The sequence below is a fragment of the Stegostoma tigrinum genome, chromosome 8 (assembly GCF_030684315.1).
Source record: "Stegostoma tigrinum isolate sSteTig4 chromosome 8, sSteTig4.hap1, whole genome shotgun sequence".
In the NCBI taxonomy this organism is placed as follows: domain Eukaryota; kingdom Metazoa; phylum Chordata; class Chondrichthyes; order Orectolobiformes; family Stegostomatidae; genus Stegostoma; species Stegostoma tigrinum.
The window spans coordinates 48,379,391-48,635,418 of NC_081361.1; the positions used below are offsets into that span (position 1 = coordinate 48,379,391).

Sequence of the window (256,028 nt, forward strand, 5' to 3'; positions counted from 1 at the left end):
GCATGGTGGTTCAGTGGTTAGCTTTGCAGCCTCTCAGCGCCGGAGACCCGGGTTCAATTCCACCCTCTGGTCACTGTCTGTGTGGAGTTTGCACATTCTCCCTGTGACTGTGCAGGTTTCTTCTGGGTGCTCCGGGTTCCTCCCACAATCCAAAGATGTGCAGGGTAGGTGGATTGGCCATGCTAAATTGCCCGTAGTGTTCAGGGATATGTAAATTAGGTGGGTTCTATGGGGATGGGTCTGAGTGGGATGCTCTGGATTGGTGTGGAATGTTGGGCCGAAGGGCCTGTTTCCACACTGTAGGGATTCTATGATTGATTCATGCAAAAAATGGTTATTGGCAAGTGAAGCTGGATGAAAGCAAATGCATTTTGTATGTCATTTAGGACATACAAATGGATGTGTTTGCTGTTTAACATTTCCATGGCTCCAGAGGAGTATCAATGCAGGCAGTATGGAACAGTTCGTGAATTTTTCAGAGTGGAAGTAATAGTGGATGACTAAATGGTTTATGGGTGTGGGGATGCAATGGAAGAAGCCACTGCAGACCACAGTGCAAATCTAATATGGCTGCTAGTCAGAGCTCACCAGATCAACCATAAGTCCTGGTGGTCCACTGTCCAAACAACGGAAATTAAACAACAGTTACTGTGGCAACAAGCAATGACATGAGAATGATACTCTCTGGAGAAAGAACATCACCCAGATGAATAGCCAATTACAACAGGCAGATCATCGCAAGCAAGGGCATACAGATCATAGCGTACTTAGGCACAGTGAGGCATACAGGTTATACTGCACAGGAGTTGCATGAAGCAAGATCAACATTAACAAGATCAACAGAAGTTGCTGGAAAAGCTCATCAGGTCTGGCAGCATCTGTGAAGAAAATATTAGAGTTAACATTTTGGGTCCAGTGACTTTTTCTTCACAAATGCTGCCAGACCTGCTGAGCTTCTCCAGCAACTTCTGTTTTTGCTCCTGATTTACAGCATCCACAGTTTTCTCGTTTTTTTATTAACAAGGTCAACATTATTTGAAGTTAGAGAGTCTATTTATCAATCTAATAACAGCAGGGAAGAAGCTGTTCTTGAACCTGTTAGTTCATGTGTTCAAACTTCTGTATCTTCTGCCTGATGGAAGAGGTTGTAAGAGAGCATTACTGGGGTGGGAGGGGTCTTTGATGATGTTGGCAGCCTTTCCACAGCAATGTGAAGCGTAAATGGAATCTATGGATGGGAGGTTGGCTTCCATGATGGTCTGGGCTGTGCTGACAACCTTCTGTAGTTTCTTATGGTCCTGGGCAGAGCAGCTGCCATACTAGGCCATTATGCACCCAGACGGTATGCTTTCTATGGTGCATCTGTAAAAGTTGGCGAGGGTCCTTATGGACATGCTGACTTTCCTAAACTACCTGAGGAAGAAGAAGCATAGTTGTGCCTTCTTGACCATTGCATCTACGTGGGAAGTTCAGCACAGATTGCCGGTTATTGTCACTCACAGGAATTTGAGGCTCTCAACTTCTGATCTGTTGATGTAGAAGGGGGTGTGTTCTCCTCCTTACTCCCTGAAATATTTATCCTTATAGTGCAGATCTAACAACACTCAAGAAACATGACACCATCCTGGACAATGTATCTTGCTTGATCGACACTGCATCCACCACCTTCAACAATCATTCCCTCTGTCTCGAGGAAGTAGTGATTACCATCTACAAGATGCACTTCTGCAACTCTAAGGCTCATTTAACAACGTCTTCCAAAACCTCAACCTCTACTGTTTAGAAGGGTAAAGGAAACATGGGATCACCACTGCCTGCAGGATCCCCTCCAAATGAGGCATGATCCTGACTTGAAATTCTTGTCACTATTCCTTCAGCATTGCTGCATCATAATTCAGGAACTCATTTCCTATCAACGTAGTGGGGTGGACTACATGGACTATAGTGGATCAAAAGGCAGTTTGCCACCACCTTCTCAAGAGCAATGAGGAATGAACAATTAATGTTGACTTTGCTAGCAATGCCTACATTCCATGAAAAAAAGATTAGTTACATGCTCTTGCAAAACAATTGGCTTTCTTGTAACTGTCTAATTTGTTCCATGATGTTCCTAGAGATGCTAGTATATAGATTATCAAATAATTTGATGATGCCTATCCACATTTTAAAAGAAAATGTCTGCATGAATACATGGTTAGGACCGAGGGAGTTTAAAAGGTAGACATTTTTAACTTCATTTAGGATTCTGTCTCCGTACAGCAGTCCTTTGTGAGTTTTATTATCAGTTTTGAGCATCAGTTTGCAATAATGCTTCTGGTCTTTATTCATATCTTGCAATAGTAAAGAAATATTTTCAAATGCAAGGAAAGAAGGTCAGACGGGTATATTAATCTGTCCTATCTGGCAGGAATGGACAGGTTAAAATAGCATGATAATAAAATGTGAGGCTGGATGAACACAGCAGGTCAAGCAGCATCCCAGGAGCACAAAAGCCGATGTTTCGGGCCTAGACCCTTCATCAGAGAGGGTCTCTCTGATGAAAGGTCTAGGCCCGAAACGTCGGCTTTTGTGCTCCTGGGATGCTGCTTGACCTGCTGTGTTCATCCAGCCTCACATTTTATTATCTTGGAATTCTCCAGCATCTGCAGTTCCCAAATTCTCTGAGGTTAAAATAGCATGTTCATTTTTACTCTCATATATATTGGAATCACATTAGCCACCATTTTAGCTGTTCACTTATCCCAGTACATGCGACAGGTGCCTCATAGATAGATGCAAATCAGATTCCCTTTACTTTAGGAGGTGGAGATTTGATTTTGACTGCAGCCCTAGACTGGAGAAACTGCTGTGGCATTCCCACAAGGAGGAGGCAGATCAGGAAGTCACAAAGGTTGGTCAAAGCCTTAAAAATAAAAACGAAGCATTTCACATACTGGAAGTATGAAACAGAAACAGAAAGTGCTGAAGAAACGCAGCAGGCCTTGCAGCATCTGCAGAGACAAAAGCAGAGTTATCCTTTCAGTCTAGTGACCCTTCGTCAAAACTAAAAATAACAGGGAGAAAGATTTAAATGGATGTGAACATAGAAGATATGGTACTAAGTTTGCAGATAACACCAAAATTGGAGGTGTCGTGGACAGTGAAGAAAATTACCCCAGGCTAAAACGGGACCTTGCTCAGCTGGGCCAATATGTTGTGGGGTGGCAGATGGAGTTTAATTTAGATAAATGTGAGTTGCTGCATTTTGGAAAGGCAGGGCAGGATTTAAGTACTTAATTGTAAGGCTCTAGGGAATGTTGCTGAACCAAGAGTCCTTGGAATACAGGTTCATAGTTCCTTGCAAGTGGATTCACAGGTAGACAGGACAGTGAAGAAAGTGTTTGGTATATTTGCCTTTATTGGTCAGTGCAGTGAGAATGGGAGTTGGGAGGTCATATTACAGCTGTACAGGACATTGGTTAGGCCAGTTTTGGGACATCGCATGCAATTCTTGTTTCCCTGCTATAGGAAGAATATTGTTAAACTTGAAAGGGTTCAGAAAAGATTTACAATGATATTGCCAGGGTTGGAGGGGCTTGAGCGATAGAGAGAGGCTGCATAGGCTGGGACCATTTTCCCTGCAGCGACAGAAGCTAAGGGGTGACCTTATAGAGGCTTATAAAATCGTGATGGGCATGGATAGGGTAAATAGCCAAAGCCTTTTCTCTGGGTTGGGGGTGTCCAAAACTAGCGGGCATAAGTTTAAGGTCAGCGGCAAAAGATTTAAAAGGGACCAAAGGGGTAACTTTTTCACCAGAGGATGGAGTGTGGTTGGAATAAGCTGCCAGAGGAAGTGGTGGAGGCTGGTACAATTATAACCTTTAAAAGGTATCTGGATAGGTATATGGATAGGAAGGGTTTAGAGGAAATGCTGGCAAATGGGACTAGATATATTTAGGATATCTAGTCGGCATGGATGAGTTGGACTGAAGGATCTATTTCTGTGCTGTACAACTGTATGACTCTGTTACTCTATACTCTAAATGGAGAGAACTGCTGAGTTTCTCCAACACATTTCCATTTTTGTTTTTAACCCAAAATCTTCTCTGTGTTTGCTTTGAGGTCCTGATTATGGAATGTGACTGATTCAGGATGAATATAGAAGTATATAACGCAAAATCAGAGACATATTCTGAAGCTAAGATAACAAAGTGTGAAGCTGGATGAACACAGCAGGCCAAGCAGCATCTCAGGAGCACAAAAACTGAGGTTTCGGGCCTAGACCCTTCACCAGAGAGGGGGATGGGGTGAGGGTTCTGGAATAAATAGGGAGAGAGGGGGAGGCGGACCGAAGATGGAGAGAAAAGAAGAGAGGTGGAGAGGAGAGTATAGATGGGGAGGTAGGGAGGGGATATGTCAGTCCAGGGAAGATGGACAGGTCAAGGAGGTGGGATGAGGTAGTAGGTAGGAAATGGAGGTGCGGCTTGAGGTGGGAGGAAGGGTTAGGTGAGAGGAAGAACAGGTTAGGGAGGCGGAGGCAGGCTGGACTGGTTTTGGGATGCAGTGGGTGGGGGGCAAGCTGGGCTGGTTGTGTGGTGCAGTGGGGGGAGGGGACGAACTGGGCTGGTTTTGGGATGCTGTGGGGGAAAGGGAGATTTTGAAGCTTGTGAAGTCCACATTGATACCATTGGGCTGCAGGGTTCCCAAGCGGTATATTAGTTGCTGTTCCTGCAACCTTCGGGTGGCATCATTGTGGCACTGCAGGAGACCCATGATGGGCATGTCGTCTGAGGAATGGGAGGGGGAGTTGAAATGGTTCGCGACTGGGAGGTGCAGTTGTTTGCTGCGAACTGAGCGGAGGTGTTCTGCAAAGCAGTCCCCAAGCCTCTGCTTGGTTTCCCCAATGTAGAGGAAGCCACACCAGGTACAATGGATGCAGTATACCACATTGGCAGATGTGCAGGTGAACCTCTGTTTAATGTGGAAAGCCATCTTGGGGCCTGGGGTAGGGGTGAGGGAGGAGGTGTGGGGGCAAGTATAGCACTTCCTGCGGTTGCAGGGGAAGGTGCTGGGTGTGGTGGGGTTGGAGGGCAGTGTGGAGCGAACAAGGGAGTCACGGAGAGAGTGGTCTCTCCGGAAGGCAGGCAAGGTTGGGGATGGAAAAATGGCTTGGGTGGTGGTGTCAGATTGTAGATGGTGGAAGTATTCTGAAGCTATTTTTGTTTTATTATAGGAATCATGGACCATTTCTAGAGAACTTTTCCTTAGGAAATTAAATGGGTTGAGTAGAATCCATGAATGGAACAAATTGAGTATGATCTGTGGAAGAGGTAATTGGCTAATTCCTTCGCTTTCCCTGTTTCTTTCTGTTCTCTAGTGTAAATGTTTTGATTGCTTCAAGTTAAAGTACATTCACACATCATTAAATAATTCCTGGTGTTATATGCAACTAATTGACAGGAACAATATACCACAGTGATAGAGAAGAAGCAACTGATATTTTGCTTTGATGTAGATGTTATGAATCAGCCGAGAAGCTAAAGTCACCCAACACTGAAGCAATGGCTATTCGCAGTGTTAGAAAATGCTATGGTGGGGAGATTGTGATGTCAATATCTTTATTTCAAAATTATGCTTGATTCACAAAAATCATCTAGAAGTACGTGCGAAGGTTCTAAGTCATGACTGTACGGTCTTTGTTAAGAGAGAGGAAAAAAACTAACAGCATTTTGGAATTTTGACATTTCTCAGTCAATGTGTGTGTCTGAACATACAAATTAGGAGCACGAGTTGGCCCCACAAGCTCCCTCTGCCATTCAATTAAATCACAGCTGATCTGACTACTCCACAATACTGTCTGCTCCTGATAACTTTTGTTTATCAAGAAAATGATTGGCACATTTCGAAAGATCAGAATTCCTGGGAGTTGGTGACTTTAGCCAAGTACAAAAACTGAATTAGTGTCAGCATTTAAAATAGTCCTTAGTAGGCAGAAGTGGCAAAGAAAAATTACATAATTATTCAACATCACCACAACTTGATTCTCTTACAATTAACTGAATATTCCAGAGCGGAATGTAATAACTCCAAAATTACTTGGCCTTTGATCACTGGAATGGTACAAAGTTTTAAACCTTGAAAATAAGTGACAATACTGGTAGTTAAATGCAAAATTCACAAGCTAATTGGGTTAACGAGGCATTTCCCATTTAAATGACAAAGTGAATTTTTGCATTAATATAAAGCTCAGAATAATGACAGATGTCTTTAAGTATTTCCCCATTATTATTGCCAATTGTAATATCTCAGCTGTGTTTTAACTATTAACTTCAAGTACACATTATAAATATAGTCAGAAATCACACGACACCAGGTTGAGGTCCAACAGGTTTACTGGACAGCACAAGCTTTTGGAGTCTCAGTCCTTCTTCATGTGTTAGTGAGAGAGTTAGTATCAGGCACAGCATTTATAAGTAAAAGATCAAAGTGTGAGACCACTGATGAGGATGTACTAAACAAACCTAAGATGCTGTTAATTCTTTAATCAGGTAGAAGGTTTTAATTGATTAATATGTATATGTAATCCCTGAATTCCTTTCGTCACTGTCCTGAGTTTGCATATACATTTTAATCAATTAAAACCTTCTAATTGATTGGCCCTTTGATCCTTTACTTTTAAATTCTGTCTCTGATACTAACTCTCTTACTAATACCTGAAGAAGGAGTGAGGCCCCAGAAGCTTGTGTTTTCAAATAAACCTGTTGGACTATAACCTGATGTCGTGTGATTTCCGACCTTGTCCACCCCAGTCCAACTCCAGCACCTTCACATCATGGCTTACATATATGGGTTTTGGTATTCTAGAATTAATTACATTCAAAACAAACAAAATGGACTGATGATGTTGGAAATCAGAAACAAAATCATAAATTACTGGGAAAACTCAGCAGGCCTGGCAGCATCTGTGGAGATAAAGCAGAGTTAATAGTCTGAGTCGAGTGACCCTTCTTCAGAACGTTTCAGAATGGTAGATTTATTAAACACAGGAGTTTCAAATGATAGATATTGTGAGGAAAGTGAGAAGAGACATACAGACTAAAGGATACATGTGAGCACAGGAACACAGAGACCAGAGAGAAAACCCTTGAAGATGACAGAGCACGTTGAGAAGTTGGTTAGAAATGCATACAGAATCTTGTTAGACCTTATAAATCAGGGCATAGAATAGAAATAAGAAGATTATGACAAACATTTCTGAAGTGCTGGTTCTAATTCAAAACTAATATTGTGCCTACTTTAGGGCACTGTAAATTTGGAGGGACATGAAGGCTATGGAAAGGGTGATAAAAAGATATCTGAGACTGAGTCCAGGGATGAGGAAATCTTATTATGTGGTTAGATTGGAGGAGTTGCCCTTCTTGGAGAGGTGAAAGTCAAGAGGAGATTTGACAGAGGTATTCAAAATGATGAGGCATCTGGACAAAGTCATTAGAGAGTGACTGTCCACGAGTAGAAGATTAAAAACAGAGCATACCAATTTAAATGAATAAATGATTTATTGTGACATATATCATGGAGGTACATTGAAAAGTGTTCTGTCGCCACAATGCGGTGCCATTTTGAAGTACAAAAAGAATAAAAATAAAGTACTTAAACAGAGTTCATCTTCATCAGCTGGGGCCCCAAACACTGCTGCAGGACTTCTGCGAGATCTCTGCAAGGTCCCTGCTCCAGGTCTGCTGCAGCATGATTTGTATATATATGATCACAAACTGGCTGCATGCCGAAGGATTGAAATCCTTTGCAGTTTCACTGCTGAGGAGAGTTGACATGTTGTGTATCAAGAGGCACTGCTGCGTGATGGGGGACCCTGCCATCTTGGCAAAGTCACATGCTCACTCCATCACTTCTTTCTAGCATGGATGAATAAAATGTATTCACTCACAATCCATCTATTTCTCACCCGCATGTTGCCCCTCAGCGACTGTCAAGGCATTAGTTGTCACATTTATTCTGACGAAACCCAGCTCTAGTTCTAAGCCATCTCCAGCTCTCACACCTCCAGTTTTCAATAACTTGTCTGTATTGCCTGAATTCGACATCAGCAGCAGATTTGTTACTTCAACTGGACTTGATACTCCTGGGCTGGAGAGAGAAATGTTTCTCTTTCGGACTACCAATTGCTGAACCCCTCAGAGAATAGGACGGCTGATGAGAACTTGATCAGGCTCAATTGTGACATCCACCATGGTCAAATGTCATGTCAATTTTCATTAGCTCAGCCCACAACTGGAGAATGGCCACTTAGGTGAGGCACTGGAGAGCCACCAGGGCAAGCTGCAGAAGAGGAAAAATGCAAGTGAATTTACATTTACTTAAGCTAAGATTAAGAATTCATGAAAATAAAAAAAACCCTTCAGAATAACTATTGTTTAAAGAAAGCCCATGATAGGTGTTGAAAATTAATGACTGCACTGGGGACAGAACAAAAAAATCATTAAAGCTCCCTATGTTCATTCCATTGAGAATATATTTACACACAGAAATTATTATTGATTTTCTTTGATTAGTTTGTATATACAAAAGAAAACCACACTGTTGTGAAGAAAATTAATTTCAGAGGCAGGCATTTTCAACCTGCTTTTGACAAAAATTTATTTTCGTGGTCAGTTTACACAATACAGTTTATTGATTATCCAGTTGGCCATGTCACTTAAAAAGCAAACTCCACCGTAGATCCATTCATAAAATGAAAGAGCAGTTGCTGGGCTGAAAACGTGAAAAAAATATTAATTTGGACATTTCAGGGAATTTGAATGCTCTTAATTTTGAAAATCAGTTTTGAAATGGAGTGCTCATGGGGTGAAAGTATCACAGTGCAATTTGAAATTGTATGCTATATATTCATAAACAATACTCAATACATTGCGCTTTTACATCATGAATGTGGAACAGTAATTTGCATTAAATAAATCATTATATGGACACAATGGGGTTACATTATAGAAATCATGACAGGCCAGATTTACATTTCATAAAGCTCAGGCCCATAATCTGAAATCAATTCATACAAAAATTCATTGGAAAAGGGTCCTCCCAGGCCTAGTGTTTTAATTTATGAGTTATATACATCAATATGATTCCAAGTCTAATTCTGATCTTTGCCTAGTTACCTGAGTATCAATGAAAGAAGTTAATGCATCTTTCTTCCTCTAGGAGACATTCGGATCAATTATTAATATTGTTCTTCCCCAGTTAGCGGCCTCAACGAGAAAATGTACACATGTAGGTATTCGGAGAATACAACTGGAATTGTTTGGGGTCATGTTCAGAGGCATATCAGCAATTAATATTCAGGCTTTTATGTGAGAAATGGGCAGGCATACAAGATAATGGTTGTTGCGCAGCTCAAATGAATTTACCTGCACCGTGTGGAGGAGAAAATTGGGTGTGTGAGAGTGGAGGGATAATTTTGCATTTAGTAAAACTTGCTGGCAGATTCAGTGTTAAACTGTATAATGACCTGGGTAAATTCAGCATTCCAGTGCTGTCAGTGTGAGGTCACTCCCAAAGCAAGTGTTGACTGGAGACAGGGCTATAATATTTGATTCTCTAAGTTTTTGATGAAGATCCCTGTTGAGCGAACTTGATCGACCATATGCTTAATTGAAAATCATGTGAAAAAGACTGAAATCAGCTATTCATAGCGCAAATTAATTTCAATTTCTATTTTACAATTTCAAAACAATAAAGTATTTTAAGTGAATGGGAAACCCGGAGACAACAGTCGTTCAAATAAAAATCAACCCAGCGTTTTCCAACCAGTTCTTTTTAAAAAAGAAACAAGTTATGCTCATGATATAATCAACTTACAGTGTCATATAACCAATTTACACAGTGATATTCACATCCTTTTTTATTTCAAAACTATGTTTTATTTATAAAAATGATCTCAAAGGATACATCAAGGTTCTAAATCAGTTCTGTATGGTCTTAGCTGACAAAATAAATCAAAAAACTTTGAAATTTTGACATTTCTCAGAGCTTCTCTACAGTTCCAAAACCAAAGGCATTTTCAAACAAGATGACAAAGTATGGATCTGGATGAACGCAGCAGGCCAAGCAGCATCTTAGGAGCACAAAAGCTGACGTTTCAGGCCTAGACAAAGGGTCTAGGCCCGAAACATCAGCTTTTGTGCTCCTAAGATGCTGCTTGGCCTGCTGCGTTCATCCAGCTCCACATTTTGTTAGAGATAATGGGAACTGCAGATGCTGGAGATTCCAAGATAATAAAATGTGAGGCTGGATGAACACAGCAGGCCAAGCAGCATCTCAGGAGCACAAAAGCTGACGTTTCGGGCCTAGACCCTTCATCAGATGAAGGGTCTAGGCCCGAAACGTCAGCTTTTGTGCTCCTGAGATGCTGCTTGGCCTGCTGTGTTCATCCAGCCTCACATTTTATTATCCACATTTTGTTATCTCAGATTCTCCAGAATCTGCAGTTCCCATTATCTCTGATCGCATTTTCTACCAATGCACGAAACTATTTACATTCGTTTTGAGGCACCAAGAGGGTCTGACAACCAGACGGACCCTCATTATTCTTTGGTAGAAAGATCTTAAATGGCGGTCTTCCCCCACTACACCTTGGTGGCAGATATCTCAAGCTGCCCACCGCACGTAATCCTGGACCTTAGAATGTGCCAGTCTGCAACACTCAGTCGAGGTCAAATTTTTACACTGGAAGACCAACAGGTTTCAGGCAGACTAGAGAACATCTTTCACTGAGTTTATGGTTTCCAGGTGCAGCCAATGTTTATCTCAGTGTCCGTCTGGAAACCTGTGTCATGGAGCTGCTCCAGGAAAACCTTGACAAAAGTCACTGCATTTCCCTCCAGACCTTTATTGCAAAAGCGTGTTCCAGAGGGGGATCTTCCTAAAATGCTGCTTGGCCTGCTGTGTTCATCCAGCTCCACACTTTGTTATCTCATTTGCTAGCATTTGGCCCATATCCCTCTAAACACTTCCATTTCATATATCTATCCAGATGACTTTTAAATGTTGTAATTATATCCGCCAAAACCATTTCTTCTGGCAGCTCATTCCATACACGCACCACCCTCTGTGCAACAAAGTTGCCTCTTAGGTCCCTTATAAATCATTCTGCTCTCACCTTAAATCTATACCTTCTAGTTTTGGACTCCCTTATGCCCAGGAAAAGGCCTTGGCTCTTCACCATATTCATGCCCCTCATGGTTTTATAAAGCTCTTTAAAGTCAGCCCTCAGCCCCTGGCTGTCCAGGATAGATAGCCCCAGCCCATTCAGCCTCTTCCTGTTGCTCAAACCCTCCAATGCTGGCAACATCCCTGTAAATCATTTCTGAACACCTTCAAGCTTCACAACATCCTTCATATAGCAGTGAGACCAGAACTGCATGCACTACTCCAAAAGTGGCCTATTTTGTTAAGCATTTCAATAGAGTAATAGGTAAGCCAATTATTTTCTTTTCATTTTGGCTGTGCTTTAACTGTAGTGTAAAATTAAAATATGTTTTGTTTAAAGTTGATAGTTCGTCCAATTGAATTGCATCTAGAACACAATGCCTTACACTTACTTTTAAAATAAAAGTTAGGATCTAGACTATCATCTTAATATATTTCAAGGGGGTTTGGGCTGGTCCATAACACAGCCTGTTCAAGGAACCACACAACAGGAAATGCCCTCTCCTTTTCATACAAAGTAATGTTAGCTTTTATTGCAACAGAATGTGAGTACAGGAGTAGTAAAGTCTTGTTTCATTTCAGTAGGAACCCGGTTAAGTTGCACCTAGAGCACTGGGTAGTTTGCCTTCAGAAAGACAGTACTGCCATAGAGGGAGTGCAATGAAGGCTCACCAGATGTATTTTATTGGGATGGCAGAACTGCCTATGAAGAGAGACTGGGCAAACTGAGCCTGGATTCTCTTGTATGGCTAAGAATAAGGGGCAATCTCATTAAAACTTACTAAATACTTAAAAAGAGGGCTTTATGTGCTGGCCATTTCCTGACGGGCTTGTCCTGATGGTTTTCTTTGCTAATCTTTCCATGAGGAACAGGTGATACAGAATGGTTCAACTATTTGGAGTGTTGCACGGCAATGAAAACATGTTTGCATCCTTATTTTTATGTTGTAAATATTTACTTTATTTATAAAAAAAGTCTTTATATACATGCACAGGTACTAAAGAAGTTTTGTACAGTGTTTGTATATCTAGAAAAGCAAACCTTGGATCTGCCATTGCCTGCAGCTGCGAAGCCCAAAAACAATCCTTCCTTATGTTGGACACTATTGAAACACAATTGAGGTAATGAGGGGATCTGACAACTCAATTGACTCCCAGTGTATTTTGGCAGAATGATCTTAGACAGGGGTCTTTCCCCACTACGCCTTGCTCTCCACTTCATTCACCACCAGCACTTTTGCACACAAAGGCCAGGATGTTCAAGTTATAGGAGCTACACAGGGCCAGAGGAACAGGAGTGGGCCATTCAGCTCATCAATCCTGCCCCACATTGAATTCGATTATGACTGATTGAACACTTCATCTCGTTTATCCATCTCACCCCCACAATCCTTTACACATTTGATAATCAATCTCTAAAGATATGCAAAGACTGAGCGTTCACAATCTCTGGGGTAGAGAATTCCCAAGAATCATCACTCCCTTCTGAGTAAAAAAGAATTTCTCTTCATCTGGGTCTGAAATGGCATGCCCCTTGTTTTTAAATCATGCGCGCTACTTCTAGACTCCCCGGCCAGGAGGAACATTTAACCTTAAGGTACCTTGTCTGTCTTTTTAAGTATTTAGTAAGTTTTAATGAGATTGCCCCTTATTCTTAGCCATACAAGAGAATCCAGGCTCAGTTTGCCCAGTCTCTCTTCATAGGCAGTTCTGCCATCCCAATAAAATACATCTGGTGAGCCTTCATTGCACTCCCTCTATGGCAGTACTGTCTTTCTGAAGGCAAACTACCCAGTGCTCTAGGTGCAACTTAACCGGGTTCCTACTGAAATGAAACAAGACTTTACTACTCCTGTACTCACATTCTGTTGCAATAAAAGCTAACATTACTTTCAAGTTCCTAATACCTTGCTGCACCTGCATGTTAGTCTTCAGTGACATATCGACAAGGCGACCAAATAACTTTGCATATCTACAGTTTCCAATCTCTTACCTCTGAAATGGCCCAGCAAGCCATGCAGATTTATCTAACCACTACACAGACTCAAAAAGGAATGACAAGGGAGAGGACATCTGGTATCGACCCAAGCAACGGAAATAACAGTAGCAAACTCAACCCTGTCAATCTAACAGGAGTCACCAACACCTGAGAGTTTGCCAAAAATGGGGACGATGCCCTTCAGACCAGTCAAGCATCATCCTGCTGTAGTCACACTGATGGAATCATACCTTGCAGACAATGTCCTGGACACCACTATAACCATCCATGCATGTATGCCATCCCACCAGCAGAGCACACTCCGCTGAGGTGACAGTACAGTGTTATACAGTTGGGAGGGAGTTGCTCTGAGACTCTTCAACATTCACTCCATACCCCATCAAGTCTCATGGCATCAAGTCAAAGATGGGCATGGAAATCTCCTGCTGATTATCATTTCCGCAATCCCTCCTGCTAATGAATCAGTCCTCCTCCATATTGAACACCACTTAGAGGAAGCACTGAGGGTGTGAAAGGTATAGTGGTTTGGTAACATCGCTACTGACTCAGCTGGCCAAGTTCTGAAGGATATAACTGTTAGACTGCATCAATGGTCACTAGCTCACAAGTAGAACAAGTAAATATACTGTTATATTCAACAGGGCATGTAGCTGATAATGTTCAATACGGCACAAAGGCAAAGATCCATTTGATGAACTCATACAAGCTTTTGACTATGAATTTAAATGAGAACAAATGAAGTTCTTGACAGAAGAAATTGCCTTGTCCACAAATCTAGGATACTTTGTAAAAGAAAAAGTCTGTTTCAACAGATGGGCCATTTTCCATAAAGGAAAGTCATGAGATTGACAAATATGGGACAAACATATGATACAACAGAGAAGAGTACCTCTGCAGAAGAAATTCAAGAGTTTAAAGATCCTTCAGATAAGGAACGGACCAAACCAGCATTTTAACAAGAATGATGTCCTTGGGAAAGGATGTCCAAGAGATAAAAAGTGTAGAGAGAGTTTATAGTGTAAAAAGTCTTTGCAGGCTATGCAGGGTCAGGAACTGAATCAAAGTCAAAGATCTAACAATCTTCCAACTCTGAAGTGAACACATTGTGGAAGGATCATGAAAATGTCTAATTGTATGAATTTGTGAAGTCAGTCATCTGTGGGGAGTTGGGATTATGGTAAATGTAACCATATATGTGAACGTAAAAATATCAAGTATGGGGAAAAGAAAATTGAGTAGAAATGGGGTAACATTTCCAAAAGGGTCAATTTTAGAGACAGCATTGAGATCAACTCAGTCTAATGAGCTTATAATAATGTGGATGGTGAAAGGCAGCTCATTGTAAGATCTCCTATAATGAAGACCTATATCCGCAGACCTTTCAACTGTTTTACTATCAACGTTTAGCTTATTAATGTAAGGGGCAACTGATTGCTGTCATGTAACAAACTACGAATTGTTTAAGACAAAAGAAACATATTGTTGACATTTACTCATGATTTTCTTCCATCACTACAAAATAATTAACCTCTTAGGATGCATTAAGGAAAGGTTTTGGTGGCAGTAAACTACCCTAACTACAATTTAGTAGTGCTGGTGGTGCACTAGTCTAGTAATCGAGAGACTGAAGTTAAAGGTTTGGGAATATGCGTCTAAATTGCACCATGGTAAACGGTGAGATCTGAATTGAATAAATAAATTTGGAAAAAAACACCCTAGTCTAATGGAAAGCATGAAACAATTGTAATAAAATCCCATTTAATTCAGTAATGTCCTACAGAGAAGGAAAATCTACCATCCTTACCTTGTCTGGCCTAAATATGACTTCAGAGGCTGACTCTTAACTGTCACAGAGTCCCTACAGTGTGGAAACAGACCATTTGGCCCAATAAGTACACAACACCCCTCTGAAGAGCATCCCACCCATCCATTCTCCTATCCCTGCCTTTCCCATGTCTAATCCCCCTAACCTAAACATCCCTGGACACGATGGGGCAACTTAGCCAATTTAGCCAATCCACCTATCCTGCACATCTTTGGAGTGTGGGAGGAAACTGGAGCATCTGAAGGAAACACACACACACACACACACACACACACACACACACACACAAAACACAGGGAGAATGTGCAAGCTCCACTGAGACAGTCACCCAATGGTGGAATCAAACCCGGGGTCATTGGCACTGTAAGGCAACAGTGTTAATCACTGAGCCACCATGCCATCCTTCCTTCAAATGGCCTAGCTAGCCACGCAGATCAAGGAGAATTAGGGACAGGGAACAAATGATCACCTTGCCACTGACACTCACATCCCGTAAAAAAATAAAGATAAAAAACATTTTTCACAGGAAATGTTTTTTATCCAATGGAACAGATGGAAATCTGTGATTGGATAAAAGATCGAAGAAAATAAATAACAAAAGGGTTTTCCTGGCCCAAAACTGGGATAACATTGGGAAGAGGAACAAAAGAGATAATAAGGTGTCCCGATGTTACCCTATTTCTACTCAATTTCCTTGTCCGCATGAGGGTCTAGGCCTGAAACGTCAGCCTTCCTGCTCCTCTGATGCTGCTTGGCCTGCTGTGTTCATCCGGCTCTACACCTTGTTATCTCAGATTCTCCAGTACCTGCAGTTCTTACTATCAAAGAAACAAAAGACTTGTTTTGAGGAAATGGAAATGGCAGAAAGATGAGCAGCTGCCGTCCAAAAGTAAGATTAACATTAAGAAAAAGATAAACCAAAACATGCAAAGAAAAGGTGAACAAAATTTTGGCAGAGATCATGATATGAAAATGTTCAAGTCAGTGTTGAGGCTGGAAGGTTATAAACTGCCTAATCAAAACATGAGGTGTGTTCCTTGAGTTTTTGCTGAGCTTCACTGGTGCACTGCAGCAGGTCAAGGACAGAAAGGTCATTGTGAGGACAAAGTGGATAATTGAAATGCTGATGACCAGAAGTTAGGGGTAACAGGAAGGTAGGGGTCACATTGACAATGTGATCTGAGGTGTTAAATAATAAAATGTGAGGCTGGATGAACACAGCAGGCCCAGCAGCAGCCCAGGACCACAAAAGCTGACGTTTCGGGCCTAGACCCTTCATCAGAGAGGGGGTTGGGGTGAGGGTTCTGGAATAAATAGGGAGAGAGGGAGAGGCGGACCGAAGATGGAGAGAATGCCTAACCTGAAGAAGTTACCCTCCTCCCTCCGGACCAACCTCCTTGAAACTGCTCCCTCCCTACCTCCCTACCAATACTCTCCTCTCCACCTATCTCTTTTCTCTCCATCTTCGGTTCGCCTCCCCCTCTCTCCCTATTTATTCCAGAACCCTCACCCCATCCCCCTCTCTGATGAAGGGTCTGGGCCCGAAACGTCAGCTTTTGTGCTCCTGGGATGCTGCTGGGCCTGCTGTGTTCATCCAGCTTCACATTTTATTATCTTGGATTCTCCAGCATCTGCAGTTCCCATTATCACTGATCTGAGGTGTTTCCAGTATTGGTAGCATCTAACTTTTGTATTAATGGTTTGATCTTGCTTTCTCATGTATGCCTTCTTGCTCAGATTTGTTAACACTCTTTGCATTTGATCTTCCTTCCTGTATGATTCATGATGCAGTGTTCTTGCTCTCTGCCATCTGAGCCCACGGTTTTCCTTCTACTTCCTTTATGTGTTGAGATATTCTGCTGTTCCAAATAACAAGAGCAGTGCAAATCTTTCCCATAGATCATTTTAATGTTGAACCATTCCATTCTCTGTGCTGAAATTTAGCAAAGCATTCCATTCCATCATGGAGATCCTTAAAGATGTTTATGATGTTGATGTACTTGTGAAAAAAATTGTAACATTATAAAATTTGTCATTGTAATTCTACCCTGGCTATCAAAGGCCTTTTCAAAATCATTCAACTTAATGATCATGCTGTCATCTTGTTTATTCATAACTTTCTGAGCGGTATTATGTAGTACAAGTAAGTATACTATGGTTGCACAATCTTCTGTTTTAAAATCCTGTCCATTCTTCAGTCATTTTCTTCTCTCCAGCTTTACTAATTCTATTCATGCCAGATATGTTTCCTGGGAAGGACAGTTACTACTTTGTCAGGTCCAAGTGTCTTTCCAGTCTTCAGTTTATTTATAGCTTGCCCGACCTCTTCAAATTCAAATGACTCTGGGTTAATAATTTAATAAGGCACATTTTAATAAATGTGCATTATTATGATGTGAGATTAACCCACACCTGTTTCAATTAATACAAGCAGCACACAAACTTTGTACTATCTGTTCATCATCATGATTGTGCTGAATGTCTGCATGCTCATCGGGGGTTCACAGCATGCCTGGCTAGCACAAGTCATATCTGGCCTGTACTTCTTAAAGGAAGCCTGCAACTCTTAAAGGAGCTACATCTTTCAGGTTTCGAGGCCCATAAGATACAACAACTCAGATAACCATGGCCCTCTGGAACCTTCCTCCCGTCCCATTCCCTCTGACTCCATCCCCTCTCCCAATGCCTGTCGGGTATTCGCCATTCCTCCTAACTTTCTGCTCTCCGATGCTGAACATTTTGTAGCCAGGAAAGGCCTTAGCTTTATTCCCTTCCGTCCCCACCTTATCAACTTTCTTCTGCCGTCTTTGCCTCCGTGCCCATTTCTTGAGACAAGAGTCCTCTCTCTGTCCCACAGATTCCTTTGTCCAGTTCCAACACTCTCCCCCTTCCAGGGCCCTTCACTCTGGCCTTTTACCTGCACTCAACCTGTTCATTGGATAACTGTCAACGTGATGTTGGTCGCTTCAATTTCTCTGGCCCCCACTCCCAAATCCAACATAACTTCCTCTGAATTGACTGCACTCTGTGCACTTAGATCTAACCCTGACTTTGTCGTGAAGCCTGCCAGTAAGAGTGGTGCTGTTGTTGTCTGGCAAATAGACTGCTACCTTGCAGAGGCTGAGTGCCAGCTCTCACATACCTTCTCCTTCCTTCCCCGGACCATGACCCCACCATGGCACATCAGGGCATTGTGTCAACTATGGTTACAGATCTCATTTCATCCAGTGATCTCCCCACCTCCGCTTCCAAGCTGATAGTCCCCCTGCCACGCACAGCTCACTTCTACCTCCTCCTAAAAATCCACCAACAGGACTGTCCGGGCAGACCCATCGTTTCAGCCTGCTCCTGTCCCACAGAACTCATCTCTTCCTACCTTGACTCAGTCTTCTCTCCCCTGGTCCAATCCCTGCCCATGTACATCCATGTTTCCACTGATGCTATACAATGGTTTCAAAACTTATGTGCAATCCCTTTACACATCCACTCCCCACCAGGAGGGTCTTAGGGTTCTCTGCTTCTTCCTGGAGCAAAGACCCGAATTGTCCCCACCCACCATCACCCTCCTCCACTTGGCCGAGCTCATCCTCACCCTTAACAATTTCTCTTAACTCCTCCCATTTTTTTCAGATCAGAAGGGTGGCCTGGATACCTACATGGGACCCAGTTATGCTTGCCTCTTCGTGGGGTATGTGGAACATTTCTTGTTGCAGTCCTATTCCGCCCCCACCCGTAATTCTTTCTCTGATATATCCATGATATAATCAGTTCTCATTCCTCCTCTCATCCGGAATTGGAAAGTCCATTTCGTTTCCAATTTCCACCCTGCCCTCACTTTCACCTGGTCTATCTCTGACTCCTCCCTTCCCTTCCTTGACATCACTGTTTCTATTTCTGGGGATAGACTGGCCACTAATATACATTACAAACCCACTGACTCCCACAGTTACCTGGACTATATATCTTCACACCCCTGCTTCCTGTAAAGACTCCATCCCATTCTTTCAGTTCCTGATGCCATTTCCACCACCTCCAGCAACATGCCACCACCAGACATGTATTCTCCTCCCTTGTCTCGTCTGCCTTCCGCAGGGACTGTTCCCTCGGGACACCCTGGTACACTCTTCTTTCACCCCCAACACTCGCCCCACAGCCCCACAGCACTTTCACCTGTAACCGACGAAGGTGCTACACCTGTCCATTTACCTCCTCCCTCCCCACTATCCAAGGGCCCAAACATACCTTCCAAGTGAGGCAACACTTCACCCGGTCATCCCAGAATCTAGTGTAACATATTTGCTGCTCACAAGGTGGTCTCCTCTACACTAGGGAAATGAAGCAGAGACTGGGTGTCCACTTTGAAGAACATCTAACTTCTGCTTGCAAAAAAGACCCTGAGCTACCTGTTGCTTGCCATGTTAATGCACCACCCCGTTCCCAGGCCAACATCTCTGTCTCTGCCTTGCTACAGTGTTCCAGTGAAGCTCAACGCAAGCTGGAACAACAACACCTAATCTTCTGCTTGGGAAGCCTGCAGCCCTCTGGTTTCAATAACAAGTTCAATAATTTTAGGGCCTAAAATCTCCCGTATCCTAGTTCCCTACCCCACACACCAGGCCTTGTTATCACATAGCCTACCATTACCCCCTCCCTCTTGTTAATCACTAACAGTCCCCATTAACAACTTATTCACTCTCCTCGCCAGATCGTTATCAACTCCTTTGTACATCCAAGATAATAAAATGTGAGGCTGGATGAACACAGCAGGCCAAGCAGCATCTCAGGAGCACAAAAGCTGACGTTTCGGGCCTTTGTACATCCAAATGCTTTTCTATCTCTTCAGGCTCTATTCTATCATTTACTCCCCACCCCATACCCCTCCCTATTTTCTGCATATAAACCGACATTTTCCCAGCTACCATCAGTTCTGAGGAAGGGTCACCGAACTCGAAATATTAACTCTGATTTTATCCTCAAACCAGCTGAACTTTTCTAGCAATTTCTGTTTTTGTTCTTAAAGGAGAGATGCATTCAGGATGCGGCAATGAGTGGAACTCTCTCCAAACATTTTTCAGAGAGGGATTGAATGTCAATGGAGCAGCCAGCCAGAGGCTCTCAGGTTCCCTGGTATGACATTGAAGGAACAAAAACAGAAGTTGCTGGAAAAACGCAGCAGGTCTGGCAGCATCTGTGATGAAAATACCAGAGTTAATGTTTCGGGTCCAGTGACCCTTCCTCTGAATGACATTGAAGGTCTTATTTCAGGAAATGGAGGGCAGGACATAAGTCATATTATGACCAGGGGCAAGAGACAATCTAAGCACTTGCTGTGAAGAAAATGGGAGCAAGTAACCACCAAGGTTAATTGAAGAAGCCTAAGGATCTGACAGCAGCGCTAATAAATTTGAAAGACCCAGTGGTCAACACCAATGAGTGCATTTTCAAATGCACTTTGTGCACCGGACATATCTAATGAAACCAGATCTAAGTTCTCATTCTATTTTCATTGTGGTTCTCTATGGACACAATGATTGATGAAGATATCTGTGCTTACTTCCAAAAACCAAATTCTGTACATGGCCAGCGCCAGGCCGGTGCATGGAAGCAGAATGGTATTAGGCCGAAGATTAATTTCAAACTCTACCAGCCACGGTCCTTCTCACCCAGCTGTGTGTTATGGAATGCTGGGTCTCCTTTAGGTGCCTCATCAAAATTCCTGAATGTTTCTACCAAGTATATCTGAAATCCAACATGAAAATTTGATAGTTGCACAAGATCTCAAACAGCAAACATCTTGAACATGTTGGAGACCACTCTCTGGAAAATGCCAAGATTGCTGCAGTTTTTCCAATGTCTATAGAAGCAAATCTTCTACCGAGTTCAACCTCGGGGGAAACGCCATCAAGCTGGCCAGCCCAAACTGTTGTGATATTCCTTTAAGGGCTAAATATGCTAATCAGCCTAGGAGCAGATGACAAACAAGATCAGCAGCATGCCAGAAGAAGGAAATATACATAAACAGCTGTGCAGTTGCATGTTTCAGAGATAGCGGGAACTGCAGATGCTGGAGAATCTGAGATAACAAGGAGTTGAGCTGGATGAAATTTTTGAAGAAGGGTCTAGGCCTGAAACGTCAGCCTTCCTGCTCCTCTGATGGTGCTTGGCCTGCTGTGTTCATCCAGCTCTACACCTTGTAATCTGCAGTTGCACATTATCAGTTTGTCTGCTAAGTATCTCTGATTGAAATTGAACCTATGCCACTTAGCACTGCAATATGAAAGTTGTAATTCTGTGTTAAAAAATTCAACAAAAGAATAAGATACAGATAACATAAGGATGCCTCAAAAAAGAGAATTGCAAATGTTTGTTTTGCAGACAACCTCTTTTGGGAAAATACTGTACCGGTCAGTCCACCGAAAGCACCGACTCAAATTAAGTTCAGCATATTTTGAGGACTACCTATGCTGAATTCACACCTAGCCTGTAGAGAGGGAAGCCAGTAGTGGAACAGCTGTGGAAATTCCTCAAGCATCAATAATGACACATAACTGCCAATTCTGTCATTCTCTCATTGCGCTCGACTGTCATGAGAGGACCGATGGAAGACAATGAAGTCACTTATAGCTGACATATAATCAAACAACGAGGACCTTACCACCAACCTCTCACCACCTCATGAAAACACCATCATCGCAGCGACATTAGCAATCAGGGCCCATGCTTAACATTCCGATGGCCTACCTCAGCCTTATACACTTACCCAAGCCTGCAAACCTCACATTTGTCCTGCAGTTTCATCATTTTTCGAGCACTGACATTTAATTCAACATCACAAGTATGTCAGCCTAATACTTGCAAGAGACTCACTGACACCCTTGCATCTCTCCTGCAGGGAAAGGTGGCCCATAACAGAATTTAATATAAGAGAAGTAGTAGGGGTCAAGTGCAAGTGAACTCCTGAGCCTATAAAGGAAATGTTGCTGTGAAAGATCAGGCCAGCAGTCTCAAGACATTTGCAATTTGTGATATGAGAACATTCAAGATATGGCATGCTCCTTGTGTACCTTTACAAATCTCAAGTTATCTCCATTTTGCATTCTAGCATGAGGTGTCTGTTGAAGATGGAAGACTATAGATTTTTTGCTTTCCACCCAGTGCCCCTTTCCGTAGCTCTTGTTCCATCTCTGCTTATAGATACCCAACAATTGCTGTCTAGCTGGACAGTGCAGCCTCCCAGTGAAGAACATGATCATGCACAGATATCAGATAAAGAAACACCATCATTTTGATTTGAACTTGTAGTTAGTAGATCAGAGACTGGTGCTATGAATACTTTAGAGGATAGTGCAGAGGTCAGTATTTGCATCTGCTGAACTACTGAGTGTGACTAAGCTGTAACCAGCCTTGGGCAGAAGGGTAGAGTATGTGCCATCACTTGGGAGGGTGAGGTCACAGACAAGTTCTCCTGCAGAGGAATGAGATGATGACTTTACTGGAGTGGTATGCATGGGGGTTCTAATGGGCATGACTGATTCATTGGCATCCCTAGCACGAAGCTTAACACCACCTCCACAACAATGTAGTAGCCCAGCCACAACTTGGAACAGGGCTTTTGTATGAAGTTAGAACATAGAACAGTACAGCACAGAACAGGCCCTTCAGCCCACAATGTTGTGCCGACCATTGATCCTCATGTATGCACCCTCAAAGTTGTATAGAGTACTCGTGAATTAAAAGGCATGAAGCTAGAATTTGTTTGTTAAAATGATAGGGGGAAAGAGGGCATGGTTCATTTAAGAGGTAAAATACTTTTCTAAGCTTAGAGATTTACACAGACAAAATATATCTATAAGTAGCTGAAGATGTACAGCCATTTCTGAAATTGAAACATATATCAATCGGCTATGTGATTGGAAACCTTACACTTGTTTTAATGTTTTGGCAACTAGCTGGAACCAGCCAATTAATTTAAATCGAGCACTTAGTGTTTGGAAGCCAATTGAACTTTAATCTGATGGTTTCTGGAGCCTTGAAACAATTCTATTATCAGAAAATTGATATGTCATCCGAGGTATATAAGGAGAGGGCTTTTGAAAATCAGTGTGAGAGCAAAATGCCATCTGAGAAATAAGCATCTAGCTCTCACAAGAAATAGCTAAGCTCTCTAAGAAAACACTATCTATCCATGAAAGGTATCAAAGCACATCTAGTTAAGAGTCTTCACGGAAGACTTCATAAGGAAAACATCCCTGACAGCTGGATCAGTGGAAGAAAGGCATTTATGAGTTGATAACAGCAGAAGAAAGGTATGTAGATTTGAGAGATTAAGTTTTAATTAATTTTTTTATTACTTTGGTTTATACAAGTGGGACTTATGTTTATTGGAACAGCATACCAGTATAATTTAGTTCATTTAGTGAATAGTTAGCAGTCAAGGGGGAATTGTTCAGTTTGTTAGTAATTCTGCTAATTTTTTCACTGTTAGGGTTAATTAAGTAAGCTATTACTTATCGCTTATAAAGTGAATATCAAGAATTTTCTTTCATTTAACTTCCCGTCCTCTGTAACAGATTGAATGGTTCGGGTTTAATTATTAAAAGGGGATCTCTACTCTCGCTGTAACAGATTGAGGGCTGGTGCTTCAATTTTAATTATCAGAGGTCTTAACTCTTTTCTGCAACACTACTCACACAGCTCAGAGTCCATCCTTTCCAGAGTGAGAAATGGTGGCCACTTCCACAAAAGCATTCTTGGCCTAGCCATGATGTCATGCCAAAGCTTTAGCCTCCATTGCTGCAGAGAACAGTGGAAGGTCTGACCGAGGCCACGATATCCATGTTTGTTGCCATGCAGGTTCAGACTGCTACTATCACAACTATGAATACCAGTGCTCATGTCCATCCAGTAATATGTCCCTGAATAGACCTCAGGGCACTGGCAGTGGCTCCATGGAATACAACATTCTCTCTTACAAGTCTCACAATCAAGTGGCCCTAGCAGTACTATGCCAATGCTCTTGTCTCTCAGGCTTCCTAGATCGATGCTGCCCATCTCAGGATAGTGCAGTCTTATGCTGGGCTTCCAAGTCAAGAGTTAGAGGAGAACATCATTCAAGACCATCTACCATGTCCTACAGTGAAAGCCAGCCACTTCCTTCAGCCCTCTACCCCTATGCAGTTAAAGTGCACAAGGCTAGACCAGCAAGACAGGAACTAAATGATGCACAAACACAAACCATTTACTTTCATATTTATCACTGAAAATTCTTTTCATTAACATTGCTGTGCAGCGTATATTGTGGGATATAATTTCATTCAAGATTTTGGCTAAAAGATGATGGTCAAGTGCAGAAGAATAGAAAATGTGGCAGGTAATGGTGCATGGTGGTTTGGGGAAGATTTTAGGGGAAACCAGAATTTGAATTATATCTCACTAATGGGATGCTAGAGCAGTGAGGTCCCAAATGCTTCCCTTGCTTTCTCTTCTTCTTCCAATAGGATCCTCAGCAGATCATAATGGCGTGCATGTGACACAGATTGTGGAGTGTGCAGCAAATCATCACAAACATGGAGAGGTGTTCCTTTGAATACTGTGGGGCTGTCCCTGCGGTCCAAGCAGCTTTTGCATATCTCCATCTCCCAGCAGCATTGCAGCTCAAGAAGGGCTACACCACAGAGTATTTACATTCAGTCAGCATCAGAAGAAAGTCAAAAGACATCTACTCTGAAACAACTATGCTGATCCTTTGAAATATGCCTAGCAGGGAGGTCCATGCTCAGCTAATAGACAATCTGTAATTTCCAAAATGGAATGAGATGCTAGGCAATGCCACAATCTGTTCACTGTATTCTGATGCATCACATGGCGTACTCATGCTGGCACCTTTACAAGTTGGCACCTAAATGGGTTCCACTGGCAGTGGGTACGCCGCCAACTTTAGATTCCATTAATGATGATACTGGCAGCATTATAAAACCAAATTTTGCAACTTCAGTGTTTCCTTGAAATTTTTTTATTTGGGATATTCAACTTTTCCAGTGTAATGTGGATTGTTCAGAAGTTCCCAAAAGCATTTGTTCAATTGTTTGACCCGTTTTTTTTATAGTCTAAGTAAAATCAGACTTATGTATTGAAATACAAGAGTCTTTCCATGCCCAATACAAATTTAGTATCTTTTATACAATGTTGTCACTTCCTGTCTGCTGCTACTTTGCCTTTGCTATCTTTCCAGTTATTCTGTTTAATTCTTATACTTCCTTTGACTTTTCACGCGATATATTTTCTTTTGTCTTACAAGTTTCTCTGCTGTGCTATTGATTCATTTTTACTGTTACTTTTCTGGAACCTGTACATTCTTCTATGTGCAAAGTGTTCACTCAGTCTTCAATGTTTTGAAGTTCAGCAGACACCTGATAATGGTTGTGTATTTCTAGAACAAAAGTTCTTCTCTATCTGCTTCCTCTCCGTCTTTTGTTAGAAAATTGTTTCTTGCATCTATTTGTAAGTATTTTGAACTCGTAGGTTATTAGCTAGTTTAGAAGTCACACGACACCAGGTGAGAGTCCAACAGTTTTATTTGAAAACTGTCACCTGGTGTCATGTGATTTCTGACCTTATCCACCCCTGTCCAACACCAGCACCTTCATATTAGTTAGTAGCTGGGTTCTATGTTTTCTCCGCCAGTCATATGTCCTTATCTGTTCTGAGGAAGGGTCACTGGACCCAAGATGGTACCTCTACATGCTCTCCACAGAATCCCCTTTGTCCTTACTTATCACCCCACCAACCTCCATATCCAATGTATCATTCTCTACCACTTTTGCCACCTACAATCCAACCCCACAACCAAACATATATTTCCCTCCCCACCCCATCCACCTTCCATATGGACCACTGTCTCCGCGATGCCCTCATCCGCTCCACACTCCCCACCATCCCCACCACCCCCAGCACCTTTCCCTGCAATCATAGAAAGTGCTACACCTACCTCTACACCTCCATTTAAGGCACCAAACCAACCTCCCACATTAAACAGGGGTTCACCTGCGCATCTGTCAATTTGGTCCATTGCATCCGCTGCTCCCAATGTGGCCTCCTCTACATTGACGAGTCCATGGTAATTGTGTATGTTAAGAACTGTTTTCTCCAACATACCTAATCCTTTTTTTCTGTTTAACCTATCTCTTATATTATATCTACCAGGCAGTATTATTTTTCCTGCCATCTCTTTGTAAGATGATTATATATTCTTCTTGCTTTAAAGGTTTTTAATTCTGTAGTATCTCAATGTTGCTTTACTCTGTTTCCCAAGTAGATTCTTCTTTCACACAACAATATCCATTTTATTTTCCTTGTCTTAAATATTTTAAACTTTACTCATTGAGGTTCAATACTTGTCCACTTCTAGCTAACCTGTAATTCAAGCTATTCCCACAGAGCCTCACTTTCTGATGGAATCTATAACAGCACAATGTGCCTACCTTGTACCTCACAACTTGCTTCTACACTTCTGAAGTAAGGGCATTTAACATTAACTACTTTTTCTCCCTTGTTTCCCTGCAGACTATTTGACTCTTCAGCTGCTACAGTTGTATGAATAGTTTTTAAAGCCAGAAAATTTTTAAAGCTGTAAATACCCAACACTACTCCTGGGTCCACTGGAATTCTCTGCTCTTTGGACAACTGCAGTCCTTAATGCCATCATTCTCTTTTCCTTTACTAAGTCCAAGGGATTGATTAGTTCACAGTGGCAGAGGAATATCGGTCTTACTGAGAAGATGCTCTTGTTCTGAACATGAAGTAGTTTATTGCATGACATCAGTCGGGTATGAGTTAGATTAATAAATTAGACATTGTTACAAAGACTATTGGAACACGTGGATCTAAGTCTTCACTCTGTAGGATCCTCAGATGTTTTGCCTTTTTCCCACTCAAATCTTTATGACATCATCATTTAGGGTGGAACTTAAAGCAATCTCCAAGATTAACCCTTCCAGAGTCATTGCTTTATACAGCATTTATTTTCTTGTTCTCTCTCCTCTTTCATTTGCTAAATACCTCGTGCATTGCTCCCAGTTCTGATGAATTTGATTTGAAATTGAGCTCTGTTTCTCTTTCTACAGATGCTGCATGACCTGCTGAATATTTCAGCATTTTGTTTTTGTTTAAATCATACCCATTCATCTAAATGTATGAGAGGAAAAAAACACTGTAAAATGTAACATGCTCCATCAATGTTGGAAATGCAATGTGATACCATACTAAGTTTACAAGGAGGTTATGTTGTTAGGGTTGACAAAGCAGCTGAGGCGTTTTGTAAACTAGATAAATAACTGAATAGTACACAACTGTCCCTCAAAATAAAAGGCCCACTACAGAGTCATGATCCTTCTTTCAAACAGCAAAGGCCATAGAGAAACAAAATAACACTCATAGTCTTTAATGTTTTCACAAGATGTTCAGTTGGACAGATATGGAGGCAAACAATGACATAAGAGATGGGAAAAGCCAGTACCCAACAGGCCAACACATAAAATCAGCAATTAGCTAAAAAATATTGAAATAAATCCTCCTCATTGCAAAGTTGGTATTATAGTTGTGGATTTGAAGGCAGGATGTTAGAATTTGTTTGTAAAACGATAAGGAGGAAGAGTGCATGGTTCCTTGAAATGCCCATCAGCCATGATTAAATGGTGGAGTGGTCTTGATGGGCCAAATGGCCTTACCTCCACTCCTATGTCTTATGGTCTTATGGCTTTGGGATTAAAAAATGTCTGCAGGCAGCAACAGATGCACAGAGTTTTTGAAATTAGAACATTGTATCAAAAGGCTACGCTGTTAGCAGGCAAAGCAGCATTTATACCAAGACACCAGGTTTTGAATTTAGACAATTAATTTAAACCTAGTTAGCAAAACCCGACTAAATTTGAATCTGATGGTTTTGACAACCTTGGACCAATCCTATTGTAAGAAATTAATAGGTCATCAAGCTTATGAAAGAAGAGGGCATTTGAAAATCAGGGTGAGAGCAAACTGCCATCTGTAAAAGAACAGCTCTCAACAGCCATCAGCTCTAAAGAAAGAGAAAATCACTGGCTCTCACAGAAATATATAAGATCTCAGAGTCAGCATTATCCAAATAAAGGTATTATGGCACTCTTAGCTAATATTCCTGACACAATAACTTGACAGAAGAAGGCAGTCCTGATTGGAGGACAGTGGAGGAGGCAAAGAACTTTCCAGAAAACTTATCCTGGCTACAATTTCGAAAGGCTAAGCTTTAATTTTTAATAATTAATTTGGCTTATGTAAGTGGTACTTACAGCCATTGGAACGCTATACCATTAGAATTTTGTTATATTCGGGAATAGTTAAGGAGGAATTATTTTGTTTGTTAGTAGTTCTGTTAATTTGTTAACTATTAGAGTTAGATAACTAGTTACTTTTTGCTTATAAAGTGAGTATCAGGGATTTCTTTCAGTCACCCACTCCTTTATAACAGATTGGGTGAGAAGCTGATTATATCACTTTTCACACTTCCTTTAACAGGTTACAAGGTGAGGCAAACTTGTCTGACTGTTTTGGTTTTAATTATCAGGTAGGTGTTGACCACTCTTTCGTAACATTCCTATGAATAGAGATCAGTTATTCGAGGTTCAAGGATATTAAACTCCAAAGTTGAGAAATGAGGTCCATGTTTGGTAAGGATCAACGTTGCTGATTAATGAGGGGGTAAAAATTTAGATTTATTGTTATTGAATGCTGCTGATCAAGGTGCATAATGCTAAGGGCTAACTATCATTTGTTGTTGGTAGCCAAATACCAATGAACCATGGTGGGTAGCCACCAATAGCCGAGAATCATGATAAATATAATGATTACTAATGTTCGCAATGCTATGAAAACAACCTAATAAAGGTACTGGAAGCTAAATTGGATTTATCTCGATATTAGGAAACCTTTGTACTGCCTGCAAATTGTATAAGTAGCTAGTACAGCCAATTGTATTCTAGACTTGAAGACCTGAACACAGTGGTAGGAGATGCTTAATGACATCATACAAGTGGTCAAGATCAGTGAAAGCATCATTACGTGCCATTACTTACCAAATACATACTAACCTCAAGCATTGCTGTATTCACCACGCATTCATTCATTGCCACACAATTCCCTCACATACTTAGCACTGTTCACATATCAAACCTCAGAGATTGCATACGCTTCCAGCCATTTAACTATGCTTGATAAAGCCGAGCAGATTGCATCACACTCATTGACACACAGCTCTTTCTTATAAATAAAGGTGTTTGATAAGGTGCCACATCAAAGATTATTGTGGAAAATGAAAGCTTACAGTGTAGGATCGAACATATTGGCATAGGTAAATGTTTGGTTTGCAAGCAGGAAGCAGACAATAGAATTAAATGGCTCTTTTTCAGGCTGGCAGGATGTCACGACTGGTGGCCACATGGTTTGGTGCTGGGGCCTCCACACTTTACAAATTAGACAAATAATTTGAATGAAGGAATTAAAGTAAGGGTATTTATAAAAGATGAGCTGCGAAGGGGACATAAATAGGGTACAAAGGGAATGGGTAGGTTGTGAGTGGGCAAAGACCTGGCAAATGGAATATAAGTGGAATAATGTGAAATTGCCCATTTTGGCAGAAAACAGTATTAAAACAAAGAAGCATCTTTTCTAAATGGTGAGGGATTGCAGAGTTCTGAGATGCAGGGAGATCTGGGTGTCTTTGTGTGCAAATTACAAAATGTTCATATGCAGATGCAACAAGTAATCAGGAAAGCTCATAAAATATTATGATTTATTGCAAGGGGAATTGAATGCAAAAGTAGGGAGATTATACTTCGTTTAATCAGGTGAAGCTGCATCTGGAGTGCATTGTACAGTATTGGTCACCAAACTTACAGAAGCATGTTAGTGCTTTGGAAGCAGTTCAAAGAAGGTTTACTCACCTAACACTTGGAATGTGCGGATTGCCCTCTAAGGAAATGTTAGACTGGTTAGGCCTGTATCCTCTAGAGTTTACAAGAGTCGGGCATGGCTTTATGGCAACAAAAACAGCCCGAATGGGACCCAGATGGATTTTGAAAGTATGTTTCTTTTTGTGGGAAATCTAGAACCAGGAGTCATTGTTTAAAACAAGGAGGCACCAATTTAAATCAGAGATGAGGAAACTTTTTTTCTCCCAGAAGATTGTGAGTCTTTGGAATTGCCTTTCTCAAAAGGCAGTAAATGCAGAATCTTTGAATATTTTTAAGGCAAAGGTTCTTGATTGCCAAGAGGATGAAAGATTATCAGGGATATGCAGGAATGTAAAATTGCGGTTAAAATTGGGTCAGCCATGGTCTTATTGAAGGGCAGAGAGGTCTGTGAGGGCCAAGTGGCCTTCTCTTGTTCATTGTTTGTAAGGTGACCATAATAGGCAGTAAGAGCTGACCAGCAGTGGAGGCAGGGGAGGGGTGGGGTAAGTTGTTAGCATGGACATGCCCTCACCCCTATGGAGAAAACAGCACTGGCCACCATTAGAATGGCTGCCCCTGAGTCCATGACCAGAAGCATAGCTGAACCATTCAGAATAATGGTACATTCCTGTGTAACCCACCATCCCCTATATCACTTCCAACCCCCCACAACCCCCCCCCACCCCAACACTCTTATCAATAATTTGTTTTGATTTACAATCTGCAGAGGATGTTACCTTGCTCATCCACTTTTTCTCATCTTAACCCTGTGCTGGTGAATTTGTGCTTCCAAACATCGAAGAACTGCCACTTAGCCAGGCACTGCATTGGGAGGTTGATGTCCTGGATAGATCAGGAGGAAGAAACACTGTGACTTTGAATGGATAAACTAATATGGGCTGAATGGTTTTCCTCACCCATAATTATCTTGTGTCTTCACCAATAATTATGATAGCTACAAGCAAAAGAGGAAGAGATATTAAGGCAGTAATCAAAGGAGAATGGAAAGCATCAGAAGACTATCTTAGTCTCTAGGCCAAATAAAATAAGATTTTTTTTATTAAAAGTATTATTACTAATTTTTGGAACTGTGTCATGTTTCTTGTGTCATTGCTATTTTTGTAACATTCCAAGAGGTTCCGTTATGAGCTAAAACAGGCTATTCTGTATGAAAAGGACATTTTAATGAGGAGAAACAAGATCCTTTTTATAAAAATTTGAAATTCCTTTTCATCAACTTGGCAACTGCAGAAGGAAAATTTAAAGTTCAGCAGGGTGTTTGAAAATTGAAATTCACGAATATCTATTCTTGGGAACAATTTCCATAGTTGCGAGACCTTCACAAGTGAAACAACATGTTGTGCAGATTTGTTTCTCCATGGAGTTTTTCTGGTCTGTTCTGCAGATGTATGTGTGTCAACATCCATAAAATACCTCACAACTATGCATAGTCCTTCATTATTGAGCTTGAACTATAAATGTTGAAATAATTGTTGAATGCGGATAGACTGCTCAGCATCCAGAAAGTAGATACATTCCTATTCAACTGTGGTAGTATTTCTGCCAAACACATATAGTGACTATAAGTGGAAATTCTGGCTGATAGATAATTCTTCCCCTGTTCAGAAACAGTTTGCTCATTGTACCAGCTGTCAAAACAGCTAGTCAATGTTTCCTCAATCCCAGTAGGGACATAAATAGTGTATTTGTACCAACCCCTTATGTAGAAGCAGCGTAACAAAACCAAAATATTGGTGAGCAGGCAGTTGTTAGTGTGAACAATTTCAGAGCCTACATTACACCCAGAAATATTCAACTCTGTCTTCAAAACTTCCAACAGAGAGAGAACAAAGGACAAATCCTCCTCTTTCAAAACGTAAATCAAAAGATATCTCCCCATTTGACAAAGTTCATCCAATATCAGTATTCTGGCAGAACTTGTGGAGACAAAGCCATGTTAATTTTTCAGGTCCAGTGAAGCTTCATCAGAACCCTTCCAGGGTATTGTCACTGGAACCCAAAACATTAACTCTGTTCCTCTCCACAAGTGCTACCAGGCCTGCTGAGTTTGTCCAGCAATTTCTGTTTTTGTTTCATATTTCCAGAATCAGCAGTTGCATGTTTTTTTTAGTAGTATTTGACCTAATATCAGTTATTCAACAAGAGATTAGCTGCCTTTCCGGCAAATGAAATAACTTGGAAATTCTGGCCTGTAGTCTTGGCCAGCAGTAATGCTGGAACAAGTTGGGACTAGAGAAGGGAGGACTATCAGAGTGGCCATTGCTTGTTATTACTAAGTATGGAATAATTTAGAATAGATTTGGACAAGTGCTTGAGGATGAGGACCTCATAGAATTGCAAACAAAATGCAGTGTTTGTAAAATGAATCTTCTAGCCAGCACAAACACTAAGGGTCAAACAGTTTCATGTGTTGTATTTTTCTATGATTGTATGACTGATGTTGGAAAGTATGTATATAGAGACATTGGATGAGGATGGGATCAACTTGGCTCTAATTCCCCATCCCCTGCAACAGTAAACTGTCCAAGGTGAAATGTAAAGAATTAAATTTGGCCAGTGTAGTGGAAGGCGAACAGGATCTCTAGTGCCTCTCCCATCAGCAGTCACTACTTTCAAAACAGGGGAGTCAAGAGAAGAAAATGAAATAAGAACCATGCCCTGTAACTCCTGGTGTACCGTACTAATATGCATCTGCTCTTGGAAGAGCTGAAGTTCTGTCTCAAGGTCAATCCTGTAATCAGTGGAATTAGGTCTGTGGAGCTTACAGAAATCATCAACAACAACTGCACGTTGATTTAGTTGTAATTATTCAGATCAGGTTTGAAATAAATAGCATCATGGATGATGGAAAATCTAATTGATCTTCATTGTAAAAGCAAACAGCACAAACCAACTGATCTGACTAAATGGAATAAGTGAAAGTGCATGCTGTTCAGTGACTAGAAAGTAATTGCTCTGTTGTTCTTAATTATTCCAGAAATGACCTTTATTTTGACCTAAACATTGAGGATGACGTAATGGAATTTCTTTTCCTGACCGCCAAACATCTCCATTCCCCTCTTGAAGAACCTCACTCACTCTACGGTAATGTCCAATGAGTGTTTGACATATTTGAATACCTCTCTCAAATAATCTGCAGTTATTCAATCATGACAGAACTGTGTAATTTCCTGTTTTGTGGGAGAAAGAAGCAGGTGCCTCTCCTCAACATTAGAGAGTATAGTGTAAATAGAGCTGAAAAGAGAGAGAGAACACATCCAGTTCTGAAAACACTAGCTCCATTTCTTCACAGATTCCATCATACATATTCAATATTTCCAGCATTTTGGGTTTTGAGCATCTGCAGTATTTTGCTTTCCTTCCATAGGGCATCCCGCCCAAGACTCACTATCTATGCTATCATGCTGCATTTCCCATGGCTAATCCACCTAACTTATACATCTTTGGGCTGTGGGAGGAAACTGGAGCACGGAGAGGGAGCCCACACAGACATAGAGTGATTATGCAAACTTCACACAGCCAGTCACCCATAAACTGGGATTGAATCTGCTAGTGTGAGGTGCTAGTGCAACCATTGAGCCACCTTGCTGCCCTTGCTTTGCTGGCTTTAACTGCTATAGATGTTAAGTGAGCTCAGGATCCTGCCTGGCTTTGATTCCTCTGCCTATCCTTTCATACAAGTCAAATAGCCGGCCAATATCATCAGTGGAAGTAAAATCTGATAGCTCTGTTACTGTCTTGTGCACATCCCTGCCTGAATTTCCTTTCTATCTCCTCTGAGGCTTGTCACCAAGGAAGTAAATATGAAAAGCTACCTTTGTGCCATCACAAGAGGTGGGTGAAAATTGATGGCAAAAAAAACCAATGGGAATAAAATAATGGCTGTCAGTGTTGATCTGCATACTTTCTTCAGGTCACCAACTACATTATCTTAAACTCCAGGAAAAGGTCAATAAATTATAACTGCGGGGAGAAATGGCCCATTATAACCTGCAATTAAAAAGTAATTTCATGCAACCTTGGGAATGACAATGACAACTCGTGGAGATGCTGCTGCTGTTGAATTCTTTAAACACAAGCTGAAAAGTTAGGCCAAGATTATTATTATTCTCATAATTATCAAAATGAGCTTGCATAGTTTAAAATGGATAAAATGCTTATAGTTACACAATGCAGAAGAGGACATTTTAAATGTGACAATTTAGAAACTATGGTTTTTTTTAACCTTTCCCTCTCTTCTGAAGATGCTGACATATGCTGGAGTGAAGTTTTCCCTGAAACAGGTGCTCATATATCTTGATTATTCTACGCAAGTGAACATGATATTATGGAAGGTTATTCAGTCATGGGAGGAATCACAACAAATCCATTTCTCACCTCATCCAAAATTAAATTTGACCTGGAAATTACAACGAGCAATAATGTCGTACAATACTTAACAAAATTCCTCTCCATTACTTTACCAGCAGTGTTAACCTGTTTATTTCACATAATGCCTCCGCTACACAAAATACACGCACTTTCACAGCAGAAGTCACTGGCTAACAGTTAGGAGATATACCCTCTGCAATTCAGCAACATCATCATTGTCACTGGGCTAAAAGTGAATTTATGTGGTACAGACCTACAAGTGAACCTGATTTCATCCTGTTTTGAATAACTAATTTACACACTTTGCAACACACTTAATCACTGCAGCACTGCAGAAAATGCTCTTAAGTATTTTATCTCACTGGTAAACTTACTCAAGTTCATCACCCAAAGAACTAGTTCCAGATCTGAAATATTTTCATGACCTATGAACATGTTGTGACATTTTATTTCTTTAGCATGGTTCGATAGCTTTTCTCTAACATTTATCACAGAGAAAAAAAAAATTAGAAGTGTTACACAGGCAAAAAAGTAGTGTACGTTAAACATGTGCTGCTATAATATGGAAAGTTATTTATCAACTTGTGTAATATCTACGTACCACTGGTCCACTTAAGAAGAATGTTAAGTGTAACCTTTATAATCTGTAGAATGATTTTGATTACAATCATATCTAAACATGTGAAAACATTTTAAATTTTAAAATATAGATTACAATTTGTCACCTTTTGGAACAAAACACTTTTCAGGTTTCACACTTCTTCGTTCAATTAAACTGGAATGGACTTTCCAAAAATGCATTCCCCATAAGGGACCTTGACTTTCTTAGTCACATATAAGGAAATTATAGGCTACTTTTCTGCAAATATGCAATCATTAAAATTTAAAACAAACAGGAAATTCATGGGAATATATCCATGATTTCCTGAAATTCTTTCTATTAAGAAAATGCATTTAAAAATTTAGCTATGATAAGTTTATAAGAATAATGCAATAGGTCTCTTTCTTCACTATACCGGTTTGGAAATTAATTTGAGTGACATTATCATACTCACATTTGGCATACTTCTGTCTGATTTCACTATTTTATTGGAGGTATTAACCCATGTAAAACAAACTGGTTAACGCTGCCAGTAAAATAATAGAGAGGAAATTTGTTAAGAGAACATTAAGTGCTGTATGATAATATTGCTCACTATAATTTCTATGGTAATATATTCTACTCATTAAACTTTCCTAATGTTGGCAGCTCTGTGATGGTCACTCTCAGCATCTTTTCATGTGAACATGGTGCCTCTTATTGACTACATCAACCACAATACCTCGTCAAGCGTTCCATCCAATCACAGTGATTTAAATTGTGTATTTTTCATATGTGTTATTGGGAATAATAACTCCACATACTTTATAAATGTTTTAATGTTTTATATCTATAGTGTCAGAATGTATGCTTATAGTGTTCTTTCAGTCAATCGGACCCCAGAACTACAGACCACAGTCCTTTCACTGGATCCCATTCCAGAATGTCATGCAAGCAGATCACATGGACAATTGCTTCTCCTTAAACCAAATTCATGAACCAAGAGTCAGACCACACTTCAGACACATAGTACCAATGATGAATCATATCTTAAAGTCATATATTTCTTACATTTTCTAATTAACTTCATGATAAAAATTGGCTGGTAACATACTTCTGAAAATATTGTAGCATGAAAGAAAAGGGACCACCTGCCCTTTGTCTTCATAAAGATAACAGCCCACCTGATTCTGCTTCCCCATTCCTTTACATAGTTCTTGGTCCCATGACCCCTGCTCCCTACTCCAGAATCTGTCACCCACACTTTGGATCCCACTGTTCCATGCTAGCCATAGATCTTGGTGACAAGTTACTAATGTTGATATTCGCTGCATTCCCAAGTACAAACCTCCGTTTTCCTTCCATCTCCTGGACTGCAATGCCTCTTTCTCCTATCCCTGGAAAATATAGCTGCAACCATCTACTTGCCATTAGTTAATCTCCATCAGTCACTGCTCCCATGTCAGCTGTGGACCACTTGTCAGTTTTTGCATTTCAGTTGCAGACTGGGTCTTCTTAACGTGGTAATATGTTTAAAGTGGTAAATACACCTATCTTCAAAAAACATTTCTTCTTCCTTCAAGATCAAATCATTTCTATCTCCTTATTGCTGATCACCATGTCATATTTTCAGATACCATTGCAAACAGCATGACATTTTCTATGCTAAATCTAGGTCATGTTTTATTATCAATAGTAGAAGATAGGCCATTGGTGGGGCTAAGCAGAAGAAGCACTTGCCTTATAAAACAAGGTAGATAATTATATGATAGCAATAAGTACAGTTTACATAAACTTGCTAGGTATAATTAGCAAGAACTCTCAGGAGCTGCTTCAAATACATTTGCTCCTTTCGAGTATTTTGCAAAACTCCACTGGCTTCACCCAAAGACTGTTTGAAATTATTAGATTTGGTGGAGTTCAAAACAGCATGAACATTAACTCCTTCAGAACTATTACCCTACACTACACGTACAACTTTCAATACTGAGGTAACAAGGTGTAGAGCTGGATGAACACAGCTGGTCAAGCAGCATCAGAGGAGCAGGAAAGCTATTGTTTCGGGCCTAGACCCTTCTTCAGAAAATTTTCTGAGGAAGGGTCTAGGCCCGAAATGTCAGCTTTCCTGCTCCTCTAATGCTGTTTGGCCTGCTGTGTTCATCCAGCTCTACACCTTGTTATCTCAGATTCTCCAGCATCTGCAGTTCCTACTATTTCTGAAACAACTTTCAATACTATTGTTTTCCAATTACAGAAACCACCAGCTTCACCCTCTGATGCCAGACATTAGGAAAACCAAAAAGCTACAATGACATTCAGCCCTAACCAATGTGAAGATGATCTGCAGTCCAGTATTGATATCATCGGAAAGTAATTCCAGTCACAGTTCTTTTAAATCAAGACTAATTTATAATAATGACCAGGACCTGCAGGCAGCAAAGTTTATCACATGTATATTTTCTTCTAAAATGATTCTTGCACTTTATATTCATATGGAACCAAGAGGGATCTGTACCATACCACTTGGATGTTCTCTGGAATGGAAGGATTGTCTTATGAACAGAGGTTGAACAGTTTGGGATTCTACTCAGTGGAATAAAATAATGAGAAGTAATCTAATTGGAATACATAGGATTCATTAGGGGCTTGACAGGGTAAATACTGAAAGGAAGTTTGCCCTGAAAGAAGAGTCTAGGACCAGAAGACATGATCTCAGAATAATGGGGTGCCGATTTAAGACAGAGATGAGAAGAAATTTGTTCTCTCAGAGGGTCGTGAGGCTTTGAAACTTCTTCCTACAGACAGCTATGGAGGCAGAGTCTTTGTGGATATTTAAGGCAGAGAAAGGCAGATTCTTGAGCAGTAAAGGGATCAAGGGTTATGTGGATAACACAAAGAAGTGGACAAGATGAGTGTTGACTGAGCTCGGTCTCTTTTCATTGGAGAAAAGGAGGAGGAGAGGGGACCTAATTGAGGTATACAAGATAATGAGAGGCATAGATAGAGTCGATAGCCAGAGACTATTTCCCAGGGCAGAAATGGCTAGCACGAGGGGTCATAGTTTTAAGCTGGTTGGTGGAAAGTATAGAGGGGATGTCAGAGGCAGGTTCTTTACGCAGAGAGTTGTGAGAGCATGGAATGCGTTGCCAGCAGCAGTTGTGGAAGCAAGGTCATTGGGGTCATTTAAGAGACTGCTGGACATGCATATGGTCACAGAAATTTGAGGGTGCATCCATGAGGATCAATGGTCGGCACAACATTGTGGGCTGAAGGGCCTGTCTGTGCTGTACTGTTCTATGTTCTATGTTCTATGTTTGATCAGACATGAAATTATTGGCTCAAGGAGCCAAACAGCCTATTCTTGTTCCTATTTCCTATGGTCATATTAATACTTCCAAGACCCATAATGTGAGCCACCATCTAATGATATTACACAGCTCAGAGCCATAATTTTTTTGCTTTATGATTTGGCTGGCTGTGGAGAAAATACTGGTTGATTTTAAAAGAATTCACATACATGAAACAGCAACCGCAACAACAACTTGCATTCATATAACACTTTGATGTAGTTAAATGCTCCAAGACTTCATATTAGCATTAACTAGCAAAATTTGACACGCAGTCCTACAAGGAACCACTAGAGTAGGTCATCCAAACTTGGTCCAAGAGTTAGGCCAGCCTTTACCTTTCTTCTTTTGAAAGAACTATTTATGTTGTGAGGCAGGGGCACTGGTGGTCAGAATTTCTGAGTTTAAGGCCTAGACAGCTAAAGACATCATTAGCAATGATGAATGCAAATTGGAGAAATGCAATGGGCCAAAATTGGAGGAGTCCAGAGTTCTTGCAGGAATGTAGGACCAAATGAGATTACAGTAACAGGGAGGAAGAAGATCATGGATTGATTTGAAAATAAGTACAGAAGTTTTAAAATAGAGACACTGCCAGACCAAGAACCAATATAGATCAGTGACCACAGCAGTGATACAAGAAGGGGATTTAGTGCAAATAAGGATATAGATAATTGAGCTTTGGATGAGTGCAATTTTGTGGTGGGCACATGGCAGAGGACAATCGAAGACAAAGGTATGAATAAGGACTTCGGGGGCAGATGAGCTGAGACAGAGCAGGGTTAGATGTTATTGTAGGAGAAAGCTGGCATGATGAATTTACAGGATTAAAGCTAATTTCCTCGTCAAATAGTTTATTGCCAATAGTTTGGTTTCATCTTAAACACTGAGCAGGGAGCGACAATGGATCATTGACTAGGAAATGAAGATTGTGACAGAGACCAAAGACATTGACACTTGACTTCCAATACTTAAATGGAAGAAATTTATGTTTATGCCTTATTAGAATTTCAGAATGTGGTAAGTTAAACCTGGGTGCCTTGGTGTACCTGAGAAACTTGACATTTTGTTATTAATTATGTTACTAAGAAATAATGTGAGAATAAGAAATAAAGGGGGTCAAAGATAGTTTCTTGTGAGCCTCCAAAAGTAACAATGTCAGAGCTGGAAGAGAAAGTGATCACAAGGTTCTGACCAAACAAACAAGATTGGAATCAGGTAATTGAAGCTGGATGACAAGGAGAGGTGACAGAGACTGTGTTAGGATTCCCACTATCAAAGGTTGCAGCTAGGTCTAGGAGGATCAGGAGGCATAGTATACCATGGTCACAGTCCTATAAAATGTATTTTGTAACTTTGATAATATCTTTTACAGCACAATGGAAGGGGTGGAAATCTGATGAAGGGGATGTTTTTATTCATTCATAGGATGTGGGTACTGTTGGCTAGACCAGTATTTATTGCTCATCCGTAGTTGCCCCTTGAGAAGATGGTGGTGATTTGTCTTCTTTACCTGTTGCAGTCTTTGTGGTGTAGGAACACAATGCCATTAGAGAGGAAGATCCAGGATTCTGTTGCAGCAGTGAAGGAACCAAGGTATAGTTGCAAGTCAGGATGCTGTGTGACTTGGACAGAAATTTGCAGCTGATGAGCTTAAGGATTTAAGAAGCAATCCAAGAGAATCCTAGAATCCTGGAATGGTTACAGCACAGAAAGAGGCAATTTGACTCTTCGTGTTTAAATAACGCTCTCCATAAGTGCAATGCAGCTAGCTGTCCAAAAGATGGGCATCATTTATTTGTGTGTTTTTACACCCCTGCATCTTCCAGTTTAGCTCACATTGGTAAGATGTCATATATCACGTTGGCTATTAGATATTATCCATTCATTCCACAGATCAGCCTGTGCAATAACACTCCTTCATGATACATGATCTTACTGCATTATTTTTTGTTTCATACATAGAGGAAAATCAGTGTATGTGTACTATTCACCCCAGCAGTCAGCAAAATTTGTCACCCAACAGCAAACATTTCATTCAGTGACAACACCACAAATGAACATGAATTAAGAAATCCAGATGCTTTCTCTGGCCACTGCCAAGGCATGAAAGAATGATAGATTTTAGAATTATACAAACAGCCCACACATTTGCTTAATAATAATGTAACTGGAAGACAGGTGCTTTGGGTGTTATACTGTCCAAACATTGAATCTTATATCATAAAATTTAGTAGCACCTCAGCTAATGCAGCATACCCTCAGATTTGCATTGGTGACAAACTAGGTCTTCTGCTCAAATATAGATGGAGGAACTTACTATCTACCTCTGCCAAGTCAATTGATTCAATATACATTTGTTGAAGCCAATGGCTGCGAAATTTAAGCCAGTAAAGGCTTGTCACATTTATTCCCTTTCTGCACATTGACACACAAGATGTTACTAGCCATTTGGTGTTTTTCTTTTGTGGAACACGGATGAAAATATGGTGAGAAAAATCCATCACTCAAGATGCCAGTAACTTTAGTCATACATGTGATATGGGCGTTGCCGTCAAGACCAGGGTGTATGGCCCAAATCTAACAGCCCTAGAGAAGATGCTGGTGAGCTGTCCTCTTGCAGTCTGTATGGCATATACAAACTTCAGGCTTAAAGGTCACTGGAGAAAAGGATCATTGAGAAAAATGGTGGTTATCTGGTGTCAAGTTCGGGCTTTAAAAATCTCTAAATTACCGGGGACAGAAGGTTCAATGGAGGGGAGTAGCATGATTATCTGCTTGTTGCAAATAAAAATCAGGCACGTGGCACAGAAACTGCTTAGAAAATCCTTTGGTATCAATGAATGGTGCCCATAGAACTAGATTTTGCAGGGCCATGTTATCTGCAACGGGTCATCATTAATGCAATATTATAAAACTGCATCATAATATATTTAGAACGGTTTTGGCTGCACAGTCGATCTTTTAAGAGCAAATACACAGCGAAAAAAATCTAGACTAGGCAAAGCGAGCATAACGCAAACACACTTTGGCTGCCTTGGTGTATCATTTCTATTCTTTAGATGATTCTTGTCCTTTATGAAGGAAGTTTCTTCCAACTTGTTCGAATCATACAAAAAGGCAAGGCACTGGTCTAAAGGACAGGCGTATCGCTCGGGCACTTTCGAGTGTCAGACCTGAATCCAAATATGTACTTCGAAACTGTCTTGAAAGTGAATCCACGGAGTTTTCAAATTATTGCACAATTATGAAAGAACTAAAGGCAAAGTAATTTTTTTATACGCCATCAGAAAGTTGAAAATTGCATTGGCAAAAAGGAGTTGGCTTTGTTCGGCAAATCGAGGCACTTAGTAAGCTGTTCGAAATCAGACCAGACCTAGTCAATAAAACCAGGCCACTGGTTCGGTCACTGTGCTCTTCTTGGAGCGGATGGCCTGCTGGCGATTTTGCCTGTGATCCCTGCTCTTTCGGCCGTTCAGAAATACAGCAAAATTACAGAGCCAAACAAAAAAACACAGAAGTTCCTTCAAATTTTCCTGCGAGCGTGTCTCTAACTACGACAGACAGGTTAACAAAAAGGACGTAAAGCAAGACAGTAAATCGGGGTAACACGTGGAGACTGGAACCACATCGCGGAGATGCTGTCTTCATTAGTATTGGGAACTGAACTTCAACTGAGATCATCCGTATTTTGAATGAACTTGGCCTTGCGGAAATAAACACCTTTTTCAAATATTTCCTGTTATTTGTCTTGAAGCTCCACATATAAGCTTCATCCAAAACCCATGTGTTTGTAGTTTGAGAGCCGTCCATTCAAATTTTAAAAAAATTGATACATTTTGAGGTGCAATTGTTCAATAACACACCAACCATAATCGATTTTTTAAAAAACCGTAGGAGGAGGGAAATTGTGATCAGAGATAATCTGGGGACTGCAGATGCTGGAGAATCCAAGATAAACAAAGTGCGGGGCTGGATGAACACAGCAGGCCAAGCAGCATCTCAGGATCAAATGCGGTCATGATCCGTGCTCCCCCCAAAATCAGGTCATTTCCCGGATTAGAAGGAATTGTCCCTAAAAACCGTTAGGTCTTGAAGTGACATTACAAGTGGAACCTATTATTCGAAATTGGAGCAAATGCCCTTTTCAAAGCTTGAAGATTCAAAATTATACTTCTGAAAACAAGATCAAAACGCGTGGGCATTCCGCAGGCTTGAACTGCTGGGGCAGCCCTTGGGCCAGTGAGCGCTGGGAACTCGCCAACCTGACCGTCATGGTGCAGAACACAATCGAGCATCTAAACTGCAGCTCCGGTGGAAGAATAGCCGGCAAATTCTTAAGTGAGAGCACCCGAAGAGGAAACTGTGTCGTGCCTGTTCCGTGCCTGCCTAAGTCCTCTGCTCGACACTCTGTTTGCTCAGGGAGTTCTGCGTGACCCTGTGCTGCAGATGCGGTCACTTTCACTGAACATCTCCTCACGACCTCTCTGACATTTGCCGGCCCCATCCGGTGGCAGGTTCAAAACAAGTATATCTAACAAAAGATGACACGTTAGGAATCCGCGTGAAAGTGTTATGCAATTGATAAGAGAGTTCAATGTTTCTTTTGGACCGACGATAACACACGGTGAGGTTAAAATAGCAGATGATACAGGTAATGCTGAGGGGGAGGCTGAAACACGGGTTTCGATGTTTATTGACAACATACTCCAAGCTGTGTTAGTGCACAAAACTGATAGCAACTGCTGACAGCGTAAGTAACTGGGGGGGATTGGTATTTAAATTTTTGTAATTATAGCTTGTTTTATCCTAGTCGATATTTCCTGCTCTTCATGGTAGGTGGAATGCTGCTGAAAACGGGAGTGCTGTCTGGATAATAAAATGTGCCCTGACGCTTTGTGAGCAATCCTTGAGAACACGCTGACAGTGCCAGTGAATATCTCTTTTGTTCCAGACACTTCTTCTGCTTGTGAAACCGGGGCTGCCCGCGTCGTATTTGCAAAAAAATATCAACAGATAAAAATGAGCAACTTCATGTTGTTTGACAGAGAGTTACACGTTGATGGAGTAGGTTCCTAAAGGGGGTGATAATAGCGGGATCCAGCCCTTTTAGGAGCTTGAGCCTGCAGGCTACATGTGACCAGACCGTACAAAACCAAATTAAGCATTTCTTTCAATATAAAGTCATTTTTTATATCTTTAAACAATAAACCCGCATGATGTAAATTCTGACATCGCGGAATAAAAGAACAGTTTTCTGCAGAACGATGCATTTTGATTAAATCTGACATGCTGATAACTTCATGCTAATGTCAAATAATTAACATAATAACTATAATTAAGAGTGCGCCAACAATGCCATTAATTCATCACGAATCTCACTCGTATTCTAAACGCTGTCCAAATGCTGGATCCGAATTCTTTGAACCTTTAATTAAACGAGTTGGCTTTTTATTAAGCGCTGTTTGATTTGTATAAATTGGAGTTATCCTACTTGCTTTTTCCTATCCATTATCACCGCAGATTTCCCCCCTCCCCTTTATCGTCTTAATTGCTTCAGTTACAATATACGGAGAAATGAAATCTTCTCTCTTGTCCCTTTCCTTCTGCTGCTGTGGTTAATGGGAGATTTAAACAAATAACAGCAATTTTACCAGCTCGAGGAAGACACCGACACCCATTGCTAAAGACGGTGTTTGAAATTTCACGAAGTTATTCAAATCAATATTTTCAAACCTATGCAAGTTATAGTGCAAATGCCCGCTGTTTTTATTAAATAACAAAATAAATATGAAAGAAGCCATTTAAATCTGCCGGAGCGGCAGTGTTCGCTCTCAGCAGCGTCGAAAAATAGTAGCGAAAGTGAACGGGCTGGAGCTTTCTTCTGATACAGACACTGGAGGTAGTCGGTAAAAAGGTTTCCGTTAGACTGCGGGTAGAGGTACTGACTTTACTGGACGTGTGGGAAGTGAGAAGGGATGATGCCGCAGGTAAAAAGATGCTGCTTAGCCGATGCTTGAACAGTTAAAATTATCACTATTTTCAATACGAGGTCGGCCATGTCCCAGAAATGTAAAATGCATTATGTTCGTGTGTACTGCCTCACCCAAGTTGGGAGTCAGCCCACACCTTGGTTCAGGGAAAGGGTATTCCCCCACAGCTCACTCGCCACTTGCCGTCTACACCCACCATGGGATTTCTCCTTGCATAATCCGAGTGTAAAGTCAGGATTTTACCCAATTCATTGGAGAGGCTCATAGGGTTTATGGGGCACAAATAGGAATTATTTGAAAGCATTCCCGTCAAGTGATTAGATTCTGACAATTGCACTTTGCGAAGCCACAGCCTTATGGTTGTGTGAGCTCGAGTGACATCTGACCGCAACCCCGGCAGATGGGTTCAAATCTTAGCTACACTGAACCGGGAAATGAGCAAATCCCAACTTGATTATTCCTTTCTACTTTATAACACTGTGTACGCAACCAGATAATAAGGGAAATAGCAAAAGAAATTCTCTACAATTGTGTTAGTCTCCAGTAATGTCTATATATTTCCCTTCTTAAAATTGTTTCCCATGCCTTTTCACTCCATTTCATTTTAGCGATATAAATTTCTCTCCCCTTCATTCCATCTCCCTGTTTCTTCCTCCATCCATCCACACATCTTGACTGGTTTAGATGTCGCTTCCTATGAGGCAGATTCACCCCGGCGCCAGTGATTATTTTAAAAGGGATCTGAGACGCCCAGCTCCACTCAGAGATTTGCTCCTTCTTATTAGCGACCTGATATTAAATCAGATTATAGCCGCTCTGAGGTCCAAATCAGGCCGTTGTGAGCTGGGCGGGAGAACCGTGGCATCTTGTTTACTGTGCCCAACTTTTCGAGGGCAGTGGGGTGGGGGTGAATAAACCCCTTTGACGTTTAAAGTTTGTAGATTTTTGCCGCTAAGTTTCGCTAGCGAGGGTTCGCTTGGGCCACTTCAAATTTTCTAGGGTGCCTGGACATCCTGAAATGCCGGTTGATTCTTGTAATGACAACTGGAATCGCACTGATAACCACATCGTGATTTCACTGTAAACTTGCCTAATTAAGTTTTGCTAAATTGGTCTGGAAAGACTTCTCATAGAAATGATTGTGGAACAGGCAGCTCTCTTGAGTCAACACGGGGATTAGAACAATACATCCCTAATCGAGGGGAAGCAATCCTTTTCACGCTAAGGGTCATAATTAATGGTATGATTTAATTAATTTGACTTTTATTGTGTTTAAGAAATGCGCATCAAAGGGACTTGTGATCTCTGGTTATTTTTTCTTAAATTCCCTGCCCAACTGCTCAGAGAGTGAAGAAAATCATCAGAAAGAAATAGGATGATGCTTCCGAACAAAGACTGCATTTTCTGCTTCTCTTAGCGATGCTCTTTCCGACCACCAAGCTGATCGCAGTTGAAAGCAACAGCCCAGATGGTCGCATATAGGAGTCTTTTTTTTAATAAATATCAAATAGTGTTCATAAATGAACCCACTCTCTGATGTTGCAGCTGCATCCCGGGCTCTGGGTGCATTTAATTCATCCTGCAATCACACAAAGCAACTCTCATTATTTTATCGTGGAACTTCTAAAACTCAAGATTCAGCCAGGAAGACGGCGTATGTAAAAAAAAACAAGGGGAGAAAAGGAGACTTTGTGAGGCGAGCTATATTTGCCACTAGTGAGTTAGCCGACCAGTGTAGGCTGTCTGAAATGAAGAGGTAGTAGGCAAGCTGCTGTTACAGTAACCTCTCCTGCTCTCAAATTAAACTAACATCAGTATTTTGCTTAACAGTTAAAAACCCATCACTTCCAGCTGCAGAATGTGCGCGATTTTCGTTAGATGTGACATACGGGGAGTTAATCGCTAATCGTAACGAATACAAACGAAATGTAGTTAAACCACACACAATATCGAGGTGATTTTTTTGCCTTGTCCTGGCGCGAAACAGGTTTTGTGAAGACTTTGGTCCATTCATTTTAAAGCTCATCCCTCCGCCCCAATAAGTTTTGATTGTGGCAGTCGACCGGCGGTGGAGTAAACAAACGAGAAAACAAAGTGGTTTGTAAACTGAGATGTTCTTCCGTACTTACACAAATGGACGCAGCAACCAACAAACACTCATTTATAACCAATTTACAATCACACAATGCAAGATCACCCCCACCCCCATCCCCTCACCCCCCACCCCCAGGCTTAATTCAATTTTTCTTGTCCTCAATCATTGTTTAACATATCTTAATTCGCTCGCATTCAGCACTTATTCAAAACACACATCTTAATTGTGCATTATTAATTGAAGTAAACAGTATCTAATTTCTGCAAAAAAAGTGTGAATGCATTTCCACAATATTATTGTTTCGTTCGTATGCAAACGGCGTAAAATTAACAATTTAGAAATCCACTATGGGTAAACCAAATAAAATCCGTAACGTTTAATAATGAGAGCGAAAAATTTATTTAAATTCTATTGTCAGTAAAACCCCCTTCTATAATGGGCGGGGGATGGGGGGGGGGGAGCACAATACTCTGCAGGGAAATTGCTTACAGTGTTATAATATCATTTTGTATCGCAGGGAAGCCCTGTCAGGTTTAAATGGTTATTCATTCCACCCATCGAAAACATGTCGTAAACCCATTCACATGGTTTTGTTAGTCTTAATAGGAGGGTGGAAGAATAATTGATTCTTTTGTCACTTAAAGATATTCTGATTTGAGTAGGAGGAATTGGGTAACAAATCAATTCGATTTTAACCTTACTTCAAAACTAAAAATAATTAAACCTAATATTTATACACTTGACCACAACATTACAAACAAAAGGATAGATTTTCATCAAGGCGCTGACTTTGGAAGGAAAATATTGCGTTGAAATGAGGTTTTTGTTTAAGGGATGGTGTCAGTTCCTGTTAAACTTATTTGGAGAAGTATAGTTTCCACGCTGTTGGTTCAAACCCTTCTTTCCTGAGAACAGGATTGAGATAAATGCTTACCTTCAGTGCTGTGAATGGCTCGTTCAAATTCACCCACTCTCTCCCATTTCCTAGTTTTTCATATGCTAACACAGGAGGATGATTAACTCGTTAACACCTCTGCACATCCTGGGTCAAAGTTCTTTATGTGTAGCTATCCCTTTGTTATCGGACATCTTTCCCCCACCCTGGTCGTTGCCTCTTTACTAAATCTAACAGATCCATTAATAGCCATTTTGCTGTATATGCGGCAGCCGATGTCGTGCAGTTATAATTCGCCTTTATGACAAAAAAGTCATTTAGACTCTGATACCTGACCGTAGCAAAATAACAGAAACAGTAAAAGAAAATTAAACCGATAATTGTCTTTGTATAAAAAAGTGTCACACCAATCTGCAGAACATTTGTTAAACCAAATGGTATCACATTCATTAATATGGTTTAATATCTAAACAAAATATTGGTCTTCATGCTTTTGATTGGAAGGGACGAGATGCCCTGAAAATAAGGGGAAAGTAATAAACAAACATTGTAACACAATTGTGCATTTGACTAAAAAAAAGCACACTTGCAAAAAAAATCGTCCATTTAAATTAAGTTTAGTTCTCGTTCTGCTTGGTTCTACTACCAAATTTATTGACAAAGAATGTTTTGCTGGTCTTGATAAAATGCTGCTTGTAGGAATGAGTGGTGCTACTGTTGTCTTGGCCGGATCTATGTTGACGATTAGATGAAATAACTCGAGTTTTGCATGGCTTAACAGAGGGAAGTCTGACGTTAGTCCCTCACGTGACAATCCTGAGAGTATATCTTTAACTGAAACATTCTTCAGACAGTCTTTTTTATATATAAAAAGGAGTCATTAAAAGCTAAGGAGCTGCGAGGCTGAACGTGCTTTTGAAAACATTGCGAGAAAATACAGGAAAAGTTAATCAGTTGCAATGTGCAAGTTGAAATAGGCTGTCAAAAAGTTGAAGGTAACTATTATTGACAGTCCCTTGACCTGCATTAAAAAAAAGCGTTGTCATCTGATCTGCAAGGGACTGCCAGCTGAGACAGTATGCGTGCGTGTGTGTGAGAGAGAGAGAGAGAGAGAGAGACTGGAGACAAGACAGGACCAGAGAGGGGAAAGAGAAGTTTCATCTGAAAGCAAGCCGAGTTCTTACCTTTTTTTTGCTGATTTGTAAAAGGGAAAGCGTGATGACCTTGTCAGGCAACGGCAGTGCGAGCGATATGTCAGGGCACACGATCCTCACCGCTGAGGATGTCGATATTGATGTGGTGGGAGAAGGAGACGAGGGCATGGGAAAGGACAGCGATTCAGACAGTCCCGCCACCCACGATCAGGGAGAAGAGCTGGAGGAGATCGGGTCAAGGGAAGCCGCCGAGAGCCCTCCCAGTATCTGCCAGCCTTCCTCGGAGGGAGAGATAACCAAATCGGAAACTCAGGAAAGTGGCTCGTCGAGCGGCAACGCAGCCTCCAAACCCAAGAACAGTCTGGTGAAACCACCTTACTCGTACATTGCTCTCATCACCATGTCTATTCTGCAAAGTCCCCAGAAAAAGTTAACCCTTAGTGGGATCTGTGAATTCATCAGTAACCGCTTTCCCTACTACAGGGAGAAATTCCCCGCCTGGCAGAATTCCATCCGCCACAACTTGTCCCTCAACGACTGTTTTGTCAAGATTCCCAGGGAACCTGGTAATCCGGGGAAAGGGAACTACTGGACCCTGGATCCACAGTCTGAAGACATGTTTGACAACGGTAGCTTTCTTCGCAGGAGGAAAAGATTCAAAAGACAGCCTGCAGACCCTCTGAGGGAGCAGACTGCCCTCATGATGCAGAGTTTTGGAGCATACAGCCTAAGCGGTCCATACGGGCGTCCGTACGCGCTGCACCCCACCTCCTATGCTCAACCCTCTACTCTTCAGTATCCTTACATCCCTCCTGTGGGTCCCATGCTACCTCCGGTAGTCCCGCTCATCCCGTCCAGTGAACTCAACAGGAAAGCCTTCAGTTCGCAGCTCAGCCCCAGCCTCCAGCTCCAGCTCAGCAGTCTGAGCTCCACATCCATCGTGAAAACGGAGCCAACCAGCAGACCTTCTTTCAGCATCGAGAATATCATCGGGGTGACAAGCACATCAGGGAGCTCACAAACTTTCCTGCGGCCGCCAGTGACCGTCCAGTCTGCCCTGATCAGTCCTCAGCCCTTGTCCTTAGCGAGAAGTACAGCTGCAATTACCCCTATCCTCAGTGTCCCCACGAACATAATCTCCGGACAATTCCTACAGTCAGCAGCTTCGGCCGCCGCAGTGACCAAATGGCCATGTTAATATCTCCTCCACTGGCAACTGCTCACTCACCATATCCCACTTTTCTTCTCCTGTGGTAGTGAGTTGCACTGAACTTGACTGCGAATAATAGAGTATATACTCTGTTTTATATATATATATATATATATATATATAAATATAAAAGGAATGCTTTCTGTACAGGTAAATACGTTTGTAAATATTTCTATAAAGAACCAATCGGTTCATACTCATTGAGTTTTATTTTTTAATTAGACTGTTTCACAGTTGTAGTATAGAGCTTTCACACTTAATGTCTTTTTGAAAGGTTCATTGCCAGTAGTTGATTGACGAAAATATATGGATATTAAGACTGAGTCGAATCATTCTAAAGAATTAATCCAACAGGAGAAAAAAAGTCAATATTGTATACGATTGCAAAAGCTTAAAGCCCTTTATATGAATTAAATATACGTATTCTATGTAGCGCTACCGTCGTGTTGTACAATGACAATTAAGCAACTTTGTAAATAAATTTTACAAATTACAAACTTTTCTGTCCTTGTCCATTTCTTTTTAAAAATGATGCTTTTGGCATTATGGATTTAGATTTTTTCTTTCATAATTGTATTAAAGATAAATTATTACAGATTGGGACATTAAAATATATTGTCAAAACGATAATCAACATGGCAGCTCATCATATAAATAAAACCTCCGATTGAAATGACGGCATGGAGGTCATTGCCTGCTTTTTAAAATTAAAAGCCATTTAATCAGTAAACATTGTGCTGAAGATATTAGCTGTGAAATTTGAGCTGACAGCAACTACTGTTTAAATTCATGGAAGAGAGATTCGCAAAAGCAAATTGAAAAGGGCTAGGCTGAAATCTGTTTCAATTCCATATTAACAATCTAGCAAAATATATGATGAAGAATCTTTTAACATCGCAATAGATTTTATAGCGTAGTCATCTTTTTAGCAAAACAACATGCTTTATCGTAACTTAGATATTTTATCTCTAAACAAATATCTTGCAATCGCCTTTTTTTATTTGGGATGCCCGTTTTATGTGAAACTCAGCAAACGGATAAAGGCGAATATTTAAACTGACCCAAAAGGTTTTCTTTTTATTGGAGCTGATTTTGTTTCTCTGAAGAAAAGGAACTGGAGTGATAAATTCAGAGTTTTTAAATTAAATTGTATCGCCTATATAATGACTGAAATAATAACATGCTATTTAAAACAGGACGCAAGGGCACACCAGCAACCTGGCATCGATTACCCGCAGGTGACCTGAAACTGCTTAGTGCTAAGAATATGGATGAAAAAGAGATAACATTGCATGCGGGTTAAAAAGAGCAAAGAGAATGAAAATTAAAGGCGAGGAATTACTGCTCCCGGTACTGAAGAGAAGAATTTTGCTCTCCGGGAAATATCACGCTCGATGTAGAATCTTCTGTGTGTAATCCCGTTCCAGATATGTTTGAACGAATGTTAACATTAATATGAAACAAATACCCTTGTAATAAATCGGGCAATTAGAAATCATGAATTATCTCAAATGCAAAAAAAACCAGGTTTGGGGCAGGGATGAATACTTTGTTGTGGGGATATTGAGAATACACAGGGTGTAATTGTTCAATTTGAATTTCAATAAACAAAATATGTCGCATTAATTCAACATTTAGTTCTTAGAAACAGATGCGAATTCCTGGAAGGGTTTTGAAAAGCTTGGTTTAAAACGTAGTCAAGGGCGAAATCGAATGCAGATCATTTTCCGAGAGAGTTTAATACTTTGTAAATGATCTCGGGCATCGCGGTTGATTTTAGACCGCCAGACTTTCTCCCTTGACTGTTTATCTATGTGTCGTGGCTTCAAGTGTCGTTGGCGGTATTGAATGTCCTTATTTACTTCACACTCTGAGCTTCAAGAGTGTTGCGAAATGTCTGACCCTGTCCAGTTTGAACAACATTTGCGTCCTGTCTTGGACGTGAGTCCTTTCTGTAATCGTAAATATTATTTTACTGTGAGTAAACATTTATACCTCAGTACAAACACACTGAATAAAGCCAGCCGCCTTGCTTGTCGGGGTGTGGTCTCGACACCAAGTTTATATAATTGATAATCGTTTGACACCCAAGGAAGAAAACCCACCTCTTACTTGAAGGACGACTTAATAACACCAGATCTTGTCCCTAAATGGAATCATCCTCAGTAATCCTTTTACAAGGAAATTGAAACTGAGCTAAAAATGTTTTGTCTCTTGCTTCTATAAACGTAACAAGATGTTAGGCAGTTGTGATCCTGGTTATGAGTTACGTTTACACAAAACTAGCAAATGGCGGATGGTTTTTGTAACACGAGAATTAGTTCTATATTTAACTGATACCCCTGGGAAAGTCGAAGGCGACTCGGAAAGTCACTGTCCGCCTCAGGAACCTGCTGATATAACCATTCCGAAATGACGAGCCATGACAGGGGCTCATTCCAACACTGATCCTTTGTCGCTTGTAACTTTTACTGATTCGAATTTATCTACAGTCGTAGTTCTTCGGTCACCCTGCGGTCAACTGTGAGGTTCCAACGATTTATGCCTTTTTTAAACAAAGAACAAGAACTGCAAAGCGAAACTGGCACGAATAAGACTTTAGTAGAAACATAAATGAACGACAAAAAATAAACTCACCAGCTGAAATTTCTTGAATTTAAAATATAAAAATATAGGAATTGTAACAAACTGTCCTTTTTGCGTCAACGGTAACTGGACAATACACCACTCAGAGATGACGCGATGGTTTGTGACCATCATTTTCGTCCTTGTTTTGCTGAGGATCTAGATCTCAGTATTGATAACGATTTAAACAGCACCATAATACCATTGTAACAACCAAATCTCGTTCCATTTGTAAGATCAAGGTTGAATTGGGACGAGAACCTGTGATACGGAAATACAGCACTAGATGGCGCATGAGGAATGTGCTTAAATGTCTGAAATGTTAGCAACTACCCGATAGTTGCTTTCAGCACGACATCATATCAAAATATATTGGGAAAGTTTAACTTATTGCCATCTAAATGTGACGAGAATTTTTTTTCTCTTTGTGCGTCGTTGTTAGAATCATGTGTCCAGTTTATTGTGGGGGTGTTCCGCTTTGCATGAGGTTGCGGTTTAGTTCATTTGGTTTTGCGGATAGTTTGCAGAATGAGTCGTGAGAAAGTGATGCATCTTGTTACTCGGGAGCCCGGCCACCTTTGCATTTTATACATCAATGAAATGATCATTCACCGAAGACCTGCATCACTGTCTTTCAATGTGACAGATTACTTAAAACTAAAACAATTCTGGATCCTTAGGTAATGAGATTGAAAAGTGAAACCTCAATAATTGAACATAAATAAGATACAAAATGTATCCAGGGCTTGGAGACAGTAAGTATCCAACCCACCAAACCCGCGGTGTGTTTTGTGAATGTGTTAGGTTATGGAATTAAAACCCTTTCGGAATTTGTCTTTTGTTCAGTTACTATTATTTCAAGTCAACCAATACAAAAATGTGTCACCTTTGAGAGGTAGAATCGTCCCACGCAACTGTTCAATAAGAAACAAAGTAAAAGCCTTTTTAGATTAAATAATAAAACAATTTTTATTGTTATTCAGAATTCTGGTTCTGCTAATGGCATCAATCACTTATTCCGACTCTTGCTAATCTACACCGACTGGTAATTCGTTTTAAATTAAACTGTTAGATTAGTAAGCATTATAAAGCGGTGCCTTTTTCCCGCCGGTTTATTTGCATTATCTGTACAAAATAAACAGCAGTCCGGAGAGCCCAGATGTGAATCATTAGGGGCAAGGATTCACTTCCACTGATTCATGGGTCGAGATTTGGTTTTGTTCACCACGCTTAGATGTACAGTCGCCAAGAGCAGCAGCAGATTTTTTTTCTTTTTGAAACGCATTTTTAAACTATCATCTGGAAGTGTTTTTTTTTCAGCGATGATTTTAAATAATTTGCCTAAAGCTTTTGCACTTCGTGAAATCTAGGACCCGAGTTAATTCACCTGAAAAGTCTTGCGATCACCAAACTGATATCATGTAAACCTCTTCGGTGGTTTATATTAACTTGCGTGGTCGAACGTATCTCCGTCCAACCTGTAAATTTTACATATGTATTATGTAATGTATATATACCATATCCGTCTATCGGAAGGACTACGTTGTACGTGTTTAATATGGTTATTAGATACAGTATAAAGTAACTTTTTAAATAATATAAATACCGCTGATGACATAACATCTGACAGTATTACAATTTATGCAGACCCTTTTGAACTTTCGGAAATGCGCAGTAATATTCACGGAAAAAATATGTGGCGAATTTATTTTCAAAAATACGTTGCGATCATAATTGAAGCAATTAAGATGCAGACATTACTCAGCGAAGACTTGGTCAAACATTTTCACCCGACAAGGAATTCATTCATTCATACACAAAAGCTGCAACGTTGAACGTTTGATTTGACATAATGACTTCAATTCTTTGAATAATTCACAGGAGTTCACGATTTTTCTGATTTTTGACCAATTCTTTACACGAGGAATGATCATAAATGCAAAAGCGAATAGTAATCAGCTACCCAAGACTCATCAGAATGAGCAAAACGAATCCAATTAAATCGCTTTACTTTTGCATTACAGCTAAGGAATCCAATTAAATGCCATTCTCAAACCTTGTCAATATTCAGTTCAACTTAAATATATTCGAGGTTATGTATGAGATATCTAATTAAATAAAACTAATTGCCTCAACTGGTTCCATTATAACGTATGATGACAAATGAGGCTAAAATAATGTTAATTTTGGCAGCAATACAAGGAAAGGAGCACAGCAGAAAGTTTGAAAACCATTGCTGTTCGCCCAGGTGAAACAAGCTCACATCGGTTCACCGCAACGCAAGGCTTTTGCCATTCGCTAGAGACTATAGACATATGACCTTGCATGCACAGAAATTAATGAATCTTAAACAAAACAAAACTGAGGATGCTGGAAATCAGAAACAAAAACAGAAATTGTTGGAGAAACTCAGCAGACCTGGCAGCATTATAAGAGAAAGCAGAGTTAACGTTTCGGATCCAGTGACTCTTCTTCAAAGCTAATGAATCCTGACGTTTTCCTGACCTGTCTGATCTCATTCTTTCTTATCTGTACTTTATGGGTTAATGTCTTTCACTGCGAGAAACTAATTCTAATCCATGCTTCAAGTGAGTCTACCTTCCTCCTTTCCATTAAATAGGTTTCTGTCTTTACCTCTGAATCCAGGAGGCCCGGGTTCTAGTCCTACCTGCTCTGGAGGTATGTAATACCATCTCTGGACATGTTGATCAGGGAAATACCTTAACTAGGTTCCACTCCCATTAGTTCCCTTTTTTCCTGGTGATTTTCAATTATTACGGCCTTTAATATGTTTGTTCATGTAAAGGACAACATATAACTAGGATAACACCAAAATCGGGAACGAAATGGCAATTTAAATAACTGACTGTCTTTGTATCCATGAATTCCGTCCCTTAATTTGAACAGCTAACTTGAAAATAAACCCAGACAGCATTTAATAAATAAAAACCGAAAGAATTGCAGATGCTTTAAATCAGGAACAAAAACAGAAGTTGCTGTAAAAGCTCAGCAGGTCTGGCAGCATCTGTGAAGGAAAAAAATCAAGAGCTAACGTTTCGGGTCCGGTGACTCTTCTCAGAATGATAGCAGCTGGATTTTTTTCTTCACAGATGCTACCAGACATGCTGAGCTGTCGCTGCAAAAGCTCGGCGGGTCTGGCAACATCTGCGAAGGAAAAAAAATCAGAGTTAACGTTTCGGGTCAGGTGACCCTTCAGAATGACAGTAGCTGTGTTTTTTTTCCTTCACAGATGCCGCCAGACCTGCTGAGCTTTTCCAGCAACCTGTGTTTTTGTTCCAGCCTTTTAATAAACGCCAGTAGATTATTGTAATGAGAAACGGACCAACGTGTGAAATGGGTGCAGGTAACGACAGCTGTTTAATTTTTAAATACATTATTTGATAAATTGCACCCACCTATCCTACTGAGAATGTGAAGTTTTTTTAAAGTTTAGCGTTGAAGGTGATGCACCCATTCAGTGTACCCGGGAAACCGGAAGGAAAGGGACGACGATGAGCTGAGGGAATGTAGAGTGTCGCTCTGGTAAAGAACCAACGACAGGTTGTTACATTGTGACAGTGTTCCAGGGAGAGGGGGCGCGCACGTCATCAGGAGGCGCCTGTGAGCAGGGGCGGCGCATGCGCGGCGCTGGTAAGTTGCTGGAGCCGTAGAATGGCGCTTGGGGGTGTGTTTGACACGGAGCGGTGGAGCGTTATCAGCATCATCCTCTCGGTCAGCCTAACAGTGCGCTGGGCAGTGTCTCTGAATCCTTACTCAGGTCAGTGACTTCCCCCGTGAGCTCTTCTTATCGTTCAGCCGCGACGCACTGTGACCCTGCTGTGCTTAACTCGGAGATAACAACAGTGTGGGGCTGGAGGAACACAGCAGGCCGGGCAGCGTTAGAGGAGCAGGAAGGCTGACGTCTCGGGTCGGGCCCCGACCCTCCTCTGGTGCTGCCTGGCCTGCTGTGTTCCTCCAGTTCCACACTGTATTGTCTCTGACCCCAGCATCGGCAGTTCTTACCATCTCACAGCTGCTTCACTATTGTGTCTGAACTGCGGAGGTTAGCAGCGACCTTTTTTTTACGTTCAACGAGCACCGTGCAAAGCGCCAGTGTCGTGTGGGTTTAGTTTGCTGACTTGCTACAGGGACGCACTTCTTTGTAATATGCCTGACAAACTGCTACTTCTTTTGGAAGCCTGCAATGTTGCGACGCGAATTGGAAAGTCATGCTGACGTCGCTTACCTGTGGTTGTCAACTTCCAAAAAAAGAGATCTTATCGCATCTTCTTTTATGATTCAATCCCCGAAAAAGTTTGCTAAACCTGTTTTTTTTTCAAATTCGGAAGCAGGTTCTGCTTTATTTTTCTTCCGGATTCCTAAACCACGAGAGCCTTTTTTTCTATTCATTCATGGAATGTGGATTTTGCTGGATGGCCCATCATTTATTACCCATTTCTAGATGCCTTTCAAAAGGCAATCCTTGATTGCTTTTCATGCTTTCTTTTATTTTTCCATGTTGTCTTTAATGTCTGTCATTATCTTGTTGCTAATATTGTATCTGCAATTTTTGTTATCTTGAAGCCATAGGGATCCACATCATAAATTGACGCTTTGGCCTAAATATGTCCACACCACTCAAAACAACCACCTAATCCAATTTTCCAGCACTTGGCCCTTAGCTTTGTATGCCTGGACATCACAAATACACCTCTAAATACTAAAATGTTCTAAAGTGTTTGGCTTCTACCACCTTTGCAGGAAGTGAGTTCCAGATTTCCACCATCCTTTGGGTTTTAAAAAAAAGTTTTTCTTCACTTCCCCTCTACACCTTCTGCCCCATACGTTTAAATATATGCCCCTCATCATTGATCCCTCCAGCAAGGGGAAACATATCTTCCTGTCTCCCCTATTTATGCCCCTCAATTTTATACTGCTCAATCATGTCCTGCCACAGTCTCGTCTGCTGTAAAGAAAGCAACCCCAGTCTGTACAATCTCTCCTTGTAACTGAAACTCTCCAGTCTAGGCAACATCATGGTAACCATCAAACCAGCAGACAAGGGTGGCGCAGTGGTAGTATGGTGCACTGACCTCTACATCACTGAGGCCAGGCGCCAACTCTCCAACACCACCTCCTACCGCCCCCTCGATCATGACCCCGCACCCGAGCACCAAACCATCATCTCCAACACCATTCATGACCTCATCACCTCAGGGCACCTCCCACCCATAGCCTCCAACCTCATTGTTCCCCAACCCCGCACGGCCCGTTTCTATCTCCTTCCCAAAATCCACAAACCTGCCTGCCCTGGTCGACCCATCGTCTCAGCCTGCTCCTGCCCCACCGAACTCATCTCCACCTACCTGGACTCCATTTTCTCCCCTTTGGTCCAGCATCTCCCTACCTACGTCCGTGACACCACCCACGCCCTCCACCTCCTCTAGGACTTCCAATTCCCTGGCCCCCAACACCTCATCTTCACCATGGACGTCCAGTCCCTATACACCTGCATTCCGCATGCAGATGGTTTCAAGGCCCTCCGCTTCTTCCTGTCCCGCAGGCCCGACCAGTCCCCCTCCACTGACACCCTCATCCGCCTAGCCGAACTCGTCCTCACCCTCAACAACTTCTCTTTTGACTCCTCCCACTTCCTACAGAGTAAGGGGGTGGTCATGGGCACCCGCATGGGCCCCAGCTATGCCTGCCTCTTCGTAGGTTATGTGGAACAGTCCCTCTTCCGCACCTACATAGGCCCCAAATCCCACCTCTTCCTCCGGTACTTTGATGACTGTATCGGCGCCGCCTCTTGCTCCCCAGAGGAGCTCGAACAGTTCATCCACTTCAACAACACCTTCCACCCCAACCTTCAGTTCACCTGGGCCATCTCCAGCACATCTCTCACCTTCTTGGACCTCTCAGTCTCCATCTCAGGCAACCAGCTTGTAACTGATGTCCATTTCAAGCCCACCGACTCCCACAGCTACCTAGAATACACCTCCTCCCACCCACCCTCCTGCAAAAATTCCATCCCCTATTCCCAATTCCTCCGCCTCCGCCGCATCTGCTCCCACGATAAGACATTCCACTCCCGCACATCCCAGATGTCCAAGTTCTTCAAGGACCGCAACTTTCCCCCCACAGTGATCGAGAACACCCTTGACCGCGTCTCCCGCATTTCCCGCAACACATCCCTCACACCCCGCCCCCGCCACAACTGCCCTAAGAGGATCCCCCTCGTTCTCACACACCACCCCACCAACCTCCGGATACAACGCATCATCCTCCGACATTTCCGCCATCTATAATCCGACCCCACCACCCAAGAAATTTTTCCATCCCCACCCCTGTCTGCTTTCCGGAGAGACCACTCTCTCCATGACTCCCTTGTTCGCTCCACACTGCTCTCCAACCCCACCACACCCGGCACCTTCCCCTGCAACCGCAGGAAATGCTACACTTGCTCCCACACCACCTCCCTCACCCCTATCCCAGGCCCCAAGATGACATCCCACATTAAGCAGAGGTTCACCTGCACATCTGCCAATGTGGTATACTGCATCCACTGTACCCGGTGTGGCACTCCTCTACATTGGGGAAACCAAGCGGAGGCTTGGGGACCGCTTTGCAGAACACCTCCGCTCAGTTCGCAACAAACAACTGCACCTCCCAGTCGCAAACCATTTCCACTCCCCCTCCCATTCTTTAGATGACATGTCCATCATGGGCCTCCTGCAGTGCCACAATGATGCCACCTGTAGGTTGCAGGAACAGCAACTCATATTCCGCCTGGGAACCCTGCAGCCCAATGGTATCAATGTGGACTTCACCAGTTTCAAAATCTCCCCTTCCCCCACCGCATCCCTAAACCAGCCCAGTTCGTCCCCTCCCCCCCACAGCACCACACAACGAGCCCAGCTCTTCCCCCCCCACCCACTGCATCCCAAAACCAGTCCAACCTGTCTCTGCCTCTCTAACCTGTTCTTCCTCTCACCCATCCCTTCCTCCCACCCCAAGCCGCCCTCCCATCTATCTACTAACCTCATCCCACCTCCTTGACCTGTCCGTCTTCCCTGGACTGACCTATCCCCTCCCTACCTCCCCACCTATACTCTCTCCACCTATCTTCTTTTCTCTCCATCTTCGGTCCGCCTCCCCCTCTCTCCCTATTTATTCCAGAACCCTCACCCCATTCCCCTCTCTGATGAAGGGTCTAGGCCTGAAACGTCAGCTTTTGTGCTCCTGAGATGCTGCTTGGCCTGCTGTGTTCATCCAGCCTCACATTTTATTATCATGGTAAATCCCCTGTGCTATCACATCCTTCCAGTAATGTGGATTCCAGAGCTGCAAATACTACTGTGGCTGTGCCTAACCAGCATTTTATATAGTTTCAGCACAGCCTCCCTGTTCTTAAACTCTGTGCCCTGACTAATAAAGACGTGTCCGAAATGCCGCCTTAACCACTTTATCCACCCTTCCTGATATATTAAGTGACTGATGCTTGCACATACCAAGGTCCCTCTGATCCGTGGTGCTTTCCAGGGTCTTGCTGTTCATCGTGTATTCGTTTGCCTTGTTTGACCTACCCAAGTGCATCACCTCTCATTTATCCAGATTGAATTATATTTGTGACTGATCAGCTCATCTAGCCAGCCTGTCTATATCCCCTTGTAGCCTAATGCTGTCCTCTTTACTTGTTAGTGCCTTATCAATTTTTATATTATCTGCAAATTAGTGATCTATCCTCCGATGTTCAAGTCTAAACCATTTGTCTAAACCACAAACAACAAGGGCAACAATGCTGACCTCTGTGGGATCCCTCTGTTCACAGACTTCCAGTTGGGGGAAAAACCCTCAACCTCTCATGCCACACAGCTAGTTATGGATCCAATCTGGCAAACTGTTAATTTTGCTATCGGTCTCCCATGTGAGACCTTTGCAAAAGCTTTGCTAAAATTCGAGTAGACTATATGAAAATCATCTACACACCTGGTCACCTCTATGAAAAATTCAATCAAGTTGGCCAGGCATGATCTCCCTTTAACAAAACTATGCTGACTGTTTTTGATTAATCCCTGCATTTCCAAATGCAGATTAATACTGTCCCTGAGAATTACTTCCAATAGTTGCCCTAGCCCGGTGGTTGGACTGTAGTTTCCTGGTTTATCCCTTGCTGCCTTCTTGAATAACTTTACCGCTTGGCTGTCCTCCAGCCTTTTGGTACCTCTCCTGTGGCCAGAGAGGAATTGAACATTTCTGCAAGTCTCCCTGCTATTTCCTCCCTTGCTTGACTCAACAGCCTGGAATATATTTAATCCGGCCCTGGAGATTTACCTACTTTTAGGCTGGCCAGATCACTTAGAACCTCCTTTAATCTTTAAAAATAAATTGTTTCCTGTCTACTCGTTCCTTTTTTTTTCTTTTTCCTCTTTCACATTTGTTTAGTTTTAACTTGCTGTTTGTCTGTAGTAGCCATTGGTCCTGAGGAAGAGCTGAAATAGTTTCTGCTGTTTACTGATGATGCCTTTCCTGTTAAATATTTTCAACTTCTTCAATTTTTATTTTCAGATTATTGTTATATTTTGCACTACATTTCAGGTTTTCTTTCATTTTTCCTTCCCAGAAGTTCAAGAATGTAATTCCACAAATACAATAGTTCATCATTTCCTTACTTACATGACCATTCTTCTTGTGTGTGCCCAAACCAAATTCTTAGTCACCACTTATATCCAGTCTTACAAAACTGAAGTTGAAGTTTGGGCCCTCATTTAACTGTTTGGAAATTAAAAGCATGGCATCGATGTAGAGGATCAGCCATGATCCTATTCAAAGGCAGAGCAGGCTCGAAAAATCAAATGGTCTACTTCTGCCCCTAGTTTCTATATTGTTGCTAATCTTGGAGAGTAAACTTGTCAAGGGGTGGGAGTGTTTTTCACAAATAAAAACAGTTCTGTCCTGGCTCAGCTGAGAAGATGTTGTCCCTTATGAGGGAGTCTAGGACTCAAGGGCATAGTCTCAGAATTAAGGGGTGTCAGTTTAAGACTTTGATGAAGATGAATTTCTTCTCTCTGCATGTTGAGAATCTTTGGAACTTCTTGTCAGAGAACTGTGGGGGCCATAGGCCTTACGTACGTTTATGGCTGGGATAGAGAGAGATTCTTGATCAGTTGGCGACTTGAGTTATGAAAAAAAAGCAGAAAAGTGGACATGAGGAATGTCAGATCAGTCGTGATCCTATCGAATGGCAGAGTGGGCTCAAGAGGCTAAATGGCGTACTCCTGTACCTATTTCTTATGGTCTTGTAGTCTTCACAGACTTTTCAGCAAGCCATGGACTGTTCAAAAGCCTAGAAACATGGGAGTACCCTCCTGTCCATACTGCAGTGACAATACATCTAATCATTGCTTTGCTATAGCAGCTGAAATTGTTAATTAACTCAGAACAAGAACACAATCTGTACTGTCTCACAGTATGTGTAAAAAGTAAAAAGAAAAGAAGCTTAAGGGCCCTCTTGTGGTGCAGTGGTACTGCCTGTATTCCTGGACTGAGGGGCCCAGGTTCAAGTCCCATTTGCTTCAGAGGTGTAATAACATCTCTGGGCAGGTTGATTAGAAATGTAGATTCGTTAACAAAGACACAATCTGGGCTGTTTTTGTTCTTTTACTTACTTTCCACATATGCCAATACAGTTAAACCCAAGTGTAGAATTTGTCATAAATCCTTCTTGTGAAAGCATCCTTGTATGCCATCTGCGTAACTTTTTTTTACTACATTTGCAGGTGCTGGGAAACCTCCTATGTTTGGAGATTATGAAGCTCAGCGACACTGGCAGGAGATTACCTTCAACCTACCTGTACATCAATGGTTTGTAATCTCACTATCCTATTTAATTCATCATATTTACAGGGGTACTAAGGTGTGCTGCTTTGCAGTTTCTTTAGATTATTTTTGATTTATAGTGAGGAGTTTCTGCCTTGTTCTGACTTGATCCCCACCCCCCCCCCCCCCCCCCCCCCCAAAATAATCACCAATGTGCTGCTGGCTGTGCCGATGTTGGCCCTGATAATCTTTAAGTATTTCAGTTCAGGGTTCATTCTTGGCATATAAGCCTGTGCAGGAAATGCCAGGGAGTGTTTCAACCCTTGGAACGGGCTGGACATCGTAGTTGAGTACAATGTTACTCTCACCTCACATCTACACTTTCTAGTGGGAGTCATTGGATGTCAGTTGTGAGTATGGCCCCTGACATAATTTCTTCTTCACCAGCCCATGTCACTGAAGTTACTTGTAGCACCCATATTACTGCCCTGTTGAGATGAGCTAACTCAGCAGAGATCTTGGAACACCTTGGTTCAATGTCTAGTGGTACAACTACCTATAGAATAATTGAGAGAATCGTTGTAAATAACAATGCGCTGTTGAAGGTTTTTGCCTCCCACTCATAAGGACAAATGCAAGAATGTCACATCTCAAAGGAAATAACAAAGTGTTGCATGAGCAAAGATTACTATTTAGTCAGCAAGTTGACCCATCAGTTGAGTGTTTCATGGAGAATGGGTCAGGAAACCAGCTAGAGATTGCAAATCTCAGAACATAAAAGACTCATCTTGGGTACAATTCAAGTATATAAAAGTTATTGTACGTTTGAAATTCAGCATTCTTGAATCTGTCCTGATGAGCGCAAGACAAAAAAAAACCCTTGATATCGTCTCTGTCTCTCGTGTTCTGTCTTACCAAATAACTAACTGTTACCAAAATGTGTAACATGGGAATTTCGTAAATTCAGTGCTGTTCTTTATTGCTGATACAAAGTTGAATTGTTTCTTTCTCCAGGTATTTCAATACAAGCAGCAATAATCTGAAGTACTGGGGCCTTGATTATCCACCTCTGACTGCTTATCACAGTCTAATTTGTGCATATGTGTAAGTTTGCTGTGCTATCATTGATAAAGCTCTTCAATATTTAGAATTAATGTTAAGAAATCTTTTAATATAAAATGTAAAATTAGTTAAGGTTCTAGCCCCTGATCAGTTACTACCTTCTCCCTCCCATTACCACAGGAAAGTGCAGTAGTGTGGCTGTTGGGGGAGATCAGGATCGTACTTGGCTTTGATGCTGTTTGCGCTCATACTTACTCTCTCAGTTTGAAGAATAGCCACTGGTGGTATTGGAAATATGCCCCAGCATAAATTACAGATTACAAATGTAAGTTTTAGATGTTGCGATGTTGCATTTGTCTGAGGGTTTGAGAATTGTTCAGCCCACTTAAGATAACTGCCAACATGTTGCAGTTTGAGACATGGAAAGAAAGCAGTTTGCATGAGTGCAAGATTGATGAGGACAGGGCTAGACTAAGTTGCACTCTCTAGAGTTAAGTCCGACAGCCTTTAGTAATCACTGTTCAAGCTTCCATATGTGGAACACACACATGGTGAGGTATCATTGGCAGTAATTTCCATTGGGATGACAGGAAATTAGATGGAGAAAAATTAGTTTTACATTTTGTCATTCAGTATCTTCTATTAATTGTGTACATTTTACATAAAGTGAAATGCGTTTTCATTCCAGAGATAAACTTTTGTTTTAAACTCAGAGCTAAGTCAGTAAATCCTGAATGGATTGCCCTTCATACATCTCGTGGGTTTGAAAGCCTCGGGCACAAGCTATTCATGCGGGCAACAGGTAATTAAGAATGTTAAAATTATTGTAACATTCAAAAAAATGAACAGGAAATGAACAGCAGGTTGATGGTTATGGTTGTTAGTGGCTGGTCAGTCCAGTTCCAGATTCCTCGACAAAACATCTTTAGCTCCATCATCTCCAAATATTTCATCAGGAACCTGCTTTCATCATATCAGTTGTGTCTTAAAGGTGGTTCTGTAGTATTCAGGTCCATTTGTAGTGTTTTTGTTGTGAAGCAATAAGCAATGACATTCAGGCTTGGATTCTGTAAATGCTTGGTGATGACCTGAACGAAATTAAATCAGCAACCTCCTCTAGAAGTTAATTCAACGGCTCTAACATCACAAAGTCTTCTGGTATCGACTTTTGGTATTCGCTCAGCAGATACTTGACTGGATCAGCCGTGTCGATACAGTTGCTGCAAGACCAGTGAAGAATGATGATGTTTTGGCAGACAGATCAACATTTGATCCCTGAAACCCTACTCATCTACCACAAGATGTTGGTCCTTCTGTTACTTGTCTTGTTTAGAGCCTCTGTCCTTCCCGAGTTTAGGCTATTAAGGTTGCAAGTCTAAATATTCCTCAGTGATTAAACAGTGTAATCTGTAATGGATGACTTGCCTGATGTGCCTACTTCACTGCTGGAATGTCAGATATAGCGTATTTGAGGCAGGAAAATATCCAAGCATTTACGGGAACTGTGCAGAATGGAAGTGGATAAAACCACTTAGACAAACCAAAAGGTTTACTTGGACTAAGTTGCCTGAATGGCGACGGGGCAAATCTTACAATACACTTTGACATTGATTAAGGCACAGAGGAAGAGTGTATAAAAGCTGTTAAGAATAATAACTTTAATTTAGAGAAACAAAATGTCTAATTTAGTATATAAATTTGTTTGTTAACTAAATGTGATCCATTCTTTTGTGATAAGTATCATGCAGTCTTATTTGTGATAATGGGAACTGCAGATGCTGGAGAATTCCAAGATAATAAAATGTGAGGCTGGATGAACACAGCAGGCCAAGCAGCATCTCAGGAGCACAAAAGCTGACGTTTCGGGCCTAGACCGTTCATCAGAGAGCTGATTGGGGGGCCAATATTCAACATGACACTGAGGGAAGTCAATTCATCCAGCCTCACATTTTATTATCATGCAGTCTTATTTGTTTGTTTTCTTAAAAACTACTGGAAAAATCGTTCAATTTTAACTTAATCGTTGGCATAGGTTGAAATAGCAATACCTCACCACTGCAGCACATATATTCAGTGATGCACCTGAGCAGTTGTTAAGGCCTGGGGAGGTGACCTCAAGGATTCTGAAGATCACTCGGGGTTATTGGATTTATCGAGTATTAATCTTCTTTTCCCACTCCTGAAGCAGATGTCTCATAGATCCATGTAAAGTAAATCTTAAAACCATATCCGTGAATGAATTGATTACCCTTTCCACTTGTGACTGTGGTGCTACTAACAAACATGAGCTGACCAACCAGCAACTTGAGGGAGTGCTTCCAGATTTTTGTAATCCACCATGATAGAAGACAGTAAAATTTTGATCCGGTACATTCAATCACTGTCTGAAAGATCCAACAAGCACATGGTGTCTTGAAACATTAATTCAAAATCCCTTCACCCATGATATTATGAGATAGGCCACACCTCTTGTGCAACAGGTTGAACTAGAATTCGATAGGACAGAGTGGGGTTCTGAGCTAGGATGAGATTGAAGGAAACCATGAGGTAGACAGAGTGCACATTTTAAAGAAACATAGTGAAGCATGAAAAGTAATAGGGTAGAGGAGTTCTATGGTGTGATGAGGCTGAGGGTCCAAGCACCTTATTGGAAAAGTGTGCATTGATGATGCAATAAAACCAAATACTGTAGGTGTCAGAAATTTGAAAAGTAAATAGCACATGACAGGAACATTTCAAAGAATATGCCTTATCATACCGAGTGGAATTTTTTTGCACTTCCACTGTCAGGCCTCTCCCATACCCTCTGAGATATTGCTTGTTGGATTCCAATTAGCTCTGAACTCTGGCTGTGCTTTTAGCAATGTTCAAGCCGTTCCAAATAATTTTGGAAAGGACCTTCACTGCTGAAGACTTATGGCCACTAGTTTGGGTTGAATTAAAGCACGAGTAACAAAAGTGCACATCCACCACAGAAGTGTCAGTGCACAGCACCCTGGCCAAAATTGACTTCCCTCAGTGTCATGTTGAATATTGGCCCCCCAATCAGTTGTTAATCCTAACTTTTTATCTGCCAAGCACTGTGAGGTTCAAATCCAGAAGGCTTTGCGCTAAGACTAGCGTTGGAGAGTTTTTGAGAGAGATGGAAAATGTGTTAAAGTTGTTGTTTTATATCCGTTGATGACATACTGGTATCTGTGCAAATGTCCATCCTTCTCTCTCTCTATCTCTCCAACACCCCTCTCCCGACAGAGGGACAAATTTAGAAAGTTATTGACACTTAACCAGTTGTCCATTGGCCACCTTTAATCCTACACAAGCTGTTTTTACACAATTGGGATCTGCAAACTGGTTCTGGGGATATGTGGAACATGTTACTAAAGAAATCCACTGAAATAGGCAGTGTGAATGGATTCGAGGGTCAAATCGAGGAATTGATGAATTTATTGAAAACTTGGGCAGGTAAGATTGATCTTTAAAATGATTGCCCATTTGGATCTTAAGGCTTTTTCTTATGTCTAGCAATGCCTTTGTTTACAGTTCTCTGACATTTTGGCAATTATTAGTGTTTTTTGCAGACCTTGCTGTATATATTCCTGCAATCCTCTGTTACATTCATCACTGTGAAGGACCAGAGAGGAAGAAGGTAGGCATTACAGTAAACGTAGGAAAACTGACAATGTCAGATAAATGAAAGCAAGAGACTCAGTTATGAGCCATGGACCTGAGACATCAACTCTCAGAAAACCTGTAATGAAGTCTCTCGAAGTTGGTTCTGAAAGTTGTTCCAGGCATCATTGGAAGGACCATATGATATCAATTTCTCCTCCCTGCTATTTCTAACATAATTTGCTTAGAAATTGTGGTTAATTTAGTTCCTAAAATATCAATCTGTTTCAAAAAATGTCTTTTCATTTATCTAGCACCTTTTACAAACTCATGATACCTTTGAGTAGTTAACAGCCAAAGATTTAATTATTTTATTATAGAGAAAAGTAGCAAACCATATTCACACAATCGGGTCCTACAATAAACAATGAGCTAAATTACCAGTTCTTCTGCTTCTCATGTTTTGTGAGGGATACGTGTTAGCCAGGAATTTGCGAAGTCTCCTTGTTTCCTCTTTGAATAATACCTGAATCACTTATAGTCATCTGAGCTAAATGAATCTTTGCTTTTAACATCTCATCCAAAAATGGCACCTTTAGAAAATATAGCACCCCCTCAGCACTACAATACCTAGATAATGTGCTGCAGTCTGGAGTAAGGCTTGAACTTTCAAACTTCTGACTCAGAGGTAAGAGTGATACTTTAATAAAAGCTAAAATACATTTGAAATGGTATAATGTCCCATGATTACAAAGATACTGGGATGGGTGCAGGACTCAGTCAAGATGGTCATCCAGTATGCTATCCAGTAATTCTAGTTTTAGAATGACATGCTTATGAGTCGAGGATGAATATAGGACCAAACTGCTTTTCCCACTGTCTCCCACCAGTCAAATAGCCTATCAACAATTGTTTGAAATCTTATCTTCAGAATAGTTAGATACTGGAGGTCAGCCAATGCCTACAAGACTCAGAATTAATCCTGGGGTCTCTCTGCTCCATATGAGCAGTAAATTTATCCAGAAGGTTATCAAATGAGCTTTTGTTTCGTTAAAAAAAGGCTTCAGACATGATCTCAGTTATATTTATGACAAATGTTTATTGAAACAAATGAAATAAAGGTGAGGCCTTGTCAACCAAAACAATGAAAAAGATAGAATACGTGATTTCAACAACTTGGAAAGTTTAATAGAGTGCTGAACATGAAGGATTTCGATAATTTGTAAAGGGGAAAATGATCTCCAGTGGAGAAGGATCAATAACCAGGTGGCACTGAATTTGACAACAACATGTTATTCCCCCATCAACTTTTTTTGTGGTCCTTGATCTGGTGAATAACTTCATTTTCCTTCACTACCCATTACTGTGCTCCACCTTCCTGGCAGTGCTGTCTTCTGGTTTTATTCCTACTTGATTAAAGCAATTGAAAGCAATTGTGCAGAATATCGTGTGAAATATGTGAATAAGGCATGCTGTTTTTAATGTCAAGTCATTCTGTGTTGTCTGGCAGGGAAGAGAGAGCCTATAAATTGCAAACTAACACAAACTATTGGCTGATTTATGCCACGTTGTAATTAGCCTTTTTTTAGAAACAAAATGGTGCTTCTCTCCCTTAACCTTTGGATGATTTTCATGTTGCTGTATTTGCACATTAAGTAAAATTTGACAAAGGAAGTTAATTCTATTAATTAGCTGTGTAATTCTCCCTGATAATAAATGTGATGATGTGTTAACTACTGCCAATTAACTGTCATACTCAGAAATCAAGCAACTAAATTGTGGAGTCTCATCCTTCAGGTTGTGAATTGTTGGAGAAGTAAAAGAAAAACAGCTTTGACATATTTTGATTTTGCATCTTCCTGTCATTTTCCCCTCTCCCTTTTAATTTAATCTTTTTTTCCCTCATTTAACTCTTGAGTTCTTCCTCTTTATTTCTCAATTCCTAAATATCATCAGTTAAGGAAATTGTTTGTTTCATTGTTCTCCAAGTTCCTGGATCCTGTTATCTTCTGTTATTGGAGATAATGGGAACTGCAGATGCTGGAGAATCCAAGATAACAAAATATGAAGCTGGCTGAACACAGCAGGCCAAGCAGCATCTCAGGAGCAAAATTTTGTGCTCCTGAGATGCTGCTTGGCCTGCTGTGTTCAGCCAGCTTCACGCTTTGTTACCCCCTGTTATTAGCTTGTACCTTCGTAGCTTTGTAGGCAAAATTGTTTTGAGCTGATCTGTGCAGGATACAGTAGAACTTAGCAGATCCATAATGAATTGCCACAGTTCAGCAAATTCTGGACCATAAAAGCTCTTCTGATAATTCTTCCTTCTACGTTGTCAAATGAAGTGTACCCAAATCTGCACACTCAGATCTGCTCCATTTTCTTAATCCATGGGACACCTTAATCAGCTTCAGTTGTAAACCAGTGACTCCTAACTCTTGTCTCCTCACATTCTGAAATTCTGTTCTCAACAATGAATACTTTCTACCTCTCCTCACCTTTTTAAATGTTTTATCTAAACCTGATTCTTCAACCTTGTCTGCAATGTTCCTGTATCCTTTCTCACATACTTTTTGCTTGATGATCACCACTGTTTTTAATATAAATTGAAGTATTTTGTTTTGTGAAGGCTGCTATTTGAATGTAAGTCGTCAAGATTGTTTGTAGCTGATATGGACCACATACACAATTTTACATACCTGCCTTGAATTAAATCCATGGTAACCTTGGTGTTACGTACTTGGTATGTGAAATTCATTACTGGTTAGTTCAAGGGAACAATTGATAATATAATGAATTTCACTGCCTGCTGTAGAAGCAAAGCAGGTCCCAGATTCACAGTCCCAGCCTGAACTGACTTGTTTGTATCTGAATCTGTGTCAAGTGTTTGGAGTCTGTGTTAGAGAGTGGGGAAATCGGATGTTGGATGTTTCATGTATTTGCAGGCACCTTTTAGTTGCTGGCAGGGTAAGGTGTGACGAATCATCTTCCTGTGCACAATATATCTACTTGTATGCCATATTTAAGGACACTTGTAGAAGCATACTGCAGGAAATCTTTGTGCTTCAGGAAGAAGCAAGTAGTTTTAGTGTAAGCAGGAGGAATTGACAAGGAATAATTTTCATTGAGTGATCGGTGGAGCTTCCTGATTTTGATTGAATAGACGATTAGTTTAATATGCTTTGACATTTTAGTGAAGGTGACTGAAAGGCTTAGGACATGAGTAAAGAGTTTCAGTTAAATCCTCTGGAACGTAGCCGTGGAACAAGTGAAGTCCACGCAATCATGCAGCAGTCGCTTCTGCTTGCATGACTTGAGGATAATGTTACTTGAAACCGCTCTGAGGTTTTAAATTCTGTCACATTATAGAATCATTGTTAGATTTACTGGTATTTTTGTGTACTGAAACAACAACACCAAATCATTCACATGCTCTAAATACTGTTAAAAGTCAAGGTGAAGGCTTCCTTGATCTGCGGTGAGTGCTTCAAGATAACGTGTAAAATACATACACCATGAAACCAGATATGTTTGGCTGGTAAACAATTTTTGAAATAATTTCCCAAGAAGTATGCTGGAAAGCTGGTTGTGGAAGGGGGGGGTGGTGCTGGATGGAGATGACAGGGCAATCAACAGCTGAGAGGGAACAGTAAGGACACTTATTCACTATTAGTTCCATGTAATTATCAGACTATTTCATATGAAGGTAACAGCTGCAATTGCGCATTAACTGCCCCACGTTCCCAGTTTTGCGCAGTGAGTAAGTGTTCCTAATTTAGTACCTGCGCTAAGTGACTAAAATCACATGGGGTGCAACGCATTTATGTCATAGAATGGAAATCTGTAGGAACCAAAATTTAAAAACAAAACTTATTTTCATCTCTGCATATTTTCATTGCACCATTTTCTACCGAAGGCACCAATTCTTGCTGAGCTGTAGTACCTCAACCATTCATCCCCTAAAAATCTAAACAGTGATATATTTGACCGCAGAGGGCATCGATGTCAAGCTTGATTCTGTCCTGTTCTGAAAGCGATAGTTCTCACTTGCCAAAAATCACAAACTATTTTTATACAGGTGCCCTAATTGTAAAGCTAATACATTTGAGGTCTCATATCTGTGCCCAGGCCAGAAATGGAACCTGGATCTTTCTAGTGTTCATACTTCAGGCCAGGGTGATCATTTAATCGTTGTGCAATGTTTTGTAAAGGTTAAGTCTTGTGTGTTTGTACAAGCTGTTTTCTTTAAAAATCAGCTGCAGTCTGATGCAATGTATGCAGGATGATATCTAGCGGATGTGGTTTGAAGGCAACCTGACTCGTTGCATTTGTTGAGCACAAGAAAGATAGTTGGTCCAGTTAAGGGCCTACTTTGCAGTCCAATTGGTTCAGGTGGTAAAGAGACCATACAATTTGGTACAGAGATATACAAAGCAAAATGATTGTAGTCTCAACATTTTGTCTGAATGGAGAATTTGGTAATGGCTAAGATATCTAGTTTACTTTTGGTCATGTATGGGGAATGTGGAAGGATAAAAGTCAGTGTTCCTGTAGTAAAATTCATGCTCTACCATTTAGAAGTGAAATTGGGAAGCATTTTTGAACATGGATGGATATCAGGAAAATGAAAAATCCAAAATATCATAGAATCTGGATGAAGTGGAGCTTTCAGAACGCAAATCAATAGATTTTTATTAGATAAGGGTATTGAAGAATTTAGTGTGGGGAGAAGAAAAGCAGGTAAATGGAGTTGAGATACAGATATGTCATAAGGGAACTGAAGGTTTGATGGGCTGAATGGTCTACTTTTGTTCCATTGGTTTCACTGCTAATTAGTACCAAAGGATCCCTGCTGGAGACAGTGTGTGTGTGTGTCAGATGAAATTTGGTGAAGAGGATTGTGGATGGTTGTGGTACTTCTGTGGTCACATAATTTGGTCAGGATTATTGTTTACTCCATAGTCAAACAGAATATTTACATTCATCCTCTAGATTTGCATGGGAAAAATGGGCATTTTGTGATGTCATTAGAAGATCCAGTAAGACCAATACAAACGAACGAGCAAAAGAACAAAGGAACGGAAAAGAACATTCCTAATATGTTTTGGAGTGACCACTTTAGACTTCTGATTTATTGACCTTTTCCATTTGATTGAGCAAGGAACAGAAATCTGATGGTGTTCTTAGTCCTGATCAGTATCCCACTGGCGCCTACTGAAACAAGTAGCTTTCTGGTAAGAGTAGATGGGATCAGCTGTGATAAATAAACTGTTGGGTATTTGACTGAGTTATTGTGTTGGAGGGGGGGTCGGGGGGGAGCAGGAATGGTCCAATTCATCCACCGTCTCAGCATCATCTTAATGCACCTTTAAAAGAGGGGAGAGCAGTTGCTTGGGTGAAATAACTCTATTCTTTCAAAGGAATGATTCTCCAAAAATATTTTGAAGTTACTAACTCTACTTTTACTCTTTACAGATGTCATCTATGCTGTGCATATTGCTGTACCCTGGACTCATTCTTATCGACCATGGCCATTTTCAATATCCTTTCAGTAGCCTTTCCCATTGGTTCAGTGTGTGACTGAACTTTGAGGCATTGAGTCATCAAGCATGGCATGATCCCAGGTTCACTGCTTGACCTTTTATGGAGTTAACTTTGAAAAGGATCAAATTACATTCTGAGTATGTCATTCATAGCTTTTTAAAAAGAAATTATCATATCATGAGAGTTGTAACTTTTATTTAAAGTATGCATTAAAAATTATTCCAGTGCATTAGAATAATCAATCAGTGGGTTCCATCCAGAATCTACCTTTACCTGAATCCTTTATACATAATACATTCTGAAAATTCTGAATGGTATTTTTATTTTGGAAATGTTTTCATGTGTGAAAATATAACCTTGTACTAGTTTTGAGAAATCAGACCAATGAGTAAAACAGATAGTGAGAGTCCAAGTTTGAACACCAATGGGTGAATATCTGGATGAATACTTGTCTAGTATCCTTAACGTGAAACCACATATAACTCTGTCAGTCTGGGTCTTGCCATGTGGGGGTTGTTGGGCCTATTATTTGACCGCATCCTGTTTGGGTCTGTGGCATTTTGTTTGGCTCTTAATTATAAACAAATGGAACTTTACCATGCACTGCCTTTCTTCTGCTATCTCCTTGGAAACTGCTTAAAGAGAGATCTAAAAGGTGAAGGGTGAGTAACTGAAACAATGAATTAAATAGACTCATGGTCCTTGTCATGTCATATGGATCAAGTGGGGTCTATTTTTAAGACTTGAGAATTGTTCTAGCTTGTCCTGCGATGTAAACGGCTTAAAATAAACATGCAAACTATGTTTTATGTTTAATTAAGAGGGGAATCTTTACTTAATAGTGAACTTAATTTTTCTCTCAAATATTTCTTCAAGCTAAGTGTATCCCTTTGTGTGTAACGGTTGTGGTGACTTTGTGCTGTCGCTTCGGAATTGTACAAAGTCAATCTGCAAGCACTTTTAATGGTGAATATAGTGCTCTGTGTGGGGCAGAGTCGACAGATCAGGAGGTCCCAATTTCTGCTTGGTTGTCTGTTGGAAGAGTGATAGAGATGCAGTGATTTGTCTGTTTTCCTGGAAAGGAAGGGATGAAAGTAATTATTAACCTTTTGTTCTACATAATCCATTCACTCTGATTGCAAGGAGCACGTGTGTGCTGTTTTGGGTTAGAGTTGGAGTTGCTGACATGAACCCCAAAGTTGAACAACCTGCTAGAAATCCAATCTGAGGATTCAGGCTTATAGAATGTTTAAATTCACAAAGTACATTAGAGTTCTCAATTTGTAGAACCAAATCGTGCCATATGTGAGTACACTTTTTTTATAGGTGGCAAGAAGATTAGAGGTGCACTAATATATTTTGTTCTTTAAGGAATAAATTTTGGCATGGATGCTGGGACTTCTTTGAGGAGGTAATCAGGAAGTTCGACAAGGGACAGCCAGTAAACATGATCTATTTGGATTTGACAAGCAGGAGGCTGCTAAATAACAACCCATGGTGTTAGGGTCAAGGTACTGGTGTGGATAGAGGATTGGCTGACCGGCAGAAAGCAGAGAATGTGGGATAAAGGAGTCTTTTTCAGGATGGCAGTTGGTAACTAGTGGAATTCTGCAGGGGTCTATGTTGGGTTCACAACTATTCATGTTATATATTAATGATCTGGATGAAAGAACTGAAGTCATTACTGCTACATTTGTCCATGACACAAAGATGGGTGGAGGGACAGGTAGTGATGAAGTGCAGAGGTTGCAGAAAGACTTGGAAAGGCTGGGGGAGTGGGCAAAGAAGTGGAATACAGTGTGGGAAAGTGAGAGGTTATGCACTGTGGTAGAAAGAATAAAGACTTAGATTATTTTCTAAATGGGAAAAAGCTTTGGAAACTGAAGGACTAGAGTCCTACTTCAGGATTCTCTTGAGGTGAATATGCAGATTCATTTGGCAGTTAAGAAGGAAAATGCAAGGTTAGTGTTCATTTCAAGAGGGCATGAATACAAGAGCAGGAATGACTGCTGAGGTTGTATAAGGCTTTGGTAAGACCATATTTGGAATATTGTGAGCAGTTGGAATACTGGGGTCCATATCTAAGGAATGGTGTGTTGGCATTGGAGGAGTTTCAAAGGAGATATACAAGAATAATCCTGGGGCTGAAGGGCTTATCATATGAGGAGTGGTTGCGGACTCTGGGTCTGTACACAATGGAGCTCAGAAGGATGAGAGTGTGTGTTCTCATTGAAACTTATAGAATACTGAGAGGCATGGATAAAGTAGAGGTGGAGAAGATGTTTCCACTGGTAGGAGAGATAGAACATAGAACATTACAGCACAGTACAGGCCCTTTGGCCCTCAATGTTGTGCCGACCTGTCATACCGATCTCAAGCCCATCTAACCTACACTATTCCATGTACGTCCATATGCTTGTCCAATGACGACTTAAATGTACCTAAAGTTGGCAAATCTACTACCGTTGCAGGCAAAGCGTTCCATTCCCTTACTACTCTGAGTAAAGAAACTACCTCTGACATCTGTCCTATATCTTTCACCCCTCAATTTAAAGCTATGCCCCCTCGTGCTCGCCGTCACCATCCTAGGAAAAAGGCTCTCCCTATCCACTCTATCTAACCCTCTGATTATTTTATATGTTTCAATTAAGTCACCTCTCAACCTTCTTCTCTCGAATGAAAACAGCCTCAAGTCCCTCAGCCTTTCCTCGTAAGACCTTCCCTCCATACCAGGCAACATCCTAGTAAATCTCCTCTGCACCCTTTCCAAAGTTTCCAGATCATTCTCATAATGTGATGACCAGAACTGTACACAATACTCCAAGTGCGGTCACCATAACCTCTTGGTTCTGGAACTCGATCCCTCTATTAATAAAAGCTAAAACACTGTACGCCTTCTTAACAGGACTTGAGGGCACATTCTCAGTGAAGGCACCATGCTTTAGAACTGAGATGAGAAGGAATTTCTTCAGTCAGAGGGTGGTTAATCTGTGGAATGCATTGCTGCAGAAGGCTGTCTAGGCCAAGTCATTGAACGTATTTTCAACAGAGGTCGATAGGTCCTTGATTAGTAAAGGCATCAGAGGTTATGGGGGAAAAGGCAAGAGAATGGGTTTGAGAAACATATCAGCAATGATTGAATGATGGAGCAGACTCGATGGTTGAATTGGTCCAATTCTGTCCTGCTCTCCAGAACCACCTGGTAAAATGGATTGCGATTCAATATAACATTTCATTTAAATGATAGCAGTAGATTCAAGTCAGCATCTTCTCTGTACCCTACTGAAGTAGGGTCTTGTGTGTCATGGTAGTGTTCTTTTCTCTGAGCCATGGGCTGAGGTTCAAGTCCCACTTGTTCTACAGCTATGTAGTAACATCACTGAACAGGTTGATTCAAATATCTGTATGTTACTGGAGTGTCAGGCTAAACTAGATACACAAATGCATGAATCGTTTTGACCTAAAATCTTTGAATTCAAGTGAGAATGCTACCAATGAATTAAGGAATATGGAAACAATGTCTACACCAGCTGTAAGGTATTTTATTTGACACTGTGCACCTAACATTGTATGTTGCATGTGAAACACCTGCTGAATGATACTTTAGTTTTTAGGCTTAATTGACATAAAATAGTGTTCATTAACTTGCAATTATACCATGTATTAGAGGGATATCAAAAGATGACATTAATGGTAGCCTACTGTGAACAACAATTATTTTGACTTGCCCACCATGGAGTGTTACTTTCAGACCATAATTATCATGGGGGTGGGGGAGAGCTGAAGATATACAACATATCTTTACAGATCTTATTCCCTGCGATCTAATGCTGTACTGTTGGAAGCGAGACCAGTTTTAACAGGTATATTTTCTGCTCCAGTTATGTAGCTTCTTTTAAACAAGTGCATATGGAAACTTTTAGATTTTGAGCTTATTCTTAGGTCTGTATCATTGGCATGGCCAATATTTAGTGTCCATTCCTAAATGCTTTGAGAAGATTCTGCTGAGCCACCTTTTTGAACTGCTGCAGACCATCTGCTTTCAGGGAGGTAATTCCAGCATTTTAACCCTGTGACAGTGAGGGAAGGGCAATATATTTTCAAGTTGAGATGGTTTGTGATTTGGAGAGAAGCTTGTAGGTGGTTGTGTCCCCCAAGTGTCAACTGGACTGCCCTGGATCGTAGAAGTCATGGGTATGAAAGATGCCTTCAAAGGAGCCTTGGAGAGTTCCTGCATTATATTTGCCGAAGTTGTATTTGCAGAAGCTATTTTGCACAGAAAAACAGAAGTGTTGGAATTTGCCTTGATGAAAACAATTCCACACCCCTTATCATCTCATCTCAAATAGGAAAACTGCCTCTAGTTTGATATGGAATCACAGATTGGGTGCGACTAGTCATGAGTCCCTGCTAAATTAAGGTCAATCAGGGAAATGATAGAGATGCTTTTGATTTTTAAGGTGATAAAGGGGGTAAAGGTAACAAGGTCTTCTGCATGATCACTACTCAATTTCCACGGCTACAAAGCCCATTGCTGACTAATCCACTGACTTACAGAAACTCTTAAAAACCAAAAGAACTGCAAATGCTGTAAATCAGGAACAAAAACAAAACTTGCTGAAAAAGCTCATTCTGAGGAAGGGTCACTGGACTCGAAGCGTTACCTGATTTTTTTTTTCTTCACAGATGCTGCCAGGCCTGCTGAGTTTTCAGCAACTTCTGTTTTTGATCCCAATTTACAGAACTGCTGCCTGGTTAAAGATTCTGATGTTGTGAGATTAACCCTGCACAGCAGGCGTGATGGAGAAAAATATGGTGCTATGTCGTATTCTCTCCAGTGGTTTTCCTTTTTGCTATGGATATTAAAGGTAAAGGGGCAATTGCACTTTATTTTTTAAGAGAACAAATCTCATCTGTTCTGTTACAGGATGATACAGTTGATCAAAATTGCCCTCGTTGTGCTCATTTCATTTGCCTTTTGCTGGCTACCCTTCCTCACCAGTCTCCAGCAGTCCCTGCAGGTGCTTCAAAGGCTTTTTCCAATTGACAGAGGCTTGTTTGAGGTATGCTTAAAATATAAGCTTCAGGTGATAATGCTGCCTACATTTATTTACTCATAAATATTTGGAAACAGAGACCACAGCTCCTTAAGTTTTAAGATAGCTATGAAGAAGGATAAGTCAGGACCTTGTGGAAAATTGGGGGAGGACAAACTACGTTAGTATTAGGCAGAAGCTTGGGAGTGTTAATTGGGAAATGCTGTTATTGGGCAAGTCCACATTTGGCATGTGGCAGTTGTTTAAATATCTGCTGATCAGCGTTCAGAACTGGCATGATCCAGTAAGGAGGCGGGACAAGGATTGCCAGGTGAGAGACCCTTAGATAACGAGGGAGGTTGTGAACTTAGTCAAAAGGGAAAAAGCTTCCTAAATCTTATAAATGGTTCTTAGATTGGACAGGGCGTGTGAGGAATATAAAGAAAGCAGGAAAGTACTTGAGCAGGGAATTAGGAGAGCAAGTAGGGGCCATGAAATGACCTTGGCAAGGAGGATAAAAGAGAATCCCAAGGCATTCTGTACATAGTTCAAAAATAAGAGGATAACTAGGGAGAAGGTAGGACCACTCGAGGATAAAGGTGGTAAGTGCTTAGAGGTAGAGGATATGAATACCTACCTATGCATTGGTATTCATCCAGGATATGGGTATGGAGGACAGTGAGATTTGTGTGGAACATGCTCATATGCTAGGGCATTTTGAGATCAAGAAAGTAGTGGTGTTGCGTTTTTTGAAGGGCATTAAGGTGGATAAGTCCCCAGGGCCCAGTGGTATCCACCCCAGATTATGGAGAGACATGAGATTTCTGGGACCTTGAGCAAGATCCTTCTATCCTTGTTAGCCACTGGAGAGGTCCTAGAGGACTAGCGGGTAGCTAATGTTGTTCCTCTGTTCAAGAAGGGAAATAAGGATAATCCAGAAAACTCTCGACTGGTGAGTGTCACATCAGTGGTTGGGAACCTATTAGTGAGTAGTCTTAGAATTAGGATTTGGAAAAGCATGGCCTAATTACGGACAGTCAGCATGGCTTTATGCAGGGCAGGTCGTGTCTTACGAACTTGATTGATCTTTTCAAAGGTGACAAAGGTGATTGAGGGTAGAGGAGTGGATGTTGTCTGCATGGATTTTATTAAAGCTTTTGACCAAACCCTCAAGGTAGGCTCATTCAGAAAATAAGATGCGTGGAATCCACAGTGACTACGCTGTGTGGATTCACAATTGGCTTGCCGATAGAAGGCAGAGGATAGTGGTGGAAGGGTGTTTTTCAAGCTAGAGGCTCATGACTAGTCATACTAGGACCGCTGCTATTTGTGATATATGTAAATTATTTGGATGAAAATGTAGATGGTTAGTAAGTTTGCAGACAGTACAAAGGTCAGTAGAGTTGTGGATGGTGTTAGGTTGTCAAAGGATACAGTGGCATATAGATCAGTTGCAGATATGGGTGGAGAAATGGCAGTTGGAGTTTAATCTGGGTAAGTGTGAGATGCTGCACTTTGGGTGATCAGATGTTAAGGAAAAGTGTATAGTTAATGGCAGAACCCTGAACAGCATTGATCTTTGGGTTCAAGTCGACAGCTCCCTGAAATTGGCCATGCAAGTAGATAGGGTGGTAAAGAAGGGGGACGGCATGTTTGCCTTTATTGGTTGGGCAATTGAATACAAGAATCGGGATGTCATGTTGCAGCTTTATATGACTTTATTTAGGTCACACTTAGAGTTTTGCACTCAATTCTGGTTGCCACATTACAGGAAGGATGTGGAGGCTTTGGTGAGAGTGCAGAAGAGGTTTATCAGGATGCTGCCAGCGGGTATGTACTGTTGGGAGAGGCTAGAAAAACTTGGGTTGTTTTTTTTTTCCTGGAGTGGCGGAGGCTGAAGGGAGACTTGACAGAAGTCTATAAAATTATGAGATGCATAGATGGGGTTGACGGTCAGAATCTTTTTCCCAGAGTTGAAATGTCTAATACTAGGGAGCAAGCATTTGAGGTCAGATGGGGAAAGTTTACAGATGTGAGGTGCAAGTTTTGTTTTACACAGAGTGGTAGGAGTCTGGAATGCACTGCCCTGGGTGGTGATGGGGGCAGATACGATAGGGATGTTTAAGCGACTTTTAGAAAAGCACATACAAGGAATGGAGGGATATGGGCCAAGGGCAGGCAGTAGGTTTTAGTTTTATTTGGTGTCCTGTTTGGCACAGCATAGTGTGCTGGAGTCTAGTTCCTCTGCTGTACAGTTCTATGTTCTTTTAATCATTGGGTTGTAGCTTTGAAATATTCTTGGCTTCTTCCATGTTGTCAGCATTTGTGTGATGGGCAGATACTTTAGCATAAGGTCAGCTGAATAACTAAAACTTTGGGCAAAAGATATTTAAATAATTGGGCCAAAGTTGGCAATCCAATTGTCCAACCGTGTTTAAAAGACAGAACCCAGTGTCCTCACCTGACATTTCACTGATAATATTAGCTCAGCATCAGTTTAGAAGTCTGCAGGGGATGACTTATTTGGAAGTGGGTGAGGATTAACTTGAGAAATTGTTAGCATAAGCATTCTACAACTGATGTGTGACGTGTTGACTATCTCCAATTGCTGTTGAAAAAAATATGCTGATGAGTGTAAATTACATGATGAGCAATAAAATTGATACCTTGTTCAGTTTGTTTGTAGAATGTGTCAAGTGTTAACCTTCTAACCTTTCTCTCTGTCCTCATCAAATTCAGGGCAGATATTCTATATGTGCCATGTACAAGAGGTTCTGTCATAGTGGGGCGTGGTGAATTTGCCTGTGAAGTTATGTCCTCTCTAGTTGTGACATTGACAACTGCCTCTGCTATTTCTATTTCCTGTTCTGAACAAGAGGTATCGTGTATTGCATACTTGATACTGATATCACAGCCATCCACAGATAGCCCATTTATAGAACCAATCTACCCCAAACATACCTCTTGAAAGTGGTGGGGCACATGCATTATAAACACCAGTCTTGTTGCCACTGACATGGCTGTGTAAATTAAAGACTCACACCAGAGTCTGTATTTAGTGTTTGGCTAACTGTAAACAGCCACTTTGCTGAAATCAGAGTATTGGCAGTTTTAAAAATCCCGTGGTTTGTAACCGAAGTGATTGAAAATCTTGTTCTGGTCCTAAAAGGTATCTTCAACTTTCAGCACCATTTGACTGTTTTATTCTGCTGCAACAGGAGAAATTATTGGAGCAGAAAACAAGGTTTTAAATTTTTCTGAAATGTCAAAATAAAAGGGAGCTATTTTCCTCTTGCAGGCTTGTTTTAAAATTTTATTTAAATGATATTTTATTTGCTGGAACAAAGCCATAACCCTTAACATGCTATCTGTACTTGGCAGATTGGAAGTACTTCAGCAATTGATGGTTTGCATAAATTTGTGCCATCTTTTCTGTTTAAAAATTGTTTGTGGAACAACTTTTATTCATTGGGTGTGGGCATCACTGTAAAGGTCTTTATCCAAAGAATGCTGAGGACAAGAATATGTTGATTCAGGGAGAATTTGAATTTAACGTCTGTGCAAGAAGCTTTTTAAAAAATCAAGTACATAATGCTCGATCATTGTTCACTTTTTAAAAGCATGTCACGTGAAATAATTTTTAAAATTCTATTAGGTTTGAAATGGTGCCTGCAAGTGCATGGTTAGAAATGTAACCCCACTGTTTAAGCAAAAAAGAGGAAACTGAGATCTACAGACCTGTTGGATTGATATCAATAAAAGGGAAAATACTAAGTTTGATTATAAAGTTGTTTAGAAAATAAATGACTGATTTGACAGAATCAGACCTTGCGTCACCATGCTAGGTGACACCATCAGTGGAGCCTCTGATGAAGCTTCATCAGTTTAACTGGGTCAAGGTAATCATAATCGCCCAAGCCGAACATAGATACACACGGGAATCCCTTGAGGCATGGTTATCCACCCGTAATGCAGTCAACAAACATATAGAACTGGAGCCCATATACAAACCCATACGGATCAAAACTAGAAATGACACTACCTACCATAACAAACCAGACAGTATAATTTCCAAGCTGAGTAGAGTAGTTGGTTTGGGGAAGTCAGGAGATGAAGTGTATTTGAATTTTCAGAAGGCTTTTGATAAAGTTCCACAAGAGGTCAGGACAAAAAATTAAAGCATGTGTAATTGCGTGTAACATAGTAGCCTTGATTGGGAATTGGTTAACAGGCTCAAAGCAGTGTGTCCACATAAATTGACCATTCTCAGGTTGACAGACTATGAATATTGGGGTACTACAGGATCAGTAGTTGGGCAGTTGTTCACAGCATGTATCAATGATTGAATGTGGGGGTGCAGTTGTAATATTTCCATTACAAAACTGAAAAGAGGCTCCAAGCAGATTTAAACAGGCTGCATGAGTGGATGACAACATGGCAAATTGAAGATAAAGTGGGCAAGTGTCAGCTTATTAATTTGTGTAGGAGGACACAGGTGGTTAGTACTTCTTAAATGATGAGAGATTGTAAGAGTGTTAATGTCTAAAGGGACTCCGGTGTCCTTGTTCATAAGCTACTGAAAGTCAACATGTGGGACAACAAGCAATTCAGAAATCATGAGGTATGTCAGTCTCAATTGCAAGAAGATTTGAGTGCAGGACCAAAGCAGTCTTGCTTCAGTTGGACAGAACATTGGCAAGACTGTCGGCACATTGTGTTTCTATTTTATTGATATTTGTTTTCATCTGAACTTCTGCATTGTAACCTCCATTAATGCTGCTTACAAGCTTTGCTTCCCTTTGTTCTTACCATGTTAAAATAAAAATGCGTTATACACAGCTCATTTTCTTACAAGATAATAAAATGTGAGGCTGGATGAATACAGCAGGCCAAGCAGCATCTCAGGAGCACAAAAGCTGACGTTTCGGGCCTGGACCCTTCATCAGAGAGGGGGATGGGGTGAGGGAACTGGAATAAATAGGGAGAGAGGGGGAGGCGGACCGAAGATGGAGAGAAAAGATAGATGGGGAGGTAGGGAGGGGATAGGTCAGTCCAGGGAAGACGGACAGGTCAAGGAGGTGGGATGAGGTTAGTAGGTAGATGGGGGTGCGGCTTGGGGTGGGAGGAAGGGATGGGTGAGAGGCAGAACAGGTTAGGGAGGCAGAGACAGGTTGGACTGGTTTTGGGATGCAGTGGGTGGAGGGGAAGAGCTGGGCTGGACAAGTTCTTTTGTCCTTGTAAAACTCCAACTTGATTTCATCTGGTTAATGCCACTTGATTTATCATGTTTCCTTTCTTAACCTTCAGTCCTTGTGCTTTGAAAATACACCGGCTGATTCTATCCTTGTTTATGATCTATTTTGAGGTTCAGTTATGATAGTAAAGTGGATATATATTCTGTGAATGACCACTAGTCTGTGCTATTGCATAATTTATTTGTAACCTTCACAGAAAATTCAAGATGTTAACTTCTTTTGTTGTTTGCATTGTTTCCTACTCGTGCTGTTGCCAAACGGCAGCAAGTAATTTTTTTATTCCCTTGGTGTTTCAGTAGTTGAGGATTAGAGTCATTTTCTTGAGCCTAAACTCCATTTTCAATGTATCCAGCCTCCACTGACCTCTATAGTTCAAATGTTGCTGTGCATTTGTATGGAATGGTTCAGAGCATCCTTTGAGAAGTAGAGAAAACTGCAATGCATTTTGTCCTTCTAGCTGATGAAGTCTTATCCTAACTCGTTGGGTGTTGTACGGGTATGGGAAAACACAGATGTAGAAATGAAAATCAGGATTGGCTGAATTCAAACTTTCTTGGTCCAGTTATGTTACTCAGCAACATAAAAAGAAAATAATTGTGAGCAATTTATGGAAAGATGTTCTGACTTAAAATCATTTACATCATAGAAGCATAAGAAGGGACATGATCCCAGCATCTACCGAGCCGTGAGGTTATAAGTTATATCGTGTAGTAATATCATTGTTTATCATACATTGATGTCTTGTTTTGACTTGCTAGATGTTTAGTTACTTTGTCTCTCTTGACACAGTGGTGAGGTCACATTACATTTTGTATGACACCCTAAGAAAAACATATTAGACATTAACGAGAGCATAAAATCATAGAATCAAAGACTCATTATGATACAGAAGGATGCCTTTAGGCCCATCGAGTACACCAGCTTTCAGGAGAGCAATCCAGTCAATTTTATTTCCAGACATGATCCTGGCCATTCTGCAAATTTGTTCTTCTTTATTGCCTATCCAGTTTCCTTTTTGCAATCATTGATCCCCTCTGCTTTCTTGGCAAAACGTTTCTGGTCATCACTCTGTACTGGGGGGGAGAAGCAGCTCCTCCTCACAGCCCCACTACATTTCTGACCCAGAAGCTTGCAATCTGTTTCCCACAAGATATTTGCCATCAGTAAGCTTGGATCTTTATTTAGGTTCTGCAGCAGAATCACTAAATATTAGCATATATTTGAAAAAAATAAGAAATAACCAAAACATTAATTGCAATAAGATAATGCCATATACTCTATCAAGCTGTAGCCACAAGTTGCAGGAGAAGAACAAGCTGAAGTCTCTGACAGAGGAAGATGAAAAAAGACCCCAGTGTAAGAAAGCAACCACATAAGCTAGCCTGACTGGTTTTCTTATACAGCATAATCACAGTATTTTAGGAACTAATGTATTTAATATTTTGTTAATTTCGTGACCTACATAACTTACGTCATTCACAGTTCTCTTTTTAACCAGCGTTGATCCAACTTCTTTTAAAGAAATTATTCTGATTTTTATCTACTCTGGATGCTGTCAGTTCTATTGACAAGAAAACAAAACAGTTAATCAACTTTTTTTTTGCAGAACACTTGTTTCTCCAGTAATTTACTGAGAGGTTAAAATAGTTATATTGTTTATCTTAAGTTTTATTCATCGTGTAGAACAGATTAAGCAAAAAAACTAATGAAACAGAATAAATTAACTCTTGTCACAGAGGATCCAGGTAAATATCTGGTTTGGAACAGAGGGTTGGATTACCATGATTTGTGTCCTGCTGAGAACAGTCATGAGAAAAGACTATTGTCTGTGCATAGTAACAGAATGGATAACAGTTCCTGAATTTTTGTGTCTTAAATTGGTAACTGGGAAAGAGGCAATCCATAGAATAGAAATTTGATAGATTGCATATGTTGTGTGGAAGGAGTGTGCTTGATGAATTTCATGGCCTTTTTTCATTCCCTGCTTTCTGATTTCATTTTTCTGACAATGAGAACAATTCTAGTTCTTTGCTCTTGTTTCAATTACCAAGTATTTTATGTTCCAGAATAGGCTTTGTTACACTTCTCTGCATCTTTTAGAAGACCTTGTCTTGTTACTTATATTTCAAATATGTATTTGCTGGTGAATACCCACCACAGGTTATCATGTGCACGTTCCATAGGATCTCATTGTTTGTATGAGTCATCATAATAATGGACAGAGAGGACAAGGAAGTAAATGGTTACTATGTAGGCTCTGGTGGGATAAAACTGTTTTAACAAGTAATCTAAAAGTTGGAATTGCAAGTGGAATGGTCTGTTTTTGATTGTTGTTAACATTTTCCAAGGCTGCTGATATTCAGTGAAACAATTTGCACATTATCGCTAATTCTTCTCACTTTTTTTTTCTACATAGGATAAAGTTGGAAATGTGTGGTGCAGTTTATCTATAATATTGAAGGTGAAGAAGGTTTTATCTCCTCTAACCCAAGTTTGGCTCAGGTAATGCTTTGGCTGTGTTAATATTTCATAGCTGTCTTTCATCACCGACACTCCCCATTGATACTGTGGTATTTTTGGAGGTAGTTGTGATTAACAAACAAATATGCTCTGAACTTTTAAATTAATAACAATGTTCTCCTCACCTTTGCTAAAGACGGTAACTTGTATTGGGAGGTGGTTTATCACCTTATCACTGCCTTCATAATTTTGTACATCTCATGAATGTATCCCCTCATTTTCCTTGGAGCTCGGAAGACTAGCCAAAGAACTGCGGACACTGTAAATCCGGAACAGAAACGGAAGTTGTTGGAAAAGCTCACGTTACGGGCCTAGACCCTTCATCAGAAAAGGGGGAGGGGGAGAGGGTTCTGAAATAAATAGGGAGAGAGGGGGAGGTGGATTGAAGATGGATAGTGGAGAAGATAGGTGGAGAGGAGACAGTCAAGTTAAAGGGGCGGGAACGTAGCCTGTAGAGGTGAGAATAGGTGGGGAGGTAGGGAGGGGATAGGTCAGTCCTGACCTGTCCGTCCTCCCTGGACTGACGTATCCCCTCCCTACCTCCCCATCTACACTCACCTCTACAGGCTCCATCCCCGCCCCTTTAACTTGTCTGTCTCCTCTCCACCTATCTTCTCCTCTATCCATCTTCGATCCGCCTCCCCCTCTCTCCCTATTTATTTCAGAACCCTGTCCACCTCCCCCTTTTCTGATGAAGGGTCAAGGTCTGAAACATCAGCTTTTGTGATCCTAAGATGCTGCTTGGCATGCTGTGTTCATCCAGCCCCACACTGTGATATTTTGGATTCTGCAGGTTCTGCGGTTCCCATTATTTTTGTTGGAAAAGCTCAGCAGGTCTGGCAAGATCTGTGAAGAAAAAAAATCAGAGTTAACGTTTTGGATCCTCAGAAGGAAGGCTCATTGGACCCGAAACATAACTCTTTTTTTCACAGATGCTGCCAGACTTGCTGAGCTTTTTCAGCAACTTCTTTATTGTTTCTACCACAGATCAGACTATTTTGGATTTGGTGATCTATAATGAAGCAAATTTAATAAATGATCTCAATGAAAGATTCTTTAGGAAACTGACAATAAAATGGTAGAATTTAGTATTCACTAGGGGAGTGATAAACTTGAATCAGAAACAACTGTGCTAAATACAAATAATAGTAATTACAAAGGAATGACAAGAGAGTTGGTTGGAGTGGACTGGGAAAGGGTTTAGCAAAAAAGATAGTTGTTAAACAATGCCAAACATTGAAGAAAATAATTCATGGTTTACAACAAAAATATATTCCAGTGAGGAAGAAGGATCCTAGGAAGGGGATAAACTGACCATAATTAACTAGGGAAATTAAGTATAGCATCAAATTGAGCAAGTATAGAATAGTAGTAAGCCAGAGAATTGGGAAAGCTTTTGATGGATTTTAAAGAGAGAAAATGAAGTTTAAGAATAAACTATCAAATAATATAAAAGAAATCTTTTAAATATATGAAAAGAAAGAGGTAGTGTTACTCAATGACATTTACTCATCAGTAACCTGCTCAGTTTAGGGGGAGGCAATGGCCTAGTGCTATTATCGCCGGACTGTTAATCCAGAGACCCAGATAATGTTCTGGAGACCTCGGTTCCAATCCCACCATGGCAGATGATGCAATTTGAATTCAACAAATATCTGGAATTAAGAGTCTAATGATCATGAATCCATTGCCAATTGTTGGAAAAACCCATCTGGCTCACTAATTTCCATTAGGAAACTGCCATCCTTACCTGCTCGGACCTACATGTGACTCTAGACGCACAGCAATGTGGTTGACTCTTAACTGCCCTCTCGGCAATTATAGATGGACAATAAATGTTGCCTAGCCAGCGACGCCCTCATCCTGTGAATGAATAAAAAGAAGTTTGGTTTTGCTAGGACCTCTTGCTCTAGACCTTATTACAGCTTTCTCTCATCATGGACAGAAGAGCTGAATTCCAGAGGTATGTTGAAGTGACTGCAGTGATATCAAAGCAGCATGTCAGCCATTTTGGTAACGAGGAGGCCACTAAAATTAAGTTGAGTGAAAATGAGGAGAAGGGTCTTTACTGGCAGAAGTCACGCCTAGCACATTTTAAGGTGGCTGTGGGTGTCTAATCATCTCAACCCTTGGACATCACTGCAAGATTTGGTCCTAAACACAAGTATCTGCTTCCTCCATAACCTTCCCTATATTAGTTCAGAAGTGCAGATGTTCACTGTTGAGTGCAGAAGTCTGTGCCCAGCTGCAGCAAAGCCAAGACAACATTCAGGTTTGGGCTGATGATTAGTAACAGACATTCACATCACACAAATGCCAAGCAATGACAAGTCACTAACCAGACCAAATCTAATCACTTCACCATGACACTTAGTGGTATTATTATTGCTGAATCCTTCATCACAAATGTCGCAGGGGTTACCATTTAGTCAAAACGTAATTGGATAAATACCATTACAACAGCAGATCAGAAAGTATATATTCTGTGCAATGTAGCTCATTTCCTGACATCCTACTGCGGTCCACCATTTACAAGGTACCCGGTAGGAGTGTGATGGGAATACTGTTTACTTTCTGCGTGAGTACTGCTTGAACAACATGTGAAGCACAACATTGTCCAGCCCATTTGATTGAAACCCCATTCATCACCTTGAGCATTAATCCCTTCCACAACAGCAGTAGTAAATCATTTACAGGATGAACTGTGTTAACTCACTAAGGCTTCTTCAACAGCACTTTCCAAATGTGTATGGGAACATCAGCACTGCAGTTTCTGTCCAAGTTCACCCCAACCGGACATGTTTCTATATCTTCATTCCTTCTTAGTTGGTCGGTCATAATTCTGGAACTCTTTACTTAAGTGATTTACCTGTTTACATAAAATGCTTTTAAGGATGTTGTAATATTAATCAGGAAAAACAGGCAAATGCTCTGGGGCATGGATTTCAATCTCACCGTTGTGTTTGGTGAGATTTGAGTTCGATTAATAAATCTAGAAGGAAAAACTAGACTAATTGTGACCAGAAAGCCATTAATTGTTAATTGTTATTGAAAGCCACCTAGTTCACTAATCGTCAGCGACATATTTGATTCTTAAATGCCATCTTAAGTGGCTGAGCAAACCACTTTGTTTTATCTAACTGCTAAAAAATCTTATAAAAGGAATGTAATCGGACAGATCATATGGCATTAAGAAAGACACCGGAACCGACATCTCAGTACTGGACATTGATGAGGTGTTTTGGGCAATCAGTAGCAGCAGAACTGAACTGTGCAGCAATCTAACCTCTTCACCCACATATTCACCCACCTTATCATTGCCATCAAGTTGGGGGATCAACCCAGTTTTGATGAAGAGTGTAGGATTACATGTCAAGAGCAGAACTAAGCATACCTAAAAGAGGTTTCAAAATCGTGAAGCTGCACAGAACTGTCAGCATGTCAAACAGCGTAAACAGCATGCGGTAGAAATCTAAGTGATCCTACAACCAATAAATCAGATCTAATAAAAGCAAAATACCACAGATCCTGAAACAAGCGGGTGTGATGGGATACTCTCCACTTGTCTGAATGAGTAAAGTCTCCAACCACACTAAAGCTTGAAACCTTCCTGGTCACAGCAGCCTAATTAACTCATGCTCATCTAACATCTTCAACATTCATGTCCTCCACCACTGGGATACAGTAGCAACATCGACAAGATACACTGCAATAACTTACACAGGCTCCTTTGACAGCACCTTCCGAACCTGCATCCTGTAGCATCTTACAGCACAAGAGTTTCAGATACATGGGGATACCCCCAACTGCAAGTTTTCCTCCAAGTCCAACACCATCCTGACTTGGAATTATACCAATATTCTTTTGCTGTCATCCTGTAACTCCCTCCCTAATGGCACTGTAGGTGTACCTACACCACATGGATTGCAGAGGTTCAACACAGCAAATTACTACCACCTTTTCATGCAATTGAGAATGGAAAATAAATGATATCTTAGCTTGTGACACCCACATCTTGTAAATGAATAATTAAAATGGATAAGAAGTTGAAATATGGTTTATTTTGATTTTCCTTCATCCTCAGGCTGGTTTCAGACTGGCTGAAAAAGAAAAACAAAATGAATTAATAATTTTTAACAACATGTATGTATTTATTAGAAATAAATGTAAACATTTATTTTTCTCACAAGCCAGGACTACAGAACACATTAAAGATAACATTTACCACAACTTATCCATTTATCTTGTGTACATATTTAATATTCACAGCAATCTATGAATTCTTATTATGCACAGAGTTGAGTGGACTGTTGGTGACTTGAATGGCTAATTTGTGTAGTATGTGTATGGTCTATCTAAAAATCCGGTTCAGTGTAAGTGATTCTAAATTTAGTATTTTGAAGTGCTTGCAATAACTCAGCAGGTGAATATGCTGCCTCCTGTGGTGCTGAGCCATTTGGACTAAGAAGCTGTGACCCTTGATATGTTTAAGTTAGCTGAACACAGCTGTTGTGACTTGGGGGACATTGCAATTGACCTCAATGCCTTTTTCAACTGAGGAGATTATCTAACTATTGACTTCTGGTGAAAAGTGCAGACTTGTCAATGGTAGGTGGAGACAGATTGGACTTTATACTCTCAACACAAAGAATGGCAGCTTGGAGCACATAATGCACTGTCGGTACTTGAAAGCTAGAAGCTTCAGAACAGATTCTTAAAAATGCTGTAATAAGCTAAATTTTATGTTTGCTGTTGCGTGTTTTGTCTTGTATATATTTTCTCTTGTGGACTTTTCAAATTACATTCTACGAGAAGGGATGTGTGTTTTCCTACTGGAAAGGAGGTTACTGGGGAGTTGCCATTATCGTTTCTACTGGACATAGGTTTACAGCACTAAATTGTCCATAGTTCAAGATAAATTGCAACTAAACTAGTAATCTGTCACAACCGCTAGCAAAGTAAATTGTCACACCGGTGTTTGATGTTAATTGATGGGGTTAAAGTTAAGGCAGACCGTTACAGAACATTTAATCTGCATCAATGCAGTTTATACATGGCACAAGAATGCTTTGTACTGAAACAGTGGACAAAATTTAATTACCCCCACCCCGCTGCCACCACCCACTACTACTTCCCGAAGGTGGATTGGGCTATGTGATCAAGTAAGGGGGTGAACACATCAAAAGTATGAAGGCTTGCAGGCAGCATTCTTGTTCAAAGATCAATTGAAGCCCACAAATATGTACTTAAAGGTATTAACCCACTACTGCTGGAATTCATCCAGGACCAGGCAGTGGCCCGCCATTTGGGAAGACTGCCCAGCAAACCGGCCTGAATTTTCCAGCAGTCTACTTGTTTGGGGGGGTGGGGGGTCATTCATTCATTCGTGGACTCTCCATACTCCAATCAAAGATCCCAGGATCAGGAGACTGGTCCCCTATAGATAACGCTTTGATAATGCTACTTTGCTTCAGACCAAACCCTTCCCACCCCTACGCCACAGCCTCCGTTCCCTGTCTTGCTGATGTACTCACCGTTGTTTAGGATTCCACCAGCAATTATTTTGGTAGGCCCATTGTAAGACAGATGGGATCACTACTTCCAGTGGTATTACCAGCTTATAAGTGACCAGCTTCCAGACATAGTTCCCACCCAACAGGTGAGTGGCCTGACACTGCCTGGGTAAGTACCCAATTACCTCAAAATAAGATTGGCCTCCTGGAGAAAGGCTCCTGCATGTTATCCCATTGCTGGGCAAGGGCACCATTGTCAACTTCTAATTCCAGCCAGTGTGACAAGTCTGTCCTATAAAGACATCAAATTTGTAGGTGATTAAAAAATCAAGAGTGAAAATAAAAGCTGGGTAGTTGGGTTGCATTTAAGTTGGAAAGATTAAGGGTTCTATGACTAATAAAGGGAAATAAACAGTGGAAGGTAAAATAAAATTCTAAGTTATAGAACATAGCATGTGATTGATTTGGGGACATTGGTTTCTATATCATTAACACCAGTATCACTGTGCAAGAATGGGCAAGATAGTTGATTGGATCTTGGCATAGCCAGAAAGATTACGCACATCCGAGGAGGTAGAGCCTGTACAAGTCATAACTATGATGATGCCTGGAGTAGTATGTGTAATTCTGGTCATGGTGAAGATATCTAGACTTTGATACTCGACGGTATTTCGGTTACAAAGACAGGCTCGAATGGTAAGGCTCGATGAGAAGATTTTTGAGAAATACTACTGAAGATACTTTATGGAGTGGATAAACGGCCACTAAATCTAGAACCGAAGAACGTTGTCAGACGCTTAAGAGGAGACTGGTGCACAGATGGTTTAGATTGTGCCAAGAATATAGCAGGAGTGGACACTCTGCCATTCAACATAATCATGGCACATCTCAGCCTCAATTCCACTTTCCTTCCTGGCCCCAAAAACCCTTTAACCCATTGCTAAGTAAAAATCTATCCAGGTCCTCAATTTCTTTCAGTGTCCTGGCAACCACCGTACTCTGGGGCAGTGAATTCCACAGATTCACGAATCTTTGACAGAAATAACCTTCTCAGACCTAGGCCATTGAGCCTTCAATAAGATCATGTCTGATCAGATTGTGCCTCAAATCTGCACCCTACATACCCCTGATCAATTCTTCTAAACCAAGGGGTGAAAAGTTATCTAACTCTGCTTTCAAAATATTTACCAGTCTGAAGTTACCATCTTCTTTCCTCTGACAGTTCCAGAGGGGGGAAAGTGCTGCCTTCTGGAGTGGTGGGGGGGAATGGGGTTTTCAAACAGTGATCCCTAGTTCCTTGGACCAGAGCTTTGCTACGTTCTTATGCCCCAAACTGATATTCCAAATCTTTTGAAGCTCAAACATCGAAGGAAAAAGAATGCATCTGTTTTTATCTCTAATCAATTGCTTTATTGAAGTGTGTGAAGGTTATTAACATTTCGAAGGAATTTTGTTCAGATTGAGCTCTTGCATTTTGCCGTGCTCTAGCTCCCTCACTTTTGATATTGGTGAATGTACATTGGTTAGCATTCAATGTTAAGTCCAAATCATCAATTGATGATTCTTCTGAGAAGATTTCCTCGTCTTTGGTGATGTATCAAGAGGAGACCATGCTTTGACATGGGACCTTTCTCAAAACAAAGAGGCTGTTTTGAGGTAAGTGAGTACTTCCTACTTTAATGAATGTTAGAGTGAATGAGAAAGTTTTATTACTTTAGTTTGTATTTGATGTGTTGCAGTTTTATATGCTTATGATGTTAACATTGTTTTCTTTCAACAGTTTTGCTGTCACTCTTTTGACATTGTTACCTTCGTGCATAAAGCTGACAATTAATCCCACACTAAAGGGGTTCAAACTTGCACTGGTAGGTCTTAAATTTATTTTGTTTAACATATATTGATGTTTATTGTATGTAGTTGTTTTTTTAAAAGTAGCTTCCCTGCAGCTCAGTTTTTAGTGGAATTGAACTAGATTGATGAGGAACGTCCCTCAATTCAATGTGCCCTGGTCACAATGGAGCTAGTTACTGAGTGAAAAAGAGAAAATAACCTGAATTTATTTCCTTAACGTCATTGTTTCCAGTAAACTTCAGTTCCTGTTTCCCTGCTATAGGAAAGATGTTGTTAAACTTGAAAGGGTTCAGAAAAGATTTACCAGTCTGTTGCCGGAATTGAAAGGTTTGAGCTATAGGGAGAGGCTGAATAGGCTGGGGCTTTTCTCCCTGAAGAGTTGGAGGTTGAGGGGTGACCTTTTTGATGTTTATTAATTCATGAGGGGCATGGATAGGATGAACAGCCAAGATCTTTTTCCCAGGGTAGTGGAGTCCAAAACTAAAGAGCATAGGTTTAAGGTGAGAGAGGGAAGATTTAAGAGGGTCCTAAGGGGCAACTTTGTCATGCACAGGGGTGGTGCATGTATGGAATGTGCTACCAGAAGGGATTTTAAAAGGATTCTGAATGGTACATGAATAGGAAGGGTTTAGAGGGATACGGGCCAAATGATGGCAAATGGGACCAGATCAGTTTAGGATACCTTGCTATAGGGTCTGTTTCCATGCGAGATGACTCAGTGGATATGTGAATGTCTGATGATGGTTAGAGCTGTGGTTTTAATCCCTGTCAGCCCACAGTTAAACAGTCTGTTAACACTCACTCTTTTAGTTCTTGCTTGAAAAATAGGTATTTAGTTCAGGCACCAAACATAAATCAACAGCAGACCTCGGCAATTGAGCCTTCAGTAAGATCATGAACAAAAACAGAAGTTGCTGGAAAAGTCCAGCGGGTCTGGCAGCATCTGTGAAGAAAAAGTCAGGTAACGTTTGGTTTCAGTGACCCTTCCTCAGAACTGGCCTTCAATAAGATCATGTCTGATCTGATGCAATCTCAAATCCGCGTTCCTACACAACCCTGATAATTTTCACTCCTTGCTTTAGAAGAATTTATCTACCTCTGCTTTCAAAATATTTAAGGACTGAATTCATCATCTTTCCCTCAGGGTTCCAAACATACTCAACCTTCAAAGTTTTGGCAAAGATCTGTAGCTTGGGTTATGGGTGGAGTTTGTTGACTTGCTTGCCGAGCTGGCTTGTTTTTGTTCAGACATTTCATCACCAGGCTAGGTGACGTCATCAGTGGAGCCTCTGATGAAGTGTTGTTATTCTACTCAGCTTGGAATTTATACTGTCTGGTCCATTATGGTGAGTATTCTCATTTCTGGTTTGATCTGTACGGGTTTGTATATGGTATACAATATACAAACCCATACAGATCAAAACCAGAAATGACACTACTCACCATATTGGACCAGACAGTATAAAATTCTAAGCCAAGTAGAATAACAACACTTCATCGGAGGTTCCACTGATGATATTACCTAGCCTGGTGATGAAATGTTTGAACAAAAACAAGCCAACTCGGCGAGCAAGTCAACAACCTCATACCCAACCTTCTAAAAAGGGGAAAAATACCTACTCTGTGTTCCAAATGACAGCCCCTGATTTGTAAACCAGGCACCCTTACTTCTCAATTCTCCCATAAAAGGAAACACCCCTACCACAGCTACCCTCTGAAGACCTCTCACGTTCTTTTATGTTTCGATCATGTCACCTTTTACTCTTACAAAGTCCAGTGGATATATGCTGATCCTATCCAGCTTTTTCCATAACTTGTTCGTTCCAACTATGAATCTGGCGAATTTTATCTGAATTCCCTCCAACGAATTTACATCTGTCTTAATAATGGTGGCCATTACTATGCAGATGCAGTCTCATCTGTGCCCTGTACATCTGAAGCATAACTCCCTACTTTTGTATTTATTTCCCCTCATAATAAATGTTAACATTGTATTAACTTTATAAATTACTTGCTGTACCTGAGCATAAACTCTCGTGATTCTTGCATGACACTCAGATCTCTCTGTACTTCAGAATGTTGTAATTTCTCACCGTTTTTTGATTAAAATGCTTCTTTTTATTCTTCCCGCCAGATTTTCCCACTATTTGCCACAGCCTTCCCACTTCTTATCCCATCTATATATTTTTGTAGCCTCCTTATGTCCCTTGACAACTTGTTTTTCTATTTATCTCTCTGTCAAATGTGAATTTGACAAATATACCTTCTGTCCTTTCCTGCAAGTAATATATACAAATCATTACTTGTTGAGATTCCAGCACTGATCCCTGAAGCATACCTCTCGTTACATCTTTCCAACCTTGAAGGCCCATTTATAACTACAGTCTGCTTCATGTTAGCCAGTCAATTCTGTTTCCATGCCAATATGTTGCCCCTTGCATTATGAACTTTTATTTTCTGCAGTAACCTTTGACAAGGCAACTTATCAAATGCCTTATGGAAACCGAAGTCTGGTATATCCACTAGTCTTCCTTTAACCACAGTATATGTGACCACTCAAAGAATTCGAGTGGATTGGTGAAATATGATTTCCCTTTCACCAAACCATGTTGACTCTCCTGATTACCTTGAATTTATCCCAGGTGCCCTGCTGTAATGCCATTAATAATGGTTTCTAGCATATTATGTGTCACTGATGTTAAACTAGTTACTAGCTTCCTGCTTTCTGACTCCCTTTTTGAATAAAGGAGTTAAATTCACTATCTTTCAATCCATGTGACTGCCCTTGAATCAGGGGAACTTTGTAAAATTAAAACTATTGCAACAAATATCTCACCAGCCACTCCTTTTAAGACCCTACATGAGCTGTATCTCCCTCCAGTCTAGCCAATGCTACATTTCTTGAGTAGACTATTCACATTTACTTGCTTTCTAGAAAAGGTTACAAATGGGGAATTTTAATTTTCACCTTTTGCTTTTGACCTTCTAAGTAAGTTTGGCATATACTCAGGGAATGTAACGCAGTATATGATGATTGAAAGTGAAGACAGGTAATGACAGGATTCCACCATGTCATAAGATCCCTCAGTGGCTGGTGGGGAACATGTGTTGTGGAATGTGAGCTGCACGCTGCAGACAGTTTAAAACAAAACATCAACACTATTCTTGATGACCTGGCATCTGAAGGCACTGCTAAGTGTAATACTAAGTCATACAGATGGGACGATTCCAGGTTCTTGCGTTCATCTGCTGAGTTAGCTAATCTCTGCTGGGACAATAGTTGGGATTCTATAATTGGCTTTATTACCTTTTAGTAGGGGGGAAATTTAGCTCATGTTTCTGTTCCGGATTGCCGTCTGCTGACTCTTAACGAATATGTGCCTGTTGGATGTGGACAACCTTGGGCTCAGCAGTAACGCTGTCCACATTGGTTTCTCTTCCAATGCATTTTTTAGCCAAAAATGACTGCTTGGGTGAGACTCCAGAGAGCAGCCACCAGCTCCAAGAGTACAACATAAATTCAATGCAGGAAATGAGGCAAGAAATAGTAGGGGAAAAAGCAAATTAGAATCAAAGAAATCACTTGACAGCATAACTTCCAATTCAGCTAATTTGTTTTGACATGCTTGTAACTTAGAATTTAAAATGTTTGCTTTTTTGAGTTTCTAACAAATTTGTAAACTGATTGTTTGTTTGCTAATAAGGTTTTAAAATACAGCAATAATGACCTCGAACTGGATAGGTTTTGTGAGCCATTACAATTCTAAAAGTGTTGACAGTTTTGGGAGAATCAGAAATGCAGATACCTGGTTGAAATGTCGAATAATGTTTGCTTTGAACATATTATTGAAGCTGTAGCTATTTATGAACAATCTTAAGCCAATTCAAATCGTTTATTTTAAGACTAAAATCTTGTTTAAAATCTGTATTTATAAAATGATGTACAGTGGTGTGATAGTTAGAGAAGTCTGAAGGATAAGTTATGAAAACACATTAAACTCTACAATAGTGAGCTATATAGCACGTCTTTAACTTTTCTATGATTTCAATGTACCATTGAGTGAGTTATTACCAAGCAGATTGCAACAGGAAGACAAACAAAACTAGACTGTTTTAATTGAACCCTTTTACACTGGGATGGGGGAGTTGAGATAGACTGGACTCCAAACAGAATATTGATGCGCCATTTTGCTCAAAGCAAAATAAAAAGGAGTAAGCAATCTGTTTGGTCACTATCCTACAGACAGTCAATGAGCAGAAGCTTGAAACCATGAGGAGATGTTTGTCTACTGAGGCCTCCAGTGAATGGCCTGACCATAATTTGACTACTGCTGTTTTAGTGTAAGAGGTATCTTGAATGCTCCTTTTGTGTACAGTGAAGTAGTATCAAGACGTAGACCAACAAGTCTTGCTTCAACCTTAATCTAAGAGTTAGCTGATTGTTGCGAATGTGATAATACATTTCACCTTACTTCCTTCCTAGGACCCCTCCTGATTGCTATATTATGTATGAGTTGATGCAGGGAATTATGGAATATCTTACCGACACTGTCCAGGCCAGTGATTCTCATAATATAGTCTCAGATCATTTGCAGCCCACCTTCCCTCGACTGTGTTCCTTAATAGAATAGATCTTCCTCACTCATTTTTCATGAGCTGCCTGACTGCTGCATTTTGCATTTGAACTGAGTTGGTATTCAGAAAGAATTGATCACCACTGCCCTAAGTTACCTCAACTGGGAGTCAGTGTATTGTCAGCTTCTCTGCACCAAATGAAAGTACACGATCAAAATAGCGTTGGCCTTTCCTGGATTTCACTTGGCAACTGCTGTCATTGTATTACTGAAATTAGCAGCCATATTTATAGGAAATCACAATAGAACAGATTGCACATGTGGGATGACACATTTCCAGGAGTTGTTAGTTGAATGGGTATTGACCAGTAATTAACACTGGCCTGAGCCCATGCAGAAACATTGGGGCCAGTGGTAGATGTGAAGCTGAAACAAAGCAAAGTACTGGAAATGCTCAGCAGGTTTGGTAACTGTAAAGAGAGAAACATTTAATGTTTTAAGCCAATTATGACTGTTCATCAGAATAGAAGTAGTATAAGCGAGTGCCTTTGAAAAGATAAATGTTGGGCTGGTAGGAGAAATGAATTGATGATTTCTTGCAATTTTTAATTGACACATGTTGACATTTAAAATCCTTTCTTTTTTTTGCAATTTCTAGGTGAATTGTTCCCTGTCATTCTTCCTATTTTCCTTCCAAGTTCACGAGAAGTCTATACTTCTGGCTGCTCTGTAAGTTTTGAAAATCTGCAGTTTTTATCTCCTGAGATAAAACTTATCAATCATCTGATGAACAGCAGATTAAATAAGGAGAATATTCATATCTTGCTGCTGTCATTTTATTAGGACCTGTTAAGGAATTCCCAGTGTTAGGGGCAAATTAGTTAAGACTGTGAAAGGTTTGAAACCAACATTTTAAGTCTCTTCCTGCCTTAATGTTCCTTTTTTTTTGTTTAAAGTGTTGACACTTGTGCAATATGAATTCCTAAATGTCAACAGCTTTTCAATATCTCACTCTGGTGGCTGTACTTGATGCATGTATGAGTTTTTACAATGAATACTGATGAACTCTGGGTTGAGAGTCCATTCCAGCAATGTAAATATAAAATTTGGCAGTTTGCTCATTAATGAAAGTATGATGACCATAAAATGGGTTACACAAAATGTCTAGTCCCAGATTGTGTCCAAACCATCATCTCAACGTAGTAACAAGTGTGTCAGTAACTCCTATTGTAACATTGGCTCTGTAAGTGACCTTCCTCTTTTAGTGCTTTGAGGCTGTTGTATTGTCAAAATACATGGAGAGTTGAAACCTTCAGATTATCATGTGCTTTGGGTTAGTGTTTGAAATTGGTTTGTTGTGATCTTTAGATTAAACTGAATCAGACACTTGAGGAATCGCCTGGCTTGAGAGGAACATACTGGACTTCAGTAATGTGGCACTTTAGCTTCTAGATGTTGCAAACAAAAAAAGTTGCATAACTGTAGAAATTGTTTAGAATTGTTTAATTACAGATGAGCTTTACTCACTTCAGCAGATCAACATGTATGCTTGGTGTGCCTCTACTCTTCCTTGTTACAATGGCTCATTTTAAAAACAATGATTGGGAAAGCTCAATGGTTAAATGAATAAATGTGCAGCCTGCTGTAGTATAGAGATGTGAAGGACGTGGAAGTTTCCATGATTTTTTGCTCTCAGTGGCCTTGGTTAGGACAATAATTTTCCAGATTAGAAAGAGATTAAATAAAATAGAAATGAAGTAAGTCATTTAGCTCTGCTTTTTGTTGGGAAGCGCATTTTGACTGGTAAGAACAGCTTTGGGTTTGGGATAATGCAGACCCATAGTTGTAAAATTCAATAACTCTTTCTCACGCTTGCAGAACAGTTACATACCTGGCTGAGAAACTATGGCTTACCTTGAGTTGCTGCAATCAAGATTAAATGTGAAGCATTGTTAGTTAGATTTGGAATGGGTGTCAGGGTTGTGCTGAATTTAAAGTTACTCAAGACAAGCATGTTCTGTAGAAATGTATCATCACTAATATTCCTTCATACACCAAGTGCTGCCAATGTTCAATTTTAAAAGGGAGTTAGGCATGCATTTCTTTATGGATACGGTTCTAATCCTGTTCTCACATTCTTCATGAAATTGCAATATTTCCAGTAAAATCATAGACAATGAAAGATATGGGAATTTTCATCAGAGACAAATCCACCACTTCCTGAAATACCAAACATAATCCATCTATTTTCTTACATTATCTCTCCATGCATGCTTAATTCAAAAATAAACCTGTTTATATTACACAATGGTCTTCTCCAGCAACTTATTCCATAGATTTGGACCAAGTTACCTAACTTACTAGCCATCACTGATTATTCAAAATTTATCCCTCAGTAAGATTGACAAGTCGCCAGGCCCGGATCAGATTTGTCCTCGGCTGCTTCGGGAAGCGAGAAATGCAATTGCTTCGCCACTTGCGAAGATCTTTGCATCCTCGCTCTCCACTGGAGTCGTACCTGAGGACTGGAGAGAGGCAAATGTAATTCCTCTCTTTAAGAAAGGAAATAGGGAAATCCCCGGCAATTATAGACCGGTAAGTCTCACGTCTGTCGTCTGCAAGGTGTTAGAAAGGATTCTGAGGGATAAGATTTATGACCACCTGGAAGAGCATGGCTTGATCAAATACAGTCAACACGGCTTTGTGAGGGGTAGGTCATGCCTTACAAACCTTATCGAGTTTTTTGAGGATGTGACTAGAAAAGTTGATGAGGGTCGAGCTGTGGATGTGGTGTATATGGACTTCAGTAAGGCATTTGATAAGGTTCCCCATGGTAGGCTCATTCACAAGGTCAGGAGGAATGGGATACAGGGGAACTTAGCTGCTTGGATACAGAATTGGCTGGCCAACAGAAGACAGCGAGTGGTAGTAGAAGGAAAATATTCTGCCTGGAAGTCAGTGGTGAGTGGAGTTCCACAGGGCTCTGTCCTTGGGCCTCTACTGTTTGTAATTTTTATTAATGACTTGGATGAGGGGATTGAAGGATGGGTCAGCAAGTTTGCAGATGACACAAAGGTCGGAGGTGTCGTTGACAGTGTAGAGGGCTGTTGTAGGCTGCAGCGGGACATTGACAGGATAAAGAGATGGGCTGAGAGGTGGCAGATGGAGTTCAACCTGGATAAATGCGAGGTGATGCAGACTCTCTCCATGACTCCCTTGTTCGCTCCACACTGCCCTCCCAACTCCACCACACCCGGCACCTTCCCCTGCAACCGCAGGAAATGCTACACTTGCCCCCACACCTCCTCCCTCACCCCTATCCCAGGCCCCAAGATGACATTCCACATTAAGCAGAGGTTCACCTGCACATCTGCCAATGTGGTATACTGCATCCACTGTACCCGGTGTGGCTTCCTCTACATTGGGGAAACCAAGCGGAGGCTTGGAGACCGCTTTGCAGAACACCTCCGCTCAGTTCGCAACAAACAACTGCACCTCCCAGTCGCAAACCATTTCCACTCCCCCTCCCATTCTTTAGATGACATGTCCATCATGGGCCTCCTGCAGTGCCACAATGATGCCACCCGAAGGTTGCAGGAACAGCAACTCTCATTCCGCCTGGGAACCCTGCAGCCTAATGGTATCAATGTGGACTTCACCAGTTTCAAAATCTCCCTTTCCCCAACTGCATCCCTAAACCAGCCCAGTTCGTCCCCTCCCCCCACTGCACCACACAACCAGCCCAGCTCTCCCTCCCCCCCCCCCCCCCCCACCCACTGCATCCCAAAACCAGTCCAACCTGTCTCTGCCTCCCTAACCGGTTCTTCCTCTCACCCATCCCTTCCTCCCACCCCAAGTCGCACCCCCATCTACCTACTAACCTCATCCCACCTCCTTGACCTGTCCATCTTCCCTGGACTGACCTATCCCCTCCCTACCTATACTCTCTCCACCTATCTTCTTTACTCTCCATCTTCGGTCCGCCTTCCCCTCTCTCCCTATTTATTCCAGTTCCCTCTCCCCATCCCCCTCTCTGATGAAGGGTCTAGGCCCGAAACGTCAGCTTTTGTGCTCCTGAAATGCTGCTTGGCCTGCTGTGTTCATCCAGCTTCACATTTTACTATCTTGGAATTCTCCAGCATCTGCAGTTCGCATTATCTCTGATACAATCCTAGTCCAGTCTGTTTTAACTTGCCTGTTTCCTCCTGTGAAATGTCGTTTGAAGTTTCTCTTTGCATTTTTGGATGTGATGTTCTCTTGGTAATTCTCTCTAAAAATACACTTAATTTACATGTGCAGCCATCTGGCTGTATCAACCCTTTTGTGAAACACATGCTTTGGAATTTCCAGTTAAAATGACCATAATACTTTGAGGTACTGATCTATGGTCATGACAAACTAGAACACCTAAATCCCTCTGTACCCAGGGATTGAGCAATCATTTTCTGTATGAGTAATGCTGTTTTATTTCATTCTTTGTGTGAAAGAGCAGTTTCCCAAATTATACTACATCGCCTAGATTTTTGCCCACTCACTTAACCTATCAATGCAAACTTCAACATCTGCCATCTGTTTGTCTTCTATGTATTTTGGTGCTATATGCCTTTCCTCTCTTCAAAGTCATTGATGTAAATTGTTAAATTTTAAGGCCCCAGCACAGACCCCTTTGGGAATATATATTAATGTATGTTCGTTTATAAAAGAGAATTGGGCAGAATATGATAAGCAACACTGCATGCAGTAGCTGAAATGAATGGAGCATTTATTTATAAAGTGTATACTACTTATCTAACTGAACATAACTAGAGATTCTACATTTACTGACTAGTCTGATCACTGATATTCCTGCCAGTTAACATATCAGACAGGCTTCTGCTCTGTATTATTCCAATCTTGAGGTAGTCAAAAGACAATTTGGCTACCATGAAATTAGTTGAGCAGCCTTCTGCCCAAAACAAAGTTACTAGCTATAACTTATCAAACCTGGCTACAGATTTGTTTCTTTGGCTCAATTTCTTATTCTAAAATTATATACTTTTTATTCTAATGTTGTTGCACCCTTCCTGAACGCACTGATATCTGCTGGGGTGTGATTCGATAGGAACTAGCTGCTCACTGCTGTTTTACTTGACCCATTCATTGTGGATGAGCTTCGTTCAACTGTAGACACCGTATTGAACTGAGATCTGTATTGCATTCTAGGCTGCTCCATTTGTCTTGACAGTGCATACTCGAGTCTGCTGCATCTCTGTCTTTACTTTATCACAGAATAACTGTGCTCTTTATTTACATTCTAATGTACAGAATACTGATTACAATTCTTCAGTGTAGTTCATCCATTCCTCTCTGAAAGTCTAGATAGCATGTGACTGTTGATGTCTGAGTTGCATCACCATGTGCATCATCATTAACATAGTCAATCTCATCCTGCTACACACTTTACATACAGTGGGTTATTTCGATGTCTGGCATGTGATATGTAGCCATGTGTTGTAGCTGTTTTGTATGTTAGATGATGAATAACTGATGATTTTAGGTTGAGGGTGAACTCTTTCTTCTTTAAATAATGCTATTGGGTTATTAACATGCACATTGAAACGTGGTACTGTTCTTCCAATATTTATTTGAAGGATACCACCCTGCCCCCCGAGCATTCTCTCACTAAATAATTTTCTAATATTTTAGAGTAGGTTTGAACCCACAAGCTTTTGACTAAAGCAACAGTGCTACCAACTAAACCAGGCTAACACTCAGCAGTGTATTATGGATGGCTGCAATTTTTTTCCATGTTCAAACATGCACTTTCTAACCTTCCTGAGATGTTTCCTCAGCAATAAGGGTTGTGCCATTTTCTTGCCATTAGTACTGAAGGACATGAGTTGGAGGGAGCAGAGGGCCACAAAATTAATAGGAAGCTGCATGTTTTCTGTTTGGGAGCACCAAGTGGTGCTAAGATACACACAACTGCCTGGAAGAAGTTGGTATTGTTCTTGTTCAGAAGGCTAGAGCTAGAGGAGACTGGCAGCTAACCAAAATGGGAAGCCATAAGTGGCTCTTAAACATGTAAGAAGTAAAATGAACATCAGAGAAAAATTAAGTGTGATTCGGGACCTAAAAGTAGATACTTCAGTGAAGTAGAAGTTATAACTAAGGTAGTCCATGAGTACTTTGCATCTCTCTCTTTAGTAAAGAAAATGCTGCCAAGATGTAGTAAGAGTAGATGTAATTGAGATACTAGATGAACCAAAAATTGACGGAGAGGATGTATTGGAAAGACTGGCTGTACTTAAAACTAACAGGATCAGATGCATTATATTCAGGGATACAGATGGAAGTAAGGGAGAAAACTGTGACAGTACTGGCTATAATCTTCCAATCTTTAATACGAGGGTGAGGCCAAAGAACTGAAGAATTGCAAGTATATACTCTTGACCAAAAAATAGTTTATAAGGATAAACTCGGTAACAATAAATTAACCAGTTTAACTCTAAGATGGAGAAAACCTTTTGAAAACAATCTAAGGCAAAACTAAGTCACTTGGCCAAATATGGAGGAATTGAAGAAAGCCAACATTGATTTTCAAAATGTAAACCATTTTTGACCACCGCATAGTTACTTTTAAGATAAGTTTTTGGAATTTCAAAGGCATCGGACTCAATGTCACGTAATAGGCTCATCCACAAAGTAAAAGCTCTTGCAATAAGAGAGACAAGAGCAGTATGGATACACAATTTATTAAATGATAGGAAATAGAGCAGTGGTGAACAGTTTGGAGGAACAGAAATAATGCCTTTCCCTCAGGATCAATACCCGGGCCACTTTGTTTTATTTGCTGTACATCAATACTCCAAGCTTGGGTGTATTGAGTGCAATTTCAGAAATAGCAGATGACATAATACCTGGAAGTGTTGATAACTCAGAGGATTTCACTGATAATCTTTGAGAGAGATAGATATTGGTGGAATAGGAGAGCATATGGCAGATGAAACTTAATGCAGATAAATGGGATGTGTTGTATTTTTGGTAAGAAGAATGAGGAGAGATAATTTACACATTTTATTTTAATGGGTGCAAGCACACAAATTGTTAGAGCTGATAAGACAGGTTAAGGTGGTGGTTAAAAAGTGGGATATTAGGCTTTGTAAATAGCTATGGCGAACAAAAGCAAAGTTTTGATGATGGTCATGAAGCACTGGATTGACCTGTACTGGAGCATTATGTCCAGTTATGGAGTGGATTTAAAGACTTCAGAGGCTATTTAAACAATTTTTGAGAATGGTTTCAGAGGTAAAGAACTTCAGCTATGTAAACAGATTAGAGAAGCTGGGATTGCTGTTCTTACAAAAGAAAATGTTGAGCAATTTAATCAAGTTGTCCAAAATCATGAAGGTTCTAGATGGAGGGAAACTGTTTCCATTGGTAGTAGAGAGAAGAACCAAAGTATACTGATTGTAAGGCATGTGGCAAAATAATCAATGGCAATATGTAGAAAAGCAGTTTTACTTATTAAGTGGTTATAATCTAGAATGCACTTGCTGAGAGGATGTTACAGGCAGATTTAATTGTGCCTTTTCAAAGGAAATCAATAAAAAATCTGAAGTGAAGAAATTTGCTGCACAACTGGGAAGGGTCAGGGAGTGGAAAGAGTTACGTTGCACTTGTAGACTTATCAGGTTAAATTGCCATCTCCGATGCCAACATACATCCAAACATAGAGCAGGCCATTCAGCCCCTCCATTTAGCAAGGTTATGGCTGATATAACTGTAACAGTGTACTCTGCAATTCAAGTGTGAGCTGTTTGTTCATTATATTGTGTGTATGGTTATGTGTCAAATAGTGAATCTCAGTATTTAACTGTGAGGACATCCCTATGGTGACAAAAACACTGAGACCATTTATAATACCCTAACATTATCCTGGGTAAGATCAGCTGAAGGAGTACAAACTGGGACTGAACTGTTGATCTTCTTGATCTGTGTGGATCAGTATGACACAAAACATTGTGTTTACCCATATGTTCCTTGCCATATTTCACTTCAGCTCTGTGCAAATTTTTAATCATGCATTTTTATTCAATTTTGTTTTCAGGCCTGTATTATTGCTTCTACATGAAATCCCATTCATGGCAACTTGGTTTTTGCTTGTGTCAACTTTTAGGTGAGGTCATTATTTTTCAAATTTCTAAATGGATACTAATTAATAGTTACTAATTACTAGATTCTGTGGAAATGCCTTGGCCTTACTGCAGATGATTTTCCATTTCCTCTCCTGTTTAATGTCCAATAAATTTATGATGTAAAAGAATCTTCCTTGTAAATCTTCTCCCTTGCATATGATTTTGATAAACATCAAGCATCTAATGGTTTTTTTTAACATTGCTAAAATACTTGGGTCGCTGAATACACAAAGTTTGAGCTATTAGAAGCCAACAGAAGAATTGCACATGGTGTCATGTTTTAAAACTTTTACTTTTACAGTAAGTATAAAATGAACATCAAATAAAAGTCATTTGGTAGGCTTAACTAATCTACTAAGCTACATAACAGGCACTTCATTAACCAGTGAACACAAATAGTAAATCAAAAGCCTTGTGCCATATTTCCACACTACAGCACACACTCAGAAGATAGGTATTCTTGTAGTTTAAAGGTCCAAATTTTTCTGGCTATTTAAAAGATTATCTTCTCTTTGTTCCGCCAGGGCAAGTTTTCTACATCTTTTTAAATGTCATTTCCAAGTATAATCAAATTAACTTGCTGCAGCAAGGTACCCTCTGGCAACTCTTTGGTCTTTGAAGTCTATTTTTGTAACTTTTTTAAAAACTTTATTTCTGAATATGGACTGAATTGGGAAAAGGACTGTTTTATAACGAAGGGCTGAAGAAGGATTTGCTATACATTTAAAACATAATTTACTGAAACTCATTGTGGATTGGTTCTGACTGTTGCTTTGCAAGCAGTAGGGGGTGGTTAAAGGGAGACATTGTAACGCCAGGGAGTCTATACGTAGATTTGGTCAGTAACAGGTTGCTGATTAGTTTGTGCCACTGAATTCACTTCTATATGCCAAAGGTCATCAGCCTGATGACAGCTGTAATGATTGGCTCCTGGGTACCTTAACATCTTGCAGGGTTGAATGATAATGAGGACCCCTTGGACTCAGGAAGGGTAGGTGGTGTGTTTCTCTCTTTCTGTAGTCAAAAACTGAAGATAAAGAAAGACAGTTATTTTCTCTTTCTGGTTATTATCAGCTGTTGCTTTTAACCAATAATTAAGACTTTATAGTTGGCAAACCAAACACTGTGTCTCCTGTGAAGAAGAGATAAAAGCCTGAAAAATAAGCTCAAAGAGCTAAAGTACTTCGGGGGGGAGGGAGTGAAGGAACCATCTATCAATTCATAAGAACAGGTGCCAGTGAATTGTTTCCCCAGTAATTTTTTTACCCCCTCTATGCATAACACCAATTTTTGTTTTGTCTGTTTTAGAAAAAGATTAGAGTTTTAATTGGTAGAGTTCTACGTCAGCCACTCATTGCTGTTTGTTTGTGGTTAGAACATTCCTTATTTGTAATAAATAGTAGTTAAGTATAGAAAACTGATTCATATTTTTTGTTAAGTGAATCTACCAGACCGGTAAATTGGGAAAACCAAAAACAGTCCTTTTCTTAGTCAACAGCCACTTTTTTTTGGTCTTTCTGTACAGATTTTTCGAGTCTGCGTGCAGCAAAGACAGCTGGCCTCCATTGGGTAATTACGAAAATAAAACAAAGAACTGCGGATGCTGGAAATCTGAAATAAAAACAGAAATTGCTGGGGAAACACAGCAGGTTTGGCAGTATTTGTATGAAGAACGCAGAGTTAATGTTTCAAGTCCAGTGACTCTTCATTAGAACTGTTCTGAAGAACCACCACTGGAACTCAAAACATTAACTCTGCATTCTTCCCACAGATGCTGCCAGACCTGCTGAGTTTCTCCAGCAATTTCTGTTTTTGTTTCTGACCTCCTTTGGGGCCAAGTATGAAAACTCATGCATGAGTTTCTATGATGTTGCAACCTTGAACTTCTGACCTAATGGAGCATATCACTTGTGCGTATCTACTGGCACACATCACCTTTCTCCATTCCAGGACATTTTGCTTTACCCTAAATTGAAGGAGAATGTTTAAGCATAACTATCTCACATAAACCCATTTTCTTAACACTGCTGTAAGTCAGTATTTCATTCAGCCTTTAACACCAGCCATTTTTTAGGAAATACCTAACAAGCTTTTCCCTAATTCAGAGGTCAGGCCAACTTATTTGTGCAGTTTTAGTTTAATGAATGGTACTGAATAAGAATGAGGCTTCTCACTTTTAACATTCTTTATTTTGATGTATCCATAGCATGCTCCCCCTGTTGATGAAGGATGGCCTGCTCCTTCCTTACACTGTTACCTCTTTAGCCTTTCTTCTCATCACAGCAACATTTCTGTCAGCCTTTGAAAAAGTGTCATTGGAGGATCTGCAGCTCCAACGATTTTCTCAGGGTGTGAGGAGGTACATTCCACACTTTACAATTCCACCGTGTCTTGCAAAACTTGCAGTAAGTAAATAATTACTTTTTGAAAACCCGTTACTTTTTAATTTTTTTTCAAATGAGCCACTGGGATCACACGTTTACATATTACTTCTGGGGCCTTGATTCAAAACCAGTTTAGATAAATTAGGTAAGTGAAGGTTAAGTAGCAGTAAATTGGCCAAGAGAATGGCTGGTGCAGGAAATAGAAAACATCACAACAGGGTGATGTTTGATGTAATGCTGCTGAGGCAAGAAGTGTGAGCTTTACTTTGACTATAATTCATAGTAATTAATGGGGAAGTGGTTAATGTTAACAGTGACAAAAATGGAGTCAGACATTGAATTTCATATATTTGTAATTATAAATAATTTCTGCAGGAGATTAAACTGTAAATGATTTAGCTTGGTTATGTTAGTTCAGAGCCACAATACAAACTGACTTTACATTTGGCATAAACCAGCTCTAAATTGGCTCAAAACCAACACATAGTGCTGGAGAAATTAAGCAGGTCTGTCAGCACGAGAGATACAAAGTTAACTTTTCAAGTCCAAAATGACTTCTTCAGAAATCTTACTCAAAAGCTGTAGCGGAAGATAGAACATTGGGAGAAAATTTTAAAAGGGATGTCACCAAGTACCTTTCATTTCCAAGTACTTACTTTAGCTGCTTAAATATGGGAAATGCAGCTCCCAATTTGCACAGAGCAACATCCTACAACGAGCAATGATTAGTCCATCTGTGATTTAAAAACAGTTGGTTGAAGAATAAATATTGGTCAGCACATAAGGGAGAAAACGCCTGAAAATTTTCAAAGTAGTACCACAGTATCTTCTACAACTACTTGACAGGGCCTTCCATTTAAAGTTTCAAATGAAAGATGAAAATGCTGCATGTACCACATACAAAATAGGAGCAGAAATAGACCCTTCAGTCCTTTTGAGCCTGCTCTGCCTTTCAGATCATGACTGATCTGTTTCTGTTTTGAATTATACATTTCCATTTTCCCCCCCAGTAACCATAGATTCTTGTTAGGCAAGGGAATCAATCTACCTTTGCCTTAAAAACTATTCAGTGACCCTGCCTCTGCCTTTGAGGCAGAGTTCCAAATTTGCATGACTGAGAGAAAAAAACCTCATCTCTATCCTCAAAAAATGATGCCTTACTTTAAAACAGTGCCAGCTACTTTTGGACTAACCCTCAAGGAAATATCTTTCAGACAACTATCTTGTCAGGACCATTCAGGATTGTATATACTTCAGTCAAGTCAATCTCACTCTTCTAAACTCCTGTCAAAACAAGACCAACCTATATTCATAAGACAACGCATTCCTTCTAGGTATTAGTCTAATGAACTGCTTCTAATGCTCTTATATTTTTCCTCAGTATCCAAAATTTGAAATGTGGTCTCAGCAATGCTTGTATAATTGAAGTGTAATAAAGTACTTTATGTTCAGTTCATCACATCGTAAAGAATTATAGCTTACGAACTTTCTTGATTACAAGCTGTTCCTGCATACTAACAGTTTGAGATGGAAGCTGTTCTCCATCCAACTGGGATGTTAGCCTAGACAACTGAACTGAAGTCTTGAAGCTAAAACATTCCAACACCAAATGAATGGCATTCAAAAAATATTTAGGTTTCTCACAAAAAGAGAAAAACCTAAGTATGGGGTTAACACAATTGAGCAGGACATCACCACCAGGTGGAAAAGAGGGCAAAGAAGGCAACATGTATCAAAAACTAATGTTTGGGTAACAAAAGAAATCTATGTACGTAGAAGGAAAAGTGTAAGTTCGAGTAGTTCCATTGCACAGACATTCTGAGAAACATTGAGACAAAATAGAAGATGGTAGACAAGCATTACACGAAAGTAAGGATGCAGAAAGTATGAAGGTCATTCAGGGAATTATATTTTCTCATTTGCATGTCTTCTAATATTTGCATTTTCCAACATTGAAAGTCAGAATAAGTATTGAAAAATGTGACTTATGAAACAGAAAAACTTTCTTTTTTATTCCTACAGTTCCTTCTATCCATAATTGCCATGGTAATACTTAGCTTGATAAGTGCGACGCAAAATCCTCCCCCACAACTGCCGGATTTATTCCCTGTCCTGGTGTCTCTGTTTTCCTGCATCCATTTTTTGATCTTTCTGGTGTACTTCAACATTCTGCATCTATCGGAATCTGTCTACAAGAAGCCTCAGCAGAAGATGAAATAAAGAACAAATTACTGCACACTGAGGAATTAATTATTTTGTCTAAAATACAGTGAATAAAAGCTGCTGTTTTAAACCCTAATGCCAAAACCCCTCTCTTTTTTTTTTAAATTCCATACAGCAGTTGCCTTCATAGATCACTTGACAAATTTGCCATGTCATATGAAGTAGTCTCCCCTGTCCAAATGCAACAAGGCATGCACAACATTCAGGCTTGGGATAAGAGGCAAGCAACAATCATGCCACATTAGAAAGAAGTCCAGTAAAGAGAGACACTGAACTGGTATGTGTGGAATGTTAAGCATCATGCATTTGCTCCTAGGTTCCCATACACTGCCGAATTCTCAATCTTTGTGCTTGGAAATTTAAGGGGCCACTGGTTGTTTTCCAACTGCCAGGCAACGATCATCTCTAACATGACAGGATCTAACTATCTCCCCTTAACTTTACCAGTGCCAGCACCAACATCCTGGGGCATACCAATGACCAGAATTGAACTGGCATATAAAATACTTGTGGCTACGGTTGCAGGTCAGAAACTGGGAATTCACCAGAGATAACTTGCATCCTTTCTCCCTAAAGCCTGTCTACAATGTATAGGCACCAGTCAGGAGTGTGGTGGGTACAGTTCACTTGTCTAGATAGATGCAGCTCTAACAACACTCAAAAAGATCATCACCATCTGGAACAAAGCAGCCTGCATGATTGGCATTCCATATGCCAACTTTAATATTCATTCCCTCCACCATCAATGAAGTGACAACAATGTGTACCATAAACAAGGTGCACTGCAGTAACTTGCAAAATGCCTTTGATAGCATTTTCTAAACTGGTGACCTTTACCACCTAGGGTCAAGGGGATCAGATGTGGGTAAACCATAACCTGTAAGGTTCTGCCCAATCCACACTCCATCCTGACTTGGAACCATGTCATCATTCCTTTACTTTTGTTGGGTTTATATCCTGGGATTCAGACAGTGCTGTAGGACAATGTATCTTTAAAGTTTTTTGCATAGAGCTCTGAAGTCCATGCACAGCAGTGACTATTAGTCAGTGTACGCAGAGCCTCCCAGTGGCTGCACAACTTAAATGGAACATTGTCATGGGAGTACCGACACATCAGAGACTGGAACAGTTCAAGAAAGCAGTTCAACACCATTTTTGCGAGGTAGTGGGGATAAGCAACAAATGCAGTTCTTGTAGTGTTCATATACCAGGAAAGCATAAAAATGTGGCTTGGTTAGAGGTTCTGGTTCTATGCTGACCTCAGTAATTAAAACCAAATCAGCAACAGTGTTACTGTTATTTATTGGTTTAAGATAATCAGAAATCATCCGAGATTCCTTGATTACTACCCAATGATCTCTGGCAAGTGTATGTTTGCACGTGATGCCCTGTCTGATTAGTATTCTGTTGCCTTTAATTGTTCGTGTTTAATACACTTGCAAAAAACAATTAAGGCCAAATCACAACGAGATAAGTTGTACCCTGGTGTCATACAATACCTTTGAGATGGGAGATAAAGAAACAAAAAAATAGGGAATGGAGAAAATAGGTTCTGTTTCCTATCTATGAGAAAAGGTGATGGTTTGAAAATAAGCTGCCCTGTTCCATGACAGTATGAAACAATAGAAAAACAAGGAACATTGACTCTGAGGTGGCATGATCTCGTTGGAGAATTTGTACGTTCCTGTAATATTGATTATAATATGCAACGATAGTTTAAAATTAGTGTAGAAAATTTTTCCATGTAGCACGTGTAATTGCATAACCACTATCCACAATTTATTTTAATTGTGTTATATATTTATGTAACACAAAATAAACTGACAAGTCACCATGAATGTAGACCTTCTTGTAACATGTCCTATGCACAGAGTAATAAAGACAAAATGCAATATTAATAGTGAAAGCACAAATCTATTAACAAATGTTTAAATAAAATGAAGATGTCAAGTTTCTGAAGGCTATGCATTCCCACCTGCTTTCCCATTTCTGCTCGTCAGTTTATTTGTGTTTTAGTAGACTTTGGAATTTAGAAGACAGCACAACCATGAGGTGGGCAAGATTCTTTGCTTCCCCCAGCTGTACTGGAAAATGGCATTCATGACATTCTGAACGAATGACATATTCAATACATTGAATGAGACAACTCGAGGGCAATGCAATGAAAATCTCTTCTCAATCACGTGTTTTGCAAGGGTCACAGTTGACAAGCAGCTCAAGAATGCTCAAAAGAAACGGCAGCGATCTCAAGCACCAGTGGCCTGTTCTCTGTTGCATTTGTGCAGGTTGTTAATTCCATGTTGTTACTGCGGTGATAAAACATTAGTTATATACTCTGGTATGTTTTCACTTTCAGTTGACCTCTAATTGTGACGGAGTGAAAGTTACATGAGCCACCTAGTACAAAACCAGAAACTGGATCTTAGAAATGACAGTTGTCAAACTGGTGGCAATCCTGCCGCAAAAAAAGCAGTAATTGATAATCATGAATATTTTGGATCTCTAGCGCTGAATGTTATGGAAAGGGAAAGAAAATAAGATGGGGACGGAAAGTAGTGTTGCTCTCTGATACCCATCTGCTCTAATAAATTATTCTGAAAAAATGAAACAAAAAGTCACCCTGAGAGGCAAATGATATTATCCTATTAGCATTGCCACCGCTGGTTTCCACAGTGCACTTTGCCGTAAATGTATAAAAGGCACCAAATATCCTTCCAGTTACAATCTAACTCTCAAATAAAGAAAGCACATCATTTCTTCTAAATTCAATTTTATGTAAAGTCCAACTGATCTCATGTGGCATTGCTCAGTTAAAAATTAAAGCTCTTTGTTTCTACACTGTTAACCCCTCCAGCAGCCTTTTGTTCTGTCCCCTACCCCCTTCTCCTTTCAATATAACTCTACCTGCCTGATTGTTTTTTGTTCTTTTATTGTCTGCATTTCTATTTGTGTGCTTTCTCTTCTGCATCTTTGCTATTCAGGATGGAAATCTGGACCAAACAAAACAAGACTCAATACTGGCTGGGAAATTGTTCAAGACACAAAGCAGATGCAGGGATAACAATGCAGTATTACCCTATACTTGTTGCTTTCAATGCAGGCAGTAGGTAAATGTCTTGCTGTTTTAAATTATGGTGTACAGGCAACACTAAGCATGCTACTAAGCTGCTTACGACAATACGGTAAATGAAAAGTTGAGAGAGGAAAACACGGGTTCAGGGTAGACTGCCCTCTTAAGTGGAAGGCACACTGCATTGTATGTTTAAATTACTCTAAAAGTGATTTGATGTGAGGAACACAAACAGTCTCTCGAATTGGTAACTCATGTTAACATTCATAACTTCACCCTCACAAACCATAATTCTTGATTCAGCCTCAAATCATAGTTTGCACACATTGTTAGCTTTTTAACCATGTTAGCCACATTAGTCAAATGCTTTGCACACACTCCTCAGACACTTCCTTCTTGGCAGTAAGGCCTAGCTCGTAATGGCCAGTCATTGTTGTTTGCCTTGATTCATGGAGCAGACAGTGGTCACTATCATTGGATAAACAATGATTTAGGCCATGGCCAGAGGTGGGGCTGAAGCCATTATTGAGGATATTGTTGCGTTCTTCTAATTCTGCTTGTAAGAGCCCAAATACCCATATGTCAACATAAATACAGAAGATAACATTGCTAGTGACTGAATCACATAATAGAGTGAGACTGAAAAGGTAGCCCTGGAAAATCAAAAAAAGTAATCCTCTAGAATATCTTGAAGAGCCCTCAAAAAAATTACACCAATTCATATCTATTGGTGTCCTTGCCTAATAAGAATCTGTCTATTCAATCCTCAAAATATCAATTGATCCAACATCCATTTGAAACTGGCATTGACTAGTTCCTGCTAAAACTTCATTGCCTTTAACTTGAGTAACAGGTCTTAGAACCAAGAAAAAAAAGCAGCATGAACAAATGTCAAGTTAAAACATTAAGAGATTAGGCTGTAAAGAACTAAGAAAAATATTGAAAATAAGACCAGCTGATCATTGAATTTGGAGGCACTGGGAGCATTACTGGATCCAAGGAGTGAGGCTATGAGGACATAGATCTCAGCTGGAACACTTGAGGTGAATTTTGGCCTGACAGTTAATGGCAGTAAGACTGTATGGACCTCGTGTTGGAAGCAATTGTGAAGCTGCAGAGGCAGCTTCTTTAGGAATAATTTTTCCCCCGATGGTCTATGCTGTCATGTGGCTACCATTGACTGCTCATCAACATTTCAAGCTTGTTAGAGTATGCTGATCACGCAATATTATATCAGCAAGCAACACTAGAGACACATTATTAATTTGGGCATTAATTCTTGAGGATTTCTGAAACTTAACTGTAAATAATAAAGATATAACCTAGTATACAAATAGATAAGATTTTCTTTGACAGGATAGAGGGTTAATGGGAGACAGTTCTGTCTGGATAAGTGGCATTTAAATTAGGTGCTAGAAATTGTATCTTGGTGTGCACCTGTGGGAGCAGTTCTGTGTAGGCATTTTAGTGGACAGATTGATTTGCTTAGTGACATTTCAGTCATATATTTATATGAGCAGGCAGCTGCAATGATCTGCTCTTTCATATTCACACCAAACTTCTATGGGCCATTTCCCCAAGTACAGAATTTATAACATTAAACTGTAGATAATTAGAATGCATGTTATTCTGGACTGTTTTACTTGGACATGTCCAATCAATTGTTTTTAATATTGTGTCTCATTAACATAAGATTAAAATCATAGCATTTAGCTTTCCTTTTGATTTCTTTTCCCTATTCTGTCCTAAAGGCATTCAGCTCAGACCAAAGTACAGTTCCACAGGTATTGATCAATGTCATCTACCTTGTCTGAGCGGGAATTCTTGATAAGTGAGTCTAAACTGTCAGTAACACCTTGAGGATGCTAAGGCATTGAGATGACAAAGATCTAATTAATTTTATTTCATTACAACTGCTGTAGATTTATTTCTTCTCCATATAAAGGTGTTCGGATAAGTGACATTTATCGGATAAGTGACATTATTCTGGCAAAGACTATGGAAAGAAAACAGCTGTTGAGGTTACAGTATTCAGAACAGGGCTGGGCAGATTCAGAGGCTCAGTTTTAGTTTTCCACAGAGCTACTAGCAACCAGTTGCTACCTGTCAGTAGCAATCTAATAGTTTCGCTAGTAACCTCATAGTTCCACTAGCAAAACTAAACCAAATTAAACCAAGGTTCAAACAGAAGGACAAAGGAAAGGCATCAGGCAAAGAGGCCAAGAGCCAAAGTTCAAACTAACCAATTAAGGTTGCATAGATATCAGGAATTTACATAATGAAAGAAAAACCAAGCAAATTAGGCTTGTGTTCTTTGATAAAAAGCTGATCCAATAGAAGTTTATTTCTATACAATTTCAGTGAATTGATAATAATTCTAAAAAAGTTGTCAGGTTTGAAGTTGTAGACTTGCCGCTGAGCTGGTGTGTTTGGTTACAGATGTCTGCAACCAAACGCACCAGCTAAGCGAGCAAGTCCACAACCTCATACACAACCCCAGCTATAAATCTTCTCAAAAACTTTAAAGTTGTCAAATTTTTCAAAAGGTGTGGAAAAAAAAATGTTAAAAATTGCAAAATTAGGAATAAGCCAAAGGGTTTTGATTTTAAGATACATTTATCATGTAAGATATTAAGGTGAATGTGTGAATCATATTAAAAGGCAACAAAGCATGTTTGTGGAGAGTGGAAGAATTGAACGTGAGCAGGAGATTAACCTGAAAGGTCAGGCCGTTATCTGATCCACCATATTCTTGCATTCATTGCAACATTTCCAACAGATAACTGCTGGAAGTTATCACCATTTGGGCCAACACAAGCAGAATGATTGTTTGGACAAGGCAGAAGGGGTTTCTGGAATCTGCAGAATGTACTCCAGCAGAAATTGAGAAGAGCAAGAGTAAAATTAGATTTTAATTTTAAAAATAAATGACATTGTTCATGAGTAGTTATAAACTCATCAATTTGATTTTTATTTGTGGATAACGGTTTGATATATATTTTCCTATTAAGAATAAGTTGGCAGTACTCAGTTAAAATTTATTGGAATGATTCTATTGCTAAAAGTGATTTGGCAACAGTGGACCCCTCCCCATCATGCTCAGTGCATTTTTAGACTTAATCCTTCTGGAGCTGCAACTGTCAAATCAAACGCCAGTGATAGGCTGAATTGCTGTCCCAGTTGCAAACAATTCAGAGCTGCCAGAATTCAATTCACAGAGTGACCCTTAATAGTGAAGAGTCAGAAGAGAACTAAACAGTTTTCTCTGAACTATGTTTAAAGCCAGGGTAAAGGCCAACAACTGCAAGTTGTCGCCAACTCCAGCCAGCATGGTTTATTTATTATTACACCCTGCCAATCAATTTCTTTTTAATGCTGAGGTTTTCTTTTTTCTCTTCACAAAGTCGCAGTAAATATGAGCTCCTTGGACAAAATACCTATTAACTTAGTAATTAAATGAGTTATTGCCAGGAAAAGTATATATGAGTCAGTAACAACATCTGATCAAGCTCTTCAGAGATTGTTAAATTATTTTCTGGGGTAAGCAGAATTGTTTAAATGTTATTTATTTTTACGTTCAGAAAATATTTATTGCAAAGTAAAATATTGATTAACACACAACAATGCTGTAGGAAGAAAAAAAATTTATGAAACCGTTGCTCAAATCCTTTAATTGAATTTTCCAAATCTCTCACTACACACAAATAATCAATATCTTCCAGCATCAGAAACATTACTGGCTATCTTTCCAATTTTGTTATCATCAGCACATACAAAAGCACTTGGATATCCATAATATCTTGACAAATAATTTATATTTACCTCATAAACTATTTTTCCTTTGAGATACTGGAATAAAAAAAACAAGAAAAATTAACTTTTCAAGGCAACAGATGTGTCAGATCCTAAATATCTGAATTTTGCCTTGGTTATACTGAGAAACCTAAGCAAGAGACCCAGGCCCAGTATACTAAACATCACTAAGGCAGAAAAACACTGGAGAAAGTAATCAAGAGGTGATATTTAGGCAATGGCGAGGCAGGGTTTTAAAAACCCGTGGATTGCAGGAGGAAGAGATAACTGAGATTGGTGAAATGATCCTTGGTGTTGACCTCCTGAGGAAGAAATTGTTGAAAGTAAGAGATGGTATCATGAGGCAACATAGCATGGAGCTGGAGGAACACAGCAGGTCAGGCAGCATCAAAGGAGCAAGTATCATAAATCTTGAAATGAAGGCAGAACGAATAAGACAGTAACTTGGAGTGTGAGGATACAAAATAAAACAAAAGGAAAGGATATTAAGGAATATTTCATCCAAGAGACTGTGGGTGAGGGAAGAATCAACTGTTACTTTTTTCAGTATATTTTGCAAGGAATATGAAAAGTGCCGCATCTGAAAAAGTTTGGGAGTAAATAAAATTAACAATCTTTCTTTGCTAGTTGTACAATCTGACAATTGTTTGCACCACCACCCTCACTTCAATTTGGGGCCCTAAACAGTCCTTTCAGGTGAGACAGAGCTTCATCTCCTCCAACCTAGTCTAATGCATCTGATGCTCCCAATGTGGTCTTCCCTTTGTTGGTGAGACCAAACATAGACTAGGTGATCATTTCGCTGAGCATCTCTGCCTGGACTGTAAAGGCCAGCCTAATCTCCAGCTCACCGTCGATTTGGACTCCCCTCCCCACACTCCCTCCAACATTTCTGTCCTCCATCTCCTCCAATGTCTCAGTAACTCAGAACGCAAATTTAGAGAACAACGCCCTATCTTCCCTCTGGGCACCCTACAGCCCAGAAGACTCAAAACTGAGTTCTCCAATTTTAAATATCCTTCATATGTATCCCCTTCCACCTATCACCACCTTTTCACCTCCACCCCTCCCCCCACTTTGTCTGCAGCTTCTCCTACCCCTACATCCAGGCCTGAAGAAGGGTAATACCTGAAACGTTGACTGCTATTTTCCTCCAGATGTTGCCTGGCCTGCTGTATTCTTCCAGCCTCTTGTTTATCTACACTGATTCTATTAACTTGTTTCAGCAGAACAAAATAGTTACAACCACGATGGATAGAGTTATGTGCAGTTCTTTTTTTTTTACAAGGAGATTGGGAAGAAAACTTGTTTCACTAACTGAATAGAAAGTTCATCGCCACAGCTACCTTGATTTCATGATGCTGTCCTTACGTAATGCAGCAAAGTGGTAGTCTCTTACCTGTTGGCCCCAGGGGACTGAGTTGTCTTAGATATCCATTTAGAACACATCAGTTCTCATATGGAAAAAGAGAGTGAAACAACTTGGAAAGGGATAAATTGCCAGTGCTTGTTGAATGGAGGTCAGTGAACTATCATGTTTTAATTATTAACTCTACCATTAGCTGTGAGTCAATATTCTGGGCAGACCAGCACACAAATACTGTGGTTAGCAATAGCAGGTCAGATGCTGGGAAGTCTAAAATGAGTAACTTTGCCAATCCTGCCTACGTCTACCAAGGCATAAGTCAGGGGTCTGATCTCCAATTACCTAGAGATGAGTTCAACAATGCTCAGAAAGCTTGACATTAAGACAAAGTAGTCCATGATTGGCACCCATGCCATCACTTTAAGCATTTTATCCTCTGCCACTGACGGAGAATGGCAGCAGTGTATTATATACAAGGTGCACCACAATAATTCACCCAAGATCCTTTAACAGCATCTTCCAAACCTGTGAGCACTACCACCTAAAAGGACAAGGGCAGCAGACGCAAGGAAACACCACAAGCTGCACAATCTCCTCCAAGCTGCACACCATCCTCACTTAGAAATATATCTCTGTTCCTTCAATGTTTGCAGGATCACAGTTATGGAACTCCCTTTTCACTAACACTTTGGGTGTGCCAGCACCTGACAGATTTTAGGAATTGAAGGAAGTAGCTCATCACCGCCTTCTCAAAGCCAGTTAAAAATGAATAATAAATGCTGGCTTTGTCAGCAATGCACATCCCATGAAAGAATAAAAACAATGTTTGTCGATCAGCATAAGTATAAAATATTCATTATCCAACAATTTAGTCTGTGTTACCTTATCTTGGGAAATAAACATCTGGTCATGACAATCTGCTTCTGAATGTTTATTCTAAAAATTGACCTACTCTGCTCAGAATGTAAGGAAGGATACACTTTTCTCTGAAAAGCCACTACACCTATATTTTGAGAAGGAAGAGAATGCGCAAGCAGCCCAGAAAAATACAACTTTGACACACATTATAACCTATGTAAAAGATAATGCATCAGGAATTCAATGCATAAGTATGCTACATTTACTGAAGGAGACAATAATAGAGTTGACGAGTTAATTGCCCAGTGAATGATGTGTTATAACTACACTGGCAAAACAAAATACTAATGTAATACGGAGAAAAATACTGTGAATGTTGGAAATCTGACGTAAAAACATAAAATGGTGTAAAAAATCAACAGATCAGGCAAGGTCTATGGATGGTCAAAGAGGTAACATGTCAGGTCACTGCCTTTCATGAGAACTGGGAAAGTTAGAGTTGTATCAGTGATAATGGGAACTGCAGATGCTGCAGAATCCAAGATAACAAAGTGTGGAGCTGGATGAACACAGCAGGCCAAGCAGCATCTCAGGAGCACAAAAGCTGACGTTTCGGGCCTAGACCCTTCATCAGAGAGGGGGATGGGGAGAGGGTTCTGGAATAAATAGGGAGAGAGGGGGAGGCAGACCAAAGATGGAGAGAAAACAAAATAGGCAGAGAGGAGAGTATAAGTGAGGAGGTAGGGACAGGTCAAGGAGGTGGGATGAGGTGGTAGGTAGGAAATGGAGGTGCAGCTTGGGGTGGGAGGAAGGGATGGGTGAGAGGAAGAACAGGTTAGGGAAGCAGAGACAGGCTGGGCTGGTTTTGGGATGCATTGGGGGAGGGGACGAGCTGGGCTGGTTTTGTGATGTAGTCGGGGGAGGGGAAGAACTGAGCTGGTTTTGGGATGCAGTGGAGGGAGGGGAGATTTTGAAGCTTGTGAAGTCCACATTGATACCATTGGGCTGCAGGGTTCCCAAGCGGAATATGAGTTACTGTTCCTGCAACCTTCGGGTGGCATCATTGTGGCGCTGCAGGAGGCCCATGATGGACATGTCGTCTGAGGAATGGGAGGTGCAGTTGAAATGGTACGCGACTGGGAGGCGCAGTTGTTTGTTGCGAACCGAGCGGAGGTGTTCAGCAAAGCGGTCCCCAAGCCTCCGCTTGGTTTCCCCAATGTAGAGGGAGCCACACCAGGTGCAATGGATACAATATATCACACTGGCAGATGTGCAGTGAACATCTGCTTGATATGGAAGGTCATCTTGGGGCCTGGGATGGGGGTGAGGGAGGAGGTGTGGGGCCAAGTGTAGCACTTCCTGTGGTTGCAGGGGAAGGTGCCGGGTGTGGTGGGGTTGGAGGGGAGTGTGGAACAGACAAGGGAGTTGCGGAGAGAGTGGTCTGTCCGGAAGTCAGACAAGGGTGGGGATGGAAAAATAGCTTGGGTGGTGGGGTCGGATTGTAGATGGTGGAAGTGTCGGAGAATGATACGTTGTATCCGGAGGTTGGTTGGGTGGTATGTGGTATGTAACTAAAGTTAGAGTTGTAACAGGTCTTCAGCATGTTCAGAAACAGGGAAAGGGGAGAGGGAGGGAAGAAAGGAACAAAAGGGAAAATCTGCAACAGGTTTGAAGGTGGGAAAGGTTAACAGTCAAAACAGATGATTCAAGGCAAAATGATATGGTAATGCATCAAATAAATAAAAAGATGGGCCCTTAGCAGGCATAAATTTAAGACTTCAGTTTTCGCACTATTTTAAACCCAATGAGGAGGAAAATTTCAGTCAATGATTTTAAGTACCAGCTGCAGCCAGAATCTAGTACCAAGCCTGATTTGAAACTAATGTTGCAAGTCTTGTTTAGTTGTTATGCAGGAATATTCCAGTACCATGCCCAAGTGAACAATCTTCATAAATTAGCCTAGGAAATGAGTGTTAATTTAGTACTTGATATTACATGGGGATCAAATTCATTCACCTTTCATTGGCAGTAGCAAATAGAAATGGTATACTTGACTGCAGCTTCACCCAGAGATAGTTGAGCCCATAATACCATTATTGTTCCAATTAAAATCTGATGACCTAGGATAGAGTCTGGAATCTTCCCATATGGTTTAGAGAGACAACAGATAATCAACCCTTTTTACAGAAGCTTCCAGAGTAGATAAACACTATAATGGGGAGTTGGCAACTTGTGGCTTTGGAGTCGTGTACAACTCTTGTGTGGGTCTTGACCTTGGTGGATCAATCTTATTTTTTCTCATGATCAGTTTTTAAAAAATGTCTCTCAAACATTGCTATTATGTCTTCTTCTACCACCTCCCCTGGCAGTGCATTCCAGACACCTATCACTCTCTGTGTAAAATACGTATCTCCTTTAAACTTTCCACTTTCACCTTAAAACTATGCCCCCTAGTAGCTGACATTTCCACTTGTAGAGAAAGACTCCAACTATTCACTCTATCCATGTATAGGAAGGAAGTGGAGGCTTTGAAGAGGGTGCAGAAGACGTTTAACCCAGGATTTTGTCTTGATTAGATTATATAAGCTATAAGGAGAGGTGAACAAATGTGGACTGTTTTTGCAATAGCATCAGAAGGATCACAGTCTAAGGATTGGGATCGGCCACTTAGGATTCTGATGAGAAGAAAATTTTTCATGAAGAGGCTGGTGAGCCTGTGAAATTTACTGCCACAGAAAGTGGTTGAAATCAAAATATTGAATGTTTTCAAGAAGGATATTGATATAGTTCTTGGGGCTAAAAGAATCAAATTTGGGACAAAAATGGGAATAAGGTGCTGAGTTGGACGATCGGCCATGATCATATTGAATGGTGCAGCAGGCTCAAAGGGCCAAATTGCCTACTCCTGCTCCTACTTTCTGTGTTTCAAGGCTCCTTAAACAACATCTTCTAAATCCTCAAATAGTAATATCAAGGACAATGGCAGCAGATATATGGGAACACCACCATCACCTACAGGTTCCCTGCGAGCCACTCAACATCCTGACTTAGAAATATAGTGCCATTCTTTCAGTGTCACTGGGGTCAAAACCCTGGAATTACCTCCTTAATGGCATTGCAGGTCTACCTACAGGACAACTACCTTCTCCAGGTCAGTCAGGATAGGCGTTAAATGCTAGCAAAGCCAACAATGTTTACATGCTATGAGTGAATAAAAAACTGTTGCAGCAAGGAGGCTTTGCGCTCAAGAACATGCACCCAGCTCATGTTCTAGACTAGGCTCCATCTCCAGGCTGTTCACTTGGTCTATTAGTGCTTATTTATTTTGAGCCTAACTGGACACATACAGTATCCTTGCCATGTTTGGCATGTTTGCACCTTCACCTGCAGCCAGGGATATCAGAATCACAGTACTGTCATATTGCCATGTTAATTGGCACAGGCACTAAGCCAGGAAGCCTGTTAACAGTCCTCAGTCAACCAAGGGAGATATCCTTCAGTCAGAGGGTCCTGGCACAGTAAGTCAAGAGGAGCCTCTTATATCAGTCCAAGGCCTCGGAGACTGTCAGCCACTCAGGATGGTCAGAGTCAAGACACTCTCTTCATAAGGGGTAAGGAACCCAATGTCAGGCAACCCATCATCTGTCTTGACTCTTTCTGTTTTATTGGAGGCTGTTTCCTCCTGGTAGGAGAGATTGATGGGTATGATGGGTGATGAAAGGGGGTGGCATTGTTATTAATTCATGTGCAGGTGTAGAGGTGTCTCGAGTGAGTCAACAGGCAGAGCAGAGGTCATGCAGAGTTAGTAGTGTCATGGATTTCGATGGGTGAGAGCAAGTCGGGGAAGATGTTGCAGGAAATACTGAAAGTGGTAGAACATGGGCCTTGGTGGGAGGGATTCTGATCCACAAGGCAAGGCATCAATTTTACTTCTCTGCCATGTCTGGAGCAAATGCCAAGACTGGGTGAAGCAGCACTGATCTAACAACACTTGGCCAGGTACACAACAGCCTTTCAAAAATGGTGCCGTGCAAGGGATACCAGTCCATTCTGGGATATCCCAGCAGTGGTGTTTGTGCGGTTGATGAGGTGAGTTTGGTAAGATTTGGCAAGAAATCTCACTCAGCCTTGTGGACAGAAATCCTCCATGAAACTTGACAAAATTGACATTTAAGCAAAAAAAAATTAAGATTTAGTCTAATGTCTTTTTTGTTGTAGCAATGTGGACACTCTTGACGTGTAGGTGAATTTTGAAACAGTGACTGTTGATATTACAGCTCTGCCGAAATTCTGAAATACTAAACAAACATTCCCATTATTTCTGCTGAGATATGGTCTTGTGACTCAACCACATAAACCCTTTATTGTGCAACCAATTACTGACTCAGAAAGGTTGTGTTTCATTTTCACAATTCTTCAGATATGATCATCATCTTCAGTAGACGTAGTATTTGTAGACAGCAGTGGAACTATGACTGCTTTGTGCTGTCTTACAGATGAGGAGTCACATTATCATCACATGGTTCATTTTGTACTACAAGTATTTTCAAAAAATAACCTTTACTTAAACAGCAGTACACATAACCTTCTTTGGTCAATGGACTATTATTTCAGCATCAATACATCATTTTGCTTGCTATCGGGACTGAAAAGTAAGATCATTGTCCATTACACATGAACATTCAGTACAAACAACAATGTTTATTGACAGTATCTAACTAACAAAGCAGTTTTTACAAAGTATGAAATATTGAGAATTTTGGCTTTGCTCAGAATTCATCTAGCTACAATTTGGGGTTTGGCAAATATTTGTACAATTCATGCACAGGACATACGCATTCACTATTCTGTCTTCATTTGTGCTCCAATGATGGTTTTCATCATAAAGGGCTATTTCGGCTGTCAAAAACTGTTAGGGTACGACATTAGTGTTTTATTTCCCTCCATTATTGTTCCTTTTTTGTTCACTTTTTCTGGCACATTGCTCTAGTATCTAATGTCCTGTGGCAATTTATCAAATGACCGATTTCCATGCTTGAACATTCGCAGGCTTCTCAAATGTGAGAGGAATTACATGCTAAATGTTGTCTTTGTCTGACCTCCACACACATACTACCCAATAGAGGTCACCAGATAGCAATCAGGAGCGGAAACATTGTTTTTTTCTTTCCCTGACCAAAGGCCAATTCTAATCTTCATGCTCTCCAGTGACTGAAATCAATTAACTTAGCACAGATTAGTGATGACACCCTAGCACCAGAGGCTACACAAAACACATCACAATTGCTTGATGTTTGCTGAGTGCCGCCAACTTTGCAATACCAGATACTTTGTGTTCAGTTTTAGTGATTGCTAACGGGAAGGATCAGCACAAGCCACACAAAATAAGTCATGAGAGCCCAACATCAATCCCCATCCCATCAACTTTCACGTGCATACCCTAATGTTAGTTAATTTTACTACAATATCTGGAATAGATGTTACAAAGGTAGAAACACTCTAAAAAAATTTGACTGGATTTTTTAAAAAATGTGGCGTTGTTACAAAACAATGAAATTCAGTCAAGCATAGGTTAATAGTCTGATCTCTGATTGACTACCACTTCTCAAAGTTTTGCTTTCTTGTTTTGAGGTGGGGGAAGGCAATTGTTTAAGTCTACAACTGGCTTGGAGCCTCCTGAGTGAATTAGTGAACTGAGGGGTTTATTGGGAGAAAATTAATACTGAACTAACATTAAGGGACACATATACAAGGGGCTCCTGTGCCCCAAGTTAATTGTGCAGATTAACTTTCTTAGCAGCTATCATTGAAACTAAACTAAAAGGCAGAGGTAATGATTGGGCTAAATGCCCTTTCCTCAATGTGATTTTCTATGAAATGTAACCCGTCACAATGAGCCAGTTGCAGAATACATGTGTACTTCTTCCCCATGTAAAAGGCATACACTTCAGAGCCCAATGCTATTCTTATCTGATATCTACACCTTCATACTTTCACTGAATACAAGGGGATCATAGGTTTCTGTTGGAGGATAACTGAATCAGAGATTTCCAAGATTCATTTTACATTTATGCACAACTTCATGGGCACCTACCATGAAGCATACAAGCATGAACTTTAATTGTAAATCACATAATACTCTTGACTTGTTCCTTGCAGATGGTATATAGGTTTTGGGAAGTCAGGAACTAAGTTGTTAACTGCAGGATTCTTAGCCTCTGACATGCTCTTGTAGCTACAGTATTTCTGTAATTTGACCCATTCAGTTTCTGGTCAATGCTAACTCCCCCAGGATGTTGATCGTCGAGGATTCACTGATGGTAATGTCATTGAATATCAGGGGGTATTGGCTAGATTCTTGCATGTGGAAATGGTCATTGCTTGGAACTTGGGTGGCATGAACATCACTTACCATTTATTAACCTGAACCTGATATTTTCAGGGTCTTGCTTAATTTGGATATAGACTCTTCAGTAGCTGAGGAGCTCTGAACATTGTACTACCATCAGTCAACATGCCCCCACTTCTGACCTCATGATGGAAGGAAGGTCATTGATGAAGTAAATGAAGGTGTTTGGGCCTAGAACATTGCTCTGAGGAACATCTGCAGACATGCCTGGGGCTGAGATGATTGACTTCTGATAATCACAACCACATTCCTATGTGCATTGTATGATTGTCTCCATTTTTTTCTAGATCTTCTTGATATTCTATTTGGTAAAATGCTGTCTTGATGTCAAGGGCAATCATTCTTAACTCACCTTGAGAGTTCAGCTTTTTTGTCTGTGATGCACAGAGGTTTTAATGAGGTCAAGTGCTGACTGACTCTGCATCAAGTTATTCTTTTTCAAGTGCCCCTTCCATTAGTTTGCTGATGATGGACAATAGACTGATCGGGGATAATTGATCAGTTCAGATTTGACCTGCTTTTTGTGGCTAGGACAATTTTCCACATTGTTGAGAAATTGCCAGTGTTGCTGTATTTTAACACCTTGGGTGGGGGTTAGTTCTGGAACACAAGTTTTCAGTTCAAGTTGCTATGGCAACATACAGCTTTGCACTCATAATGCAATCTGAATCTACATCAATGGTAGAAACTACCCATCATGTGGTTGATCAGGAATCTCTCCAGGTCTTACTACCAGCTTTGAAGTATATTGGAAGAATTTACAAGTTGATACTCTAGCTGTTTGGCTGTTTAATTATTTCACCTTTCATAGCCATCAAGTCCTAGGGTGGGACTTGAACCTGAACCTTCTGGCTCAGAGGCTAAGGCCTCCTTCCCCAGAATGAAAAAGATCATTGTGTTGGGTTAGTTTTGCTATTACTATTGTCTACTAGGCTGTATTTTCTCTGAGTGCTCCAATAGTAATATTTTCTAAATTTCCAAAGGAACTTCAGGAATGATGATCTGCAATTTTGGCATTGAATGGCAATTTTGAAGACTAAATAAACTGGAACAGGTTTTTGCACATTCTGCAAATGCTGCAAAGTGCAGGAGAAATTAAATCTTCTGTGATAGGTGGAGTATAGATTCCTAATGATCAGCTCGAAACCCAATCTATTGACGCAGAGGCATCAATAGAGATTCTCTCGCCTAGTTCCAATGAGATGCTCAGTACAAAAGAGCTTGACAAAATGTTTTTTTATGTGGAACTTGCTCAAACAAACAGTTGAGTGGTAGCGTCAAACAGGTGGAAGTCACTCTAAAATGGAAAATGAGCACATTAGGATTTTACAAAATTCTCTTCATTGCACGAGCAAGCCTCCTAACTTCAGCTGTGTTTGTAACTTATTGTAAGCTAATGTCACAAATTCAAAAAGTCAGTAGTCTGAGATGTGGTTTGAGAGAAAATAGTAGTGAAGTTCCAAAATTAAAAGCATATCCTCATTCCTTGCACTGTTTATTATTTCCTTCATGAACATCCAAGAGCCCAATCTGGGTTACACTACTATTAATTAGCAAGTGTATGAGTAAAGCACAGGGGTGTCACACTATTTCGGGGGTTCTACCAAAGACCAGCACAAGCATGATAGACCAAGTAGCCTCATCCTGTGTTGTATTTTTGTATGATTCTACATTTTCACCAATTTAAATAGGTCTCATGTTACAGTCACTGCACAAGAACAGTTTTTGTTTTTCCAAATCTCCAGGAACATGGAAATCAAAAACCCGAAAAAGAAAAGAAAGGATTATGCTTATATTTCAGTGACTTGCTGCTAATGCTTGGTTTGGGTATCCGTGTTATTTAAACAAAATGGATTCTTTTATATATTGAACTTCATAGTAACAATAGTGGGACTAATTGTTAACCTGCCTGATTTTTAACTTTTCCTGGCTGAAGACTAATTGAAGTCACAACCTTGCCTGTGTTAATATGCAAAAGAGAATAATTTTTTGCTTCTTGTCTGTTATGCAAACACAATGAATTTATTCACTGCTGTTTTGATGCCCAATTAGCGTCCTAAGTTTAGATTTTTAACTTGCATGGTCATGTTATTTTTACTGAGATTTTGACCAATCCATGTATCTATTTGTTAGGTTAACCAGAAGAAATATTCACAAACCTCTACTCATGTTTAGACTTTGTAAAGCCTCATGTAAAAGTTTGACAATTAGAAAAGTTTTTCATTCAAAACATGTTGAAGTATAATCAACAATTATTTCCCATCCCTAATTACCCTCAACAAGTCATGGTGAGCCACATTTGAATTGCATCTCATCCATGTGAAAACAGTACTGTCATCCCGCTGTTAGGATGACAGTTCCAGGAATTTTGCCCAGCAGTGGCTAAGGAAGTGATATATTTCCACGTCAAGATGGTGTGTGATTTGGAGGGAACGTGGAGATGGATGTATTCCTTCGCACCTACTATCTCTATCTTCTAAGTATTTAAAGTCACGCGTCAGAAGATGCTTTTCTCACTAAACTGACCAGCCAATACCACCACTGCAGAGTACTGCAGATGCTGGGAATCTGAAATAAAAACAGGATTCTAGAAATACATACTCAACAGGTCAGGCAACAACTGTGAAGAGAGAAACATTAACAATTTAGATTGATGATCCTTTCACATAAGGATGGAAGATAACTTTTGTTAACAATGAAATGTTAACGCTGACTTGCGTTTCTCCAGCACTTTCTGGTTTTATTCTCTGCCCAGCTCCAATATTCGTACAATAAGAACTAATGATTCTCTGTCCTCAGGTATTGTTCCGGCATTTGAAATTTGCTGTGTCATGACTCAAATATTAACTCTTAATCTCTCTGTTGCTGCTAACTACTGCTCCAACATCCCTCAACATCCGAAAGAAGCTGTACCCATCCTTGCTGCCCCATGGTGACAGCGCGGGTCAGACAGCATCTCTGGAGACAGGAACAGAGTTAACATTTCACTGTTAACAAAAGATATCTTCCATCCTTATGTAGAAAGATCAATCTAAATTGTTAATGTTTCCAAAAGTACACAGATGACACTCAGCTTTACCACACTATCAACTCTTTAGGCCCCTTGTGTCCCTGAATTGACATACAGCTAATTTAAAATCCAGTACTAACTGGAGCAAAATTTCTTCCCTCAAAGATTGGAAAAATGGAAATCACTGACTTTGGTTTCCACAATTGCTTTGTTGCAGCCACTTATTCCATCCCTGCTCACAGTCTCTGGCTGAAACAGTTCTCAACATTGCAGTGACATCCAACTCTGAGATAAGCTCCTATCCACATAACTATGCCAGCACAAAGATTCCTATGTACACTTCTAACATTGCTCAATTCCACCACTATCTCAGCTCACCTGCTGGGAAAATCCTCATTTATGACATTACCACCTCTCGACTTGATTTTTCCAACAGACTCTTGACCAGACTCCACTTTCCAACATTCACAAACTTGAGGTAATCAAAAAATGTCCTAACTTGTGTCAACTCCTGGCCACATATCAATGGCAGCAACTGCCGTTCACCTCAAGAATGAAGTTTAGTCAGGGTTGATTCTCAAACCCCAGATTTTTGGGTGCATGGGGGAATGATGTTCTGAGGTAGGATTCGGAATGCAGCATTTGTTTTTGGTTTCTTTCCTTCTCTTGTAGTGTTCTCCATCATCATAAAGACAATAATGGCCCAAAGTGTAATGCAGCTTAACAGACAATTATCAATGTTCTGAGCAATCTCTTCGTAGTCATTCAGATGAATGCTGTCACACTTCAAGATCTTTAGAGTGTCTCTGAACTGTTTTCTTTGTTCAACATTTCTCTCATTGAATTTGTAGGATGTGACAGAGGTTTTGCTGACATAATTTCCCTGGAGATTTTGTTCGCTGAACACTTTCCAGGTCACATTATAGCACAGGTGTGTGGTGACAACAGCCACTCTGGATTTTTGTTGACTTGCAGAGGCTTTTGTTGCCAAACTTTAGCTGCCATAGTTTGTAGAAGGCGGAGTTGGTGCCATTAAACTGATGTTGGATCCCTTCATCAATGGTCGCCTTTTAAGATAAGGGCTGCCAAGATGTATTCCTCATGCTCTCCTTCAAAGTAAATGTGAAGTAGAATGTAGTTGATATAATGCGATAGTTCCATTCTCATGCGATCTTGCGTCATAGGAAAATCATAGGTAATAGCCGCACAGTTAAAACTAATGGGGCCAGAATCTGTTGTAGTTAAGACAGGTAAGGGAAGTTCATGTTTCACGAATAGCAGTCTAAATTCTTCAATCGTGTTAAAGCCAATCCATGTTGAAGAAACATGCATTATAGCAGGACCGACTGTATTTGTAATGAATCTTACACCAGCAGACAACTATTGTGGCCAACAGTTCAGTCCTGACTTGAAAATATGGAATGTATGTCTTCCTATACTCAAGGAGTGCTTAAAGTATGATGTGTGAATTTCAGTTAAAATAGCAAAGTGCCTCATTACCACTATAAATGATCAATATTCCTCATCATTCATCCCAAACATACATTACGCCCATCCAAAATACTTATATTGAACTGATTAAAATGTTTATGATAGAAATTGAATTTAGGTTAATTTATAGATGCTGAGAAACAAAAGACACATGTAATACTACAAAATCAAACAAAAAAATTATTTGACAAGAGGAGGGACATGAAATATTGCATCAAATTCAATGCTGGTATTTTGTCCAAAACGTTAAAGCATTAAATCACGATGTGTTTATTACAGACAATATGGCCAGGATTAAGTAACGTTCTTATATTTGTGATAATAACCAAAAGAACTACAGAAACTGTGAATCAGGGACAAAAACAAAGTTGCTGAAAAAGCTCAGCAGGTGGGGCAGCGTCTGTGAAGGGAAAAACAGAGTTAACTTCTGAGGAAGGGTCACCGGACCCGAGACGTTAACTCTGTTTTTCCTTCATAGATGCCACCCGACCCGCTGAGCTTAAATTTGTGATAACATGTACAATGTGAAACTTTATTATACCACGTCAACTAACTCCTTCAAAAAGAAACTAGATAAACACCTATGTGACAAACATTGTAGAAATGCTGAAAATTTGAAATATAGCTTAAAATTTAAATATAGATTTAAAATTAGAATAGAAAAATTTGAACACAAATAAGGTATTATCTGTAAAGGCAAGATATGTAAATTATTTACAAGTCTTTGCTCCACTGATATCAAAAACAAATCAATTCCTAATTTATAAGATTAGTACATATGAAATCTTCCATTATATAAGAGGCCTCTGTACTTGAAAATGCAGTGAATGACACATAATATTATTCACTCACTCTGACACTCAAGCAGTTTCATAAACCACTACGTCTTTTGTTGATGAAGCACTGCAGAAAGAGATGCATTTTGTTTGTGATAATGGGAACTGCAGATGCTGGAGAATCCAAGATAATAAAGTGTGAAGCTGGATGAACACAGCAGGCCAAGCAGCATCTCAGGAGCACAATTGTTTGTTGTGCTTTTAAAACAAAAATGTATTCACTTTTGGCATGCATAAAATTTGGACATTTAATCATGCCCAACCTAATGTAACACTTTTTTAAGCCACATCTGCTGCCAACAGATTAGTGCAATAGAAAACATTGTCTCCTCTTCACAAAGAGCAGCAAGGATAAGAAATAAAACTTAGTAACAGATAGGAGGCTGTGTTCTGATCTGAACCAGAGAAAGTATCTAAAATTCAGTGTCTCCACCAGAACACACTTTTTTGAGCACAATAGCTTGACAACAGTTTTTATATGCCTATAAACTGAAATCTGAGTTAGCACAGTTCAATTCTAACTTTAATCACGGTAAACTGCTTGCTGGAGAATAGACAGCCGGTCCACCACATCTCCTGTCAATCCAGGCAACATGAAACAGCAGACTGATGTGCCTCTTTGGATAAGTTACATTGTTTTACAGATTTATTTGCAATTTAAAATAATGTATAGGAGCAAAAACTCAGTTAAAATACTGCTGTTTACAAATAAGCAAATTTTTGGAAAGACTAACAATCACTGTTAGAATGCAAGCAAGGGCTGTTAATGGTGTGCCATATATTGTCTATGGTACAATGGTAAAGATTTTAAAAAATGAACCCGTAGGTTCCTGAATAGAGAAGTTTGTTTTCCTTTGAAGCTCTAGCAATTTCTTTGGAGCAGTCAGGCAACCAAAATATTAACCACGTTAAGACTTTAGTAAGCAATGGAAAAATAGCTTCTAACTGTGAGCTTCTCAGTTATACCAGTCAACCTATTTTAACAACTGACAATATCTGAAATTACATTTTTATCTGACAAATGTTACTTCAATTAAAACTTAATCATGCTGCCTCTGCCATTCAAGCACATGATATTAGCCCTCCATTTTAAACCTCAGCTGCTTGGACTGTAGAAAATCAAAAGCAGAATTTCCTTTCTGATAGTTATTTATTGGTTTTAATAGCACGATGTACATTGATCAGAAATAAATATCACTTTAGCAGTAGTTTATCAGAGTCAGTGGAGCAATGGTTCAGTACAATTGGTGCTGAGACACTGAAGTTTGAGAGAGAATGAGACAACAGAAAAACCTCATTCCAGATAACTATCCAATATCTTCTGCTGAAGGGTGCATGTCGTTGTTGTCAATCACTAACTAATAAGTATGATTATTTAGCTCGGAAATTCCATGTAACTGGCCGTGGGCTTTTGTGCAGTTGATGAGCCTGATCCTAGAGCTGCATCTCCAGCCATACATTTGATAGGGTTCCGGGAGGTGGAACTGGTCCTTTGTCTTGGGATCATTGGCATTCCTTTTTCTGGTTCCTTTTCCATACTTTGTAGTGAGTCTCTGAAATGTTTCCTTTGTCCTCTCATTTGAGTACCTTCCATGAGCTGGTCTGAAGATGATTTGCTTTAGTAGTTGGAACGCAGGCATCCTAAGCAAGTGGTTGGCCCAGCAGAATTGGTTTCAGATGATCATGGCCTCGATGCTGGTACTATTAGCTGCTTCAAGAGTGCTGATGATAGTACACCTGTCCTCCCAGCTGATGTGGAGAACATTTCTTAAACAGCATTCATGGTACATCTCAAGGATCTTGAGGTGGTGTCTATACATTGTCCAAGTTTCAGAGCCATATAGAAGGGTTGGAAGGATGTCCGCCTTGTACACAAAGATCTTTGTATCAGCATGGATATCACAGTTGAAGAAGACTCTCCTCCTTAGGTGTCCAAAGGTGGCATTCACAGTTTGGATGCAATGTTGGATTTCTGCATTAGCCTTAGATAAGAGATGCAAGTAGAGTAACATGGCCAAGAATTATTTTTAAAATTTGTTCATGAGGCATGGTTATTGCTGGCAAGGCCAACAATCATTATCTGTTTACTATAGGCTTGAAAAGATGTTGATGATTTGCACTCTTGAACCACAGTAATCCATTGGTACTCCCACACTGCTGTTACAGAGGGTGTTCCAGGACTTTTGACCCAGTGATAGTGAAGAGGCAGTGCTACAATTCCAAGTCCGGATGGCATGGGGCTTGGAGCGAAATTTGTAAGTTTTCATGTTCCTATGCTCTGCTGCTGTTACCCTCTTAACTGATACAGATTGTTGACTTGGACCACGCTGTCAAAGGAGTTTTGGTAAGTTGAACATTGAACATAGAACAGTGCAGCACAGTACAGGCATTTCGGCCCGCAATGTTGTCTCGATCTATTATCCTACTAAGATCAAACTACCCTGCATACCCTACATTTTACTATCATCCATGTGCCTATGCAAGAGTCGCTTAAAAGTCTGTAAAGTATCTGACTCCATTACCAACACTGGCAGCGCATTCCACACACCCACCACTCTCTGTGTAAAGAACCTACCTCTGCCATCTCCCCTATAACTTACTACAATCACCTTAAAATTATGCCCCCTCATAATAGTCATTTCCACTCTGGGAAAAAATCTCTGACTATCCACACTATCTACGCCTCTCATCATCTTGTATACCTCTATCATGTCACCTCTCATCCTTCTCCACTCCAATGAAAAATCCCTAGCTCTCTCAACCTTTCCTCATGAGACCTGGCCTCCAGTCCAGGCAGCATCCTGGTAAATTTTCTCTGGACCCTCTCTAAAGCTTCCACATCTTTAATGAGGTGACCAGAACTGACCACAATATTCCAAGTATGGTCTAACCAGACTTTTACAGAACTGCAGCATAACCTCACGGCTCTTAAACTCAATTCCCCTGCCAATGAAAGCCAACATATTATACGCCTTTTTTACAACCCTATCAACTTGGGTAGCAACTTGAGGGATGTATGGATGTGGACCCCATGGTCCCTGTGTTCCTCTACACTATTGAAAATCCTGCTACTAACCCTGTATTCTGCGTTCAAATTTGACATTCCAAAATAAATCACTTCACAAAGTAATTAAGAATATCATGATGCTATAGGCCTTTTATAAATCCTTCTGGAATTTAGGGACAGCCTGAATACTTCCAGCATTACGGATATCACTCTCATCCTTTCAAAGTCTTCATCCTCACCATAGTCCCTCCACTTTGCTTCTTTCAGAATTTTATGAGGTGTTCTGATCCCCACCCAATGGACCAATGTAAGATACCTTACCAGGCACAGTCCTTACTGCCACTTAATGGCCAGTTGGCTAATAGTAAATTGCACACTGTCCACACTTGGGGCATAAAGAGGCAATCCCGGCTGTGTCATCACTTGGTCATTACTTGTGGATATTGGGGAGTGTCAAACTGACAGGCCTGGCGAGGAGAGTTGGGTTGAGGATCTTTCTTTCATGAGATGTGGGTATCACTGATTAAGCCAAATTTTATTGCCCTTGAGAAGGTGGTGATGAAGTCCTTTATTCAAATTCCACCATCCTGTTAAGCTGAGAGTTCCAGGATCTTGATATAAAAACAGTGAAGGAATAGCAAGAGATTTCTAAGTCAGGATGGTATGCAGTTTGGAGAGGAATCTGGTGATGGTGTTCCCACGTATCTATTGCTCTTGCCCTTCCCGGCAGTAACGGTCACAGGTTTGGAAGCTGAGAGAGGAAACTTGGTGAGTTCCTGCAGCACATCTTGTAGACGGTCCATACTGCTGCCACTATGCGTAGATGGAGGTGGTGCTGTTGTGGTAATGCCTCTGGTTTACTAATCCAGAATCCCAGGTTAATGTTCAGAAGTTGTGGGTTTGAATTCAATGAAAAAAATCTGGAAATAAAAGCTGGTCTCATGGTGACTATGTGATCATTGTTGAATGTTGTAAAAACTAATCTTATCAGTAGCGTCCTTTATGAAAGTTGCTGCAGTACATCGTGGTCAATGATGCTGCTGGTAGTGACAAGAATTAATGCTTGATTTGGATGGGATCCTGATCAAACAGGCTGCTTTTTTCCAGGTATTGTTAAAATTCATGAATGTTATTGGAACTGTACTCATCTAGCGAGTGGGGAGTTTTCTCTTTAAATTGTGTCATGCAGACGGCAGAATGATTTTGGGGAGTTAGAAAGCAGATTGCCTAACTTCTGACCTGATCTTGTAGACTGTGTAATAAGTTTCTGATCAATGGTAACCTCGGGTGTTGATGGCCGATTCAGCAATAATAATGCTGTTAAATATCAACAGGACATATTGTTGATGATGTTCATCACTTGGCACTTGTGTGGCACACATGTTACTTGCTACTTTTCTGCCTAAGTCCAAATATTGTCCAGGTCTTGCTGCAAGTAAGCATGGGTCACCTCAGTATCTGAGGAGTTGAGAGTAGTATTGAACAGTGGGTAATTATCAGAAAGCATTCCCCCTCTGACATTATGCTGAAGCTACTGAAGATGGTTGGGCCTGAAACAGGACCATGAAGAATCTGTAACTTTGGACTACAACAACCAACTTACTTTGTCCTCAGCGTGATTCCAACTAGTGGAATTTTCCCATTGACTTCAATTTTATTAATGTTTCTTGATGCTACACAGACAAAATTCTCCCTCAATGTCAAGACAGTCACTCTAACCCCGTCTATTGAGTCCATATTTGGACCAAGACTGCAAAAGGGTCCAGAATCCAGTGGCTGTAATGTTCCCCACATAAAACAGCCGAATTGTGGAAGCAATGCCTAGGCCTTCACTGAACAAAGTGCTCCCAGTATAATGAAACAGTACCCAGTATGTGTGGCCATCTGAGGTAAAAACAGGATTTACTTCAATTTGAATGATGAAGTGCTCAGGGTATAATCAGTGCAATTTCAAGAAGTTAAAAGTTGATTTTTACATTTGAGTTTTTTAATAAATATTTTCTTTCACATCGTGTGAAGTAATTGCCGTAGCCACCATTTATTGCCCGTCCCTAATTTATTCAAGAAGGTGGCAGTGACTTTTCTTCTTGAACTGCTGCAATGTATGTGGTGTAGACACACCCATTTTTCTGCCAAGAAAGAGTTCCAGAATTTTGATTTAGCAACAGCGAAGAATGGGTGCCATATCTTCAAGTCATGATGGTGACAGCTCTGGAAGGAAACTTGCATCACACATCTGATACCCAGGTCCATTCCAGCAGTTTGGAAAGTATTTTTGAAGTAGTCTTGGTGAGTTGATGTAGTGCATCTTGTAGATAGGCCACATTCCTGTCACCGTGATAATTCAGGGAGTGAATGTTTAATATTGTAAGCAGAATGGCAATCGAGAAGGCTGCTTTGCCCAGAGATGATAGCAGGCAAAAGAGAATATTCCATCACAAACCCAACTTGTGCCTTGTACAGGTGAACAGGCTTTAATAGGCACATAATATTACACCACTGATTAAATCTCAAGTTAACATGTCAGCTTTAAATGAAATTTAAAATATTGCAAGAGTTTCTTTCAAGAATTAATTTATGGGAACGTATTTGAAATTTATCCTATTGCATTAAATTTAACAAAAGGAAGACTACCAAAAAAGAAAATTGTCAAGGCATCTACTTTGCCTTGATTGACAATGAAAAGCCAACTGTATTAGAAGAGTTACATATTTGTTTCTACTGAACCTTAGCAGCTTGGTTGCTTCTTCTTTCCACTACAACAAAAACAAAGATATACAATTATAAATTTGCATTGGAAATACGTTGCAATGTTTTCTTCCTCTAATCTGTGAAGGTAGTAAACCACAAGGTATCCTAATTCTAAAGACATTAGCAACATTATTTAATTGGCCAAACACATTGTCAGGTAACTCAAACACAGGGGGGCAGAGGATTCATACCATAGATACCCATCATTATTGGCCCGAATTACATTCTTGTCAAACACTTATGGCATAGTGTTTCTAAAACCATATATTACAGAAAAGTCAAAAATAGGAACTGCCTTATATTTTTCCTGGCTGACTCATGATGGTCTGAAAACAACTGTAACATATTTATCACCATTCCTCTCCCAAGGAACAGTTCATTCAGTGCAGGTCCTAGTCTCAAGGCTCTGTTGTAACATACTGACTGGATCATTTTGGGAAACTTTTTTTAAAATCTACACTTCATCAAGACCTGCATTTTCTTCTAATTTACATTTGAGCATCATGTTCCTCGGCCTAATGAATGTTACTTTAATTGGGGATGTTTTAGGAGTGGAATAGAATCATTCTCTCTACTTTACTCTTAATATAAGACAGTCCACAATTTGCTCAGCAGCCTTACCACTCAAAAATGTGAAGTTATTTATGGGATGGTGAAATCTATGACCATTGGAAAATGTAGATTCGCGTACAGGTCATCTCCCCAGACATCATAATACCCTAAAAACTACACAATGAATTGCTCATTTTGGAAAACAATTGAGAAAACCAACTTATTGAGGTTCTAAACATAGCCGTATGAATTAGACTGTGCAACATTAGAATGTTGGCAGGATCCTGCAAAACCCTAAATCTCCAAGTTTCTTTATGTTATTTCCCAATTCAGACATAACATAAAACAGCTTTGCTCTCTGGAGTTGAGTCTGTGCAGGTCAATTTGCAAACTACAGATGAACTAGCAATTCTCCCTACAGTTCGTACAGGATTAGAAATGTCAGAAAACTTCCAAACTGAAATTTTGATACTTACTGAGTTCCCTGTTTCTTTGGAGCTCTGCAGTCAGATCCCCTGACTTGTTCCAGGCACCGATTAAATATTCAAACTCTTTTCTCCCCTCTAAAGCCTGAAATAATAACAACAAAGTAGTAAGTTTATTGCATGACAAACAGAACACTCCTCTCCAAAAAAAAAATTCACTCTGGGCTATTTATTAATTTTGGGTGATATTGGGAATGTGAGTCAAAGATAAATAATGAATTTGCATGCCATTTTAACACAGAGAGGTTGGGTCAAGACTAGTTCTGGCAGAATCTTCCAGTGGAAAAACATCCTCAATGCCTATTTTACCAATTAAGTCAAAATTTTCATAATTCAGATACTAGATAGGAGATTTTAAATTGTAAACTCTAAAATAAACAGAGCACTGTACAAGTGAATATCTAATCAAATACACTGGCAGCTGAGTTGGGACTTCTAGGAGTCACTGGGATATAATGAACAATATGTGATCATACTTTTTGATATTATTTCATTAACAAAAAAAAAGCAGACAGAAATTAAGGCACACTGTTGTAACACCTTAGTCTAGAAAACTAGCGCCTCAGTGGTTAGCACTGCTGCCTCACAGCACCAGGGACCTGGGTTCAATTCCACTCTCTGACGACTGTGTGCGGAATTTGCACATTCTCCTAGTGTCTGCATGGGTTTCCTCTGGGTGCTCCGGTTTTCTCCCACAGTCCAAAGATATGCAGGCTAGGCGGACTGGCCATGCTAAATTGCCCGTAGTATTCAGGGGTGTGTAGATTAGCTGGGTTATAGGAGAATGGGTCTGGGTGGGATGCTCTGAGGGTTGGTGTAGACTTGTTAGGCTGAAGAGCCTGTTTCCACACTGTAGGGATTCTACGACAAAAATGTGTTTGGTACAAAATGTAATTTGGTTGTGAACAAATGGCCTGGCAGCAAAATCATGCATTTAAGGCATGAGTATTGGATTCCAGGGATAGGATGCGAGCTATCCAAACCCAGAAATGAAGAACAGTCACTTGACTGAGGCACTGGATGCTGCCACCAACACTCAAGATCAACCATCTCTTCAGCAATGAGGTGAAGTGGAATGAAAAGTGGCATTTCCGTTACCCATACTTAAGTAATAGACCTTTTATCAGGACACCTAGACTGACCTGCAGAGCACCCAACTTCTCTCTGGTTGCTTTGATAACCAAGACAGACTTTTCCACTTTTGACCTCAAAATATTTAACCTATATCAAAACAAAAGACTCAAGTTATTTCACAAACTTCAGAACTTGGCAATTTCTAGATATTAATTCTCATCAATGAAAAGCTTGTGAGATCAGAATTGAGAGCAAAAATATAAATACAGGGAAGGACAGGGATGTGGGATTAGAGCTCACAGCAATAATTGCAACCAAATGTGCCAAGTGGCCTTCTTTCTGCTGTATTACCCATGATTTATACATATCATATTGAAAGACCTACACACAGTGCACATTTCCCGTAAACATCACATTTACTTTGTCACATTCAATGCTTTCCCTGACTCACTGGGAGCAATATCTCAGCTGATCTAATACTTCTTTAATGTATATTTTTAAAATTGTATATACATGTTTACATGATACAGCAATCTTCTTCAAAATGTTGCATTACTCACGGCAGTCCCTTTTCAATAGACTGCAAGAATTGATAGTGATTCAGTGACTCACTCTTTCTGGGCTGCATGCAGATGCCGTTTTGTGGAAACTTTAGACTTTTCCACATTCGATTCAGCAACATCTACAGGACAACAGAAAACAACTCTATTTTAGTTTGATCTTACAAAACTGCATTATGTTTTCCCAAATGCCTTTTCAACGCACTTCCTCCTGCTGAGAGTAGGAAAATGGTCTGATCGCTGTTCTTGGCAAATGCTGTTCTGAAACAAGACTTTCTAAGTCTGTTTCTTTCTCTTGCCACAAGGAATCTCCTGACCCTAAATCAGCCAGGCTCCATAGCTGATATCAGGAAGAAATGGCTATTTCTATACATGTCATATGGCAGTTGGGTGTGTGAGTGATAATGGGAACTGCAGATGCTGGAGAATCCAAAATAATAAAATGTGAGGCTGGATGAACACAGCAGGCCCAGCAGCATCTCAGGAGCACAAAAGCTGACGTTTCGGGCCTAGACCCTTCATCAGAGAGGGGGATGGCGTGAGGGTTCTGGAATAAATAGGGAGAGAGGGGGAAGCGGACCGAAGATGCAGAGAAAAGAGGGTAGGTGGAGAGGAGAGTATAGGTGGGGAGGTAGGGAGGGGATAGGTCAGTCCAGGGAAGATGGACAGGTCAAGGAGGTGGGATGAGGTTAGTAGGTAGGAAATAGAGGTGCAGCTTGGGGTGGGAGGAAGGAATGGGTGAGAGGAAGAACGGGTTAGGGAGGCAGAGACAGGTTGGACTGGTTTTGGGATGCAGTGGGTGGAGGGGACGAACTGGGCTGGTTTTGGGATGCGGTGGGGGAAGGGGAGATTTTGAAGCTGGTGAAGCCCACATTGATACCATTGGGCTGCAGGGTTCCCAAGCGGAATATGAGTTGTGTGCAATCCGACCCCACCACCCAAGACATTTTTCCAACCCCACCCTTGTCTGCTTTCCGGAGAGTCCACTCTCTCCATGACTCCCTTGTTCGCTCCACACTGCCCTCCAACCCCACCACACCCGGCACCTTCCCCTGCAACCGCAGGAAATGCTACACTTGCCCCCACACCTCCTCCCTCACTCCTATCCCAGGCCCCAAGATGACTTTCCATATTAAGCAGAGGTTTACCCGCACATCTGCCAATGTGGTATACTGCATCCATTGTACCTGGTGTGGCTTCCTCTACATTGGGGAAACCAAGCGGAGGCTTGGGGACCACTTTGCTGAACACCTCCGCCCGGTTCACAATAAACAACTGCACCTCCCAGTCACAAACCATTTCCACTCCCCCTCCCATTCTTTAGATGACATGTCCATCATGGGCCTCCTGCAGTGCCACAATGATGCCACCCGAAGGTTGCAGGAACAGCAACTCATATTCCGCTTGGGAACCCTGCAGCCCAATGGTATCAATGTGGACTTCACCAGCTTCAAAATCTCCCCTTCCCCCACCGCATCCCAAAACCAGCCCAGTTCGTCCCCTCCCCCCACTGCACCACACAACCAGCCCAGCTCTTCCCTGGCACCCACTGCATCCCAAAACCAGTCCGGATGCTGCTGGGCCTGCTGTGTTCATCCAGCCTCACATTTTATTATCTTATATGACAGTTGGGGGTCAGTTAGGTCTGTCAGCTGGAAGGCTGGTTTGTAATGCCAATAAAGTGAGTTAAATTGACACACAGGCTGAGATTGTGAATTTAGTGGTGGCGCGGCAGCTTAGTGAATAGCGCTGCCTCACAGCATCAGAGACATGGATTTGATTCCACCCTCGGGCAACTGTCTGTGTGGACTTTGCACGTTCTCCCCATGTCTGTGTCGGATTCGTCCGGCACTCCACTTTCCTCCACAGTCCAAACGTGTGCAGGTTAGGTGGATTGGCATGCTAGATTTCCCAAAGTGTTCAGGAATGTGCAGGCTAGGTGGGTTAGTTATGGGAAATGAAGTGTTACAGGGATAGGGTGGGGTGTGGATCTGGGTACGATGCTCTTTGGACGGTCTGTGTGGACTCGATGGACTGATGGCTTGCCTCCACACTGTAGGGATTCTATAGTTACCATCAAGGACTGTCCTTCTGAATCTCCTCCTTCGCCTGAGGCGTGGTGACCCTCAGGTTAAATCACAAGCACGTCGCTATCATGAGAGAGCAGGCCCATGGTCTGGTAACACTAAGGTGACTTTACACGGTGGGTAGGGAGTGCAGCATTAGTCTAAGCCATATCCTCCTCATGACTATTTTAAGTTTACTCGATGACAAACTAATTTGTTCGTTCATACAAAGATTATAGTCGAATTTTCCTTTTATTTCATACTCTCTGAAATTACTATGGACAAAGTGTTTTGCAGAAATTTTTTAAAAGAAATTTAATTATCATCTCGGCCTTGAGGTCAATGCTACTCCAAAAGTGCAACACGGGATGCACCCAGTTAGTTCTAACATAATTATAAAGACATTGAAAGTGCGTCACTCAGCAATAGAATAATACATGAAACAAAATGAATTAATTTTCAAAAACATTGCTATTACTTTACCAGATTTTGCTCCACAGAGGGCACCCCTGGGGGTAAAAGGGCTAAGACACTGAGTTCCAGTGACCGGGGAAAATCTTTCGATGGAAACCTTGTGGTTTTTCTTGCAAGGTGTTGCCTCATCTGCCTGCAGTTGTAGAAGAAATGGCCTTACAGCACCATTTTTAACTTCTGTTTTAATGAAAGCATCTTCAAGTCTTCATATCTATAATACTTACCCTTTTGTCCAACTTCAGTGACCGTTTAACTCTGAAATATTAAAAGAAATATGTTCTGTTTAAGAAAATATCAGAACGTACAACTTTAAAGCAGCAGAATGTAGAAGCAAATTAGTGCAGATGCTGGAGTCTGCACTGAAAACAAAAGATGCTGGAAATCACAGCAAGACTGGCGGTATCTATGGCAGCAAGCTAATGTTTTGAGTCCAGATGACACTTCATTAGTTCAAAGCAAGCATGATGTCAGTTTAACTCTCTGCCTAATGTGCTACAATGTACACTTCCTCTGGTGCTACAAGTTCTGTTCTACTGTCAGTACTTATTCATCATAGTGCCATTAGTTGCTTCCTTAAATGAATCACTCACTTCAAACAAGCGGAAGTAGACTCACAATGACCAATTTTGAGCTATAAAAGAGCATAACCAAAGAGTGTAACAACACGATATGATCATGACTGGACATGCAGATTTTAAGTATATGTTCACTTATCTCACCAATGTTTATAATGAAAACCCAAGATATATTATCAAGTTACTTTTTCTCTTAGAAAGTACACATACATACCAGAGTTGTGGACTAGCTGAAATCATTCAGTGATTTTTATATATAATACAAACTAAAGTATACACTGTGTTTCTCCTCATCACTTGTCGGACATTCTTGACTCAATTAAAAAAAAATGTTCCCATCTAATCCCATGCATTTTCCTCACACACCTCATAAAGCTAATTTTCGTAGTTTTTCTTGTTTTGAGCCTGACTCATTTTGCAGGTTGTACTGGATTTAATTCCATTTGTCCAACAGTTAGTTTCACAGTCGAAAGTGAAGGCCTGACAAAGCTTTTCAGGGGCCAGATTATTCCTAATACAAATGAGCAAGGTACTTAACAATCACCAAAACAGGCTACAAATTTTAGTTAACAAAGTGTGGAGCTGGATGAACACGGCAGGCCAAGCAGCATCTCAGGAGCACAAAAGCTGACGTTTCGGGCCTAGACCTCTAGGCCCGAAACGTCAGCTTTTGTGCTCCTGAGATGCTGCTTGGCCTGCTGTGTTCATCCAGCTCCACACTTTGTTATCTTTGAGTCTCCAGCATCTGCAGTTTGCATTATCACTGATGCAAATTTTAGTTCATTTGTACCTTAATGTCTCCAGTCCAGTGGCTCTTTGTTAGAACTGAAAGCAGCTGGGAAATAGTGGTATTTATACTAATAATGGGTGACGGTTTGGTTGGGGGAGGAAGGAAGAAGTGAGACAAATAGATGAGTAAGACTAGAATTACAACTGTGCTCCTCAACTGGAGTTAGTGATTAGCACAGCTTCAAACTGTAAAGTAGGGAAGCTTAATTTTCATCCGCAAAAGGATAAGGTTTGCCTGACACATGAATAATTGAGCTAAGTTATTGGTTACGTGACCTAATAGGGCTCTGTTGAGCAATCAATTATAATTGATTCATCAAGACACATTTCTTATATTTAAAATCAATTAATTGACCTCTAATTGATCCATTATCATGTAACCTGGCCTTGACATTTAATGATCCTGCTTCACTCCTTATCAGCGACATTGTTTCTGGCTTTCAGTCTATTAGCTAGGCAATACTGCACAAATGAACCTGAGCAACTCTGATACTTTCCTAACATTGGGCAAGATGATCTCATTCTTAATGGTACAAGCATTTTATTATATAGAAGTGAAGGCAATTTGAGCCTGAAATGAGAAAGTGTTCTATTTCCCAGCACTTAATTTCAGCAGACTTCATCTGATAGCTGGACTTAAGGACTGGTTTTCATCAGACCTCACAATGTAGTGATTAAGAACTCTTTTTCAGCCTCAAACTCAAAACAGCATTTCTACTTTACAAGCATTATAGTTTCCATTAGTAGTGGCTTCTGATGTCTTGTATTTGTTATTAGACATAACCCAGTAGGAAAGGGTTCGAATTTCCTACAACTCAGGAACAAAATACATTATGTAGCATGTTTAATATAAAAACATTCACAGGATTTTCATGTAGGTGTTATGAAAAATAAAGATGATGGCGAGACAAAAGAGAAGCTACAAGGAGTGGGATAGAGAAAACAAGAGTTGGAAGTTTGTGGAGGTTACAGATTTGAAAGGGTGAAACTTTGGAAGAAACTAAACACAGATGAGAACATTATTTTGGAGGTACTGCATAAATGAGAATGAACATAGGTTGGGGGTGCTAGAATTTGCAGGCAGAGATTTAGATAAATTGAAGTTTAGTATCAGAATTGTGATGCGTATATTAGGAGTGCATCAATACTACAAGCTATACTGGAAAGTGAACAAAGGTCGAGATGGGCATGGAGTTAGAGGTCTTCAGATTGGCAAGTGGAATTGGACTACATCTCACTATTGAATAGAATACAGCATATACCATAGAACACCAGCAATGGCCAAAACCAAAACAGCAACCAGAAAGTAGGATTGACAATTTTAAACTTTCATGATAAATAAGAGTGGAGATTGAATAGACTTCTTTAATCTAACTACCGACATACACACGGTCCATGAAGCCATCATGTGTCAAAGAAATTAAGGGGAACCATCAATCACCATCATCACCATCTCATCTTTTTCATTCAACCCACTTCCAGATCATCCCCATCTCTCCTACTGCTCTCCTCTCCTCCTAGCCTCCCTCTTGCACCCACCGCCCTGGCTAATTTAGCCACTGACACAATGGCACAGACAATCCCTGCATCCCTCTCTCAAACTCCCTGTCCCTTATTCAGTCCCAATGCTACAGATCACTCCGACACATTCCCACCCCCCACACTTTCCCTTCTTCATTCACCTGCCTCCTCACTTCTTCATTTTTCCATCTCTTGTCCATCCTACCCCAACTCCCCTCCCCCTTTAGTCACTCATGTCACGTACCACTCCTTCCTCTTCACTTCACCATTGCCCCGTAAACACCCACACTTGTCACTTCCCACCCCCCACTTGCCTCTCTCACTATTCACTTCCATCTCGCCTTCCCCACTCGCACCAAACTCCAGACTCCTCAAACCACCAACATCCCACTCTTCCAGTTCCCCCATTTCACACAGCCCAAAAACACCACTCTCTCCAAAACCCACACTACCTAATCTTATTCTGACAACATCCTCTGCCCTTCTTCACATCCTCGTCATTCCACCCCACCATCTTTCACACCCCCTATTACCCCACCACCTCCTCCTTCTCCCGCAATTATATCATTGCATCCTCCCTATTCCCCCTGCCCCTCACTAGCATGGGGTGGATATGGGCTTCTGGCAGGGTGAACTCTGCCTCTGGTGAAAGTGGCAGCCATGTTAGGAGGAGACAGACATGGGTCTACTCTAGCCAGGGGTCTCCCGATGAGCGAGGAACAGGTCCCAGGCTCTGGAGGTCTCCTTCATCTTTCGGCATCCAAGTATTCCAGCAGCCTGGCAGGCAGCTTTGACCAGGAATGGTGATCTCGATCTGGCTGCGTCTTCAGGGAACCGTGGTGAACTTTGTCTTAATTTCACTTTTTATTATTATTGTTATGTATGACTTCTGTCATTTATGTAGATGTGAGGGAGTGACTTATAAGATTTTTCACTCTATCTTTCATATAAAAGGTACATGTGATATGTCCATGCCATGCAATTCCGCTACCCCACCTCCCTGGTAATCGCGGCTCAATCCTCCCCCACCACTCCCGCACTCACTGTATTCGCGATTCCATTCCCCCCCCCACCACACCTGCACTCACGGTAATCCCGGCTCCATTCCCCCCACAACCCCTGCACTCACGGTAATCTCAGATCCCCACCTCAACTCACGGTAATCTCGGCTCCATCCCCCCAACCACCCCTACACTCACGGTAATCTCGGCTCCATCCGCCACCCCAACCCTGCACTAACAGTAATCTCGGCTCCAGCCCCCGCCCACCACCGCACACACGGTAATCTCAAATCCCCATCTCAACTCACGGTAATCTCAGATCCCTGCCTCAACTCACAGTAATCTCGGCTCCATCCCCCCAACCACCCACACACCCATGGTAATCTCAGCTCCATCCGTCACCCCACCCCCGCACAAACGGTAATCTCGGCTCCAGCCCCCGCCCACCACCGCACACACGGTAATCTCAGATCCCCGTCTCAACTCACGGTAATCTCGGCTCCATCCCCCCAACCACCCACAGTAATCTCAGCTCCATCTGCACCCTCCCACCCCATACTCACGGTAATCTCGGGCCCCCCCAAAACTCACAGTAATCTCGGCACCCTCACCCCCCAAAATTCACGGTAATCTCGGCTCCATCCCCCCAACCACCCCTACACTCACGGTAATCTCGGCTCCATCCGCCACCCCAACCCTGCACTAACAGTAATCTCGGCTCCAGTCCCCGCCCACCACCGCACACACGGTAATCTCAAATCCCCATCTCAACTCACGGTAATCTCAGATCCCTGCCTCAACTCACAGTAATCTCGGCTCTATCCCCCCAACCACCCACACACCCATGGTAAATCTCAGCTCCATCCGTCACCCCACCCCCGCACAAACGGTAATCTCGGCTCCAGCCCCCGCCCACCACCGCACACACGGTAATCTCAGATCCCCGTCTCAACTCACGGTAATCTCGGCTCCATCCCCCCAACCACCCACGGTAATCTCAGCTCCATCTGCACCCTCCCACCCCATACTCACGGTAATCTCGGGCCCCCCCAAAACTCACAGTAATCTCGGCACCCTCACCCCCCGAAATTCACGGTAATCTCGGCTCCATCCGCACCCCCCCCCGCCCAGTGATCTCGGCTCCATCCGCCACCCCAACCCTGCACTAACAGTAATCTCGGCTCCATCCCCCGCCCACCACCACACACATGGTAATCTCAGATCCCCACCTCAACTCACGGTAACCTCGGCTCCATCCCCCCAACCATCCATACACCCACGGTAATCTCGGGTCCATCCGCACCCCCCCACCCCCGTACTCACGGTAATCTCAGCTCCACCCCAACTCACGGTAATCTCAGCCCCTCCCCCCCAAAATTCACGGTAATCTCGGCTTTCTCCCCTCCAAACTCACAGTAACCTCGGTTTACCCCCCCAAACTCACAGTAATCTCAGCTCCACCCACCCACCACTTCCACACTCACGGTAATCTGCGCTCCATCCCCCCCCAACTCACAGTAATCCTGGCTCCATCTCCTCCCCCCCCGACTGCACTCACGATAATATCGGCTCCATCCCCCCCCCACCACCCCCGCACTCACGGTAATCCTGGCTCTACCCCCCCCCCCGCACTCACGGTAATCTTGGCTCCACCCCCCTCGCACTCACGGTAATCTTGGCTCCACCCCCCCCGCACTCACGGTAATCTTGGCTCCACCCCCCTCGCACTCACGGTAATCTTGGCTCCACCCCCCCCGCACTCACGGTAATCTCGGCTCCACCCCCCCCGCACTCACGGTAATCTCGGCTCCACCCCCCCCGCACTCACGGTAATCTCGGCTCCAACACCCAACCGCCGCCCCCCCGCACTCACGGTAATCTCGGCTCCACCACCCCCCCGCACTCACGGTAATCTCGGCTCCAACACCCAACCGCCGCCCCCCCGCACTCACGGTAATCTCGGCTCCACCAACCCCCCCCCCCCGCACTCACGGTAATCTCGGCTCCATCCTTCTCCGTCTCCCCCCAACGACCTGTTTTCTGGTTTGATTTCCCCGCTCGGTGTCACACTCTTCCTGCTCCGGGTACTGACCCTCGCGGCACCAGCTGCCGATTTCCAGCCTCGCTTCTCCTCAATTAGTGCATTTCAAGCTTTTTCACCAAAGTGTTGCCTGTCTTTTGGTGTTTGTACTGCAACCTCAAACCCGTCAGTACCTGGACCACGTCAGTGTTCCCGATGAAATTCAAAACATTTGGAATAAATCAACAGCTTTATCTTCCACCCTGAGGAAATCTGATAGAATATGTCGAGGACATCTCAAGAAAAGGGACAGGTGGAATAAATACCAGTCAGTAACCAAGAGAAGTGGACAAACCAATGAAAGGGGCTTAACTTTGTTCCGCTTTCAGCATCCAGCCGTTTTGCGCAGTATTCTCAAGTTAAGTTTGTAAAGATTAATTAAAACAAAGACAGCAGCCACTTGGTCAGGAAACCAGAACTATTGTTTGGGACCGGGTTTTTCCTCAGGACCAGGTCGGTAAATAAGGAGCACCGCTTTCTCTCCATTGCTGAAGTAGGTTTCCATGGTTATAGCCAAGGCCCAGGCAGAGGAGGTGAGGACCAACTCCAAATACATTCTCAAACCGGAGGATAATTGGTAGATTTAATAATGCTAAACGCCAGAGACGTTAACTTTTTGTAACTAGAAACTTCCAGAAGTTGCATTCTAATTTCGTGAATGCGTAGAGGTTACTGATTAGCTGTTGCCCTGACCTAGTTCAGATGTTTAAGAAATATTAAGTTTTCTTTCTACTAATAATAGGTCTATTAAATTTCACTTGTTTTGCTTCAAAAACGTAACGCCTTAAAAACCGTCACCAACAGAGAAAAGCTATAATAATATGGGAAACTTTTGTTTGAAGATATTAATTTTTTTAAACAAAGTAGAGGAAGAAGAAGTTTAATAACAATCTGTAAACTAGGAAAGGTTTTGCAAGTGTGAAATTGAATGATGCTTGGGAAACAGTCGCAAGGGTACCAATTTACGTCACTAAAATGTTAACTGAAATTTCTTTTGGAAGTGCAGTGGACTTTGATAAATACTTGATGTGGTGGAAATGAAATGCATCTTAATGTAATTAAACTTCGTTCCGGCTTCATAAATAGGATTTGCAAACTTATCATCTCAACCCCAGGCCATCAGTTTCTCCTAGACACAGATGCTTCATTAATGACCTTCCCTCAGGATGTTTGCTGGTGCTTCGGCAATGTTTAGTTCCATTCACAGTTTCTCAGATAATAGAATAGTTCATGTCTGTATGCAGCATGATCACCTTGTGACCAATATTTAGACTTAGCCTCATGAATGGCAATAATATTTCTGCCAGGCAAGTGTAAAGCAATGACTATCATCAAGAAGTGAGAGCATAACCCTGGATATTTGAAGGCATTGCAATCATTAAACCCTTACCATCAATATCATGGAGTTGTAGGTGACCAGAAACTTAAATTTACCAAGCATCCTAAATACTGTGGCCATAAGAGCGAGTCAGATAGCAGTTATTCTATGCGTAAAGTGGTTAAGAAGGTATATGATACACTTGTCTCATTAGTTGAGAAATATAATTTAAGAGCATGCAGGTTATGCTGGAAGTATGTAAGATGTTTGTTAGGCCATAGCCTAGAGTATTATGTGCAGTTCTAGAATCCACATTTTGAGAGGATATGATAGCACTGGAGAGGCTGCAGAGGAGATTTGCCTGGAGAGTTTCAGTTATGAAAAGAGCTTGAACAGACTAGAGACAACAAGGTGTGGAGCTGGATGAACACAGCAGGCCGAGGAGCAGGAAGGCTGACATTTCGGGTCTAGACCCTTCTTCAGAAATGGGGAAGGGGCTTCTGAAATAAATAGGGAGAGAAAGGGAGGCGGATGGAGGAAAAAACAGGTAGAGAGGAGACAGACAGATCAAAGAGGCAGGGATGGCGCCAGTAAACGTGAATGTGGGTAGGCAGGAGATAGGTCTCTCCAAGGAGGACGGACAGGTCAAGGGATGGGATGAGCTTAGTAGGTAGGAGTTGGGGGTGGGCCTTGAGTTGGGAGGAGGGGATGGGTGGGAGGGAGGACTGGTTAGGGAAGTGGGGACGAGCTGGGCTGGTTTTGGGATGCGGTAGGGGCAGGGGAGATTTTGAAGCTTGTGAAGTCCGCATTGATACTGTTGGGCTGCAGGGTTCCCAAGTGGAATATGAGTTGCTGTTCCTGCAACCTTCGGGTAGCATCATTGTGGCACTGCAGGAGGCCCAGGATGGACGTGTTGTCTGAGGAATGGGAGGGGGAGTTGAAATGGTTCGTGACTGGGAGTTGCAGTTGTTTAGTGCGAACCAAGCATAGGCATTCTGCAAAGGGGAGCCGCAAGCCTTCAGAGCTTGGTTTTCCCAATGTAGAGGGATCAGCGGATACAGTTTTACCACATTAGCTGGTGTGCAGGTGGACATCTGCCTGATGTGGAAAGTCTTCTTTGGGCCTGGGATGGGGTGAGGGGGGAGGTGTAGGGGCAGGTGTAGCACTACCTGCGATTGCAGGGAAAAGTGCCGGGTGAGGTGGGGCTGGAGGGGAGTGTGGAGCAGACAAGAGAGTCATGGAGAGAGTGGCCCCTCTGGAAAGCAGACAAGGGTGGGGAGGGAAAAATGTCTTTGACAGTGGGGTCGGATTGCAGATGGCAGAGGATGATGCGTTGGATCCGGAGGTTGGTGGGATGGTACGTGAGGATGAGGGAATTCTGTTTTGGTTGTTATTGTAGGGAGTGGGTGTGAGAGATGAGTTCAGGAAATGCGGGAGACACGGTCGAGGGCGTTCTCGACTACTGAGGGGGGGACGTTGCAGTCCTTGAAAAACGAGGACATCTGAGATGTATGGGAGTGGAGTGCCTCATCCTGGGAGCAGGTGTGGCGGAGGTGAAGGAATTGGAAATAGGGGATGGCATTTTTGCAGGAAGGTGGGTGGGAGGAGGTGTATTCTAGGCAGCAGTGTGAGTCGGTGGGCTTGAAATGGATGTCGGTTTGTAAGTGGTTGCCGGAGATGGAGTCAGAGAGGTCTAGGATGGAGAGACAGGTATTAGAGATGGTCCAGGTGAATTTAAGCTTGGGGTCGAAGGTGTTGCTGAAGTGGATGAACTGTTCGAGCTCCTCGTGGGAGCACGAGGCGGTGCCAATACAGTCATCAATGTAACGGAGGAAGAGATGGGGTTTAGGGCCAGAGTGGGTCTGGAAAAGGGATTGTTCTGCGTAACCTACAAAGAGGCAGGCATAGCGTGGGCCCATGCAGGTACCCATGGCCACCCCCTTTGCCCGTAGGAAGTGGGAGGATTTGATGGAGAAGTTGTTGAGGATGAGGACGGGTTTGGCTAAGTGGATGAGGGCGTCAGTGGAGGGGGATTGGGGTCGGACCTGTGGGACAGGAAGAAGCAGATGGCCTTTAGGCCATCTGCATGGGGAATGCAGGTGTATAGGGACTGGACGTCCATGGTAAAGATGAGGTGTTGGGGACCAGGGATTTGGAAGTTCTGGAGGAGATGGAAGGTGTGGGTGTTGTCATGGATGTAGGTCAGGAGTTCCTGGACCGAGGGGGAGAAAATGGATTCCAGATTGCTGGAGATAAGTCTAGGACCAAAACGTCAGCCTTCCTGCTCCTCTGATGCTGCTTGGCCTGCTGTGCTCATCCAGCTCTATACCTTGTTATCTCAGGTTCTCGAGTATCTGCAATTCCTACTATCTCTTGAACAGACTAGAGCCATTTTCCTTAGAGCAGGGAAGATTGACAGGAGACACGATTGAAATGTATAAATTTATGAGGGGCACAGATAGGGTAGGCAGGAGGGATCAATGACAAGATGGCGTAGATTTACGGTAAGGAGCAGAAGATTAAGAGGAGATGTGAAGAACAACATTTTCACCTTGATGCTGATGGGACTCTGGAACTAACTGCTTGTAAGGGTGCTAGAGTAGAAACCCTCATTACATATAAAAAGTATTTAGATGTGCACTTGATGCCAAAGCATAGAAAGTTATGAGACAAGTGCTGGGAAACGTGATTAGAATGTTGACTGTTGCAATGGGCTGAAAACCTTCAATAGGCTGGAGATTTCTATGCTTCTAAAAAAAGGTAACCGATGGAAGGAGCCCTATTATTTTTATGCAAAAGCACTTCTTCCAAATTACTTTCATGTACCTTCTTGCCTAAATATTGAATTTTATCATGAGATGTAGGCGTTACTGGCTGGATCAATCTTTACTGTCCAGTCCCTAGTTTACCTTGAAAAGGTGTTAGTGAGTTGCCTTCTTGAACCACTGTAGTGCATTTTGTCTGGGGAGGACGTCCTAGATCTTAACCCATTGACAGTGAAGGAATGCTGACTTACTTCCAAGTAAAGATGGTGAGTGCCTTGGAGGAGAACTTGCATGTTTATATGGTATTAAATGTAGAACACAATCTTGTGAATTTTCAGAATGTCCACTCAGCTCGGAAGCATCGCAACCACTTCACCTTTGCCGAGGCAACCTGAATCTGGCAGATCTCGGCACACCGAAGAAGAGATTTTTTATAGAAACTGTAGAGCAGCTTACCTGTCCGTATTTCGAACCAGTTTAGAGAATATCACTTCCAAAGATCAACTCTGTCTAGGTAAGATTATAATTAAAATAGCAAATACAGCTAAACAAGTTGTTATATTTGTATTTTAAATCTAAACTTTGCAAGCAAATGGAGAAAACAGCTAAACAATCACCATTATACTGCAGTTCTTTGAAGTGATGCTGTATTTATGATATGTTGCTGTCTGCCAAACCTGAGCAAAACTGAGATTACTTAACTTCTGTGAAGTCAAAACTGTCAGATCTGAAGTTAAGTTCCAAATATTATAGGTAAGTTAAGATATAGGATGAACAACACTTGGGGCTTAACACTTCAACACGAACAACTGAGATAATGCAAAAATGAAATGATACTGATGTTGAAAGTCTGAAATAAAGGTATAACACGCTGGAAATATTCAGCAGGCCTGACAGCATTTGGAGAGAGAGAAACAGTTAAATTTTCAGGTCCTTGACCTTTTGTCAGATTAGCAGAAATCTGTTCAGAAGTAGTAACATTATTAAAGCTGTAAAGCCCATTTCAAATCTTCAGAATGAAAACTAATAATTTATTCTTAAAAGTGCAGTAACTTCAAGGTTAGGCAAAACTAGTACAATGTAACAAACAAAATATTAGATTAATTAGTCAGTTTATCTAGATTCCATTGGTGTTGCTTAAAAGATAAGTGATGGCCAGGACACCAGAGAACTCTTGGTTCTTCAAAAATAGTGATATGATGCCTTGCGTCCACTTGAACAGCCAGCTGGTGCCTTGGTTTAATCCTTATCCAAAAGATGGATTACTTAAAAATTCACTATTTGTGAAAACTGCACTGAAATTTTGGCCTGGATTATGAATTTCAGATCTGGAATGGAATTTTAACCCAAGGTCCTCAAAATGAGAGTGCCATCGTTGAACAAAGTTGACACTTGCTGTTATGTGCCACTACACCACATTGAGTATTCTGTCTTTATTGGGCATGTTAAATTTTCATGCGACTGGAATGGCTGTGATTAATGAAATGTATAGTATGATGCCATACCAATGGAAAGTCATCAACCTGAAACTTTAGGTATCTTTCTGTTTCCATGCATATGCTGAGTAGTTCCAGCATTTTATGATTTTGTTTCATGCCTTTCACAACTTGGGAAACACAAGAATCATTTCAACAAACCCTGTGGACAGGGCCCACTAAACTGCCTTCCCAAACTTCCTCTCCGCCCATAACACCCATGTTTTAATTCTGTCTGTGTCTGTTTGTAGGTGCATATTGAGGGGAAGTTTATAATTTGGTTGGCGTTTCAGCTTGTAGTTCTATAAGTTGATAGTTATAATTTTTAGAATCAATTTATCTGTAATGAATAGTAGTCCTTGTTAAGTATAGAAACTGGTCCATGCTTTCTGTCAACGTAGGTCTAAAACACACACATTGGAGATAAATTCTGTGTACTTTTTAAAATCTTTAACTTTTGGGATGACTCCAGCAATAGCACGACTTGATTTCCAGGGCTGAATTCCAGTGAGGTGATAAGAGGATGGATAAGAGTGACCATGACACTGTCCTTATGAAGACAATGTCCTGTCTTCACATTAAGACCCCTCCATTACCTTATGTCACATTATCATCATGCTAAATTGAATAGATGTCAGGCATTAGACAGATCTAACAACTCAGGACTCGACATCCATGGGGCTCTGTCCATGGGGACCACCAGCAGTAGTAGAATTGTATTCCGGACACAATGTGCAACCTCATGGCCTAGTATATCCCACACTCCAATATTGGCATCAACCTAGGGGATCAACTCTGGTTCAATGAAAACAGCAGAGTCGTCTGCTAGGAGCAGCACCAGTAATACGTAAAAATACAGTGGCAACACGATGAAGCTACAAAACAATATTAACTCTGTGCCAAACTTCATGAGAACCAGTGATAGACAGAGCTGAGCAATTCCCCAACTGACTGATCAAATCTAAGCTCTGCCATTCCTGAGGAAGGATCACCAGACGTGAAATCTTAACTCTGTTTTCTCCTTGACAGATGCTGCCAGACCTGCTGAACTTTTCCAGCAACATTGTTTTTGTTCCTAAGCTCTGCAGTTCTGCCACATCTATTTGTGAATAACAATGGACAATTAAACAACTCAATGGAGGCAAAAGCACCACAAATGTCCCCATTCTCAGTGATGCCGAGTCCAGCACATCAGTGTAGACTTTAAGGCTGATGAGCTTGCAACAACCTTCAGCCTGAATTACCAAATGGATAATCCATCTTGGCCTCCACCGGAGGTCCCCTGCATCACAGATACCAATCTTCAGCTGATCTGATTCACTGTAGGTGATAACAAGAAACCACTAGAAGCACTAGATACTGCAAGGGCTCTGTACACTTCTAAAATTCCTGCAATAATATTGAAGATCTGTGCTCCAGAAGCTGTCCCAGTGTAGCAACAACTCTGGCATCTGCCGTACAACGTGAAAACATTCTCAGGCTTGTCGTGAAAGCAAAACAAACCCCACCCGATTAGTCTACTCCCAAACATCAGAAAAGTAATACCCAATGTCCAAAGTGCTATTAAGCAGCACGTGCACAGAATGACATGCTCACTGACATTCAGTTTGCTTTTTACCAGGCTCTCTATTCCTAATCTTGTGGCCTTAGTTCCAACATGGTCAAAAGTGCGGAATTCCAGATGATGGCTTAAAAATGTTTCAATTTCTTTCTGTCTTAGTACACTTCTGATGAAGAATCATCGCTTGGTGCATAGCTGTTTCTTTCCATAGTTGCTGCCTGACCTGCTGAGTATTTATAGCATTTTCAGTTTTTATTCGCTGTTCTGTTACCTTGTAATTCTTAGAATAGATTCTTAGAATCCTTACAGTGTGGAAACAGGCCCTTCGGCCCAACAAGTCCACACCGACCCTCAGAGCATGCCACCCAAGACCCAACCCCCCATAACCCACCTAAACTAGACATCCCTGAACACTATGGGCAATGTTGAAATTTTTTTTCTCTCAACACAAGGACAGACACATATGAAAAGTGCATGTTTGGGAACCATGATAATTATCTGATACACAAGATGATGCCATCTACAATCAAAATATAAAAACTGTAGAAAAAAAAATGGAAAAGACTCAAATCATAATTCTCATATTTTCCAGTTTAACTTACTCAAACCTCTATGCTAAACAATGTTATTCATTCATAAGCCCACCACAATGGACAAAAGGAAAATGCTGAATATTCTGAAAATCAGAATGAAAACAAAAACATAAGATTCTGGAAATTATTCAGCATCTATGGAGAGAGTAAGCAAGTTATGGTTCTGTTCAACAACTTTTAACCTGAGTGGTGGGAAACAAACTGTTTACAGATAGATACCATAGGTTAATTAAGTGGGGAAAATGTTGGCAAATGGAGCACAATGTGGAAAAATGTGAAGTTGTTCATTTTGGAAGGGGGTGAAAAAAGAACCGAACACCATTTAAACGGAGAAAAATTGCTGAAATCTGCAACACAAATGGACTTGGGGGTACTTGTGCACAAAGCACAGAAAGTTAGCATGTAGTTACAGTAAGTAATCAAGAAGAGCCTAATGGAATGTCCCTTATTTCAAGGGGTTGGAGTACAATACCGAGAAATCTTATTGCAACTGTACAAAGTGTCGGTGGAGACAGCATCTGAAGTACTGTGAACAGCTTGGTCCCCGTATTTACGTAACAAAATTACTTCATTGGAGGTAGCTCAGAGCATGTCCACTAGGATGATTCTGGCATAGATGACTTGTCTTATGAGCAAAGACTAAACAGCTTAGCACTCTACTCACTGGAGTTGAGAAGAATGAGAGGTGATCTCTTAGAAATTTATAGGATTCTTGCAGGGCTTGAAAGAGTACATGCTGAGAGGATGTTTCCTCTCTAGGACCAAAGGTCATAGTATCAGAATAAAGGAACACTAATTTAAGATGAGATATAGAAGAATTTCTTCTTTAACGTTTTAACAAAGATCTGTGGCTCAGGTTGCAGCTGGAGTAGTTGGTTGGTTAGCCAAGCTGACTGGTTTTCTTGCAAACTTTTCGTCTCCTTTCTAAGTGACATGGTCAGCGCTGTGTAGCTTCGGTTGAAGAGTTGTTGTTCTGTACTGCTCTGAATTTTTATGTCCCAGTCTGTCATGGTGGGCAGCCTTGTTTCCAATTTTGTAGCATTGTGGTGTGTAGATGGGGTCTATTTCAACATAAAAACCAAAAGAACTGCAGATGCTGGAAATCAGGAACAAAAACAGAAGTTGCTGGAAAAGTTCAGCAGGTCTGGCAGCATCTGTGAGGAAAAAAATCAGTTAACGTTTCAGGTCCAGCGACTGGCGAAGTATGGCTGTTGGTTTGTATGCTATCTTTATTCCAAGAGGTTGTTGGAGTCTTGTAGTCAGTTCTGATGTGTTTCTAACATAGGGTAAGGTGGCCAGTATGTTAGGGCATACGGTATCTTGGTGTTGTTTGTTTGCCAGGCATTGGTGGGTGAAGCTGTTAGGATACCCATTGTTTGTCAAGATGCTGCATAGGTATTCCTGTTCATTTTTGCACAGCTCTGGGGTGTTGCAGTGAGTCATCGCTTGTTTAACCAGATTCTTGAAACAGCTCTGTTTGTGGCTGTGTAGTCTTTCTGTATACTTTTGTAAGGAATTCACCGTTGTTCATTCATTCTACTATTATGTCTGGAAACAGCAGTTGATTGTTGTTCTTTTCTTCCCTGGTGAGCCTGATCCCAGTGAATATGCTGTTAATAGGATGGTTTGTTTCTTCTAACTTTGGTCATTTAATGATTGCAATTTTTAGGATCAAGTTCACCAGGAGAGAAAAGAACAACAATCAACCCCATCCACATAGCACTAGGGTACAGAACCGGAAGCAAGACTGTCCACCATGACAGAATATATAAATTCAGGGCTGGTTGGAACAGCAGTGATTCAGAGAGGTTACACAGCAATGACAGTGTAAACTAGAAGGGAGGAGAAAAGTTTGCATGAAAAGCAGTCAGCTTGGTGAACCAAACAACAACCCCAGGAATTCTTTCTCTCAAAGGATTGTGTGCCTTTGGAATTCCTTACTGAGAGCACTATGGGGACAGAATCCTCATGTATACTTAAGGCTAAGAAAGATAGATTCTTGATCAGTAGGGGGAATCAAGGCCTTATAGGGAAAAGGCAGGAAAGTGAATGTGAAGAATATCAGAAAGTGCAATGATCCGATTGAATCATCGAGCAGACTGGAGAGGCAAAATGGCTTACTCAGAGTCATAGAATATACAGCACAGAAACACACCCTTCGGGCCACCTTGTCCATGCTGATCAGATAACCTATATAAATCTAGTCCTGTTTGCCAACATTTGGCACATATCGCTCTTTACCCTGCCTGTTCATATATCCATCCAGGTGCCTTTTAAATATTGTAATCATACCAGCATCCACCACTTTCTCTGGCAACTCATTCCATATACACACACCCCTCTGCGTGAAAAAGTTGCCCCTTAAATCCCTTTTATATCGTGCCCCTTCCACCTTGAACCTATGCCCACTTCCCCACCCTGGGGAAACGACCTTGCCTATTTACCCGATCCACGCTCCTCATGATTTTATAAATCTTTATAAGGTCACCCCTCAGCCTTCTGATCTTGTTTCATTTGGTCTTATGATCTATGGTCTTTCAGCAGTTCTGACAAAAGTATTCCCTGCACTTTCAATTTTTATTCCACCACAATAGAAGTCATAGTTTGAATATAAATATGTTCTAAAATTAATGATGATGAAGGGAAATGTTAAATGTTTGGAACTGCTCAAAATTCAATGCATTTGAAGGATTGCATATTCCAGTTTTTTTAGCATAATTTGCACTGATACTAAAATTCTTCAGCTAAAGACATCAAACCAGAGACTTTCCACTTTTACTGGACTTATTTGAATTCATCAGAGTGATGGCAGCAAATCAGTGTGTCTGACTGAAATGTCCTCATATACATGCATTAATAAATTCTGTATCATTATGTGGTGTATTAAAGCCATTTTGTTTTAGAATAGTCATTGGATAAGTAGATTTGCCTATGTTTCCATGCTGGTCTTCTGATTTATTTAGTTACCAATGATAGGCTGTTTAAAAATGTCATTTTAAAATAGAATTTTGTCTTTTTTTATATGTTCTGAATTAGATTATTTAAACTAATGCGTAATTTGTTTATACCATAGTTCTCCAGCAGGCTGGAAGAAATCCTTCCAAAAAGATGCTTGGGAAGTACTGGACTCAGTATACTGAGAAGTTAAATTTTGATGACTTCTGTGAGATTTTGAAAAATGAAAAACTTACAGGCAAGAATGAATTGATGAAAGCTTTCAAGAAGCTTGATCTGAATAATGATGGCTACATTACGCATGAGGAGCTTTTCAAAATTCTCACTACTGTAAGTGCTTATCTTTTTTTGTTAAAAGAAGTATAATATATTTCCAAATGACAAATAAAGCCTTTTAATAGTGTAACCAAAGGCTAGCAAACTAGTCTGAATGTACAACTACAAGGTCAAAAATTTGGACATTATTTAAATTCATTACATGCCTCCTTAATACGTGTAACTCAAAACGTGGGTGGTGTCCATCTTTTGCCTGTCATTGCTGGTCTTAAATGGGCACTTTAGGTTATTGGAATGTCCCCATCTCTAGCAATGTTGCTGCTGTCCATGTTCTGATCCTGAAATGGTATATGAATGAAATTCGTCCTTCCAAAAATCCCACCTCACAAATATGAGCTTTTTTCCTTTTATTTCTGATTCCCTTTTCTTGAAGATGCACCATTTCACAGACATAGGAGTCTTCAAATACCTCACCCAAGTGAACCTGCAGCAAAGGTGTAAACAGTGGTACCTGATCTTTGCATTGCTAAGTGTTCACAGACATGCACTCTGTAGTGAGATGTCATTAGATAATAACCAGCGAAAGAATCATTGACTTTGTTGTTCCCAACAAGTTGTTGGTGTATAGCCAATTGGAGCACCTGCACGATTTGAAAAGCAGAATACTGCAGATGCTGAAAATTTGATTTAATTTATTGTAGTCACATGTGTCTAAGTACAGTGAAAAGCTTTGTTTTGCGAGCAGTACAGGCAGATGCGCGCAAACAAGAACATACAGATCATAGGGCACTTGGACAAAGTGAGGCATACAAGGTTACGGTTGCATAGGAGGTGTGCAGAGCAAGATCACCATTATTTGAAGTTGGAGAGGTCCATCCAGTGGTCTGATAACAGCAGGGAAGAGACTGTCCTTGAACCTGTTAGTGTTTGTGTTCAAGCTTCTGTCTGATGGAAGAGGTTGGAAGAGAGCATTACCAGGATGGGATGGGTCTTTGATAATGTTGGCAGCCTTTCCATGCCAACGAAAAGTGTAAATGGACTTCATGGATGGGAGGTTGGCTTCTGTGATGGTCTGGGCTGTGCACACAACTTCTTGTAGTTTCTTACAGTCCTGGGCAGAGCAGTTGCTGCACAAGGCCATTAGGCACTCAGATAGAATGCTTTCTGTAGTGTATCTGTAAAAGTTGCTGAAGATCCTTATGGACGTGCCGAATTTCCTAAGCTGCCTAGGGAAGAAGAGGTATTGTTGCGCCTTCTTGACCATTGCACCTACATCGGAGGTCCAGAGCAGATTGTCGGTATTGTCATTCCTAGGAATTTGACACACGTGACCCTCTCCACTTCAGATCCATTGATGTAGATAGACGCACATCCTTTTCCTTTCTTCCTGAAGTCAATGATCAGTTCTTTTGTTTTACCGACATTGAGAGAGAGGTTGTTATCATTGCACTACGACACCAAATCGTCTGTATTCTGACTCGGCATTATTTGATATCTGTCCTACCACGGTGGTGTTATCGGCAAATTTGTAGATGGTGATCATTCAGAATTTGGCTACACAGTGATGGGTCCACAGGGAATACAGTAGGGAGCTGAGAATGCATCCTTGCGGGGTGCCAGTGTTTGGGATTATCGTGGAGGCAACGCTGTTGTCTGTCTTCACTGATTGCGGCCTGTGGGTCAGGAAGCAGAGGATCCGAATACAGGGGTGGAGCCGAGACCTAAGTGGCAGGTTAGGCAGTATTGGACAAACGGAGTTAACATTTCAAGTTGGTTATCAGAAAACCTTCAATGCTGCTTCCAATTCATCGTAGAGTGGTGACCAAGACAATAATCTGGATAGTAGGAACTGCAGATGCTGGAGAATCTGAGATAACAAGGTGTAGAGCTGGATGAATACAGCAGACCAAGCAGATAAGAGGAGCAGGAAGGCTGACGTTTCGGGCCCGAAGGGCCTAGGACCGAAACGTCAGCTTTGCTGCTTGGCCTGCTGTGTTCATCCAGCTCTACACCTTGTTATCTCATATAATCTGGATATTTGGTTTGATTTTCACAACACATGTGTCTTGATCTATTTAAATACAACCATTGGAGCGAGCAGCTGACCTGAGTATTTCTCAACTCCTATCACTGTTCATTATGTGGTACAGTAAATAGAAGACAAAGTACCTGAAAATTTACAACAGCAGGCTTCCTCATCAAATACCCAGCATGTTGGTTTGTTTAAATATTGATGTAATTTGGACAGCATTAAGCAAGTGGAATGTTGTCACATGGTGTCACCAACCTGGTGGAAGTATTTGCAAGGTTTCTTCATGATCATAAAAAATAAGGTCATCTCAATATTTCAATTCACTCTATCCCTTTCTTATAAAATAAGCAACTTTATACTGAGTATCATGGTGCTGAATATTCTGCAATGACTTTTACCATTTCACTGCAGAATGGCGAGAGGATGACATATGAAGAAGTGAAGAAGATTATAGATGAAGTTGATATCAATAATGATGGAAAATTGGACTATAATGAGGTATGACAACAGGATTGCAGTTTCGAAATTTAACAATCCTCGTTCATCTTGTTTGCAATAGGATATCAAGCCCAAGAAGTATTAGATATTCTGTTATTGCCACAGTAGGAAAGTATGCTCATTCTTGTGCCCCACTACTCCCAACATCGCCACGAAAGTTAATAGTTAAAGCACCCAATGTCCCCAATCTACTTGTCTAATGAAATCAGGTTTATAGAAAACGCTGACCTGATTCGTGTACTTCACACGGACTACTGTTTGTTAAAACCAGTAAATACAGTAACCACAGGCAAAACAAAACTATGAATTATTGATGTATAGTTCTAACAGTTCAAATGTCACCACACAGACCCGCACAAACGTAAACACACCATGTTATGCATGAATGAAAATCACTAAGGAAACACAGTTCAATAGCAACAGTCCATAGAATTTGCTTCTCAACTTACTTATGCTGTTCGCCCCCTTTCTGGATTCTTCCACTTCTTCACAAGTGGCACAGGGCAGTTATTACACTAATTGTAAAGTCTTTGAGTTACTGATAAAGGCAACAGCTGACCGCAACTGGTCAAGAATTTTTCTACCTCTGAAGCGTTCACACATGCCAGGTGTCCAATCAGATGACCTCTGACATCCACAACTAGTCACAATAGCTTAAACCAGTCAGCACACTTGCTGGCTAAAGCTCACGCTGAACATAATCTTGTGCTACTCCACCTTGTCTCACTTCCCCCCAACTGTTTGTAAAGCAAAAGTGTAAACGCAACTCATAATGAATTCCAGTAACTTCTTTTCAAAAGTATAGCAATTCCTTCCTTTGGCAAAAGGACAGTTTTAAGCCTTTTGTAAGAACAGGAGTAGTCCATCTGGCCCCTCAAGCCTGCCCTGCCATTTAATAAGGTCGTGGCTGATCTTTTTGAGATTACCTGCCCACTCACCATAACCCTTAATTCCATTACTGTTCAAAAATTTATCTAGCCTTGCCTTAAACACATTTAGCGAGATAGCTTCAGCTGCTTCACTGGGCAGGGAATTCCACAGATTCACAACCCTTTGGGTGAAGAAGTTCCTCCTGACCTCATCTGCTTCCCTTTATTTTGAGGCGATGCCCTCTAGCCCTAGTTTAACCTGCTAGTGAAAACAACCTCCCTGCCTCCACTTTATCTATTCCCTTCATAATCTTATATCTTTCTATAAGATCTCCATTCATTCTTCTGAATTCCAATTGAGTATAATCCCAGTCTACTCAGTCTGTCCTCATAATCCAACCCTTTCAACTCTGGAATCAACCAAATGAATCTCCTCTGCACTCCTTCCAGTGCTAGTATACCTCTTCTCAAGTAAGGAGACCAAAACTGCACACACTACTCCTGGTGTGGCCTCACCTGGACTCTATACAGCTGCAGCATAGCCTCCCTGTTGATAAACTCCATCCCTCTAGCAATGACAGACAAAATTCCATTTGCCTTTTTAATCACTTGCTGCAGCTGCAATCCTGCCTTCAGTGATTCATGCACAAAGACACCCAAGTCCCTCTGTACAGCAGCGTGCTGCAATTTTTAACCATTTAAAACATAGTCCATTTTGCTGTTATTCCTGCCAAAATAGATGACCTCACACTTATCAACATTGTACTCCATCTGCCAGACCTTTGCCCACTCACTTAGACTATCTATATCCCTCTGCAGACTTTCAGTGTCTTCTGTACACTTTGCTCTTCCACTCACCTTAGGGCCATCTGCAAATTTTGACATAAAACACTTAGTCCCCTACTCCAAATCATCATCTATGTAAATTTTAAACAATTGAGGTCCCAACACTGATCCCTGAGGCACACCACTAGCCACTGACCGCCAACCAGAAAAACACCCATTTACCCCTACTCTTTGCTTTCTACTCGTCAATCAATCCATTATCCATGGCAATACGTTATCTGTAATACCATGCAACTTCATCTTATATAGCAGCCTTTGGTGTGGCACCTTGTCAAATGCCTTCTGGAATTCCAGTCCACAATCGCAAGTAAGAAGATGTGGTCGTTACAAATTTCAGATCTTTCCAGAGAGTATTGCACTAAGATGAGTTTGGAGTCATTTGTTTTGTATTCCATTGATTGTTCATCCCTGTAACATAACAAATAACACAGAACAATACAACACAGGAACTGGTCCTTGGGCTCTCCAAACCTGCACGACACATTTTGCCCTTCAATACTAAAACTGTCCTCCCTTAGACAATCCGTATCCCTCTATTCCCTTCCTATTCATGTATTCGTCCAGGTGTATCTTGAATGCTGGTATTGTATCCGCTTCCACCATCACCTCTGGCAGTGCTAGCCAGGCATTCAGAATCATAGAGATGTACAGCACGGAAACAGACCCTTTTGATTCAATTCGGCTATACTGACCAGATATCCTAAATAAATCTAGTTCCCTTTACCAGCATTTGGCCCATGTCTCTCTCAACCCTTCCTGTTCATATACCCATCCAGATGCCTTTTAAAAGTTGTAATTGTAGCAACCTCAACCATGTCCTCTGGCAGTTCATTCCATGCATGCACCATTCTCTGTGTGAAAAAGTTGCCCCTTAGATCTCTCTTAAATCTTGCCCTCTGACCTGAAACCTATACCCTCTAGTTTTGGATTCGCCTACGCCACGGAATATAAGGTCACCCCTCAGCCTCTGACGCTCCAGGGAAAATCGCCCCAGCCTGTTTCCCTCCCATTGCTCAAACCTTCCAACCCTGGCATCATCCTTGTAAATCTTTTCTGAACCCTTTCGAGCTTTACACCATCCTTCATATAGCAGGAAGACCAGAATTGCAAGTGCTATTCCAAAAATGGCCTAACTAATGTCCTGTACAGCCGCAGCGTGACCTCTCAACTCCTATACCCAATGCACTGATCAATAAAGACAGGCATACCAAATGCCATCTTCACCTCAAGCTTATCTAAATTAAACTCCATCTGCCACTCCTTGGCCCATTGGCCCATCTGATGAGGATACCATTGAACTCTTCCTCACTGTCCACTATGCTTATGATTTTGGTGTCATCTGCAAACTTACTAACCATACCTCCTACGTTCACATCCACATCACTGATATACAAATGTAATCACTTCTTCCTTCGAGCCGGTTCTGGATCCAAATGGCTAGTTCCCTCTGTATTCCATGTGATCTAACCTTGTTAACCAGTCTACCATGAGGAACCTTGTCGAACGCCTTACTGAAGTTCGTATGGATCACATCTACTACTCTGCCCTCATCAATCCTCTACATTACTTCTTTTAAAGACTCGATTAAGTTAGTGAGACACAATTTCCCGTGTACAAAGCCATGTTGACTATCCTTAATCAATCCTTGCCTTTCCAAATACATGTAAATCCTGTCCCTCAGGGCCTCCTCCAACACTTGCCCACCACCAATGTTAGGGTCACTTGTGTATAGTTCCTTGGCTTTTCCTTATCATCTTTCTTAAATGATGGCACCATGTTAACCAACCTCCAGTCTTCTGGCACCTCACCTGTGGCTACTGACAATACAAATATCTCAGCAAGGAGCCCAGCAATCACTTGCCTAGCTTCCCACAAAGTTCTAGCTACACCTGATCAGGTCCCAGGGATTTATCCCCTATTATGCATTTTAAGCTGTCCAACACCACTTCGTCTGTAATATGAATATATTTCAAGATATTGCTATTTATTTCACCAAGTTCTCTACCTTCCATATCCTTCTCCACAGTAAACACTGGTGCAAAATACTCATTTAGTATCTCCTCCATCACCTGTTTTTCCACACATAGGCAGCCTTGCTGATCTTTAAGGGGCCCTAGTCTCTCCCTCATTACCTTTTTGTCCTTAATGTTTTTGTGGAATCCCTTTGGATTCTCCTTAACCCTACTTGTCAAAGCTAACTCATATCCCTTTTTTGCCCCCCCGATTTCCTTCTAAAGTATACACCAACTGCCTTTACACTCTTTTAGAGATTCACTCTATCTCTGTTGTTTATACCTATCATATGCTTCCTTCTTTTTCTTGGCCAAAACCTCAATTTCTGTAGTCATCCCGCATTCCCTGTACCTACAAGCCTTGCCCTTCACCCTAACAGGGATGTATTGTCTCTGTCTCTGGACTCTGATTATCTCATTTTTGAAGGCTTCCTGTTTTCTAGCCACCCCTTTATCTGCCAGCATCTGCCCTCCAATCGGCTTTTGAAAGTTCTTGCCTAATACCGTCAAAATTTGCCTTCCTCCAATTTCGAACTTTAACTTTTAGACAAAGTCTATCCTTTTCCACCACTGTTTTTAAATCCAGAAGGATTATGGTCACTGGCCCCAAAGTGCTCCCGCACAGACCCCTCAGTCACCTGTCCTGCCTTATTTCCCGAGAGAAGGCCAAGTTTTGCACATTCTGTAGTTCCATGTACTGAATCAGAAAAGGTTCTTGTACATACTTTACAAATTCCTCCATCCAAGCCATTAACATTGTGGCAGTCCCAGTCTATGTTTGGGAAGTTAAAATTCCCTACCGTAACCACCCTATTACTCTTATAGATAACTGAGATCTCCTTACACATTTGTTTGTCAATTTCTACTGACTATTGGAGTGTCTGTAGTAGAATCAATAAATAAGGTGATCATCAATTTTTTATTTCTCAGTTTTATTTCTCTGAATGTATTTCCAGGAATTTCCTCCCTAAGTACAGCTGTAATGTTATCCCTAATCAAAAACACCACCCCCAGTTCGCTCATGCCCCCCTTTCTATCCTTTCTATCCTTTCTGTGCCCTGGAACAATAAGCTACCAGTCCTGTCCATCTCTGAGCCACGTCTTTGTAATTGCTATGATATCCCAGCCTCATGTTCCCAACTATGACCTGAGCTCACCTGCCTTACCTGTAAGGCCTCTAACATTGAAATAAATGCAGTTTATTTCATTGGTCCCACTTCATTCTCTACTTTGTTCCCGCTTGCTCTGACTGTTTGACATGCTCCTTTTCCGAACTGTACCAGTCGCAAACTGACTATCAGCCTGGTTGGAATTGCCCCTGGTCCCACCCTGCCACCACCCACCGGAACCAAAACCACCGCCGCCCACTAGTTTAAATCCATCAGAGCTGCTCCAGCAAATTTGCTCACCAATATATTAGTCTCTTTCCAATTCAGATGCAATCAATCCTTCTTATACAGGTCATTTCTACCCCATAAGACATTCCAATGATCCAAAAATATGAATCCTTCTCCCCTGCACCAGCTCCTCAGCCACGCTTTCATCTTTTCTATCCTCCTGTTCCTACCCTCCCTAGCTTGTGGCACCAGGAGTAACCAGATATTTCTACCCTCGATGACCTTTTTAAATTCCTGCCCAACTTCCCAAATTCTCTCCTCAGAATTTCGTCCTTTTTTCTTCGTGTGTCATTAGTTCCAATGTGTATGAGACCTCCACCAGGTCCCTTTCCCCTTTGAGAATATTCTGTACCCTCTCGAGATGTTCTTGACCGTGGCACCAGGGAGGCAACACACCATTCTGATGTCTCGTTGTTGGCTGCAGAAACGCCTATCTGTGCCTCTGACTAGAGAGTCCTCTATCACAATCGATCATTTAGCACCTGACATACCCCTTGTTATGGTAAAGCCAGTTATGGTACCAGAAACTTGGCTGTCTGTGCTACATTCCCCTGACAGTCCATCGCCCTGTACATTTTCTAAAACTGCATACTTGTTTGAGATGCGAATAGCCACAGGAGACTCCTGTATGATCTGCCTCCTCCTCCTGCCTTTTCTGGAGGTAACCCATCTACCTTACCGTGTCTTCGGTTTATCTCCTTTCCTGCAACTGCCATCCATCACGCCTCCACCTCCTGTAAATTCCTCATTGCCTCTAACACTCATTGCCTCACTGCAACCGATCCATGTAATCTGATGGGAATCGCAACCAAACACGCTTCCTGCAGACGTAATAATGAATAACATGGAAACGCTCCCTAAACTCTCATATCCTAATCTCCCACATCACTCTACTAAAGGCCATCTTTGCACTTTAAAAATCGCCACCCTTTGTGTGCAAAACTTGCCTTGCACAGTTGTTTTAAACTCTTTCCCCGCCAACTCCGCACCTTGAACCTGTGCCCCTTTCTAATTGACCCATTCACCCTGGGGAAAAGCTTCATACTTTCCAACCTATCCACATTCACAGATTTATAAACGTCTATCAAGTTGCCCCGCAACCTCTTGCATTCCAGTGAAAACCAACACAATCTATCAAACCTTTCTTTATAGCTAAAATCCCCCATACCAGGCAACATCCTGATAAAACATGTTTATATCTTGGCTACAGCTCTGAAATAGAAATTAAAACTGAATTTCTTTCCCCAATACCTTCTTCTTCAAGCACACAATGTTGTTCCAATCCTTTCACCTGTTGCTTCAAATCCCTGATCTCATCTTACCTTCCCTGCTTCTCAAAGGTCCACACCAATTATTTCCTGACTCCTTTCCTTTATCAGTTTCAGCACAAGGAACTTCTCATCCTTAATAATTTCAATCTACACTGAACTCAATTTGTCCACTTTCTAATTTCATTGCTGTCCTGTCCTCCAAGCATTGCTGCTTCTGTTTAAACTCTCCTGATCATAATTACTGCTTCCCTCTCAGCCATGCTATTGCACATAATCATTGTTAGTCACATCCAACCTTCACTGACAACTTTCTTGCATTCCTTACCTTACCAAGCATAATTTGCCTACCCACCTTTCAGTTTAATTTTCTTAGGTGACTGCTATTCAATAAGCTCTCTCTCAAATGTGCTGAAAATTTTGTCAAACATTAAGATTGACAAGTCGCCAGGCCCGGACCAGATTTGTCCTCGGCTGCTTTGGGAAGTGAGAAATGCAATTGCTTCGCCACTTGCGAGGATCTTTGCATCCTCGCTCTCCACTGGAGTCGTACCTGAGGACTGGAGAGAGGCAAATATAATTCCTCTCTTCAAGAAAGGAATAATAGGGAAATCTCCGGCAATTACAGACCAGTAAGTCTCACGTCTGTCGTCTGCAAGGTGTTAGAAAGGATTCTGAGGGATAGGAGTTATGACCATCTGGAAGAGCATGGCTTGATCAAATGCAGTCAACATGGCTTTGTGAGGGGCAGGTCATGCCTCACAAACCTTTTCGAGTTCTTTGAGGATGTGACTAGAAAAGTTGATGAGGGTCGAGCTGTGGATGTGGTGTATATGGACTTCAGTAAGGCATTTGATAAGGTTCCCCATGGTAGGCTCATTCAGAAGGTCAGGAGGAATGGGATACTGGGGAACTTAGCTGTCTGGATACAGAATTGGCTGGCCAACAGAAGACAACGAGTGGTAGTAGAAGGAAAATATTCTGCCTGGAAGTCAGTGGTGAGTGGTGTTCCACAGGGCTCTGTCCTTGGGCCTCTACTGTTTGTAATTTTTCTTAATGACTTGGATGAGGGGATTGAAGGATGGGTCAGCAAATTTGCAGACGACACAAAGGTCGGAGGTGTCGTTGACAGTATAGAGGGCTGTTGTAGGCTGCAGCGGGACATTGACAGGATGCAGAGATGGGCTGAGAGGTGGCAGATGGAGTTCAACCTGGATAAATGCGAGGTGATGCATTTTGGAAGGTCGAATTTGAAAGCTGAGTACAGGATTAAGGATAGGATTCTTGGCAGCGTGGAGGAACAGAGGGATCTTGGTGTGCAGATACATAGATCCCTTAAAATGGCCACCCAAGTGGACAGGGTTGTTAAGAAAGCATATGGTGTTTTGGCTTTCATTAACGGGGGATTGAGTTTAAGAGTCGTGAGATCTTGTTGCAGCTCTATAAAACTTTGGTTAGACCGCACTTGGAATACTGCGTCCAGTTCTGGTTGCCATATTATAGGAAAGCTGTGGATGCTTTGGAAAGGGTTCAGAGGAGGTTTACCAGGATGCTGCCTGGACTGGAGGTCTTATCTTATGAAGAGAGGTTGACTGAGCTCGGACTTTTTTCATTGGAGATAAGGAGGAGGAGAGGGGACCTAATTGAGGTATACAAGATAATGAGAGGCATAGATAGAGTTGATAGCCAGAGACTATTTCCCAGGGCAGAAATGGCTAGCACGAGGGGTCATAGTTTTAAGCTGGTTGGAGGAAAGTATAGAGGGGATGTCAGAGGCGGGTTCTTTACACAGAGAGCTGTGAGAGCATGGAATGCGTTGCCAGCAGCAGTTGTGGAAGCAAGGTCATTGGGGCCATTTAAGAGACTGCTGGACATGCATATGGTCACAGAAATTTGAGGGTGCATACATGAGGATCAATGGTTGGCTCAACATCGTGGGCTGAAGGGCCTGTTCTGTGCTGTACTGTTCTATGTTCTATGTTCTAAATCACTTTCACCTACACATTCGAACATAGAACTGTTGATTCTTTGGTTCTCCTGTATGCATGGCGCACTTGCCCATAGTATTTTTTCTCTTCCAGCCTGCATGTGTCCCCTGTTCTGGCATCTCTTTTTGCTCCTTTCTACTTGAGGGATTCAGATATAGTAGAAAAGTACTGTGGATGATGGACATCTGAAATGAAAGCAGAAAATTCTGGAAAATACTCAGTGGATTTGTATGCTTGCCCCCTTTTTATTTGAACAGTAGCTGTTGATGATGATTCTGTTTTTCAAATTTATTCTTTCTCCCTCTTATTTCTTTACACGTTCCATTACCAACTCCTTTTTACCTGACAACATCATTTCTTTTGTCATTTAATCTTTCCTATTTTCTACTCAATCGCATGCTTTACCATCTGTACTTTCCTCCGTTGTCCATGCCTTCCTTCCCAGCACGCCCCGTTCTTATGAAGAAGAGTCATCACCCTGAAATATTACCTCCATTTCTCTTGGCATAAATGGTGCCAGATCTGCTGGGTATTTCCAGCACTTTCTATTACTTAGGTTCATGCTTCTTTATCTGGCACGTAACTGGATTAACAATCTATCATAAAATCGAGCTGGAGCGCATCAAGCACTACTTGGTTTGTTTTCCCCTGCCAAAACCAGTCACTTTTTCAATACTGAGGAAATTTCACATTGTTAAAGGTGCTGTCCAGATGGAATGTTATACTGAGGTCTACTTTATCAGCTCAGTGAATATATAAGATTCTATGATACCACTGGGAAAGCACAGAGTAATTGCAGTGATTTCTGGCCAATATTGCTCACACAACCAATTCTAACACAACAGTTTGACTGGCTTTTAATCTTAGTTGATGCCTGTGTGACCTGGTTTGTGAAGTTGAATTGCCACGTGTCTATAATAATAACTTACATTAACTGTGAAGTGCTTTAAGGTGAAAAAACACTGAATGCAAGTTGATCCTTAACAGTGAATGTGACATTATTTCACGACCGTGTAATGTCAGCGCACCTGCACTTTCTACTGGCAGTTGAATAGTGATAACAATCAGTTTTATATACGCTAATATTTACCACCTCATCAGTTCCTATCCAAGACCAACTGAAGCTTCTTTAATGCTACTTAATTGAGATCAACAGACATGATACAGATATTGAAACAGCTCCTGTGTGTTATGTTGTAGCTTGCTGCCTTAGTGAACTAGCATTTTGGATGAGCTTCAGAGCTTGTTTTGTGTTTAATTCAGGTGTCATTGCCAGGATACGATGTTGCTGAATTTTATAATATGCTTACGAAGAAAGAGTGAAAATAGTTGCAATTTTGACTGCAAGAATATTCAATGGAATCTTTCTGGCCTGCCTGGAGCTTTTAGAAGAGCGCGTATGGAAAATTGATTGGGGGGGAGGCCAAGTATCAAATTCCTAACAGCAGGTTAAAGTTTTGCTATTAAGTTCTCAGAACTTTTAAGGCATTTCAATTTGGGAGCCTCTTTTGCAATTATTAGCATTCCATGAATATACATTAATGCCCCAGCACACTGGAACTGCGTGCATGGTACGATTAATATATCTGGCAAGGTCCACTTCCTCCTCCAACATCTGGTGAGTAAAAGCTTATTTGCTAATTTGGTACCGCCAGGAAAAAAAAACTTTGTTTACAAGGTTAGAAAAGAAGCCTTTCCATATTCATTAGCCATAGGCAGTTTGCCAGCTTGTCCTTAAAGATACTGTCAGGAGTCAAGGTTCATGGGGTCGACAAGCCTGCTCAAGTGAGGTGACCATGCTGGCTGGTTCCAGCAAACCCGACTGGGTCAGGCAAACAAGGCTCAACTTTAAATGGGGAGCAATTTAAATAGGCTATCAAATTTGGATTACCAGTATTGAAGGAAGGTAAGAAATGAATTTAAGATGATTTTTGGAGGCACTGGAAAGATCCTAGTTGAATGGAAGGATAAAACTGGGATACAGAGAGAAGTTTAATGTCATTGGGACAGTGGGATCAGCAAAGGGTGGGAGCTCGTTATTAAGCATGGGGAACACAATAGGGTAAGTTGGTGTCAGAGATAATGGGAACTGCAGATGTTAAAGAATCTGAGATAACAAAATGTGGAGCTTGATGAACGCAGCAGGCCAAGCAGCATCTTAGGAGCACATGGGAGGAAAGCAGTGAAACTGAAAGAAGTGAGGCTAGACATCGGGATAGCAATGGAAGTGAGACCAGGGAAAGAACAGAAGTACCCAGGGTGCTAGGGAAAGGTCTAATTGAAGAAGACAAAAGGACTGGGAGATGAAAGGAGGACATCAAGATTAATCGAAGCTTATATCTGAAAGGGGAGAATGGATGGTGAAAGACTCATGCAAAGTTCACTACTTATGTCTTGTAGTACATTCTTTTACAAATGACAGTTTTGGGGAATGTGCAGTGCAAAAAGAGGGCCCTCATATCTGCACATGTTTAGTTGAGGCAAAACCAGCACACATCCAGAACAAGATATTGAAACTGAAAGTGTGTAAAACTAATACACGAGCCATCTCTGAAGGCTTTTGTATTGAAGTTAAACAATCACTTCACATTAAAGGCAATTGAGGTCTAAAAGCTGCAAGTATCTACCTTTCAACCATTTCCAGTCATTGATTCACAAGAAGGGCAGTTACGATTCTAGCAGTGCTGATGATGGATGTTTGAGATGCTGGGGAACAGGAATTAATGCACTGTCATTTGCACTGGATTGTTCACAGACCCAGACATATGAGAGTTAACAAATTGGGGATGAAGCTGTGTGGTTGCTTCACTCTACCAGGTCCCCATGTAGAAAAAAACGTAGGGGATTTACAAATAAAAGCAAAATACAGTGGGTGCTGGAAATCCGAAATAAAATCAGAAACTGCTAAAGAAATTCAACAGGTCTGACAGCATCTCTGAGATAAGTTTTTGAAGGCGAGTCATACTGGATTTGATCAGTTAACTCTGTTTGTGTCAGATCTCTCAAATTTCTCCAGCATCTTCTGTTTTTATTTAAAGTGTATACAATTTATGATTGATGTGAGAAAACTGCAATTATAAATCAATTACTGCTTAATATTTTCAATTACTTTGTGTATTTTTCTTAAACAGAATGGGCAGTAACATACGTTGAGTCTGTTGGTCAAGCTGTGTTTACTGATATTGTAGATCTACTTCTGGTTGCTAAATTTACTGATGACATAAAAATTAGTAGGAAAATAAATTATGAATACAACATAATGAAGTTGCAAAGGGAAACAGATAAAAACCGAAAGGACTGCAATTGCTGTAAATCAGGAACAAAGTTCTGAGGAAGGGTCACCAGACCCGAAACGTTAATTCTGATCTTTTCTTCACAGGTGCTGCAAGACCTGCTGAGGGAAACAGATAGATGAAGTGAGTGTGCAAAGATCTGGCAAGTGGAGTATAATTTGGAAAAGTGTAAAATTGTTAATTTTGGCAGGAAAAATAATAGAGAAGCATGTTATGTAAATGGGGAGAATTGCAGAGCCCTGAGATGCAGAGGGATCTTAGTATCCTAAAACATGAAGCATGAAATATTAGTATGTAGGTATAGCAAGCAATGTGGAAAGTTAATACAGCAGTATAATTGATTGCATGAGAAATTAAATACAAAATGGGAAGGTTGTGTTTCAGTTATACACTGCATTTGTCTGACCATATCTGGAATATTATGTGTGGAATATTGAGCTCCTTGTTTAAGGAAGGATGTAAATGGGTTGAAAGCAGTTCAGAGAAGGTTACTAGACTAATACCTGGAATTGGTATTATTGCCATTAACGAAAGGTTGGACAAGTAGGCTTTATTTGTTAAAATTTAGAAGAGTTAAGAGTTGACTTGACTGAAGTACATAAGATCCTAAGGGGTCTTGACACAGTATGTGTGTAAAGGATATATTCATTTCTGGGAGAATCTAGAAGCTGGTGTCACTATTTCAAATTTACGAGTCGCCCATTTAAAACAGATAAAGGCATAAGGATGCCACTGAATTTCTAATGTACTTCCAGCTGGCAAGCCTTCCTGTCAGTGTCAGAACATCTTTCCTTTAAGCCTTTAAGGCTGTTTAGTATATCACACTACACCCCTTTGTTTAGTATAGAGTGGTAACAGATATGGTACAGTATAAGCATGACATTTCTGCTTGTGAAGGAAGGCTGAACCATCTCAAGCTGATGTTTCCTTACAGAGAACAGTGCTGTCAGTCGCAGTCTATTTCACTTTAGCTGTCCATTGCTTTGGTGTGATTTCTGCCTAAAAATTCACTTCCTTCACAACAGGTGCTAACAGTTTGTATGATCTACAGGCTGCATTGCAGCTATTCATCATAGCTCTTTAGACAGTACTGTCTAACCCTGAATGCAAGCAGTCGTATGAGGCCGCTATCACCTGTAAGCTCTTCTTTCATTGAATCTGAATCAAAATTCTTGAATTCCCTTTTGAACAGTACTGTGGCTGTACCATTTTCACATGGACTGTAGGTAGTCCAAGACGGTGACATACCTTTTGAGGCCAGTTAGAGATGGGCAGTAACACCGCCAACAGTGACCATAAATCATGACATGAAAACATATGAAACATATGAAAATCAGGGAATTTCAGTTCTTCAGATTTTAATCATTGGAGACTGTTAAATAATATGTCTCTTCAATATCTTTTATTTCTTTCTCTCATTAGTTCCTTCTTTTGTGCTACTTGACATTGAAATCTAGCCTACTGGATTCTAACTTAGGGCTCCCCCCACCAGCCTGTTACGCGCTGTGTGGCTTAGTATCGTTCCTTCAAGTTGATTACTGTAACATTACACAGTTGTTTGTCCTGTTTATACAGGCCCTAAATCCTCTTTAGGGGGTGGTTTGCTGTTTTGGATTTCTAATCACCACAGGTTCCAGTGGAAAACCCCATAGGGCATCTCTGAGCAAGTGTAAGTGCAATCAATAGCTTGCATCAGTAGTTTGCTACTGACTGCATGATCTGACCCATTACATCCAATCATAATTTGTAAGGAGATCTTTGTTATCTCTAAGAATAATAGAGCGGTAATGGTAGGGTATTTTAATTTTCCAAACGTAGACTGGGCTGCCATAGTGTTTTGGGCGTAGATGGAGACAAATTTATTACGTGTGTAGAAGAACATTTTCTTATTCAATATAAGAAAGTACCAGTAGAGAAGAAGCAAAATCTGGGAAATAAGGTAGGGCAGGTGACTAAGGTGTCAGTGGGGGAGCAGTTTGAGGCCAGTGACAATAATTCTATTGGTTTTAAAAATATTGATGGAAAAGTTTAGACCTGATCTAAAAGTTAAAGTTCTAATTTGGAGGAAGGCCAATTTTTAAAGTATTAAGCAAGAACTTTGAAAAGTTGATTGAGGGTGGATATTCACAGGTAAAGACGCGGCTGGAAAGGAGGAAGCCTTCAAAAATGAGAATGCGAGAATCCAGAGAAGTATGTTCCGGTTAGGGTGAAGGGTGGGGCTGGTAGGTGTAGGGAATGCTGTATTACTAAAGAGATTGAGATTCTGATGAAGAAAAAGAGGTACTGACATGTGTCAGGTACCGACAGCAGAGATCAAGTGAATCCCTGGCAGAGTGTAAGGATAATATGAGTTAAAAAGAGGAAACTCTGGAGGGCAAAAAGGGGACATGAGATAACTTTGGCAAATATCATTTGGAATCCCTTGGGATTCTACAAACACATTAAAAACAAAAGAGTAACTGGGGAAAGCATAGGGCCCCTTAAAAATCAGCAAGGACGCCTACGTGTGGAACTGCAGGAGTTGGGTGAGATCTCTAAATGAGTATTTTGCATCAGTGTTTACCGTGGAGAAGGATGTGTAAGCTAGAGAACTTGGGGAAATAAATAGCAACATCTTGGATGATGCCCATATTACAAAGGAGGAGGTGTTTGTAGTCTTAAAATGCATAAAGGCGGATAAATCCTCAGGACCCGATAAGGTGAACCCCAGAACGTAATAGGAAGCAATAGCTGGGCTCCTTGCTAATGTATTTGTGACTTCAGTTGATTTCCTTAAGTTGTCTAGCTTCCATCGTTTACAGATGACACTGAAATTGGTGATGTAGTGGACTGCGAAGAAGGTTACATCAGAATACAACAGGACAGATGGAGTTTAATTTAGGTAAATGTGAAGTGCTACATTTTGGTATGGCAAATCAAGGCAGGACTAATGCATTTAGTGGTAAAGTTCTGGGACATGTTACTGAACAAAGAGACCTTGGAGTGCAGCTTCAAAGTTCCTTGAGTGGAGTCACAGGTAGACAGGGTGGTGAAGAAAGCATTTGCTACTCTTGCTTTTATTAGTCAGTGCATTGAGTTTAGGAGTTGAGAGGTCATGTTGCAGCTGTACAGTACGTTGGTTAGGCCACTTTTGGAATACTGCGTTCAGTTCTGGTCTCCCTGCTATAGGATAGATGTTGAGAAACTTGAAAGGGTTCAGAAAAGAATTAGAAGGATGTTGCCAGGCTTGGGGGCTTTAAACAAAAGGGAGAGGCTGAATAGGCTGGGGCTGTTTTCCCTGAAGCATCAGAGCTGAAGGATGACTAGTGGAAGTTTGTAAAAGCATGAGGAGCATGAATAGGTTAAATAGACAGTCTTTTCCCCAGGGTAGGGGAGTCCAGAACTAGAGGGCATAGGTTTACAGTGAGAGGGCAAAGATCTAAGAGTCCTAAGGGGCAACTTTTTCACGCAGAGGTTGGTGCGTTTATGGAATGAACTGCCAGAGGAAATGGAGGTAGGTACAATTACACCATTTAAAAGGAATATGGATGACTGTGAATAGGAAGAGTTTAGAGGGAGATGGGCCAAATTCTGGCAAAAAGGATTAGATTAATTTAGGATATCTGGTCAGCATAGACAAGTTGGACTGAAGGCTCTGTGTCTGTGCTGTCCAACACCGTGACTCCATCACTATACTTGCAGCAGTAAAGGAGACTGGTCCATGTTGACATGTATCCTCAAACCCAATTATACAGTGGAACCTCAAATAGATATAGACAAGTTGTTGCAATGCATGGACAAATGCAAAATAATGCAAAGTGAATTTTGATAGACCATACAGAGACAATTACAAAGAAGGTGCAGGAGCAGAAGGACCTAGATGTAGATGTCCATAAATTTTTGAAGATGGCAGGTTGAGAGCATGTTAATAAAGCATACAGCCTTCTAACTTTTAATGAAAGGGTCATAGAATACAAAAGAAAGAAGATTATGCTAAAAGCAAAATGCTGCACTGGAAATCTAAAATAAAAACATTAAAAGAAAATGAAGAGTCATATCAGACTCAAAACATTAACTCTGCTTCTCTATCTACAGATGCTGTCAGACCTGCTTAGTTCCTCCACCATTTTCTGTTTTTGTTTTAGGTAATGTTGAATCTGTATGAAATTCGGGTTTGACTTTAACTGAAGCATTGTGTCCAATTTTGGTGCCACACCTTGGGAAAGATATGAAGATTTCAGAGGGAGCGCAGAAATGATTCATGTGAAAGGTGTTGGGTACTTCAGATATGTAGATATATTAGAAACATTGGGACTGTTTCTTTGCAGAAATGAATGTTAAATGGAGATTTGATAGAAGTATTCAAAATTAGGATGGTCTGGTCAGAGTAGATAGGGAAAAAATTGTTCCCATTTCTGAAAGGATCAAGCATGGGAGAGCACAGATTTAGATCAACTTGCAAAAGAAGGAACTGAGACATGAGAATCTTTCCTTAGAGCAAATAAAGTTCTTCAAAGTGTTGCCTGATAATATGAAGAGGCAAGTTAAATTGAGGAATTCAAGAAAGAGTTGGATTGTTATCTGAAAGTAAATATGTGCCAAATTACAAGGGGAGAAAATGGGACGAGGTGCATTGCCTTTTTTGGATAGGCACTGTAGACACAATGTATCAAATGGCCTCAACCTGCACTGTGGATGAAGGGTCTAGGCCCGAAACGTCAGCTTTTATGCTCCTGCGATGCTGCTGGGTCTGCTGTGTTCATCCAGCCTCACATTTTATTATCTTGGATTCTCCAGCATCTGCAGTTCCCATTATCACTCAACCTGCACTGTGACAATTCTTTCACTCAGTGAATCTGCCTCCTCCACTTCCTCAGGCAGTGGATTCCAGAGCATTTTGTAAATGTAAGCATTTTGTAGAAATGTTTCCTTTGGTCCTTTTGACATTCACCTCAGAATCATGAAAAAAATAGGAGCAGGAGTAGGCCATTTGGCCCTTCACACCTATTCTGCTATTCAGTATGACCATGGCAGATCATTCTATTTCTACTTTCTCTCCATATGTTTTGTTCCCTTTAAACCAAAGAACGATATCACACTCCTCAAACATATTCAATGTTTTGGTCTCGGCCATTTTCTGTGGCAGAAAATTCCACAAGTTCATTGCTGTCTTGTGGCTGAAAATTCTACAAGTTCATTGCTGCCTTGGTGAGGAATTTTTTTCCTCATTCTCAGTCCTATGTGGCCTACCCCATACCCTTAAACTAGTATCCTATGGTTCTTGAGCCTTCCACCAACGAGAGCAATTTCTTGTAATTTACTCCAACCCTTTTCAACATGATTTTGAACATCTCTATGCGATCTCTTCTTGACCATCCCTTCTCAGAAGAAAAACCCAGCTTCTCATGTGGATCCACATGTAACTGAATTCTGTCTTTCCTGAAACTATTCTTGCAAATATTTTCTGTACCCTCTGCAACATCTTAATGTCCTTCCTAGAATATGATGCCCAGGATTCAACTTGAGGCATGTACCAGTATTTTATAAAGGTTTCCCATGTTTTCCTGCTTTTGTACTCCATGCCTCTTATTTATGAAGAGCAGGACCCTTTATTAGCCATTTTCAGTCTGCGAAAGGTACCATCTACAATTTGTCCACATAAAGTACAAAAACAGTTCTTCCTAAAATATGAGAGATATTTCAGTATTTGTTTTTCATTTATTAAGGGTGGAAGACTATTTTTCTGACTTGTATTTAATTTAATAGAAACTTGTTTTCTGGAATTAAATATACTGATTTATGTAAATACAAAGAAATTACAATGTAATGTACTTCTTCATTTCACAGTTTTGTAAATTATTCCTGGCAACTGTTGAAACGAGTCAAAAGAATTCACTTGCAAGATTAGAGGCTATTACCAAAATTAAGCAACAGCAGTTTGGAAGTTCAACAGTCGCTTTATTGGAACTTTCTTCCTCAACTTCATCAAAACCATTGCTAGCAACTTCTCGCAATCCTGAGACAGATTTAATCCCCAAAGGTAAACGTGAGCTCAGTATTGGTCTACACCATCAATCACATTTAGAAGAGAAGTAGTTTTTTTTTAAAATTGATCAGTATTATTTATATTATTTCAGTATTACAATTTTATGACTTTGTATGTTTTTTGTGACAATGTTTCTATATTCTACATACCCCACATGGGTATAGTAAATATTTCTATTCTAAATCTAAAAGAAATTATTGTTTTTTGTTGTGTCATGTGAAAGTATTGGTTGCTACGATATGGAATGACTTTTATTGAGTAACTCTGATTGAGTAGCCTCGCAGAAGAGGTGGCTCAGTGGTTAGCACTGCAGCCTCACAGCGCCGGGGACCCAGGTTCGATTCTAGCCTCGGGTAACTGTCTGTGCAGAGTTTGCACATTTTCCCCATGTCTGCGTGGGTTTCCGCTGGATGCTCGGGTTCCTCCCACAGTCCAAAGATGTGCAGCTAGGTGGATTGGCCATGCTAAATTGCCCGTAGTGTTCAGGGGTGTGTGGGTTTTAGGGGGATGGGCCTGGGTGGGCTGCTCCAAAGGGCAGTGTGGACTTGTTGGGCCAAAGGGCCTGTTTCCACACTGTAGGGAATCTAATCTAATTTAATACAATAGTTGTTTGAAAAGTTTTTCAACTTGTTATGCCAAGATTACTTAAAGTTGTTCTTCCAAATACTGTGGTTGCATTCACATTTAGGTTCACAAGAATATCGGAAGTTTTGTGGACTGCCATGGATAGTGGGAGGAGTGTGAAAAATTATGAGGGTAGTACCAATGTCTCTCTTCCAGTGGCAGATGGCAAAACAAGTGAGAATGGCAGAGTTTCAAAAAAAGAGGAAATGAAAAGTTTGAGGTCTTTTTCAGCTTGTTTAATGTGATTGAAGGCTACAGGAATGCTGAATTACCTGACCATGACACTTGGTACAGGAGATCATTCAAGAAGTAGGAGTCAGAAGAACTGTAGTGGTACTAGGGAACATTATAACAAGGGCAGTTGATACACTTCTGTGCAGCAAGGAGTGTGAGTTTAGACAGCCTCGTGTCAGAGTTTGCAATATCTCTTCTCGGTTGGAGAAGAGCTGTGGAAAGGGGAGCATCTAGTGGTCATAAACCAGATAGTAACAATTACACAAGTAGAACTAAAAAAGCCATTCTGCTGATACAATTCTGCTGAATCCAAATAATAAAGCAGAACCTCAAAAGTAGTAACTCTGTATTACTACCTGAGCCACATACAAATTAGCAGAGCATGAGTAAGTTTAATTCGTGACTCAAAGATGAGTGTGGGAGAAGTCGGTTCCAGTTCATGGTGCATTGACACCCGTACTCAGAACTGTCTTTACTTGGGACTGCTGGTGTTCTTGCAAGGCTCACAACAAGGGAAGTAGAGAGGGCTTTCAACCAAACGAGGTGGATGAGGGATCAAGTTTGGATAAATGTAGCAAATCAAGGGATTGAGTTGAAGCAGAAAAGTAAAATAATAACAATTTGGGAAATGAAGGTCAGAGAATGGCAGGAAGGGACAGAAAGAAAATAAACTTAGAATATACCAGCTATCAAGATGGATGATATGAAGATAACAAAGACAAGTGAAAGTAATGGGTGCGTATCTAAATGTACGTAACATTCATAACAAAGTAAATGAACTGGTAGAGAACTATGAAGTGAATAAATATCATCTGACAGACATTACAGATATGTGGCTGCAGCGTAATAAGGAATGTGCTCTGAATTTATGACATTCAAGAAAAGTTGAGAGCTAGATAAAGGCGGACGAATAACCCTCCTAATTAAACATGGTATTGGTGGAGTAGTTGGAGATGATTTTGGTTCAGTAGATCAGGATATAGAATCAGTTCAAGTGGAAACAAGGAACAGTAGGAGAAGGAAATTGCTAGTAGGAGTAATCTACAGGTCTCTGAATACTAACTTTAACATATAAGAATATGTACCATAACCAATCATATAAGAAGAAATATTGGGCAGCATGTTTTGGAACAAACCAGAGAACAGGCTGAACTAGACTTGGTATTGTGCATTGCGACATAATTAAGAAAGATCTCAGAGTAATGGCACCTCCAAGTATCAGTGATCATCATATAATTGAATTTTATATCCATTTTGAAAGGGCAAAGACTGCGTTTAAGATGGATATTTAAAAATTAAACAAATAAATGTGTGACTTTGAAACTCTTCTTCAAAATGGGTTGGAGATTGTCTCATTGAATATTTTTAAGGTGGAATAGATTATTGTTGTGCCAGGGAACCAAAGGTTGTCAGAGGTGGCTGGGATATAGGATTGGAGCGCATGTAGATCAACCATGAATTAATTGAATGATGGAGCAATGATCGAGTGCAAATTGTCATACTTCTGCTCGTAATTTTCAGATTTGTATGTTCAAGAAGCTTACAAGTGAACTTGTATGCTGGACAGGGATAAGTTAGGATATTCATATGCCCACTGTACAAACTCCAGCATTTAAGGGAATTTCTAGATCCACATGATTTAGCATCTACACCTTGACAAAAGTAAAATCAGACTTATGCAGAGTGCAAGGAAAGGATTACATCTTTGTGACAGATTACTTCTCTAGATTTCCCATTGTTCAACAACTAAACAACACAACAAATACAACCATTGTGGCACAATGAGTGCTATTTTTCAGTTTATTTAGTATACCGGAACAGAGAGTGTCTGACAACAGATCGCAATTCACTGGTAAACCATTTCAAGATCTGTACTAAGTGTGAGCGACTCATCACATCACCATCCAACTATCCTTGCTGAAACATACAATAGAATCAATGATCATCAATTGTTGTGCAATGCCAGTGGAGAAGAGCTTACCTTCCACAGCAGAACCTAGGCTCAGAAGGCAAAGGTTAATTATTTTGGTTAGCAACCAGTTATGTAACCACTCCAAATCACAGGACTTAGTTCTTCAAAGACAAGGAGATTATAAGAGATTAATGGCCTGTGGGCAGGTAGAAAAATACCAACATCGAACTCTGGCAGAGAAGGCAAGTCAGAAATGCAAATGCAAATACTTGGATAGCAGCAGAAGTTTATAAAATGTTACAGTCATGAGTGATAAACCATGAGAAATCATAATAGGACTAGACCATTCTGCCATCAAGCCTGCTCCACTGTTCAACTAGATCATGGTTGATCCGATAGTCCTCACATCTGCTTTCCTGACTCTTTTTTCCTGCGCAACTCTTGATTTCCCTACTGAGCAAGAGACTATCTCAGCCTTAAATATACCCATGGACTCTGCCCCCACAGCTGTCTGTGGCAAGGAATTCCAAAGACTCAACCCCCTGACATTCCTTCTCATATCTGTCTTAAATTGACATCTTTTATTCTGGGATTGTTCGTTGTGATTCTAGATTCTCCCATGAAGGAAACGTTCTCATGATTTATCCTGTCAAGCCCCTTAAGAATCTTATGTGTTTCAATAAGATCACCTCTCATTTTGCTTAACTGCAGTGAGTAGTGTCTCAACTGCTTAGCCTTTGCTCATAAGACAATCTCTCTGTGTGGGAATCATCCTAATGAACCCAGTAATTGTGGTGCTAGATTGTAAGCAAACAGAAACCAGCTCAGACCAATATACTTCAATCACGCATGAAGAGAGTGAGGAAGAAAATTCTGATGAGGTAATTGTGTGGTGATGTTGAGTTACAGCAACTAGCATGATGATAATTAAGTAGTCAATTGTGAGAAACTGAGAACAGCAGTTGGGTATACATTCACCATAACAGCAAAAATTGTCAAACCTATGGAGCATCAGTTGTCAAACCTATGGAGCATCAATTGAAAATTCACTTGTTAATCTGCAACTAAAGATCAGCAACAAATGCTGGTCCAGCCAGGAAAGTTCTCATTCCATGAATGAATTTGAAACATAAACCGTATTCGGGGCTTGTTGCTGTCCCTATTGGCCCATGACCTGCAATGACTTTGGCAAATGTACGTGACTTCCTGACGTCTGGTTGGCCCTGACATGTTGAGGGATCCTGCAGAGTTGCAGGTGCCTCCTCAGTCATCAAAAGTACTTGAAGGCTAGTGTCACTGGCAGAGAAGATGATGAACTGTCCATACTCAAGGACTTAAGGGGAACCTCCAGGTAAAGCCTCTTCTGCCCTTGTAAGGCATATTGAAATAGTCAAGGATCTGGTGGAAACTCCAGAAACTTTCTCCATTTCTCAATTGCCGTTGGTGCATTGAATTGCTGCAATAGTAGGTAGGATTCATACAATTTTGACGTCCATTATCTGGTGTTGTGATCCTACTGGAGACTATTAGCATTTGATGAGGATTCTGAACAACTAGTGATTAATCGACAGAACTGCATCGCTGCATTTTGCATTGTTAAATAAAGTTAAAATTAAATGAAATTGGTTTAAATAGAAACCAAACTTAACTATAAACAAAAGTAAATTAACTGAAGCCAGCATTGCAAACATATTAAAATTGTTTGTAGATAATCTCCTGGCTCATTCATGTAAAGTCTCAGCTTTTAATAAGGTTTGATTGGGTGAATAGTAAGAAGTGGTAGTTGAGTGTAGATATAGCAGGAAAGATGGCAATTTCCATTTAGAATTTTCAAATTGCCAGGATTTTTTTTTGTGAAAGGATGTGTATACTTGCAGTGAAGATCTCTGTCCCTGATTAGAAAGGTCTGCGAGATTGATTGTTATAAGTAGGTTCTAGTTATCAGCAACTAACAAGATATAATCTGATATTCCAACTGAAACTGATGTAAAACTGAAGGATTCATAATATATACATTATTTTATTCCAGTTGATGGCAGACTTTCATCAAGAACATTATCTGCTCGAAGTCGCAAGGCCTCAACAACTTCTACCATCACTATGGCAGCGACCACTGCAAAAGGTCTGAAATTAACTGAGCCCAAATCAATGAAGGTAATTCACGCAGTTTCTAGTTTCAGATCTAGGAAGCATGTCCCTTCCTGTTCAGTTAGAGGAAAAAAGAAACCCACAGTTAATAGAAATATGCAAAAAAAAAGAAAAGCAACATGCCAGAAACAGAGATTTAATCAGCTTCTGAAAAAGGAAAGTTATCTCTGTTTTGTGTGAAATGCATAATCAGAATGTTAGCATTTTATGGCTTATTGATATCTGTAGCTATATGTGTGGGGTAAAATTAAACTTATTTACAAACATACGGTAATAATGAAGTATTGACAAAGAAAGGAAGGGATTTAATTCAAACATTTTTAATACTTCTATCCATTTATGATGTACAGCTGTCACTGGCAGAGCCAACACTTATTGCCTATCTCTAATTGCCATTGAGAAGGTTGTGAGCTGCCTTCATGAAGTGTAACATCTCATGGTGGAGTTTGACTGCAAGGAAGGCATTATAGAATTATGATTCAATTACAATGAAGCAACGACAATATATTTTCAAGTCAGGATGGTGTGTGAATTCAAGGATAATGCTGCCATCTATATTGCAATATTGCTCGGTCAGAAAAGTTAATGTATGCAAAAATGTTACTTATCCACAAAGACCCTTACATCCATACTCAAAGAAATAGGTCCAGATAATGAACAACGTGAAGTTTGCACTGTTGGTCTAGTTGACGAGAGCACAGGAAATAGTACAGCATTCGTAAAGGTATAGCTGGCAGTGCATCTTAAACTTTTATCACAGCATTAGTTTACTAGTCACTCCAGCATTGTACTTTCCAGTGTACCCTCTGTATATTTCTTGTTGCAATAAATTCAAACAGGCAAATAATAAATAATGATTTCCCTTCTTACACTTGAGTAGGCTTAGTGAATTGTATAAATATTTTGGAAAAATAAGTTGCAACATCAGTATTAAAGAAAAAACGTGCTGGAAATTTGAAATAATCTGAAACTCTATTTTGGAAAGACAGCAGGATATTCAGTGAGCAGTTTTTGTTTAGTAGCATATCCCTACGTGTGCATAGGGATTGAGCCTTGATGCTACACAAATCATTGACACCAGATGATTTTGGGAATTTTGAATTGGCCAGCTTCGTGAACAAACTTAGATACTATGTGGTAGCAGGCTATTTGAAGGTAACAGGTGTTGCAGCTGAGTTCAGTCATTTTCATATCCCAATACTTATTTAATTATTGATTCAGTATCTACATTTGCAAAATATTTTTTCCTTTATTGACCTGTCACTTACCTGTTCCGGAGCATACACCTCCCTGCATTTAACTGTGCCCCAAAGTAGTAACACATTTTTCAAATCTGTTTATTCAAGGGATATGGGTGTGGCTGATAGGGCCAGAATTTATTGCCCATTCCTAATTATCATTGAGAACATGGCGGTAAACAACCTGCTTCAACTGCTGCTGGCCAAATAGGGTGGGTAAACCCACAATACTGTTATGAAGGGAATTTGCGGGATTTTGATTCAGTGCCAATACAGGAATGGTGATGTAGTTTCATCTTTAAACGGTGTATGACTTTGAGGGGAACTTGCTAATCACATGATAAATCATTCAAGATTTTATCTCAATCATCTTCAACTTTTCATGTGCTACAATCTTGAAACAAGCTTCATATTCCGTATTTGCTGTTCTAGTTGAAAAGCTTTGACTACAAACTATCCATTTCCAAAAGTATTTAGTTGCAAGTAGCCCTGAGTGAAATTATGTGATGTGTAGCCATTGAGTGTTGAAATCCTGAATAATCAAAGCAGTGCTTGATAAAATGTGGGAACAGTTCCATGCCTTTAGTGTCATGTGATCCTGAGCCACACTGATGTATAATCCCAGGTTCAATCCATATTTCATGCTGAGTTAGCTGATTTTATCCAAGATGATGATAATCATGCTGCAGTTCTTGGTGAGGAACATACATAGAATAGCTAGCAAAACACATTGCTAGAAGACAGGTGCTGTCCAGTCAACTGAGCATAAGCACAAATCAGCACACTTAAGAGGGGCAAAAATTGAGGCATAAACAAATGAAAGCCTGGTTTATGCATTGATGTATTATACGTGGCTCAGACGTTACATAATGAAAGAATAGGGAAATGATTTTCTGGGTTTTGGGAAATTCAGCAAGATGGATTGGGAATGTCCTGGATCTCTATTGCATTTGAAACAATTTACCAGTAGATTGAATCTTTTAGGGAGCTTGATCATTGATTATAGCAGATCAAGTTATGGAGTTACAGGTATTTTTTCCATTTTTTTCCCATATTTTGATCTCTGGGATCAAAAAGAAATATTACAGAAGAGCAGTATTGACTACACATACTGCTTGCTTGTTTCAAAACTAGAATCACCCTCTTTCATTTTAGTTCCTAAGGGGTAAAGATAACATGATATTGACTTTGTAAAGTCAATATTTGTGTAGTGTTAATGTTGATTTTTTTTCCCCTTCTTTTCTGCCCTTCCTTCATCTCTCAATTTCTGTTAGATTTTCCTTCCAGCATTCAGTACAATAACAGCTGTAAATGTTCCAAAAAGAAAATTGGAAAATGTTACTGTTCTGGTTGTGAATGGGAGCCTGGAGACCTTCTGTAAAAATTGTGCATTGATGATTCCAGTGCTGCAGCACAGAGAAATAACAGAGCCACATCTCACTTGACACCTCTTTCCCCTCCCTACAGTGCAACCCAAAAACACAAAGGCAGCATAAATATATGATGAAACAGAAAAGGTGTCATGGCTTTCTATATTAAATGTCTGAATGCAGGGTCTCATTGGGACCGTATTTCAAATTCTGTTTCTGGGTAATTATACCCCTTAGGCTCTTTTGTAGATAATTCTATCCTGGTAATAGCTTCCACCAAAAAAGACATCTGATGCAAGAAACGCTCTGGTGTTGTTTTATTTTGAAATCTTGTTTTGTTTAAACAATATGGCAAAGTGTTATAAATTATTGCAGTATATAGTTAAGCTTGTTAAAGAACTACACACTAGTTTTATTTGCATCATCTGATTAGTGAAACATTTTAGGAAATTGAGACTGGACAGTGAAAAGTAGGCTGAAATATTCCTTTTTTGACTGAACTAGTTATTAAATAACCACCAGATCACAGATTTTGCAAATTAGTTACTAATTACTCCTGTTCAGCAGAGATTGGTTAAAATAATGAAACATTTATTTGGTGGCTTTAGCTTCTGGTGGCCAAGTCAAAATAAACAGTGGCACATTAACCTGGTGACAGTTTTATGAAAAAAATAACAGCTGTAACCACATTTAAAATCTGTACACTCCTTTGCTCATTTGCAAACTGAACTTTGTGAATAATGTTGTGCCTGGGGCGTTGTGATGTCATAATATATTACAACCCAACCTCTGTCTGCTCTTTGTGATCTGTGGATCTGTCTTATTTTTAATCTTGAATTTTGTCTCAGATGTTGGAATTTTTAAAATAAGAAAGACGTTCATAATGTATTGATCTTACATGATATTATCTGTTTCAGCGGAGTTAAAACAGATTACATTTTACTTGTAAATTATGATGAAAGTAGTGTGGTGACTTCATCAATCACATTTCATTGCTCTTAACTGTGAGGAGGATATCAGATGGGTGATGCATTGTTACAGCAGTTGTTTCACAGGTGAGATTGCTGGCAGTATGCGTGTTCACAAAAGAGAACGTTGGCTAGAATAACCTGTCGCTGATCAGATCTTTCCTTTTGTAATGTTCTTGGGTTACCTTTATAAAAAACATGGTTCTAGCTAGGATGAAGACTTAAAGTACTACTTGGCTAAATGAACCAGGGGTTTGGATTCATTTCAGTATGAACTGATTTCAGTTGAGACAGTACTTAGGCTGCCGTTGGCCTCAGTGCTTTTGAGCTCAAATTATAAAATCTGCTATGGTTATTATTCCTTGATATTCAGTGACTTCTACAGGAAATTATTGCACAAGGGATCTGATCTTACTAACTATCAAGTTATTCCTCATTAAATTAGCTTGCAGCAGTCGCTGTCTAAGTTATACATGAAGAATAGCCATTTGAATAAGATGGCTGATGCTCATTGGTGCCTGTAAATCTATATTGCAGTGTTCAAGAAAAGGTCTGTGCAGCCAATAGAAATGAGACAATGGAAGATTCTTTTAAAAATTATGGAACAAGACTTTGTTCCACATTGCCTATTGATCTGAATTTTTTTTAAACAAAAAGAATTGATTAGGTTCAGATGAGATGGGTATTGACAGCAACAAACCAAAAATGGAGTTTAAGAATCGAGCAGATTTTTATTTGAACAATTATCTGTATTAGTGAAACAAAACATAGTCAATGACTTTTAACAGCTTACGGAACAACAAATTCAGCAATTTGTTCCCTGTGGCAAATTATGCAAGTACTAAAGAAACACTGAAATATTCTTAGCCATTGAAATATTACCAGGCAAATCCATTGAAGTTGATAGCTGCTCTTGAACTGAGTGGCTTGCTTAGCCATTTCAGAGGACAGTTGAGAGTCAATGACATTGCTGTGGGCCTGAAATCGCATGTAGGCAAGATGAGGTGAGGATGGCAGATTTCCTTCCCTAAAGGATATCAGTGAGCTGAATGGGTGTTTCTGACAATGGTTTCATAGTCACTGGTAGATTTTTTAATTCCATGTTTTTTTTATTTGAATTCCATTTCCACCATCTGCCATGACAGGATTCAAATCTGGGTCCCCCAGAACGTGAGCTGAGTTTCTGGATTAATAGTCTAGTGACAATACCACGACGCCACGTCTCCCTTTTAATCAAAGGTGTCTAAAAGTACGAGTCTCAGATGAAGACACCAAACATATGATAGCTAAATTTGATGACACAGAAATAAATATGGAAGTAAGTTGTGAAAAGGGCAAAGAGTCTGCAGATAGACATTGAAAGTGAGTAGGCAAAGATTTAGGAGATGGAGTTTAACGTGAACCTATCTACACTGGCAGGAAGAATAGTAAAGTAGCATATTATTTAAATGGAGCAGAATTGCAGAGTTAGAACATAGAACATTACAGCACAGTACAGGCCCTTTGGCCCTCGATGTTGTGCCGACCTGTCATACCGAACTCAAGCCCATCTAACCTACACTATTCCATGTACGTCCATATGCTTATCCAATGACGACTTAAATGTACCTAAAGTTGGCGAATCTACTACCGTTGCAGGCAAAGCGTTCCATTCCCTTACTACTCTCTGAGTAAAGAAACTACCTCTGACATCTGTCCTATATCTTTCACCCCTCAATTTAAAGCTATGCCCCCTCGTGCTCGCCATCACCATCCTAGGAAAAAGGCTCTCCCTATCCACTCTATCTAACCCTCTGATTATTTTATATATTACAATTAAGTCACCTCTCAACGTTCTTCTCTGTAACGAAAACAGCCTCAAGTCCCTCAGCCTTTCCTCGTAAGACCTTCCCTCCATACCAGGCAACATCCTAGTAAATCTCCTCTGTAATCATCCTAGTAAATCTCCTCTGCACCCTTTCGAAAGCTTCCACATCCTTCTTATAATGCGGTGACCAGAACTGTACACAATACTCCAAGTGCGGCCGCACCAGAGTTTTGTACAGCTTTACCATAACCTCTTGGTTCCAGAACTCGATCCCTCTATTAATGAAAGCTAAAACACTGTATGCCTTCTTAACAGCCCTGTCAACCTGGGTGGCAACTTTCAAGGATCGGTGTACATGGACACCGAGATCTCTCTGCTGATCTACACTACCAAGAATCTTACCATTAGCCCAGTACTTTGCCTTCTGGTTACTCCTACCAAAGTGCATCACCTCACACTTGTCTGCATTAAACTCCATTTGCCACCTCCCAACCCAGCTCTGCAGCTTATCTATGTCTCTCTGCAACCTACAGCATCCTTCGTCACTGTCCACAACTCCACCGACCTTAGTGTCGTCTGCAAATTTACTAACCCATCCTTCTACGCCCTCATCCAGGTCATTTATAAAAATGACAAACAGCAGTGGACCCAACACCGACCCTTGCAGTACACCACTAGTAACTGGTCTCCAGGATGAACATTTCCCATCAACTACCACCCTCTGTCTTCTTTCAGCAAGCCAATTTCCGATCCAAACTGCTATATCTCCCACAATTCCATTCCTCCGCATTTTGTACAATAGCCTAATGTGGGGAACCTTATCGAACGCCTTGCTAAAATGCATATACACCACATCAACCGGTTTACTCTCATCTACCTGTTTGGTCACCTTCTCAAAGAACTCAGTAAGGTTTGTGAGGCACGACCTTCCCTTCACAAAACCGTGCTGACTATCCCTAATCAATTTTTATTCTTTTCTAGATGATTATAAATCCTATCCCTTATAACCTTTTCCAACACTTTACCAACAACTGAGGTAAGGCTCACTGGTCTATAATTACCAGGGTTGTCTCTACTCCCCTTCTTGAACAGGGGAACCACATTTGCTATCCTCCAGTCATCTGGCACTATTCCTGTAGACAATGATTAGTTAGGTACAGATTGATCTAGGTGTCCTGATACATGAATCACAAATTGATACCATGCAGATACAGCAAATGATTAGGAATGCAAATGTTATTTATTACGAAGGGAATGGAATATAAAAGCGGTGATGTTTTACCTCAGTTATATTTGGGCATTTGTGAAAACACATTTGGAGTACTGTGAACAGTTTTCATTTCCATATTTAAGCAGGAATATTGCATTAGAGTCAGTGCAGAGCTGATTCACTTGACTGATATCTGGGATGGAAGGCTTGTCTTATGAGGGAAGATTGGACAAGTTGGACCAGTGTCCATTGGACTTTAGAGGAATGAGGGGCGATGTTATTGAATCATGTAAGATCCTCAGGATCCATGGCAAGTTGGGTGCTAAAAGGATGTTTTCCCTTGTGGGGGAGCCTAAAATTAATGGACATAGTTTAACATAAGATGGAAATTAGAATTTTTATCTCTCAAAAGGTCATAAGGCTGTGGACTTCTCTTCTCATTGCAGCATCATTGAATATTTTTAAGAATGAGGTAAATTGATTCTTGACTGTCAAAGACTAACCTGTCATAGATAGGTGGGCAGAGATAATGGGAACTGCAGATGCTGGAGAATCCAAGATAACAATGTGTGAAGCTGGATGAACACAGCAGGCCAAGCAGTGTCTTAGGAGCACAAAAGCTGACGGTTTGGGCCTGGACCCTTCATCAGAGAGGATGATGAAGGATCTAGGCCTGAAATGTCAGCTTTTGCACTCCTAAGATGCTGCTTGGCCTGCTGTGTTCATCCAGCTTCACACATTGTTATCATAGGTGGGCATTTTGAGATAACAAGAACTGCAGTTGCTGGAGTCAGAGTCAATGCAGTGGAGCTGGAGGAATGCAGGTCAAGGAGCATCAGAGAAACAGGAAAGTCGACGTTTTGGGTTTACACCTTTCATCAGGACATGGGGACTTGGAGTTGAGGCACCAGTCAGATCAAACCTGATCCTGTTTGACTATTGGAGCATGCTTGAGGGGCCAAATTGCCCATTGTTCCTCCTAATGTATAGATTCTTTTGAGTCCTTTTTGAGGAAGAAGAGGAACATAAACAAAAAAAAAACTTTCAGTTAGGATTGACCGATTTTAAAAAAAATATTTCTGCATATAAGATCATATTGTTGGATTTACGTGTAAAATAATTCTTGAGAGAACCACAGATAATACAGCATGTATGATGAATTGTGTTAAAAGCATTCTTCAGTGGATGGAATGTATTGACTTACCAATGGGAATCACAGTGACTAGAGCGCCATCTGGTGATTTTTTTAAAAAAAGAAACATACTGCCAGTGCCGTTATTTGAAATATTAGGGGATGATATAGTGTAACTATCAAGAATCACCAGAATCACGTATTTATTATACGACAAGAGGAAGCCATTCACCCCATCGCATGCATCATTTTTCCCAGTGGACAATTCACCTCGAACCACTGTCACCTTGTCCCCTGAACCCTGCACATATTTTACCTTTTCAGATAATACTCCAATGCCATCTTGAATACCTCCACTGAGCTTGCCTCCATCACATGTTCAGACAGTACATTCCAGATCTGAACCACTCAGCAAGTGGGGGAAAAAAAAAGTTCTCCTCGAGTTTCCATTACTTCTTTTGCTTATCTCCTTAAATATGTGCCCTTCTTCTGAATCATCCATGAGTGGGAAATTTTCTACCTACTTTTTCCTATTCTGTATGGATCCTCAAGATTTTGAACAGATCTATCACATTTCCTGTCAACTTTCTTCAATAGAAATAGTCCCGACTTCTTCAATCTGTCAATGCATCTGAAGTTCCCATCTCTAGACTCGTTCTCTTGAATCCTTTCTCCAATTTATCTCAAATGCCTTCACATCCTTCCTGAAGTGTGCCATGCAGGACTGCACACAATATTACAGTTGAAGCTAAATCTGTGTTTTATACTAATTTAATATAATCTCACTTGCTGTTGTATTCCAAGCCTCTACTAATAAAGCCAAAGATACTGCATGCTTTATGAATTGCTGTCTGAACTTGTCCTACCATTTTTAATAATTTATCCACGTGTATATCCAGGTCCCTGTGCTCTTGCACAACTTTAGGATTTTATCCATACTTTATAATGTCTTTGTATCTTTCTTTTTAAATTGAGTCACTTCACTTTCCTCTGCCGTACATTTATCTTCAATTTGTCTGCGTGTTCCACCAACTAGCTTATCTCTCATTGAAGTTGAGCACTATCTTTGTCAAAACTTTCTCAAGTCTTGTACTATTTGCAAATTTTGAACTTGTGGTTTGTACACCATGATCTGCTCACTAATATATATATCAGGAAAAGCAAGGGTCCCAGCATTGATCCCTGACCAACTCTGTTGCAAATCTTCCTCCAGTCTGAAAAATGTCCATTATTCACTATTCTGTTTCCTATCACTCAACCAGTTTCTTATCCATGTTGCTGCATCTGTTTTAGTCCAAGAGTTCAATATCTATTTGAACTGGCATTTGTAAGAGTCATGCATACCGTGTTGTATTGGGCTTCAAAACTGGAAATAGATTGATGTTACTATCAAACAAACACTATTTTAAAAGATGGCTGTCAAATAATGCAGAATGTCGTTCAGTCATTTAACTCCACAAGGAATAAAAGAATTCATAAAGCAAAGCTTTTGCGTGCCAACTTCATTTAGACTGCTCAGTGTCCACATTATGCTTCATTGGTTTCACTCTTGCATTGGTGCTTTGAATGTGTTAGAAAGGCAGCATCTGCATTATGAGCAGCTATTAACAGATTATTGAAAATACCTCTGCAGGGCCAAATGAACAGATGGGTGGGAACACATTGAGCTTTCCCAGCACTTTCATAAAAGCAATTCTAATGGAAACAGACCAGGTTGGCACGAGATTATGCCATAATCTTACTGTTAAGTAATTTGATGTTGATGTCAAAAGAAAAGCACAAGATTAAGAAAAGAGATCGATATGGCCAATTTCTTTCTGTGCAGGTATGATCCCTGTTTCAGTGAGATTTCTGCATGGAAGGACCAGACAAAGGCCAAGCACACCCTCAAATGGCTAGAGGTGGAGGGGTGGTGGTGGGTGGTGGGGAACAGGCCTACAACATCACAAACATTACAACACTGTTAAATTGTTATTGCCCATCTAAATTGTGTTCCTTTTGTAAGATGTGGTTTCATTCCAAGGGCAGATTACCTCATGCATCACGACCACGCCAGTCCATCAAGCTGTTGCTCTCGCTAAGGAAATGTTTCAAAATAACATAATAAAATACCAAAACTGGGATAAACCAAAAGATAATATAATCACAAGAAAAAATACACTCCCAAATGAAGTATTGTATCTGATTATTATTACTATGGTACTTATAAAAATATTTCTGAGCACCAATTAGATATTTATAGTTAAAAAAAACTTTTATGCTTTTATCATTGATTCTTTCTAACTTGCTTAATGTAAATCTTAGTTGTAGGTTGATAGCGTGCACAATAACTATGAAGATAAATTGCTTACTCGTAAACAATATGAGATTACCATATTGTCTACGACCATTCTTTGAAGTTAGTCTTGCAATGCCTGTACCTTCTAGCTGCAAAACCAGTGAAACATCTTGCTGAACCATTGTATTTTGTTCGTGTCAAGAGATGATTTAAGGTGTAAAGTATCACCATTATATGAAATGCTAAAAAATATATGTTGAATTCTAAATGCTGTGCCTCTACCAGATTTAAACCAGTGTTATTTCCCCCCAAAAATATACTTAATTATCCATTTTTATACATTTTATGAATAAACAGCCCAAATTTGACATTATGTAAAGTGTAATATATTTCATTTTTTTTCATTTACAGTATGTCGTAATCTGCAGTGCCTCACCACATTTACAACGTACAATTCATTTAAGACAATACAACCCGAGGGATTTTACATAAATCCTGACCTCTTGTGTGCTTGGACAGTAGGGCCTTAAACAGTGGCCTTTCCTCATTTAGACTTTTCAGTGGCTGCCCCAGGTTTTTGTGCATCCCATAGCATTGTTCCTGAACTTTGGCATGTGCCATTCTGCAACATTTGGGACATGGACAGCTCTTTTCATTGGATACTAAGAAATTTTGGGCAGACCAAACAGCATCTCTTTCCAAACTGATAATCCTGTAGGAGCTGATGATGTTTGTCTTAGTGCACATCCCAGGGGTTAGTCTGGAACAAAAACAGAAGTTGCTGGAAAAGCTCAGAAGGTCTGGCAGCATCTGTGAATAAAAATCAGAGTTAATGTTTTGAATCCAGTGACCTTTCCTCAGATCCGAATCCTGCACTACAGAGCTGCTCAAGATAAAATCCACTGAATTTCTTTCTTGACCGTCTTTACAGAAGTACATTATATCAGGACGCGGTCAACAGTTTCTTCTCCATTGCATTGCCTGAAAGAGAGCATATTGTCTATCGAATTCAATATCAGTGAATCAGATCTCCAATACAGTGTCACAGGTTGTAGACACTTAGAATCAATTCTATTTTTGTCCCCATCATGTTGAATTCCCTATCTTGGTCATGCTGCCTCAAGAATCTGTTGTGAGAAAGCCAGACAAACACAATATGCAATTTCAAAGTGTTATGGGTAGAGGCAAGCAGATGATCCATTACCCTCAGTGCATAGCATAAAACCTGAAACAAAATAGAACATTACAGGCTCAATCTTAGCATCTGTCAGCTAAGTGTTTTTTGTTTGGTGAGTTACATGGTTGATTTATATCTTGTAAGCCTTGGTGGATGTTTTGGTGCTATCTTCGCAAACATGCCTTATTAACTATACACCATGCTCTTATGGTACCCTGCTTGTAGGGCAGAATACTAGCTATAGTTCACTTTATTTGTCCTGAACATGTCACATATAGAGTTATTGGTGCTTTGCTTTGCTTTGCTGATGGGGACCTGGGGACCTTGGTGGAATAGAGGAGGAGGGGTGTGTGGCGGTTGTGCATAGTCACTGCCCATGGAACATGCCTAGAGAAAACTTGCAGAAAGCAGCAACACCAAAGAACTTGAAGGTATTTCTGTAATAAAATGCAGAAAGCTAGCACATAGGTATAGTTGATAATCAGGAAAGCTAATGAAATTTTGGTCCTTATTTCGAGGGGATTGGAATATAAGAATAGGGAAGCCTTACTGCTACTGTAGAAAATGCTGATGTGACCACATCTAGAGTACAGTAAATGGTTTTGGTCTCCTTATTTTAGTAAAGATGAAATTTTGTTGGAGGTAGTTCAGAGAAGATTCTCTCAGTCGATCAGTGGTATGTAGGGATTGTTTTTATGAGCAAAGGCAAAACAGTGTGGGACTGTACTCACTGGAGTTGAGAAGAATGAGAGGTGATCTCAGTGAAACATGTAGGTTCTTAAGGAGCTGTACAAGGTAAATGTGAGAGGAAGATTCCCTTGTGGGCGAGTCTAGAATGAGAGACAGCCTCAAATTAAAGAGGTGCCAATTTAAGACTAGGATGTGGAGGAATTTCTTCACTCAGAGGGTTGTAAGTCTTTTGAACTCCTTGCCAAAAGAGTTCTTGGGTATATTTAAGGCTAAGATAAATTGATTCTTGATAAGTAGGGAAATTAAGGGTCGCAGCGAAAACGCAAGAAGTGGACATGAGGATCTTGTTGAATGATGGAGGAGCCTACTCCTGTTCCTATTTCTTACGGTTCTTACGGTTATCAATGACAGAGGCCCAAAGGAGCAAGCTAAGATCTGGAGACGTCATTTTATCTAACTTGAACGTCCAGAATTGTCACCTCTTTTTTTCTATGTGCCAAGTGGATATCAGTGAGACGAGTTGATGTGACAATAGGATATCAATGCATGATAGTAGGCTTCTCACTGCTTACTAGCAAGAATTTTGTCTCAGCATTCAAAACTTGGTTGGAAAGTATCACTTTTTGCTCTTGACTGGGAAATGCTCCAATGCTGATGTCACATGATTGTCCAAAATTTCTCACCAATGCCCATGTTCTTCAGAAGGTTACACACTCTATATATTTTCAACATGAAGAGAAAAACCTCAATTTCCACAAAATAGTTAATGTCTTAAATCAAATTATTTTGTCACTATGTGTCCCATTGTTGCATTTTGTGTCAAGTATCTGTAAATTTATAATCCACTGGTCGAGAATAAATTTTGAATGCTAGAGCAGTTGATTTGTTGTACCACCGAGATTTGAAAAAAAAATCTACATTTACTGGGAAGCTGGCATTTTCATTGCTTTGGCAGTGTTTTTTGTAAAATTACAGGACTTGGACAGAGGATCTTGATATACATGCTAAGTATAGAAATTTGCAAGATTATTCAATGTGCTGAATTATTGATCCTACGAATGACTAACAACTCCAAGTTTTCCTTTTGTGCCTCAATATAGCCAAAAGTAAAATGACAATTTGTTGACTGTTTGTGCTTATGAAACAAGTCCAGTAGCTTTGTTCCATTTTTATGTGTTTTCCTTCAGAACTGGCAACACGCTTGGTCAAAGGGATGCTTTTTCCTGGAGGAAGATGGTGGAATTGTCAGTCATCAGTATAGGCTGGAATTACATCAAACAACAAATGTTTATCTGACCATCAGACCATTAAACCTTAGCGAAAGTGAAGGTATAGTCTGCCAACTATTCTACAACACTTTTAACAGCATAGTTAGACATTTTTAATACTACAGACAATCCAAGCTAATGCAAGACATTTTGTTGTATGCCACCTTGTCAGCATGGAAAGAGGGCAATTTGCTTCAAAACGATACAGAATTCGTTGATTTCATACAGTGCAGAAACAGGTCATTTGGCCCAATAAGTCCACACCAACCCTCTGAACAGCACCCCATCAAAATCCATGGCCCCTACCGTTTCCCTGTATTCCTACACTTTCCATGGCTAACTCACTTAACTAACACATCCCTCAACACTGGGCAATTTAGCATGGTCAATCCACCTAACTTGCATATCTTTGGACTTTGGAACCATAGAACAGTATGCCTTCTGAGAACCAAGTATTCTTAATCAACATGCTGCATGTGCTCAAATCTTAAATGAAACCAAAAAATGCTGGAAATTCTAAGGAACATTTGTAGAGAGAAGCAAAATCACTGATTCAGGCCAACAACCTTTCATCATTAATGTGAAACATTAACTCTTTACCTCTTCACAGATGCTGCCAGAGCTACTGAGTGTTTCAAAGATATCTTATGTACAATCAGGGCTTTCACTATAAATGAGATGGAAGATCTAAACAATCTAAACTGACTATAAGCAGATAGATCACCGTGGAGTGGTGGATTTGGATTTTTGCAGAGTCAGGTTAACTCTGGAAGCCTTTTAAAAATAGTGAGTGGGACCTGATTTTGGGTTTCCTACCTCTGTTTTTGCCCCCAGGAATTTTCAGAGATTGATTATGGAGACCCTACGATTTGCACTCCCAAACCGGCTGGTTCCTTTGCGGAGATAAGCACCTTGTGCCCTGCTGCAGAATTTTCTTTCAAATAGGCTAGTTCTCAAGCACCTCATAGAAGTCACAAATTGTAGACTGAATTTGGAAACTGTTTGAAAGAAATGTTTAAAAGCTCTTATCCATGTCCCTTCCATATATCTTATGACACCTCCTTGCCTGCCTTGCCTCCCACCTAGTCATCTGCCATGCACCCACCCACCAACCCACCACCACCACCTGGAGTGAAACAAGTCCCTGCAGAGACCTGTATCGAAATGCAAATGGATTCTGGAAATGTTCCAACTTGAGCATCCTGTCTCATTAGCAAAAATCTAATCTATTATGTTAATCCAAGATTTAAACTATAGGAGTACCCTAGGTGGGAAGCTGGTTCAAAACAATAACAGGTAATTTTAGGACTGATTAGGACGTTGTTCTTTACTTGAAGAGTGATGGAACAGTATGTGAATAAACTTACAGACGCAATACTGGAGGCAAAACTTCTCCGATCATTGCATATTACACATTGCAAAAGGAGATGTTAGGATTTCTCTGGGTGGACGAATTAAGACAGATTATGAAACAACTCCACAGAGGCCAGAGGCCAGTGTCCCGTCACCAAGTCACGCTTTACTTACACTTGTACAATATATGGACTCTGAGCCAGTCTCGAGAGAGGAGAATCCCTGGGACTCCAGTTTATATCTGTCAACAAGATTCTCTGATTGAGTTGTTAACCTGGGCCAATCAGTGAACTCATACTCAAAGAAATCCACCTGGCCAACCTCATTCCAATCACAACAGATTGTATGATATTCCTCCCGTCTAATTCTCTTGTGATTATACATCACCCAACCACATAAAGGCTGATTTTGTTTGTGCTGTCTTTGCAGTGTCAGTTACAACTTAATAACAAAATGTAAATCTAGAGAAGAATTTATTGATACATCATGAAAATTTCATGTTTTTCTTTTTAACTTCTCACCTACCTATCTCACTGAAATACCTTCTGTTTTTTGCTTCTTGCCTCTTTTTTAAGAACTTGGTATCGGATTGGGAAGAGTCAGTTCAGTTCATGTAGTTCATGAACTTCACATTCTACATCAGTGTTCAGACTTCACACAGATCATTTTCTTCTGCCTTAGTAATGGCTGAGTTATTTTAGCTTATCATCCTGATGCCTGGAATAGAAAATAACTATAGAAAATAGAAAACCAGGTTGCTTTATGCTTCTGATTATTATCCAATGACTCCTAAAGGCAAGTGTACCTATGTATAAAGATAGAAATGTGCTCACTATGTGCGAGGGATAGCAGAATTCTAAATACATTCAACCATGTGTTTATTATTTTTCTATACCTTGTGTACAGGACGCATCTTCCCTCTTGTTACAAATCAGGCTAGGCTGTGATGACCCATCTAGTTCAACAGCAGTAGATGTTCATGACCTGGGCATGGAGAATGACTGTTTAAGTGAAGAAGAGTGTTAGCCTCTGGCAGAACAGCATAGCCTCTGAAAAGGAAACGCAATAATGAACTTGTAACTATTTTAAAAATTTGGTAACCACAGCTTCAGTGCCTGCACTATGTTATACGGACTATATGTTTTATCCTTTTTGCATTTTACTGTTCTAGATGGAAAATACATGAAATTAATGTATATGTATTATTTAAAAGCCTAAAGCAGTGCAGAGCAATACATTTTGTTACCTTTAAAAATGTAGAGTTTTTAATACATATTTTACTAATCCTAAGGAAGTTCCCTTCTGTTTGACAGGTGCAACCTCACAAATCTTTATAATGGCAGCACATCAATCACTCAGTTCAATCATTCACAATATGAGAAATGTGCATTCTGTAGTTTCATCTCTTTTTTATGAATTTAGCCTGATATGGCTGCAGAATTTCAGACAGACTATTTATGATGTGAAATGGAAGCAGACTAATTTTGTCTCATAATTCCCCTGTAAAGTATGTTTAAATGATTCCCCAACCATTTTGAGCATCTTATTCATTTTTAAATGTTTTATTCAACATGCTGTAATCCTGGATTATTTGAATTCTAAACAATTTCTCCACAACGCCATATATCTTTATCAGTTGTAATGTGACACTTGCAACACAAAATTTCACTGAAAGGTAGAAAAGACTTTTTTCAACAATATACCTTTCTCGTTGGATATGTAACAGTATTCTGATTGCAGTAACATTACATTTTGTTTCACATGCTCAGGAAAGCTATCTCCCTGGATGAATGTGGATACCTCATTATATGTTTTGAGGATCGATGGTGATTCTGAAGTTCTGGAAGTTGTATGTGCCACAGAATTACGAGAAAAAGAGGTAAGAATTACAAAGTCAGAAATAAAGATTCCAGATGTGATTTTTGCTGGCCAGTCACTTGTGACTAATTAATTGACATGTAGAGAGATAAATAACTCCAGATTTGGTTTTCAACACGTGTGAAATCAAAGTCATAAAGGAAACTGTGCTTCAGCTGGACCTTCTTTTCATCTTCTTCCATGAATACTCTTTCCTTGTTGAGTCATAGTTTCATTGCATCTCCTGGGACTGGCTGTGGCTATTAGTAAGTACTTTTATGTGGTTGATGTTGTAAAAGCCAAGCCCAGTTCTTTCCTCCCTTTGAGTCCCTAGACACATATTCAGTGGGGCTTGATACATTCTACATCCCTCCTGAATTAGAAGCAGAAATAGGCCATTTGGCACCTCATCCCACCCTCCCATTCAATAAGATGTGTTTGTTTTTCAAATTTTATGTTCCCATCTTCCTGATAACCTTTATTCCCTTGCTAATAAGAATCTATCTTTGTCTTAAAAATATTCAATTATCCCTCTTTTTGAGGCAAAGAATTCCAAGCTTGCACAGTCCTCAGAATGAGAGAGAGAGAGAATTCTTCTCACTTCTTTTTTAAAAACGTGTTTAAAAACCTAACTTTAGAACCATGCTGCCTTGTTCTAGACTCATCCACAAGAGGAAGCATCCTTTCCAAGTCTACATTTGTCAAGACCGTTCAGGATCTTGTACGCTTCAATCAAGTCACCCCTCACTGTTCTAAACTCGAGCGAAAACAAGACCAGTTGGTCTCAATTTTCTTCATAAAACAAAGTGCTCATTCTTCACATCAACCTAAGAAACCTCCATGAACTGTTTACATTGCACTTCATCCTTCTCCAAATAAGGTGACCCGAACTACCCACAGTGTTCAAGGTGTAGTTTCACCAATGCCTGTATAGCAGAAGTACAGCATTCTCCTTTTCCTGTTCACTTCCTCTTATTATAAAAGATAGCATTCTTAGCTGCCTTAATTTACTTCCTGGCTGTTATTGCTCCTGTAATCCAGGGAATTAACAAGTTTAGCATAATTTTGATCATTTTGTCCCAAACCACAAATTAAAGTCGGCATCTTCATAATGTGTGATGGTTGGATTATAGAGGTGTGTCATGTGACACTCAATGATGTAATTGAACCTATGATCGTTGACTATTTAGTACATGCAAACGTAAAGGTTGGGAGCAAGAGTAGCCCATTTGAGGCCTGCTCTCCATTCAATAGGATTGTGGCTGACTGGATTGCTCCACATTCCTGCCCACCCTGGATAACTTTATAACCATTTGCTTCTACCCCTTAAAAATATGCAAAGACTCTGCTTCCACCACGTTTCAAAGAAGAGAGTTTCAAAGTCAGTTATTTCAAAATAATTTGCCTGCATCTTTATTTTAAATATATGACCCCTTGTATTTAAAGAGTGGCCCCTAGCTGTAGATCCTGCAAAAAGTAAACACGTTTTCCATGCCTATCCTGTCAAGACCTCTCAGGCTTTTGTGTTTCAATCAAGTCTCCACATGCTGTTCTGAATTCCAATGGATAGAGACCTTGTGTGTCCAAACATCTCTCAAAAGATAGGCTGCTCATTCTAGCTATTAGTCTAGCAAACCTTTTCCGAACCACTTCCAACGCATTTTCATTCTTCCTTAAATAATGAAGCTAATACTGTACACAGTATTACGATACGGTCTCGTCAATGCCAATAACAGAAGCATAACCTCCCTACTTTTTGTATTTAATTTCTCTTCCAATAAACAATAGCATTCTATTTCCTACTTACTTGTTGCACCTGTATACTATCCTTTTGCAAGTTAGGCAGTAGGACACCCAACCCCTTGCATCTCAGAGCTCTGCTTTCCCTCACCATTTAGACAATTTTTTAAAAAAATCTTTCTTCTAAAATGGACAATGTCACGTTTTCCCATCTTATACACCATTTGCCAGATCTTTGCCACTCACTTACCAATCTGTATCCTGCTGCAGCTTTTTTATAACCCCTTTACAATCTACTTTCTCATCTATCTCTGTGTCATCAGCAAATTTAGCACCCAGTCCTTAGGTTACTTCATTCAAATCATTTAGAAAAACTGAAAAATGTTGAGGCCCTGGCATTGATCCTTGTGATACACTGTTTATTGCATCTTGCCAACTAAACCAAGACCTGTTTATGTCTATGCTGTTTCTTATTAGCTCACCAATCTTTTATTCATCTCAATGTGTTATCCTCAAATCATGAGCTATTAGTTTCCTCAATCACCTTTCATGTGGCATCATATGCTTTCTGGAAATCTGTACTGTACATTCACCAGATCCCTTTCATGTTACTTCCTCAAGGAACTCCAATACATTGGTTAAATAAATCATTTCCCCTTCACAAATGATGCTGACTCTGCCTGATTACCTTGAACTTGTACTGTACTATACTATTTTTAATAATAGCTACATCTTTCATATGACAGTCAAATGGCCTTTAGCTTGCTGCTGTCTCCCTTTCTTTTTGAGTGAAGGAATTACAATTGTTATTTTCCTGTTAATGGAACCTTCCCTGAAGATAGGGAATTTTAGAGAATTAGAATAAATGCATCAACTATCACGTTACCCGCTTCTTTTAAGACCCTCCAATGAAGTCCATCAGGACAAATCGCCCATGGGCTTGTCAGCCTGTAACTTCTAAAGTTTGTACAGTATCACTTCCCTCGTGTTTGTAATTTTCTTGAGTTCATTCATTTCTTCCACTTCCTGATTTACAGCTATTTCTAGAAAGTTACTTGTATAATCGGTTGTGAAAACTGATGCAAAATACCAGGTCAATTTACCTGTCATATCTTAATTTTCCATTATTAATTCTGCCAACATATTTTCAATAGGCCCAAGGCTCAATTTGTTAACTTTTTAAGACATCCATAGAAACTCTTACCATTTGTTTTATATTCTAGCCAGTTTTATCTTGTATTCTAGTTTTCCCTCCTTATTAATCTTAGTCATTCTTTGCTGGTTTTTGTGTTCTGTTCAATGTTCTAGAAAGACTGGATCGACTGGAATTTCGCACTATATTTGCTGGAATTTAGAAGAATGAGAGGGGATCTCATAGAAATATACAAAATCTTGATGGGACTGGACAGGCTAGATGAGAGAATAACATTCCTGAAGTTGTGGAAGTCCAGAACTAGGGGGTCTAAGAAGAAAGAGTAAGCCATTAGGACTGAGATGAGGAAGGATTTCTTCACTCAGTTGTGAACCTGTGAAATTCTGTACTACAGGAAGCTATTGGGGCCAGTTCATTAGATATATTCAAGAGGGAGCTGGGCATTGCCCTTGCTGCTAAAGGGATCAAGGGGTATGGAGAGAAAACAGGAATGGATACTGAAATTGCATGATTAGCCATGATGATACTGAGTGGTGTTGCAGGTTTGAAAGGCTGAATGGCCTACTGTTGCACATATTTTCAGTGCTTCTAGCCTGCAACTAAGTTTTGTGCATTTATACACTTGTTCTACACATTTGTTACTAAACTTTACTAAACGTTTTAGCTAACTATGTATAATATATATGCGTTGTTTTTAACTGTCAAACTGCTCTGTTGAGCTAAGGGTCAATGTTGTTCCCAAGTGACCTGGATTCTGGTGTTAAGGGTCTAATGATGACTGTGAATCCATTGCTGATGGAAAAACCATCTGGTTCACGAATGTCCTTTAGGAAAGGAAACTGGCCTACATGTGACTCCAGCCCCTCAGCAATATGGTTGACTCTTAACTGCCCTTTCGGCAATTAGGGATCGCCACAAAATTCTGGCCTAGCCAGTGACGCCCTCATCCTGTGAATGAATGAATAAAAGAAAGTCTTACCAGTTGAAAATCATCATTATGTTCTAGAAATATTTCTGGGCATACTAATCAAAAACCAACAGAACTGGCAAAATTAGTAGGGTTGTAAATTAAGTGAGTCTTTAGAAAGGGGAAGAAATATTAGAGCATAAAAGAACATTGGAGTATCTAACATTTATCAGTGATCAGAAAATTTCTAACATCCTGATTCAAAGAATTGTAAGTTTACAAAGTATATGGGAGAAAAGCAGCTTTGCACTGGTATTTGAAATAAAAATAGAGTATATTCAAATTCATTGCATGTTAATCATTATTTGAGTGCGTGTACTGATGCAACACTCTTTCGAATAATGTGATCTATTATTCCCTTTCCAAATATTAATCAGCTATGGAGTTGTAATACTTTATTTCTTTTTAATTGTCTGCTATTGTGTTAGATGACTTTGTGATGCTTTCCCAAATAAGTAATTCAATTATTTTCTGGCACAATATGTCTGTCTCATATTTCACAAACCTTGCATTCAATTTGCCACAATATCAAATTTATATTATTATTCCTGATCAAAAATAAGATGCCACAAAAGATTTATAACTGTATCACACATCCAGTAAAGTACATTGAATATATTAATAGTCTTTTAAACTTAATCCAATTATCCATTTTTCCTGTGCTTTATACATGCTGCAGGCATGATTTATTTTGTTATAGCAATGACAGTAATTTTTGTTTTGAGCGCATCTGGACGGGGCTTAAAGTAAGCAGAGATTTTATTTAACTTCCTTCCTATGTGAAGCTTAAGCGTTCAAATAACATTTCTTGGCTATTTGTTTTCTGAGACATTTTTAACATTACAATATTCAGTAATAATTAATCAGCTTGAAATAGTGAAGTGTATCTGACTACTTTATGTATTTTATGCATTTTAAAGACTTTATTGGAATAGGAACAGAAAGAAAACAGATATATCATTTAACAGAAAATCGTCTGATGCAAATTTGTTTATGAATTTGGAGCTGGGGTTCAGAAAAAAACATGGATAAAATGTTTTAACATCTGTTAACTTTGATACAACAGAAGTTTGGTTGGAAGGGAGAGCTTCGTTCTGGAATTTATCACCTTCTCCCTTTCACCACCGGCTGCAGACTAAGAAAAAGGCGGAAATCAAAGACCCGGGAAGCCAAACTAGTCCACAGAGAAGATGGCAATCTAGCACTCACTAAGGAATTCAGGTGGGGTTTATTTTAAAAACAGAAATTTAAATTGATCTGATCTTGTGGGAGAAAATCTTCCATATCGTGGTTTTGTTGGACAAATCCATCTATAGCACTTGTTTGGACAAATGAAAACATGTACAAGAATGCAGGATTAACGAAAGGATAGCAGGGTGAGGACAAGAGTTTAAATGTACAAACTGTATTTGAAAAGAGGTAACAAGCAGCATGATATTTTTTGAAGTGGGAAAGAAATATAGTAATATATGTATTTGTGTATAAACATGCAAATTATTGTGCAATACTGTAATAATGTTTGGTACTCTTAACCTGTTTCAGACATAGCACTTCAATTCTCTTGGCCTCTTGCAGAAAATGGATAACGTATCTGTATGGTACCTCGTTTCTTAACTATGGGCGTTAGACAAAAACAGCAATTTTTATTTTAACAGTATCATCTAATAGTACATCATCCTGACAATTTTAATTAGGAGGTATAAAGCAGTAACTTGTATCTGTTCTGTATTCTGATAATACACCCTATCCATTCTGAAATGTCTTTTCATTTTAATAGAGCTGCTCTGTCAGACATCTTTGAAATCATCGATTTAGATGGCAATGGCCTACTGAGCTTTGACGAATATAATTTCTTTGAGTTGAGGACCAGTGGAGAGAAATGTGACAGAGGGGCCTGGGTTGTGTGCCAAGGTGAGATGAAAAATTTTATCCAGGCTTTTGCAATTCCCATGTTTTCTCCTTAAAATCATTGTCTCAATTTATATTGATGACTAATCTAGGCAAGTTATTCAGTGCTGATGCATTTCAATGTCAGGGCTCAGAAATTTAAATGTGGGAAGGTGCAAGTAAGAAGGGAAGTTGTGCAGAACATTTTCACTTTAAGGATAGTAGAATTTTGAAAAATATTTCCAGGAAAAGATTGTTGAAGCTGATGGCTTAAGAAATGATAATAAAATGTGAGGCTGGATGAACACAGCAGGCCAAGCAGCATCTCAGGAGCACAAAAGCTGACGTTTCGGGCCTAGACCCTTCACTTAAGAAATGGATAGGTTTGTTTTTGAAAATAGTTTAAATTGTGAAATATGTGTGACGTGGGAAGGGGAAAATAATTCTCAAAGAGAACAAAAACTAAGTGCTGGAAAAGCTCAGCAGGTCTGGCAGCATCTGTGAAGGAAAAAACAGAATGAATGTTTCGGGTCCGATGATTCTTCCCAAGAACCGATGAACCAAGGAAAGGTCACTGGACCGGAAACGTGTTTTTCCTGCTCAGATGCTGCCAGACCTGCTGAGCTTCTCCAGCAACTTTGTTTTTGTTCCTGATTTACAGCATCCACAGTTCATTCAATTTTTAATTCTCACAGAGAGTTGGGCTTGAGAGGTCAAAATTCTGTTTCTGTTCTCCTAAAGATTATTGCGTGTTGTGTTTGTTACAACTCTTCCAGATAAGCTAAATGGTGGGCACATTTTGGAAGTGCATGAGAACAGTTTTCATAAGAGAATATGAGTGTTAAACGACAGAGGATAAATTTTGTTCGTATAGTCCAAGCATATACTATTTTAGCCAGAGTTCTATTTTTACTTATTGTTCATTCATTTTGTGGAATTTTTGTTATCTATTGACTTATTATCAACATTTCACTCAGTTGATATTGCTGCTGAACCTCTTTTTAGAATGTTTCCAATATTTTTGATAAGAATATAATATCTACCACCTCAACAGGAATGAGAGTTTCTACCACTAAGGTACTTTTACTACTTTTCAGATCTTTCTAGACTCCCAGCTAAAGGACAACATTTATCTCCCTCTCCCAAAAGAGAAAAATATATATCCTTCTGCACTTGGGAACCCATCATAGAGATTTTTGCATAAGAAGCATTGCACTAAAACAGTAAGTTTCATGTTACCAGCATCTCCCAAAGGACAATTTCAAATCACAATGCTCCATTTTGTTTTTTTCAATGTTCTGTTCACCTAAATAATATCACCCACCTTTTGTATTTTTCACAACTATACACAACCTTAAAAGCTCAAAACTGGCATCTGGCGTTGTTTGTATAGTCAGTCAGTTCACCTGCGCAATTAGACTTCATAGTTCTTACACCTCAGGTTCAGCAGCCACTGCATCTTTTTGTGAGGCCCTACTTGACTAACAACCTCAAGGCTCACATTTTCGAAGTAAGATCACTAATACAAAGCGATACTCAATCCATTCTGCTTGATTTACAATTCAACATACTTAAAAGCCCAAGGAGCTTGTCTTATAGTTTTGAATTCTGTTTTAAACACATTTATGGCACTGTTTTCAAATTCACTGCATCCACCCCACACAAAAAAAATCATCTACCTGCACCATAAAGATGCCTGAAAGCTGCCCCTCCCATTGTGCCAGTAAAACATGGCAGGGTGTACTTTCAAGTGGAGACAGCCCAATTTTAATAAAGCAGACTGACCTGTCCTTCAACTGTCAAACTGTAACGGCCTGAACCTTATAGCTGCATAACATATGTTTACTCAATGCCTTCTATAGATTCTTTAGGATCTGAAAATTTACAATCCATATCAAATAACTGCGAAGAGTGCACCTGAACAGTCTAGTTCTCAAGCTGTGCGATTATTATTTATCTATCAGCCTTTATCAATAATCTTCTCTGGGCCTCTCCACTCTTTAAACCCATCTCTGAAGTTAGAAACCATAGACTTGGGAGCAGTTCCTACAAACTGAAGGGTGACAAATCTAACCCTATAATTTAAAGAAGAGGGAGAAAGGGGGAAAAACAGAGAATTACAGACTGGTTAACTAACCTGACATCAGTAATGGGGGAAATACTATTATGAAAGTGTTAACTATGCACTTGGAAAACATTAACAGGATTAGACCTCTCTGCTTAGATTTATGAAAGGGAAATCATGTTTAACTAAACTATTGGAGATTTTGTGAACTTACCTAGTAAGATAGATAAGGGAGAACTGAGGTGGAGGGCAGGTTTCAGATACCACTTGAGAGGCTGGTGGGCAAAATTAAAGCACATGGGATTGGGGTAATATACTAGCATGGATTGGGAATCGGTTGAAAGACTGGAAACTGACATTGGGAATAAATGGGGCTTTTTCCATTTGGCAGGTGGTGACTTGTGGTGTACTGCAGGGATCAGTGCTTGAGCCCTAGCTATTCACAATTTATATGAATTGCATGGACAAGGGAACCAAATGCGATATTTCCAAGTTTGCTAAAGGCTCAAAATAGTAGCAATTCTGATTTGTGGAAGGATGCATGGAGGCTGAAGGATGATCAAGACAAGTTGAATGTGTGAGCAAACACAAGGCAGATGTAATGTGACGTGAATAAACATGAAGTCAAATACTTCAACGTGGAAAACGGAAAAGGCAGAGAATTATTTAAATGATGAAATGTGGATGTACAAAGGGATTTGGGTGTTCATGTAAACCAGTCAATGGAAGTAAATGGGCAGGTGCAACAAGCAATTAGGTAGGAAATGTTTGTTTCATTGCAAAACAATTTGAGTTCAGAAATAGGAATGTCTTTCTGTATTTGTATAGAGTCTTGGTGAGACCATACCAGGTTGTACTATGTGCAGTTTTGGTCTCATTATTCAACAGTCTATATACTTGGCATAGAGGGAAAAAGCAGAAGTTCACTGCTGATACCATGGATCGTAGACAGTCATATGAGGCAAAATTGGTTCACCTGGTCTATATTCACTAACATTTAGAAGAATGAGAGGGGATCAGGTTTGAAATGTACAGAATTCCAACAAGGTTGGACAGACTAGGTGAAGGGAGGATGTTACTCTAATTGGGAAGTCTAGAACCGAGTATCACAGTCACTGGATATGAAGTAAGCCATTTTGGACTAAGGTGAGGAAACATACTTCGCTCAGAGGGTGGTCAACCCCTAGAATTCTCTACCATAAAAGGATGTTAGGTTGGGCCACTTGACTATATTGAAGAAAGAAATTGATAAATTTTTAGATCTTGAAGGTGATAAGGAGTCTAGAACGTGACATTGTTTTCAGCAAGTGAATCAGCCATGGTAATATTGAATGACAGAGAAGACTCAAATGGCAGCATGGCCTATTTTTGCCACAAGGTTCTTTGTTTCTGGTGGGGGAACCTTGAACAAGAGGCATAGTTACAGAAGAAGGGGACACTTGTTTAAAACTGTGATAGGAAGGAATTTCTACTCCCAGAGGGTATTGAATGTCTGGAATTTCTCTGCCATAGAGAGTTGTAGAGTCTAGATCACTGAAAGCGTTTAGCGAGGAGGGAAACAAATTTTTGAAATATCAGAGGCTACAATGAGCTTCATTAAAGTTGAGGCCCTAGGCAGGTCAGCTGTGATATTGTTGAATGGATAGGTAGCACTGAGATGCCAATTGGCCTACTTCTGCTCTGAATTCTTATGTTCGCTGGATACTATGTCCATGTTAATAAAATGATTGATTCAAGTTAATTTATAAGAAACGTCTGCCTGTTTTAAAGATTTAGTATGTCATCATTTACGAATCTGACACTGGTGGAGCTCCAACTTTCTTAACATTGTTCCAATCCTAATTACTTAGAGATCCTAGTTAGCATCTAGCCTATTCCTCACACTGAAGATGTGCATCTGGTGTCTAACACTGTACAATTGAAAGATTCTACCACCAAGACATTCATCAATGGGCTGAAATGTCTTGTGATCAATCTCCTTTCAATTCCTATCTGCAACTTACTCTGAATCTTAAACTTTATTTTAGTTTTGAATACTCTACTAAAGACAGTTCATGGTGTAATGATACTTTGAATCACACATGAAATGTTGATTGACCACATCATGGGCATTTCTGGCATTCACTCTTTTATTGTAAGTCCCAAATTCACTTTGCTTCTTGAAATTGTGAAAAAAAATTTGATCCTTGTTTCTCTTAGTCAAACTCCCTCTTTACTGTCACCTGTATCCTTTATGTAAGCGTTCTTGCTAGCCAGTTCACACTGTGTCCCCCATTTTCCGTTGTATGACCAATTGCCCGTTTTTGCTATGAGCATTGCTGGAAAAGAATGTTTTAGAATGAATTTCTTTTAGCCTTTCTGATGTTTGTTCTAACATTGCATTTTCGATAAACCTAACTGCTGTCAAAACTGAAAGTCTGTCTAAATGCTTTAGTACTGTCGATTTCACAGTGCCAACACAGATTAAGGAATTTCCAGAACAAATTTCTGCAGTCTTGCATGCAGCCTGTTGAATCCCATTATGCACTCTTCTATTTACCCATAATAATGTTTTTCTGAATTTATCAAACACTGACTGTGCCTCATCAGCAGTTAGTGAATAATCTTTTTGATAAATTTAATATATGAAAGTTAACAATTTTTCCTAATCTTCATCCATGTTTAAATCATTGGTCTACAGTTCTGAAAAATCTTTACAGCTTCTTCTGATTTTGTATGGTAGTGCAAGCATCAAACAAAGCCACACCTTGTTTCCTGTTCAGTAAAGGTGTTACACAGGTCCACATGCCTTCCTCAATCTCGCAGTAGTCACGAAGTTCACATTTAGAAATCGGGACATATAATCATTCCCTGATACTTTAAATTTAGATTCTGCCATTGTGATGAAAAGTGTCAGATTTATATACAAGTATCATCTTTAGATTTTGGATTTTAAAATAGTGGTGTATGGGTTTATTTACTTCTCTAATGAGTATAAAAAATAACGAGGTCAAATAGACCTCATGGAGCAGTGACCTAATCAGGTATGTGTCTTGGAGCAGGAACTCTTTCTCAGTTAATGGAAATATGTTTTTATTATGATGTATTGGGTAAACTTTAAAGGATATTGGCATGTTTCAGGTATTGGGGATATTCAAGGATTTATTTTAGCTTAGGAAACCCATTGACTGACAGTTTTTAAAACATGTGAACTAAGAGCAGGAGCAGACAATTCAGCTCGTCAAGCCTGCTCTTGGCAGTTTGGCAGAAACCTGACTGGGATCAGCGTCAAATGTAGTTTCTCTCCTAGAAAGAAATACAGGACACTTCAGAGAAAGCACAGTTACCTCAGTAGAAAAGTTGAATTTGAATTATCTCCAAGCTAAGAGTCTTTGTTTAGAAATCTGCAGCTTACTAAAAGCTGATAAAGCCTAAGCTCTTGTTTTTTAGTATTCATGTAAGAAGACTTCACGGTCAACAGAAAAGAATTGGGGAAAATAAATTAATTCAAACTTGGGGATTTGAAATGGAGGAGCTATTTCTTTGACCCTTTCCTGATAGTATCAGGAAAAGATGTGTAATTTTAGATGACTCAGTTTTTCTTTTGTGACATAAATTTCTGTTTGTTTATTAATGTGATTATGTTTCAGTAACTGATCACATTAACTAAAATGAAAAAAAAAAATGATGTATCAAGCATAATTTTATTTTGGGATCTGAAGTGTCCAGAAGTACCACCAGCTGAGATTTTAACATCATCCTCTGTTAGCAAAGTTAAATACCAGAGGTTGAATGTGAGTTAGACAGATCCAGGTATATACATTTCTTGTCAGAGTTCTATTCCACCTGAAACGCCACCTATGCTAACCCCACTAATTATTTGTACGTACACTTAGTCATGTTCGCAACCAATTATCCCTTAATTGATACATAATCATTCAATGTTCCCTCATTCCATTTTGTTTTCAGTACTCGTGCCATACCTTATTGGATAATAACCCCACGGATGTTACACTTATCAGTCAAAACCATCAAAGCACCAATTCACAGTATTAGTGGTTAGGAAGAGAAGGATCAGGAAGTATTATTTACCTGTAAGTGACTTATTTCAGGTCTACATGGATAGAAACTAATGGTATTGCTCATCCTTAGAAATGGTCTGGGCAGACCAGTGGATAGAAAGAGGACAATATAAGTGATTGTGTATTTGCATTGAGTGAGTTGCTTATTATGAGTGGCTTGAAAAAGCATTAAACATGTAGATATCTCCCATATACCAAATGGCTGCTGTCTCATTAAAGAGAGATGATTGATGCTGGCTTAACCTGAGGGCTACCACGCGTTAGGTGAGAGAAGTTGAGAAAGAGAGTCCTTCATGGCGGCCCCAGCTGGCATGGGAATTGAAGCCATGCTGTTGTCATTACACTGTATTGCAAACCAGCCATTCAACTAACTGAGCTAGCTGACCTCCATCTCCCATATATAACATTTGCTTTTGTGGCCATATGATTTTTCGTCTGTTACAGATTTAATAGCTGAGCACTTTGCGTTAAACTCTTGAAGTTAGTGAGAATGCAAATATCTGAGAAGTAAAAAAATCTCTTGCTTGATCCATAATCTAGTGCTGCATAAATAATGGCCAATGTAGAGCCGAAGGAGAAGACAGCATAGAGAGAAATCCATTACTTCTTTGCACTACGTAAGTGTATTTCCATCCCCAACCCAAACAGTTTTCAAATGGTACAAGCTCTTGTAATAATTGTAAATCACTTAAAGAAGGAAACAGATAAACTACGGATGCTGGAAATTTAAACTAAATCTCAACATTCACATGGTAATTAAATATTAAGACAGTTCTTCAAACTTCTTCAATCATTCACTTAGTAACTCCCCTTTCAGCATCCAGTTATTGCTCAGAAGGATTGCTTTCACTTTTTTTTTCTTGGCATATATTCTATATTCATTCTTTGCATGAAGAAATGTTATTGACATTAGTCCTGGATTTGCCTTTTATTTGCTTAAACCCAAGTCCCATTGGCTCGCTTGTATAATTTAACTTGAAAATTCTACAATTATTTATTTGTTTCATTTAACATAATGCTGAAGAAAATCCCAAGTTTCTCTCGACTTTTGGTATAAATCAGACCACGTCATTTCAGCCCTAATGATCATTTTTATCTTTGAAAATAGAAAGTCTATTTTATTAACAATTCATACTCAACCTACTAAATTATTAATGATAAGAACGGAGGATGCTTGATTTATACGTTAAACCAATCAGTGTCTGAAAGAGAAACAGCAGATGTAACCTTTCAACAATTCTTATCAAGGCTACGCTGAATATTAAGGTATATTTCTCTTAAAAGGAGAGCTGTCTTTAGAAAAAAAAATTAGCAGCCCATTTCTCATTTATTTCCAAACAAGTAAAATAAACCATTTATAAAAGCAATTAAGTCAATCTCATCCAAATGCAGTATCATTAGAATTAAAGTCCAACGTTGTCTTACTTGTGTAATAATTTGCTGGACTTCTGCCGAGTGACAGCAAGGAGCAACAATACAGTTCCAAGTCCAGATGGTAAGTGACTTGGATGGGAACAGCTGAAATGGTACTCTTCAGTGTCAGTAGCTGTTCTTCTACGGTTGAGGTCATGGTTTTAGAAGTTTCTATTGGCTTGGTGGGTTGCTAAACAACTGCCACTGTATGGAATAAATTGAGAAACTGAATGCTTGAGGTCATGGATTGGGGACCAATCAAAAGGGTTATATTGTCCTGAATGGTATCCAGCTTCTTCAGTGTTTTGGAGCTGCCCTCTTTCAGGCAATTGAGTGAAATAGTAATTGGCCAGATTGAATTTGTTCAATTTTTTGTGGACAGTAAGTCCCTGCTTCAAATTGGCACATTTTATTTCATTTTAACGTGAGTCATGTAATATGTTTGGTGTTCATATTGACTGTTTGAAGTTTCAGTTAAACTTTGCTTGGCCATGTCTGGCACAGGTCACGTTACCCAATCATGCTACCTTGGAGTGGTCACTCCAGTGGATAGTCCTCCTGCTTGCTGATTCTCCCTTTCACCTCACTCCTTGTTGCTGTGAATGTTCCCACTCACCAACCTTTCTGTTTGCCAATCCTGTCTCTGACTAGTCCTGCTTGCTGACCCTCCCTCTAACAGATCCTGCCACAGTTTGACCCCCAGCCCCACCCCGAGTTAGAACTAGTCCTCCCTCTTGCTCCCTGTCTGGCCTGTGGCTTATCTGTCCAAATCTGCAACTTGAATCTGCTTTCACTACAAAGCTGCCGTCCCTGCCTCTTTACTGTAATTTGCAGGACAATTCTTCAGATTTTGGCGCAAGTCTCCCAACAAGTGAGTGACTTGCTATGACATTTCAGAATAGTCAAGGATCAACCATGTTGTGGTTATGGAGTCACATTTGATGTACGTTTAGAGGAGGCTATTGATTTACAGCAATGAGGTAGTTTCATAATCCTTATTACTGTTACCAATTTTCATTTCAGCTTTATCCATGCAATAAATTCCACCTACTGTTGTTGTAAGATTTGAATAGCTCTGGAGCATTAGTCCAGGCCTGTGGATTTCTAGACCAGTAACATTAACATTGTGATCTGTTCCACTGTGTTCCCTGCAAATCTGCATTATTCACTAGACTTATTGAATTGAAGTCAATACCATTACGTACTTCCAGACTCCTTTATTTTCTGTTTACCATTACGTACTTCCAGACTCCTTTATTTTCTGTTTTCTAACTTTTGTTTCCTGAGCCTCCACACTTCCTTGTGAATGTCGCAGATACCTGAAGCAGTCCCACCAGCAGTATCACTCTAGACATGCATTCAAGTACACTGACCTTCTATTGTTGGGTACTAGGAGTGATCTGTGATTCCTACCTTACAGGCTCCATTGTTAATTTCTCTCCTGTCACAATTTCCTAAAATATGTCAACAGGACCTCATCCCTTTCTTACCACCTGTGTTATTGATATTGACCACAATCTCTCTCTGGTCATTTTCCACAACTGGGTCGCTGGCTTGCCAGCATTTATTGCCAGTACCTAGTTGCCTTTGAGAAGGGGATGGTGAACTTCCTTGAATTGCTCAGGTCCATGTGATATAGGTTGACTTGCAACGCCCTGAGAAAGGGCATTCTAGGGTTTTGACCCAACAAGGAATGATGGTATATTTCCAAATCAGATGGCGAGTGGCTTGGAGGGGAACTAGCAGGGCTGGTGTTTCTGTGTTTACTGTCCTTATCCTTCCAGATAGAAATGGTTGTAGGTTTGGAAGCTGCTGTCTAAGGACCTTTGGTGAGTGTTGTGTCGTGCCTCTTGTATATAATACACACTGCTGCTACTGAATCGGTGGTTGAAAGAGTGGATGTGGTACCAATCAGGCCTGTTTGTCCTGGATGATGTCAGGCTTCTTGAGTGTTAATAGAACTGTACTCATCCATGCAAGTGAGCAGTATTCCATCACTGTCCTGACTTGTACCTTGCAGATGATGGACAGGCTTTGGGGAGTCAGGAAGTGAATTACTTGCGACAGTAGTCCTAGCCTCTGACCCACATTTGTAGCCAATGTATTGGTATGGTGAGTCCATTGAATTTCTAACCAATGGTAACACTCAAAGGTGTTGGCAATGAGGAATTCAGTGATGGTAACGCCATTGATTGTCAATGGACAGTGGCTAGATTGTCTCTTATTGGACGTAGTCATTGCCTGGCATTTTTGTGACCTGAATATTACTTGCCACTTATCAGCCCATGCCTGGATATTGTCCAGATCTAGTTGCATTTTGACATGGTCGGTTTTAGTATCTGAGGAATTACGAATGGTGCTGCACATTGTGCAATCTTCAGCAAGCATCTTGACTTCTGACCTTATGATGGAGCGAAGGTCATTGATGAAGCAGCTAAGATGGTTGGGCCTAGGACACAACCTTGAGGAACTCTGCAGATATGTCCTGGAAGCTGAGATGACAGACCACCAACAACCATGACCATCTCCGTATGTGCCAAGTGTGACTTCAGCCATAGAAGAGTTTGCCCTTGCTACCCATTGACTCCAGTTTTGCAAGGGCAGCTTGATTCCACATGTGGTGGAATGCAGTCTTGACGTTGAGGGCTGTCACTCTCCCCTCACCTCTGGAATTCAGCTGTTTTGTCCATGTTTGAACCAGGACTGTCATGAGGTGAGGAGTTGAGTGGCCTTGGCCAAACTCAAAGTAGCTCCCTGAGCAGGTTATTGCTAAGCACGTGCTGCTTGATAGCATCGTTAATGACATCTTCCATCCATCACTTTCCTGATGATCAACGGTAGACTGATGGGGCAGCAACTGGCCGTGTTGAATTTGTCCTGCTTTTTGTCTATAGGACATACCTGGATAATTTTCCATATTGTCAGATAGGTGTCAGTGTTGTAACTATACTGGAACAACTTGGCTATGGGAGTGGCACGTTCTGGAGCACAAGTCTTCAGTAGTTTGGCCAGAATGTTGATGGAACCCATAGCCTTTGCGGTTTCACTGCCTTCAACTGTTTCATGATATGCTGTGGAGTGAATCAAATTGGCTGAAGACTGTGACGCTGGGGACCTCTGGAGGAGGCTGAGATGGATCATCCACTTGGCACCTGGCTGAAGATTGCTGCAGATGTTTCAACCTTATCATTTGCAATGATGTGTTGAGTTATTCCATCGTTTACAGTAAGAATATTTGTGGAGTTTCCTCCTCCATTAAATCGTTTTTTTGTCCACCACCATTCATGACTGGATATGGCATGACTGCAGTGTTTAGATCTGATCAGTTGGTTGTCGGATTGCTTAGCTCTGTCAATCACATTCAGCTTATGTTGTTTGGAATGCAAGTAGTCCTGTTTGTTAGCTTCACCAGGTTGACACTTCATTTTTAAGTATGCCTGGTGCTGCTCCTGGCATGCCCTCCTGCACTCTCCATTGAACCAAGGTTGATCCCCTGGCTTGATGGTAATGGTTCCATGGGGTTACGTGACTGGGCTGGAGCAAAATTCTACTGCTGTTGATGGCCATGGTACCTCATCGATGCCCAGCCTTGAGTTGCTAGATCTGTTTTAAGTCTGTTCCGTTTAGCACGGTGATTGTGCCACACAACTCGATGGAAGGTGTTGTCAATGTGAAGGTGGGACTTCATCTCCACAAGGACTGCACAATGATTACTCTTACAGATGCTGTTATGGAGAGATGCATCTGCAGTCGGCAGATTGGTGAGGATGAGGTAAAGTATGTTTTTCCATCCTGTTGGTTCCCTCAACACCTGCTGCAGATCCAGTCGAGCACTTAAGTCATTAATTTCCTATCCAGCTCAATCAGTAGCGCTGCTGCTGAGGCTGTCTTGGCGGTGGACTTTGAAATCCCCCACCCAGAGTACATTTTGCTTTGTTGCCACCCTGAGTGCTTCCTCCTCGTGTTGTTCAACGTGGAGGAATACTGGTTCATCAGTGGTGGGAGGACGTTACTAAGGAGGATTTTGCAGGGGCATCAGGGTTGTTTCTGCCATTGCCTTTTTCAGTGCCCAGGTCGATGGCAGATGTTACATCCAGTTTCATTTCTTTGTTGAGATTTCCTAGCGATTGATAGAACTGAGTGGACTTGCTACGTCATTTCAGAGGGCAGTTAAGAATCAACCCTGTTGCTATGGATCTGAAAGCACATGTCAGCCAAACCAGGTGAGGATGGCAGATTTCCTTCCCTGAAGGATATCAGCACACCTGATGGGTTTTTCCTACAATTAGCAATGGTTTCATGTTCGTTGACAGCTTGTTAATTCTACTTCCCTTTTATTGAATATAGATTGCCCTGGCAGGATTTGAACCTGGGTCCCTAGAACATTCACTGAGTTTCTGGATTAATAGTTGAGTGATGATACCTAACACTACTACTTAAAGCGCAAGTTTTCATCTTGGAATTGGGTCTGAGGTCACAGAAACTGATGACTCTACTATCTAGTGTTTTTTTACTTTCCTCCTCCCTTAACTCTGGGTGTCATGAATTTTCCTTGTGAACTGATCTCCAAAAGATGCTCCCAATCTGGCAGACTTACTGCTTTTGCATTTATCTAGTGTTCTGTGCCCCTGTTTCCCCTCAGTCTCACTTTTTCTGTGAAGGTTTCAGTGCTCAAGGAACAGTTGGCCACACTACAGCAGATGAGGAGCTTCTGGATCAACCACTCCAGAATATGCTAGGTAAAGCAAAAGTACAAGACCGTTCAGGACACAAGAATAGTATAAGAGTGTGAGGTTTGTTGGCCAGCCACAGAGGATGAGAGTGAAGCAGATTTGTCTGTGTGTTGCGAGTTCAGGTCCAATTACTCAGTGGTTACAGTAGTAGAAACTTTGAATTGAGTGACCTGAGCAATACTGCAGTATGCATAGATGAGCAGGTAAATCACAAAAAAATCTAATGGACAGCAATGAGAGTAACTTGATGCTTGGGAATTTTAACCATCTTTTTTATAGCCCCCACCACTGAAGGTGCATGGAGGTAATGTCTTCAGCAACCCTCCCCGCACCCAGTCTTCTGCTGATAGAATTTGTCTCAAATTGAGCGGTGTTTACAGAACAAGATGAATATGGATTAGCCTGAAATATTCTTAGTGAGTTGGAAGCTCTTTTTAATTTTTTTTGCATTTGTGGGTAAAGATGATCAGCCAGGCAGGAAAAATCATCAAGGAAGAGCTGTGTAATTGTAACAATGACAAGTTGCCACAGTGTGGCAGAGGAATGTATTCTAACTCGTGCCCTCTTCACTTGTTTATTTCATGGTTACTACTAGAACACCTAAATGGAATTATGCTTTCCAGAACAGACAAATTGAGCCAGATGGCCTTCTCTTTTATTGTGAGTTTAATATTGTCCTGTTTCTAGGGTGCTATAGAATGTGTGGAAAATCTTCTGGAGTGGGAGGAAGAGCAGGCAAAGGACATAGTCCTTATTGAAGCCATGGATATGAATGTGAGGTCTTGCAAAAGGAATTTATGGACTAACAAACTAAGCTGAAAAGATCTCCACAGTATGGGTTTCTGGACTACTTTCCATACAACAGTCTGGACAATTTACAGAAAATTGAGCAGGTCTGTAAGTGGCTACAAAAGGGGAGAGGTCACATTCTCTGGGAATTTAAGCAATTATAGCAGCAGTGAACTGTCCCAACAGGAAGACTCCATCTGAGTGAAAATTTCACAAATACATCCTTGAAGAGATGATAAACTGAGCAGTGGGGGCTGATCTAAATTTACATGCAGGGTGTCGTGGGAATGGTAGGATGAGTGATATGTAGTCTAAAGATTTAGAGAGGGATAAAAGAAGTAGTAAAGGTGTTGGAAGAGTTAAAAGAGGGCAAACATTTTCTCTCAGCAGAAAGTGCAAGAATTGACTGTGAGGCATTTCTCAAGGCTGTTAGGGATGGGCAACAAATGCTGATCTTGTCAGTGACACTGACATCCAATGAAAACATTTTAAAAATAAATCTGTAAACAGTACATACTGATACAGATGGAGGTAAAAGATATTTTAAGACATCAATGACAACATCCAACAGTCATGATACAAAAATTTGGTATTATGATTGATTTTTTTTAAATATAGAAAATTCCAAATTAAAACAATTATGGATAAGCTGTGGCTATCAAATTGACCCGGAATTTCTTGAAATAATGTCTGTAAAGACAGTTGTCATGTATTTTCCCATTTTGTATGTCAATTTCACCATTACTCCATATTTTGTTGTGTTTTTATTTGAAATATGCCACTCTATGCACAGCAGTGAGTCCAAAGCAGTAAAATTCATTTTGTTTGTTAATTCCTGTAGAAATTCAGTATGGAGTATTTGTTTATTTATATGTCAGAAAAAACACTAAAACTGACAAACAAATATGTAAAAAGAAGAGTTTTCTTTAGAAAAATTAGAGTTCTTTTGTAACTCTTACAATACACCATGAGGCAAAATGAGCTATGGAGTTTGAGGGTGCTCGATCCTGATTATCTTTAGAAAGGATTCTCACAGTAATAGAGTAAACAGTCACCCAAAGAAACAATTTCATAGGATTTCAAAGATTACAGTAGTTTTTCAATTACTATTATGTAGCATTGCATTGAATAATTTAGTATAAACTACATTTAAATTGAAATGCATTAAATACCAAACATGTGGGCTCTGTTTTGATCAATTGGATCAAGAGAATTTTGAGTTGAATGAATTCAGGAAAAGCCTTTGAAATCTTGATCTCTGGTGTATTATGGTGCCTTGAAGCAATCTAGCAAGTTTTAAATGCATTCCAGTGTTAATTTGAAAGGATAATTGTAGTTTAGTCATAGACAAATAACATAGATCAAAACCTATAATTAGAGGATCCAAAGTTCAACTTTGGGTAGCTAGACATCTGAAGTGAAGTTGAAAATGAATATCAAATGACATGGAAGAAAAGGAATACAATACGATTGTCATGTGAATTGCAAAGTGCTTATGTAAAAAAAGATACAGAGAAAGATGTTTTTGAAACAAATTTTAATCGTGCAAGTAACTCTGGCTCCAAGGCATAATCCACATTCTCAGCATTCATTATAATCATGTACTTTATTATCCAATTCTTATTATTCTTCAATGTTGTGACATGCCAGTAGAGAGTGGTTAAATAGATATATTAACGTATTAAGGAAATAGTATTACATGTTGTAATGGAAATGCCACTGTAAATTTGATGATAAACTGCTTAAAATAGTCAATAAAAATTAAACTTCTGATACTAAATTGCCCTGCATTTCAGACCACCAAAAGTTGGAGATGAAAGTCAGGAAAAACAAACAGAGATTGGCAGACAGTACAAATAGTTACATAATAATGATTTTAACTATTCCGTGATGTTTTAGAACGAAGGTAATGTATGTCTCTAGGCTAGTAATCGAGAGACTCTGGTAATGGTCTGGGCAAATGGGCTTGAATCCCATCTAAAATTAAGTTGGTGTAAAGGTGACAATGAAACCACTGTTGACTATCAAAGAAACCCATCTGTTCACTGCCTTAGAGAAGGAAAACGTTCCGTCCTCACCTGGTCTGATCTGTATATGACTCCAGATCCACAGCAATGTGTGGTTTACTCTTAACTGCCCTCTGGAATGGCCAAGTTATCCACTAACTGCTACAAAATCTGATAAAAGGTAGAAAATTGGACAGACAACATGGGCATTGACCAAGGAACAGCAAGTGACAAGGAGGGCACACACAGCACTTGTGTTGCAAGTTCTCCTTACTAACATTCTGGGGCTGATATCAAAATTGAGAAAACTATCTCGCACACTAGCCAAAGCAATAGCCTAGCATACTTATGGAATAATACCACATCCTAGACATCACCATCAGTATCCCTTGGTGTGTCCTGTTCCATCACTAGGACCAAATCACAAGATAGTGGCACATTAATATATTGGGAGGGAGTTGCACTGGGAGTCCTCAACGTTAACCTGACGGCATGAGACTTCATAGAGTTCAGAATCCATCAGGCAAAGAAACCTCCTGCTAATTGTCATATTACCTCCCATAAAAACCCCAGCATTTCACCTCAGCTCATGAATCAGCACTCCACCATGTTGAAACTCAAATGGAGGAAGGACTGACAGTAGCAAGGCACAGAATGGCCCCCGCCTCCCCAAGGGAACAATGTCCATTGTCTAGTCTTTCTCAGTTGCACCACCACTGAACAAGATGGCCAACTCTAATAGGACATAACTGCTAGACTGGATCTATAACAGATAGTGAGGGAACCAAGAAGAGGAAAATACATTTGACCTCATCCTCACTAAGCTACCTATGCAGATGCATATGTGTGTGACAGTACTGCTATGAGTTACCAGCTCATTCCTTTTAGAGGTGAAGTCCCATTGTGGCTACCTTCCATTGTGTTGCACTGCCACCATGCTGATTCGTACGGACACAGAGCAGGTGAAGCAAGTTAAGAGTGGGCATCTATGAAGTGCTGTAGGCTGTCAGCAGAAGAATTATATTCAACCGCTGTTTCTAATCTCATGGGCCTCTACACTACCATTACCTCCAAAACAGAGGATCACCACCTCCCCCTCCCCCACACACCCCTGTGATTCAATGAAGAATGCAGAAGGACATGCCTGGAGCAGCACCAAGTGTAAATGAGGTATCAACTTGGTAAAATGACAATGCCAGGACTTCGTTCATGATAGGTAATATAAATAGCATGCAACAAACAAGGCTAAGTAATCGACAACCAATGGATCAAATCAAAGCTCCAGTCCTGTCATGTCCAGTTGTGAAAGGTGATGAACAGTTAAAGGAGTCAGTGGAGAAGAAGGCTCCACAAATCTCACCATTTTCAGTAATGAGGACATCCAGCACATCAGTGCAAAAGATAAGGTTGAAGCATTTACAGGCATTTTTAGCCACAAATGCTGAGTTATCAGTCCCTCTTAGCATTTTTCAGAGGTGCCCAGCATCTCACATGCCAGCCTTCAACCAATGTGATTCGATTCACTTAAGATAAAGAAATAGCTCAAGTCACTGTAAAGACTATGGGCCCTGACAACATTTCGGCAATAATACTGAAGACTTGTACTCCAGAGCAGCATTTCCTCTGATTTTATTTCTGTCTGCCTTACCCACTGAGGTCCATGAGCAGCAGTGAATTCAGGAATCATGAAACCATCGCGAATTGTAAGGAAAAACTCACTAGGTTCACTAATATCCTTTACGGAAGGAAATCTGCCATCCTTACCCGTTTTGGCCCATATGTGACTCCAGACCCTCAGCTTTATTTCTAATGATGTCCACATCCCACAAATGAATAAAAAATTACCGGAAGTAGAGCCATGATTGACATGCCAATGTAACGCATGGAAAGTCACACTATATTGCCTGTGGCAGCTGTGTAGCCTAGAGGGAACTTTGCAGCAGAACTAGCATTATCCCTAGCCAAACTGTTTCAGCACCGCTACAACACAGGCATCTATTTGGCAATATTTAAAATTATTCAGATATGTTCTGTCTACAAAACGCAGACAAATTCAACCCTCCAATTAACACCCCATTGTCTACTCTCGAACATCAGTAAATCATAGACAGGGCAGGAACTGAACAATAACCTCATTGCTTATCCAGGTTCCATCAGGTTTACTCAGTCCCTGACCTCTTTATAGCCTTGATCCAAGCATGGACAAAAGAACTGAACTTGAGGGAAAGTTTGGGTGATACTCTTAACATCAAGGCACCATTTGAGTGTGGCATTAAGGGGCCCTGGCTAAATGGGGTTACTAGGAATTGGGGGGGTGGGGGGAACACTACTCTAATTGGAATCAAAATTAGCACAAAGAAAGGTCGTTTGCAATTGTTGGGTGTCATTCTAGCTCCAGGACACCCTTTGCATGAGTTTCTCAGAATAGTATCCTAGGCACAACCCCCTTTAGCTGCTTTATCAATGACCTTCCATTATTTTAAGATCAGATGTGGGGATGTTAACTGATGATTAGTTAATGTTCAGCACCATTTGCAATTCCTCAGATACTGAAGTAGTCCACTCCGTGTGTAGTTAGACTTGCATGAAATCCAGGCTTTGGATGATAAGTGGCAAGTAACATTTGCATCACACAAGTCAATGACTATCTCCAATAAGAGTAAATTTTAGTGATTGCACTTGACAATCAATAGCATTACCTTTGCAGAATCATCTACTGTCAAAATCTTGGGTTTACCAGTGACTGGAAAGTGAGCTAGACCAACCATTTAAATACTGTGGCTATGAGCAGGGCAGAGGCTAGAAATTCTATGGTAGGTAATTCTCCTCTTGATTCCCCAAATCCTGTCCACCATCAACAAAGCACAGGTCAGGAGTACGATGCAGTGCTCCCCACCTGCCTGGATGAGTGCAACTGTAACATTAGTGAAGAAGCTCAATACCATCCAGGATAAAGCAGCTTAAGTGTTCCACCGTCCACCACTTTCAGCAGTCATTCCCACCATCAGTGATACATAAGGACAGTAGTGTAAGCCATGTACAAGATGTGCTGCAAAAGCCCACCAGGACTCTTTCAACAGTACCTTCTAAATCCACAACCTCTACCACTTTGACGTGGGAACATCACCATCCATACATTCTTTTCCAAGCCTCAGACATCCGATTAGGAACTATATCATTGTTCTTTCACTGTTGCTGGGTCAAAGTCCTAACTGTGCTGGACCACTGTACCCCAAGGACTGCAGTAGTTTAGAAGAAAGCAACTCGCCACCACTTCCACACTGGCAATTAGGAATGAGCAATAAATACTGACCCAGTTAATGACACCTGCGTGAAAGAATAAAACAAAAAAGGTAATCAGAGTGGAAAATACTACTTATTATTGTACTTGCTCCCAATATCATTATGGGATTTTTTTCCAATATCATATTGGGAAACTTGTCTTTCACTGGTATGGGTGCCCTTTCAGGTGGCAGCAGGCAACTGACTGTGCAGTCAGGGCTCCCATCCCTTTACACACCTTCTGTAAGAGCTGCTAGTCAGTGCTAGGACTGTAACTGGAAAGGGCCAGCATGCAATAATACCTGTTTCAACACAGATAAGTGGTTTCAAGTATGGAGAAGTTATTCAGGCACATCCCAGGAAAGTGTTGTTCATGGGATGAAGAGAGTCTGAGGGGCAGCCTTGACATTGTGAGGACCTTTCAGTGGAGGCCACAAGATGTCTGATCAGAAGCGGGAGGACTCAACAGGATGCACATGGTGATCTCCTAATGTTGAAAAGTATCCACCTGCTGCTGGTAAAATACCAGTGAGAGGAAGAGGCCTTTAAGTGATTCTTACTTGGGAGAGAACCATCCACCTTCCCACTCCACTGGTAAAATTGCCAACAGCAGCAGGAAAGTGATAGCATTCTATTTCTGGCATCATGTAACTTTTTTTTGCTGTTCTTCCATGTCCCTGCATGCAGTCCAGGACTCTAAAATCTTTGTATGTTTTGAGCCCAGCAAGAAAGAGTCACATTTATATATTGTTAAATATTATACAGTCTTTTGCAGTCTTGGAACGTCCCAGTGATACTAATCTTTTAAATAACTGTTGTTTACTGTTTGAAATGTAGTACCCAGTCTGCACACAGCATGGTTCTGTAAACAGCATGATGATAATGTGTAGATGATCTGTATTAATGATTGAGGATTAATTGTTGATTGGGGGCTGAGGGGTCTCCTGTGGTGCAGTAATGGTGCCCCTGCCTCCAAGTCGGGAGGCACAGGTTCATGTCCTCTATGTGCTTTAAAGGTCAAAATCACACAACTCCAGGGTATAGTCCAACAAGTTTATTTGAAAACGCAAACTTTCATAGCTCAGCTCCTTCCTCAGGTGCAACGTGAGAGAGAGGGCATAAGATACAGATCTTATAAGCTGAAAAGTAACAACCCTAAAATTGACTGCCTTTTTTGAATGCTCCAAAGGTATGCATTAACATCTCTGAACATATTAATGGGAAAATATTAATTATTTGTGATAGGTTTGTTAATTCTCTTGTTAATTCCCCTGCTGTTTCTTCAAAATAGTGTCCAGGGATCTTTTAAGTTAACCTGAGAGGCAGGTGTAGTTTTAACCTAAAGTCTCATCTGAGGATGACCCTGGTTGAATGCATGGAGTGTCAATTTAGAATTTGTGTTCAAGTTTCTGTTCTGGAACTTGAACCCATATCCTTCTGACTTAGGTGATAGTGCTTCAGGAATGAAGCATTGTTTGATTTTAGTTCTGCGAAATTCAATTGATCAAAGAAAGAGAACGCTTTGGGAAATAGTGCCTACAATATAACTAATTCACTGTCTATATAGAAACTATTAATAAGACATATTGGGTGGCACAGTGGCTCAGTAGTTAGCATTGCTGCCTCACAGCACCAGGGACCCGGGTTCGATTCCATCCTTGGGTGACTGTCTGTGTGAAGTTTGCATATTCTCCCTGCGTCTGCATGGGTTTCCTCCGGGTGCTCTGGTTTCTTGTCACAGTCCAACGATGTGCGGGTTAGGTGGATTGGCCATGCTAAATTGCCCCATAGTGTTCAGGGAAGTGAAGATTAGGGGGATGGGTCTGGATGGGATGCTCCGAGGATCGGTGTGAACTTGTTGGGCCGAAGAGCCTGTTTCCACACTGTAGGGATTCTGTGAATCAAATTTTGGTATTCTGCATTGGAAAAAAGGATGGAAACTGAGCAAGATAAGAGATTTGACTTGAATTTGAGCAGGAATGTCAGCAAAATGAATTAAAAAGTTATCAGTGGCGCTCCTTCTTTAGGTATCAGTGAGAAAGGTGGCATCAGATACAGAATTTATAAGCAAAAGATCAAAGGGTCATAGAACTGATGTGAAAGTGTTGAACAAACCTAAGATGATTGTTAACTCTTTTAATCAGTTAGAAAGGAATAATATGCAAATCCTAGAATTTCTTTCAAATCACTACCCTGAAATAACTAAAGGTTTTATCAGTATACCAGAGGTGACATCTCAGATCAAACAATGCATTTTAGGTGTGAAGCCTTGTTTAGAATTTGGCTATATATTAACTTGGAGTCAGACTGTTTTTATTTCCAATGTAGGAATTTTACAAATGCCACACTGACTGTCTACAAGTTGTGCACTTTTGAACAAAATGGAATGTATCTGCAATTACAAACCTGCAGGTGTGTACGTATGTGTGTAAGAGATAAGCTGAATAGAGCAGTAACCTAATTCCTGTGATGTCATGGGGCCAGTTACAGCAGGGCCCTCAAGGATAAGAAAGCTGAATATATTGTCAGAAATATGTACCTATATCTTGGGTTTATTTCAAAACTATTCCATAATCTGTTGATAGTACTGATCCAATCATATGAGGCAAAGGTACAGTTACTTGGATGTATTGACATGGAAAAGAGGGAGACAATTTATCCTTACCACTGCCTCACTCCCAGTAACTTCCTGCATTTTGTTTTTGATGCTAGTTACAGCAGGAAATGTATTTATCTGTACTATTAGAAATTTATGCACCTTTTCAAAAATGTTAAGCTGAATATTGCAATCATGGGTGAAACAACAGGGCTCACTACTGACCTTAAAGAAAACTTCCAACAGGACCTGGCAATGTGTGTGGTTGGGGCTTCCACTTTCATGACAGAAGTTTAAATCTGGTGCCACGGGGGTTTCCTGGTGTACAACAGCAGTGATGTCAGCAAGCAGAGTAATCAGTCTTTAAATTTTCTCACAAACAGCAAAGCTTGAAATTGAAAACACTTGAGTTTGAAGATAGAACAAAAGTTTGAAAAGCTAAAATAAGGCTAAACAATTTTATAAAATAAACATGAAATGTTAGTCTTTGGAGAATTTTGACATTCACAAATATGAAATTAGCTTTTTTAGGGCCTCAAAGGTATTAATGATAGGACTTAGGAAGGCAAGGGTATGCCATTCAGCTCTTTGAGCCACATGATAGGAGCACAGTTGATCTGATTGTGGTTGCAAATCCATCTTCTTCTCTGCCCCCTATAACCCTTCACTTCCTCATCTATTAAAAATCTATCTAATTCAACTTTACTTTCTGGAGAAGAGAATTCCATACATGAATGAATGACTGAAAGATAAAGAATTTCATCTTTACTATAAAAAGGAGTCCTGTTATACTGTGTCCCATGATTCTTACCTCCACTACGAGGGGAAACATGCTGTTCATAATTACTCTGTCACATTTGCTCAGAATCTTAAATGTTTCAAAAAGTTCATCTTGTGATCAATCATTGTTCTTCCCAGTGCTTCTGTCTCAGTTCTCTTTGATACCTTCTCAAATGCCTGGCTTAGCCCCATGTGATGCTCGGCTATCCATTCATTGACCTGGCTATCTCTATCAGAACGTTTGGTTAATCCTAGGAGATACGGGAAGGATCTCATCCAATGGAAATTAGTCTATGATGTGTGCAGGGTGCTATTATAAGTATAAACCAGCTCCAGAAGGTACACCGGCCACTTCCATTTACTGTCAGGAGACAACGTACCCAGACAGTGGTGAATAGTACAGTTAAATTGTTCACACTGAGCATTACCCTCTAAATGATAGGGGTGCTACAGCTCTTGGCACTACCGTAGATCTTTCAAAGCTCCTGTAGGATCTTGCCCTCAAAGTTTCACCTGTGATCACTGATCACTCTGAATGTGACATGGAGCACTGAAACAGCCAAGCCAATCAGGTAGTACCACTCTGGCAATAGTTGAGGTCTTTTGGTCACAGGTGGGAATGGCCTGCGTGAACTTGGTGAAGATATCCATGAGGATGAGAATGTGCTCATTCTTGTTATTATTGGTGTCATGGACAATAAAATTCATTGCATGGACCTCTACACATCTGTTGGTGACTATGGATTCCATTCAGGGGTGAAGTTGCCTCCTTGCTTTAGCCAAAGTGTACCACACGCATTCCACAATTCATCAACATCAGTAGCCATTGTGGGCTAGTAATACTGCTCTGTGGTCAGGGCAGTCACCTTTTCTGATGCTTGATCGTGAACTGCTACCAATCTTGACACTTGAAGCTATCAGAAATGATGAGTTACTTCACCTCTACTTCACCTCTCTGTCGTTGTCGTGAAATAGCCAATAGAGGACTTAATTTCTCTTCCTTGATCGTCTTCCAGCACCTCAATAGTTTCTGTATTTGTTTGGACTCCCTCATGAGTTGTTGCTGCGTTGGATTTCTTGTTGGACTTTTGAGTAATGGTGCACTGGCCTGTTTGTCTGCATCAATAAGTTGAAGCTGTCTGAGGTCCTCCTTTGAAATAGATGGTAAAGATGAAACCACACATGGCTGTGCTTGTCTGGACCTGGTTTAGATATCATCCATAAATACCTCAATAGCACTCCATGAAATCTTAGTCTGAATACCATCGGGAATGGGGGCCAGAATGCTGCCAATGAAGTGGGCATGGGTATAGTGTCAGTCAAAGCCTTCTCTAGCTGGGCAGGGTTGATTTCCCTCCTATGGTCCTCCAACTAAGCGCATCAGCATTTGTATTATATTTGACCAACCTTACTGAATCTGGGATCAAAACTGAGTGAGTTCAGTGATGCACTAGATCTCTGTCACTACAAGCTTGGCAGCTGTTTGCAAGCAACGAACTGAATTGTTGTCAGTAAACTCTTCAAACTCTATACTGATCAGAATGTCTCAACTTCTGCAAAATAGTCCACTTCTCAGCTAGCAGATTGTGTTTCATACTGAAGTATTTCTGCATATTCCTCTTGTTCAGCTTGAGACTGCAACTGGCAAAAGTGATAACCATTCTTTTCTGCCCTTGTTCCTGTGGTAGCACTGCTTGTTAAACTAAGAAAGCGGGTGTATTTTAAAGTATGAAAGTGCGGTGGAAATAGGACAAGCTCAAGTGATCAGATATGCCTCAACTTGAAGGTGCAAAAGGAGTTTTTCATGCTGGGGTCCAACTCCCTGTGATGTTCCGTTAAGTGTTATGCTTTGTACATCCTGTTCCATCCTTTCCTGCAATATTCCCTTATTTCCTCAGCAAACTACAGACTGGGATGGCTGACTGTGTGAAGCCCTGCAGAAGCATTATATAGTAAAAGTTAGATCAAGGAACCCAGGCAGTTCCCTCCCTGCTTGGACCTCTACTGCTCAGATTTTTTCATTGTTAGGAGTAATGCTTTATTTGGTAACTTCTTTTGTCCAGAAAGTTGTCAGTTCTCTGGTTTATGTATCCTACTGCCAATGTTAATCTGCATAGAATACAAGAGTATAAGAGTAATGAGAGATTATTACAAAACATTGGTTAGGCCATAGCCACATTAGTGTTTTAAGAATGCTTTTACAGAGGTTCATTTAAGCTACAGAGAACATACAGATTCACCAAGGATCTGAAACTAGTTAGAAAGAAGAATTGAAATAATAAAGCTAATCCTAGTTGATCTGAAAAAGTAAACAAGATATTGTTTAAAGTGATTTTGTTTTAAGGTTTTGAACAAGAACAAATACTTCTGATTTTATTGCTGCCTTTCTTCACGTGATGCATGTAACTCTGGGTTATACTTTGGCTGTAATGAAGAGATTAGGCAGATCACCTGTTTACAACATTTTGGCTAATGCTTCTTGACCTGACCAATGAAAGGTGTTCAACGCCAGTCTAGCGAAGACCATGCTTTTCAATCCCTTATAGGGCAACATTCAATGTACTTTCCCTTCCCACTTGCATATTCTACACAGAAAATTTTGACACAAGGCAAAATGAGCTGACGCGTCAGGGATTCATGGACTTGAACCTGATGGAAGCTAATGATCGGGAGGGTGATCCAAAAGACCTTTGGGTGACACTTGAATCAATGGGCTACAGCAAAACATTAGAAATGCATGAGGTAAGTTGTTTATCTATGTTCATTTTGATTAATATCTGTAAGCAATTAACCACTTACAGCAAGGAAACTGGGATGTGATTAGGTAGTATAGAACTTAAGAAGGGCTGAAAACACATTTTGTTTCATCTTGCGCTCACCAGATCAGTATGCAAAAATATCAATTTGAGGGGGGAAACCAACAACCACACTGTTTGCTGTCTTCAAAGAACAGGGACTTGTGTCTCTATCAAGGTTAACTAATAGGACGGTGCCTTCAAACTTAAAAGGAGTTCTGCCTATTATACAAGGGAGGAATTTGGGCAGAGTTTCCTCTAACCTGTGTAGCCATTCAGTTACTCCGAGTTCCATGCGTGGCATATGGCATGCCAACCTATTAACTTCCAGTTTTAGAAGTCAATACCATGCATGGACTATGGAGATCCACGCACAAAAATATAGAGTGAGTATTGATGTGAGATATGAAATTAAGTGCCGATATGATGCCAGGTATTTAAGCTGTATGCTCAAAGACTGGTGGTTATTATCATACGGCATATTCCTTTGGCTGTTTACAAGAAGCAAGGTACCAATTGTACCCACACTTGTAAGATTCACAACACAGTGTCCAAGTAATTCTGCAATTCGACAATGCTTGCTGGATAATCCTAAATGTGCATAAGAATTATGCTAATAATAAATTTAGGATTATCAGTTGGGTTTGTTGTGTGGCACACTTTTGTGCACTGGAAGCTACATATATTAATTCACATGGACCTGCTTTTTGCAGACAGGAAGAATCTGTACCTGTATCTCTTTCCAATCAACAAAACAGATGACAGAAGTAATCAGGAACAAAAACAAAGTTGCTGGAAAAGCTCAGCAGGGCTGGCAGCATCTGTGAAGGAAAAAACAGTTAACGTTCGGGTCCAGCGACCCTTCCTCTGAACGGTGGTAAACTGTAGGCAGCAGTAATCAGTTCATTTCTCAGGGTAATAAAAAGTCCCCTGTCTGGCATTTAACTGTCAATCATCATTACTTGGTGCCTTCTTAATGGATTGGCACCTATCAATCTGACTCCACGTGTCAATCAATCAGCACTCTGCTCTTGTACAGTCAGTATAGGTTTTCTCCTTAAATTGGGTATTATTGAAAATTGTCCTGATGAGTGCAAGACTGAAAGCTTTAACACTTTTTTGTTTCATCAATATTGAAGAGAAATGTGTAAATATGCAAAATTTCAACGTCCATCAGTTTACAGGTACAAGCATTCTACATTTTTCTCCATGAGGTTCAGGTGTAAACTGCTGTTTTAAAATGTGAGTCAGTATTGTTACTGTGTATCAATGCACAATTGGAAAATGTGTTCATATAATGCATTTAGGATGATGATGTTTATGTCCTTAATTCATTGCTTCAATTTACAGTCATTAATAGTGAGAAACATGTAGCCATAGAGTTCCACTCTTAGCTGATATTCTTTAGCTTGGTTTTAGTTTTTTGTTAGTAGAGCTTTCAGAATGTTTTCATATCTAATAGGCATTATACAAATGCAAATTGCTGAATCTTGATTTCTTTGTACAGAAATCTAGTTCCTCATTAAAATGTATACTCTTTCTGTGTGTGTAGGCATGTCCTTTTGTAATTAATATCTATGCAGAGGACAGCAAACTCAAGTTAACACCAGTCAGTCTGGAAACGGGTGGAAACCTGCTCAATTCGGTTATCTGCAAATCTGTCATAAGTAATGGAGAAGCAAAAGCCATGAAGAATTGCAGCAATTTGGTAATTCACATCTATAAGACTGAAACACGAATCACATCAGCCATTGAAAATAAAGTATGCATTATTTGTTTTATTTGAGTAATTTAGAGTTTTCTTTTGTAGTTTGTGACATCTGTGTATATTGTCATTTTTAGCATACATTGGAAATAATATCAATCTTACTTCAGTATTGTACCTTTTTTTCCAGTGAACATAATCCCAAGTCCTTTCTTTCCCAAGGTTCAAACTCATTCCATCAACTGAAGTAAAGTAATGAGATGCTGATTTCGATCATGTCACAGTGACAAACAATGGAACAGTTTTTTTTCACTTGTTCCTTGCTTGTTGCGGTAGCAATCTCCTTAGGGAGCAAATTAGCTTATTCTACAAATGTTCTCACTATAAGTCTGTAGGTTATAGATTCAAGGCTCACATCAAGATTTGCATGCATACTTAATGCTGTTATGCAGCACAGGACTGAAAGACTGACGTGTTATTGAATTCTGCAATTTTTGTTTCAATCTTGAGATACTTCCATCACTGGTTATGCCCTCTTTTGGAATTGGTTGTTGCCTAATACTTGAGTGGTGTCAGCTCAAGCTTGAATGTTGTTGAAAATAAAGTTGAAATGGCAAACAACATGATTTGACCTTATGATGGAGGGAAGGCTTTTGATGAAACTGCTGTGTATATGCTGGCGTAGGAAGATACCGTTGAGAATTATGAAATGTCTTGGGAATGAGATGAGTGTTTCCAAGTTGACTTAACTGGAATTCCACATCTGTTGCAATATTTGCACCAAAGCTGCAATGATATTAGGAGCTGAAGACCCACCATTACAAATGCCAATTTTCCGCCAATCTGAATCATTCCACATACTAGGAAGAAACATTTGAATGCACTGAATATAATAAAGGTTATGCACCAGAAAGCATCATAAGCTGTGTGGTTATTATAGTCCAGTTTTTGTTTGTTTTGTTCTCTTTTACAGTCTGAAACAAGAGTGATTGTTCATGTCAACAACGAACAGAGTAAGAACTGTGTCAGTAGTCGGGGGCTTAGTATTTTTGCAGTGGAAGTACCACCGAGGACAACAACAGTAAGTTGAATTAAGTACTTTTAGCAGTATGGTAACATGTTGGTTATATTTCAAGATTAGATGTGTGTTCGAAGCTATCTAAATTTGAAAGAAAAAGCTAGTGACCATGAAAATACAAGATTGTTGGACTTATCTGTCATTCTTACAGGGTTTGGCCATATGTGATACCAGAACCACAGCAATGTGACTTACTCTTAACTGCCTGCTAAAATGGCCTGCAGGCTGCACAGATGCATTCAAGAAGGCGATCCACTACCAATTTCACAAGGGCGACAGGGTGGGCAAAAGCTGCTGGCCTTGTCAGCAATGCCCACATCCCGTGAATGAACAATGTTTGTAACAACATTTTATCCTCGGTAACTCCTGTGTAACATACCATGACGTGACACAACTTCACATCTGTCTTGAGAAATATGGCTACTGTAAACTGATTTTGTGAGCACTGGTCATCCCTTGATTTCTTTTGCCCAATTCACAATCCTTGGCAAGAACCTAGACAGAGTTTTGCTAGGCCATTTGTCTATGAGTGGCAATGTCTATAAATTGCTTTGAAATATCCTGAGATTGTGAAGAATGCTGAATGCAAATCTACTATGGCCAGTGCCAATCCTGTCCTTGATCAATGAGCCGGATTGATGGCTTTCTACAAGACTTATTTTTGGGGTGGGATAGCCACATTGGAAAGGTAGATTTGTGCCTCAGCATCTTATTGGTCACCATTGATTAGGTCCCTATAGTACATGTGATGGGTAAGATGTCCACTTACCCTTAGACTTTTTTGGGGCCCTTAAGAACATCAATCTGCCTCCACTCACTTAATACTGAGACCACAGGAAAACAGACTTTTTCACAAAGGCAGCAAGGAAGGTAGAGTATGTCCTTTAGGGGGTGCCCTGTGTGCTTTCTTACGTGGCTTTCAATTGCCTTAACCCCCACCCTACCCCACTCTCCGATCCCCAAAATGCTGATCATTCCATAACCAACTAGCCCAGGACTTAACCTGGATCCTGAGTCTAACTGTGATATCTACTGCTCTTGGGAATGTATGACCTAAGAGCCAATCACATTGGCTGGCAACTCTCAATGGTAGGACCTTCTCCCACTAAGGGGCATAAATCCCACTCTCTACTTAATAAGGCCACATGCAGCATTACAGATCCTGGATAAAATTCAGCCCAATATCTATATGCATACTCCGGTCAAAATTGCTGCAAACTAATCAGTAGTAAACTTTATAGTTTAATTTCCTGCTCCTTCATTCACATGCTGACAAGTGCAGTGTTCTAAACCACATGGCCATGATCGGCCAACTAGGCATAGACCATGGAAAGATTAAATCAGAGGAGAGGATGAGAACGAAATTAACAGCAGATTTGAATATATCTCCCCTCCCTTAGAATAACATGGAAATACTAATTTCACTGTTTTCATATCCTGCTATTTGTAGGTCTGCCAGCATGTGATGCCTATCAATGAAAAACTGGAATGGATTTACAGCTGCACAGAAAGCATTGTGACCTGAAATAAAGCACAAGAAAAGAGCTCCATTATTAAACATCTGGATAGCTATGAATCCAAACTGTGAAGTTAAATTGATACTTTTGTATGCATGTCTTCTAATGTATTTTTAATTGATCTCGTTTATTTGCTGGCTAATTTGCTGGCTTTGTATAATTATGGTTCCATGGAATAATGGTATTTACATATCTAAAGGGAAATTATTAATATTGTGTTATGAATCACACAGATAATGCTTTTCTGCAGAGCTTAGTGTAGTTTGATTTGATATGGCATTATATATGTTTGTGAAAGACCCCTAATTAAAACAACACAGTTCTCACAAAAATGAAATTAATGCTGTGTCCTAAAAGTATAGGCATTAAAGAGCAACATTGGAGCATATCGCACGACCAGATGGTCTCTCGGCCTTCCATCAGTCCAGTCCATCTGCTACTGCTGAAGTGAATTCTGTTGGGCTTTTGGCCAGGCTGCCAGATGCAGTGTCTCATGTTTGCAAGATATTTGCTATATTAAAACTGAAACTGATATTCCATGATACCACACAACATGGCCTCTTCTGCCCACCCAAATGCGTGTGCAGTCAAAGGCCTCATAAGAACATTAGTTAAAACGATTGCACCTATCCAGTGGACCTGAATTGCATGCAATCAATATGTATTTGTGTCGGAGAGAAGAGATCTGTGGAATGAAAGCAAAATACATAATTTATTTGCATTATGAAAGCATTGACAATATTGCAAAGATTTTAAAAATTACAAACCTGAATTGGAAATATGTTAATGTTTTTGGTGGCAATCTGATCACAGCTTATCTCGCATTGTAACATAAAATAGCATCACAAAAATCTGCATGACAAACTGTTTTGCTTCAGAGCACAGTGGGTGTTTCCAGCAGGTTGTACTTTATAGCATAATAGGAAGCTTGTTGCAGAAACTCAACTTGTTTGAAAACGCTGAAAAACTATAGTGCTGCTATGTAATTAAAAAGTCAGTTGATTATTTTCAACGAGTTTTTATGCATTCATAATTATGAAGCTTCACAGGAAAGCAGTGTTACTAGTTGAAATGTTTATCATCAAAACTTTATGCTATTGCAATAGTAGTTTTTCAAATACAGTTTGTTGACAACTATATTTTGCTTTTACCTTCTGGATGTTGCTTCCTTATGAATAGTTTTAATTCTTCAGTTGATATGGAAAGAACTTGTGTTAACAAACATTGAAAATTGGCCAACAGAAAACTACTGCCTGTAAATTGACTATATCACTTGAAATACAAAATTGGCTGGTGTGGAAAATGGAGAAATGGTATAGTAATAGGTACCTAGGAGAGTTTACATCAGTGTATTTAACCCTGTCATACTTGACTTGGTGTACTTTGGACAATGAAACTAGAAAGAACCTCACACTAAAGTTTTTCACTGACAAATACACACTGTTCTGTGAATGTTTCTATCTTTTGTTGTCTTTCAGATATCTTGCACTACTAGATAATTGATTGCTAAGTTTACAAAATATTTCAAACATAGTATTTTTTGGTTCGGTATCTTTGCTATCCATATAAAATAACTTGTGCTGAGAACCTTGGGGATGATCCCTCCATTGTTTTCCCTATCTCACTCACTTCTACCACTATCTGATCCAAAGGATCAAGCATCACTTGCCTTTTCCATATACACTTCCAGGATGTTTGGTCATTATGAAAAAGCCTTGCCATAAATGTTGCAATTTTGATTGGTTTTCTGTCAGTGCATCCTTTCCCCTCACAGAAGCCTTATTAATTGACTTCACTTTCCAATATATACAACACAAAGTACCACAGTGATGGCATTGTTCTTATTTAAAGACAAATTTTGTCTGACCCCCTACTTCTGCACTTTAAGACCATTAGAGTAGGAACAGAAGTAGGCAGTTTGGCCCATTGAGTCCATCCCTGTATTCAGTGAGATCATGACTGACGTGATAATTCTCAGCTCCGTTTTCTCGCCTTTTCCCAATAACCTTTTATTGCCTCACTGATTAAAAAAAGTCAGTCTCAGCTTTGAATATACTTAATAACTCAACCTCAGGAGTCTTCTACAGTAAAAAATTCCACAGATTCACTGTACTCTGAGACAAAATATCTCTCCTTGTCTGTGTGTAAAACAGGTGACTCTTACTCTGAAATTATGCCCTCTTCCCCTCAACACTCCCACAAAGGGAAACAACCTCATCACAACTACCTGGTCAAATGCCTAAAGAATCTTATTTGTCTCAATAAGGTCTCATATTCTTCTAAACTCATGAATATAAGCTGAATCTACTGCCCCTGTCATAATAGAAAAGTCCCTTCATACCAGGAATCAACTAACTGGACCTTCTTTGACTGCCTCCAATGCCAGTATATCCTTAGATAAGAGAACAAAAACTGCTGACAGTATTCTAGGTGTGGTCTGGCTAGTACTTTGTGTTTTAGTAAGTCTTCCGTCTTATCATACTCCATTCCCTTTGAAATACAGACAAGCAATCGGTTTGCCCTCCCTACTACCTGGTGGAGCTTGGATGCTGGCTTTTTGGAACTAATGCATGAGCACACCCAAATTTTTGTGTGCTGCAGATTTCTGTTGTCTTTCTCTATTGAAATAATATTCAGCACTTCTATTGTTTCTGCCAAAATGGGTAACTTCACATCTTCCCACGTTATATTCCACCTATCTAGTTTGTGGCGTTTTACTAACCTGTTTGTATCCCTCTGTAGACTCTTTGTGTCACTTTCACTACTGGCCTCTCCACTTATTTCTGCATCATCTGCAAGCTTGACAATAGTACATTCACTTGTATCATCCAAGTTGTGAATATATATTGCAAGTAATTATGGCTTTATTAGCGATCCCTATGGTACTTCACTTGTTACAGGTTGTCTTTTTGAAAATGCACCCTTTATGATAACTCTATCTTCCAATCCTTTATCTGTACTAATCTGTTGCCCCAAACATCATGGATTCTTGTCTTTATCAACCAACCTTATGTACAGACTTGATCAAACATCTTTTGGAATTCCAAATACATTGCTGGCTCCCCTTTATCTGTCCTGCTTTTAGCTCCTGTCAGAACCCTCATACGTTTGTCAGGCATGATTTTACTTTCATGAAGCCATACTGACTCTGCTTGGTTATATTTTGTATTTCTAAATGTCCTACTATTACATCCCTTATAATACACTGTTAACATTTTCCCAGTTACAGAAGCAAAGCTAACTGGCCTATGGTTATTTGTTTCCTTGTCCCCCTTTTTAAATAAGGGTCCTGTATAGATAGTCTTCCGATCCTGTGGAACTTTTCCAGAGAGCCGAAGGGCCTGTTCTGCGCTGTATTGTTCTATGTTCTATTGTAAGATTATTACTGATGCACCCACTCTCTATGTAGTTACTTCCTTTAATATCCTAGGATGCAAGTCATCAGATCCAGGTCTGACACAAAGTATTTGTTCAACTCCTCTTCCATTTCTTGGTTCCTATCATTAATTCCCGAGCCTCATTGTCTAAGAGACCAGCGGTGACTTTGGGGTCACTCTTACTCTTAATTTATCCCACATTATTATATTTTTAGACACTTTTGTCTTTTAAAACTTTTCCAATCCACTGGATTACCACTAAATCTAACTACCTTGCCTTTTTTTTCTTTTAATTTGATACTATTCTTAATTTTCTTGATTAATCATGGTGGTTTATCCACTTCTAGAATCCTTCTTCCTCACTGGATATATATTTGCTATGAGTCACGAAATATTTTCTTGAAAATCTGCCATTCTTCTTCAACCGTCTTTTCTGTTTAACTCCTTTCCTAGTCCACTGCAGCCAACTTTTTCTTCATCCCTGTGCAATTACCCTTATATTAATTTAGGACAGTTATTTCCAACTCAATTTTCTCATTCTCAAACTAAATTCTACCACATTAGGTATCACTCTTCAAATGGAGATATTTTATTCTGAGATCATTTATTGAACCTGTCCCATTTCATAAAGATCCAAAATAAACTGATCCTTAGTAGGATCTACTGTATATTGCCATAGGAAACGGTCCCAAATGCATTGTTAATTCTTCTTCATGGCTGCCTTTGCAAATTTATTTTTCCCAATCTACACAAAGATTAGAGTCACCAGTGATTGATGTGCTGCCTGTTTCACGTGTCCTTATGTCATGTGTTCTCTTACATCATAGCTACTGTTAGGTGGCTAGTCCCTTTACTACTCGCACTAGTGTCTTCTTATTATTTCTTTCTTCCATCCATATAGATTCTGTATCATCTGATCCAAGATCATTTCTTGCTGACCTAGTTATTCCACCATGTACCAGCAAAGCTATTCGACCACCTTTCCCTTCCTACCTGTCAAACATACAAACATAACGCATTCTTTCAAAAAGTGAGATACTCCTGAACATTTAGTTGCCAGCTTTGATCTCCTTGCCACTGAGCCTCTATAACTGCTTAAGTTCATACCTATTAACCTCTATATGTGGTGTCAATTTGTTTACAAGTACACAGTTTGTAAATACAATTGTGTATTTAGGTAAAAAGCAATTAATTTTGTCTTTTTATCTTTTATTCCCCTTTGAAGCTGTTTGATACTTTTCATGTTTGTGTACTCTGTCACTTTCTATCCCATTCTGGGCAGCATTGTTAAAACAGTTGACACTGAATGCTGCATGTCTCTCTTTTTGCATGGTAAACCTATGTATCCCTCCTCCCAAACCTTTGCTCTCTGGTACTTTCTCTTTGTATGCTTCAAACTCTCCTAACTCTCACACCTATCTTTTAAGATCTTTCATGGAAATTTTCTCATGCACTGTGCCATTTTTCTTACTAAAACATGCTACTTTCATGCTTGCAGCATCTGTATCACATGACTTTTCGACTTTGATTTCAGTTAACTTCCTAACTTCTCAATTAAACTGCCCTGAACTTCCTACATGGTCTAATTTTCTCATTTTACCATCCCATCTTTCCTCCTTTATTTTAACTTTCTCAACCGTATCCTTGCCTCACTCTTTGTACTTGCCATCTCTCACATCATATTTACATGCAAAAATTTCAATCACTGACAGGACAATCTGCAAGCACTTCCACTTCTCTTGCCACATTTTAGATTTTTCTAATGATTTTTGGCCTCTTGGCACAAGATTGGAAATGTTTTCTGTTATGTTTCAGAAACAAAGTTTCATGCATTTTAAAAAAAAGCATGGATGAAACCATTTGACAAAATGTTTATTAATGAGCTAGACATTGAAACTGAGTGTTTAGCCAGTAGAATATCACTTATCATAGTCTAATTCAGGTTAGTCATTCAAGGTTAACTGCACCAGTATGATTCCTTTTTTTACAAGACCAAGACTGTTCTTTTTTAATGCTATACCCCCAGATAAAGGTGAAGTAGTTGGTTTTATTGAGAGGCACGCTGGCAAATGATTGAACAAAGAAGACGTCTGAAGGATAGTTCACCTACTCACTGTTAACAAAAAGGAAATAGCAACACAGGCAATCAATGAACTAGCCAAGATGAAAATTGACTGAGCAAACCAGTCTCAACTCTAACCCAAAGTCCCTCAGAATAAAAAGGCTGAATTGGAGAAGTTAAGAAATCCAGCTTAGAAGCAGACTGTGATGTAAGTTTACTACTTTTCATGTTGTTAAAAAAAGGCATATTTTTGGAAACTTTTCATCTTACACTCGGGTGGACTTGCCAACCAATCAGTACTCTCTTCTCATACAGTATAAGTGTTGGTATTCTTGTGAATTGTCCTGATGAGTGCAAAATGAAAAGTTGTGATAAAATGTTTTTTTCATCAGTACTCAAGTTCTGCACTTCCAAATAACTACTTTTCATGTCCTTGAGAAATATTCTGTAATTATATGAATTAAAGAAATATTTTCTTTGTTCTGTTACACTAAACATTGATGTTAATGACAAGTTTTAAAAATTCCGATCTATATCTGATTTGACCACAAAATGTTTCATTCTGTCAAAGAATGGAGAACTGCATGTGTGGTATATTATATGTTTAGATCACAAGGGGGTGCTATTGCTACACCACTGGTAACGGCATTATATTGAATAACACAAGTCCACGCCTGTAAGTAAAACACTTTGATCATTTATGGAAGTAACAAATGCTCCAAAATTTAAGAAAATATCCAATCTAAAACCTGAAATAATCTTATATACCTTCCAATCCACTCAGCCGAAGGAATATAGCCTCCTCATGTGTTACATTCAAATTCCCTCATCTTCCTCTTCTAATATTTCTGTAGCTATTGACCTGTTTAACCATTTCCTGTCATTGTCGTTGCTGCTTTGATTGCACTCATTATTTTTTTAGCATAGACCCCACCTCCCCCAAGAGTGGATGGAATACATCCCACTTGCCTGGTTGAGTGCAGCTCTAAGAACATCCAAGAAACTCAAGCTTCCAGGACAAAGCAGCCGGCTGGACTGGCACCGTGTCCACATATGTCCTCTCCCTCCCCCATTTAATGCTCAGTAGCAGCAGTGTGTATTACCTACAAGATACACTGCAAAAATTCACCAAAGATCCTTAGACTGCACTTTCTAAACCCATAACCACTCCACCTAGAAGGACAAGTACAGCAGGTACATGTGGACACCATCATTTTCAGATTTCCCTCCCAGCCAGTCACCGTCCTGACTTGGAAATAAACCGCTGTTCCTTCAGAATTGCTGAATTAAAATCCTGAAATTCATGGTCTAATGGCACTGTGGGTCAACATTCTTCCAAGCCAAAGCCTTTTACTGCAAGATTATCTTGCAAGGAAGGGGCAACAGAATGTTCCTGTTTCTTGTGATCAGTCATCCCCTCAAACTTCATTTTAAACATCAAATATCAGGTTATGTACTTCATCACAAAAGTCAAGCTCAACTGGGAAGCTGCAGTATTACACCTTTTCATTAAATTTCAGTCTAACTGCTCCGTAGTGTACCACCAACTTTATGCCAGGACATCATACTTTTGACCTACCTCTCCACTTCAAAGCCTATTCATCCATGAAATCCCCTTTATGCTTCCTCATCACTAACTTCTCATCATGCATCTTCCCTATGTGGTTTTGTTATTGTTATCAGCCTTTATACAGAACATTGTTATTCCTCTTAAAAATTCCATCATCACCCTGTTTTCAAAACACACACCTAGATCCATTTAATTTCTGCAATTACAACATGATCTTCAACCTCTTTTTTCTCTTTAATGTGTCATGATCTCACATCTCTGTTCCCTGTCCAAATTTTGATATTCTGCCTCCAATTGTCATCCTGCAACATAAAGCTGTCTTTACATAATTTCAGGCCCACTGAGCTGAATGTCAGCTGTGCATACCTGACAATGGCTACTGTTTGTATAGTGTGCAATGCTGTCTTCATGCACATAATATGCTACCAAAACCAATACTAATTTTTTTAACATGGTCTTTTGGATTTTTTTTTTACTTTTTAAAGACCTATTTGCTAAAATGTTGCTTTCTATAGCTCTGTCTGTGTTTTTGCTTCTTCCTAATTCTTTCTGTCTTGCCTTTATCTTTCTGCTTAGCTCCAACACTAATTATGACTAAATGCAATTTGTAGTTGTATCTGCTCTATTGTTTAAAAATCCAAATAGCAGAATATGTACACTGCCAACACAACTTGAAACTGAACTCAAAGATGGATAACATTTCTCAAAAGGCAGAGGTATCAGAATAGTCTGCATTTTGCTCATTCTGCTATTTTGTCAGTCAGAGATAGGAGCAGCATTAACTTTCCTCTTGTATTTTAAAATGGGTCCTTTCTTGTCAGCAGAACATGCTTGAACAAATATATTGCATTCTTTAAAACCCAAAATAAAATTATGGTTAAGGAGGCTCTCCTTTGCCTAAAGTCTTAATTAGTATGTTCGCTGTGCAGAACTGTGTAACTATCAGGCTTAATTTAATCTCAGTTTCCTCTCCAGAAAATGCTCCTCCTTTCTAGGGTACAGTTCTTTCTGGGGCGTGTGTTGGGTCACTTCCACTAGCTCATTCAAGTAGCCTGTCTTCAAGTATCAATGCGGACACCAAATTTAAGCATATTGTTTAACTATAGTGGATGTCGGGGTGGAGAAGAAGAGGGACATGCACATGACATCTGAGCACAATTATTACTTGATGTATATAGATTAGCGATAGAGAGCATTTACTTGTTGTTTAGTGCCTCTATGCCATGAAAATGTTTCATAACAGGTCAATTAAAATATTTTTTCACAACAAGCACTATTGTGTGGTGATTTTTTTTTGTCCCCTTACCTAGTCTGGGACATCAAGCCCAATATTAGTACCTAGCACCTCAGCAGACACCAGTTGACTCAGCACAAACCGGAGATCAAATCTGGAATTCCTCATTTGTATGGCTTAGTGCCACACCACAAGATAAATTTACTGACTGAACCATCAGGGGAGATTTTTAATGTACATTTAAATATCAGTTGTGGTTTTAGGATTTATCTCACGATTATTTCAAACTTTCAAACAAATTTTAGGGCTAAAATATACAAGAAATTTTTCATGAGTTTGCTTGAAACCTTATCATTTTAGAACTGCACTCATTTGTTATACTTGGAATTATAACAGGCTTACTGCTAGTTATTTTAAAGTGTGTCTTAATTGCCTCAGGCATGTTGGTAGCAAGATGTCTTGTAGGGCTATCTTTAACCTGCTAGTGATTCCTTTGCTCTATGACTTTTTGCACTGTAATTGTAACCCAGTGGAGTAAATGTCAGCTAACATATAACCCTTACAGAGACTCGCTTTTAGTTTGACTCTAAACATAGAAATGTCCTAAATTTTTATTCAGTACATCGTTCCAAAGTTTCTGCTATACTGTATTACAGCTTGGGGCAGAAGCTCCAAATTCATTGAGGATATAAAATGGATAAAATCGGATTTTCTGAGATAGCAGGAACTGCAGATGCTGCTGAATCTGAGATAACAAGGTGTAGAGCTGGATGAACACAGCAGGCCAAGCAGAATCAGAGGAGCAGGAAGGTTGACATTTCGGGCCTAGACCCTTCTTGGTCAATCTTCCTGCTCCTCTGCTGCTTGGCCTGCTGTGTTCATCTAGCTCTACACCATAATATTGGATTTGCTTTGTGTTTTATGCACCACCCAGTTTTAAGTAGGATATACAATGGGCAGTTGATTCATACCCCACTAAAGGTGAAAGGTTTAAGTGTATCTTCAACTGCTTTTTGAAATTCTTTGGCTTACAACTCCCCTATTACCTCCCTCTCTGCTTTTACAAGCCTTTACAAGATCTATCCCTTAGACTTTTTCCTTCAGTCAGGTCCATGGGCTGAATCTGAGTCTTGTGGAGGGTTTCTCTCAATGAGGTTGAATGAGTTTTTTTTCCACTTCATCCAAAATTCACCTCATTAACTATCTACCCCACCCCATGTCATCTTGTTTGTATCCCTCAAAATATACTGCAGGAATATCCTAGAAGGGACCAGCATTTCTGACACTTGCCATCACTAAAATGTTGCTGTGTACCCAGACTGTCAGTCCAGACCTACCTGCACAGCTCATGACATTCCCCAGGTCATGGCAGATAAAGGAAAATTGATTGTGGACAATTTCTTACAGGTCCTGGTGGATGATTCAAGGTTCACACCTAGGTTAATTTGGTCTCAGATATCTGGAGAAATTCCCAGCTCTCTGCCAAGGTAAGTGCCACCATACTGTCTCTGCCAGTCCATAGTCAGTCTATCTCTGCTACTGTACCCACCATCCACCAAGACTCATGCTCTACCACTATCACAATTTATTGCATGCAGTCAGGACAACCTCCTCCTTTATCCCCACCTGCGTGAGCACTGACAGCTGTGTTAGCCACTTCTATCTCTCTTAATACCTTATTTTCTCTCATTCCAGGAAAGGAAAGCCCATGTTAGGACAGAAAAAGTTAAGTTGCATGGTGCATTTCTCCACATTCAGCTCCTTGCATCTTATAAAGAGATCCTAACTCTGACCAACCCACATGGCTGACTCACGATGTCCAAGGACCAGAATTGGTTTCAGAGGCTGCCCTTGCTTGCCCCCAACTGAAGGCTGTTTCCCTTACCTGCTAACAATTATGACTAGAGTCCTGGCTTTGTGTCAGTGTCGAACAGAAAGGCACGACAGCAATACTGTAAGTTTGGTACCTCTGGCAGAGTGAACATTACAAAAAATGGCAAGGCAGGGATGCTGTCAACATCCAAGTAGGCCCAAAGTGAGTGAATACTGAGACAGCAAGCAAACAGCCCTGAGATACAGCCTGGTCCAATCTGTGAGCTGGATGTTCAGATTTTCTTATTAAGAATTCTTTACAATGAATTTCCTTGCAATCGGTGATAAGATAGGAAGCTGCATAATAAGAAGGCAAGATGTACAGTTAAGGAGGCAATTATACCACTTAATAGGCACCTTACTACTGTCTGGCAAGGATCTTGTCTCAGTGTCAGGAGCTTAATTGAAAAATGGAACAAGTTGCTTCTGACATGAAGAAATGCCTCACTGGACTAATTACTCATTTCCTATTCTAGCCCATGTTGTTCAAGACCCTGTAAGTTTCTGCATGTTTTGATTTCTTTCCTTGGGTCTTTGAGTTTCGCTTGTTTTTATTGGACCTGTAATTTGATCTCAGCTTTACCTCCAGACAAGATACCAAACAAAACCAATTGATTCAATTCAGGTGCAACTCATAATATTGGGGCTTATTCAGAAAGATTAAGTAAGTTGGCAAAAGTTTTTCAAATGGAGTATAATGTGGGAAAATGTGAATTTGTCCACTTTGGCTGTAGTAAACAGAAAAGCAATGGACCAATCAAATGAAGAGAGATTGCAGAACGCAGTGGTGTTCTTTTGTTCCTACATCTCTTGTAACTTTGAGAATAGGTGATGGGCCTTCATTTTGAGTTGCTACTTTCTTTGTGGTTATGATCATTATATACAGAACTACAGAATTATAGTCTAGCAATAGCGAAGACTGCCTTATGCCAAATCAGGATGAAGTATGGAACAAAAAAAAGTTGTTGGAAAAGGTCAGCAGGTCTGTCAGCATCTGTGAAGGAGAAAACAGACTTAATGTTTCAGATCCGGTGACCCTTCCTCAGAACAAAACATGAATTGGAGGTAAACAATTGACTTATAGCCCTTGATCTTCTTGGTATTAAAGGTTGTATAGGTAGATACTACTTTTCCAAAGTGACTTTGGAAAATTGTTGCAGTATATCCAGTAGATTATAGGGGAGGCAATGGCCCAGTGATATTATCGCTGGACTGTTAATCCAGAGACCCAGATAGTGTTCCAGGAATCTGGGTTTGAATCCCACTGTGGCAGATGATGGAATTTGAACTCAATAAAAAAAATCTGGAATTATGAGTCTAATGATGGCTGTGAGTCAATTGTCAATTGTCAGAAAAACCAAACTGCTTCACTGTCCTTTAGGGAAGGAAACTGCCATCCTTACCTGGTCTGACCTACATGTGATTCCAGACCCACAGCAAGGTGGTTGACTCTTAACTTTATTTCTTTATTCATTCATGAGATGAGAACATGGCTGGCCAGGCAGCATTTGTTGCCCATCCCTAATTGCCCAGAGGGCAGTTAAGAGTCAACCAGTGAGTTTTGAGAAGATTTGTAGCTCAGGTTGAGGTTCTGGATGTGAGTTTGCTTGCTGAGCTGGAAGGTTAGTTTTCAGACGTTTCATCACCATTCTGGGTAACATCATCAGTGAGCCTCCGACGAAGCGCTGGTGTTATGTCGCGCTTTCTATTTATCTGGTTAGGTTTCCTTGGGTTGGCAATATCATTTCCTGCGTTGGTGATGTCGTTTCCGGTTCTTTTTCTCAGGGGGTGGTAGATTGGCTCCAAATCAATGTGTTTGTTGATGGAATTCCGGTTGGAATGCCATGCTTCTAGGAATTCTCGTGCTTGTCTCTGTTTGGCTTGTCCTATGATGGATGTGTTGTCCCAATCAAAGTGGTGTCCTTCCTCATCTGTATGTAAGGATACAAGTGATAGTGGGTCATGTCGTTTTGTGGCTAGTTGATGTTCATGTATCCTGGTAGCTAGCTTTCTGCCAGTTTGTCCAATGTAGTGTTTGTCACAGTTCTTGCAAGGTATTTTGTAGACAACGTTCGTTTTATTTGTTGTCTGTATAGGGTCTTTTAAGTTCATTAGCTGCTGTTTTAGTGTGTTGGTGGGTTTGTGGGCTACCCTAATGCCAAGAGGTCCGAGTAGTCTGGCAGTCATTTTGGAAATGTCTTTGATGTAGGGGAGAGTTTGGTTATGGTTTCTGAGCCCGTTTTGTCTGTTTGTTTGGGTTTATTGCTGAGGAATCGGCGGACTGTGTTCATAGGGTACCCATTCTTTTTGAATACGCTGTATAGGTGATTTTCCTCTGCTCTGCGTAGTTCCTCTGTGCTGCAGTGTGTGGTGGCTCATTGGAATAATGTTCTAATGCAGCTTTGTTTGTGGGTGTTGTGTTTGGCTTGTCCTAGGATGGATGTGTTGTCCCAATCAAAGTGGTGTCCTTCCTCATCTGTATGTAAGGATACGAGTGATAGTGGGTCATGTCGTTTTGTGGCCAGTTGATGTTCATGTATCCTGGTGGCTAGCTTATCTTTACATACAGATGAGGAAGGACTCCACTTTGATTGGGACAACACATCCATCCTAGGACAAGCCAAACAGAGAAACGCACGAGAATTCCTAGAAGCATGGCATTCCAACCCGAACTCTATCAACAAACACATTGACTTGGAGCCAATCTACCATCCCCCGAGAAAAAGAACTGGAAATGACATCACCAACGCAGGAAATGACATCACCAACCCAAGGAAACCTAACCAGATAAATAGAAAGCGGGACATGACACCAGCACTTCGTCGGAGGCTCACTGATGATGTTACCTAGTATGGTGACGAAACGTCTGAAAACTAACCTTCCAGCTCAGCGAGCAAACTCACATCCAAGAGTCAATCACTTTGCTGTCGATCTGGATTCACATGTAGGCCAGAGCATCTAAGGATGACAGTTTCCTTCCTTTAAGGACATTGGTGAAGCAGATGGGTTTTTCCCAACAATCAACAATGAATTCATGGTCACTATTAGATTCTTAATTGCAGATACTTATTGAATTCAAACTCCACCATCCGCTGTGGCAGGATTCGAACCTGGGTCCCCAGAATGTTATCTGGGTCTCTGGATTAACAGTCCAGCTATAAGACCACTCGGCCATCGCCTCCCATGATGCCAGGGATAGGCAATAAATTCTGCCTGGCCAGCAATGCCTCATGCCATGAATGAATAAAAAAAATACATTCAACAGCGACAATGTGTGGAAGAGGAAGTGAACATTAAATTCGATTGCAGGGGCATCAGTAAAAGACTTGCCCATTGTTATAACAGTACTCTCCTTGCCAATTGATGATTGCTCTGTCAGACTCCTGATTTTAGACTTGTGGGAGGCAGAAAGATGTTCACAAGTCAGGAGGTGAATCACTTGCCAAAAGAGTGCCCAACATTTCCACTGTACCACTTGTTTTTGACAATCTCAGCCATTTCTCAGCCCAAGATAATTTTCATGGGGAGAATACCTCAATCAACCTATTCTTACCCATTCTGGATATGAACTGCGTTCCAACATTCAAGAACCATTTGGAGTAACTCAGGGTCTTTTAGCCCCAATAGGTACTTCATCTAGTTGCAGCTTCCACTTTCCTGGGCTTAGAGAGGCAAATGTTCTGCGAGTTAATCCTTCCTTTTCGAGGCCCATCTTTGCAGTATCATTAACTTTATTCCTCTGCTGTTAGAATTATTAGAATTTGCTGTGGTATTTATATTTGTCTTACAGATTATTTCAGTTATTGAAATTGTACTCACCCAGTTTCCATTTCATTACTTTTATTAACAAATTCAGGCTTCCCCCTAAGTGTGGGCTTTACTCAGATTTTTGTGCACTTTGGTCATATTTTCAACTATCTTAATTGGATCCTGTTTAGATGTGAGGCCCCAATTTCGGTCTCAGTCAAGGTGGAGAAGTGAACTGAATTATTTTTACTGTCCTCCTGTCGGCAACAGGGGATGGTTTTTTAATATTCTTTTGTATTTTTCTTTTTCCTTTAAAAAACAGATGGTGATGCATTTTCACAAACCCTGACTGTCAAAGTCCTTTTTACAATGTCCACAGCAAATTATTTAGAGTCTAACAAAGTCAGATTTATTACTATATTTAAAAAATTCAACAGGATGATTTGCAACGCACATTCACACGCACATATACAAGAAAGGAAAGAAAAAGGAATGAAGTTGCAAATGACTTAAGGTCAGAAATATCACTGCTGGGATAATTCTTCCCAGGCAAATGGAACTAGTTTAATCTGGGAAACTTGGCTGGACAAGTATGACTCTGACTGTATGACTCTAAGTCAGATTTTTGAGATATACTGATATAGTTGAGAGGCAGCATTATGTGTAGACCAGACCAGACCCCCTCAAAAATATTTTTAGAAGGTAGCCTAGACCCTAACTTTTTCTTATTGTATTGGCAAATGTAAAGCGTCTCAGAAGCAAAGCGACTGGTCAAACTACTCAATGTTAAGCAAAACATTGTTTATTTAAACATTGTCGTTAAAATACAACCAAAGAAAGAGGAATTTAGAATAACGTTACATAAAAGATTTAGGGGCATGAGAGAGAAGGCACAGAAAAGTTTCAAGGGTTGTAGCAGAAATTTGTAAGTATGCAAATCTGAAAATGATATACAATTTGAGTTAATTTCTGTTGAACAAAATGTGCTGATGGGCAAGCTAATAGAGATCCTTAAAATTATAAAAGGATTGGTAGAAAATGCTTCCATTTGTGGGGAAGAGCATAACTAGAGGCTGGGTCTGGGACAGGAAGGTATGTCAATGACCAATAACTGGGGCATATGACTCAAGGGGGCATGCTGTGTTTGGTTGATAGGTGGGGCCATTGTCCTTGGCTTATGGCAGGAGGTGGGCCCTGGCGCAGGAGCATCACCCTGGGCCTATGCTTTTTGTCCCTGCCTCTGAATAGAGGTCACCAATGTGAATCGTAGCAATACAGTTGAAGGAAAGCTGGACAAGCAGTATGAGGGAGAAGGGAATGAAGAATTTTGGAAAAAATTTAGACAAGAAAAGATGGGAGGTGGATTGAACAGATCGATGCCAGAAACGATGATTTGGCCTGAAAGCCCAATAAACCAGTTGCAGAAGGTGGGCATAATTGGGAGTAGCCAAGAGAGGTCAGGTGAGAAAGAGGGACAGGAATCTTGCCTGTTTGAACCACATGCTATCAGGCTGACAGGCATCAGATTCCTGTACCTTAATGCCCATTCAGCACACCTGAGCAATGGGAGGCTATGGGTACTCTGCTCAGGAAGAAATTCACAAAGACGTTCCAACGTCGACTCCACTAGCTATCCATGACATGGATGTGGTGCTGCCTTCTAGAACTCCTGCACTCCATTTAGTATAAGTTGATATACACTGATCCCTTCTGGAGTTTTAATGAAGGCTGTACTGAGGTGAAGGGCTAAGTGACCCTGGTGAATTGAGTTGGCTGAAGAATGGTATCTGCGATGCAATGGACTGCTCGAGGGGACCAAGATGGATCGTTCATAAGGTACTTCTGGCTGAAGATTGTTGCAAATGTTTCAGCATCATTTACACTGATGTGCTGGGATCCTACATCATTGAGGATGAGAATATTAGTGGAGCCACTTCCTCCAGTGAGTTGTTTGACTGTCCACCTCTTTACACAATTGAGTGTGACAGCACCGCAGAGCTGAGATTTGATCCACTGAATGTCGAGTTGCTTAGCTCCATCTATCACTTCCTGCATTTGTTGTTTAACATACAAAAAGTCCTGTTGTGTAGCCTCACCAGGTTGACACTTCATTTTTAGGAATGCCTTGTACTGCTCACTGCATGACCTTTGCACTCTTCAATGAATGCTAAAGCAAATTCACCTGGCTTTTAAAATGCTGCCAATCACTAGAGTGTAGGTCAACAAGCAATGATTCCACATTTCCATGCCTTTAGTGATCACTTTTTCCAGTAGGAAGGGTAAGTCCTTCCTGAACAGCATTAGACATGTGGAGTGGGGTGGGATTTTCTAGTCCCTGTCATGGTGAGATAAAAGGTGAACCTAAATGGCTCAGAATCAAAAGAGCATCAATGAAAATCAGCCCTTCGCATGCAGTTTGAGTATGTCGCCATCAGATTGCAATTCACTTTCTGCTGATGTGATAATGGGAACTGCAGATGCTGGAGAATCCAAGATAATAAAATGTGAGGCTGGATGAACACAGCAGGCCCAGCAGCATCTCAGGAGCACAAAAGCTGACGTTTCAGGCCTAAACCCTTCATCAGAGAGGGGGACGGGGTGAGGGTTCTGGAATAAATAGGGAGAGAGGGGGAGGCGGACCGAAGATATAGAGAAAAGAAGATAGGTGGAGAGGAGAGTATAGGTGGGGAGGTAGGGAGGGGATAGGTCAGTCCAGGGAAGACGGACAGGTCAAGGAGGTGGGATGAGGTTAGTAGGTAGGAGATGGAGGTGCGGTTTGGGGTGGGAGGAAGGGATGGGTGAGAGGAAGAACAGGTTAGGGAGGCAGAGACAGGTTGGACTGGTTTTGGGATGCAGTGGGTGCAGGGGAAGAGCTGGGCTGGTTGTGGTGTGGTGCAGTGGGGGGAGGGGACGAACTGGGCTGGTTTTGGGATGCGGTGGGGGAAGGGGAATTTTGAAGCTGGTGAAGTCCACATTGATACCATTGGGCTGCAGGGTTTCCAAGCAGAATACGAGTTGCTGTTCCTGCAACCTACGGGTGGCATCATTGTGGCACTGCAGGAGGCCCATGATGGACATGTCATCTAAAGAATGGGAGGGGGAGTGGAAATGGTCCAAGTTCTTCAAGGACCGCAACTTTCCCCCCACAGTGGTCGAGAACGCCCTTGACCGCATCTCCCGCATTTCCCGCAACACATCCCTCACACCCCGCCCCCACCACAACCGCCCTAAGAGGATCTCCCTCGTTCTCACACACCACCCCACCAACCTCCGGATACGACGCATCATCCTCCGACACTTCCGCCATCTACAATCCGACCCCACCACCCAAGCTACTTTTCCATCCCCACCCTTGTCTGCTTTCCGGAGAGACCACCCTCTCCGTGACTCCCTTGTTCGCTCCACACTGCCCTCCAACCCCACCATACCCGGCACCTTCCCCTGCAACCGCAGCGAATGCTACACTTGCCCCCACACCTCCTCACTCACCCCTACCCCAGGCCCCAAGATGACTTTCCATATTAAGCAGAGGTTCACCTGCACATCTGCCAATGTGGTATACTGTATCCATTGCACCCGGTGTGGCTTCCTCTACATTGGGGAAACCAAACAGAGGCTTGGGGACTGCTTTGCAGAACACCTCTGTTCGGTTCGCAATAAACAACTGCACCTCCCAGTCGCAAACTATTTCCACTCCCCCTCCCATTCTTTAGATGACATGTCCATCATGGGCCTCCTGCAGTGCCACAATGATGCCACCCGAAGGTTGCAGGAACAGCAACTCATATTCTGCTTGGGAACCCTGCAGCCCAATAGTATCAATGTGGACTTCACCAGCTTCAAAATCTCCCCTTCCCCCAACGCATCCCAAAACCAGCCCAGTTCGTCCCCTCCCCCCACTGCACCACACCACAAGCAGCCCAGCTCTTCCTCTGCACCCACTGCATCCCAAAACAGTCCAATCTGTCTCTGCCTCCCTAATCTGTTCTTCCTCTCACCCATCCCTTCCTCCCATCCCAAACCGCACCTCCATCTCCTACCTACTAACTTCATCCCACCTCCTTGAGCTGTCCGTCTTCCCTGGACTGACCTATCCCCTTCCTCCCTCCCCACCCATACTCCCCTCTCCACCTATCTTCTTTTCTCTCCATCTTCGGTCCGCCTCCCCCTCTCTCCCTATTTATTCCAGAACCCTCACCCCATCCCCCTCTCTGACGAAGGTTCTAGGCCTGAAACGTCAGCTTTTGTGCTCCTGAGATGCTGCTTGGCCTGCTGTGTTCATCCAGCTTCACACTTTATTATCTAGTATATAAACTGTAAGTGGATTAACCATTATTATACAACTGTTCAATGTGACGTTTGCTTTATAAACTATGAAAAGGCATTTAATGGGGATCTGCCATCAGAAAATAATGGAGTGTTTAAACAAACTAGAAATTATAGAAGAGTCACCTGCTGGTACTAATGAGTAGTGGTGAGACTTGATAGGGTGTGCTGAGAGCTTTCCATTCTAAAGAGGAGTGTGCGAGGAATGTTACAGCCCCAGAAATGTGGAACCTATGTGCTGAGGGTATCTTCAGAGATGTAGAAATAGAAGATCTATGCAGCGTTCTGGCTTGAACATCAACAACTTGAGAAATGCTGATGACATTGCAGAAAATTGTAAATAAAATTAAAGCAAGGAGTGTGAAACATGGACTAGGAACGAATGTTCATTAAACCAAGACATTGGTGAAAAGCAAAAATGTCCCATACAGTAGGGTGAGATCTGAAGAAGAACTGAGGTAGCCAAGATCAACTCTACCAGGCTAAAGGATGTGTTAACGTCAAAGAAACTGCACCTTAATATTGGGAAAAGAACGCTGAAGTGCTACATTTAGTCATTTATATGAGTATGTATGAATACATATGCAGAGACTGATGGAAAATGGAACTGACTAGAGGTAATACATTTTTGTTAATGAATGATAACTTCCTTTAAGATTATTTATAATGAAAACCTTGGAACTGCAAATGATGGTGCCTGAACTTTTTTAAATATGTAAAAGGGCACGGTTGGAGAAATGTAATTTTACTTAGTGCACTGGCTGGTTTGTTGTAGTTATGTGACCTCTACTGCTTGCTGTAAGTGTCTTTGTGTGCAGTCTCTGTAGGATCGTTAAGCACATATCATTTGTAACATAGTTCATGGCTTTAAGTTTTTCAAACAAGCATAATAGGTGGTGCTTTATCAGGTGCCTTTTGATAGTGCAAATATACATCAACTACACTCCCATCATCCACCTTCTCTATTAGCTCAGTTAAGTTAGACAATCATGTTTTGATCTTAATAAATCCATGGAAGTCAAGGTTAACTCTTCTTGCTTTTGCATAGATGCTGCCTACCCTGCTGAGTACTTCAAATAATGCAGTTGCTGTGAATCAGCACACCATGGATGAAGAAGCTCTTCAATCATAATGATATGCTTGATTGACAACTTTGCAAGATAACCACTCACAACAAAAGCCCAAATTAAGAACCAGAGGACAGCCTTATTTGTGTTTTTTTTGGCAAAGTTAAAGTTATCTACAAGACAATCCTATTTGAGAAAGTCAAATAAGCCTAGTTTTCAAAGTTTCTTTCTCTGAGCTCAATGATGCTGATTCATAAAATGAGCAAGACCCATGTCAAATGTGCAAAGTTGGTGTCAGTATTTCGCATATCATAAGGACGAATACAAAGATATAATTTCATGGTAAGTTATATTTTTATAAATATAAAATGCATAATAATTTGCTTTAATGGTTTACAACAGGCTTCATCTCATCAGAGATCTCATCAACCCATCTCCTAAAATACAGAAGAAACGCAGACTGCTACATCCATTCAAGCTAACTTACTGTTTATTGATAATGAAATGTGAGGCTGGATGAACACAGCAGGCCCAGCAGCATCTCAGGAGCACAAAAGCTGATGTTTCGGGCCTAGACCCTTCATCAGAGAGGCTCCTTTTTGTGCTCCTGAGATGGTGCTGGGCCTGCTGTGTTCATCCAGCCTCACATTTCATTGTCTTGGATTCTCGAGCATCTGCAGTTCCCATTATTACTGTTTATTGATTTTGGATTGTAAAGGTATTTGCTAGTCTACAAATAAAGAAGAGATGTAGTAATGGGAGTAACCAAGGAAGGCGGCCACTACAGGTTACCCCACACAGATCCAATGGTTGCAACACTAATGTTATCAGACATTCTTTTTTTTAAGTTTTGTTAATGAGAAATGAAATGGCGTCCCAATGCATATATAGTACGTTTATATTTATGATCTTGTTAGCATTATGGTAAGCACTTACTTAAATGGATTTAGTTATGAGATTTTGGCCTTATGAGAGGGCCAGTTGGAGGGTGGGGGGTCACATTACAGCCAATGGCTTGCTGTGGACTCAGGATGAGTAGGGAGTGGGGAAGACGAGAGCTGAAGCTCACTGGTGTCGCAAGTAAAGACAAAATAACAGGTTATTTGTGTGTGATATGGTATGAAGACAGATTGAGAAAGTATTAGGAAGAATAAGCTCATGTCTACACAGGCATGCATGAGAAGAGAGTCACCAGGAAAGTTAGACGGCACAAAGCAAGTGAAGAAGATAATGGAGAGGATAAAGATGAGATGGATAGAAACCAGTCACATCCTTAAAACAGCTCCAAATGAAAAATTGAGGAACCCAAGAAAATTACAACCAAAAACAAAGTGATAGTGGACAAATTGTTGGGGCTGCAGATTGAGAAGACCCCCACGTCTTGATGGACTTCATTACATGATCTTAATGTGAGTGGCGAGGAAGACAGTTGATATATTGGCTTTAATTTTCAAAATTTCCCTTAATTCTAGGAAGGTTCAATTAAATTGGACAGTACCTATGGTAACTCCTCTTTCAAGAAGGGAAGGAAACATGGCAGGAAACTACCAGTAAATTAGCTTAACATTTGCACTTGCACTTGCATAGATAAATAGAGGCAGTGACTATTCAAGGCTAGAATACAAGAGCAGAGATGTGCTGCTGATGCTGTATAAAGCTCTAGTTAGACTGTATTTGGAATATCGTGAGCAGTTTTAGGCCCTGTCTAAGGAAGGATGTGCTTGCTTTGGAGGGAGTCCAGAGAAAGTTTACAAGAATGATCCTGGGATGAAGGGCTTGTCATGAGGAGCAGTTGAAGATTCTGGGTATGTATTCATGGAATTTAGAAGGAGGGGGGGAGATCTGACTGAACGTGAGCGGTTTGGATAGAGTGGGTGTCGAGAACATGCTTCCACTAGTGGGAGAGACTAGGACACTAAGACACAGCCTCAGAGTCGAGAGATAACCCTTCAGAACTGAGATGAGGGGAAATTTCTTTTGTGAGAGGATAGTTTTTCTCTCCACAAATGTTTCCAAACCTGCCGAGTTTCTCTAGCAATTTCTATTTTTATTTCCAATGTTCCAATTTCTGGAATGGGTGGATTTTCTTATGAAATAAGATTGTACAGGCTGTATCTGC

General features: G+C 40.5%; 4 protein-coding genes and 1 long non-coding RNA gene across 8 annotated transcripts; 3 read left to right on the plus strand and 2 right to left on the minus strand.

Annotated features, from left to right (window-relative positions):
* The first annotated feature begins 48,185 nt into the window (after positions 1 to 48,185).
* foxd3 (forkhead box D3) lies at positions 48,186 to 51,226 on the plus strand. 2 transcript variants are annotated; one of them, XR_007248453.2, is made up of 2 exons: positions 48,186 to 49,823; positions 50,870 to 51,226. XR_007248453.2 is itself a non-coding variant. In XM_048539610.2 (2 exons), the coding sequence occupies exon 2, from the start codon at positions 48,528 to 48,530 to the stop codon at positions 49,659 to 49,661; it is 1,134 nt and encodes a 377-aa protein (XP_048395567.1). In that variant the 5' UTR covers positions 48,186 to 48,304; positions 48,518 to 48,527; the 3' UTR covers positions 49,662 to 50,132. The 2 variants fall into 2 exon arrangements, 1 of the variants encoding a protein (XP_048395567.1); XM_048539610.2 differs by lacking the exon at positions 50,870 to 51,226 and having other exon boundaries at positions 48,186 to 48,304; positions 48,518 to 50,132.
* Positions 51,227 to 55,929: 4,703 nt separating this feature from the next.
* alg6 (ALG6 alpha-1,3-glucosyltransferase) lies at positions 55,930 to 109,938 on the plus strand. The gene is made up of 14 exons (XM_048538910.2): positions 55,930 to 56,076; positions 62,078 to 62,162; positions 63,132 to 63,221; positions 63,893 to 63,981; positions 66,746 to 66,825; positions 72,261 to 72,325; positions 72,806 to 72,991; positions 77,257 to 77,392; positions 85,037 to 85,122; positions 92,434 to 92,518; positions 97,737 to 97,807; positions 105,168 to 105,236; positions 107,462 to 107,660; positions 109,662 to 109,938. The coding sequence occupies exons 1-14, from the start codon at positions 55,971 to 55,973 to the stop codon at positions 109,857 to 109,859; spliced, it is 1,545 nt and encodes a 514-aa protein (XP_048394867.1). The 5' UTR covers positions 55,930 to 55,970; the 3' UTR covers positions 109,860 to 109,938.
* Positions 81,833 to 87,491, minus strand: LOC132209902 (uncharacterized). Its single transcript, XR_009446060.1, has 3 exons — positions 86,891 to 87,491; positions 84,092 to 84,181; positions 81,833 to 83,441 (listed from the first exon to the last, which is right to left on the minus strand). It is a non-coding gene; the product is annotated as an uncharacterized LOC132209902 (long non-coding RNA).
* On the minus strand, positions 90,717 to 147,699 carry LOC125456139 (centromere protein R-like). Its single transcript, XM_048538911.2, has 8 exons — positions 147,563 to 147,699; positions 141,909 to 141,939; positions 141,694 to 141,817; positions 139,197 to 139,266; positions 138,653 to 138,731; positions 137,502 to 137,595; positions 136,450 to 136,478; positions 90,717 to 90,945 (listed from the first exon to the last, which is right to left on the minus strand). Exons 1-8 carry the CDS (start codon positions 147,577 to 147,579, stop codon positions 90,910 to 90,912), a joined length of 480 nt encoding a protein of 159 aa, XP_048394868.2. The 5' UTR covers positions 147,580 to 147,699; the 3' UTR covers positions 90,717 to 90,909.
* Positions 147,659 to 242,898, plus strand: efcab7 (EF-hand calcium binding domain 7). Of its 3 annotated transcripts, none has more exons than XM_048538905.2 (14): positions 147,659 to 148,183; positions 152,072 to 152,247; positions 158,436 to 158,647; positions 161,037 to 161,123; positions 178,623 to 178,815; positions 183,621 to 183,745; positions 196,797 to 196,938; positions 200,000 to 200,109; positions 205,014 to 205,168; positions 205,725 to 205,858; positions 230,153 to 230,301; positions 231,907 to 232,116; positions 233,033 to 233,140; positions 234,588 to 242,898. In XM_048538905.2, the coding sequence occupies exons 2-14, from the start codon at positions 152,073 to 152,075 to the stop codon at positions 234,660 to 234,662; spliced, it is 1,875 nt and encodes a 624-aa protein (XP_048394862.2). In that variant the 5' UTR covers positions 147,659 to 148,183; position 152,072; the 3' UTR covers positions 234,663 to 242,898. The 3 variants fall into 3 exon arrangements, with proteins under 3 accessions (XP_048394862.2, XP_048394863.2, XP_048394864.2); XM_048538906.2 differs by having other exon boundaries at positions 231,907 to 232,062; XM_048538907.2 differs by lacking the exon at positions 152,072 to 152,247.
* The last annotated feature ends 13,130 nt before the right edge of the window (positions 242,899 to 256,028 follow it).

Excerpts from the sequence above, each read along its gene's own strand:
- foxd3 (XM_048539610.2), top strand. The coding sequence starts at position 48,528 with ATGACCTTGTCAGGCAACGGCAGTGCGAGCGATATGTCAGGGCACACG.
- efcab7 (XM_048538905.2), top strand. The coding sequence starts at position 152,073 with ATGTCCACTCAGCTCGGAAGCATCGCAACCACTTCACCTTTGCCGAGG. Across the intron at positions 152,248-158,435 it reads CAAAGATCAACTCTGTCTAG|TTCTCCAGCAGGCTGGAAGA; the intron begins GTAAGATTATAA and ends TTTATACCATAG. Across the intron at positions 205,169-205,724 it reads GCACTCACTAAGGAATTCAG|AGCTGCTCTGTCAGACATCT; the intron begins GTGGGGTTTATT and ends TCATTTTAATAG.
- alg6 (XM_048538910.2), top strand. The coding sequence starts at position 55,971 with ATGGCGCTTGGGGGTGTGTTTGACACGGAGCGGTGGAGCGTTATCAGC. Across the intron at positions 77,393-85,036 it reads TTGACAGAGGCTTGTTTGAG|GATAAAGTTGGAAATGTGTG; the intron begins GTATGCTTAAAA and ends TTTTCTACATAG. Across the intron at positions 107,661-109,661 it reads CGTGTCTTGCAAAACTTGCA|TTCCTTCTATCCATAATTGC; the intron begins GTAAGTAAATAA and ends TTATTCCTACAG.
- LOC125456139 (XM_048538911.2), bottom strand. Across the intron at positions 139,267-141,693 it reads CCTCTGTGGAGCAAAATCTG|ATGTTGCTGAATCGAATGTG; the intron begins GTAAAGTAATAG and ends GTTGTCCTGTAG. Across the intron at positions 137,596-138,652 it reads AGAAGTTGGGTGCTCTGCAG|GCTTTAGAGGGGAGAAAAGA; the intron begins GTCAGTCTAGGT and ends TTATTATTTCAG.